This window comes from Dermacentor albipictus, chromosome 1 (genome assembly GCF_038994185.2).
Source record: "Dermacentor albipictus isolate Rhodes 1998 colony chromosome 1, USDA_Dalb.pri_finalv2, whole genome shotgun sequence".
Classification (NCBI taxonomy): domain Eukaryota; kingdom Metazoa; phylum Arthropoda; class Arachnida; order Ixodida; family Ixodidae; genus Dermacentor; species Dermacentor albipictus.
Genome location: NC_091821.1, coordinates 204960550 through 205217648, shown reverse-complemented (window position 1 = coordinate 205217648; position 257099 = coordinate 204960550). Strand labels below are relative to the sequence as shown.

The following is a 257099-nucleotide window of genomic DNA, read 5'->3' as shown; positions in this document are numbered from 1 at the left end:
GGGGCTGTTTGACCCTTGTTATATAAAGTGTGTCTTTGTGTGTGTTTAGCTGCAGCTGTGCAGCTAAACTGTGTACAACTGTGTACAGCTGCACAGCTAAGCTGCACAGCTTAGCTGTGTTTAGGAGCGAAAATTCCAATTCCAGATTTTCGTCCACGCTGTGAGGCGTCTGTTGCAATGACCGTATTTATACCTAAACTCAATAAATGATCTTGCGATAGTCAATTTAATATATTTTGAGAGATAAATTTTGCACGAAATGAACGTTCCTTTTTCTCTCTGGCCTCTTCTTTCTCGTTTATGTGATGCACGACTAACGTAACACAGAGATATACATTACAACACCGCTGACCTTCGAGTCAACTTATCGCGAGGAAAAATACAACATTGAGAAATTTCACGTCATTCTCTTTCAGCCGTGGATATTTGCAAAGCAAAGCCGTAGTTTCTCCCGAAAGGTGAAGCATTGATAGCGATAACAAGATAGAATTGACACGAAAGACAGAGAGGTCGACCTGAGCTAGTGCACTCTAGTTTTATTTGCGGTATAAGTTGCAGTAAACATTCGCTTACTAATTAACAAGCATGGTGTCACGCGCGCACAGAGAAACATGATCGAACAGCTATCACCCACTAACTGCGAACACTCGCTGTCACAACGCAGGCATGATGAAGAGCATCGGCCTCGGGGAGCGAACACATCGTGCTGCCTGTGGCTTCAACGCGTCTCCGAAACTTGAAATTACGAGACCTCTAACACTAGGCCCGCGGGAAGACAGCGCGCGTGAATTGCGATCAGACATCTCGGCTAGCCCAGCACCTGCCGCCGATTACCTCCAAGATATGGCGTACGGGCCGCGTAAGTGCTCAGCAGCGCGGAAAGCCATGCGCAGCCACGGCCGAGCTTGAGGAGGACAGGCACGTCACCTCCTGCAGTAGCGCGCGCTTGATCATGTTACCGTGCGCTCGAGTCCCCGTCCCCCCATGCGCACGCTTAGAGAGCGCGGGAAGACGATGCGCATCAAGCAATCATCCTTATTGTGTCAACCTCGCCAGCTTTCCCTCACAACCACAGCACACGGCGCGCGAGGCGCGATAGGATCTTGTAAACTCACGGCGACAGCGAAAATTCGCCTGAAGTGTCCATAATAAAAAGTGTAGCACGCAAAAAGCCATCGCGCTTTTTTCTGTTGTCCACGACTTGTTGACAGAAAACAGCATTGTACAGTGCTGAAAAACACAGTACTGCCAAGTTTCATTTCAGTCTCTCTTCAGCCGTTATCATGTGACATGCGTAGAATCGAAATATACATTTTATTTACACAGTTAAACTCATTAAATGGATGTCTTAAGATGAAGAAATCGAATAAAAAATCATCGGCCCTTTCACTCCGTGAAGATGGATGCTAAGCGAAGCTTGTCCCTTTGTATACCTAACCGTCCCCTTTGCCATAACTTTATGTTTACTTTATTCTGCCCTTGTGATTAACGAGATGTGCATTGTGTGGATACTGACGACATCAATGAAGACAAGTCGTAAGTGAAAGACGTGCTTATTGAACAGCAGAAAATTCACCGGTCAGTTTTTTGCAAGTGAGCAGAGTAGCCTTGTGAACACTGCGGTATATACACTGCAAGAGGTTCGGTCATCTCAATGTCAAACATGTCGTTTCCAAATGTCAAATCTACACACGCGCGTGTTATAGTAGCGGGTACGTTGACCTGTATGCAACACCGAAGCCAGAAGCGTTCAAACGTGAATGTAATCAGCCACTGTCCTTGCTTTGTTGTCCGTGAAACACACGTACGTTTATTGAACATCAGAAACTTCACCCGTCAATATTTTGCAAGTGAGTAGAGCAGACTTGTGATCGCTGTGGTATACTGCAAGAGGTTCGGTCATTTCAATGTCAAACATGTCGTTTGCAAATGTCAAATCTACACACGCACGTCTTATAGTAGTGGGTACGTTCACCTGTCTGCAACACCTAAGCGGGAAGCGTTCAAAAGTGGATGTAATCCGACACTCTCATTCTGATTTGGAAACGTCCACCTTAAGATCTTGTAGTCTCTGGCATCGCCTCCCACACTCCCGCATGGTTCCCCGCTCACATGGTATCCATCATGGGAGGCCCCACAAACCTCAACGAGCTGGCGCACTCCAAGGCGCGAGGTCCCGCTTTCCGCGACCATGGCCGGAGAACTCCACCGCCGGCCCGCAGTGGTGGAGAACAGAGATCAACCGACCACATGCAATCAAATTACGCAGCACTTTTATCTCAGCAGGAGAGGCTTTCCCCTTCCTCACAAGAAGTTAAATATAGCGCAGGCGTTGACCCTCAGATTATTGCAAACAGGCTCGTATCCCAGCCCGGCTTTATTCCACAAGCTCTATCCCGACACTTATGCCACTAGTTCTTGCAGGCACTGCAACAACTTCGCTAGCCTAGACCATATGCTCTGGCGTTGCCCGTCGTTACGAGGAACAGAACAAATCAATGAGGACAAGTGGCTCTCCGCTATCAAGAGCCCCGATGCCGGGCGCAACTATGGGCTGTCCAGAGGACCCACGAAGCGGCGGTCGGGCATGGCCCAACTGTCCCAACGTGGGAGCGGCCCGCAGCGCGCTGAGTCGCGTACCTCAGGACCTTCATTAAAGTTTTGCATCTATCCATCCATCTGATTTACGGGCGTATGAGCCATTGCATTTTTGCTTCATTTTTTGCTTCCTTACGGGGGCATGAGACATTGGATTTTTGCGAATAGACACGGACGTTCAGGGTAGACAAAGACAAGCTTCGCTTGTAGTACTATATGTGCGCGCGCCGTAACATAATGAGTGGTACTGTAGTGTCCACCGACGCCGCTACGCGCAGCCGCTGAAGGTCGGCGCTCTCGGTCGGCACTGCAAAAGATGACGAAAATGAAGTTGGGCGGCGCGTGCTCGCGGCGCTAACACGCCACGCGCTTGCCCGTTCTAAGAGCCTGCTACGCTGGTCCTCTGCAGAGTCTTGTCTGAGCCACCATTGGAAGAGGTCGCGCCGGAACGTGCTCTGCTCTTTCACGTCCCTCTTCGCGACGCCTGTCGCGTCCGCGCTCTCTCTCTGTGCGCGGTGTTTCCACCGCCCCCTTCGAGCTGCCAACTGGTGGAACAGTCGACCACATGCGAACTGTTGCTTTTTGATCGACGCTAGCGCATAGTGCCACCCTTTCGGTCACAGCGATGGAGCCGGACACGTCCACCCCGCCGATATCAACTGCTGCAGGAACACGGCGGTCCGGCACGCGTTCCCCGCAGCACAAGCGCTCGGTGAGCCTCGCGTGCCCGCGGTCTCTTCGGCACATGATTGCCCAGTGCGAGGAGACCCTTCAACGCCAGGAGCAGGCACGGCGGTTCTGCGCGGCCGCCAACTGGCCCAGGCGTCCACGCGGATCACCCGCTACCGATATTACCGGGGCGATGCCGCAGTCAGCTCTGGCTGCGTCGATGGCTTACGACACCGGGACACAAGAGACGCCAGCCACGACCGTGTGTCAAGCTTCACCACCGGACGCCAGCTCCCACAACGCGGCCGCGGACGCCGGTGCAAACGCTGCCTCGCTGGTCCCGCCCGCTGCTGCGTCGGTTCTCGTGCCGCGTGAGACGCCGACCGCTCCAGTTGTTCTGCCGAACTCCGTAACTTCCGCCGCCATCGTGAGTGCTACCGTTAGCGCTTACCCAGCTGCGAAATCGGCGAGCTATCGAGCGCTCCACTCCCGGATTCGGATGACGATAACGCCACGATGGACACCTCGTCCTCGCGCAAGCGCTCGCGCCCGAGCGAGTCCTGCAGCGACGATGAAGCTCCGCGCAAGCTAGCGGCGACAGGTTCTGACGAATCATCGCCCCCTCCTGTGACGCCCGTCTGCGAAAACGCCGTGATGCAGGTGGCGGACTCTGCAGAGCATTCAGACGACGGCACGGCCAACACAACGCAGAACCAGAGCAGCCCACGTGCCACGGAGCTCCACGATGAAGAGATCTTCACAAATGTGATCTCACGCAAGCAAAAACGCCGCCTGCTTGCATCAACACGAGAGGGGATTGCCGCTAGTGTGGCCCCTGCCGCCCACCTCCCGGGACCCGCTGCGGCACCAATGCCCGCTGCCGACGCTGGTTCCTGCCTACCGACAGTTCCTGCTGCTGCTGGGACCAAAGGGTCTGGCGCGTCTGCACCCAGCGTCGCTGGCACGGTCCTCTTCAAGCCGGCATCCGCGGCAGCTTCGTTTCACCGCACATCTCGCCTCGCCATCGCGCAAGCGCTCTCCGCGTTGCCTGGAGTCAAGGAGGTGCGCGTGAATACGAAAAAGAACATTGTGGCGGCTGACGCCGCAACACCCGCGCGACTACAGTTCCTGCTTGCTACGACCGAGCTGGCCGGGCTCGCTGTCACTGCTCGTCTTCCTGCAGACCGTTCCCAGAGCACGGGCACGGTACATGGCGTCGATGGTGACTTCTCCGACGAGGCACTGTTGGCGGCAGTGACCTCAGTCGTGCCGGTGACTGCGGTCAAGCGGAGCGGTCGCACCCTGACCCTGCGCTTTGCCGCCCCGAGCCCACCGGCCCGCATCCTCCTTTTCCGGTTGCCTTTTGATGTGCGACCGTCGCGGCCTCGGCCCTTGCAGTGCCGGCGGTGTGGGCGCTACGGCCACGCGACGGCGACGTGCAAATGGCCGGAGCGGTGCCTGCGCTGTGGCGGTCAGCATGCGAGGGATCACCAGTGCACAGCCAAGCCAAAGTGCTTCCACTGTGGAGGGGCACACGCTGCCGACGCCCCTACATGCAAGCTGTGGCAGGCTGAGAGGCGCATAGCCACGATAAAGGCTACAGCGCCGACCCACATGCCTCATCGGGAAGCTCGAGCAATGTGTGCCTCCGCCAAGACACAAGCCTCTCCCATCGCTTCGGGAGTCCATGCACTGGAGACGGCGGCGCGCCCCAGCTATGCAGCTGTGGCCACCGGCTCCGCCAAAAGCACCTCGTCGAAAGGAACCCAGCGAGGTCACGAGAAGTTGGGGCGCAAGGCGGCCCTGGCAAATGCAGCAGGCGCACCTCCAGCCGCAACTGACATGGCGCCGTGCAGTCACACTTCTGAGCAGCAGTCGGAGGCCACCAGCCTGAGGCTCCTACTACGGGCCGTTGCTGACCTACTGCCAGCCGACAACAAGTTACGCTCAATCTGCCTCCAGGCAGGTGGGCTGCCTCCTCAGCAGAGCCATCATGGCTAACGCCCCAGCTGGGAACCACCGCCGCAGGCCGAGCGTGCTTCAGTGGAACGCGCACTCGTTGCGGCGGCGACAAGCCGACCTCTCCTTGCACCTCCTGCAGAGCGACTACGACGTACTTGCTTTGCAGGAGGTGTACGCGACTGCAGATGATTTGCGTCTACCTGGCTACGTAGGCTACAGCAGCCGCACTTCGTGCACGCTGCAACCCTGTACGGCGACCCCATGTCTCAACAAAGAACATCCACAGGGACCTCCCCGCTGTGCGGTGTACGTGCGGGCGGGTGTGCTGCAAGCTGAGGTCGATGTGGCGGATCTGACTGGAGGACCACTCGAATGCTGTGCTGTTCGTGTGCGTCTTGGAGACGTTGACACCACTGTGGCCAGCGTGTATATCCGACCGTGCCGGCCCTGGGATCCCTCGTGCCTCCTGCAGCTAGCCCGTCGTCTCGGCAGGGACTTCGTCCTCTGCGGAGACATCAATGCTCACCACACCATCTGGGGCAGTCGCCGCTGCTGCGGGCGAGGTAGCAGAGTTGTGGACGTTGTTAACCAGCTGGGTCTGAAGGTTCTAAACACCGGGGCTCCCACTTTCATCCGGCGCACATCCCGTGCCATCAGCACGGCAATTGACGTGAGCCTGGCCACTGAGGGCTGCCGATACACTTGGACACCGCAACCGGACACCTGGGGGTCCGACCACTTCCCTATCGTGCTGGCCCCGTTCAGGGGCAAGACACCTAGGATGCGCGTGTACGCCACTGTCGATTGGAGTGCTTTCCGTAAGCTGTGCCAGCAGGACACCAGTACCGCTGACTTCCTGCAGCTCGTTGCGGAGAGTGGCCGGGCAGCCACAGTCTGGTCCACTGCGCAGGAGGGCCAACCAGCACCAGACATTCGGCACCTCCAGCTACGAGCTGCCAGGCGCAGGGCTGAACGTAGAGCACTGCGAACCAATCAGGCGGAGCACTGGACGGAACATCGTCGCATCGACGCCGCCTGCAGACGACACTCCCGGCAACGCAGGCGCCAAAGCTGGCAGGGCATCTGTGCCACGATCATCAGGGCACCGGATGGAGCTCGTGCCTGGCGCCTGCTGAGGGCCTTGCTGATAGGACCTCGTGTACAACGACAGGTGCTGTCCGCAGCCATTTCCCTGGGCATCTCCGCATCTACTCTGGCGGAGTTACTAGCCGACCGGTTTACCGCCCGGCCCCTGGTACAGCGGGTCCTGCCTCCGCCAGCTACTGGGCCTCGGCACCTTCCCCCCACCTGTCACCATCCGGAATGGGTGCTCGAGCAGATTAATGCTCTTTGCTGCGAGCCCATCCGGGTGCACGAGCTGAAGGCCGCCCTAGGACAAAGCAAGCGACGGAGCGCTTCAGGAGCGGATGGAATCACGTTCCAGATGCTTCGGAACCTGCAAGATGCAGAGCAAGACCGCCTCCTGGAGTACTTCAACACCATTTGGAGCACTGGGGCTCTCCCAGACAGCTGGCTCACCGCGGTGGTGGCACCAGTCCTTAAGCCACGGAAACCTGCGGCGGCACCCTCCTCGTACAGGCCGGTGTCCCTCACCTCTGCCGCCTGTAAGGTGATGGAGAGGATTGTCCTGGCACGCATGGAGTGGATCGCCGCGCAGGTGCACTACTTCCCGGAGCAGCAGACCGGCTTCAGGCGCCACCGCTGCACTGCCGACTCCATCGCCGATGTCGTGGCCACCCTGGAGGATGCAAAGAACAGTGGTGACGTGGCTCTTCTCGTGCTGCTTGACGTGCAGAGCGCCTTTGACAGCCTGCCCCACGAGGTCATCGAGGGCTCTTTAGATAACCTCGGCATCACTGGCAGCCTCAGGCGCTTTGTCTCTGCCTTTCTTGCGGGAAGAACGTTCCGAGTACGAGTGGGCCAGGCGCTCAGCACCCCTCGAGTCATCACCACCGGCGTGCCGCAGGGATCGGTGCTGAGCCCGTTTCTGTTCAATGCAGCCCTGGCAGGTCTGCCAGCCGCTCTACCGGCAGACACCCGGCACCACACGCAATGCTCCATCTACGCTGATGATGTGGCGCTCTGGGTCCGGGGACCAAGGCGGTGCCTTCCAGCCGTCCGGAGATCACTGCAGGGGGCCCTGGACGCAGTGACGACATTCCTCGGGAGCATCGGCTTAACCGTCTCTCCTGCAAAGACGGAGGCCCTACTGATACACCCGAGGGCTGCCTCCCGCCTCAGCGTCCACCAGTTGAGAATCGGCACCGACCCCCTTCCGTGGAAGCAGGCAGTGACGTACCTTGGCCTCACCATAGACCACCGGCTGACGTGGATCCCGGCAACTAAAGCCCTCAGCGCCAAGGTGCGCCGTGTTCATGCAGCCGTGGGCCGACTCCTTCAACGGGGCCGAGGATGCTCCACGAAGTGGGCCTTGCGCCTGAACAAGGCTGCAGCAACATCGTCCTTGTTGTATGCCCTGCCGCTGGTTTCCCTGACGCATGCCAGGAAAGCACAACTAGAGGTTCTGCACAGGACGGCCATCAGAAATGTCCTGGGGCTTCCAAGGCACTCCAAGATCGCCGCAACACTGGCTGAGGCCGGCGAATGGCCACTGTCACTGCTCATGTTGCAACGGGGACTGGGGCATATTGACAGGCTACATCGCGCACCAGACGGCCAGGCTCTTCTAGACCGGCTCCGGAGCCTGCCGGCTTCACGTATGGGCAACCTGTGTCGCCTCTATGAGGAGACAGTTCCTCAACTACCTGTGGCAGTGGCTCTTCCTCCTCCCCATCACGGACCTCCGGATGTGCACCTCTCCCTCAGGGGGTTAGCCAAGCGGAGAGCACCAGCCGCAGCCCTGCAGCAGGCGGCAGCCTGCAAGCTCCAGGAGGAGTTGGAAGGACACCTGCTGGTGTTCACAGATGGTTCAGTCCTCCCCAGCGGGTCGGCTGCAGCGGCATGCACAGTTCCAACTCTCGCCTGTCACAGGCAGTGTAGGCTCCCGTTTGCAGCAAGCTCTACTGCAGCTGAGCTCGCGGGGCTGCACCTGGCTGCCGACCTCCTTGCTGAGCACCTTCCCCAGCAGCCGGTGGCGGTGGTGTGCGACTCCAAGCCAGCGCTCCAGGCCCTCGTCAACCCTCGGCGGGCAGGACTTACAGTGGTGCTGCTGCTTGCCAAGTTAACGGCTCTAGCCACCGCCGGACTCCCAGTATCCTTCCACTGGCTGCCCTCACATGTCGGGGTAGCCGGTAACGAGGAGGCAGATACCTACGCCAAAGCTGCCCATCATGATGTAGTCCCGGTCACCAGAGCGGTAGCGGCTTCGGATTACACGAGACGTCGGCTACGGTGCCTGCTCACCTCCATTCACCCGGACCCCCGAGTGGCTAGTGGCAAAGCCCCCAAGCCACTTCCAGAGAACGGCCTCTCCAGAAGAGACCGTTCCACACTCCTGCGCTTGCGGACTGGCTGCACCTGGACTGCGGCCCGGCTGTACGCCAAGGGCCGCGCCACGTCGCCTGCCTGCAAGAGGTGCGGGGACCCCGAGACTCTGGAGCACCTTCTCTGTGCTTGCCCATCCTTGGCGCAGGAACGCTCCACAGTGATCAACACCTACAGACGCCACGGCCTTCCAGCGGCCACAGAGACTGACCTGCTGTTCCCAGTGTGTCCACAGCTCCCTGCGCTGCGAAGCCTGCTGGAGTTTATAAGTTCCACGGGAATAGACACCCTATAAGCGCCCGCTACAACGCTGGCAACTTTACTGAGGACTGCCACCTGCCGCGTATAGTGGAGTCTATTAGGCCACATTCTCCCTCTTTCTCTATCATCTTTCACTACCCATTCCCTCTCCCCTGATGACGCTTCGCCGTGCTCCCTGACGGGTTGCAGAACCAAGCGTCCTTCCTTTCCCCTAGATCACTATCATCATCATCCTCTGCTTCTGGCGCTCCACTGCAACTGCTCGGTTCGCGACATTTGCGACTCCAGTCTACGAGATGACCGACCCCAGCAACCTACCGCCCTCGGGCAACCTTCCGCCTGACGCTTCCTCGCGCCCACAGGACGTCGCAGCTCTACAGTTTGCCCGCCCATGTTCTGGCGCAGACTCACAGGTTTGGTTCGCCCAGGTCGAAGCTTCCTTCGATCTACACATCACCTCGGAGACTTCTCGGTATCGCCACTTACTTGCCAACCTGTCTCCTGGAATTGCTCACGAAGTGGCGGACGTCATCGCTGCCCCTTTGGGGGATGCCCCGAGCCAGCAACTGAAGCAGAGTATTTTGCACCGCACCACGGCGTCTGAGAGTGCGCGCATGCAGCACGAGAGCTTGGAGCTCGCCGTCCTCCCCAGCTACTCAACAGCATGCGATGGCTCCTGGGCTCAAGCAATGTCAACGCGAACGGTGCGCTGTTGATGGATCTCTTCCTGCAGCGCTTGCCGCAGTCCACCCGCCTTGTCTTGGCCGCTACCGGAGACAAAGGCCATATCCGCAGTAAGCAGTGTCGGTTACCTCTAGAGATGTCAGAGCTCAAACGAGAGTTTGTACAAGTATTTCGTTCAGAAAATCTGTTGTGCGAAGCACTCATAAAATCGGAAATTGTACAGCCAGGCTTTAATTCGTGTTGCTCGGAAATGTACAAGCTATTATACAGACGATCGATGTAACGATCTCTAAAAAAATTGTTCAGCTCTATCCCTTCGTCACACACGGAACATGTGCTTGTCGGTAGTACACGCGCCTGATCACCTCTACCACGGCGTGCTCACATTTGTCGGCGAGTGAAGATGCTTACGATCAAATGCGAAGTGCTCGCCGAGGAACACGCTATGCCCGTCCGCAGCGGCATGAATCGCGACTTCCGCATTTATCCTCATTTCGTCCACGTCGCCCTTTCTCAGCCACGCTCTCAGAGTTTCGGACGCCAACCTCACCTATACCTGCTCGATGCTGAATTTCAGCTAGTCCTTGTTAGGTATCTCCGTCAGAAGGACTGGGAATTGCAGCTTCGCTGAGCTGAGCTCGTGTTCAGCCTAAGCCGGTTCCGCGCGACATGACCGATGGCTGTGAGAGCAGGGAGAACCAGGAAAAGGCTGGAGGAAAAATATTTCCTACCTCCATGAGGAAAAGGAAGGCGGAGAAGGAATTGCACGATTGATGGATGCATTGCAGGAGGAAAGAAATTAATGAGATTTTTTCTCTGTGCACGGATGTTTTCGTAGCCTAAGCAGTATGGCGGCGTCTTAGCGACTTCGCAAACAATGACGTCATATCCTCTCTACTTTCTTTTAGCTCCACGCATAGAGTATGAAGTCTGTTACCACGGAGGAAGTCCATGTATGTGATACGGTCGATCTTGCAGCCGCTGCCGCAGCCAATTCAAAGCTTTAAGCCAATTGCATTTCAGCACGCTTGTTCAACGTGAGTATGCGCAAGCGCTTCTTTCTGTGAGGCGCAGTCACTGTGGTCCTGATTAAGAGATCGTAAGTTTACTGTTATTTTCTACCCCAGTCACACACATCGACGCTTCGCCGTTTACCCTCACGGGTTGCTGAATCAAGCGTCCTTCCTTTCTTTAGGTCACTATCACACGCTTTCAATGACCGTTATAATCTATGGCCATTGAGATATGCGCGAGCCTAATTGATTCCTTTGTTTAGGCTTGTGTACAACAGTTAACGTTTGAGCGTGTGACAGCAGTGTTTTCGCCTCCGTGCATGATCTTTGCAAGCATGCATGTCTGTGCAGCGGTCCAAATTAACGAAGGCCACGTTTTGTCCTGTATATAGCCTTGCACTTGCACGTGGCGTCTCTAACACGAAGGTGTCCGCTTTGCAAATTATCACTTTGTCGCTTTCTTTAATGCGGTTCGCATTCTTAGGATACTTCGCCCACTTTCCGGTGACTGACTCTATGTCGGTGTCTTTATAATTCTCGCTAACTTAGCTCTGTTCTGTGTTGTGCAGGAAAAACCGGGTTCGAAAGCCACTGTCCAGCCAACTCGGGTCACTGCGTATGTGGCACTGGGTATGTGCCGCTCTTCAATGAAAAAAAAAAACTAAATTTCTGCGGTGCTGGTCGGAATCCCACCCCGCGTTATATATATTCAATCTTGTCCCACGCGCGAACTTCGCGGCGGCGCCTCTAGATGGCGCATTGTGTCTAACGGGAAGCGCGAGAGGGAAGACCGCCTGCATACACTCCTCATACATTTTATTTATTTACTTATTTACAACTACTGCTGTTTCAGATTTGAGACATGCAGGAGTGTCCAAGCACACTTATAAAACATGCAATAAATATGTCACATGTGTAAAGGAAGTTCTTTTACAAAACGCTCATGTGGCAATATTTGGAGATGAGTATATAGGTTATTCCATATTTTAATGGTAAATGGTAAGAAAAGAAAGTTTGAAGCAAAGAAAGGTCACAAGAGAACAATATTCAAAGGGTCAGCTCTTCGTGTTCTATTCATCCATGTTTGTTAAAACATGCCTGTATTGTGCCTTGTTTAGTATTCTTATTGGCCCCTGCATAGTTGCCACAATATTCTGATGCACTCCCTTGAAAGTGTTATAATGTGACGTTTGTAGTTGATTTACAGTGACTGCAATGTGTTGTAGATGGTACAGCTGTTCGTTTTCCATTTGCCTATAGTTGTAACTGCTGAAATGTTTTTGTGTATTCGGCCTACTTAGGTCATACCTTGTAAGGTTTCTTTTCTTCTATTAATTTCTTATCACCTGTCCCTTCTAAGTGGCTGATCAGGGTAATAGTGTGCATGCACCTTCGTGTGGTCCTATTACCGAAGGCAATAAGAAAGAAAATGAAAATAATTGTTTAAGATGTCTCCACAGAATGCCTCTTAGTTTTGTGTCCACATTCTATATGCAGGGAAAGAATACTGGTTACTGGAATGTTAACAAAACTTTCTATTTCTGAACTGTTAAAGCCAGTTTATGGCAGCATTGGCCATGATGTAGGAATGGAATAGCTTTGACTAAATCAGACTTGCCAAGTAGCATACAGTGCAGCTAAAAAGGCAGTACTTCTGATATGGTTCACCCTTTCCTAATGCCCTTGTAGACACACAACGCATTTCGTATTCTTTTTTTCTGTTTTGTGGAAGTAGTGTCTATTACTCTTTGTGCTTCATCAGTGGTCCAAGCAGCATTCCACCCACCCACTAGGATCATCCGATTCTGAACAGTGGATGATAAAAAAGAGATAGAATTGAGTGAAGGGAATTTGTATACTGTGAGAAAAAGTATATGGATGACAGGATCGTTGAAAAAAACTTTACTTTTGCACTTGAATGCATAAAACAACATTTTTTAAAGAAAGTAACGGGAACGCCAATGCATTTCTTCACAAAGTTCAGGAATTCATATTTCGAAGCAGGTGTCATCCTGAGAATTCGTTCCAAGTGAATCCGCCTTGCAAACTCCATGGCTAAAATTTGTAAATTGCAATATGGGCCATAAGGTAAATAGTTAGAAACTTAATTAGTGAATTTTTGTTAACTTGTCGATTATGCTTTTCAATTTTTTTTTCAACTAATGTTTGCCTCTTCGAGTAGACCAGCTCATGAACTAGAATTGTGTTATCTGCCACAGGCAACCTTTAAAAAATTTTTAAAGTGTTCACAGAAACACCCGCTATATATTTATTTTATTTATTCAAAGTAAGTTACAGGCCCCAAAGGGAGCATTGAGTAAGGGGGGCGTCGTTGAACAAATTACATGAGAAAACTGATATATGAATGCTAAAAAATGTGAGAGCTAAAAATGTTTATAATGATCACGTGCTTGCAAAACAGTGTCTGTGTGTGTGTACATACACATACATGGACTACCGTCATTTGCGCTTTGCCTCTCAAAAAGGATTTGTTTCAAGTGAGCTTCTAAACAACACATTTCAGTGTGGTGAACACAGCTGAAATCATGAATCCAGGATCTCAGAGATGCAACGTAATGCCTAATGTATTTCTCTCGTGTATAAGCATACAAGTATGCTCCTTGTATACATGGAATTTAGAAATTTCGTATCTATAGATTTTATGTGCAGCATTCTATGACTGGATTTTCCATTGCAGAAGCAGCCCTTCCTCTCTGCATTGTGATGTCATCCACAGCTGCCCCTGAATGAACCTACATGGCAGATGGAGAGCCTGCATGACCTTCTTTGCCATTGTGGACCGTGACAGCATTGAGCACATTGGACAGGAAACCAGCGAGTACCAGTTCGTGCCAGCAACGAAACTCCTCACGTGGTGAGCTTTGCATACGGTTTCCTGCAACCAGAGTGCTTTATTTGACTCATCAACTAGCGTTAAATTAATGGGACAATTAAGATGTAGCAAGCATTGACAGCTGCACAAGTGAAGTATCACTGACAACCTAAGTTTTGCATAGCTGTTGTCCTAGGCCACAAAAATAAGCCTCTAGAATGAAAAATACAACTTAATGATCTGCATTTAATATCCAGCTTATTGGCATAGCTTGAAGGGGAATGCAAAAGCTATTCAGTCAGGAACAGGACTGTGTTGGCATTTCTGAACAATTCCCTACTTGTGAATACATTGGGGATACATTGATACACTGAGTTATTAATTATACATTTGGTGGATCAGTTTCAAGTTATTCGTATGTTGAGCGTATTGGACAGTGTACCAACAACTAGGATACTGAGCTGGCAATGAGTGTGTGTGATTTAACGTAATATAAATACAGAATGAAAATAGAATTGAACATATATGTGCGACTCAGCAAGGCAGTCTATGCAAAAACATGAAAAATTTAGTTTATTGCTGAAAACAAGAACATAAGCATATCTCTTTCCCTTTTTTTTACAAATTATAGCTGAATAAGGAACACACTTTCATGCAACATATAGTTGAGCTTCCATTATTCCATGAATTGATGTAGGCTGTATAGCCTCATTTAATTATTATGTAAAACTCGGTGAACCTTTTGTCCAAAGATTGTGTATATTTTGTTGTTCATTTTATTCATAGACCTACTCCTGCCATGGCAGTCATAAGGTAGCCAGCAGTATGATTTATTCATTAACAGCACATACATTTTGCGAGCTTGTAATGATTAATTGTCCTAAACCTACATGAGAATTTTTCATTAATTTAAAGGTAAAAAAAAGCATTTACAGAACAAGAATGCTCATTTGAGATATAGTTATTGTGAGGTGAACCGCACCCAAAAGGAGGACAAGTGGCCCTGCAAGGTACGGCCGTGCAACATTGGTAAAACTGCAAGCTGTGAAACAAATACACTGACACTACATAGTCGTATTGTTCTGTGAAGTAGCACCACCACAATCTCGCAGCAGATTATTCACTCTGTGTGTAAAGAGATCAATCAGGCTGATGACAGTTTTCTCCTTCATGAACCTCTCTCCACCTTATGGACTTCTGCAGAACTAATTTGCCATACTCTGTGTCCCTTTGAATTTTTCCTTAATACGGCCTCAGTCTGTGATCTGCTAGCCTTCTGATTAGCTCAGATGGTAAAGCAACCACTTCAAAAAGGCGTTTGTCCTAGGTTTGAACCTCGGATCATGACAAACTTGTGTTCATCTGCGAAGCTTTCTTTCTGAGAAACCCATATTTGGTTTCCGTTGTAGCCTCGTGCAACAGTCTGACAGATGACAATTTTTCCTTTCATAAACCTTCCATCACCTTGCGCTTCTGCAGCACTGCTTTGCCATTAAGAGATCACAATTTGGCCAGAATGGGGTTTGATCGAATCAATTATCGAAGCAACACTTACTGATAATGTAAATTTCTGAGAAATAGTAGAATAAGCTGACAGCCCTGAATATAAGATGCTACTGCTGTAGGTGATTTTGCTCAGAAGTGCTGCAGGATCTCCGAATAGGTTTCCTTCTTTTTTATTTCTCGTTTCTATTTATTTATTTTTGACAACTTAGCCATACAAAGCTGCTCACACATTTCTGCCTTTTACTGTCCATTTCATCACCTTGATGAAATGACCCAATATGCCATTGAACTTTTATATAATAAAATCTGCAACATAATTAACTATTTTTTATTTCCTGATCTTAGCTTCATTGAAAGTCAAGTTTTTCTTCCTCTGTTTCAGTTTAAAGGGCCCCTGAAATGGTTCGGACAAATTTTGTAGACGCGTAGGGTATAGCTAAAGTTAATCATTCGTACCACACTTTGTGTGAAACGTCTCATATTAAGGGAGCTATGGATCATTACAAGTTACATTCGCTGAGTGATCGTGGTTAAGCTCCGCCTTCACTGGCTCTGCGTCATGATGGCACGTTGTGTCGTCGACTTCCGGCTCTCTTGGAGTAAGCGTGCGAAGCCTCTCCAAACTCTATGCCAGCTGCTTTGCCGTCGACCCCAAGCGAGAGCTATCGCAGCAGCATGCGTTGCAAGCATTCTGTTGCAACACCGAACGTGTCTCGTATTCCGGTAACCACAGGCTATCTGGGCGTTTCGACGAAACTGTGGAGGCATAAACTCAAGCTGATGAAGGAACTTTAGCATAGACGTACGTGAGCTGCCTGATCAGTCTCCACGGTCCAGCCACTCATTGACGCAGAGCTTAACCAGCCAAACAAAGAGCTAATATTGCTCTAACCAAGTGTAAAACATTTTAAACATTTACAAAAACAATGTGTTAACGATTACACTTTTGTGAAAAATTTACATCAGCAGCAAAGAATACATTTTGTTACTGCTACTGTGTGTGGTTGAGCTCTGTGCCACCAGGTGGCTGCACCGGGCAGACTATTCACATTTGCACTCCTGCTCATCCCGTGAAACGACACGCAAGGGGACATGGCCAGGCTCTGTCCCCTTGCGCTTGCATTTACCCTAATGCCGGACTCGCGAAACGCTATTGCGTTAGTAATATTCCGGTGTAAAGTGGCGGCCACAAATGCGCAAATCATGGCGCCGATTGGATAGTGGCAGTCCGATACGCTGCAGCCAGTCCACTCGTCTGCTGCCTTGCAGAGGGACACGATGTCGCAGCTTGACATGTTGCCAGTCGCTACATTTGCAGTCCACAACGCAGCAAAGTCAAATCATAGTGCTCGCGAAAAGAATGAGACCGACTCAGACCACAGAGCTCTCGTCAAAATGGAGCACGTTGTAACACAAGCAGACGACGCTTGCTGTGGGCTGGAAGTGCTTAAGTGTAGTGAGAAATTGTTCTTGTGCATTCTCGTTCTTTCACTTTATAGAAACAAATTAACATTCCAACTTTTACAAACATCATTTGTTCACCATAAAGGTGGAAAAATTATAGATGACGCACCCTGGCAGCCAATCGGATAGCTCGCCCACATGACGTCAATTGGGTGATTTACGTCATATGGGTAGGGGTGGCTGAAAATTCCGCCAAGCAGTGTGCTGCGATCGGCAGCGATGTACATTTTTAAAACCTTATAATAAATTACACGCTTTACGCGGAGCACTTGAATGCATCAATTAATGATCAGAAGAACCTACTCTAACGACTCTGTAGGTAATCGTCAAAATCGTTTCAGGGTCCCTTTAAGAAGCACCATGCACATCACTTGCATCATGCATATATGCATGGAGTATTTGTAGCACACAATAGAAATGAAAGGAACTTGACACAAAACTCGTCATTGCGTAAAAGTCGCATGCAGACATTCGCGATGAGGGGCAAAAAATATCGGCCGTGGAGAGAAGGATGAAACTCCCCGCTGTGCCGTCTGTCAGGCTGGTGCGGAAACCAGCTTGGGTGAATTACATTCAAGCTTGCACATATAAGCTCCCAAATGCATAAGCATCTAGTTGGAAGAAAAAATACAACTGTAAATGAACTCGCAAGTTCCTCAACCACTGCAAAAAGAAAGCACACCTCTGTCATTGTACCATATATTCTTTCTTGTGGTTTTTGTAGTGCAGTTACTCTTGCCTATTGCATAGTAGTTACTCTTGCGTTTTAATTGCTCTCTCACTTGGTAGTTCATAATTTTTTGTATGTGTTCCTCATTACACTTTTTATGACCTCTTTCCTCTCTTTCTTTTCTTCACTTTTTCAGTGCCATGTAGATCAGTTGATTAGCTACCATGTGCACACAACGTAATATAATGTACTGTTTGATTTGTAGCCAATCTTACAGAAGCCCAAACGTACCACTTCAGTACGTTGTTGGGATGAATATTATGAGATGCAGTTTGTTGTAATGAAACGTCTGCACCAGTGCTAGCAGTATGAGATTTTCATCTGGTCAGCTCTTTGCTGCACTTGCCTGCATGCTAGTTTGTGTATTTATACAAAATTTTTGACTTAACATGGCTTAAAATGCAGTTATGAAATTGGTACAATGCAATACGAGAATGAACACACCTTATCAGATTTCTGCCACTCCTGTGTTGAAAGATTTCTAATTGATAAATTCCTGGAAGTTCAGGTATATACGATATACATTCCCAACTCGTAATACTTGGTCCCATTCAATACCAATTGTAACCAGCTGGATTCACAGTTGGGAGGATGGGAGGGGGGGCTGGATCTTGGAGACCAAAATATAATTAAAAAATATAATTTTCATTTATGTTCTTTTTTTCTAACATTCATATCATGGCAGACCTGCTGAAAAGAAGAACCAGCTTTATACTACTGGTTGTTAAGGAACAAAACAGTTTTTATCCTATGAATTGCTCAGTTTTGCCCATGAAAGCATTAAAAAATGACCAATTTTGTTATTCATCTCTTCAAAATTGATTATCAGAGCCAGACCATATTGGTCTTGAGGCATCTTTTCTGGCTTGCTTTTCTGCCAAATATCCTGCACCCAGGAGAATAAAATGTGTTAACGCGATAGCATTCAGGGCCCCGGCCGTGTCACAGAAAATCGGGTGTCAGCGTCGGCGGCATTGTCTGTGAGAGAAAAATCATCCCGAACTACGCAGGCCCTCGGCATGGCCCATAGACGTTACTGAAATAATTGAACTTCTCAAAATGCATCGAGAAATTCGTAAAGTACGACTTACAACCGACAGACATGATACCGTTGGATAGTAATTTGAATATATGAGAAAAAGTAATCCTGTTGTGCGGAAACTCAAATGCAAACTTTTTCCAGCTGCCGTTTGAGGTTTGGCGCGGCTTTTCACCAGGACTCCGGGACATACCCACACAAGAGGCCGTGTTTCTACCAGAAAACTCGCGTTCGTGCATAGCAGTCGCCATGAATGTCTCCCAGTGAACATTACAGGTACATAAGCAGCAGTCCCCAGGAAGCATGAGAAGCAGTCAGGGATCTTTTAATGCTATCGTGTTCCACTCTCAAAGGCGAAGCTTAAGCGTCCTCCGATATTTTTTCTCACACGGTGAATAGTTTTTCCCACTTTTCTAAAATAACTCTTTTTGGCCATCAACAATTTCTGAGAGGTGTAGCTACTATTCTAATCATCTGATTTTAATAACATTCTTTTTTATCTGATAGCTAGGATTACAGGAAGTGCAGTAAGTCTATAATGCCATGTTACTGCACCCTGAAAGGTATTCAAATTTTGAGGAATTAAAGAAAAAAGAGAAAATCATAATCAAGTTACAACTTCAAACTTTCGTAACGTTGGGTAGAATAGAGGTAGAAACAAGACGCAATGCTTATTGCACTCCTTCATTGCCAAGACGTATATTCACACAACTTATAGACTGCTTACTGAAAAACATTTTTTGCCAGTCACCCAATGATTTGGAACAGAAAACATTGTATACAATATTTTCTTCATTATGTAAAGAAAAACTAGCTGTAAATTTCCAATTAGCACACTAAATTGCCTATTACCTGTAAATTTCATCCCTCTAGTAGCAATATAGCAATAAAAATTTCACTCAAGGCCCAGGTCGCCCTTCAGTTGGGACAGGATAAAATAATGATTACAAAGGTATTATAGCACTAAGTGGCAGAATAAATAAGTTAAGGAAATGACATTCCACTAGCATGTCGACAGGGTCCCACCACATAGTATGGCAATTAAAATAAGTTCCCTTTTTCACAGTGTAGATTGTGGCATCACCTAAGGAGCTCATATTATTATTATGTCTATGGAGTGAAAGTGTGAGGCCACTTAGAAATCGCACAGAAAAAAGGGAGTGTCACGAAAGCTTCCTTTGTTGCGTGAATTTTTCTTATTGGTATTGTTTCTTACACTTCTGAAGCAGCTGACTGAAGCAGGGAATACAGGAAAGAGCCAGTCATTCACTTCCATATTTTTCACATGCATTCAGGATTCCCATATGTGTAGGCAACAGCTCCTGTGACCTGCTAATGCCAGAGGCTCTTGACCCTACCGAGTCCACATGCGGGCACACAAGGCTTAGCCGGCCCCTCTGTATACAGCATCATGCAAGTTGTATTGTTTAACAGTCACCAGAACAGACGAGACGTGCTGTCACCAGGTCACAATGACTGCAAAGTACTAAGCTGTGTCTACGGTGTAATTAACTACAGCAAAGTGTCATACTGCACTCAATAAGACTTTCCTGCATGTCTGAGCTATTTATGGCTACCTGCCTGTGCATTCTTTTTGCATCTGCATGACTTACATTGTTTCATCATCTGTTCTCATCCTGGTTTTTTACTTTCACTTGCAGAAACGTAATGGCGCAAGACTTGGAAGCAGAGAAAGTAATCATCACTTCAATACTGATCGCACGTAAAGGAAACATGACGCTTTCCGAATTTCAAAAGGAGTACAAGTCTATTGAAGGTCACCCTGTGCCATTTGGAAAATTTGGCTGTGCCACTATTTACCAGTTTCTTAACAAAATCTCTGATGCTGTAAGTTTTGTGTGCACTTCTGATGGAAAAGAAACACTATGTGCTAAAGTAAGGAATGGTATTCAGCATATTGATAGGCTGGTCAAGCAGCAGAAGCCAAGTTCAAGAAACATCAAAGTTCGACACCATCCATTACTGCACAAAAACAGTGCCTTAACTTCTAAAGGCCAAAATTGTGCCCAAAGTTATGGTGCGAAACAGCTGTGTCGAGCACACGTTCAGCCAAGCGTTCCTGTCACACCACAGCCTACTTGGATTTTGACTGAAGACACTTGCGCTTTACGTTTAAACAAAAAAGCTCTACCTTGCACTGCTTCATCGCCTTTAAACAGCGAAGGTCTACTAGGCAGTGCTGCAACATCTTCACCTATCACCACTGACACAAAATACTCTGTTGACATTGGTGACTGTCAGAATCCGGACAAGGGATCATATGCGCAAACAATGCACACCAACCCATGTGGTCATGAACAAGGACCAACATCTTTGAGTAGAATGGCCAGAGTTCACCATGAAAATGAGCCAGTCTTTACGTGTAGGAAGCCTGCCAATGAAAGCGTGCAGGTGCTTATCCTACCTGTGCTGAAGGATAAGGAAACATCAACAAGTGATCTGGCTGTTGGTATTCCTAAGGAGGTCTCGGCTTGCATTAAGAGCCTTTTAAAGCAATATCCGAGTGGACTTGACATTGGACAACTGTTGGAAAAATGCAAGGAGAAAATTGGCGACACTGCTTACTTCATGCAGTGTAAACACTTTGAAATGGTTCAAGATGTCCTGTCTTCGGTGTCTTCAGTTTGTGTTGTTGCTGACTCAGAACAGAACTTTAGGGTTGTGCTTCAGAAAAGTGGAAGGGAAGAAAACAGTACAGCCTTGCCTGATCACCTCAGCTGTGAACTGACATCTATTCTTATTGACAACCCACTAGGTCTTGAAGTTTCAGAGCTGCTCAGACTGCATCACAGGCAGTTTGGTGAGCATGATTATATTAAGGACCATGGCCAATGCACAAGTGATTTTGTCCAGAATGTACTCCTGGCAATTCCACAAACTGTATTAACCAACCATGGCAATGGCATCTACAGTGTAAAGCTCCACAAAGAACATCCAATGCATCCACACATGCAACTTGGACGATTTGCATCATTTCCAAGTGCTGAAGAGACCAGTGTTCCAAACAATGAAAGTGCATACCGTGTGCAAGAAGTACCCAATGGTAGGGCATTCCCGGTTGATATAGGAGAAGTATTCTCTCCATCTGAGTTTTATATTTTGATTACTGAAAACGACTTGCTCAGTAAGCTCAGACATCTAGTGACAGAAATGAACTCATTTTATTCCCACATACCTGCAGATTTTTACCCTGTGAGATCCAAAGATTTAAAGCCAGGCCTAGTATGTGCTGCACTCTGTGTTCATGGCGGAAAACAAACTTGGCTTCGAGCAGTTTTAAAAAGTGTCACTGCGCATAATGTTTGCGTGTCCTGCATTGATTACGGCACAATTGCACAAGTCAGAGTTGACAACATTCGAAGACTTCGATGTGACTTCCTGGAGCTTCCTGCTCAAGCTATAAAAGCCTCTCTTGCAGGTGTAAAGCCTCAAAGTGAAAATTCATGGCTACGTGAAGCTAAAGACTGCTTCTTGCAATTTGTCTCGAAGAGAAACTGCATGTGCTCGGTTGTCAGTAAGCAACACGACATATTTTTTGTAGAGTTAATGCAAGTGCCTAGTGTGGATGACTGTAAGTACTCTCTAAAAGATATTCTTGTTAATGAGGGACTGGCAGAAAGCACAAGAAAGGGAAAACAAAAAGCATCTGAAAACTTTGTGGACACGTGGACACTGTCAAGAGGCCACCGCGCCAGTGTGATCACATGGAATTCTGTGCACTACATGTCTACACTGAGCATCTCAAAGCTTTTTGGTTGGCAGAGTGATTTAGTCTCACATAAGCTTACAGAAAAGGGAATCTCTTTTCGGGGAGCTCTTTTGAACAGAAATTCTGACCCAGCACTTCATTATAAGGTATGCCTGTGTGATGGTGCCCTTCATGCTGAGAGTATCCAGCTCTATTTTTTGCATAATGTCCCAGACATTCTCAGAGTTTTACAGTGTCCATCAGAAGGTTTGGCCACAGAGGTAGAGAGCATATTGATGGAACCTGGTGCTCTAGTTGACCTTCATACACTTTTGTCTCCAGATACAGTGGAAAATGGCAACTTGCAAATAAAATTAGAATCCTACATGAAAAAACGGGGTGCCTTAAGAATGGCAGCCTATGAGAACCCAAATCCTTCCACTCTGTCTCAGCTGAACTATGTGGAGAAAAAGGTGGACTCGCTTATACAGCTACTAAAGCAGCAGAACAGAAATGGCGCCCAATGTAAAGAAGGAAAGGAATCTACCCCTCTAAATGAACTGGTGAAGGAATTGTCTGAAAACAATGGTGCAGGTAATTCTGAAGGGGGTGCTGCCAAAGGTTCTTCAGAAAATACTTTAAACGGATTCCAGAGCAAACTTATCGAAGCATTGATGGCATGCAAACAGACATGAATTCTGCGAAGAGTTAAGGTCATGTGGACAAATTTCAAAACAAGTTTTTGGAGGTTCTTATGACTTCAAAGCAGAAGTGAATAACTTGAAGTGTGAAATTTTTTTCTTTTTACATCTTGTTGCTGTGAACAAACTTTTTCAAATTCTGATGACTTCAAAGTAGATGTGATTAACTAAGATGTTTGCACAATTTTTAATCTCATGTTCTGTTTTTTCTTATGTGGTATGTGTGCCACTACTCTAAATAAATTTTTACATTCTTTGTATCATGCTTCACATGAATGTATGGCATGAAGCTAATAAGAGTTCTGCATCCACCTTGTCAACCCTTTGGTACAAGATGCAGCTGTGGCTAAACGTGTTCAGAGGCAAGAGCTGGTGTCCACAATGTTTGGTGTGTGAGAAGGCTACATGGAAAAATAAGTAATATGACAAGGCGGCGCTTGACCACAAATTTGCGGACAGATATGTCATCATCATCATAAGCCTGCTTTATGTCCACTGCAGGATGAAGGCCCCTTCCTGCAACCTCCAATTACCGCTGTCCTGCGTCAAAAATGGTTAAATATTTTTGAGGTACCTGCTAAGCAAACATGTCGTGAGAACCGATTGGCTTCAATTCCGTGTGCACTTGCAACAAACTGCCTAAATAAACAATTAAAAGTAAGAATCTGCAAACAGTAATTTTTAAAAACTGAATCCAATAAAAATCAAATTGTACCAGAAGCAAATTTAACCTAATGTTGAATGCTTTTTGAATAGTTTTCAAATAATGAACAGCCACTCTCGCCATTGATCTCCACATCCTAGTATGTATATATCAAAAGCACATCAAGTTTCTGTCACTACACTGCATTTGTAATGACAGATGCAGCACAAATGCAGCATTAGGTGCTAACAAGCAGTTTATATGCATGTTCAAGACATTTGTAAGTGCAAATGGTAGTGGTTTAGCCTACCATTTGCACTGGCTCCCCGAGTCTGGCTCCCTGAAAGAAACATAGTATGCTCACTACTACTCATGTTTTATGTCTACAATGGCCACTGGGATGGAGTTCAGCGCACATTTGGCAATTTGAAGTATTCCAAACCTATTCGAAAAATATTTGTATTTAATGATAATTCGATTCGATCTTTGAATCGAATAAGGCAATATTTGATTTGTTATTCGAAAGTTTCAGATATTTGCAAGCCCCTATTTAAGAGTAAAAAGAAAAGATAAGAAATAATTAGAAAGTAATTCAGTGTTTAAATAACATACAACCTCTCATGTCCATCACCATGCATAATGTTCTGGCAAAAAAACAAATAAAACATGGTTTTACTGGACCACCTAAAAGAATCATTTAAACACACACTGCTGTGACACACTACAAATGCTTTATTCCACTCACTATCGCCTAGGCAACATTCTGAAAGATGTAGCGATATGTATGACCTCTAGATACCACATAAGCTGCTGCTAAGTAGCCTCCACACTTCTGACCACTGAATTAAAGTGGTCTGAAGAGTGTCTTTGGTATACAGGATTGTACTCTCAAGTATGTCGATCATATTCGGAATGCCCTACTGACAATTTCATTATATGCATCTTGTAGTTTTTATAAAGCTGCATCGTTTGGAAGAACACGGCTGCGCGCAGTTGTAGCTCATACTTAGCACAACTGTAATAGAGCATATGTCGTTTAATTGCTTTATTGCCTTCTTGAACTTCGCTGGCTGTTATGGCTCTTGCTGTTCGTGGGCTGATTCTTGAGTAACGTGAGCTGTAGTGACCAGCGCTACTGTGTGTGGCCTGTACCGTGTGTGTTCTGCTTTATTATTTGAGGTATGTCATCTTGCTCTTTCTTACTTTTTTCCTCCCCTTCTTCCATTTCTGTTTCCGTCACCTCCTTCTCGAAGGGTAGACAGGCGATGTGCTCCTTCCGGCGACAGTTGCCAGCCTGCAGCCCACTTCCCCTTTCCTGTCAAGTGTAGATGTGCTTTCAAAACAAGTAATAATCCTGCCACTGAAGGATTTTGGCTCATTTGAACAATAGCCATCATCTGCTCCAAAGATCTCGTGGGATACAGTACAGTGGCCTAGCAAAAATTCCAATAAGAAATCAAATAGCCAATTAGGTTACCAACAGCTAATAACACCCTTCTTGTATTATACTCAAAAAGGAATAGATTCAATTCAGTAATAGCCTATTAGTCAAATAATGTCTTATAGGGAGAACCAGTAGTTTCTTCAATTGTTGGCCACCAATAGTCTAGTACCTTTGAGATTTGCAATTATATTTAACACAATTGGACCCACTGACTCAACAATTCTTGCAATCGTAGACCATTGGGCCAGTTGGTGCATCATGTAGTGTCGTTGAGTGGAAATACGGGGGGGAGAAACAGTAGACAGGACAGACGCTCAGACAGACGTCTGTCCTGTCCACTAGATCTGTTTCTTCCGGCCCGTATTTCTGCTCAGTGATACTACATAATCCTTGCAATGCTTACTAAATCGTAGAACATAAATTTTTGACACTCAATTAAGGAAGCTTACTCATGCACACCAGTGGAGTAGCCAGAATTTTTTTTTTTTTTTCGGAGGAGGTACCCACTTTACTGGGGGAAGGGGTAGTAATGAGGAGGGGGTGGGAAAGGCCACATACGTGGAAATTTGAGGGGGGGGGAGCACATGCCCAGTGTGCAACCCCCTGGCTATGCCACTGATGCGCACATTCCATGGTAATTCTTCATTGATGTATGCACCATTTGACTGCAATATCCATGCAGGCTAAACTTGGAGGATTAACAAGTGCCAGTTGTTCAAGAAAATATAAGTAAACATTTATGGGAGATCTTTAATTAACGAAAAAGTTAAACGCTGTTATTATTAACTTTGATTCATGGCATTACTGATATCAAATTGGGACATGTTGTTACCATTTGACATACCAAGTCCCATAAAAATCAACTGGCATGTAGTTCTAATATTCCAGTACAAATATGCATGATCTTAGTCTACTGCTACAACTTACAAGGCCAGAAAGCTTTATTTGTAACTAATATGTTGATGGTGGGCCTAATATGTATGTATTTCTATTAGCCTGTCGAGAGGCACTATCAAGCTGTAGATGCTGAAACACTAATAGCTGCAACACTGGTGTGCAGCCAGGCATGTACCCGGCGAAGGGGCGCCCCTTCCCCTCCCGAAATTAATCGGCATATCTCTCCGCCCACACCACCCCTCCCCACACACATTCCTAAAGTGCTGCCAAAAATCCGGAGACAGTTATTCAGTGGTGAACATTTTGTTGCCTTTTTCACTCCTTTTAGATGACGGTAGTTATTGGCATTTCCTGGGGTTCGAAGGCCAGTTTTCTCATCAATTCGGTGCCCGAGCTATTACCTCGAGATGCGTTCATTTGTCACCATCTATTCAACGGTCACGCGCGCTTCTTTAGTTCAACCTTCTTCATTTAGACCGATCCAGGGACCAGGAAAGGGATATGACTGTCACCTGTTACCTTGTCTGATTTTTCCCTAATTCTACAGCACTTTTCATGCAAAATTGGCAACTGGAAACAAGAGTCCAAGGAGTTGAGAAATTAAGTGATCTACTAAGGGAAAGAGCAGAGGCAACAGCCAAACAAGAATGAAAAGCCAAAATCAACAAATTTAGCCATTGTTTGTGAAAATATTTGGATCAACATCTTTTTATTTAAAAAGAAAGTAGAGAAAACGCTGCCAGAAGTGGAGAATAATTCTGTGTGTTTTGAATGACGTTTCTACAGTTACAGTCGAGCCGCCTGACGTAGCCACTTCTCTGCTGTGCTTACGTGGGTGTTTTTCTAACTTTCCGCGGTGAGCGCAGTACGTCTGGAACCACAGCGTCCTGCACTCTACGCAGTTGTACGGGGAGAGGTGGCCACGCGTTGTTACAAAACTTCCTGAATAACAATACGAGTGGCTTTTGACACTTGATAGAGCAGTAAATGGGGATCCAGAACTGTGATTGTTCTGCAAATATATTTTCTCTATAATTCTTTCAGATCTGATTCAAAAAACGCTACTAGAAATCTGGGTCGATGACGTCATCCTTGCCGGCCTAAGTTCACCCACTGCAAGTTTTTCAAAAAAAAAAACCGTGTCTCAGCTTTATAATTACCACTGAGCACTAATCCATGTGGCGCAAGGAAGCTACTGAACTAATTGAGTTTCTCAAGCTAAAATACGTAGAAAAATAGCAAAGTACGACTTGCTCGCAATCTACAGACATGATAGCGTCGGATTGTAATTTGACGACACGAGAAAATTCTGTTTCACGAAAACTCAAAGAAATCCCTTCACACACACAGACGGGCCGCGGCGTCCGCCATTTGCGTGCGCCGGCGCGATGGGTGTCTTGGGAACCGCGGAGCGGCGCGCCCGGTTCCTTGCAATACCTCCAGCTGGCGCTCGCCTCCGTCGCATCGTGGCCCACGCAAGAGGCCGCGTTTCTACCACAAAGCCTGTCTTCGTGCATAGCGTTCGCGGCCAGCGTTTCCCGGTAAACATTACGGTTACATGCGCTCCAGTTGCCGGGAAGCATGAGAAGCAGTGAGGAATCTCTGAATGCTATCGCGTTCCGCTCTTAAAGGCGAAGGCGTCCTCCAAATTTTTGAAGAGCGGCTGTCCAAGGGGAACTTCCCTGTCCAGGAGAAATCCTGGACATCAGTGTGCTCTCAAATACACCAAAAGAAAGAAAATGAGCTGTTGAAGAAATGAGCTTCAACTTAAAATGAAAAAAGAAGTAAACACATTATAAACGAACTAACGAAAAAAGTCGCAATTTCGCCCGCAAGGCGAAGCATCGATAACGATAGAAAATTAATGCACAGCTTTACGAAGTAAGGATAGTAGTTTCATCGGCCGTATAAATTTGGAAAAATTCGCTTACGAACTCAATTAACAAGCATATGGTGTTAGAGCGCTCGAGCAAACATGAACACATCACACTCGATGGAGCGCGGGCACTCGCTGTCAAAAGGCTGGAGTTACCAACGCGGCTGCGCAGCAGCGAGTGAAGTGACCTTCATGCGGTCCACCGCTTCAACGCAAGAGCGGCGAGTACTATCAGCGTGAAATGAAACATGAACAGCAGAGCGCGTGGCCCAAGCAAGGTATACTTAGTGCGTGCCGTCCGGTCATCACCATATTGACAGGCACGCACATCCGGTTTGGCCGCACCGCGCGATATTTTCGCTTCTGTTCTGGTTCTTACATTTGAAATGGGGAAAATAAATACGAAAGAGAAGCTAAAATATTGCAGTTTGCGGCGAGTGCTGTCGCGCAGTTCGCCGAAACCGTAAGTGCTATCGGCGCGATCCAGCAGTGCGCCGTGCAGTTTGCACCGATTCACTCATGTGGTTTGCCGCTTGTGAGCCACATTCGTTGTTTAAATCAGCAAGTTTGCACAGCGCGGTATGGCTGCAGCCGCGACGGTGGCCGGCGTGGGCGTGCCGAACGCGTTGGGCCGTTTGTTTGACTCACAAACGAGCGCCGTGCGGCCAAATAGGATGTGCGCGCTTGTCAATCAATGGTGATGACTGTACGGCGCGCACTACACCTTCACTTATGCTTGGGCCATGCGCTCCGCTGTTCACGTTTCATTTGACGTGGATAGTACACAGCGCATACAAAATTAATGAGCCGTCTGCAGATTATTCTCAAGATACGGTGCGCGCGACCGTACATCGAAGGCGCCCCTCTCCCTCACGCACTGCTTCCCCGCTTGCCTCCACAAATCTACAGCAAACGACGAGCGGCGACGGTGGTGCCGCCCTTGCACTTTTTACCGAACATCACGGCTAAGTTGGCGGATAATTATGGACATAGGGAGAGCGTCTCGTCACTGCCCGATCGCTCAACACGAGACGGCCGCCGTGGCCAGTCGCCTAGCTGAGGCTCACCTGCCCTGTTGTAAGACATGCTGTTTGCTGCGGCGAGCCCATCCTAACGTTTCGGCAATTTTCAGAACAGACGGGCGTCAGCAGACACGACACTTTCAAATCTCTCAGAGCTATTGGCCCTTATTTTACTGCGGACTACGGGTGCCGTAATTTTCACAAAGGCTTCTAAACAGGAAGCAGCCACTGCTTCGGACTGTCTGCCTCATCAATTCCTGAGTGTGATCAAATAACAATATGCGTTGCGTGATGACTGCAATACCATGATCGCAAGTTACTTCCAAACATCTCTTCAAAAAGTCGGACAGTCGGTCAACGAAAGTAAGTGAAACTTGCATCGTACAATAATATTGAAACTATAGTGATTGAGTGATAGGTGACGTAAAATAGTGCCTACCCTCTGCCGTACGTAGCCGTGGCCGTGCCACTTACTAGAAGATCTGGCTGGAAAACAACGGTGATCTCCACTGTTGCCTGGGCTGCAACAATTGTATGGCCTGCAAACAAGAAGATACACGATAGTGCTCTGTCTTGTTATTAGACAGTTTTAGTACTGCGTCATGACGATACGTACGCAGCACGCGAGTGCTTCGCGGAATGTAGGAGCGCGTGTCGCGTTAGGGCTTTTAGTACTGCGAAATGCCTACGTATGTATGAGGGCGAGCGTTATACCACTATGGTTAGACCAGTTAGACGCCGCGCGCGTCGTAGCGCATTGGCCGTGTCCGCCAGTACGTCGAACCGTCGGCCAAATTAGACGCTGTTGATCTCGCTAACGTGATGTAACGTGTGCGCGCGTTCCCGCTTTGTCGAACTATAGTTAGGCCTTTAAGAGACTACTTTTAAGGCGGATGAAATGCACGAATCATATCGAGAAAGATAAAAACCGAGTACTTGCTTTCTGGGGCTGGCACGGTCATTTGCGACAAACTGCGCCAAAAGCAGGTCGAGCCTTTCGCGCAAACAGCACACACGGAACCAGGCACGTACCCAGGATCTTTTTTCGGGGGGGGGGGGGGGGGCATCATCATCATCATCATCATCCTGTTTTATGTCCACTGCAGGACGAAGGCCTCTCCCTTCGATCTCCAATTACCCCTGTCCTGCGCCAACCGATTCCAACTAGCGCCCGCGAATTTCCTCATTTCATCGCTCCACCTAGTGTTTTGTCGTCCTCGATTGCGTTTCCCTTCTCTTGGTACCCATTCTGTAAACCTAATGGTCGAACGGTTATCTAACCGGCACATTACATGACCTGCCCAGCTACATTTTTTCCTCTTGATGTCAATTAGAATATCGTCTATACCCGTTCGCTCTCTGATCCAAACCACTCTCGTTCTCTCTTAACGTTATGCCAATCTTTGTTCGATCGCTCTTTGCGTGGTCCTTAACTTGCTCTCAAGTCTCTGCCCCATATGCACTGGCAAAATGCACTGGGAAATGCACTGGCAAATGCATTGGCACTGGACATATTGCACTGGCAAAATGCACTGATTGCACACCTTACTTTTCAATAATAATGGTAAGCTTCCAGTCAGGAGCTGGCAATGTCTGCCGTATGCGATCCAACCTATTTTTATTCTTCTGTGAATCTCCTTCTCATGATCAGGGTTCCCTCTGATTAATTGACCTAGGTAAACGTACTCCTTCACAGTCTCTAGTGGCCGACTGGCCATCCTGATCTCTTATTCCTTTGCCCGGTTATTTATCATTATCTTCATCTTCTGCATAATAATATTCAACCCCACTCTTACACTCTCTCTGTTAGGGTCTCCAATCATTTGTTGTAACTCGTCTGCATTGTTGTTGAATAGAACAATGTCATCGGCAAACCGAAGGTTACTGAGATAATTGCCGTCGATCTTTACTCCTAAGCCTTCCCAGCTTAATAGCTTGAATTCTTCTAAGCACGCAGAAAATAGCTTTGGAGAAATTGTGTCTCCCTGTCTGACCCCTTTCTCTCCAGGTATCCCCCTGCTTTTCTTGTGTAGAATTAAGGTAGCTGTAGAACCTCTGTACATATTCTAACGCGAAAGACGAGTCAGTAAGACAAGAAACTATTTACAGATTATATTTACAACAACGGTTGATGCGCTGACCGGTTAGATTCACAGCGCGAGCCTAGTTCGTTCTTCCTCCTCTTTTCTGGAGTGATGGCGCCTACGCGCCTCGTTCAAACAAACAAATACCTCACGCATGTAGCAATATTTTCCAAGCTTTTTACGTAAGCGTTCTGTACTCCTTGATTACGTAGTGCCTCTACGATTGCTGGTATCTCTACTGAATCAAATGCCTTTTTCGTAATCTATATAAGCCACATAGAGAGGCTTATTGTATTCTGCAGATTTCGAGATAACCTGATTGATGACATTGATGTGATCCATTGTAAGGTATCTCTTTCTGAAGCCAGCCTGTTCCCTTGGTTGACGAAATCCAGTGTTAACCTTATTCAATTGGAGATTATTTTGGTAAATATTTTATATAATACTGGGAGCAAGCTAATGGTCCCATAATTGTTCAATTCTTTAACGTCTCCTTTTTTTTTTGTGGATTAGTATAATGTCTGCATTCTTCCAGTTTTCTTGGACCCTTGCAGTCGATAGACACTACGTATAAAGAGCCGCCAGTTTTCCAAGCATTATGTCTCCTCCATCTTTGATTAAATCGACTGGTATTCCACCTTATCCTCCCGCTCTTCATCGTTTCATGTCTTGCAGGGCCCTTCTGACCTCATCGCTAGCTATAGGAGAGTTTCTGTATCCTGTTCATTACTGTTTCTAAGTGAACTATCGTGACTCCTCTGGGTAATGTATACAGGTCAGCTTAGAATTTTTCCCCTGCTTTTACTATATCTTCGAGATAGCTGATTATATTATCCTTCTTATCTTTTAGTGCATACATCATGGTTTGTCCTATGCCAGGTTTCTTTTTTTACTGATTTCAGGCTGCGTTCATTTTTTGCGGCTTCTTCAGTCTTTCTCATGTTATAGTTTCGAATATCAGTTATTTTCGCCTTGTTGATCAGTTTTGACAGTTCCGCGAATTGCGTAACGCTGTGCGGCCGCCAGTCCCATACAACCGCGTAGAGCGCAGGACTCTGCGATTCTAGACGTACTGCGCTCACTGCGAAAGGTTAGAAAAACACCCACATAAGCACAGCAGAGAAGTGGCTACGTGAGGCGGTTCGACCGATAACTGTAGAAGCGTCATTCAAAACAAGTAATTGTTCTCCACTTCCGGCGGCGTTTTCTCTACTTCCTTCTTAAATAAAAAGATGTTGCTCCATAAATATTCTCATAAACAACGGTTAACTTTTTTATTATTCGCTTTTGCTTGTAGTTTGGTTGTTGCCTTGGCTTTCTCCCTTAGTAGATCGCTTAATTTCTCAACTCCTTGCGATTTTTGTTTCCAGTTGACAATTTTGCACGAAAAGTGCTATACAGTTAGGGAAAGACAGACGAGGTAACGGGCGACAGTCATCTTGCTTATGGGTTTAAGGGTTATTGCAGGATTCCATGATGGACGCTCTTTCACATTATTTCATTTCCCACCTTATCTAGCCCATATCACGTGTATATGATTCCGGGCATCTGCCAGCGTCGCGGCGAGCCGTAACTCAAGGAAAAAATGAAGCAAAGGGATAAGTTAAACGCAATTGGCGTTTTCTCCGGCCGCAACTCGTTCCATGAGAGTACAGACCAGCTGAGTAACAGCCGCATCCCTCTCCTGGTCCCAGGATCAGCCTAAACAAAGAAGGCTGAACTAACAAAAGCAACAGCTATGCGCGTGACGGTTCAATAGATGGTGACAACTGATCGCATCTCGAGTTAATCGCGCGGGTGCGGAATCTACGAGAAAACTGTCCTTCACTATACAAGAGATGGCGATAACTACCGCCATCTAAAAGGAGTGAAAAAGGCAGCATAATGCTGACCGATGTACAGCTGTGAAGTCTCAACATTGATCTGGTGGAGCTTTAGGAATGTGTGAGGAGTGGTGGCGTGGGTGGGGAGGGGGGGGGGGGGGGGTATGCCACTTAATTTCGGGGGGGGGGCCGGGCCCCCCCGGGCCCCCCCTGGGTACGTGCCTGCACGGAACGCTTTCTCAAAAACAAAGTTCCTATTTTTTATATGCATTCCCAACGTGCAGGATCTGGGAATGGCTTCTGCGCGTTCACTTCACGCAGCCAAGCCACGTCGTAGGCCATTGAAAAGTACAGCCTTCCGCTGGTCGCCTTTGACGCTGCCATTTTGAGAAACTCTTTTCTTTCGCGCTCTCCCGAGCAAGCAAGAACCACGAGCGCAGCACGCAAGGCTCCCTACGTATACGCACGCAAGAATCGGATGCGTGCGTACGCAGCGGCTGCGTACGCATCACGCACTGTTCGTGTTGCGTTCTGCACATGCGCACTTTGCAAAACGTAGCGATCTGACGTACGCAACGCCGTTGCGTACGCTACGTACGCAGTACTAAAACTGTCTATTGTTTGTCCCCGTTTTTAGCGCTGTTAGTTTTTCCAAGTCATGCACCAGCTAGGTCACCGACCTATATGAATGCATCAATTCGTAAACGAAATTTTAGTTTTTTTTAATATCCTCGTTTATCAAAATAGCATAAGGAAGGATGATAGCATAAATTGATGCCAAGTGGCTGCATGCCTTAGTAATGAAAGTAGTCCTCGTTGTTAAAACATTCTTGTCCAGGAGTGCTAGGAGTTTGTCTTTGCGTGGTGTACAACTTCCATATATAAATATATATGACTATGAGGTCGTGCCAGACGGCATTTCGCATTCACAGCGGCGCCGCGCACGATCTGAAGTGGTCCACGTGGTGTGTCTTAAACCCTTTTTCGGACGCTGACGAACTTTCCTTATGTTGTTTTCTTTGTTACGAGTGCTTTTTTATTTCGTTTGTTTGCAGCATCGGGTCGATGCTTTTTTAAGAGGGGGTATTGACACGTGTACATACTTGTCCTTATCCGGGGCACGTTTCGCCGCCTAACAAATGTTATCGCACAGCGCGGCACGCGCCTGCATGTATCCGAAGTTTCTGGAAAGTTATCGATGCTTCTATCCACTGTCTGTTGTCGCCGAACCTTATGTTATCTGATTTCATCGCCTGACGCGAATAGTGTAGAACTTTGTGGAAGGCACGCGGGTCCCAACGATTAGTCTGGAACATTCGACGATTGTTGTATAAAAGCCGACCCGCTTGACCCGTTGATCAGATTTTCGACGATCGCTGACCGTGTTATTCAACGTCACGACCACGTGACAATATATATATATATATATATATATATATATATATATATATATATATATATATATATATGGGTTTTCTTCAAAGTTCAGCACGTAGGACCCGACGTAACATACGCAGGAAAGAGACGACGAACTTTTTGGAAAACTTCATTACTTCTTTAGAAAATAAGTCTTCCAAAAAGTTCGTCGATATATATATATATATATATACATATATATATATATATATATATATATATCAGGAGCGTAGCCAGGGGGGGGACCTTATGGGGCTTCAGCCCCCCCCCCCTTCCGAAATTTTTTCGTGCTGTCCACGCAACGCCGACCAAAGCCACTCCCCGGCGCCGGAAATCATTCTGGATTTTGTCTAGAATGTCTTTTTCCCGATGAAAAAGACACTTCACCGCGAACATTGCGAACTCGGGCTGGATTTTGCGGCAACGCCCATGTACCGGGAGCCACTACACAAGCAGCCCCACCCGAGCACAAAGTTTCAAGGGCGTTTTGATGGCGAGCGGGCTCGCCGCGGCAACTCGCAGAGGCCGCGGAATCTACGGAGCTCATGGATGTCAATTCCGAAACTTTATGGGAATAAATCGCATAAACTTTTGATGTAAAAGGTGCATTGACATTTTCAAAGCTGTGCATTAGATTTTCAATTGCGGAACTTTGTGGGTTTAATGCTGTTATAAATATTTGACGCCAAAGGTGCATTGATTTTTCTGAAGTCTTACATCCGAACATACGAGACAAGCCAAATCAATACACTGTCAGGTAAGTTCACAAAGCACGCAGCGAGGTCCGATGAGACGAAGCGTTGTGGTGGATCATTTGTGCCGACATGTCACATAAAAATATACCAACATTTTTTTTTTCACCTACGCCGAAGCAGCCATGCCAAGACCCTAAAGCCAGCCAAGGTAACTACGTTCTCATTTATTTTTTCTGCTTTTACTTTTATCCGCGCGGACACATTGAGCCTCTTCAATTTTTTTTTTTGTTCCCCTACCTGCGGGCTGCTGGAGCCAGTCAGAGCGCATACGTTTTTCTCGTGTTGCACCGACCACCGCGCGGCGCACTTTGCTGCGCGGTCGGTTTGCTCTGGCCGAGTGGATTTTCACCTAGCAGAGTTTTGGACACTTTCTGGCTAGCAAACGAGAAAAAGAAACAATGGTCGCTCGCCGCCATCACTGTGAGAACTCGACGGATTGCAGCGCGTTCGCTTGAGCGCAACCTCTTCGCAAAGTCTTATCTCACCGGCGTAGGATACCGAGCAGTATGCGTATGCTTCTCGGTGGACCAAGAGTCTCACGTTTTCTTCGATATTCCTTCGGTAGCCACATTAGGTGCCCAAAGTAGGCATTCGATTGCAGCCAACATACTTTCCTTTGCGTTTCTTCATTTCGGTGCCCCCGCCCCACCAAAGGAAAAAAAAAATACATTGTTACGGCGCAGTGAATTGTCGCATGGTGAAAGTTCGATTTTGTTACTTCTTTTGCGGAAAGTAATGGGCCATGGGACGCTTTAGTTGCCGGATACTCTTATTATATTAATGCGATATCAATTATATGGACATGCCAGGCACATCCCTGCCGTTGCCATTGTCCTCATGTTTCGTATAAAGTCCAAAGGCGATAACATCATGACCGAGTGCCGCATGCTGTATGCGCGAGTGAAAGCGTGGGGGTGGGGTGTTGAATCGGTGAGCCGACGATAATGACTCAGTCTTGTGTGCGCAAAGAAGAAAAGCAGGGGGCAAGTGATTCGCGCGTGATACATAGGGGGGAGTGGGTGGAAATTGGGGCGGGATCTAGTTTTCTGTGAATCTGTGATTGCGCAACATGTTTATTTGCCTTGTTTGACGCATTATATACAGTGACTTTTTCTTAGATACGTAGATTTATTGGAGACTTATAATTTAAATATCTTGTTGGGAGGTTTTGTGTATACGTGCAGTGAACTCTGTTTGCATTGACACTTTTTTGCCCTTGATCAAGCTGTATTTTCGCATTTGTATATCCCATTGTATCTTCGCATTTCTAATGTACGAGGGCGAGTCAAATAAAAGTGAGTCAAGCCATTCCGCGCAATAATGGTTCGGTTCATTACCTGCGAGGCATGCGCACAGTACACAGGCATCTCTCATTTGCAAAAGTGGTACGCAGGTGTGAGGATAAATGCTCTATAATGCTATCATACACTAGGTTGAACATGGTTTCGTGACATAAACGACGCTCCAAAAGTTGAACAGCGTGATGCCGCCAATTTTTTGACAGCTGACGGTATTTCCCAAAAAGAAATTAGTCGCCGTATGGCTGCCGTGTACGTTGAACATTGAATTTCATTATCCACTGTGAAGCGTTGGATCAAATGTTTCAAAGAAGGACGTGAAAGTTGCAAAGACGATCCAAGACCGAGCCAAAACTATCGTTTTGGCTCGGTCTTTTGGCCCAACAAAATTGCAAAGGTCGATGAGCTGAGGAGACAAGAACGGAGGATAAGCGTCGATGAACTTGCGCAGTACGTGAACATCAGTCACGTACGGTTCGGTTCACGCCATAATTCATGAACATCTCGGTTATCGGCTCTTTCGTGCGCAATGAATGCCCAAGATTTTGAACCATTGCCAGAAGATGGAGAAGGTCGGGGTTGCCTTGGCTCATCTGATCCGGTATCACAATGAGGGTGACGACTTCTCTGCAGTTGTGATCGGGGGCAAACCATGGTGCCACTACTACGAGCCTGACACACGAGGGCAAAACTTACAGTGGAAACATTCGAATTCACCATGCCCAAAGAAAGCAAAGGCCGTCATTTCCGCCGGAAAGGTGTTGTTGCCTTGTTTTTTTTCGATCATCAGGGGCCATTACTGATAGAATTTGCTAAATCTTGAGAGACTATCAATTGTTTAAACGCCGGAGCGGCTGCGTGTCGCAATCAAGAACAAACGACGTGGAAAATTGAGTAATGGAGTCATCGTGCTCCATGACAATGCCCGTCCCCACGTCGCTGATGTGGTTAATGCAAAACTGGTAAAGTTCGAGTGGGAAACGCTGCAACATCCGCCATGCAGCTCAGACCTGTCCCTTGCGGCTTCCACATCTTGGGCAGTTTAAACAAACTGCTCAAAGGAACCAGATTCGTGTGGGACTATAACGTGAAAGAGTGTATTGGAGACTTTTTGAAGCAGCAACCCAAGCAGTTTTATGAGACGGGAATCACGCGACTCGTTATTCAATGGAACAAACATCTAAATTCTCATGGAGACTACATTTAAATAATGTACCCCGTTTGTCATATATTCGCATTGGTTCATTTGACTCGCCCTCGTACATTTTGCAGAACTGCTTTTTATACGTGCTCTGTGTTACGACTATAATTTCGGTGCAATTACTCACGATACACGACCGGTGAAAGCTGCTCCTGCGCAATACATAGGAAGAAATGAGAGCGTCATTGACATTTTTCACTGGACGTTGCATATGTACAAGAATGTAAACACGGTTCTTGAATGACAAAGTTTCATTAACATATTTCTCCTCAACTTGTTCATTTCATGGCCTTTACATTTTTTTCATATCAACGACATGCACTACTTCGCTGGTTTCGAAGTGATATAGTTCTAAGGATCGTGTGATATTTTCTTTACTTGTTAAATAGACAAAAACATGGGAGCATTGATATCACTTATCTTGGGCAAAATTTTTGGCGCATACGAGTATATTATTTTATGAAAAATACATATTTTACTTGTTTTGACAGTGCGTAGTATTCAAGAATTCGTCTGCAGCATCTTTGGCCATGGCAATGCAATTATCATTCATGTATTTGATCCCTCGACAAATTGTTTAAGAGGAATATTTAGCTCAGGCCCAACTCCTACGTGGCCTATTCAAATACATGTAAAACGCAGATACACTTCTCTGAGATAACCCCTGCATCGCTTCTTATAAAATTTGTTGCATTTGAGAGAGAAAGTTAAATTGTAGTGTCTGTTGGAAGCTGAATTTCAGTTTAGGGCCTGAATATTGTTTAAAATATTTCGAAAATTGGAAAGTTCGAAAAACATAGAAGCCCGCGGCGTTTACAATCCAATAGCTCTGCATCAAGAACAGATATCGCGGTTCTGTAAACAGCACCTATTATGACGGTCAAAACGGGCAAATTTGGTGAATCGATTACGTTGTGTAAAAGGGTTTGCACAAGCCGTATTTCCATAATACTAAATTTTTTTTTGAGATTCATGTGTAACATACCAATGTTTTCCGCTGTAGATGTACTATTAGATGCAACTCACAGAATTATGATATCGTTTTTAATTGTTGAGTTAGAGAGTTTTAAACTTGACAGTCTCGTTTTCTGAAATTTCCCGGTTTGGCCAATTTTTATTAAATAATTCACAACGTAAATGAAAACTTCGAAACCAGCAGTCAATATAATTTACGTTTTCTTTTAAATGCAACAAACGTCGTTAAATTCGGGGCAGCGGTTCCCGAGAAAAGCGAATTCCCTTTCTAGATGTATTTAGATCGCAGCACCCGAGCTAAAGCATCCTCATAAGGAGGAGGCCGAGCTGTAATGTGAGCTAATGTGGGGATAGTTGTAGGCGGATCGGTTCTGAAGCCGCCGTCAGCACTGGCATCAGCCACTCAGTGCGACGGATCGCAAGAATGGGAAATTAAATGGAACATTACAAAACACGGACTCTGGCTAACCAGCTGACTCCCGGCTATCAGATCAGTCACACCGGTCTTGTATGAAGCTTTACGGCAACTCCGCCAAATCTGCTGCCTAACGTTGATCCGTTTTTGTGCTGCCGAGCGCTAGTACGAAAAAGTAAGAGGCACTCATGTCTCCTTAAGTGCATTGAATGCTAAAGCAGTATGACTTTTCCGCGCGGTATTTTTCACTTGGCCACCCATATTTTTGGGAGTGGTCCAGGTCGGTCTTGAACGTGGGTCAGCTCAGTTTTCGAATTGGGCAAAGTCAATTTTGGGGGTGGGCGAAGTCAATTTTGTGAGTGGGCCAGGTCGGTTTTTGAACGTGGACCAACTCTATCTTCAAATTGGGCAAAGTGAATTTTGGGGGTGGCCTACCCAAATTTTGGGAATGGGCCAAGCCAATTTTTGGAGTGGGCCAGGTCGGTTTTGAACGTGGGTCAACTCAATTTTCTAATTGGGCAAAATCAACTTTTTGGGTGTGGGCCACGGCGTACGTCCGACGTCGTGGCTGTTCACAGTGGGAGCCGCAGCAGATCCAACGCCGGGAATGTGACGTCATCACTTGGTCACGTGGCTTTTGATACCATCCCAAGTAACCACGGATATCCGTGGGACGTCCACCATAAGTCCCAACGTCCATCCATCCGGATATCCAACACGGACGTCCGTGGGACGTACAGGAGAAGTCCATATCCTGTTTGGATGTCCGAAGGACATCCCACCGGGATGTCCATGGGACATCCCATTTTGAACGTCCGCTGGCTGTCCATAAATAGGCATGCCCAGGATATACACTAGTGAGTTATATATAAACTAGCATAAATATATTGCCGGAAATTTTAGTTTGTTCATATTATATTTGTTTATTTTTGTTCTCTATCGGACACAGTTCATTCTTTTTTCAAAGCAATATAAATATATTTCCAACTTGATATCAATTCTGCCCACTTTAACATCGCAGTATTAAAATACGATTTTTTTTTTCTATCGGTGGGTCATACAAACAATTTGTAGTTTGCTTTAAAAAAAATGCTTGTGGATGACTAGCAGAATATATAAGCGCCCATTTGAAGCCACTTATTCGACCTAGAGCCAAGCACTCAAGTTATCCCTCATTATGAAAAGTTCCTGATCATAGAGTTTTGGTCCTGACCTCCGAACATGTAGGTTCAGGTTTATCATTGAAACAGGAAGTAAAACACGTTGTTGGGCTAGTTGGTGCATTGTATTAAGAAAAAAAACAGCAAAAAAAAAAGACGGACACAGGAAACATACACAAGACAGGACTCTTCCAGCCTCTTTCCTGTCTTCTCGTATGTTTCCTGTGTGCGCCTGTTTTTGGCTGGTTTCTTAAAACAGGAAGTTGTCTGCAGTGTTCAATTGTGCATACAATAATATCATTATAGGTAACAAAAACAAATCTCAAAGGCTACGCTTTTGGTGGCTGCGTGCGTTGAAAGCGATTACGAAAGCTATAATGCGTCAGAGCCGCCATGCATTGACAGTAATCTCAAAGGCTATGTTTTTCTGGCGCCGACAGCTTTAGCAGAAACTAAAAACTCGAAAATCAGATACCAAATATTCCCAGAATAAGTAAATATTTCACTGTGTAATAATAGAATATTTTAAAAACCTATTTATGTTTGCGTAGACGCACGTGGAAGTGTTACAACCTTGGCAAAGCAGAACGCTGCAGTCATCCAATCCAAGCTCTAGCCATCGTCGCCACGCCATTTTAACGCGATAGCGTTAAGGAGCTCGTGTCGCAGAAAAGCCGGTGTCGTCGGTGTCGGCGTCGGGTGTCGGCGTCGGCGGCGTTGACCGTGAGCGATAAATCACGGCAGGCGCTTCATAAATAAAAAGCAACTTCCAAGATTGGCCCGGTGGGAATCGAACCCGGGTCTCCGGAGTGTGAGACGGAGACGCTACCACTCAGCCACGAGTTCGATGCTTTCAAGCGGTGCAAACGCGCCTCTAGTGAATGCGGTGTTGCCTTCGAAACGAGCCGTGGAAAGTTATACTGCGGTGTATATCGGTAATTATGAACATGTAACGTACAGAAGTCACAATTACACGAGTTGCGAAGTGCGTTTCCGCTGCATTTCTTCTGCGCTTTCCGCACACGCAGAGCCATCTTGCGGCAAACACAGAAGACCCCCTCCTCTCAATGTACGGCGCTGCCCCGACAGGAGGCGCGCCGCCCGCGCATTGGGACCGCTGCCAGGCGCGTCGCGGGACTCCCTCTCCCCTGACGACGCTTCGCCGTGCTCCCGGTTTAGATTACTATCTATCTCTCTGCCCGTGCCGATCACGACGTTTGGCTGGCGTAGATCGTTTCCCCTCCGAGACACCGAGTTCTTTGGTTCGTTTCGTTCGCTCAGGCGCACGTTTCGTTGCCGCGCCGAACGCTGCGTTGCTCGACGCTCACCGCGTGATAGGTGGGCGCTAAGTCCGATGCGGGGCGCATCGTAAGTGATTGCTGTGCCGTAGCGCATTGTCTTATACCCCTTGGCGGGTCGACGGGAACGCTGTCGCGTCCCACTCTTGAAGGCGAAGCTTAAGCGTCCTCCAATTTTTTTCATTCTGCGATCGTTTTAAGGGCAGCGGAGCAGCGTTTGTCACCTTCCGTGCCTGCCGAAGTCTCCTACTCAGCTACCAAGGTATGACAGCTACATCGATTTCTTTTTTAATTCGTTTGGGTATTGAAATGTGTTTTCTTCACAGGTGCCAGGATGCCTAGACTGCGGGAGAAGCCGCACGCGCGAAAAAGAGCGTCGCTGGAAACAAAGACGATATTCGAGGACTTCGGATCTCGCACCGGCAGCCAGCAGTCAACAGCTCGAGAATTCGCAACTCTAGAACTGTGCAGTGGCGCGCATACCCCGCACGCATGCATTAACATGTGCGTTCGGGCTGTCCCTGCAAACATTTGTACGCCTTGTGATGCTGGTCGCTGCACCGAGGCAACGCCTGACCGAGGCGGCATCGGAAGTTCAGGACGGTGGTTGTGACACTACGCTCACTAAGGACAATGTGCCTTGTTTCCCTGATGGATATACTCTACGTGACGCTTCGGATGGTTCACTTCGCTGTGAGAACGGAACAGGATCCCTTAGGAGAGGTGTACGCACAAGTCAATGCGGGTTTTCTGGTAAGCAGGACCCCGGAGTCTACATTTTTCTTTAGCTACCGCGGACTCTTCATTGGCGCCCTTTTGATTCTCCTGGCAAAGAGCTTCTCCTGGCTAATGCGCTCATGATCAGAGCTGTAGCCGTCAGTAGCAGCAAGATCGCCTGCTGATCTCTACGAAAAATAAAAAGCTCCTTTTAAAAAAGTGAAGAATATATTAGTTGTTTTTATCTACAAGTTTGTTTAATATCGTGAGAATATGGTCACTACGGCCACGGCGGGGACATTGTAAACGAGAGTACGCATTCGATGGCCAAGTGAGTTTTAATAATTGTAAGAACGCACTACGCCACGAGAAAGAGCTATTGTTTAAAGAAAGTGAAGAATATATTGATTGTTCTTCACTAATAGTTCGTTTAGCTACGTCAGAATGTGGAGACATTGGGAACGAGAGTACGCATTTGACGGCAAGTTGACTTACGAGAACGCACTACGTCGCGAATAACATTTAAGCTGCAATACCATTAAGCATGTCCGTGTGGCACCCCGCGAATGACAAGTTTAAGGCATTAGCCAGTTAATGTCATTTTTTGTGCCCGTGTCGCAGAGTGCTAGTGAAGTGATGTAGTCAAGATTAATTCCTTCATGTCATTTCTGTTGCTTTCGCTGCTTAATAATGCTAATTGATGTGTTTTTGCTCTTTCTTTTTATTCCATGCTGCAAACTCAAATGTCAAAGCAGGGTGGGCAATAAGTATTTTTGTTCTGCTGTTCTCTACCTTGTTGTTGGGCTATTGAAATTGCAAGTTTTCTTCTTTATCCGTGTATTTATTTGTTCTTTGAACAGTACGCATATATCTGCTTATTGGTCTTTTTATGTATATGTATAAGGTGACAATAAACGTTTAATTGTATTTGGAAGTTGGTGTAAGTTCATTTCTCGTTTATTTAAAACAAGAATGCATTCAAGCATTAGACCAATGTAATATATATAATGGTCCGGTGCTTGAATGTGTCCCGGCCACTATTGTCGCTTCAAGGCATGTGTATATCTGGAATATCCCCGGGAAGACACACACACACACACACGCACACACACATATATATATATATGAATAAATATATATATATGAATATATATATTTATATATACATATATATATATATATATATCCTGAACGTCCCCTGAATGTCCATGCTGGATGTCCGCGTCGGACGTACTACGGATGCCAAAGCAATTACCTTTGGATTTCCCAGGGACGTCCCTCGGACGTACGTCGGACATTCATGGATATCCCACGGACATCCCGAATATCCAGAAAGGACGTCCGTCGGACGTCGCCCGGATATCCGTGGTTACTTGGGATCATCATCATCAGCAGCAGCAGCCTGGCTACGCCCACTGAAGTGCAAAGGCCTCGTCCATAATTCTCCAACTACCCCGGTCATGTGCTAATTGGGGCCATGTTGTCCCTGCAAACTTCTTGATCTCATCCGTCGACCTAACTTCCTGCCGCCCCCTGTTATGCATCCCTTCTCTTGTAATCCCGTCCGTAACCCTTAATGACCATCGGTTATCTTCCCTCCTCATTACATGCCCTGCCCATGCCCATTTCTTTTTCTTGATTTCAACTAAGATGTCATTAACTCGCGTTTGTTCCCTTACCCAATCTGCTCTCTTCTTATCGGCCCCCCCCCCCCTCCTTAACGTTACACCCATCATTCTTCTTTCCATAGCTCATTGCGTCTTCCTCAATTTAAGTAGAACCCTTTTCGTAAGCCTCCAGCTTTCTGCCCCATACGTGAGTACTGGTAAGACACAGCTGTTATACAATTTTCTCTTGAAGGATAATGGAAACCTGCAGTTCGTGATCAGAGAATGCCTGCCAAACGCACCCCAGCCCATTCTTATTCGTCTGATTATTTCAGTCTCATGATCCGGATCATGATCCGGATCATGAGACACGTAGCCGCAGGACAAGAAGCTACGTGAAGCTTAGCTCGCGAAACATAAAATCGGCAAACAGTCATCGGCTACAACTCGGGTATGCAGCAAGCACAGACGCGAGGAAGATTTCTGCTACGGCGCCCGGTCCTCGATGTTCTGAAAACGCGCACTGAGACGCTCGCCCGAGTCCGCTGCCCGACTAATGTCATGACAGTTTGGTCTATGAACTTGTCGATTCTATAGATACTGGCAAGTTCAATGGAGTGGAAAGGCAGCGGTAAGAAGCACATTTTAAAAAAGCATGGCATATGGTCACGTTTGTGTTATGAATTAATGCACTGGATCACAAAACAGGAGCAGCGGGAAATTGCGCGCTGACAACACCGATAAACATACAGTGCGACGCAACTCGAGAAATAATATTGAAATGTCAAAGAATTTAGAAGAAAAAAAAAAGATTGAATCGTCGCGACGGCACACACAGTCCCCGCAGGCATCGAAGTCTCTACAATGAAATTATTTCTGAAAAGCTCTGATAGCGCCCACGCAATAATGGTTGCTTGTATACTGCAAATGCTCATATTCTGCGGCCTGAAGCTCATGGCACGGTGCAAAAACGCGCGCGCGGAGAAAGCGAAACAGTGCGCGGACAAGCATGCAGACGCGCAGTCGGTCGCTGCGAATCTGCGCGATCGCTGCATTGAGGCTTCGTTCTATTACACTCCATTTAGTTATACAGACACTATAAGAACATAGTTCACATAGTTTGCTCAGAGCGTTTACCTGTACCTTTCACGCAAGAAGCCGGTTCGGGAGACTCCATCGCGGCGACCGGGCGCAGTGGCGTTCAGTGTACGTATTCGGTAAAGAGATAGCGTCTGTAAACGATTGTGTGCTTTCAGTTTCCCCAAGATTATTATTTAGACAGTAAGAAACTTCTCTCGTTTCGAAAGTACTTACAGAAATGTCCGGGAGAGCTCGCGCGTGGTGTTTTCAGTGAGCGCTGACAGCAAAACCTATGAGGAGCGCGCCACGTGATCCCTCATACTACGCCAGCGAGGCGCTTCCGATAGATGGCGACTCCGTAACTCCTCGCCGCCAATATTCAGCAAGTTGGTCGCGCACGCTGGCTCCGCGTCAGAGCGTACGTCATGGCTCTTTTGCGAACACGTGACCACTTTGTTTTCATTCCCGTTTCTCCCGTCTCGTTGCTCTCTGGAACCGAAACTTCGACTGGTCGCTACAAAAAAGACTGCAAATAATTACCTGTCGCGCTCTGAAGTAAATAAGGTTTCGTGCCGTGATTACTGGGTCATTAACTACTTATTAAAGCAGAAAAAAACACGTGGATTTTTTTTGTGTCAGTACTCCTTTAAGACTTAGTATATATATATATATATATATATATATATATATATATATATATATATATATATATATATATATATATATATATATATATATATAAACGAGAAGAACGGGGGGTTAACAGAGGGGCCCGATTTTTATTAGTGATATCATAAGAAGTCAACAAGCACTGACACTAAGGACAACATAGGGGAAAATACTTGTGCTAAATAGATGAAGTAAAAAAACGATAAATTAATGGAAATGAAAACAACTTGCCGCAGGTGGGGAACGATCCCACGAAATGCGAAGGTTGTGGGATCGTTCCCCACCTGTGGCAAGTTGTTTTTTTCTCCACTTTCATTTCCATTAACTTATCGTTTCTTTACTTCATTTATTTAGCACAAGTATTTCCCCCTATGTTGTCCTTCGTGTCAGCTTTTGTTGGCTTCTTATGATATGACTATATATATATATATATATATATATATATATATATATGGGATTCAAGGGGAAAAAATTATGGGGTTTTATGTGCCAAAACCACTTTCTGATTATGAGGCACGCCGTATTGGAGAACTCCGGAAATTTCGACCACCTGGGGTTCTTTAACGTGTACCTAAATATAAGTACACGGGTGTTTTCGCATTTCGCCCCCATCGAAATGCGGCCGCCGTGGCCGGAATTCAATCCCGCGACCGTGTGCTCAGCAGCCTAACACCATAGCCACTGAGCAACCACGGCGGGTCATTCAAGGGAAAGTTCTCTAGGTCCGGTGTATAGGTAGTTGAAGAAACCAAGGAGCACACTTACGAAAATTACATCTTTTAATGTTTTAACGTTTCGGCCGTGGCACGGCCTTCGTCACCTGTTTATTCTGACGAAGGCCGTGCCACGGCCGAAACGTTAAAACATCAAAAGATGCAATTTTCCTAGCTCCTTCGTTTCTTCAACTATACATATATATATGGGTCATTCCATCTCAAGTGTACTCGGTGTTTTATCGACCATCTGCGATTCTGCTGAAAAAAATCATACTGTTTTACCTCAAAGTGCGAAGTAATTATTCAAGCGATTTCTCTTGAAAAAAAAATTTCTAATGCCCTGAGGACGCTTTGAAGATTGCGCACACAAGTGAAACTGTGCCAGGTAGAAAAATTTCTACAAAGTTATTGCTTTGACCTGTTACTGCGAATATTTTTTGAAATAGTCGCCAGACGGTGCTCTTTCGTGACTATTGTCGTTTATTACTTTTTGTTTTAATATACATAATTTTTAGCCGTAAGGAAAAGTCGACAATTGCCCCTTTTTAAATATTTTTTATAAAAGAAAGTAACGTTTCCACGAGGAATATATTGACAATAGGGGCTTGGTATGTGTGTATACTAGATGATAAAAATATTTGTATAAGAAATAAAGCCTAAGCTTTCGCTTAATGTCATGGTAAAAATGAAAAAAATTACGTTCTGACTCAATTTGTGGCTTCATTTTCGCAATGTAGCGTTCCAAGTAAAAATATGGCATAGTCGGCATCGGATAGTATGCTTTGCTGTCTATCTATGTACAAAGATTCAAAAGATTAAATTTTCTTTTAAGCGAGAAAAAAATTTTTGAACTGCACAATCACAAGGTTGCGCGGAGCATCTCTTTGCTTCGCCTTCACTGCATAGCACGTCGGCCGGTGTTTCAGTCTCGCTCATTTTACGCGCTTCTTCTTTTTCTTTGTGAAGACGAGGCCTTTTTTGGCGACTTCAGGTTGATTTGCGGTTCGTGGGGACTGAGTTTCTGGCCATTGTCATCTTGTAAGATTATATAATTGCAGGCCTTCTAGTGCACGTAGGACAAGAAATAGGCGTCTGAGTTAAGCTTGGAACGAAAAATATGCAGAAAGTTAGTGTGCTAATATATACGGAGAAGTTATAACGCGTAAGTCTTAAAAAATACGGCGAAATAAATTCGATCAACATGCCACCAGTCACTAAAAACGCGCCAGAACAGGAACCAGAACTGTAGCTTTATTCAACGAACAGGCGATTTCTGGCGTTCTGCTAAACCTAAAACAACGAAAAAGGCCACTGGCCGGCTTGATACCTAGAATGTCTGCGAAGCGGCCTTAAATGTCTGGTTGGAACACGTATTCGTATCGTAAACGCGTCCCGCGATGCCACCCACCGAGGCTGGGAAAGCGACGTCAAGACGACGGGAGGAGCGTGCATTACGAGCAGACGATAGGTGTGTCGTCTGTTACTGCTCCGCTTTATCCCAGGCAAAGCTACAGCTGTCACAGAAGCAAACCGGCGTTCATGTTTACAGTTTCTTTCCGATGATCGAGGTGTGAAGAAAATGTATCAAGTCGACAGACTGGACGACAGCTTTGGTGCGTCTTCAGCTTCTGGGAATTCAGGTACATGGATTTGCGTAATAATTCATGGCACGTTTAAACTACACGATGTCTCTAGTTCATGTTTTTCCTCTCCAGGACAAGGGGTGATTTTAACGCCATTGTGTTGCCGGATGCACATAAAAATTCTAGCCTTACATTCGTAGGAGGACGAAAAAACGGGGCCGTAAAGTTGAATTGCGTTTCTTGCTCTTTTTGCGTGGCACAGGTGGCTTATAAAGCCACAGTACTGGTTCCTGTTCTGGCGCGTTTTTAGTGACTGGTGGCATGTTGATCGAATTTATTTCGCCGTATTTTTTAAGACTTACGCGTTATAACTTCTCCGTATATATTAGCACACTAACTTTCTGCATCTTTTTCGTTCCAAGCTTAACTCAGACGCCTATTTCTTGTCCTACGTGCACTAGAAGGCCTGCAATTATATAATCTTACAAGATGACAATGGCCAGAAACTCAGTCCCCACGAACCGCAAATCAACCTGAAGTCGCCAAAAAAGGCCTCGTCTTCACAAAGAAAAAGAAGAAGCGCGTAAAATGAGCGAGACTGAAACACCGGCCGACGTGCTATGCAGTGAAGGCGAAGCAAAGAGATGCTCCGCGCAACCTTGTGATTGTGCAGTTCAAAAATTTTTTTCTCGCTTAAAACAAAATTTAATCTTTTGAATCTTTGTACATAGATAGACAGCAAAGCATACTATCCGATGCCGACTATGCCATATTTTTACTTGGAACGCTACATTGCGAAAATGAAGCCACAAATTGAGTCAGAACGTAATTTTTTTATTTTTACCATGACATTAAGCAAAAGCTTAGGCTTTATTTCTTATACAAATATTTTTATCATCTAGTATACACACATACCAAGCCCCTATTGTCAATATATTCCTCGTGGAAACGTTACTTTCTTTTATAAAAAATATTTAAAAAGGGGCAATTGTCGACTTTTTCTTACGGCTAAAAATTATGTAAATTAAAACAAAAAGTAATAAACGACAATAGTCACGAAAGAGCACCGTCTGGCGACTATTTCAAAAAATATTCGCAGTAACAGGTCAAAGCAATAACTTTGTAGAAATTTTTCTACCTGGCACAGTTTCACTTGTGTGCGCAATCTTCAAAGCGTCCTCAGGGCATTAGAAATTTTTTTTTCAAGAAAAATCGCTTGAATAATTACTTCGCACTTTGAGGTAAAACAGTATGATTTTTTTCAGCAGAATCGCAGATGGTCGATAAAACACCGAGTACACTTGAGATGGAATGACCCATATATATATATATATATACACTACACAACTGGTACCTGCAGAAGTGGGTACAGTGCAAGAAGGAGGCGAGGACAAGAAACAAGTGCGCGCGACCCTCCCCCGGAGCATCGCGCGCGACGGACGACGGCTCGTTTTCACCCTGCTTCCCCCCTTCGAGTGCGCGAGATTGAGCCGCTCGCTCATACAGCGTACAGCGACGATATTATCGCCCTTGGACTTTCTACGGAACCTCACGGCGATGCCGACGGCAGAAACGCGCCTGCAGTGTCCATATAATTGCTGTGCCAATAAAACAATAAAAATACTGCGCACCAAGCTTGTGGGTCATGACGAGGCTACGCTTGCCGAAGTGATATGGAACGAAAAATGTCAGGCGTAATGTTAAGAGACAGGAAGAAAGCGACGTGGATCAGAGAGCAAACGGGGATAGCCGATATTCTAATTGACATTAAGAGAACGAAATGGAGCTGGGCTAGCCATGTAATGCGTAGGATGGATAACCGGTGGACCATTAGAGCTACAGAATGAATGCCAAGAGAAGGGAAGCACGGTGGAGGACGGCATAAAGCTAGGTGGGTGATAAAATTAGGAAATTTGCAGGTGCAAGTTGGAATCAGTTGGCGCGCGGGACAGAGGTAATTGCATGGAGATCGCAGGGAGAGGCCTTCGTCTTGCAGAGGACATAAAGATAGGCTGATGATGAAGTTCGTTAATGCGCTTTCTGTTACTTACCTAAACACGTCAACATTTATAAAGGTGCATTACTTGCCCTAAAGTTAAATGGCGACAATTTGCACTAAACAGTAATAATTAATATGATGCCTAAATTAATGCGAGGCCTAAACTTGTAACATATGTAACTGCAGCGCAAACTAGCTGCCACGTTACCACGTCGAAGTCCGCGCGCGGCTCTTGCCGTTACGGTTTATAGAGAGCGCCACTTATCTATGAAAAATTTACAAATATGCGTCTTTATAAAAGTTGCCGTGTGTAGAGTGTAATGCAAGAATAAATTATCGAAAAGAACCGCGCGAGCAACCGAGGCCTGTCTAGGGTAGCCACCTTAGCATGGGTGTGCAAGACGAGGAAAAGGCGCGCGGCGTGTAAATGGCTGATACAAAGAAGCAGTCCCAACGTTCACGCGTTCTTGTTAGCTTATTCCGCAGGTCAAAGCTAACACAAGAACGTTTTATATCTTAGATACCGATACCCATCTGATACGTTCTGTCATTTGATGCAGACGCACAATATCTGAATCGTATTTTGAAGTCATGCCCACGATACTACTTATCCTGCTCGTTATTGAGAGCACAAGAGAGAGTAAAGCTTTATTGTTGCAGCGATTCTTATTGTTGAATTACGATGGTCGCGCCCTCTTGAAGAGGTCCATATGACCGATCATAGAGTTACTATGAAATGTGACCGATGCATATGACCACAGAACACCTATGTGACATCCTTCAAAACATTCGCGGACTTTTTGGTCGCACCCACATGCTCCGCCAGCTGTCGCAACAGTCGCTTGCTTTATAGTTTTCTTTAAGACGGCCAGTCGGCGCTGAAGTTGAGTGACAGGGAATAAAAGGAAGCTGCGAAATGAGAGTGCAATAAAGACGGATATTGAAGTTTTCCAGCGAATGAGAACGTTTCTGGAATATTGATATAGTGTTGCCTGGCAGGAAGAACGCATTTGCCAAATCGCAGCGTGGAACATGCAGCTCTGTCGAAATGGGAGCAAACTCGATATGTGGATCGTGCAGCGCTACTCCGTGCACTGCAACGAAGAAATGACAACAAATAACAGACGGGCTTTGCAGCACGCGTACAGACAAGAGTACACGAGCTTCAAGGGACCTTTTACTGAAGCAAGATTCAAGCCAGCAGCCGTGTGCTGCCATCTATGAGAATAGCGGCACTGTGTTGCAATATGTTTATATATTTTTTCGCCTCTCACTGCCTGTACACACTTGGTAAGGCGTGCGCAAGTATTTATCGTACTTATCTTAGTACATTCGCTGATGGTCGGAGGTGACTTTGAGTTCAAGCGTTCAAGTTCGTGTTTAGCAGCAGTCGCATTGATTAACAAAGCTCGCTCCCTTGCCACTGTCACGGTATGCATATTATGCTGATATTCCTGACGCGGAGTTGTATGCAGCGTACGAATTGCATGTATCGATAGGTGTTATATGGTAACGGCATCTTGTGGCATGTATCGGTGTAGTCTGCGACGGTCCTGCATGATTTGTAGAGCTGAATGACTGTATTTATGCGATGTTTCCGCTAAACTGTTGTTTGTAGTCGCAGTCCTTCTCTCTCTGAACTATTGCTGCTTCGCGTTGGGTGCTACTGGGCGAATTTCTTGTTACTCGAAAGTGGGCGAAGTCATCGCTGCTAAAGTGTTTGACTGCGCGACTTCTTTCTTTACGACAGGATGGCGTCACGTGTGATGCTAAGGCGAGCACTGAGTGTCACGGGCTCATTGATGTCTCGACCCAACGCTATGGCGAATGCACGCAGGCAACCCAGTTCAGACATGGCAGCATTTCGCGAAGTGTTTAAATCGGCCCGGCACGTAGTCGCACTTACGGGAGCCGGCATTAGTGCCGAGAGCGGCGTGCCAACTTTCCGTGGTGCCGGGGGCCTTTGGCGAAAGTATAATGCACAGGTGAGTTCACTCGCTTGCAGTGTTTTGCACATGAAGAAACACACATGTTTAGGTGTGCTTTTCATTTCATTTCTAAATGCATTGTATAATTGCTGGCAGTTTCTTTTTTTTAAGTCGCTTGCTAGCCAAAACAGCCATGAAATGCGTTGTAGTAAAGTCTGTTTATTGTTGGCTGAAGTTCCGTGCGTGCTATGAGTGATTCTATATATATATATATATATATATATATATATATATATATATATATATATATATATATATATATGTATATATATATATATATATATATATATATATATATATATATATATATATAATGTGTGTGTGTGTGTGTCCAGATTATGTGCACTTCTTACGCTCTCGTTTGCTTGTTACACTGTTCGCAAATCTTGTAGTGTTTGGCTATATATAGTCGCAACATAGCCTGGGAGGCTATGGTCACAACGTACTCCCTGCTCATGTGACTTCATACAACTTCTGGGACTTTTCCATATTAGGATCTTGCTACACCAACTGCTTTCTTGGCTAACCCATCTCTGGTTTGGGAATTCTACCACTACCGACGAGATCTAGTGCTGCATAAACAGCCAAATGCGGTGAGGTTTATGCTGCTTCTGTATAGATTCTTGGTTGATGTGTTTGTAAGATGCATATGTTCTGAAGTATCTGAACTGACCTTTAACTGTTTCTGATAAAGCCGCTGTGCTTGCATAGCTGCGGTAGCTTCTTTCATATTGGAATATATTGTCTATTCAGTGATGCTCACATTAAGTCTTGCTGAAACTAATAATGAAAAATGTGTTGTGCCCCTATGTACGGGAGCATTACTGTTGTTCATGCTCAAAGCTTAAGAAAACACATTTTGAATGTTTAAGAAAAGAAAAGGGGGGTGTAGTGAACAGATGCAGATTATAAAGCGTGCATAATGCTGCACATCAATGAAAATGGAGGGAAGATGGTTTCACGCACAACATTTCTTAAATATTTTGTAAGTGATTATGCACTGACATATTTTCCATTTAATACCGGCTCTTTCAAGTTGATATGCGAGTGCAGATGAGTAACTTGCGATGAGTGTTGCTTCTGGACAGTGAAAGTGCGGTCGTGCTGCTGCTCCTGTTCCACTGAGAATTAGGCACGCTATACAGGCAATGAAAGACAGTAATTCAAGCATACAATCTCGACAAATTCTGTGCTGCGCCGTGTCCGTATGTTTTAATACTTGCATAGAGCTTGCTTATCACAGTGTAAAAGTGCATCGATGTGTACTAAAATATTGTGGTTCACTTGTTGGCAACTCTGTATTACTATTTAAAGCACAGTTTATTGGATCCTTAAACAGACTCAGTGCATGGTTCCGTTGCTTGGAGCCAGTCTCAAGTTGACTTTGCTATTGGAAACTGGTTTTGGTGCTTAATGTGTGCACAGTGGTGCTTCGTATAACAAACTTAATTTTTTCTACGCACAGGTTTGTCCTGCGAGGCATTCGATCTGCAGAACATGCTTTCCTGTTGTTTACTATGAGAAACCAATCCATTCGTTTCTGACCTCGGTTAATCATTCAAAAATGAAGAATGTTATGCACTATAAACAAATTTGTTTGTCAATGTATTTACCAAGGAAGGATATTGTTCAAAATCTGGAGAGAGGAGGTGGAGGAAAGGGGACCCTTTACATGCATCTGCAGCCTTAGAAACAATCCAATGCCACTATAATGAAATGACTTGTGTAACAAGGGATTTCGCAAGTCCTAGCCAAATTGCTATCTGCCATGTGTTTGTGAATGCCTCTACAGTGTATACCACTACAACAAATTTTCCTGTTAGCAAAGTGTTGTCGGAAGCAGCAGGCAAGCGGGGGCCCGGCGCCCAGCGAACGCGCGGCGAGCGCCGATGCAGAGAGGGAGACGTGGAGCCAACTGCTCCTGATGAAAACCAGACAAAGGACTGAGCCGGCTAGCGGCCGTTTATTACCAAAAGAAGACTCCACACGCCAGATGGCACCTCCTGAGTGGTCCAAGCTCGTCACATGACAGAAGGGGGGTGCACCATCTAGCTAGACTACTACGAAACATAAATGTATGATAACACGGAGATCTCGTTGGGGGAGACACTATACCACACAAAGGAGTATAGGCATCCCCGAAGAGTGATTTGTTGCTTTACAACAAATGCACATAGCGGTGCCACCACTTTCCTCCGTAGCCACCACAGAGCAGGGGTGCATATAGGAAGTGCCACCATGCAGGAGGGTCCGGATGCCGCAGTACTTGTGGTAGTCCCTTACTTACAGCCAGTGTAATGATCTGCTCAGAAACATCGTTGGGGCCATCGAGGATGGAATGGAGGTCGACGAAGGCAGCAGAGCCTACAGACTAACCGAGAATTTTGACAAGGCAGGCAGTGGCGGCATTTGACGCTCTGCAACTGTACCTTTTGTCATTCCTGGATTTTGCCACACAGCATGCCACTAACCTCATTACTATAACGTCGTTTACAGTCACACATTTCATCAAACGAAATGTGCAGAAGAAAATCGGTTACTTAAATCACTAAGTACTACTAGAATTCATGCTAAATAAACATTTTCTTTTGCCAAATATGCTTAGTCTACTCTATGGCGAGTCGTACGGTGCATTTTGCTTTACAACAAAGTGACCTGTGTAACGCAAGATTTTGGAGGTCCCAGGCGCTTCTTTATAAAGGTGTTTGACTGTACTTCTTAGTTCAGTCTGCGTCAGCCTCCTTCAGCTACATGGGACAAAAGACAGTGCCGTGAGGTATTTCCTCCTGCGTATGTCCTATCCTTTCTCCTTTTTTTAATATCCAAGATGGAAGAACTGATTTAAAATCACCTGCCTCCTCCTTTTCTCCAGCATATTTATGAAGGAGGGACGAGGACTACGCAAATAAAAAGGAAGGGTCGGGAACAGCACAGGACCGCGAATGCGCATACACATCTGGTTTGTTCAGAGGAACTAGGTTGTGCGAGTTAAATATCACTAGTGAGCCCAGTTTGCTCTGCGATATGTTTGTTCGCCAAGGCACCACTGTACAGGCATGAAATTAGAATTTCTGGTTGTAGGGGTACATCTTGACAGAAAGAAGTAGCCTGTCACTGTTAGATTTTGTGCACAAAGTGCTGTAGTTGAGTTGGAGGAGTGCATGTGCCTTGAACTGGGTGCTTATACAACCCAAAAGTGCTTTCTGTTTAACTTCTGCATTCTTAGGAAGCCAGTTTAAAAGCTTGCTATGCATTGCGTGCAATAGAAAACAACGTTTTGGGCTTTAGTTGTCCTTGTGTTTACTTTGAGAATTGGTCTTTCTGTGCTTCCATGGACCAGCAGTTGCAGTTGCACACATATTTACACACGGTGAATCATTTTGCAAATATTTTTTTACTAGAACCATGTCTGTGACAATATAAGGTAAGGGTAGACTGTGAATGCTCAACACTGCAATTTGTCCCTGACCAGAGTACTTTCGAGAAAATTGGCAATGATGACAATCAAAGCACAAGGAAGCATGCTTGCTAGAAATCGGGAAAGAGAAAGTGTTGACTGCAGTCGTGTTTCTTCTGTGTGAGCAAGACTGAGTGATAATGATGCAGCAAGAAGCACTTCATGCTTAGGCCTAGTCTCAAACACAGCATGTTTATCATTTTTGTAGTTTTCCATGCTAGGGAATTACCTTTGCTGCAATGGCTCCAGATATTGCCTTGACAAATGCATTTTTCTATACCTCTATTTCTTTAGATTAGCTTCCGTTCGTGGGTATTGCTTTGTCACATTTGACTAAACTTCCATCCTGCTTTTTATCATTGCTTATCTGCGTTATTTGCCAACTTGCTTATAAATTGAACAATTTGTCACCTTTAATACTCTGCATAACCCCCAGCCAAATTTATTTCTTTTTCCCCACTCTCTTTTTTTCCGCAGTAGTTGCAGCGTGCAAATTTTTTTGTTTTGGTGTAAAAATAAATCAGTAAGGTAGTTACTGCTCACATTTGCATTTGTGGTGACTTTCTGTGTAACTGTGTCATCCTTTTCTTTTTGTTGTTTTTGTAGTTATAGCAGTTACAAACAAAGCAACCTGCTCAAATCAAGATTTTGTTATCTTATAGAAATAGCTGAAGGAATAGTTCATTTACATGGTCTGTTTTACATTGTATCCTTGCCAGCAAGTTAGTTTGGCATGTGCTGACAAGTTTCTTTGACCCACTTTTAAGTACAAGCACCACTGTGTGTTTGAACATACTATTTTTTTTGTCTCAGTCTGTGAGAATGTGTTCCCCATGTGTCTTTTGAGAAAATCATGGGAAAAGTAATTGTTATTATTATGTTACATTGGCTTTCATAGACCTGATGAAATGTCATTTTATATTTTCCTTTTTCCACAGGCGCACAAAGCTTTAGCGGAAGCTGAAAGTCACTTTGAGAAAGAAGGACGGACATTTGTTGTTATCACTCAAAACATAGATGAACTGCACAGGGCAGCTGGAACCAAAAACTTGTTGGAGCTTCATGGTACGTTTTTGAAAGATATATTGGCAATTGTTGAATATTTAGGAACTTTACTCTCCTTATACATTGATGCTGCAGTGTTGTGGTTCTGTAGTGAAGTGATATTGGCAGCTAGGTTGGGCACTGGTGATTCTGTAATGCTACATATGTTTTATTTTAAAGCAAGACTTCATGCAAGAAGGTCTCATGCATTGAAGGCAAGTTCAAGATCCCCTGGTGGTGAAAATTAATCTGGACTCACCCCACTACGGCATGCCTCATAATCAAATTGTGGTTTTGGCACGTAACACCCCAAAATTCAATTCAGTTCATGTAAGAAGGCTCATGCTTTAAGAATTTGTTCTTGATTTCCATTTTAAAAAAATCCACATGTGTAACGAAAAAAACCACAGTTGGTGTCTGAAATAATCCACAACCTCTTAATTGCAGTCATTGTTGTAGCCACAGGGAAGGGTTGATGCTACATATATCTGATGTTTTTGTCTGCTTTGAAAAAAAGGGACTTTGTTCAAGACCAGGTGCACAAAGTGTGGGCACGTAGACGTCAACAAGGATAATCCCATCACTCCTGCCCTTGCCGGCAAAGGGTAGGTGAATCTCTTTCACTTGATGCTTTTGCCATGAGTACATAGCATTTTGTCTTAAAGTAGATATTTGAGAATTCTGGCATGACAGTAACTACTAGTACATATTCTATATAGTAAAAGTATCGCATACAACACTGGTATTTCAGCTTGTTCATTGCAGTGTTATATACACTTGTGTGTGTGCTTAGCTAAACTGCTTCTTATGGACTGTTGACTGTGCTAACTAATGTTGCAGAAGAAAACAAAACATCCAGTGTACTGATCCCTGTTGGTGTCCTTGAGCACAGCAAAAGAGGTGCTCTTACAATAACGAATTTCCACATTTGAATTCTCAGCTCTATTCAAAGAAAAATAATGCTCTCTTAAAGGCTAACCGCAATGAAATTTTGGATTGTGTAAGAAGCCTATTTTAAGACTAGTTTAGATATACAGGAGCATTTGCACAATATTTGGTGTTTAAAAATATGAACAGAGGCATTGCGGAAGCTCCCAAGAAAAGTCATTTCTGATACTGAAACTCGTGGGAAGTGACAAGTGATCTAGAAACTGTGGTCCCTCAGCATGACCTCCGACATTAGGTGGTGCTCACCGCTTCCTGTGTCGCGCTGAGAAATCTTGTGGTGTGCTGGATTTTGTGTCATACTGACGACCACCAAGTGCGTGCATTGTCTGCTTAGCTGCTATTTAAAGGCTGCTATAAGAAAATTATACAATTACCAGCGCCGTGGCTTTGCCAAGATTACTTCAGTGCTATATACTACTCATTTGTAAGAAATTTATCTTAACGGATATTTCGTTGCAGTTGGCCTTTAAGCACACATTCAAGCATCAGCCGGCCTGCCCCACATACTACACTTTTCCAACTATTCCGTGCCATTAAAGAATTCAGTGGTGAAAATGCTGCACCTGTCTGCGTCAACGGGAGTTTGCTGCTCAACACTGCTCTAAGAGGATCTTTTTTGCCTAAATTGCGCCACTGCTGCGCCACAATATAGTTTCAGTGGTGTGAAAATTGGGAAGCTACCGCCCAATGCAATACAAAGCAAGGCACTGCTGCATTCGTTCATGGTGTTACTGCCAGCAAGATTGCCATTGTGACAGCCGACAGAATTGAATTGATTGTTACATTTACGTGTCAACCATAAGGCATGCATGAAACTACAGTGAGTTGGGTGACCATGCTGGCTTCATGACTGCATGGTCAATGCATTAGCTTTACGCATTGAGGGCTGATGTGCGGTAGCATCTGTAGAAAGATAGGTAATCAGTGTCCACTGTGCTTGTTTCTGTGGCTTGCTTGCAGCTATTGCACCATATTACTTCTTTTAAGAGAATTTGAGGTCATTAAATTTAGCATCGGGCATTATAACGACACGCATGGCGATCTGGTATTAAACCATGGTTTATGGACTTTGTCAGCTAAGTCTTTGGTAAAGCTCGTGGTAAAAAAGTTAACACAAATGAGCAAATGGCCTAGCCCTGCACGCCTTGTCCTGTGAAATTGACCTGTGCCACTGATGTGCACACATCAGTGGCAAATTAAAGAACATTATGTGCTTGCATTGGTGATTATGGTTCATAAAACAAATTCGCAGGTTACACAGATTATCAAGCCCATGAAGCAATCCTTCCTAAAGAGACACTAAAAAGAAAAGTAATTTCAGCCAGATTAGTAAATTACCCATCAAAACAACAAGAGAGCCCCTCTTACTGTAAAAGGAGGCTTGGTAAGCGAGAAAAGACGCAAAAGCAAAAGATGAATGGTTCATGTTGTAGATTTTGACGGGGACTGCTTGGGCCTAGATAACTTTTCCTCAATGAAGTTGTACTACATTCCATCCTAGAAGAGTGGAGGACAGTACTTAGCAAATTTCAAGAACGTTTACTGGCACACAATGACCCAAGTGTGAAAAAGTACTTTGAAATTTGTGATGTCATGCTGGGCACTGGTGTTTCGGTGCAAAGTTTAACAAGGGGAACTGTGACCTTCATTTGCTCCTCTAATAATCCTCCTATATTACTGTAAAATTGAATGGAGCTTTGAAAGAATATTTCCTCAGAATAAACTGATTGAGTGTTTCTCTTTATGGCGTCTCCTTAGTGTTCCTTAAAGGGCCCCTGAAACGGTTCGGACAAATTTTGTAGGTGCGTAGGGTACTGCTTAAGTAGAACATTCGCACCACAATTTAAGTGAAGCGTTACGTATTAATGGAGCTGCAAGCGATTAGAAGTTACCCTCCTCCCTAGCCATGCTTTTCCTCCTCAACTCGCTCGCCGAGCGAGCGGCGCTAAGCTCCGCCTTCACTGGTTCAGCGTCACGATGCGACGTCACATCGCTCACTTCCGGTTGTTTAGGAGCACGCCCCCTCCCGCGCGAGACCTCTCCGCTAGCCGCTTGGCTGTCGACCGAGAGCTATCGAAGCAGCGTGCGTTGCGAGCATTCTGTCGTAGCGCCGAACGTGTCCGGTACTCCGCTAAAAACAGGCAAGCTGGTCATTTCGGCAAATGACTGGAGGCATAAACTCAAACTGATGAAGGAACTTTAGCGTAGACGTACGTGAGCAGCCTGATCGGTCTGCACGGTCCAGACACTTGCTGGCGCAGCGCTTAACCAGTCAAACAAAGTGCTAATATTGCTCTAACCAAGTGTAAAGCATTTTAAACATTTATAAATCAACGTGTTGATGATTACACTCCTGCGAAAAATACACACCAGCAGCAAAGAATACACTTCGTTGCTGCTACTGTGTATGGTTGAGCTCTGTGCCACCAGGTGGCTGTACCGTGCAGACCGTTCACATTTGCCCTTCTGCTCATCTCGTGGCTCATCCCGGCACAGTCAAGCGGCCAGACCCTGTCCCCTTGCGCTTGCGTTTGCCCTAATACTGGACTCACGGTTTGCAGGTCGCTAGGTTTGCAGTCCACAAGGCAACAAAGTCGAATCATAGTGCTCGCGAAAAGACTGAGACCGACTCTGACCGCGGAGCTCTCGTCAAAATGGAGTACGTTGTAACACAAGCAGACGACACTTGCTGTGTGCCGGAAGTGCTGAAGTGTACTAAAAAACTATTCTTGTGTATTCTCTTTAAGTTATTTTCTTTTTACAAAAACAAAGTAACTAACATTCCAACTATTACGAGCATCATTTGTTCACCATAAAGTTGGAAAAATTATCGACCACGCGCCCTGGTCAGCCAATCAGATAGCTCGCCCATGTGACGTAATATGGGTTATTTGCATCATATGGGTAGGGGCGGCTTAAAATTCCGCCGAGCAGTGCGCTGCGATCGGCAGCGATGGGTATTTTTAAAACCTTATAATAAATTACACGCTTTACGCAGAGCACTTAGATGCATCAATTAATGATCAGAAGAACCTACTCTAACGACTCAGTACGTTTGTAGAAAATCGCCAAAATCGTTTCAGGGTCCCTTTAATTAACTTCCTCAGGTTCGCACAGCCCAGACAGTAGCATGTCATTCATGTAGGCTTGCCGCTGCCATCATGATGTGCTGTGGTGAATCACTTATTTTGCTCCAAAGTCTTATGGGGAAATGATTACATGAAGTAAAAAGAACGGTAAACTACATTTCATATCTCTGTGTGCACTTTCATGGAAACCTTGCAACTGCTCCAAACACAGGAGTATGTGCTCCTAGAGGAAGATTTTGCCTGCTTAATTGGCTGCTCCAAAATGCTAAAGGGCATTCTCACAGCTGAGAATAGGGTAAACTACTGAATTAACACAAGAAACAAACTGTAGGTGCACATTGTGTGTCTAGCCTTTTTCATGGTCTCGTGCTTTTTTGTGCCATTACAATTATGCGTCGAAATTGCATCGCCCAGTTTCTTCTCTTATTACTCTTTAAAGAGGCCTTGAATAGGTTTGAAGATTTTGAATGAACAAGCTCAGTGCATGGAGCACATGGCTGTAATGATATCTGCCAAATATTGCATTATTACACATTTGAGTAATCTTGAAAACAAAAGTATATGCCAATAAAGTTTGTGCCATTCTTCATGAATGGTCAGGGTGATGTTTGTGGCATATTTGTTTTATTCTGGTCCTCTTCATGCTGGTTCGTTTATTATTGCAGTGTGTAGCGGTGTAAGAAATCTCGGCATAGCCTATCGATTTCTTAGTGCGTTGTTCTTACGTAATGTGGACAGATGGTAGCAGTTGGTAACTTCAGTTGGTTTAATTATTTATCTGCAACTTGTGTGTTCATGGTGTCTGCTTTCACTCTCAGTAAAGCAAGCGGTACGATTAGCAAATGCTTGCACCATCTACTTTCGCCATCGAGGAACCATTTCTGCAGCTTCAGCGGTCGTGCTTGTTTGTTGAGCTGCACGAGGAGTTCATTGGGGGAAATGAGAAGACTCTGTGCTTATGGCTGAAATTTATTGGTACTAGAAAAGGAATTTTTGCATGTGCAGAGAGTAAAATAAGATTTGAATAAAGGACGGGAAAGATGCTACGCACTAGCATAAGCTTTCTCGTCGACTTCCATTGGCGTCATTGAAAGCCATGTTATTTAAGAGCACATGCTGCAGGAAGAATGTGACAGCAAACAAGCATGGTGGGTTACTCAAAGTATTGCACCTTCACTTTTATACTTGGTCTGTGCAAAATCCCTTTTGTCAGTGTCATAATCACGAAAGAGTAACTGCCTATATCAAACAAGATTTAATGTTGCAAATTGTTTACAGTCCATGCCTCCTAGCCTCCCCTTTAGCCACATCAAAGCGCTGCCTTGACAAATGTTTTACGTATGATGTTCATTCAGGGCTCCCGATCCTGATGCTCCTGAGGCTGCAATACCAGTGGGCGAGCTGCCAAGGTGCGTATTATATTTTAATGCATTAGCATTAGGAGTGTCAAAGTGGAACAAAGTGTATATACATATATTTTTGTCATTTATTTACCCTAAAGGCCCAGTTCGGGCATTACATAGGAGGGGGGGGGGGGATAATTGATATACCGAAAAAGTAAGGGAACATACATGTAAGTCGAACATCCTATATGAAGTCGTACATACTACATACAACCAATATGTTTCTTCTCATCGGACATCATACAACAATAAATCTTACATTATACGAACAATAATCTTACATCCTCTGGCATCATAACAATAATACGATAAAGGTGATAGCAAGGTAGGCAAATTTTTTTTTAAATGTAAGAAGAAATGTAAAAATAAAAGTAAAAAAAATCCGTGTTTTGTGTTTCTAATTTCCGAAAGTTTCAGTAAGTGTGTCTTTGAATGTGATGTGGTCAGTTATTTTGGCTATATTACTTTGAAAGATGATTCCATTCCGAAATGGCTAAGTGTGGGCATGAAAACTTCAATAGTTTAGTGCATGCAAATGGTTGTACGACCTTAAATTCGTGATCAATTTGTGGGAATTTCCTTTTGGCAGGTAAGATGTGTGTCTGAGAGGATATTTGAGAGGTGAAAATGCTGATGGAAGAAAGTTAACAGAGATACGTTTCTTCTAGTCTGCAACGAGACGAGTCCTAGGTCATGTTTTATTTTGGTAATGCTTGAATGTTGGGAATAGCTATGTCCAATAAATAGAGCTGCCTTGTTCTGCAAAGATTCTAATTTGTTAATGAGATGCATCTGGTGCGGGTTCCACATAAATGAGGCATGCTCAAGTTTTGAGCGAAGTATGGTAGTATATGCAAGAAGCTTTGTATCACTCTTAGCCTGACGAAGCATACGACGAAAGAAGTTAAGAGATTTCCACACAGGAGAAGCAATATACTAACCCACATGATTATGCCAAGACAAGGTTGGAGAAAAATGAACACCTATGTATTTAAATGATTCTACAGTTTCTAGAGCTTCACCGTTAAGAAAGTATGTGTGCTTTGTAATTTCACTGCAAGTACTAAAATCTCATGAGTTTAATGTAGTGCCATCTTTCAATCCTGTTCAAGTCATTTTGTAATTTAACACAGTCAGCCTTGCATTTTACAGGCCGATACAAAATGCATTCATCGGCTTATAACCGGATTTCCAAGTCTATACCCTGAGGAATATTGCTTCTATAAATTAAAAATAGAATGGGTCCCAAAACAGAACCTTGAGGCACACTGGACTTAACAGGTTGAAGTGATAAACGGAAATTATTAACTACACGACTTGTTGTTTTGTTACTTAAATATTCTTTAATCAAGTTTATTACTTTTTCATCACTGTTAATCATCATCATCATCAGCCTAGTTACGCCCACTGCAGGGCAAAGGCCTCTCCCATACTTCTCCAACTACCCCGGTCATGTACTAATTGTGGCCATGTTGTCCCTGCAAACGTCTTAATGTCATCCGCCCACCTAACTTTCTGCCGCCCCCTGCTACGCTTCCCTTCCCTTGGAATCCAGTTCGTAACCCTTAGTGACCATCGGTTATCTTCCTTCCTCATTACATGTCCGGCCCATGCCCATTTCTTTTTCTTGATTTCAACTAAGATGTCGTTTACCCGCGTTTGTTGCCTCACCCAATCTGCTCTTTTCTTATCCCTTAACGTTACACCCATCATTCTTCTTTCCATAGCTCCTTGCGTCGTCCTCAATTTCAGCAGAACCCTTTTCGTAAGCCTCCAGGTTTCTGCCGCATATATGAGTACTGGTAACACACAGCTGTTATACACTTTCCTTTTGAGGGATAGTGGCAACCTGCTGTTCATGATTTGAGAATGCCTGCCAAATGCACCCCAACCCATTCTTATTCTTCTGGCTATTTCAGCCTCATGATCCGGATCCGTGGTCACTACCTGCCCTAAGTAGATGTATTCCCTTACCACTTCCAGTGCTTCGCTACCTATCGTAAACTGCTGTTCTCTTCCGAGACTGTTAAACAATACTTTAGTTTTCTGCAGATTAATTTTCAGACCCACCCTTCTGCTTTGTCTCTCCAGGTCAGTGAGCATGCATTGCAATTGGTCTCCTGAGTTACTAAGCAAGGCAATATCATCAGCGAATCGCAAGTTGCTAAGGTATTCTCCATCAACTTTTATGCCCAATTCTTCCCACTCCAGGCCTCTGAATACCTCCTGTAAACATGCTGTGAATAGCATTGGCGATATCGTATCTCCCTGTCTGACGCCTTTCTTTATAGGGATTTTGTTGCTTTCTTTGTGGAGGACTACGGTGGCTGTGAAGCCGCTATAGATATCTTCCAGTATTTTTACATATGGCTCATCTACACCCTGATTCCGTAATGCCTCCATGACTGCTGAGGTTTCGACTGAATCAAACGCTTTCTCGTAATCAATGAAAGCTACATATAAGGGTTGGTTATATTCTGCACATTTCTCTATCACTTGAATGATAGTGTGAATATGGTCTATTGTTGAGTAACCTTTACGGAATCCTGCCTGGTCCTTTGGTTGACAGAAGTCTAAGGTGTTCCTGATTCTATTTGCGATTACCTTAGTAAATACTTTGTAGGCAACGGACAGTAAGCTGATCGGTCTATAATTTTTCAAGTCTTTGGCGTCCCCTTTCTTATGGATTAGGATTATGTTAGCGTTCTTCCAAGATTCCGGTACGCTCGAGGTTATGAGGCATTGCGTATACAGGGTGGCCAGTTTCTCTAGAACAATCTGACCACCATCCTTCAACAAATCTGCTGTTACCTGATCCTCCCCAGCTGCCTTCCCCCTTTGCATAGCTCCTAAGGCTTTCTTTACTTCTTCTGGCGTTACCTGTGGGATTTCGAATTCCTCTAGGCTATTCTCTCTTCCACTATCGTCGTGGGTGCCACTGGCACTGTATAAATCTCTATAGAACTCCTCAGCCACTTGAACTATCTCATCCATATTAGTAACGATATTGCTGGCTTTGTCTCTTAACGCACACATCTGATTCTTGCCTATTCCTAGTTTCTTCTTCACTGTTTTTAGGCTTCCTCCGTTCCTGAGAGCCTGTTCAATTCTATCCATATTATAGTTCCTGATGTCCGCTGTCTTACGCTTGTTGATTAACTTAGAAAGTTCTGCCAGTTCTATTCTAGCTGTATGGTTAGAGGCTTTCATACATTGGCATTTCTTGATTAGATCTTTTGTCTCCTGCGATAGCTTACTGGTTTCCTGTCTAACGGCGTTACCACCGACTTCTATTGCGCACTCCTTAATGATGCCCATGAGATTGTCGTTCATTGCTTCAACACTAAGGTCCTCTTCCCGAGTTAAAGCCGAATACCTGTTCTGTAGCTTGATCCGGAATTCCTCTACTTTCCCTCTTACCGCTAACTCATTGATTGGCTTCTTGTGTACCAGTTTCTTCCGTTCCCTCCTCAAGTCTAGGCTAATTCGAGTTCTTACCATCCTATGGTCACTGCAGCGTACCTTGCCGAGCACTTCTACATTTTGTATGATGCCAGGGTTCGCGCAGAGTATGAAGTCGATTTCATTTCTAGTCTCACCATTCGGGCTCCTCCACGTCCACTTTCGACTAACCCGCTTACGGAAAAAGGTATTCATTATCTGCTTATTATTCTGTTCTGCAAACTCTACTAATAATTCTCCTCTGTTATTCCTAGAGCCTATACCATATTCCCCCACTGACTTGTCTCCAGCCTGCTTCTTGCCTACCCTGGCATTGAAGTCGCCCATCAGTATAGTGTATTTTGTTTGGACTTTACCCATCGCCGATTCTACGTCTTCATAAAAGCTTTCGACTTCCTGGTCATCATGGCTGCATGTAGGGGCATAGACTTGTACCACCTTCAATTTGTACCTCTTATTAAGTTTCACAACAAGACCTGCCACCCTCTCGCTAATGCTATAGAATTCCTGTATGTTACCAGCTATTTCCTTATCAATCAGGAATCCGACTCCTAGTTCTCGTCTCTCCACTAAGCCCCGGTAACACAGTACATGCCCGCTTTTTAGCACTGTATATGCTTCTTTTGTCCTCCTAACCTCACTGAGCCCTATTATATCCCATTTACTACCCTCTAATTCCTCCAATAACACTGCTAGACTCGCCTCACTAGATAGCATTCTAACGTTAGACGTTGCCAGGCTCAGATTCCAATGGCGGCCTGTCCGGCTCGTAACTCGTAACTCAGCTCGTAACTGTCTAATGTATTTTATACATTAGGCAGTTACGAGCCACACGGTCAAAGGCTTTAGTACGATCTATAAATATTGTTTATATGTATATCTGCTTATATGTATGTTTAATGTATACAGTGGTCTGCTCCAGACCACTGTCATTTGCACTTTGCTCCTCGAAGAGGCAGGAAGTGGGTCAAGTGAGCTCCTGAACAACACTTTGCAATGTACTTAATGTGCTTTAAATCATGATCTGGGACCTCAAGAGGTGCGACGTAATGCCCCATTGCATTTCTCTTGCATTCACCCCTGAATCGCCACTGAATCTTTTTATGCATGCAGCAGCTCTTCAAAACTTGCATAGTAAAATAGGCAGGGTCTGCTTTTTGAGGCACAAATTGCATACACACTGAAGTAAGGCTACTTGCCTGCACATCAGTCAACGGGCCAAATGAGCGAGTTGTAGCATAGACAGTGCACAAGGAGAGAGGCAGACACACAAGCAGTGCCTACTTGTGTCCTTGTCGTCCTTGTCTGTGCTACAACTAGTTTGTTTCAACGTTAACAGCCAACAGGCCCACATCGCCACTCTAACAGGCCAAAGCTTGACTGATTCACTTAACTCATTCACTGTGAACAGCAGTCATGAGCTCCCAACTCCTTGACATATTTAGAGAATCTTGCACAATCTTGAGGAGAACCCTTTGGTACACTTGGAAAACATTGACAACTCCAGTGCCATACGTAGAAAACCTAGAATCTCATGGACATTGCTAAGAAACTCCCATGGGAAAGACACATTGGGAAATGGAATGCTGATAAAATGTTAACAGGAACATTAGTGCATTTTGCCCCAAATTTTTAGGACTATTTTTCAAACTGATGCCAAGCACAGGATTTATGCTACATGGGTATTGCATCATTACTACTCAGCTTGAATACCTCAAATGGGACATGTTTCAGTTAATTGCTAAAAGTTTAACTGGCTAATACTACTCTGCAATTTGTCTTAAAAACTGTCAGCATCTTCAAATAACCCGATTGATGCGACAGAATAATCCGCCGTGATTGCGTAATGGCTAGTGTTCGGCTGCCAAGTGCAGGGTCACGGGATCGAATCCCGACCACGGCGGCAGCTTTTCGATGGGGGCGAAATGCGAAAACACCCGTGTACTTAGATTTAGGTGCATGTTAAAGAACCCAAAGGTGGTCCAAATTTTCGGAGCCCCCAACTACGGCGTGCCTCATCATATCGTGGTTTTGGCACATAAAACCCCAGAATTTAATTTGATGTGACAGAATTGCTACTCTACCACAAAAATTATTAAGTTTGTTTCTATTAATACAGACAATCCAGTATGTTTTTTTGTCTGTTATTAAATCTGATATATTGTTTTGTTGATTATTCTTTCACCCTCCTGCATGAGGCAATGAAACTGACGACTGACACAGATAGAGAATCCCGCACAGTGTTGTTCTATCTTTGTTAATATTGTGGCTGTTTATTTCAATTGAGTAAACAATTTAAAATTTGAGACATGTTAATGTACATGTTTGAGCTCAAGTATTTTATTGCAAGGTGTATTGTGTAACTTGTGCTTATGTACTTGCTTGTATATTAAAACAGGTGCAAAAAGTGCACTGGATTGCTGAGGCCGCATGTTGTTTGGTTTGGAGAGTCGCTAGAGCCAGATGTTCTTGCCAAGGCAAATGTTGAACTTGAACGGTGCGACCTCTGCCTTGTGGTGAGTGGATGAGCAGAAACTGCATTCTGACCTTCTTTATCCTTCAAGTGGGGAAAAAAAAAAGTTTAGTTGCTGTGGCAAAAGAAAAAGAACGGGCAATTACTTCTCGTGTAAGGAATGCGGACAGTGCATGGGAACAAATATTGCAGCACATCTGTATAAATATGCAACATTTAAAACAGTGCTGTATCTGTGGTGGCAAGTTTTGTGTATGTGTAGCTGTAAGTTTTAATATTGCTCTAGTTAATGACCCCAACTGACTTGCATGGTGTATATGTATATAAAAGAAAGTAGAGGTGTGCAAATACCAAATAGTAGATTTTGAATCGAATGTTGAATAGATTTAAGAAAGAAAAAGAAAGCTGAATATCGTATCGAATATCGGAATATTTAATGCAAGCTTTTATGCTTTCAAAGTTGTCAAGCATATTAATGTGTGAAACACATGCCACGGCCGCTCAATGGAGCGCACTTGGTGCGGCCCGTCGCGTCGGCCCAGAGAGGCGTGACGCGCCTAGTTTCCATCGCCACCGCCGCAGCGCCACTGCTCCGGGACAGTTGCGGGGGCAGAGCTGTGCTCTCCGCCCGCCGCGGCCGCGCGGTCAGCGCTTGATTTGTTCCGATGAAGAGCTGTGTAGTGGTGTTTCACAAAATATGAAGGATAATGTCAACTGGCGATTTGCTACTGATAGCAGTACGTCAGCATCGCTGCAGTTGTCAGCGAGTTTGTGTCGGAAGTCACCTATGTTAGGTGCGCTTCTTCGAGCGTTTGACACACACGAAGCCGGTTATCCGCTATATTAACTTGTTGCATATAATTAGTTGGTTAGCATAAAAATGCTCGTTTTAAGAAGGCCGAACTCTAATCAGCCTGGTCCACAATTACAGCCGATGATTAACGCTGTTTTACGTTTCTGGACATGCAGAAATGTACTGCAGTTTAGTTCAGCCGGTTCACGGGTGTATGCGGGAAATATTTTGCAAATGGGCACTACTAGCCTACGTCAATGGTCGGAAAGAAAACAATAAAGCCAGAAGTCAGTAGGTTGAGTCCAGTTTTTCTTTTCATTTCAAAGTTCATGTATACAGAATCTGAAAGCGTTACAAGCGCAGAACTTTCCTCGAGAGAGGTTTATGTGTAAGAAATTTTTTTTTCACTGTCGAATTCAAGCTGCTAGCCCAGTTTGTCAACAATGGTCTTATGAGCTTGCTTAAACATACTTTGCACAGGTCCTCAGCGTGGTTGCGATCCTCTTTTTCACAAGTCAGCGCCGGACATTGTGTGAATTGAGGAAGTAGTGCTGACATCAAGGTGTTGCATAGCCTGCTGGTTCATCTCGCGCCTGAGCACTTCATGACCTTGATGACGAAGGTGCATACAAGCTTAAACAGGCCAACTGCTTTCATTATTCGGTACTTTAGCCATCTATCATCAACGTTGCGGATCAATCTATAGATTGCTTCAGCTGGCCTCGCTGCTTGAAAGAGGAGTTTGCAGGAATTACAAGCCACCTGACGATGAGCATAAACAATTTAGCTTGAAAAACGGTACTAAAAGAACATAATCTATTATATTCGTGGTGAAATCAACCACAGACACATTTCAATATATATATATATATATATATATATATATATATATATATATATATATATATATATATATATATATATACGTGTGTGTGTGTGTGTGTGAATTTGTCGCTTAAACAAAGGACAAAAGAATGCACGCCTAATCCAATTTTTAAAACTTGTAATACAACTGTACCTTTTCCTCACATGCACGTGCGACGTAGCCGGCCAGGTAAACTCTATGTCAGCTACGCTCACTCCACATAGTGATGAATTCAAGCTCACTGGCTGCAGATGAGATGGCAGCTGGCAAGACAAGTTTCACAATGCTGAACGGGAAGTTTAACGGCTGTTTTCGCCAAATATGGCGAAACCATGTCCTTCAACCATGCTGCCCGCCGTTGAGGATCGCACGGAAATTCATGATATCGGATCGGCGGATCTTTCCTTGCGTTGGTGCTGCACAGCGGCATGGCACTGTCTGTGCTAAAACGTCTGTTCGTACCGTACACGATCACACACGTGCGCAGATCCAGTAGGGCAGTCGTATATCATAAAGAAACCCGCTGCGACGCGTGAGACCCACTGGCTCTGCGGCGCTCGGGCGCTCTTCCTCCTGCAAAGCTTCCCGGAGCAGTGGCGCCCCGACGGCGGAAACTGTAAACTCTCGCATCACGCCCTCGCCCAGCAAAACCGGCGCGACGCGACGGGCCGCACCAAGTGCGTTTCCATTGAGCGGCCGTGCACATGCGATGCATAATATATGTGCCTGCTTACCTGGCAGTTTTGGCTTTAGGAAATGATGGAGGCATGTAATTTATTTGCCAATTTTATTAAATTTCAGATTGGCACTTCATCTGTAGTATACCCGGCAGCAATGTTTGCTCCTGAAGTTGCTGCTCGGGGTGTTCCTGTTGCGGAGTTTAATCTGGAATCCACTCCTGGCACTGAAAACTTTGGGTGAGCAATGTTCCACTTTGTCATAAGGACTCGGCGCTGCCAAACTTAGAGGAATTTCTGTTGATCCAGGGATTTTAGGCTTTGTTTAGGGGAAAAGGGAAATTTGTCCGAATCTAGGAAATTCGAGCTAGGAAATGGAGGAAAGAAAATTCAGTTTCGCTCAAAAGGCAGAGTATTGATTGCAGGAGCAAGGTATTAGACATCTGCACGTAGGAAGGGTTGTAGTATTATCAGCCATCTAAATTGCAGTAAACATTCACTTACTAATTAAATTAACAAGCATGGTGTCATGCATGCACAGGTAAACATGAACAGATCTCGTTCCATAACTGCGGGCACTTGCAGTCACAACACTATCATGACGAAGAGCAGCAGTAGCGATGACCGAATACTTAGTGCTGCCTCTAGCTTCAGCATGACTCTGAAACTTCAGTTTACGTGCTCTCTAACATTAGGCATGTGAGAACACAGCGCACACACAAGCCACCATTCATCTCAGCTTGCTTAGTTGTTGCACCCATCGCAGATTACCTCCAAGGTAGAGCACGCTCAGCTGCGCCATGCGCTGCAATGGCCAGGCTAGAAGCGGAGGTGCTAGTGCACGCCCACCTTACTCCTCATACATGCGTGCACAATACTGGGCAAACGGGGAGACTGCGCACATTAAGCCACCATCCTTCTTCGCTCGCCCTGTCATGCCTTTCCTCGTACTTACAGCATATGGTATGTGGGAAGTGATAATATCTTATTGAACTTCGAATTTATACGGAACATCACAGCAACAGTGGAAATTTGCCTGGAGTGTGTCTATAATTACTATTGTAATAAAAACGTGGCGACATGAGAAACCCCTTCTATGACACTGTGATGAGTGATGCGTGCAACTGCTGACGTGATCACAAGTTATCTTCGCATTAACATGACTTGTGATCGTACTGTAGTGCAGTGAATGCATCTTGCCAAGTAAATGCAAGCTGTGGATGTTCTGGGCTCATTAACAAAGCACTGCTGCTGCACTATTGTCGTTCTTACCACTAGCTGTGATGTTGATTTTTGTCTACTTTGAAGGAAATATTTATCTAACTGGCGAAACAGAGGTATGATGTAACACCAAACAAAACAGCTCAGGCAAATATTGGCATAAGTGGGCACACATACCCAGCCTGATAAGGCAACCATATGTGCAGAGCAAAATTAGTTTTGTAGAAAGACTCGGAGACATGGATGAAACAAACGGATGGATAAAGTGTACAAATATCTCTGCCTCAAAAGCGTGGATACAGACCAGAGGAAGAGGTCAAAAAAGTTGAAAACCAAGTACATGGTGATTGGAAGTGCAAATAGACAGCCTGAAGCGAGAGAAACAGACAGTAAATTGGATGTGATGAATGGAAACAGAAAAGGCCATAGGGATTTACCAATATGGCAGACAAGAGAGCTGGAAGGAAATCTGTACAATAACATACTAAAGGGCAGTGCCTTGCTATTGAGGCTTGAGTTGGGTTAAAAAAGGGAAACGTAGCAAACACACAACCCTAAATGGGATTGATGTTACACGAGTGCAACCACCAGGAAGAGATAACAGGAACATATTAATGAGGTTCTACTTTATTTACACCATTCACAGGTACCAGTTGCCTGGTAGTGAAATGATCAGGTACAATAGAGAAAAGCCCAGGCAAAAAAAGTAATGTTATTAGCAGAGTATCAAACTGTAACTGAATAACGAAACAAAAAATAAAACCATTAATGGCGTGTGGATTGGAACTAAGCCGAAATGTTCTGGCTTCCACTGCTGGCATGCCACTGTGGTGCATACTCTGGTCAGAGTAGAACGGATAGCTAAACGTCAAGCTAAATCTGCCTAATCCTTTCATTGAGCACTGACAAATGCCAATGGTTTTCTATCATCTTATGCACCATCAAGATGCTTGTAATGTCACTGTCCACATTTATTACTGTGCCAGCGTTGTGACACGCCTGGTTTCTAGCAGGGTGCTGGTCCTGCTGTGCAGCAGTAGTCTTGCATACAGGGTGTCTACCAAGTTGACATTTCCAAATTCCCTGAGTTTTCCAGGTTTTCCCTGAGTGCCTTTGCAAAATTCCCTGAGTGATGCAGAACTATGTTTTATGTCAAGACGCGCTGAAACCATATCGCCCTATGCTGTCACTCTCTAGTAAGCATATGAAAAAAATTTGGAAAAAAAAACGACTTAATCCAATTTGAATACTAAGGAGTAGTGTTTATGTTATTCAAAAAAATATAAGGGAGGGGTTATTAAAATGCACAGCAAATAAAATGTCTTCGAAAAAATTTTCAAATCGAGTTGGACATTCTCTAGCACAAATAAAAAGGAGATGCATACAGAAGGAAACATTTTCGAATATGAGCTATTTCTATGAACTGATAGCATGCTCAGTGTCATGCAACTGTCCTGACATACTCTCAGCTCGCACAAGACGCCTCAGTGTTGTGTTTCACTGCTTTAAAGAGTTTATATTGGTTTGGATGAGGGACACCTGCATCTCAGCATCAGCCAACAATTTGTTTTTTGAGCGCAGGCTCCTTCAAAGAAGTGGTCGTTCATTCCTCAGTGCGTCGATCCTTTCTGTTCTCGTCCTCCTTTCGCCGCGCGTTCGCCCCACGGACCATTTGAAGAATACTCTTGGTCAATTTAAAGTCAACGTCCAATTTTTCAGACCCCCTAGGGGCCGCGAAAACTTCCAAAAAATCAGGCAGTCCGAAAAAATAAATTCCTGTCTTTTACTGCCCTTAAGGGCTAAAATCGACACATGTACGTCTGAAAATGCTCTGAATGCCAGTCAGTGCACATATTAGGTATATCGGTGTTCCTACTGTGACAGGTGAGGGCGAGTGCACACGTGTAAAATTAAGAAATACATACAGTGTCCCGCGACAATTGCCCCTTCCTACGCTTGTACGCTTCACCACGTGACACGACTGTAATGAGGCGAAGCAGACTTTCGGGAAAGAGCATTATGCAATGCGCTGTGCTTTCCGAGCTTCGAAGACAAAATTATTGCTGTCAGCGGAGAAATGAAGAAACACGGCACCGAACGACAAGAAGCTTAACAGCGAACGTCGAAGCAGCTAGGCCTACCGTTGCCGCAGTGGTGGCCACGGCTGCCAGCGCATCTGCGTGCGAGAGCACCGGTTCAAGGCGGTGAGGTAATCAAAATAGCAGCGGTGGTGGTTTTCATTAATGCCGGCTCGGACCTGCGATCACGCAAAACGTTTAGAAAATCGGACGGCGAAGAGTTCTTGCGTCTGAATTTTCAGACGTTATGATACATTGACTCTTTGCGGTACGTGGTGGTGCCGCGAAGCCGTCCGAGTTATCGGGAATCCGGAAAGTCGGTCGTTGACTGTACACTGGCAACTCCTCCAGCCGACGACGATTCGTTACGAGTCCTGTCTGTTTCTCGAGCCAGCATTACCGCGACTTTTGACCCTCTAAAAAAATTACAGCTAATTTTCCCTGATAGAAGCACAAATTCCCCGAGTTTTCCCTGAGTTTTTCCAGACTACTCAAAATCCCTGAGAATTCCCGGTTTTCCCGGTTTTCCCGTTTGGTAGACACCCTGTGCATAGTGTTGTGCAATGTCACTTCTGCGTATTGGTAGAACACAGTGCGAGGAGTGAGAACACAGTCCTAAGCCTTGTCATTGCTTTCAGTGCTTTGCCTTCAGGCGAAACTGCCAATTTTTCTGATGTTCTAAAGCCCAGGCTTATTTCTGTATCTTTCTTTGTGTACATGTATACTCATGCTAGCTCTTGTTTCTGCAAATTTAACATGAGCAACAGTGTCGTCTATGGAGAATTACCCATGGTTTCCATTCTATAATAGTTCTTTTAAATAAGGCTTGTACTGTTGGCTATGTCAGTTTAGAGAAGTGTTTCATAATATGTCTTGCTGTAAAAGCGAAAAAACTTATTGTGACTAGCATAATGTCAGTTTATGACCTCCATTTAGTAGTAGGCTTTTGCAAGACTGCTGCCTAGTTTTTTTTATCCAATGATTTGTCCTCTCTCCCAGGTTTCATTTTGATGGGCCCTGTGGCACCACACTACCCAAGGCTCTTGCTTTGTGAAGTTTTTTAAGTCTCTACAGGAGATGGACACCACAGCACTCCCAAAGCGAATGCAAGCACACATGGTGCTGGACTGTGTGCACCGTGAAGCTTGTATGAGCACATGAACGAAGCTTGAAGATGTAAGTGTACTGTGCTGCTTGTCAAGGACTTGTGGTTTTCACAATGGCAGCTATTCTAGCGAGGCAAAGCAGTGGTTAAAATATCTGTGGGAAGTCAGAACTTGAGAAGTGTACACTTGAAGGCCTTTGTATGTTTATTTTACATCAATACTAGTGCTCAGAGCTGTTATGTCTTGCAGATTATTTGCAAGTGATCGGCCATACAGTTTTGCGTTGCTGGCATATCCCGACTTGTGTAGGCCAGGCTTATGCAACACACACTTTTGTGTGAATATGTCGGAAGCTTTCACTTTACAATGCCTGTTGGTGTGATACACAGGAGATGGCATTTGTAAAGATACATTTCCGTACAGCAGAAGAGAGGGCATTGTAATCCTAGGCTAATCTTACTTTTGTACCTAGTCTCTCTCTGCTGCTTCTTTTAATGGGCCAAACTTAGTCATATCGACATTTCTAGCTTTGATTTTATGTGTACTGCAGTTAATGCTGATACTTATTTTTCTATGCATTACTTCTTGCAGCGATTTCACTGCCCTCACTTGGCATACAAAATAGTTGCATTGTGTACACTTTCCCAATAGACCATATTGTTTTCTTTTCCCCTTTTTAATTAAGATAGCCACGGTGCATTTCACTAGTGCATGTCTTGTGCACATGAGCAAACAGAACTTGTTACATAAGCATGGCAGAGGCATTGCTGCAAGTCATAGTATGTCTTCATTATGTTTTTGAAAGTTTGTACTAGATTATTTGCCAAGTAGGCTAATCCAACCTATGCTATTGCCAAAAGCAGTGTGTCTCTACACTAATTCCAGGTTACTGAAGCTAGTGGAGTGTAATATCATCATTGAACATGTACTAGATTGTGAAATGTTTTATGAAAGCGGGTATAAAATGAATGAGAGACATGATATGCTTTTGATGCCTTTACTTGTTTTGACAGCTCTGTGGAGTTGATTTAAACATGACTGCAGCTTTCTCATCGCAATTTTCATTCAGACATCATCTGTCCTTCTAACATGTAGCAGCCGAAAAAAAAAAAATCAAATAGCACTGTTGATAAACTATATGTGTAATGTAGGCATGGACTCTTCTTTATGAATTTTACTTTTAGGCAGTCTGTCCTCAAAGCATGGTGTTAGTCATTATGACATATACAAATAATGTTTGGATAATTATTTTTGTAAAGAATGCCAAGTTTCTTTTTCTTTTCACTGAATTTCGTCTGCCAAGGATAGATGCAAAAGAAAGTGTTGCCTACTCTTTGTCACCAATTGTCTAAATAAAATATAGTACTTTGTAAAACTTGTTCTCCGATTTGTCTTCTTTCATGTATGCTTTAAAAACCTTTCATGCATAGATAATGTGGTAATAGTAGCTTAATTTTACTTTTGTCCCAGTAAACTTAGGAATTATTAATCTTAGAATAGGCACACCAAAGTTTCGGGCCCCACTGAACTTTGTGCACATGCAATAATTGAAACTTTTAGAATTGGATGTGGTATTACTTATATTTTGCACTGGCAGTACAAAGTGTAGACTGCCATTTTGTACGAGTTGTGCGTCATCACTTCCGTGGATTGAGGAAAATTGTACATTTCATGCAAAATAAGTTGACCACTTGGTACCCATTCAATTACAGTGGAACTTGACTGTGCAGCTTCTGTTAGACTGGAAAATACTGGACATTTAAAAAATGCAGCAAACTGGCTTTGTCCAGGACAGATATGGCAGAAAAGTTATTGCATCAAGTATTCAAGCTTAAGAAGATTTAAATGCATGAAAGTGAATTGACACATTACAATTGCCCAGTGCAAACGTGGCAATCCTGCAGATTTGAGATATGTAGAAAAAAAACGATATATTTTGTGCAAGGTACGACATCATTAGCGCGAGCTTATACTGAGAACCAATATTTAAAAACAGGTGCCACAGAAATTCTCTCAAGGTCACAGTAGACTGATGTTCCACAGGGATCCATACCTTTATTATTCCAGGTTTATATTAAGGATTTCTTTGCCAGATAACATTGGTTCCAGAACTTCATTTTGCAGATGACTGTGCAATATACTCTGTAAAATTAACATTTCTTGCGTATCTGTTCTCCAGACTCGCATAAACAGCATTTTAACTGGTGTTGCACTTGGCACATTACACCAAACTGTATTAAACAGCTAATTTCCCAAACAAGTACTACGTAACTTACGTGCTACCTTAATGACATTCTCCTTGAAACTGTGTTGTTTTATCTGTACCTAGGTGGTTATGAAGCTCCAAGTAACATCTACAGCTAACAAAATTTTGTGGTACTTTTGTAAAACCTTAAGCTTGATGTGGCAACACTGAAGTGCACCAAGTTATCGGTTGCAAATCACCTAGGTTGGGAAAAAAGAAATATACACACATGAGTGTAGTGGAGCATACTACATACATATTGCTCATAAGTCAAAGAAAGTTACTGTGCACAAGATGAACTCCTCTAGTAACCAGTCCCTTTGCAGGAGTATGAAGCTTGCATCAGTATATTTGAGTACATCTGCTAGCAGATGGCATGCAAATTGGATACCAGACAACCACAATGTGGTTGGATTTCTTTCAGCCACATTTCCATATTCCAATGTGTATGTGCATTATTGTCTGTCACATCTTTGGCCTTACTATGGGTTAAATCTTGAGAAATGCCTTATATTTTATCAGTTAAATACTTGCACATCCCTATCTTAATTTATAGGGTTTTACATTTCAAAGTTGCACAATAGGCTACAAGTCAAGCCGTTGTACGGCACTGTGGAGCATTGAATGCACGATGGTTAAACCTGGTGGCAAGTGATGAAGTTGGCTGTGCAATACCCTTCACTTTAACTGATGATCGGACACCACCTGTAACCTTGCAGCAAGGGTGGACACAAACACTATCCTGTGTTGGTGACTCACAATGGAAATGCAATTACTATAAAATTGCAGCACTTTTAAAGAAAGTATGGCAAACGTCAATAATCTACAGTGGCGGCACATAGAAAGCAAGGGATCACTGGGTAGTTACAATATTGTGTATTTGTATACTCAATAAGTACAAGCACCGTTACACAACCTACAAGACTTGACAAGCATGATGGACAATACAATGTCACACAAGTTGAACTCCATGCAGTTATGAAATTCACAACAGGAAAAGCATGCAGTCTACTACAAAGCACCATGTACAGGGTGTAGTAAAAGTGATCCAAAGTATACTCTCCACAAGCAATTGAAACTGACAAACTTTCCAAAGGCTTCACATTATTTAAATGCAGCTTTCATTAAAATGACTACCTGCCCAATGGCACCAAAATACGTGGTAGCCCTATGACCACTCTGGAGATGCAATATCCCAGTGTCCTGGCATTTGCTGCAATGCATGTGAGCACTGTGAAATAGCAATGTAAATTTCACAACTTAAAAGCAATCCACGATCATTTCTGCAATCTGAAATGTGAGGTCACATAAGGTGCACTGTTCTCGAATAAAAAACACTTGGTGACCAAGTTTACAGCAGTGTACCAAGCGAAGAAAGGTCAAACGTGGTACAACACTCAACAATTTGCTAGTGCACTCAGTGAAGTTGCACAATGAGAGATTGCTACAAGTGCTACTAATGAAAAGGTGCATGTTTATTTGTGCATGCACCTGCTTGAAATATTGGGCCTTATAAGCGCTGGAAGAGTTGCAAGATTTGGTTGCCATTGCCACAAGTATTAATGAGTGCTTAACACTTGTCAGCTGAAGACAACCATGCACATGGAGTGTCTCAAAGTGAACATATTCCAGCCCATTGGGCAAGTATTTGAAAACGTCTCTATTAGGTCTTTTTTAAGGATATTTCCACTCTGGACTATTTGTCCTCCACTTGAACAGAATGGGAAGTAAGGTGGGGTACCTATACTCCATCTTGCAAATCATTTGCAGTATTACTGAAGCTATGAGGCATTCACAGGTAATACCCTTGCGCAGTGGAATATAGTTCTAGGCGTAACTGTCCAATTATTGGTAGGATTACAGAGTCATTTTTGCTTGGTACATGACGGATTATAGCAATACGCGACATGTTAGGAGCTTTGTGTATGCACCTTGTATTCCACAAATTCTGTGGTGGTGAGCAGATGATGTGACACAGATGAACACACTTTGAGGGGCACTCTGTCTTCCCACTGGATAAGGAGTACTGCAAATGACTTGAGAGATGGAGTATAGGTGGTAGGGGAGGATGATGCACGAGTTTGGCTTCTCTCCTGTAGTTCTGATGGTGATTGATAAATCTCCACACAATGCCCAATTGGGAATTGGGATCCTGGATAAAACTTGAAGGGGTGGCCATGCCACCATGAAATTTTTGGATAACTTTTACCCAATCTAAGTAGGTATGTGGCCATTGGGCCTATCAAGGCTAGTACAATCAGTATCAGTACAATCAAGACCATGGCTTCACACAAGCCGAGTTTAAGGCAGATTCACAGTATGCGATTACAAAAAATTTCATTAATATTTTTAGTGGAAATTTAACTGTATCCAACTTTTGCTTAGTTAATTTCCCTTAATCTTGTTTAAAAGTCTATAAACATGTAGGTAACCATCCACTAATATGGCAGGACAAGCTTAGTACCTCTACCATAGTTGAGTGTCAGATAATTTGTATTGGAGGAACTCACAGGTAGGTAGATTACCTATAAGCACAACTTGTTTGGCTGAAGGTGCTAACAGTGAAATTTGTGGATCTGGCACGTTTTACTATAGAGAAGGCAACATGAGTACAGCACTAAGGAATTCTGGAGAATGCTGCAGAGGGGGAAGTATGTAGTGCAATAAGAATGGCAAGTAAGAGAGAACATGTGTGGGAATTGGACCAGTGGCTTTGTAGATGGAGCTCCTCAATAATAGCTTAAACATTGTGACCATTTCCAAGCCATCAACATAGTCTTGACAGTCGTGGCAGAATAGGCTAGACTTGGAATGGTTCTTCAAGCACGAATGCAATGCTGACTGTGCTTTACTATAAATATAAGCACATCAAGATTGTATTAAAGTGCCCCCTTTATAAGTTCAGGTAAGCACAATGAAATATTTTCAGCAAATAAAATTTTGTTTACAGCAAGGTTGAGACTGAATGCTTATTCTAAATTGAGTCATTTGACCTGAACACACTGCAACATCTAATTAATAGTAAGATGGGCACTACAATGTAAAGCTATTCCAATCTGTTTCTATTTCATTTCTGCCATTAGCCTTCCACGATTGGTCAAATTACAATGCCCACTGCACCTGTCTATCAAAATTTTTTCGGGCTGCGCCTTGCGATGTTGCAAAACCACGAAAACTCGCCACATCAAAGTGAGATGCACATGCTAAAGGTGCATTAATATGCTGAACAAAACTTAAATTTGTTTGGAATAGCTGGAGAGTGCCCTGTTCTAAAAGGGACAGAAGATGGCTGCCCACTGATCGCTGTGGCACTGGCTACTCGAAGCTGCCGGCGTGAACAGATTCCTTTGCGTATAATAAAGTTTGTGTGGCAATATAATGTTGAACCTCTTCACGTATACGACATCACGCTGCCAAGTTTTCTGTACTGAGGACCCATATTAGTATCATTTTTAACTCCCCACTGCATGCTGCTGTGACTTTCTGCCAGCCACTGCAAGCTAAGCAAGGGAAAGTGAACCAATTGCACCACTCTCCTTACCCGGTTATCTACTTTCACTGTGCTAGCTTGCCTCCAACAAACCCTCTCCACTTCTGCATGTTCCTCGCCTCTTGTTGATTAATCGGATAAGAAAAACCTGTCAGGATAGCTATTTGTTTTGAAAGTAAACAAAACTGCCCTCCTATAACCGAGGAGGGCATTTGATTGGGTTCAAACACTGCTGCGGGTCACTGCCCAGTGCTTGCATTGTTAGTTCAGTAAATTTGACGTCACAAGATTGGAATAAAATCGGAATGGAGGGCTCTATATCTTGCTCAGCTTTAACAACACTAAAGGAGTATGTTGCTCTCTTCAAAGCTAGTAAATAATGTTTCACTGCTGTGCACTGGAAAAGTTAGCCATTTATAGTTCGTGGTTGAAAGTTACAGCCTATGCTATAAACCTTTAAAGCTATATTTAATAACTGACACTTTCCACCGACAGCCTAAATAAAAGGTAGAGCGGCACAGACAGTAAGTTAGCCACAAAATGCATACAACAAGGAAGCTACTACATATGTTTCTTTTTGTTTGTTTATATTTAATGGTCTCTCTCCCTTAGACCTATGTATTTATTCCTGAAGCAGCAGTGTCAAGAAAGGCTGTCACAGAGCAAGACAACTAGGCATTGAAGCACAAGTGTGTGTGTCTTGCAATATTGTATAATGTAAATAGTCAACAAGAGACATCACAGACTCATTTGGAAACATTTAAAAGCAACAAATAAAAATATTCACTGCATCAATAAAAACGCTATTCTCTATTGACAGTAACTAAACAAATGACTTTGCAACTTTTACAGTGCAGACTACTTGCTGCCAACAAGCATCATATTCATAATCTTAGGCTCTCTGACTATACCACATCACCATGTGACATGGAGTGTGAAGCTTGCCACCTCTGAAACCATGCCTTATAAAAGTAGGGCACAGTCAATACTGCAAGCAACTGTCGTGAAAGCTCTTGTAGAGAAATTAACTTTCCACAAGTCAAAAATACCCTACAGATGTGCTGTTATCAAAACATGCTTCCAGTTTTCCCTTTCCCAACTTTATTTCTGCTGCAAACTGCGTTTATTCTATGCCTTTTCACTGCACACAATTTTAAAATCATTTAGACATGTATAGCATTGTTCTAAAATGTTTGAGATCTACATATTGGCTGCACACAACTTATTTACAGCACCAGTGCAACTTTCTTGTGAGAAGCTGTGGCTCTGCCACAATTGAAGCAGTGCTCAATGCTGCTATGCAGCACATACAAGGCTCACATGTGCTGAAAGGCTGACAGTCAAAAAGAAATTGTGCACCATGTGCAATATGGTAATGGCTGAGACGACACTTCCAAATTACTTTCAGAAAAAAAATGCAGTAAAGCAATGTAGATTCAGTGAAGCTAGTGCTGCATAGCAAATGGCTCACATATGAAACTAACAAAAAACGCAGGCACTTACATGTGTCATATCGTGATTACTCTAGGTAACACCTAAAAATATTTGGCAAGAAGCATCCAATAAAATCCTAATTAAATGCCATGGCTTGTATGTTACAAACTGGCTAAGTAGAAAAACACTGCACAAGTAATACTACTTCTGCATATTGCAAGAAATCTCTGTCTTCAGCCCTCCACAGGAACACTGCTTATAGCAGCCTTCAACATGGGCACAAATGTTCTTGGTCTCTAGAATGAAAATCTCTCTAGAGTATTTCAGTTGCCACTGGCACGTAATTACCCAGCCTTTTCTAGTGTCGCACTATGGCAGTGGCAGTGCTTGGCACTGATTAGAAGCCTGTGTTCCAAGTATGCCGGTCACATTTTCTTGCTCTTCGTTTTCTTGTGCTTTCCTCCTTTGGTTTTGGAATCGGGTGTTGGCACCTTTTTGATGTAGCCATGTTGCTCAAGGAGATCCCTGGCCACTTTGTTGATGTGCTTGAAGCGATCTGGACCGAGGTGAATTCCTCCATACCAGCGAGTGACAACTATGAGAACATTTGTCACGTCAAGAATCTGAGAGAGCAGGAACAAGCATTAGTTCTTTTGAGGATGGGCGGGAAGAGAATTTTAAGAAGCTAGACTAACAATAGTGATGCAAAGTCATATGCAGCAGTTTTAATGCGATTAGTATTGTTAGGGTACTTCACAAACCTTCCAGGGTCTGTCTATCTATCTATCTATGTCTCTAATCATTTTCCCTGCAACTTGGGTCACTGGCTAGGTAAGTCTATGGTCTAATGGGTAGCTAAGTGGGCTGCTGTTCTGAGGGAACAAGGTTTGAAACCAACCGTCAAAACAATTTGGGTAACACATTATGTGCCACTGTTCGACGAACCTCTTTGATGCCAACTTGGGTCACTGGGTATGTGCCACTACATATGTGCTGCTCTTCAGTGACAAAAAAATATACTTTAACATTTCTCTGGTGCTTGATTGAATTGAACCTGCATCTAGCGGTGTTGAATTGACAACACCGCTAGATGGCACAATGTTTGTAGCGGGAAGTGCGATAGACGAGCCCGGCTGCATACACATTTTGGTGTCAGCAATATGGTGTCGTTCATTGATTCAAAGCTAATCACATTAACTTCAACATCTATCATGAGATGGGTTCAGCAGGAATTTTCTAGCAAACAAATGGAACAGCATCACCACATGATGCACATGTGGCAACATGCATTTAATTGCAATAACAGTGGGCAGTAAGCTTGGATGGGGATCATAGAAACTGCTTTGGTACAGACAAGGAACAGCACATACTGCAGGAACACAGAATGTGAAATGGCATTACCAAGCCACTTAAGGAATGCGAATGAAATTTTACATTTAATCTTAATTTCGAACTCCACATCAGCGCATACAAGCATCACTTCAGGTCATGCTGCCGAGTATACATGGGAACAAAAGTAAATGAAACATGGCATTCTGGTAACCTAACTGTGATGGCACATAACTTGTTCAAAACACAGAAACAGCAGTAGAAATGTCTAAAGCACTTGAGCTCTGGCACATGAGCTGCATGTCACCTGAGTTCTAGAATAGTGTGTGCATCACGGCATCAGAAACTGTTCATTTACTTTCAATTCCCCTTGCGCACAAACCTTACTTGCTGGAGCTGAAAGCTGAACTTACATCTAAAAGATGAAGAAGGCGATTTCCTGCATACGTTTCCCCATCATCCTCAGAGTCTTTGCACATCACAGTCCGTGGTTCTGTTTGAAGAAGGCTAGAAAGGAGATGGCTACTATCACATTTTGTGAATAGCTGTATGTCCGCCCCTAAAATTGTGAAATGATGAATCAGCATACCGATACGCCCAAATGTTGTGTGTGGCTTCTGCAATCTTTTTGTTTGTCTTCAGCTCATCCAAAACTTGTTCAACCTTTGAATGACGAACAGGCACACTATTACAAGTCTTTATCATTAGCAAAATAATAAAGCAATGTGGGGGAACAAAAACAAGAACAACTAAGTTGACTAACCTTTTCACACAGCCTGACATATAATATGGTATACTTGGTCTACAACTCACATGACTCAGTCTTTGGGACAACCGGGCTGCACTTAACTAAGCAATTAAATAACCAATACAAATAGGCCAGAATGAGATTGTAGTATACAATATGCATAGAAGCACATTACTGCTTTAAAGAAACAAAAGTGCTGCAGGAAACTTTCGTGAGAAGTATGTTGAGAAACATCCCAATGCTGACAAGAGCACACACAGCATACAGGGTGTCCAAACTATCATGCACAGTTTTAAAACAGCACAGATCATTTACCTGAATAAGACCAAGTGCATGTTTCTTGGACTGCTGTTGAGAAACTGCTAGCGATATCCTTGCGCCTGACATTCAATTACTTAATTAAAAGCAATTATCTAACCTTTTAATCATTCTAATTGTCAAGTTGTGAATTAGGCAATTCTAGGGAATCGCAAGACAGGTCAAAATAAGGTGCTTCCAGCAAGGTACACATTGTGTGTTTACATTTTCTGGCACGTCGTGAAGGCTGGCGATATAAGAAAAATAATGTGTGAATGCGCACCTGTGCATGCAGAATAGCAGTGCCATGAAACAGTCTCTAAGGGAAAGCAAGCTGTTCATCTTAGGCTCGCCATTCAGGGCAGTGCACTTCCTTCATCTTGATATGCAATAATCGTCGGAAGTCGTTTGCACGTCAGGGAAAGAACATGCATGCTGTTGTCCCTATCGCCTAGCCCAGTAACAGATGAACAGCCTGCTTTTCCGCTAAGAATGTTTGATGGGGCTGCTATTCTGTATGGATGCACAGGTGCGCAGTCACATGGTATGTTTCTTATTTCACGAGCTTTCTTTATTTGTTGGAAAAAGTATACGCACAATGTGTACCTTGCCTAAGACACCTCATTTGGACATATCTTACGACTATATGCAACTGCCTAATTAATATCTTGACAATTAGAACAACAAAACAGTTCAATAATCAATTTGAATTCAATTGAATTAAAGTGGATGTCAGGGGCAAGAAAATTATTGGTGGTTTCTCAACAAGACTCTAAACAACATGCACTCGGTCTTAATCACGTATAATGATCCATGTCTTCTGGCATGAAATGTCTTTAAAAACGGTCCAAGGGGGTCGCTTGCTAAACCACACGTAATGAAAACATGCAGCATTGCCTATACCTTTGAAATTGTGCTACCCACGTGCATTACTTTGGTATCATTGTGTAGAGGAAAGAAGCCATTATTTGAGCATACATGCGTCTCATGCACAGATGGCATCATTGTTACGCCATGCATGATGCGATCAGCTAAATTCAGCCTGGTGAGTGGTGTTCAGAGAGGTGTACCTTGGTAGTATGTTTGTCCATTCAAGCAGGAATGGTTGTGTTTGAAACAGCTAACTACGCCACAGTAGGTATAACTTATCAAACTCAAACTAGTACTAATCAGGAGTTATAAGGTTAACAAGTGTGCAATTTTTGCAGAAATTTCACACTTGCTATGGCCCCCTAGGGATTCGACACGTACAGTACAGAAATGGTGTGAAGAGACTCTGGCAGTAGGACAGGGGGATGCCCCAATACTTTGACCACGGCGGAACATTTCCATCTGCATAGGGAGTGCAAGCACAAGAAATGGAGGCAAGCGCAGGAGTGCCAACCATCTATGAGTGTGGCAGGTGCAGCGCAGGATGATGCCAGGCACCACCAGTAGGGGGCATTTCTTTACCCTAGTGCCCAAACATTCTCCCAATAATAAACGGGTCCACTACAAATAGGAAGCAAACACGATTGCAAAATTAGACCGTAAGATGCCTAACAGCTGTAACCTAAGTTAGGCATGTAAGCTATCTAACGAGTGAATAAATGTCATTTGTGCACTCGGTTATACCATTTCTGTACACAAGTGCCCATGGACTGATGCACAAGATGTTTCATGTACCCCACTCTGGCTGTGTTCCCAATACAGCCTACCCAGTTATTTTATTTTTTTTTTACTTTAGGCTTGATAGTTGGGACACCCTATCTAAGGTGTCCCTCCTAACAGTGACAAAGTATTAAAAATACACCTTCTTTTCATACAAACAGAACCAAGTAGATATTGTTCACAATCAAGTTGTTAAGCCGCCAGCATTTTTTTAAAATTTACATTCATTTCGTTATTTAGAATCAGGATATCTGACTGGTTAACTACTGTCCTAATTGACAAAACATTAAGAGTTGTAGACAGTTATAAGGAACATTAAACTGGCACCTTTTCAACAAGATACAACTAGCCCGTGAAACATGAAAAATACAATGTGATAATTATTTAACTGTGTCAGAAAGCAGCACCCTTACACAGGCTCACGGGGAAACCCTCCCTCCTTCCCTCACACACACACATGCAAGAAGTGGTAGAGTTACGGCTTTATCTGTTGTGCCCCCCCCCCGTAAAAGCACATTGTTTTGGTGTTCGTACAGAACGAGCACCAATAGTTCTTGATTGGCATGTCATGGAATGAGTGTGTGCACAGTTCTCTCTTGTGCTACAATATCTTTCGTAATACCTTCTGTACCCAGTGAGCCTGTTTGAGAGCATTGCTTCTAAATGCAAGTGGGTGCATAATCACATGGTATTTTTTACATTTTAGGGCTTTCCTTTTTCAGCTCAAAGAATTAAGCAAGCTAGTTGTATGTTGCTGAGAACATGCCATTCCAATTTATTTATACCTCTCTACAAGTCACTAACAGGATTCTTGCAAATTAACACAGTAATTCGTGACTGGTAATCAACTGAAATTAACTAATCAAATGTAATGAACAAAAGAATTACTGGTAGCTTCTCAACTCAATTGTGAACAACATTTACATAGTTTCATTCATGCAAAATGATCCCTCTTTTTTTTTTTAATAGCTGCAACAGCCTGTATATACCAGCAAGAGATTGCCAAGTTAAACCTCATTGCTACAGCTGAATGACAACAAAAAAGTTAAAATGTCAGTACCATGCACACTGACTTGCACATAAGCTGACAATATTTAGTTTTGGGAAAATTGTTCATCCTGTAGTCATACATAACATAGCATGATGTGTATAACATAAAGCAAATTGAGGAAAATCATGCATAACACAAAGCACGAAGCCACACTACAAATAGAAATTGTTACAACATATGAGGACTTTTTCCTTAAACCAACACGAAGCAAATTTTCATTGTGATGTGGCAAACAAGAATCATGCACTTGCATGCCACGCACCTCTCTCACGCTGTGAACTTCAGCAAGATGACCTTGGAATACGCTTCTACGGTCCTCGAGTGTTCCACCGTGGAAGATATTCAAGCCATCTCCGAGATCTAAGGCTGAAATTAAAGCAGTTGACAAAAGCATGCAGATTTAGGTAACAATCTCATTTTACTGCTGTCATTAGTAAGAACATAAGCTATGTTGACAGCCTGAAATTTGATCAGTTTGATCTGCTTAGTTTTGATTACTGAAGCTACTGTTTTTTAATGGAATGCCCTAGTATGATCGCTGCAGCAAAATCCTTTGGTATTTTGAAGTTGGTGGTGCTAGGCAGATGGAACAGATACTGCATACTCTGTGAGGCAGGAATCATTCTCAGAAAAGTCTCAGAAAAACTGAGCTGCTTAAAGGGACACTAAAGAGAAAAATGATTTCTTCTGCATCAGTAAATTACCTTTCTATGACACCAAAAACACCACTCTTACCATGACAAGATGCTTGGTAAACCAGAAAAAGCGCAAAAAACAAAAGACGGGTGGCGACGCCTCCTTGAAGTTTCCGCACCTGGTCGCTGCGACGTCATGAATTTTGATGGCATCTTGTGGGGCCTACTTAATCATATAGGGGTACAGATTGACTACATTGTGTTCTAAAGGAACGAAATATTAAACATGGGAAGTTTCGGGAATCTTTACTCAGCCAATGCGGGCCTAATGTGAAAACATACTTTGCAATCCCCGACATCACACCGACGTACCGGCATCGGGGTTTCAGCGCGAAATTCAAATACTGATACTTGGACCTTCATTTACTCATATAATAAACTATTATTTTGAAATAACTGCCTGCAGGGTTCTCAAACAAGGCTTTATTAGTCTCAACTGATTTATTGTTTCGCTTTAGTGTCCCTTTAAAGTGGCAGAAAAATGGCAGGTTTTTGTGTAAATCATTTAAGTGACAAGGGTATTGAGGCTTGTAAACAACTGTGTATTCACTTTTGGTCGTGATTAATGCTAGCAGGACACACACGGAAGTCTACTGGTAAATGGAACATCTAAGCACGAAGCCTAGGCAAAACCCCTCCGTCTCTCGGAACTGACCATCACCAGTGGTGCCCCTCTAACAAGGAAAATATTTGAAAGTTGCAAGGGGTAGCAAGTTATTCAAGCAAGCTAGTATCTCTGCAAAGCTAAAAGGCCTGCATCATCTCACCATTTCACCTTCAAAGTAACGGCAAACTGCCAAGGAATCAGAATCACTAGAGTTCAATTAACTATTTTGTTACTGCATCTATAGAAATCAATCAATTTGATCAACAGTTTTTCTCATTATCATCAGCCTGTTTTATGTCCACTGCAGGATGAATGCCTCTCCCTGCGATCTTCAATTACCATCCTGCACTAACTGATTCCAACTTGTGCCTGTGAATTTCCTCATTTCATCGCCCCACCTAGTCTTCTACCGTCCTTGACTGCGCTTCCCTTCTCTTGGCACCCATTCTGTAACCCTAATGGTCCACCGGTTACCTAACCTAGGCATTACATGACCTGCCCAGCTCCATTTCTTTTCTCTTAATGTCAATTAGAATATCGACTATCCCTGTTTGCTCCCTGATCCACACCGCCCTGTCTAACGTTATGCGTAACATTCTTCGTTCCATTGCTCTTTGCATGGTCCTCAACTTGTTCTCAAGCTTATTTGTCAGTCTCTAAGTTTCTGCCCCATATGATAGCACCGATAAAATGGACTGATTGTACACTTTTCAATGATCATGGTAAGCTTCCAGTTGGGAGCTGACAGTGTCTGCCGTATGTGTTCCAATCCATTCATCTTCTGTAAATTTCCTTCTCATGATCAGGGTTCCCTGCGAGTAATTGACCTAGGTAAACAGGTTTCTTCAGACTCTTAGAGGCTGACTGGCAATCCTGAACTCTTGTTCCCTCGCCCAGTTATAGATTATTATCTGTCACCTGCATATTAATCTTCAACCCTACTCTTACACTCTCTCTCTTAAGGTCCTCAATCATCTGTTGCAATTTGTCCCATGTTGCTGAACAGGGCAATTGATCCTCACTCCTAAGCCTTCCCAGTCTAATCGCTTGAATACTTCTTCCAAGCATGCAGTGAATAGCATAGAAGAGATTGTGTCTCCTTGTCTGACCCCTTTCTTTATAGGTATCTTCCTACTTTTCTTGTGGAGAATTAAGGTAGCTGTGGAATCTTTGTAGATACTTTCCAAGATATCTACATCAGCATCCTGTACTCCTTGATTACGTAATGCCTCTATGACTGCTGGTATCTCTACTGAATCAAATGCCTTTTCGAAATTTATGAAAGCCATATAGAGAGGCCGATTGTACTCTGCAGATTTCTCAATTACCTGATTGATGACATGGACGTGATCCACTGTAGAGTATCCCTTCCTGAAGCCAGCCTGTTCCCTTGGTTTACTGAAGTCTAGTGTAGGCCTCATTCTATAGGAAATTATCTTGGTGAATATAGTATATAATACTGGGAGTAAGCTAATGGGCCTATAATTTTTCAATTCCTTAACGTCTCTCTTTTTGTGGATTAGTATGTCGGCATTGATCCAGTTCGCTAGGACACTTGAAGCCGATAGTTTGCATACAGGGCCGGCAGTTTTTCTGTATGTTCAATATTTCCGTTGGAATAATTCTCGCAACATCATGCGCTCTCTGAAATGACTTAACTTCAACTATTTGTCAGAATTGACAATATTTGTCAGATTGGGAAGTCTGGAAATATAAAACTTCGACTGGAGGTACTGTCGAAACTAGCCTCCAGTGCTCCTAAAACTTCAATAAAAAAAGACACAAAACTTGCACTTTAGTTGACTTGGCAACATAATTTTTAAATGACAGCAGCAGTGAAGACACAGAAGCTACTCTCAGGTTGTCAATTTCCTGATCAGACATGTAGGCTGTCTTATGATGTCTCAAACAATGGTAGGTAGATGCTCACGAGTGCCTGTTATTTTGACAACTGTGTTAGAGAAATCTCAAGTGCAATTTTATTTTCCTCACCATGGGTTGCTTTTATCCACCAGTGGTTCAACAGCACATGTACAAATTATGAGCAAACCTTCCCACAGTCGATTTCGGACCTACTTTCAACTTAAGCTTGACTAGCTGTCTAATCTTGCATTCTGAACATCGCCTGTGCAAATTCCCTTATTCATTACTGTACAATATCGTCAAACACTCCAGATTACTGTACAGCACTGTACAGAAATTGAACAAAGCATGTGGAGGCTCCAGTGCCAGTTGTATGCACACTAGACCACCCTGCTTGCACAGAAAAGCCGATTGAACACAATAATTGAGTAGGAGGAGGCTTCTGCATGCTCCCTGACCTGACAACCATTGCTTCTCAAATATTTTACTCGCGAGCTGCAAGTTAAAAAAAAAAAAAAAGAAACTCAAACTTTTTAGCTACACCCACATTCGTGCCGTGTTCGTCTGAAAGTTACAGCCTACATGAACTTGTTACAAGGTTCACGAGAGTTTTGCAAAAGTCTTCACAAATTAGCGACATATTAGGGACCAGTGTATAATAAATCAATTTTGTCTGCTTTAGATGTGTAATTAGGTTCAATTCAGAGAAATGTGATAATTTTGATTGTCGAGTTACAGAGTTGTAAACTTGGTAGTCAAGTTTGGTTTTTTTTTTCTTAATTTTTTTTTTCAAGAACCTTACCAGAAAAACGGACGGCTTCAATAAAAAATCTGCTTGCTGCAATCACTAGATTATTACTTTTCTTAAAGTACAAGAAATTTCATCAAAATTAGTGCTGCAGTTGCCAAGGAAAGCTATTTCTCTATTCCCAAGTATTAAGATATAAGGGCGAATCAGAAAGTATTTGACCCTATCTTTTTTTATTAGCCAAAGTAAGGCACATAGAGCTAATTACAAATATACATACTATTCTAAGTACCTTGCACTATTTCTCTACATAGTCCCCACACCAGTTCAGACATTTGTCCCATCACAGCACTAAATTTGAGATACCCCTGTGGTAGAATTCGTCCGGCTGACTGTGGAACCACCGCCGGACTGCTGTCTTGGCTTCATCATTGCACGTGAATCGCTGTCCTGCCACGTCGCACTTCTCAAAGCAAGTCACCTTTCCCCATATGTAGGCTGCATTTCCCTGTAGATTTCGATGAGCGTTTACCCCTTGCTCCATAGAAAACGAATCACACTTTGTTGCTCATACGCCTGGGACGTGTGAAGCGCAACTGCCATCTTCAACAACTGACAGCAGTGCTGTGCTACGGAGTTACCGACAAATAAGGTCGGGCCGGTCCAAGAAAGGTGCACCGCTAGGAATAGATATGTTGACGTTGCATATACAGGCATAATTTGGCTTTAAAAAAAAAAAAGAAAGAAGGGGGGAAGGGAAGGGAGAAAGGGACTTGCTATCCAACAATAGGTCAGTGTGAAACCACCAAAAGCATGTGCGCTTTTCACAAGGAAGACAATGCTATTTCAACAGCTACAGAGGAGCCATGTACATTTTCGCAACACGGAAACATTCTTCAGCATACAACATACCAAGGGACCGCTGCCACTGCAGAAGTGTCGCAAGCCTTAAGCGTCACACCTCGTCACACCTTGTCATGTGACAGTAGTGCCCATTCATCATGTCGTCTCAGTGGCCTCAGAACAGCCTTTGATGAGGCCTGGCACAATACTTTCGCCACTAGACAAGTCTCTCAAAGGCAAGCAGTGTGCCAGATGCCCACAGATCACCACATCAATTTACAAAACAAATCAAAGGTTAATTCTGATGGAAAGACTACCTCAACAGCTCCTGCAGAAACATCAAAGACCAAGATCAACTCTGTCAACAACTTCAGCAAACACGACAATGGCTTTAACACAAACGACGTCAAAGGGCATCACCTAAAACGCAGATGCGACAAGAAAGACGTGAATGCGCAATCCACCTAAACCCAAGGTGAACTCAAGTATGTCGTGTTCCAAGAAAAGGATGTCACCAAGGACCTTATCAGCACCACCATTCAAGACTCCGCTTATTTCGGGGACAACGGCAACGACCCCACATGCGACAGCGAAAAGGACAAGGGCACTTTCACAACATACCAGAGCAACAGAGATGTCGCTTCAACGACCCAATTCACCTAACGTTCGAGCAAAAGACACTGTGTGTCTACAGGTCACAACAACACCCAATTTCCCATGGCTGCCATGTGTCCAAACCTATTAAGATCAGGGCATGCATATGTCGTCCGGGGTGCAAGAGCCAGCCTTGGCCACCTGAGCTCTGCTGGACGTCACCGGACTGCCATTGTTCATGCGAAGCGATTAAGATGGTATCATCCGTCCCTGTACCTGCGTCTCTCTTGGGGAGAGGGGGAAGCGTGCGACGAACCGTAAAAGGTTGGTACAGTGAACTAGTGGTCAAGGAGGAAGACGGAGAATAAAGGCAGTGTTCAGGCGACCTTGTTTGTCTCTGTCCGCAACCTTCTGCTTGTGTCACTAATATATAATCTGGTTCAAATCCCAGGTCTGCTTAGTGAACAGGTCGTTAGTGAAAGATGGCAATTGCACTTCGCACCAAAACGTTTTCCGGTACCCTTGTTGGGAATTACTGAAAAAAATATTGAACTCGAGGAAATCCATAAGGTTCGCGCGAGTATACTATATGCTCGAAGATTTTGACAGGAATGCATGTTAATGAAATGGGATGGTAAATATCAGGAGAATGTACACCCATGAGCAAAAGTATATGGACCAGGGATTGCGCGATAAAGCCAATTTTTTCTGCAGCCTGTGAATGCAACTTGAAACTGAGGACTGCAGTCCAAACTTAGCATTGGGAACATTCCAGCCTACTCGTCAATTTCCGTTTATGCATGCTAATTGCAAAGAAATTAAGTTTTTTTCGGAGACCCTATTGTCCGTATACTTTTGCTCACGGGTGTACATCACCTGACTTATGCATGCCAAACCACCTTCGCTACCCTTCCAGTCCGAGGGCAGCGCGTACATTTATAATGAGTGTTGAAAAACTTTCGATAGAATCAACGATGAATATATTTGTGTACACTTCAGCATTTTTGATGAAATGCAATCAGGACCTGCTGATGATGACCTTGCGTGCATTTGTGGGCTTCTTTCATGCTCAGAGAAACACTTATGTAGCACGTATTAAGGTACAGAAAGCTGTATCAGGAGTTTTTCATGTTGCTCTACAATTTTGTCATTGACACTTTTCATATAGTTATAATGTTTGAGAAGTTGATTGAGACTAATTATGTAATTAAGCATGATGTAAAAAATACTGACTCGGCAGCCTCCTCAATGAAGACAGTTCTTCGGGGGGTAAAGAAAACAACCAAAACTCGCTATCTTTGTGCTATTCTCTTTAGATTATGGGACACCACGTGAATATATGGTACACCAGCTTTCTTATTACTAGATTCTGTGATTCTGGCTATCTCATCAGTTTTTTGAAGAGCATTTCTGCAACAGAGACCTGCACATGCACAGGTAACCTGCTTTCGATAACCTTTCCGACCGACACTATACAGCTTCCATCATTGAGCGTGGGCAGGATTTCTACAGAGCATTCTTGAAACACATATTTGCCACACCTCTTTTTGCCAACTTAGTGTGTGCGGAATGAAATAGTAACAGTGGTTTGCTAGCTCTAGGCTCATACCGCCAGCAACTGTTGTTGTCCTTAAACTCAAAGAAAATGTCGAGAAAACACATCTGGCAGCCAATTATAGCCGCACTGCTGTAGCCACATGCTGCTGCTTCCCCCCTTTCCCTTATTCCTGCCACCTCCGGCACACGTCCCTTGAAGCTACCAAGGTGGTGTTTTTGTGGTGGCTGGCATTTCTTAAAAAGGGGTAGATAATTTTTGGCCGTGTCAGCAGTCATCCCATCCTCGTCACCAGTTTGTTGTAGCTTCGAAGGGGCGGCTGGACAGAGGATCTACGGCATGAGGCCGAAACGGCCGGGGCGCGCAGCGCCGCAAGAAAAAGCCGGACTGCTTCAGTCGGGGACAAGACCAAGAATGATTTTATTTCCGTCAGGCGTCAGGGCGCCACTTTGCACCAAACACCGTATGATGCCTGCAGCGTTTCCACTCGCGGAAATAAAATCATTCTTCGTCTGGTCCCTGACTGAAGCAGTCCGGCTTTTTCTTGCGGCGCTGCGTACCCCGGCCGTTTAGGCCTCATGCCATAGATCCTCTGTCCGGCCGCCCCGTCGAAGCTGCAACACTTGGCAAGTGGTTGATGCAGAGAGATGTGTCGCGGGTTCATGTCAGTGGCAGAAGCCGACTGGTTACCACACTAGTCAGGCAGTCCACTCCATCAGTCCTAATATCTTCAGCCAAACATCACCCAGATTATCTTCAAGAAGTGCCAAGTGGAAGAAAAGTCCAGGGTTCGTATCAGAGGATGGAGCGGATTATTTACCGTAGAAGTGCGACAGTCCAACACATTTCAGTACTGCAACAAGAAGTTACTGATGGCAAAGATATTGGTGAAGCTAAGTGCAGTGGTAAGATGTTATTTGATATATAAGAAGTATGATTATCATTACACACAAGCTTGCTCACCCCATCTTTTGCAAGTTTTAGCTCTATTAATGCCAGTTCAAAATCTGTAGTCGCAGTCTTACTGCAAGACATTGCACTTTACCTGAAGATCGATCAGATTCCAGTGTCAGCTGCTGAAACTGTTCCACCACTTCAGGCGCTTCATCGTCACTGGCAGCTGGTGATTCACACTCTGCAGCATCTTCATCAAGTGCTTTGCGAGCAATCTCAATCCAGTCGTAAAGGATGTTTTCACCCAGATGATTACTGTAATAACATATTTGTGTTGTAATTTAGGCTTGCCAAACATCCCAAGTGCATACTAAGGAAGCAAATATTAATAGAAAATTAATTGTATTGAACAGCACCCTATTCATCATGCAGAAAGCACATACAGTCACTATTACGTACAAAAACATACACTTGCTGTGAACCAAAGAGGCACATGCCCTAACCCTTATAAAACTTGCAACAGTCGTCGAGGCAAATCAGGAATAGTTGCTACGCAGAAAAATAACATCCAAAGTAGAAGGGAAAAATCAATGTGGATATAAAGAATTTCGTGTAGAGGAAGAAACATCCATAAGCTGCCACACTCTTCTCGTGTCTGGACCTTAAATGGTTGCAGACGTGCTTCACCTCCAGGTTCATCACCACCATGCTTTATGGATGCCTTGAGGGCATTCTTGGTGTTGTGGCATTTTGTGTAGAGCTTTGCCTCAACGACGCCCCACACATAGTAGTTGAGCGGATTGCAGTCGGTACTGAAAATGGGGGGGAGGGGGGGCACAAATTGGGAGACCAGTGGTAGGACACATTGTCCCAAAGCCACAATTCTGTCTTCCTTGCTTTTGTGCACCAGAGCAGAGTCCTGCTGGAACAAGTAATTCCTTCCAGCAGCCACTTTGTCTACCCAGGGCTTCAGAACTGTTTCCAATAAATTAATGTGGCCATCAGAAGTCACCTTCACTGCTGACCACAGGCAGCACCATCAGAGAGTTGGGAAACTTGTACGCAATTGCAGGTATGTTAGTCACATTCTGGCATATCCAGCAATCATGGTGGTTCACCATCCTGTTTTGACTGCAGTTCTCATCCAAGAACCTCGGGAAGGCAGCACTGGCATTCCTTCAGGTCATGCAGGAAAGCCTAAACCATCAGCTTCTTGTCACACTTGTTTTCAGTTAAAAGAGGGCGGTTTCTCAATGCAAAAGATGTGTACTGCAGGTCTTCAAGCACTGCCATACTGATTCTGGACCTCGCCATGCCCATTGCTTTTGCGAGGTGGTTCATATTAAGCCCCGGGTGTTGGTTAATTGCTTGCTTCAATTGTTGAAAGAATTCTGCTGTTCTTTCGCAATCTATTTACTTTGTGTTTGACTCGGTCTACAGTGACATATTCCTGTATGTTGCATTCGCTTGCGATTTTTTGTAGCCAAACCATGCAGTAATTTGCTGGCACGCTCTTCCGGTGTGAACCAATTCAAGTATCGCCACCCTCCTGTAGTATTTGTGCCTTATCATTGAGCAAGTTCTTGCGTATTGCTTATTGTTCCATGGTTCATCATTGAACAACATTACAGCACATGCCAAATTTCCCTGTTATCTTTACTACAATGCTGCCAGGCTGAACATGAAAGAGCTCGGGTTTCTTTCAATGATGCTGCAGAACACCCAAGTTGTAAGTAAACAGTGCCTTGCCTGCATAATTCTAGTAATACAGGTATTGGAGCCGGTTTTCGTTTGTTCCCATTGCGTTTTGTTTTGAAAATGGGCATGCACGTACACCTCGCCAAATTCGAATAGATGCATGTAATTCTAAAACTTATTAAACTGCACCTTACAGCTGGCTTTTACTGTGCTTTGGAACACTCTTAGCACAATGTTGTGCAGCTCATTCTCAAAAAGTAACAGTTCATGCAGAATTTATGATGCCATGTAACTGCACTTGACAACAGTATGTGAAGTGCGACATACTAAAAATGATCATCCAGGGCAGCCAAGAGCCTTGCTTTCCTCTCCTGGGTCATCCATGGCGCGCTAAAAAATTTTAAAAAGAAGAAAATGAAGATATTGATTACATGACACCGGGCAAGCTGTATATAGAGGGCCGAGTGCTTACAGCTAGCTCTCTGCTCAAAATTAAGAACAGTGTCATGCATTTCCCAGCTAATTGTCCTTGTGCAAAATGCATATATGCCGGCCAGCAACTAACACACCCCATATGTTAGCTGCAAGGCCGTGATCAGAAGGTGACAATCATCCTCGGTGCAATATCGTGTACTTACCTTATCTCGTAAAACGGTGGTGCTTCAGACGGGTACTCAGGTGGCAGTGTAACCTGAAATTTTTTTCAATTATCAAGATAATGACCGCCATATGCGCTTTGGGTCACTAACTACCTGAAAACTCAGCTTGTCGCCGGTGGATTCGCTGCACAATACAATTTTGTAGACGCGATTAGCAGCATCTTCCACCTTCCAGTCGTCTTGATATATTGCGCTCAACGCCTCTATTTCGTCAGCCTAAAGTAACACAAAATCAATGAAGATATACGCTTGGGCTGCCCAATAATAATGCTTCGGCATGAAATGGTACCACGATGCGCTGGCATCGCCTGATACTGCTTGTAAGCGCCTTACCTGAGACGAAACGTTATCTGCTGCAGCCACATGATCCATGCCGTGCGACTTGTCCAGAAAGCAATCGCTCCGATGTAACAAGTGACTGACAGCATAACAGCACGCACTGTTACTGCTGTTACCTCTTGCAACAATTTTTGATGCGTATCACAGCTGTCGCTTCGGGCGGAACACGTGAACCTCAACACACGAACACGGCAGCACAAACTGAAACTATAGATGTTGCCGCGTTGAAACCGTGCGTGCGCAAGCGCATGGCAACACACCCCCACGCCCCCACCGCCTTAAAATGCACTGTCTGTATGTACTACATCGCCACATCTCCAGGGCCACATCGCCACCGAGATTTTGTAGTTGCTGCGCATGCGCGAAATGTAGCACTCTCGAACGCGGGTTCCGCTTGTTGCTGTTGCGTGGTTGCGGGGCTGCGTTCGAAGTGCGCGAAGTTTGTTAGCAAGTAGGGAGTCATCATAGCAGTTGGTTCTTTATTCTATGTTGAAAGTTCAAGCCAGCCTCAAGAAACAGCCGGGCATCGTACGTGAATTACCCTCGTGCCGCTAGGTAAACCGCCGCTGTCAGGCATTTCACTGTTTGTTGACTGGCACCAATGCTTACTGAGGAGAAGCAAATTGTACTAGTACTCTAACAATTGACGTGGTGAGAATTAATGGCCGTATGCTTGAAATAGTTCAAGTACTGGTTTTCAGATGATATCACCGCTATGTGCTTTTGGATCACAACCGCCAAGCTGTATGTGAATATTGCTGATGTAACTTTGTTTATGGTGCAGCTAATCACTGACACAAGTGATTGCTGGAAATATTCCCAGCTAAGGCAGTAAGAGACAGCATTCTTGTGGTAGGCGCCTACATATAAGGCGCTACGGAAATGAGAAGAAAACAGGGGTGTGCGTTTAAATATTGCCACCGTTTATGCACAACTTAAACTATTCGTTCCTGTGAGAAGGAGATCTATTTCTAACTGTGCACTTAATGCACGCACCACATTCAAAGTGCAAACAAAAACAGTAAAAGCAATTATATAAAATGAGAATCACTCCTTTCAGCATGTGCAGGAAAAATTTGTTGCTACATTTCAGGGCCTGTGTTCACAAAAGGCTCTTGGAGAGAATTGTAAGAGCATATTTCAGCCAATCTTGATGCTGAGCATATTCGCGAAGGTGGCCAGCTAATGGGAAATATGACTTGTAAGAGAAAATATTTGTATATACAGCCCCAGAAGACTGCCAATTCTAACTTTTATATTGCTGTATAAAATATTTATTGCACAACATTTATAATACCGTTTTGTTGCAGTATGCATCAAATTTAACCTTGTGCGTTGGTAATTATGGTTGCAGGAAGATAGAAAATAAAATTGTGAGGTTTTTACATGTAAAAACCACAACATGATTATGAGGCACACTGTAGTGGAAGACGGGAAATTTGGACCACCTGGGGTTCTTTAACGTGCTCCTAAATCTAAGTACACAGGTGTTTTCGCATTTCGTCACAGGTGTAAAGGAGGGGGTGCTAACATTTGAAAATATGTTTCTTAAGATTTCTTGAGTTAAGCAACACCCAGGGTTGGGCTACCTAAAACTCAACCCTGGTTGGTTGCATGCAAAATATGAGACGAACTATTCCATGTGGCCATAAGCCAACAGCGCAAAATGACCACCTGTCTGTCTACTCAGTTTCCTGGAGGCACGCAAAGAGCCCCCTTATGTTTATTGATTGACATCTATGCAGAGCTCTGTGATGTCACTGCTACGTGGCTCCTGTGAACACAAAGGAAGAAACAGCACAGTGCAGTACATGCATGTGCGGCATTAACATGCTTGCACTAAGTACCACATGTTCCGAAAAAAAATATTTATGCTCAGTACTATAACCTTTGTGAAGGGGGAAAAAAAAGTTGCTGGCTATTCGATTGCCGCATTCTTTCTAGGAACAGTGTTCTTCTCGAATAGGCAGCCTAGCATTTCAAACCAGCTAAGTTCACCCGGGACCAGGGTGAGGAATGGGAAGTGTGCACAGCTTGAATTGTGCAAGTGCACCCATCCGCAGTCATTGCAGCCACTTAATTACTATCATAATGGTATTTAACCATGCTGGAGTATTCCCCCTGGAAGGGATTACTAGCAATATTAAATGGACAAAAGTTTACTTGAAAGATTACAATAGCCCTATTGTGATTCCCTTTCAGTTATTAAAGAAGAACCATGTAGGTGGCCTAGAAAGGTCCCACCCATTTGAAAGCCTCTCAGAGGATGGCACATTCTGAAACAGCTAGGTGCCTCTTAAAAGACAAGGTGAACATGGCGACGAAGTGATCAACAGCGGCCGAGCAAGGACATCCCTTGTTTGACCACTGATCTCTTAAATGCCTAGCCATTGTACACCTGCTACATCAAATCAGTGTAGCCATGTGTTAACTATGGTAGTCTAACAGGACACTGCGATGAGTATTAAGCTTTGTTAGTCAATAATACTTTCACAACAATCATTCTTACCATGACAAAAAGTTGATAAGCCAGAAAAAACAAAAGCTGAAGCCTTTTGGCGACACTGCCTTGGAAGTTTCTGCATGAAACTCTCTGTCATGTGTACTTCAATAGCGTCTACTCATTTGCATATCAGTAAAGATGGACTATACGGCATTCTAAAAGAACCAAAGCTTAACCAAGCCTGGTTTTGAGACTTGCCTTGCAGAAATAGCAGAATCAAAATATGTTGAAATCTGTGATGCCCCACTGATGTACTGGCATTACGGTTTGGGTGTGAAATTCCAGAAAAGTGTTCAGCCTTCATTTTCTCTGTTAATAATATAACTTGCGCTAGAAAAACAAAAAATGGGTTTTGCATGCTTTCTTCATTTATGCTGTACCCACAGCGCCAAAGCCATTACAGTGTGGAGAGAAGGGTCAGTTAAAAGTAGGGGTGTGTGAATTTTCTAACTTGAATCTAATTCAAGAATTCACTATTCAAAGTTGAATATTCATTTATTTGGATATGTAAGGAATAAAGGCACTTATTGAAGTCTTAAAGGAGAGAGCAATGGAAGTGAGGACAGTTCGAAATGATTATGTTGCTGGATAACTGCAGTTGTTGCATAAGGTCACCAGTTCCTGAGCGAACGCATGAAGCAGATAACTTCTGCTCAGTAATTTCCTGTAATTCAGTAAGAATGGCTCATATTTAGGCTGCCTATATATGAATTTGTTCTGATTTATGTAGCAGGTTTCATTATGTTTGCATTTCTTTTAAATAATGTTGGTTGCTGTAGTGTCACACTTCTTTCCTTTAGTGGACACAGCACTATGTATGCATCCGGTAATATGCTATTTTCTTGCTTCATTACTGTCACTGTCATGGTTCACCAGATAACCAAACGTAGTTGCTCATTTACAGGCTCCTCAACTGACCGGTAGTCCAGTTGCAAACAGTATTACATGCGTGTGTCAATGTACACCGGGTATTTCACATAGCTTGAGCCAAGGATCTTAAAAATGTGGTAAATCGCAGCTGGATGAAACCAACAACATATTGTTTGTCGTCATGTGGCACTCCTCAGAGTATTTTTTATATTCCGCTTATTTAGTTATTTACCTAAGGTGAATTATGGAAAAAGCTTTAATATTCACTTCAAGAACGAATTATGTACTTTTAGAGAGCAGGACTTAGGTGCTCGTTCCTGTGGCAAGCGTCGGCGTCCCTCATAAATGAGCGAATGAGCACAGTGAAGGATGAAAGAGCGAACGCAGTGGAAGACGGCGATAGCAAAGAGAGTGCATGGAGGTAGAGGGTACAGCGGAACCAGGAGGCAGAAAGCGGAAGAGGGGGGTATGGCGAAAGCGTGAGAAGGAAAGCGTAGTGCTGTGGCAAGACGGGCTCTGTGGCGATGATGGCTACGAGATGGTGCCAGAGTAGTGCGTTTCGTCTGTATGGAAACAAAGCACTGCATGAGTGGAGGTTTGTCTGCGGTGGCTGCTGTGAATTGCGCCCACACGTCACCCACGTGCTGGCTCTCACGATCTCCAGATAAGCGAAGAAGTCATAGTGCACTTGCTCCATTTGTAACGTCCCACATGAGAGAGATGGATCGTCTGCGCCAGCCAATATATAGTGAAATGAAAACACATATAGAGCTGTGCTCAAATTTTGCATCGGGGTGCTTCGGGACCGTTGGTGAATTTTTTTTTGTGGCAACGTACCTCTAGCGTGGTGCTTCATTTTGGAATCTTAAGAAAGCCTGCAAGGTAGTATGAAGAAAACAAACACGTGACTGTGCTCATGCGCTATTGTATTTCAACTCTCCCAACTGTGTTTCAATCGAATGAAGCACGTGAGGCTTTCAGTGGTCAATGAAGCATGCAGTAGCGTGGCTATTGCTCACCAGAGATGGCGGCATTACTCTGATAAGCAATAGCCAGGCTTCCAAAGGCCGTGCACATGCTTAATTTGCTCGAAGCACAGTTGAGAGCGCTGCAATACGATAGTGTAGTCATGTTTTCTTTATTTTTTCCCCATATACTATTGCGGGTTTTCTTTAAATGCCAGAAAAAAGCACTATGCAGGAGCTACATTGTCACAAAAAATTAGATTCGTTGTTTCTAAACTCCATCTACAACGTAATGAAATGCACTTGCCCCTAAAGAGAATATTAAATCTTTGTTCATAATTAAGCTTAGTTATTTAACTACTTAAGCACAATATAACACTCTGAATACCACCACATGATGACAAATAATATGCACATTGTTTCACCCAGCTGCGGTTAACTGCTTTTTTTTTTTTAATATTTGACTCAAGTTACCTGAAACACCCAGTATAAAGTTTACGAGGGTTGCAATGTGGGCTTGTTGGTAATGCATCTTCAAGGGGAGTATGGTAGCGCGATTCAAAGACGGGACAAGAGAAGACACAAAGGGACACGCACAGCGCTGTTTGTGTCCCTCTGTGTCTTCTCTTGTCCCGTCTTTGAATCGCGCTACCATACTCCCCTTGAAGACCCAGTATAAGCCCGATTCCTTTTTTTTTTTTTTACCAACCAGACTCTGCATAAACTTCATATTTCATGAGAAAATATTCTGCGTTCGGTGGTCATTATTTTTAAATATTTCGTATTTCGTTTTTATATTTCGTATGAGAGGAATCCAGGTCCTAACACAACTACGCTCTTGAAAGAACTGCTTGACGGGCAACAAGCCATCAAAACGGATTTAGCCGCCTTGAGCGAGAGAACAAAACAAGTTGAGCAGACAACGCTCTTGAAAGAACTGCTTGACGGGCAACAAGCCATCAAAACGGATTTAGCCGCCTTGAGCGAGAGAACAAAACAAGTTGAGCAGACGGTGCAGGCTGTCAGGGACCAAGCCAAAGTGATAGCTGAGTTGACTAAGACAAACAAAACCCTGAACGCGTCTGTAAAAACCCTGCACGATAGGCTTGTGTCATTGGAAGACAGAAGCAGACGAAATAACCTCATGTTTTTCGGAATTCCGGAGGGCGAAAAAGAAACAACAGAAGAACTATCTACAAAAGTGCTTACAGATTTATTTGACAAACAGCTGAATGTAACTCTGCACACAGTTGAACAAATACATAGGATCGGGAAATGGCATGGCAAACAGCCGCGACCTGTTATTCTAAAGCTTTACGATTCCAGAGAAAAGTCAAAAGTATACAAAACTGTAAGAAACTAAAGGGAACTGGCATATCCATTACTGATAACTACAGCAAGGAAACAGTTACCAAACGCAAGCTTCTTTGGAATTCTGCGCAGGATGAACGAAAACAAGGACAGCGCATGCGTCTTGACTATGATAAAATGTTAATCGGTGGTGATTTGTACAGTTGGGACGACGAAAAAAACCGTCGAGTCAAGCTCAGGCGTAATAAGAGTACGCTATCAGCTGTAGCGAAGACTGACCAAAACAGAGAGGGCATCAGGAATTTCGTCTAGTTAACTTTAATGCTAGAAGTATCGTGAATAAGACTGCAGGCTTAGAGTACATTTTAGTGAACTATGATCCGGACGTTGTTACGATCACAGAGACATGATTACGTTCAGAGATTCAAGATAATGGGATAATACCTCCCGGATACAAGATAGTACGTAGGGATCGACAGTCTCGAGGAGGCGGTGTTGCAATAATAATGAAAGAAACTATTGAATTCAAAACACTAAACGGTATTCCAGGACACGAAAGTTTTTGGTGTGAAATGAATATTGGAACGTTATGAGTCCTTCTCGGCATAATTTACCGACCCCCAAACTCACCTCTTTCATTCTTAGAGTCGATACAGAGTTACTTAGAAGCAAACAAAAAGCGCCACTGCCGACTACTCCTAAACGGTGACTTCAATTTACCTGCAATTAACTGGGACACATTCGCAACAGAATTGCAGGAACAGGCACACTGCGATTTGCTCCTTGACATTGCATTCACTCATGACCTTTCACAAATTGTTCGTTAAAGTATGCGAAATTCAGGGGAAAGTCCATCTATCCTGGATCTAGTATTCCTTGACAGGTGCTTTAACCAGTTTGAAGTGTCGGTTGAGGAGGGTACCTCAGACCATGAAGTTCTCTTCGTTCAGATAGCACATAACGAGACAAAGTCAAAATATAAAGAGGTGGTTACATACGTTCCAAATTTTTTGGAAGCTGATGACACAAGTATCATTGACTACTTGTCATTTGCACTGAACAAATTTGATTCTCAAAGTGATATCAATACCATGTGGCAATCGTTCAAGCATATTATTTTCTATTGTATTAGCAAATTTGTGCCGGTTCATAAAAGAACGAAAACTAAACGGAACCCTTGGATCAACAGGGAAATCATCCAACTAAAACGTTGAATAAGCCGCCAGAGACGGAAAGTAACAAAAGACCACGGATACTTTGATGTTAGCACATCAAAGTATCCATCCACGAGAAAAGTGAGGCAAAGTTACCAAGTCCAAGGCCTTGGGTTTTTAAGATACCCTAGTTGAGAAAATGTGTATAAACCTGTTGGTAAAATGTAGTATAAGGCAGCTGTAGTCATGTAAATACACAAAGCCTAGAGTGAAAGTACACTGCAAAAAGATTTTCTTGTAGATAAACACTCCCCAAAGGCAACAACAGAAGAAAAACGTTAACTAAATTTGTGACATTTTAAGGCCTGTATAGATCTCTTATTCACAAATGCAAAAGAGGCTTGGTTGTACCTTATATATATAAGAGATGGCACAATGAACTGGTGTATTTCTCAGGTGGATTCCCCAAAAACTCCATAAACCTTGGTCTTCATTCATTATTGTCTTTCCTGATTTTGTGTACCTCTTCCTTCCTACCACTGAAGTATCGCCAAAACTTTTGCGGTGATGTTCTGAGGGAGTGGCTAAGCGTGTCATTGAAGAATTTTTTTTTCGAATCTTGCAGGGCTTACTTCAACTCGGCTCGAAGTCACGAAACATGAGTAGATTTATTTTTGCTTTTACATAGCCTTTTTATTTTTATTTTCATATGAATTATGTTCCTGGTTATCCAGGGGCTTCGGTGCTTTGTCTTCTTTATGCGTTTAGGGATATAGGTGTCCTCGCAGTGTTGTACAATTACCTTAAAGTTCTGCCACAACTCTTCTACTATTTTAGTATGGAAATCAATTTCAAAGTTGCCAAACGCAGAGTCCAGGTAGTCAAGGATGGAAACATCCGTGCGTCCATAATCCTTAATGCGTACAGGGATGTAGGGCCTGAAACAAATGCTTGTTCCCACTGTGATTGTAACAATAATCATCTTGTGGTCAGAGATACCATTCTCAACGTTAACAGTATAAGCACCTACTTTATCTGACACAAACACCAGATCCAGCAATGACTGTGATGTGGCCGTTACTTGTGTGTCTTCTTGTACAATTTGGTTTAGATTATATATGAACATAAGTTGCAATAGCTTCTCTACTCTAGATGAATTGGAGCCAACAGTACATGGGTTTTGCCAATCTATGTGATGAAGATTAAAATCACCGGTCATTATTAATCTTGCAACTGCTTTGACATTTGCTCGTAGGAAAGTGTTTAGGTCTTCCAGCAACCCAGGCGAGGCAGAGGGTGCGCGATACACTGCTCCAACGATGTAGGCAATACCATGAAATGTAATCTTGCACCAAACCATTTCAGCAACACCGCAATCCATCGTTTTTACAGCGTTTTTTACTATGATACAAACCCCCCATCACGTGTGTCCCTGTCTTTCCTAAATATTCTATAGACGGGAGGAACAATACAGTCAGATATATTTTTATGCAACCACGTTTCTGTTATTACAACATGTGGGCTTTGTGAAAGGAGCAGATATTCTAACTGTGTAGTCTTATTTACAATACTTTGCGCGTTCAAACTTCAAAGTCGTAGCTATATCTGTGATGATGAGCCCGAGGTGTTGCCTATGGTATCAGGATTATCAGTGCTGCTTGACCGATCTGACCTGTGCTGTTTTCTGTTATCAGCACGATGCCCTAAGCTTTTGGACAGCAGGCAGCATTCATTGCGGTTGTGATCCCAAAAATATGTATTGTTTATGCGAAGTTTACCATGAATGAGCAGGACTTTCGCTTTCTTGGCCCTGTCTGCGGCTGCGCTTTCCCATAGTTTTCTGCGTATATCTAATGTTTCTTTGGCATAGTCAGAGCTTATACGCCAAACAGTACCCTTTAGTTATGCACCTTTTTTCAGCAAGCTTTCCTTTTCTCTGATGTCGTAAAACTTAAGAATAACTGGTCTACATTTTGTTGGTTGGGGTTTACCAAGGCGATGAATTCGCTCAACTGTATGAACCTGTACACCCATAGTTTTTTTAAATATGTTCTCCAGAACAAGTTTAGTTTTGACTCTGTTTCTACACCAGAGTCAGTCCCCGTTTCAGTGACGCCAAAGACTAAAAAATTATTACGCCAGCTTTTGTTCTTGTAATCGACTAGCTTTGCTGTCTGCTGTTGAACTATACTTTTTAAATTCCCAATCCTGCTGTTCATTGTATCAACTGCATCAAAGAGGCTCTGTATCCTGTGTCTTTGCGCTCAGTGTGACAATTTCACTTTTAATGTCAGCGAACGAGCGAACGCAGTCTGATTCCGAATAATTTCTTCTAGCATTTCGTTTACCTTTGGTTCAGGATTCTCCTCAACATCTCCCGCCATAAGCAACAAGAGAAGCATTGACCAGCAGTCATACAAAATATCACAACACTTGCGAGGGCATGGCAAAATTATCAAAAAGTGGTTGTTGCTACGATAAACAACTATATTGTCCATAGCACTTGCTTGCAAAAGCAGTAGCAGTGGCTTAGGTATCTTGTTCGTTAGCCAGGTGCCGCGCTCTCTGAAGCGGATGTCCCATTGAGGCTCCTTAAGTACGGTGTCGAGTGATGATGTCACACTTGCGGAACGATGATCGAAGATAGTGCAGTCCATGGTATCATTGCCACGAGGTACTTGGAAGAAAGCCAGTAGTCCGTTGTTCGTTGTTGTGGCAGTGAAAATCCACGGCAATACCGGCAAAAGCAGTAGCAGTGGCTTAGGCATCTTGTTCGTCAGCCAGGTGCCGTGCCCTCTCTATAACACATGAGATGTGAAAAGACAACACAGCTGGTAACAAGACACCCATCACTATGCGACACATTGTAGTTTTTACTATACCAATATCTATAGCCATGCTCCAAGTGGCACCACTCGCCTATAGAGCAGCTGTACCTTGTTCAGAAATTAAGACCAGATGGTCTCACGCATTTGATATTTATCTGCCTAAACTTACATGGCTGGTTAAGCTGCACACTAATGTTAATTGAGGATGGTAAAGAGACAAAGACATCTAATTTCGCTAATACTATTGATGACAAATTTCTCACTTTACTGTGTAGGAACCAATTCTGTTAAAATAAAGAAAAACTATGTTCTTCAGCATAAACAGAGAATAATTATTTTGTAATCAAATTTTAATAGAGGATGTTAATCAAAAGAGCAATTTTCTGTAGTAACAACTGAAAATTTATATATTTTTTCTTCGTGTTTTTTTTTTCTCCAGTAAGTTTTTACAGTGTTCGTTCTGCATTCTTTTGAACACCCACTCATGCTGCTAACTAAGCATGGTGAACTGATGACCAAATTTGGTGTTGCTATGGTGGAATAATCTGACGTCTTTTTAGATTCTATGACTCCACACAGCACGGCGATGCACAGAGAAACGTGTGATCGCTACAAGTGCCGTAATTGCACTGAAACCACCCTTGCGTCTTCAAACTTAAGTGTAGAGTGTCTGTGTTGGTATCAGTGATTAACATTAACTATTACTAACAGTAACAGTTACCAATGGTAATTATAATACATTTTTCTTCCGAACACTGTTTTTGTACTGTAGAAAAATGAAAGCTGTCACCTGAACAGCAATTATTTCATGACACATTTTCAACCCCTCTACTGCAAAACACTTCCTACACTCAAATTTTTTTGTAATCCACGAAGTTTCATCATCCAAATCAGAATTCTAGAGTTTTTATGTGCCAAAAACAGGATCTGATTATGAGCCACGCCGTAGTGGGAGACTCCGGATTAATTTTGACTACGTGGGGTTCTTCAGCATGCACCCAATGCACGGTACACAAGCGTTTTTGCATTTCGCCTCCATTGAAATGCGGTCGCTAAAGCTGGGATTCGATAATTTCATCATCCAGCTTTCCTGAGGTAATAGAGGCAGTGCAGAATTGCCATTCGTTAAAGTTAGAAAGGGAAGTATTAAACGGTGGCACTGTTTTGATGCATCGTTTCTATTCCTGATTATATGTGTGCGTGTCTTTTTTATTATTAGAAATGTGAGTTAGCATAAAAATGCCATCTCTTAGAATAAATTCCTTGCCGTCGTTTGCATTTGTTAGGCTTTGGGCGTTATCATACATGATAATCGATGTATTGAAACTACAGATACTGATACATGTTTTGTCAAATGTATCTTGATACATATGTGCAGGATACCCAAAGAGTATATTAAGATAATATTTAAGATACATTATCTTAAATACTGCCCAGCCCTGCTAGTATTGATGTCAGCAAATCTTCATAATAAGTTTTTGACGTGATCTGATGAACAAAATTTGAGAACTAGGAACCAGGTGCATGTTTTGTATATTTCAGATTTCTTTTTACCCTCGGTACTTATACTAAATATAGAAAATATAGAAATGTCTTTTTAAGTATTTCTCTGAAATGTCAAACAAGAATTCTCAAAAATATACTGAGAAATTATTACTGCTATACATCCATTCCAAGCACCAGTAATCATGCTATAATTTTATGTATTGGTGTGAGTACGTACTACTTCTCGAAATAAAATTTTAACACATAAAGGCACCAAAAACGACCACATTTTAGTGGTAACAAAAGAGTTAATTGGTTGACAGCTCTGCATGAATAAAAAAGGCAAATTGTGTCAGGACTACTTAAAACTCTACAATGTTCTAAATGGACTTGGCCCATTTTTGTGATTTTACTAGAATTGTGCAAATATCCATTTTTTTTGTTCGAAGCAGTGTCCCAGCGAATAATAATTGATGTTGAATAATTTTGAAGCAGATAGTTTGAATAGTTGTGGAATTTTCATGGAACCTTGTGTAAGAGCCAGATGTTGACAAATCTAAGAAAAGTTAGTTCTTTACTTGCAAGAAAGGACACAGGTTCATCTCTGGAGTCCATTTATTTTCAGAATGCTGTTAAGATATTTTCATACAAAAATGCAAGTTCAACATTCCTTAACTGCTCTAGCAGCCCAGAAAATTTGTTCACTGGCTCATGCTCAGTGCTTCAGTCTATTCAAAATATGGTGGTTGAGTGCCGCAGCAGCGTTTCACCTTCACCCTTTGTGTGTCATCGCGATGCTGTGAAGTGTGACCTTGAAGCCTTCAAGCTTAGATGTCAAACACTAGCCCACCTCAACATCCACAAATTAAACCTGCTGTGATCTTCCACAGCAAGTACAGAAAGCAAGAAATGAACCAGAACACCAGAGCACGTGAAGAAGATACTTTGTTCTTGGCTCCGTTGATGTATCTGAGAAAATAAGCAAAAAAATGTAAAAGAATGTTGTGACATCATATTCAATAAAGGAGGTGTTCTTTCAGCTCGCGCATGCACAGCGACTACAGTGATCATGGAGATGACACTATAGAACTTATGGAGCTGTCAAAGCTGCTTGGATAAGCATACAGGTGACATGGGTAGTTTGTCTTTGTTGACATGGAAACATCAGCTTTATTTCTATTTTCTGTCTGTGTAATAGTGTGAATTAACATGCAGGTCACTCAAATGATGGCAAATACATCTGGCAAACCTATCGAAAGGCAAAAAAAAGATCTGAATGCACACGAAGTACTCAGCACATTGTACCTGGAAGCATCGAAGGTATGTAGTACACCTGCTAAACATTGAGCCATAGTCACAGCTCAACCTGCCCATTTGAATCAGCACTTTGCCTTCTTGTTTTGAATAGTGCATTTTGGTACATTGCAGATGCAGGCACAAATGCACGAAAGTCGAGCTCTTCAGGAATTAAAATACCTCAAACCAAGTGAAATAGGTAAGGATGGAATGCCACACAGTAGTTTCACTTTGCATAAAGTTCATGGTAAGAACTCATTGCTCAGAAGCTAATGCTTCTGAGCAGTGACATAGGGTTTGACATCTGGTGCCTGGCTTTCGCCAGTTGTCATTTTGAATGAGACAAAAACGATATCAAAACAAACAATACTTTAATGTGAATTGAATTGAATGCAAGGGGTTTTATGTGCCAGAACCACGATTTCATTGATGCACGCCATAGTGGGGGACTCGGGATTAATTTTGACCACCATGGGATCTTTTCACAATTTAATGTGGTATTCAAACGAAACACTATTCGTTGCGAACCACGGACGAAAAAAAAATTGTTTTTCACTTTTATGCTTTAATGAGTTGTTTTGTGTCTGACAATCATCAAATGAAACCATAGATGCTCCGATGTGACCAATAAATAATGATTGCATTGTTCATTATAATTTTAATGTCATTTCAAAATGTGCACCCAGATGATAAATAGATGCTATGAGTGTCCCCTTTGAAACGAAGTGATGGCTTCGGTCACCAAGCTCGATTTTTCTTATTTTGCCAGATCTCTTAACATATTTTTCTACAGACAATGAATGCCCAGCATCGAACTTTCCGAGTCATTATTGGGAACTTTGTTTTTGTACACCTCCATTGTTTGTGGTCTCCCCTCTTTTCTGCCACTGAACCTCAACCACCTTTATCTCTGTTACAGTCTGTTCACTTTCCCTCCTGCTATTCCTTGGCCCCATGGCTTGAAGGAGGCCAGTGGAACCTAAACTGACAGTCGGATAGATATCTTCACATTCTAGCAAAACATGTTTCATCGTTTCCCTAGCTTTACCACAGCAATCACAAGCTTCTTCTTCCTTGGTGTACCTGCCTTTATAACTACGCATTCTAAGGTATCCTGATCTTGCTTCGAAAAGTAAAAAGCTTCCGTTTGAGTTATCATAGCATGTTTCTCTCCTGATTTCGTTTTTACCTCTTAGGTAGTTACTCATAGCCAATTTCTTTTTCATTGCTGCCACCCAGGAGATTGCCTCAGCCTCTCAGACTTTGTGTTTAACACTCTTTGTTGCAATATTGCTTACCTTAGTGGCTGCATAAGTGCTGGTAAACTTCCTAGTTCTTTTCCTCCCCTGTGAGTCTATATTTTTCCTGTACAAATACTTGAATACTCTCGCAACCCATTTACTTTCTTTCACGTTCCTCAGACATTCTTCAAAATCAATTTTACTCTGATTATCCCTCGGTTGAACTTGTCCAGCCCATATCACTCTGTATGGATTCGCTTGTTTTCCCTGTGAGTGCCCAATGCAAGACGTCTCATGTGCTTGATACTCCAGGCAGGCTTTCTTTACTGCCTTATGATGTTGAGATTTAGCTTCGGCTGTCTGTTTTCCAGAAAAATCTTTTGATTCTTCTGTGGTCTGTCTGGTTGCTTAGAAGGATCAACTCCCAAGATGGAAGAACGCCCAACTCCAGTAGGACCTCCTCAAAGCCTTTGTGGCATTTGTTGAACCACAGTATGGCTTTAGAAGTGAAAAATCTTTGTTTTGGGACACAGCAGCCAAATCTTGCTGTTGAGAGACTCGTAAGTGTTTTTGAGTTTTGCCTTGAATGCAGCGAGATAACAGCTATTTGTCTGTCAGCCTCTCATATGTAAGAAAACATGGCGTTCACCTGAGCACTGGCGAAAATTAGAGAATGAGCTGGTGCCAGCTCAGCCATGATTGGTGCTCACATGTTCTTACACCATAAAACCTTGTAGTTGTGAGCCTCATCAATCGAGTATGAATGGAAAAATTAAACCTCTACAGCTACCACGCCTCGATCAGAATTATTTTTTGCAGTTTTCTGGTTGGAGAAACCACTTAATTTATGTACACATAAAAAGGGAATGCTGAAGCATAATTTCGCAGCAGAAATGTAAAAAAAAAATTGTTTACAAAAAATACTGATTTTTCGAGCTCCATTTCCCCTTCAAAGACTAAACGCACAAAAAGACTGGCTTTTTTCAAGGATATGTTTTGAAACAGGAGGTCCTATTATAAAGAATTAGTAGAGCATTTCAATAATCCTAGTTCATTGCACACTTAATATGCAAGAAATTGGCGTGTAAATCTTGAATGGGTGAAACATTATCTATGCTGGTGTTGCAGAAAAACGATAATAAAAAGTGCAATTTGATAAAAACAAGACAAGAATAAAAGTTGCAATGTACAAAAAACTAGAACAATATGCTATAGGGAGAGAGAGAAGTAAACTTTATTACAGAAATGTTAGTTATTGAGACCATATGGCAGAGGAGCTAGCCTGGAGACCATGTGGCTTATCCAAAATATGTTGGGCTTTGTATGGTTAAGTGCCACCGTTGTTGCAGATGTGCTGCTTTGTTTTTTGTAAAGGTAACTAATTACAGTAGTGTGCACAGCCTTCTAAATGGCAACAGGGAAGGCCCTAGCATTTTCTTTGAAACATCATTGTGTTCTAATTTCAGGAAAGCAAAAGGACAAGATGGACGCAGCAGTGAATAAACTGGTAGCACTGGAAAAGCAGGTGAAGGAGAGTCATGAGCGAGAAGGCACAGACATAGTAGTTCCTAAGAAGTGGGCCAAGTAAGTCAAAGCCTTCTGCACCAGATGCTTTATTTTTTTAAACCTACTGAATTAAAACAAAATCGCCTGTTGCAGATCACACAATTATAGTCTTTTAGCTAGATTATTCGAAGCGGCAGACATTACTTGAAAAAAAAACCAAAATGCACAATCAACTAAATAACAAAATTTCACTTGAGTTCTTAACTAATTAATTTACAGTACATATTTATTTATTTATTTATTTATTTATTAATACCTCAAGGGTCCAAAATAGGACATTACATGAGGGGTGGGCATGTAAAAGGCGGGATTGATGATGTGGAAATTAGAAGGATGAGTCGGAACACTCAATGGCAGATCGAAAGCGTGCTGTATCGCGGATGAGTGCAGTTTGTCTGGGAAGGCCATTCCAGTCTCGGGCAGTTCGGACGAAGAATGACTGCAGGAACGTAGTGGTGCGGGCTTGTGGTGGGATTACGGAGTTCGGATGGGCTGTTCGACGAACACGATGAGCCAGCTGAACCAGCTGGCTGTCAGGAGGTATGGAATAAAAAAACTTGTGATAGAGGCATAGGCGAGAGATGAGACGACGAGAGGCAAGAGGCGATAGGTCTAGTTTAGATTTTAGGGATGAAACGCTAGTGTGATATGAGTAATCTGAAAGAATAAATCTAGCAGCACGGTTTTGAACGCTTTCAAGGGCTTTAGTGAGATTAGTTTGGTAAGGGTCAAAGATAGCACATGCATATTCAAGTTTTGGTCGCACAAGCGTTTTATAGGCAACTGATTTCACGGGTGGTTGTGCCATGAAGAGATTACGGCGAAGATAACCAAGAATTTTGTTAGCTGAATTAATTATGTGGCTTACGTGATTTGTCCAAGACAGATCTTTGGATAGGTGAATTCCTAAGTACTTGAAGGAGTCGGTAGTAGATATAGTGCAGTTGTTAATCTTGTAGGCAGGGGGAATGTAGTTAGGTCGACGATGGAATGAAACATGTACAGTCTTACTAATGTTTAGGGACATGAGCCATGTAACACACCAGTCTTGAATACGAAAGAGGTCCTCCTGAAGAGTAGAGACGTCTGCGATGGTTTTGATAGGGCGGTACAGGACACAATCATCAGCGAAAAGACGTATTGCAGAGGTTACAGCGAATGGCAGGTCATTAATGTAGATTAAAAATAGGAGTGGCCCAAGAACAGTGCCCTGAGGTACACCAGATAGAACGGAGGAAACGGAAGATGTAAGGTTGTTAGCACATACAAACTGTGTTCGGTTAGTTAAAAAACACTGGATCCAGTTAAGAACAAGTGGGTGGATGTTTAGGCGTGATAATTTTAGTAGAAGGCGAGAATGTGGAACCTTATCGAAAGCCTTTTCAAAATCTAAAAACAGGGCGTCAGTCGGAATGTTAGAGTCTAGGTTTAAATGAATATCATGAATAAATAAAGCTAACTGCGTTTCACATGAGTGATCTTTCCTGAAGCCATGTTGATTAGGGTGAAAGAACTTCACTGAAGTTAGGAAGTTAGCAACATGAGAGTAAATGACATGTTCCATGATTTTGGAGCATACGCTGGTGAGTGAAATGGGGCGGTAGTTACCTGGGGAAGACCGATCACCTTTCTTGAAGACTGGAATGACCTTCCCTGTTTTCCAGTCTCTTGGAACAATGCCTGTGTCAAGTGATTGCTGAAAGATGATACAGAGGATCGTACTACAGACATACTTCGTATTTTTTAACACTTTGGCATTAATGCCGTCGGTTCCACAGGATGATGAGCACTTCAGGCCATCTATTACCTTAACTATGCCTTCCGGCCTAAAATTAATACCTTCCATTAGTGTAAAATCGTAAAATGGTACATCTGGTAGTTCATTGGCAGGTTCTTTTGTGAACATTGAACAAAACGCAAGGTTCAAGGCATCAGGAACATTTGAGTCAGGAATGGATGAGCCAGAATTATCACATAGAGAGATAGAGCTATTAGTTTCGGGTTTTATCGTTTTCCAAAAACGCCGCGGGTTAGAGTGCAACATGTTTGGGACGGTAGTAGAAAAGAAATTACGTTTTGTGTGTGCTTTTAATGAGTTATATTCCTTAGTAGCTTTGTTATATTTTTCCCAGGCAGAAGAAGAACCTGAGCATTTGGCTACACGAAATAATCGTTTTTTCTTATTGTTTAAGCGCTTTAAAGTAGTGTTGAACCAAGGGGAACGCGCTCTTTCATTTATCGTGATAGTTGGAATGTAAAGACCTATTAAACGCAGTATTTCTGTTTTGAAAAGTGCCCAGTTACTCTCAGTCGACCGCTGCTGATACGTAAGGGCAAGTTGCTCATGAAAGATAGAAAGTTCACGATTAATGCTTGGATAATCGGCTTTATCATATAGTGTTAGTACTTTCTTTGATATTTTACTTTTGAGTATATTGCAAGGAAACGTGGCATGAATGACGGTGTGATCGCTAAGACCACTGACGTACGTAAGAGGAGGCATCTTATCGGGGTGCGACGCTAAGACGAGATCTAGGATATTTGATGAGTGTTGAGTTATTCGCGTAGGTTTAGTAACAAGCTGCGATAGACCGAACAGCAAGCAAATGTTTAAAAATTCGCTAGCCATGTTTGTTTGTGTTAGACATGAGGCAACGTTACTCCAATCTATAGATGGAAAGTTGAAGTCCCCGAGTAACAATATGGGGGTGTTAGGATAAGCCGTTGTTAGTTCAAACAAAGCATCGTGAAAAAACGAAAGAAAGGAGCTATCAGTGCAGGGTGGACGATAGCAACAGCCGATGAGCGTGCGCGGTGAAGTGGCGTGGCAACACGTCCAGATCATTTCTAGAGGCGTTCTTATATTGACAAAAGAGCACTTAAGTTGGCGATGAGTTGCAATAGCCACACCGCCGCCACGGGTTCCATCGCACCTGTCTTTGCGAAAGATATCAAATTCTGGTAGATCTGGAAGAATTTCGCAATCAAGTATTGTGGAATTTAACCATGTTTCTGTTAGTGCAACAATGTTACTGGATGACGAGGAAATGAGGCTGCATAACGAATCCCGTTTGGGTATCAGGCTGCGGATGTTAGTGTAGAGCAACGATAGATTGTGCTTAACACGCTGAGTCGGCCTCAGTGGTTTTTGCACTTGCTGCTAGGATTGACGTTCCACGACCGACTGTTTAGCGTGATCGTAAACGTAGGTTTTTCGGCCAGAAATAAGTTTGTCGTAACGGAGCTTGAATGAAGATTGCTGCGCTTTTCCAAATTTGATTAGACGTCTCCTGGCCAGACGAGTTTCTGGGGAGAAGTCTTCGCTAATGCCGTATTCGGTGCCCTTCAGCTTACCGCTTGAGAAAAGGATGCCTTCTTTATCTTTAAAGTGGGCGAATTTTACTATTATTGGCCTCCGTTTTCCCTCCTGAAAAGTGCCAAGTCTGTGGGCACGTTCTATATCACGGCTTTGAATAGTTACGCCCAGGTTTTTGTGGCAGTGTTCAATTATTGATTCCTCAGATACACGCCACAACTCATTACGCGCATCGCTGATACCGTAAAAAACCAGGTTACATCTTCGGGATCTGTTTTCTATCTCATTAATGCGGTCGGTCAGCACAGTTACCTGAGCAGCGCTGCTATTAGCGACGCTTTCTATGTTATTTACCTGGGACTTTATATTCGAAAGTGACAACAGGTCGGATTCAATCTTGGTCAACCGTGTGCCGAGTTTGCTGAACGTTTTCTCATGATCAGCAAGGGTTGACCTAATTGAATTTAGCTGCTCAAGCATGGCCGACTGCCCGATTTGCAATGTCTTCAGAACATCAAGCATATCAGCAGGGAGTACAGTTGGATCATTTCTAGGTCCAGGATTAGTCTCAATATCTCCTGCCAACAAAAGTAATCTCAATAGCATGCGAGCACAGTCAAATACTATACAAAGAGAGCGCCGTGGGCTCGGCAGCACGAGTAATGTCCGGTAACCAGTGCGTTTAGCGAAAAGGCAACAGCAATTTGTTACCTGCGTAGCGAAGAAGTGAAGTCGGTTAGGATGGCCCATCATTGACGTGCCGCCAAGCCCACTGAGCGTGGCGATGGTTTGTCTAGGCTTTATATCGGGGATCCGAGGGAAGATGGCGCTGTCAATCGAAGATAGTGTGCCAGGAAGCCAGGGCGTCAGCCGATGACACCGCAGCGACAGAAGTGGCGTAATCTGTGATGCGCACTCCGATGTTCCGTAGAGGTAGGTCCGGCGCAGCTCGCCATGGCAATGCGGGGCGTCCTCATCGGCAGGCAGTGGAATCCAGGTAGGCTGTTCGGAGCACGGTGTTAGCTTCAGAATCCAGGACAGCACCAAGAACTGCGTAGCGAAGAAGTGAAGTCGGTTAGGATGGCCCATCATTGACGTGCCGCCAAGCCCACTCCATGACGGCTTTGATTGCCGTCATGGATTGATTGCAATTTATGAATTATAGCCAGTGAGTTTTGAGGCCATATTCACTGGGAACAAATTCTAAGGATGGCACTGGTTTCAATATATGCGCTGCCAAATTTGCTGTAAAAAAGCACTCTTGTTCTGAACAGAATGCTGTATTATGCATTTAATGTATAAAAACAACTGGAACACCAATGTATTTCATTGTGTACTTTGGGAATTAATTTCTCCTTTACATGTGCATAATGTTTTAATTGTTGGTGCTTACATGTGTGCAGGTTTTTCATTTTTCTTATTCATGTCTACTTTAGGTAATATTCCAATGTAGCAGTGTTTTTGCATTTTGGTCAACTGGCTGTACTATGCCACCAGCTAAGAGGGTGCTGGCCTTGTCAAGCTGCTTAGTTTAGCAGCTTCTATGCGGTTGCTCCTTCCTTTGCAATAAAGACGGAAAAAATATCCAACTTGATCTTCATGTTTGTTGGGCACTCATATGTAAATTAGCTATTCAGCCGAACTTCCTCAGGAGAAAAGGGGCTCTGAACTGCTTTCTATAGAAGTTGAGAAATTAATATGAAGTTAAGGTAGACTATTTCAGAAATACGTTGCCGCAAAAAGTATTTCAATGCGTTCAGTGCAAGCAGAGTTATTGGCAATCAAATGTACCCTATGTGGTGGTTCTACTCCTTCAATGACTTGCATTGCGAAGGCTACAGTGGAGTAGGGCATACCCACAACGCCCCACCTACTAGACATCACCGTGACGTGCAGTTCATATTTGATTTTGAATGTTCAGGTAGATGCCACTACTTCCAATTTAAGCACCTACGACTTGCCAAACATGGTTATCCTCAGCGAGCCGCAGTGCGCTCTGTCAACTAGTCAGCGAAGTCGTCGCGGCACTTCATGGTGGCTGCGGTATTGACGCTACGTAGCAGGCCGCAGCTACATGCAACTGTGGTGCATGTGTGCAGCGTTTCCCTTGTGCACAACAGGGCTTGAATGCACGCTCGCACTCATACGCTCCAGTCTGGCTGTGCTGCGTGGTGCGGATGGGCTCTCTCCTGCACCAGCTTGCCGATGAATAGTAGCCACATCCAACTTGCGTCTTTTGAAGCGCTATCAATAGCTCAATACAAAGCGAAGTCTGCCAAGGCATCTAACCAGGAGCAGCCTGGAGTGAGTGCACGCTGGCAAGTGTGCGTGTGAGCCGATATTAAGTTTCGCGTGGTTCGAGTCTATTTCAGTGTTCAAAAATAGTTGAAATTTGTGAGACCCGACATCCACAACACTGATAAGCAGGGTGACCAAAATTTAGTTCCTACACAGGTGACCGCGGCTGAGTGTGAGCAGACAATAGTCAGCTTCTTCCAAAAGTACATAATTATTATCGAAATTTGAAAGATTTGAACTTACTTCAGCCTGTTTATTAAACTGCATCAATAAATGTGCACAGTAACAGCAAGAAGAAATTCACTGATCCAAACACTTATCTTGATTGATGTCTGCTATTCGCCGATAGCAGCAGCGTAAGGGAATCTGCTGTATTGCAAAATAAAGCTCCCAGAAAAGAGTGAGGAGCAAGCTTCTGTTGAAAAGAGAGTGTTTGAGAAAATGGTGACTTTGCGCTCCACTTGCGAGATCCACGCACGACAGCAAAATTTGGCTGAGATGTTCACAGCAGCGTATGTTATCAGCAGACTGTGTGTTTTCACCAAGCTCGAGGGGTGGTTCAGGACCCCTTTAAAGGTGTACTGAGAGGAAATCTTTGTCTTGTTTTTATTGCTTCTTGAATAGCTGTTGAGACAGTAATTACACTATGTAGCCTCAATTCCCCAAGAGTGCAACAAATAATTAATTATGTTACCTTTTAATGTGACCATTTCAAAACATGCACCAAGAGCAGCAGTGTGTCTCAGACATAAAAAAGGAGGCTCATCATGTCATTGAAACCTGTTGCGTCAGTCAAGTGGTAGCAGACACCACTGGCATGTGTGAACACACTGTGTACACGCTGAGGAAAGCCGAGTCCATTCAGCACTCAATGGGAAAAGAGGAGAGAGCAATGTCGTCCTGTGTTTTCAAGATAAGTGCACAATTGGAAGGCCCATTTTGACAGCTTCTCACGACGTGGTCATTGTATAGCCTTCAAGCACCACACTTTGCTTACTGGCGGGCTCTTAAATTGTTTGTGACACCACGTGACCGCCACCTCCACTTTTCATGACTTGTTGAGTCTCCTTTTTCATGTTCAAAGTTGCACTGCACTTGATGTACTTTTTGATTGTTTCAATATTCCTTTAAGGAATGAGGCATCCATTATTTGGTGCCTATAGATTCAAAAATGCATGTCACAATGCTAAAATTTATCCCTCTTCGTACCCACCATGGTAGCTCAGTGGCTATGGCATTTTGCCGATAAACGGGAGGTCCCAAGTTCAGTTCCCGTTCACTGCAGCTGCATTTTAATGGGAGCAAAATAAAAAAAACTCTGGTGTGGTGCATGTTAAAAAACTCCAGGTCGTGAAAAATATCCAGGAGCCCTCCACTTCTGAGTTTTTCATAACCCACTGTGCAGTTTTGGGATGTTAAGCCCCAAAATTTACTGCAATTTTTTAAGGATCCAGATGGGGTGTGGCCCTTACACAGGGGAGGGCCACTTTGGTCAAATTTTTCCAGCTGTGCATAATCTCCCATGATTCCTTTGTACCAAGGAAGCAAACACTATTATTTTCACACATGTACCCCATGCACCTGGTGTTCGTCTGTCCTTGGCATGGTCGCTGTCACCATTGCTCAGTCACAGTTCGTCATCAAACTCATAGGTACAGTTGTCCTCCGTGTCGTTAAATATGCCTCTGACTGAAGTTTTTCACCACAATGCCCAAAGACACTACATTCCATGTACTCAGAAACGAAGAGCAGACAATCTTTTTCTTTTCTTTTTAAATTTGGGCTGCCAAGCTGGAAATGCAGCTTTTAAACCCTTCCGTGCATTGGACAAGCTGGGTTAGTCTGCGCGTGTTTGTTAAAAACGGTCAAGGTTGAGCTATGCTCTTCAGTGGTATTTTTAATTTTCTAGGGATTCCATGGACGAGCTGGCTTCATCCCAGTGCTTTGTTGTGCCTTCTTGTATATGGCAGAACACTATGTGGGGCAGTGCAAGCAGGAGCGAGTTCAATGTTGCGGATGAAGTAAAACAAGTTGGCAACTGGGGATCTTCAAAATGTTGCGGTTGGCAGCTCAAACTTTGCTGGCTTCTTTGCAAGAAAGAAAAGCTGATTTCAGCGATTAATCGAGTGATTCCAAAGATGTATTGCTCTTTGAGTGAAGACGACATTGAGATACTCCATCGGTGCATTCAGCTCATCTTCTGAGAGTGCTGCTTCTGGTGACTTTGGCGTCAGGCAGGGGTGCAAACTCGGCATAGACGAAGCCCCTGCATACCTGCTTCATTTACCATTTTTCGCATTTCTAGGTACAATGTTTGATGTGGAGTACACAGGTGATCCATTGGAGTATTTCCAAGTGTACTCTGCTGGTGAACACGAGTTTCATGTTCTCCTTTCATACCTATTGCATGGTATATGCTATAGTGCTGTTAAGCTTCAGTTGAAATAATCATTGAGATTTTTCATAAATAAACACCTCATAAATTGTCTGCAGTGTTTCTTGTAAAAAATTACACAATAAAAAATTGGCCATTTCTGGTCAGAATTTCAGATAATGTGGCACGGAAGGGGTTAAACAACCATGGCCTTTGCTCAAGTGCATGTGGTAACCCATCTTTCAAATTATCTGTGATTTCTGCAGGAGAGCAAATGCTGTATGGCAAATGTGTGTCCCGTACTTCCATCCAACAAGACTAAGAATTTCAATTCTTCAGTGAGTTTAGTCAAGTTTAGAGAATGTGCACTGCATGCGAAATCTCTTACAGGATCATCATATATAAGAACATCAACTATTTCATGTCCGTCATACTTGAAAAGCGCCTGCCGTGGTTGGTAGTGGCTTTGGCATTGCGCTGTTGAGCACGAGGTTGCGGGTTCCATTCCCAACTGCGGCAGCCACGTTTTGATGGGGGCGAAATGCAAAAGCGCTCTTGTAGTGTGCATTGGGTGCACTTTAAAGAACCTCAAGCGGTCAACACTAATCTGGAGCCCCCCACTACAGCATGCCTCATAATCATATCATGGTTTTGGCACGTAAAACCTCGGGATTTAATTTTAATACTTGGTAAGCACCTGCCCAGGCACTTTAAAAAGTATGCCTGGTGTAAAACATTGTGCAAAAAAATTGGCAAAGAATTCTAATCACATTAAAAACAATGGTACAAGTGAATCTGCTACATGATAACATACTGACACCGAGAACAAACACCCAGCCACCTACTTTCCAACTTGTCTTACTAAAACACATTACATTATTCAAGCTTACACTGCATGTCCAATTAGAAGTATTTCAAGATCTATGCAATATGCTTTAAACATAATTTTATCAATGCTTTTGCTGTCTTGACATGTACAATTGGGCACACAGCACCTGAAGTGATTAAAGACATAGAAGCAGCACAACAGCTTTGCAATCCTGAATTTTCTGGAGTGTTTTGTTGCGTCTTCATATATGGACTCCACACCTGAACTGAAATATACTTGAGGTGCATGAATTATATAAATTATTTCTTGCAATTGTGTTTGGAAAACAACTAATGTCTGTCCTATCCACACTGTGAAACATCTGCCTTGCTGGGTTATAGGGCTCATTCATTACATTAAACTACTGGATTGTTCCAAGAGGGAACCCTTCTTACTGCAAAGCTGTGTACAACAGCTTGTCATACCTGCCAAAGGGATACAATAGACTTTTGATCTAGTCACCCCACTGGAAGCACTATAGGTGACATGCCCTTTTGTTTATTTTTGTTTAATAAAGGCTTGTCTCAGTCACTCTCTCTTTCTTCAGCAATTTTGCCTATTTCAAATCATTATTGTCAGAAACAATGAAATAAGAGCGCCTTCATACAGGGCAACATATTAACTTTGTAACACATGCACAGTTGTCTATGTTGTAACACTTCACTAACACACTTGGTGCGTACTAATAAGTTTTAAGTCACAGGTACAGTTGAAAGCTTTTAGGCTGTATTTTATATGTTTAAACCTCAATATTTTCATTAGCTCCGATTTGAAGTGTTTTCTCAGCATGTAGATTGGTACACAGCACCTGATTGGGCTAATAGCCCAGAGTTGGCAACCTTTCCCTTCTCTAACACGCAACTGGCTGACAGGGGCCTTAGTGTTTGCTGCACAGAGTTGGTGAGACAGAGTATAGCAGCTTGCCTTGCTACCATGGAGGAACTCGCCATGTTGAAGCATGCAGAGGTTGTAGTTACATGCTGACCTTTTTGCTCTTTCAGAGATTGCAAGTCATTGGCATTGCTTGTGCGTGACATCGTTGAGTGCAAAAAAGCTCCTGTTGCCAATAGCGGGGGCTCAAACCGTAAAGACCTCCAGGACCTGATTCGAGTAAGAATTGTTCAGAATGTTGTTTGCTCACATAAGTGGTGGGGTGTGCATGTGTGTAGATGTAGAGTTTCCCATCTATGGAAGGGGAGGGTGCAAATTTCTTACGAGGCAGCGAAAAGTTTGCATATGCAGGTAACAAGTACATAATGTCATAATGCGTTAGGAAGAATATATGCGGAATTATATATGAACCCTCTACACAAACATAAATGTATTCCATAAACATACCTTAAAATTTATTACAACACGTAGACACAAACACAGGCAGACTTTGGTAGGCTCATGACAAGGTGGCAAGTTTATCGTTGATAGGGTCATGACAGGCAAGCTTCACTCACATTCAGTGGCCAACTGCCCTACATAGGAGGTCCGTTTGATCCACCTACTTTTCCTAAATTAGTTGAGGTTCTGCACCCTATGATTTGTTTCACCAATGCAATATGGCATCATCTGCATGTCGCCATTCGTCTTGCCTGGTGCTGGCTTCATGCTGAGTGAGTTTACAGCATTCTCTGTACTCACCGAAGAGGCAGTGTAGGGCTCGTGCAGGAGGTGCTGGGCTGGTTCTGCAAGAGCTCAGTACTAGCATTCAACCACAGCGAGCTCATTCACTAAGCACAGGGCAATTCGAATAGATGTATGGCATCCTACTCCACCCAAGAAATGTCCAGATGGAACTCGGGAACCTGGCTTTGTGGTCGTTCAACACTTTTTGTGGTTGTCATCATGCGACACCCATCATAATTGTTTGTTCAAACACAAGAATCATTGAAACAGATTATTCCAAGTAAGGGTACTTTTTGTGCACTGGCTTCTGTAGTTCGCAGTGCAATTAAAGGCCAACAGCTCTGACATATTTGGAAGCGCTCCAACTCCTGACAGCCGCTCTTGGCCCATGTTTCTGCTGTTTAGAAAACTGCGAAAGTGTTTTATTAGTGAGAACTCGGCAGCCACAAGAACATTACTCTTCCTTGTCCTCTCTCTGCGCAATCCAATTGTTCTTGAAAGCTGCATGTGTTTCTGGAAGCCAGGCTGTGATCTTCTTATTTCTATACTTGACAACTCCTAATCATTTTTTGTAAAGTTCATGAATTTGCGTTCTCCAATATTACAAATGTGTCAAATTTTACAAAAGACTATTTAAAAAAAATTTAGCTGGTTGGTCTCTGAAGATATTTTTTGAAATCTTCTGATGGTGAAATAACATCAGAGGCATACTTGGTTTATGCAGATAAGTTCCCATAGCAGACAAAATCGGCAACATCAAAGTCGCTGCAAAAGTCGGTTATCTCAAAACAATGTGCTGCTTGTCAGTCACTGCTCTTCCAAGTTCGTTGCTTCTTGTGTGTTGTGTCTAAAGGCAATTCATCATTAATAAAGTGAATATGTGCTGATCCACAGAAAGTCAAGTTGGCAGGTTCGCATGTTGGCCGGTATGTGTTTCCTGAGGACCTTGTTGAGCATGAGGTCGCGGGATCGAATCCCGGCCACGGCGGCCGTATTTCGATGGGGGCGAAATGCGAAAACACCCGTGTGCTTAGATTTAGGCACACGTTAAAGAACCCCAGGTGGTCGAAATTTCCGGAGTCCTCCACTACGGCGTGCCTCATAATCAGAAAGTGGTTTTGGCACGTAAAACCACATAATTAAAAAAAATTAATTAATTTGAGGACCTTGTTGCTGATGTTCCCTGTGTGCACAAGAAACGGTACTGTCACTGGTATTCACAGGGACAATATAATGGCTTGTCTCTCTCTAAAGAACTATGATTTTCAGCCTTTCAAGAAAGAAAAATATGGGGTTGCTTATTGTGCTGCTCGTTTCATGCCTCCAGTGTGTGCTGCGACTTTTTCACTTCCGGTCACTTTTTCCCTTACCAACCTATCTGTTTTTGTCTTTTCATGTGAGCTGCTGTGGATGGCTCACAGCACAGCATTGTTTGTCATAAAAGTCTACCTTTATCCTCTCTATGTTTTAATTTTCCTTCGGTGAAGATGACGCTGTTCACTCCCTGTGTACATGGGAGAGAGACCAAACGCGTTAGAAAAGCTCCAATAAAAAACGTAAACAGTGAGTTGAGTGAGCAAGTACACAAAGCAAGTAGCCATGTGACCTTTCTGCATAGAACAGACCAGGAGGGGTATTCTGTAAGTGTCCACCTAGTGGACTGTCCATTTCGGCCACCGCCGAGTGGCTAGAGCTGAACTAGTGGGAAGGAAACTGGCTGTGTTCACCTCTTTCCCCCAGCCCAGCCAATCAGCACATCAGCAGCAGCCAAAATGTACATGTCCACTAGGTAGACAATTACAAAATAGCCTCCCAGGGGGGCAAATAATTAATGAAATAAAAAGTTATAAAAGGGGAATCGTGGTACATCTGGCTGAGGGTGTTGTGCTGCCAATGTCCTCCTTGCATAAGCTTGAAATAATGTGCAAGAAAAGGAGCCACAATGAACCTTTCCTCTTCTATTTTGCGTAGTATGTACTAACGCGATGGCGGTCAGGTTCCTCTTCAATTTTATGGTGCTAAGCCAGCTTGCCAGCTTCAGTGCTCAGTTGCTACAAGTGAGGTTGACATGTTCTTAGTGTGGGCAGGCAAAAGCAGAATGATAACATAAAAAGAAACAACAATAGTTTGTCTAGAGATTAGGACTTTTCTTTGACCTGGAGAAAAGCATCTCACCTTGTGAGAAAGGGCGATGATGAATCCAGCAACTGTAATGTACCGACGTGTGCCACAGGCTCTTCTGTAAGGTAGCTGGGCTGAAGTGGCTTCAAGAAAGTAATTTTATTGATGTGAAACAAAGATCCAATGGGCTGCACTTTACCAAACATCTAAATAATTGCAACACCAAATAATATTGTACATTTCCAGCTACAAGCCCCTGCACAGACGGAATTAGTGCTATCCTGGCCACTGGTGACTGATTTAGCCAACATAAAGCAAGTTTTCCTTGTTCTTCTTTTAACACACAGTTCAAGCTTGCATTGCACACATTCCTGCTTTTGACAGTGGTAAGGCACAAAGCTAAGTTCAAGTAAGAAAACAGATGCCAATAAACATAGTGAAAAATTCCAGCAGAAGTCATCTCACGATGACTGTAGTCACTAATATGATTAGCATTAAAGAAATGTAGCAACACACTGTATTGCAACCGTCAAAACGGGTCACGTATGAGCCCTGTATTGCAGCCAAGTACTGTACTCCTCTCTTGCTCTTCCCTCTGGGCACGCTGCAAGTTTTCCTTAGTCTTCCTCAACACACAGTTGCTTCTTCCTCCCACACATTCCTGCTTTTGACAGTGGTAAGGCACAGGACTAATTTTAAGGAAGAAAACAGATACAAATAAATATTACCAAAAAATTCCAGCAGAACCCATCTCATGACGACTGTCAACCTGAATGCAGTTAGCTTTTAAGTAGTATAGCGACACACTGTATTGCCGCCGCTGAAACGTGAAGAACCGTGCCCATCTCTCGCGCTTCCCTCTGGACGCCTGAACCATCTAGCGGCATGTGGGAGGTCCCCCTCCGAGATTGTGTGACCTCTGAGATTGCACCTGCTGTGCACCTGCTGTGCACCAGCGCATACCAATGCTGAGAATTAATCCCTCGCTGCTCATGGGCATCTGTGGCACAGTGCTAAAGCGTCGTACTGCTGTGCTTGAGGAATCCATGGGGCACAGGTTCAAATTTGCCCAACACTGGATAAATTTTTAAAAATTGTTTAGTATTAACGAGTGGTGTAAGAGGCTAGACAGACCTTTTGGAGATTATTTATCTACATTAATGCAATTAGCACTCATGTGGTGGTAAATATGTAATTTGGTGATGGGTAATTCATTACTGGTAAAGATAGATATTCATGGTTATGTTTATGTTATGTAAATATTGAGTTGCAAGTTGTCTGTTTGGGAATACACTCAGTGACTGCTGAGAGAAGGCGAAGCTGAGAGAAAGAAACATTTTCCTCGTGCATACCGTTATCGCATCCCTCTTCACCCGGCTATGTTTCTTGGTGAGGAACCGCTTTTTAACACCAAAGCAGTCCTCGATTTCTTGAATGATGTTGTCCTGCATGTTATAAGCCCATTAAGTTCATGGCGCGTCCTCTTTGCCAGAGGATACTGCTATGGTGTTTTGCATAGCACATGCCTCCAGGCCCTTGTCTTTCAAGGACTCTAATGAGGCAGTAGTGCTGTAGCCAATTTTAGCATCAGACACATATTACATATCATATCATTCTCTCAAAATGCATCTTAATGCTCATAGTTCCACTCATTTGTCATCGCCATAATTTTATTACACATAGATTTTATGCACTTTATAGCGACTATATTTAAGGCCCCTTTACACCCACGTCTCATCAACTTCATAAAAATCATAACTCCACTGCAAACTCATTAACACTGGCATGGCACTCTTTGGCCATACCTGGCCCTTGCACCACTAAACATCACACATTCATTCATTAATACTCAGTGACTCAAAATGTTTGCTAGGTCGGGCAGCAGCCAGCAGCAAATTGTCAATTCGGTTACATACCCAGTGACCCATGTTGTCTGCTCGGCAAGACTGCAGCTAGCATATACCTGATGACCCCAGTTGTATACAACTAGGGTCACTGGGAAGAGCGGCGTAAAGAGGCCAGATAGATAGACACAAAGTTGCTGAAGTAGGCTAAGAACGCTAATTGCATTAAAACATGGGCCAAGACTATATCTTTTTATTTGATACTTGCGACATGTACACATGAAAAGAAGACTCCAAGCACTTTTTTAGCAGAGACACATAGCTTCTGAAAACTTGGGGCATTCTGCCATAAATCTCTCAGCCTGCAGCAACAGCCCGCTAAACACCCAACCATCTATGGTGACAGACGCAAGCTTCATCCAGCTGGGGGAGAACATTTGGAAGAGCTTTTGTTTGATGCAAATCCTGTCACTGGAACCCCCATCAGTAGATCTGTCCGGCTAAACTGTGGTCACTCACGCTCTGTAAACCTCTTCCCTACTTTTCTTGTGTACTCCTCTGCACTTGTCCCTTAGGCAACATGGGACAAGTGTACTGCCGTATTTACTCAAATATGGGATGAGCACGAATATAGGTCGACCCATACCTTTTTAGAAAAATGACGAACTTTGAACATGACACACCATTACTTACTGTAAGCTCCGCTACTAAATCTTGCAAGTGGATGCTACACGCCGACTCTTTGTCGCAACTACCATAGAAGTCGTTCTCGTCGGATGCTTCGCAGGCGCACTCAGCACCATTAACGATGTCATTCTCAGTGCCGTCGAATGTGTTGGATATGCAATGTTTCTTAAACACAGTCTCAATAATCTCCAGATTGGCTTTACGGTGGGCTTGACGCAGAGACTCCCTTAGCTCTGTACTTTTGCTAGCTTTGTTCACAAGTATAGGATGAGGTTCTTTGGTTATGAATATACATTGATGATGCATTTACTTGCTATAGCAATTATTTGGACACTCCGGGCAAATTTCCACTGTCGTCGTTGCAATAACATTCCGTATAAAGTCCAAGTGCGAGAACCTTGTGGCTGCATGCCACGTCCTGTAGGTGCGGATGAAAGCTTGCGAGGGTGAGCCGAGAAGGATGGTGGCGTGATGCAGTGGTATCTTCTCACGCGCGCAAAGGGAGGTAGCAAGATGACATGCACGCACTAAGAGGGGGGGAGGGGGCAAGTTAGTGCACATCTCTCTTCTACTCCAGCTGCGGTGGCTGAGCGTGACCACGTGCGTCCCGTTTTGGAGGCAGTCTGTGCTGGGTTCAAAGGCTAGCTGACCTGAGATAGCTGACGTCTTTGTGTGCACTGTGTTCTCGTGTGCCTGTAGTTAGTGTTGAAGTGAGAAGCGGCACGAAGGGGAATTCGCTTGCCACTGCTGCTGCTCTTCAACACGCCAGCGTTTTGACAGCGAATGTCGATGGTCATCGAGTGAGATGTGTTCCTGTTGCCTGTGCGCACGTGACAATGTGCTTGTTAATTTAGTCAGTGGGTGAATCTTTACAGCAGCTTATGCAGTTCATAAAACGACTAACCTTATGTCGTATAGCTGACTAATCATTTGCTATTGCAATCAGTACTTCGCCTGTCTGGCAAAACTGTGACTTTGTTGGGCAACATTTCTGAAAAAGAAGAAAAAAAAACGGTTGACCCATATTTGACTAAATACGATAGTCCTTTGAGTAAAGGGTATCACCTCCTTGGTATCACCACAGTTCTACTGCTCAGTTTCTAAATGCTCACATGGTGTCGCTTGGTATATGCAGATGCACATCTGTGGGTTCCATTAGAATGCATAGGTTGTAAAAAACAAGGAACCCTCATGCTGATGGAGGCTAGGTCTCCCCCCTCCCCCCAAAAAGTTCAAAAGGGAGGCCTTGCTGCCACCACATACACCTATGTGTGTGTGTTCTCATGGCCACTGGAGAAAAACACTTTTATCCAGTGGACATGGTGTTGTCTTCAGTAACATCACCATATTACAATATGCGCCCGACATTATGTGGATATCACTAGCAAAGTCCCATTCGTTTTCTCAGTGCCCCGGTATTTCTGTTTGCAGGAGCAGAATGAGCGTCTGAGCCATGCAGCAGATGCCATTGACGCAGACATCAAAGAGTTGCAACAATGTATCAAGCGCCTGGGAAGCTAAATGGACTGTATGCAGCAGAACATCACAAAAAGAAAAAAAATTTTCTTTCACAAAAATTTTGTTGTGAATTGAGACAGCACATACTGGGAATGTGTCGCAGCACTAAACTTCACTGTCAAAGTTCCTACTTTGGCAAGCCATGCTTGAGGCTATATAACTGCTATACCGACAGCACAAAATGCGCCCCATGCATTGGTCAGCAATGGCAGCACTGCCATGGAGCGGCATTCTCAGTCAATCACTTTCAGAGATATGATCATTTTCACAAGATTTCACGTTACTCAGCACAGGACGTGAAGGTGTGGGCAGAAACTGCATTCCCCACATGCAACATTTTTTGTCCAATGCATGCTGTCGCCCGTAGATACCAACACATCCAGTGCACAGCACGAAAGTGATAGTATCTTGTATCCTCAAAAAAGGTTGACTGAGAATACGGCCCCATCATGCAAATCTACGTTAGGCAACACCAAATCCGCATGCGATGCCTTTCTATAGTCGTACCGAAATCAGTGCTCTTGAAGCAAGGGACCCGTATCCTCAAGTGATCACTTTCGTGGTCACAATGCGACCCCACTTCTCACTCATGGCCGGAGGCGTAGCAGCCCACACTGTGGCTGCCATCTCAAGCACCATCAACGCTGGCACCATAAACAAGTCCACGTCGGTGGGATGGGATTTCCTTGTTATTGCTGCGTTTTTCTCGCCAAGCCACAGGTTATGCACTGCACTAGGTATGCAGAAACCGTCGTCACATGTCAATAGAGGTATGCAGCCATGCCATTTAAAACAGGCAATAATAAAAACAAAAACATTATAGCCATGACTTGTATACCCGGCACATGCAATTGCATCCAGCGCTTTGCAGCTTTTCTAAACAAAAGATGGCGGCAGCCTTACAAGCGCGCTATGGCGGTATTTTATGCAATTTAAGTCGGGAGCAAATGCATTTGAACACTTTTTGTACTCTGTTTACATGGGTAGGTAACATGGGATCTAATCTTCTGGCAGATTTCGTTGATGCCAGACGGCAGTTAAGTGATGTTTCGTTGTCGAGAGATGTGAAATGCATTCAATTCTATAGGTGTTCACTGGGATACAAAAATATTTTGTTGTGCGAGAATTTAGTTGTCTCAAGCTTTCATTATTGTGAGGCTTGACCGTATAGCCTTCACATGTTTAATTGTCTTAAAATTTTCAGTTTCTTAATTAACTTGAATATGTGGTAAAAATGTCTGTTTCTATAAGGTTTCAAACTTATGTGACCTTGCTTGCACATACACGAGAAGAAAGGGGATTAACAAAGGGGCCTGATTTTTATTAGTCATATCATGAGAAGCCAACAAACACTGATACCAAGGACAACATAGGGGAAATTACTTGTGCTTAATAAATTAAATAAAGAAACGATAAATTAATGGAAATGAAAGTGTATGAAAAAACAACTTGCCGCAGGTGGGGAACGCTCCCAGAACCTTCACATTTTGCGTGCGATGCTCTACCAATTGAGCTACCGCAGCGCCATTTCTCCATCCACTTTCTTGGGTATTTATGTTTCCTAGTAGACTCTGGGAGTGTTAGCCAGCACCACCACTCACAGACCTTGGCGGCGGATGTGGAACATCCTTTCTGCTGCAGGCGTCACGAGAATGTGATCTTTTTGGGTGAAGGCAACCGGTCAATAAACCCACCATGCTACCTGAAGGCCGTATTCTATTCTACCATGTTACCGTATTCAAGACCCTCATTATGTAATACACGAAAAGAAAAGGGGTTGACCGAGGGGCCCATTTTTAATTAGTCATATCATGAGGACATGTGCTTTGCTTTGCTGCAAAGCAAAGTGCCTGGGGCCATGTTTCATGACAATCCATTTTACAGTTCATTCATTATGCCTTTCGTCATTGGCTTGGAAGCTGCCGTGCAGCCATTGTCGCGATTGTTTACTCAGAGCGACAGATTATGAGAATTGAAAATGAAATGGGATTATGAGGTATGGTTGCCAGCTTTTTTCATTTTGGGCATTTTACACAAAGTGTTGAGCTCTGCAATTGACCAGCATGAGGAACCAGTGCCAATGAATAATTGTAGTTGCAAAGAATATACAGATGTGTAAGCATGTGCATATACAAAAGTTACATTACGAAAACTGAAGGAATTGAAGCTGTTTCTAAATCCCTCGCAATCAATCCCCAAGCGCACGCTCCTGAAGTTTACCTCTTGCTCATTAGGTTAGTTCTCACGCTCAACTATTTCGAATTCGATTCTATTCACTACCTGCAAACTTTCGCCGCTAGCATGGGAACACCATTCGCTACCACATATGCGAACATTTTCATGGGAAAGCTTGAAGCAGACCTGTTGAAATCCTACGATTTAAAACCCCACACCTACTTCATTACATTGACGACATATATATAATATGGGAACATGACACAAGCGAATTAACTGACTTAATTAGCCATTTCAATCGCTTTCACCCGAGTACTAAATTTATTGCTCACCCCTCTCCTAGTCAGATCAACTTCCTCGACATGACGATCTACATAGAAAACAGAAAACTGAGAACGACACTTTACCGGAACCCTACGGATAGTCAGCAATATTTAGACTACAACAGTCGTCACCCACGACACTGCAAGCAAGGAGTTTTTGTCGGACAAGCAAAACGAGTAAGAAGAATCTGCAGCGAAGACCACCATTACATCCACCACCTAAATTACTTCAAAACAATGCTAGCAGAAAGAAACAATCCACAAGTTGCTCTCAGTAGAGCTTATGATGTCACATCAAAATTGGAGAGACAGTCGGAATGAGTGAAGAAACAGCCTACACCAAAATCTGACTGACCACCAGCCTTTATAACAAAATCTAATGCACTCCCAAACATAACATCCTACAAAAATACCACCCAATATTATCAAGTAACGAGTGTCTGAGGAAAGTGTTCCTCGATGTACCGAGGGGTACCTATTGCTGCAACAAGAACATTAAAGACATGTTAGTGCGTACAAAAGTCAGCCAACATCATTCCCCCATAATAAAAGCATGTTGTCGCCCCAGGTGGAAAACCTGCAGGCACCTTCAAAGTCACATTAAAATTAAAAGCACCGCAAATAGTTATATACACGATGTCAAATCTAGCTTCACTTGTACAAGTTCGGATGTGATCTATATGCTTGAATGCTCCTTGTGTAATACACAACATATCGGTGAAACGGGACAATCAATGAACACCAGATTAAACAGACATCGCGCGGACACACCTAAAAAGCTTCCCAAAGCCGTCGCCGCGCATTTCAACGAACCAGGTCATAACTTTGATGAACTCTACATCTTAGTCAAATTTCCGTTCTGAACGAGAAAGAAAATACAGAGACTCGTACCTTATCTGTAAGCTCAAGACATTGCAACCAATAGGCAGGGAGCTTTAGAATCTATTTGCTATGCTAAATTTCAAATTTGGTAGCTTAGTTTTTTTTCTTTTATTTATTTATTTATTCGATTTCAGTATTTTCTTGTTTTTTTTTTCACAAGCACTGGTTTCTGTGCTTCTTTTATTATCTCTTTCAGAGACACGATAGCCCGCGACCACCAGTGAAAGGTAATAGAGGGCTGCTGTGCACGCCATTGACACGCTGGCTGACACACGGCCATGTCCCTGGCCTTGTGCACAGCACTCCTTCATTCTCAATTCTACCCCTTGCCATTAACACACCTTCGCTCGTTTCCGCACCCACCCACCTTACGCCCTCTCTCTTTTAGAAGAACCCCACCTATATATACTGTGGCGAGGAAAGCATATGTCACCTCAAAGAAGGCAAGTCCACTTGGCAAAACGTTGGCTCCAGCTTTCACCTTGTTCTTGTTGTGACCATCATAATCAGATTGTGGTTTTGGCACGTAAAACCCCATAACTTAATTTAATTTTTTTTGTAGCATTGTATGCTATGTGCAGGCTGTTTTTTCACCAAGCCTAAAGAATGGTGAAAACCATTCACCATGCACCATCGATGTACTTCTGCTGGTCTACAGGGATGTATATACCTCCACCCTGACTGCATACAACCACGCGTGATGCTGTCCCTTGATCACCAAGGGGCTTTTGATAACGTCCTGAACTCGGGCGTACTTTGTGCCCTAGCGAAAACTAATTGCAGTGCCAGAACATACTACTACATTCGGGTGTTCTTACAATATCGGTAGGCAAAGCTAGCTATAGGGGGTCTCAAGTCCAATCTATAATCATGCTGGGAGCGATAGGCACCCCTGAAGTTGCATTCCTGTCCCTATTGCTTCTCGACTTGGCAATAAAAGATCTACCCTCTAGTCCCAGACACAGCGGCCGCATCCCCTTCACTGTTCTTCATTGCACGTGACCTACAGATAGATCCTGCGCGAGCTTCGTCTTAGCAGCAGATTCCCGCCTCTTCACCCTTTACTCGCCAGCTGTTACACCGACAGCTCCACGCAAACACACTTAATTCCAGTCCTGGTATCCCTACACAAGTATTACTAGGACATTTATCCAACGCCACAATGCCCGCACTGCGGTCACTGGGGTATATTTACTCCTCACGCTGTGGTACTGCACACACAATCCCAAACTCAAAGGTATAACACCAGACAGCAGATGCACGGCACAGTGGGAGGCCAACCTGCTCAACCCGGATCCGAATTACCAGAAATGGCTAGCGGACCGGGCAGTGAGAGTAATACATTGGTCAACGGCAAGGCTAGAAGGCTCGTCCATTGTGACTCATCAATAATAACCACTGCACCAATAAAGCTTTTCTATATCTCTTTTTTTTTTCTCATCAAATAGTCAACCTAGCTATTACGATGAAATTAATGAAAATGGAGTTCTAAAAGAATACTTTGTCAGTTGCATGAAATTGTTTTCTTTAGTGTGTCAAATCTATAAATTGAGAACGAGAAAAATCTAAAAAAAAAATATTTTCAGGTTTGTTAAGCACTTTACGTGGGTGTCACTCGTTAAATGTCGGCAGTAAATTGAATTATGAACCTATTTTGTGAGCAGAATAACACGCACTTACTGCAACTGTTTGTTTAACAATGTTTTTAACCATGTGGCAAGGTACGATCGTCCATTGGCCTGAGACAGACAGACAGACAGAAAAACTTTATTCATAGCATGTGAGTTTGGACTCTTCTGGGTCCCTGGACCACCGCACGGTCCCGCACTACGTCGAAACGTTCATGCTCCTTTTGCTCATGACGTCGGCAGCCCGAGCCACCGCAGTAACCTGCGATGTCGGGTCCGTAGACGAGAGCAGTACCTCCCAGTCCTCCCAGCTTGAGATGGCGGGCTGTCCCTGCGGGGGAGGATCGGAAGGGCAGCCAAAAAGGATGTGGGAGAGTGTGGCGTGAGGGTCTCCGCATAGGGAGCATGTAGGGGAGGTGCCACAGTAGTGGGATAGCAGCTGAGGGGATGGGAGAGAGCGGGTCTGGAGGCGTCTCCAGAAGATCTGTTGGGAGTGCGTCAGGGAGGAGTGGGGAGGAGGGTAAGATTGGCCTGAGGAGCGCTCTTGGACGTTTCTTGAAGAGCTGGTACGTCAGGTGCCAAATTTACGAAGCTTCGGAAGAGCTGTGCGCTGTTGGCTGGTTGCCTTTAAAAATATGTCCAGCACCATGATGCGCTAGCACCTAGCTATTATGAACAGGGTAAGAACTTATTAAACCCGACGTGGTGCGTGCTTAGTGGCTTTGGCGTTGCGCTGCTAGGCACGAGGTCGCGGGATCAAAATCTCTACTGCGCCGACCGCATTTCGATGAGGGCGAAATGCAAGTAAAGCCCGTGCACCGTGCATTGGGTGCACGTTCAAGAACAGGTAGTTGAAATTAAACCGGAGTCCTCCACTACGACATGTCTCATAATCAGATCGTGGTTGTGGCACGTAAAACCCCAAAATTTAATTTTACTGCTAATGCAAGAACATTTTCGTAACAAGAATTAATGCATTTTTAATATGAAAATATGCTGTGTTCTTGCTCCCTTTATGCTGAACCATTTTGTTAGCGAAGAGTCCTTTCCTTGTAATCTTTTGCAAGGAATAAATAGTCTTTGAGTGTACCCCTGGACTGGATGGAAATCGAGCTGCTGAACATATTTGGTGTTCAATTGTTTTACCCGAGTTGCCTCTAGCCTAGCTGTGTGGCGGATAGCAGTAATATCAGGCATAAATATGAAGACTACATATTTAACATATTTTATACGCATTTTTATTATAGACTGTTCGGGCATGTCACGATATGTCATCAAAAGGCGCACTGTTGCGTAGCGGCGCGCTGATAAACCACGTCCACAATGCCAGTGGCGACGTTCATATTAGCTCCATGCGGCGAGCTTTTAGAAAACTTCATTATGTAGCAGTCGGTTAAAAACCTGTTTTTCACATTCAGCTTGCGCACGCTCACATAGAATAACTCGCAGCCTTATTAATTATATGCGCGCAGCACTTGGCATGGCCTTCGAGATTGCCATCGCGTGCCGTGATTTGGCAAATAGAAAAAAAACTGTTTGGCATGGCCTTTAAGGTCAAGGGGCGCGTGATGACAGCGCGACTGCATAGGCGATGAATTTGCGTTATGTTACTACAACCAATGTCATTAGAGCGTTGTATTAGATTATATTTGGCTTTGAACCGGTGCGGCTCGTGGTGCGCACCGGGGCGCCCCGAAGATGATCGGATGAAATGACGCACCGGTGTGGTTTGTTGAGAATGCCATTAAACTACGTTATCATTTTTTTTCAAGGAATGTATGCTTGATTAACAGAAACAGGCAATACTCTAGTGTTCAGCGGCAACAGGTGGTGTCCAAATCCACACCACAGCAATGGCCCCCTCCGAATATTTAATCCGAGTCTTGAAGGCCATGTTTTTGCTGGCTCCATGAGGCGGTAAGAGTTGCGGGAGCCAAAATTGACTCGGAAGGGTTTGGGTGCGAGCTAGTTGGTACGGATCCTTCACATTTAAAACAGCGCAGAAAACACGGACTCTTTCTGTGTCCTCCTTTGGCGCTGTTTTAAATATGAAGGAGCCAAAAGATTTTAGACATGGTAGCTGCGCAGCTTCGAGCCACTCTGGGCTGAAGCATCCAGCAAGATCCCAGGCAAGAGCCAACGCCATGGCCAACGCAAATATCCATAAATATCCACAACCAATCAACGTTTATAGATACTTCAACCAATTGCCATAGCGCGCATAGAGTTTCCTACAAAAATTAATTTTTGTAGGAAACTCTATGATAGCGCGAGCAGGGTTGCCAGATTGGGCTATTAATAGCCAAATTGGGCTACTTTTTGTCCGAGTTAGCGTCAGAAGTTTTAAGCTACATCTTCTTGCTGTGTAAAAAAAAAAAATGTGTAACTAGTTAAGCACAAATGAAAAGCACGCTGGAATCAAAATGCAGACGACAGCAGGTTAAAGAAATTGAGCGCGTCTGCTACAAAATCAAAATTTGCAAGTTCTATGTTAGAGAACACATGTCCATGTGAAAAGGTCAATGATCGCGCTTTTTGGTAAATGTTCGACGTCTCCATCCGCGAGCTAACGTATACCCGCGCGCGCGCGCCAGCGAACATAGACTGTTGCAGTCTCCACATATGAGCTTTCGGCGTCCTACGTTTTAGGGATGAGATGTTTTTAGCTCCCGTTGACAGTGCGCTGCGGGTGATCTCGGCGCCAGAACGGAGGGAGAACACCGAGCTGAACCTAACCGAAATTTGCCGAATTTTCTGCCTGCCGTATGGCGCCTACGTGGCAATTTGCTCGGACCCTTGCTGCCGAAATTGTCCCTGCTCCAATGCCAACGTAGAACATATCCTCTTCAGTTGCCCCACAGCCATCCGTTCCCTTCACAACTCCAAACCCCCCTCTTGTCTTTGCTATCACTACCCGTATCAAATACCGCCGTCGAACGAGTGTTCAGCCAGGTATCACTAATTAAAACCGACCTTCGAAATAATGTTGAACGACGCATTATTGGTAGCGCTCCTCCACGTGAAGTTTGGCCTGGCCAGGAACGGAGGCTGTTGCAAGGATTTTAAACCGGGCCAAGAATTTTTTCCCGTTTCAGTTCTGACATTTTGTACGGACCAAGCAGTTCCACTTTTTGGCTACTTTTGGGCTACGCAAATGTTTCGCTTTTGGCAATGAGCTTTTGGCTACATTTGGGCTACTGCGAAGGCCAAGGTGGCCAAGGTTGGAGCGATCTGGCAACCCTGAGCGCGTCCAAGGAGCCGGCCAGCTTGGCTTCCAGGTATTGGGGTTCTGTGGTAGTATTTTGAACTGCCGCCTCGCCGTATGTATTCGTCAAAAAACAGAACATGCAGTTTTTCTTCGGCATAGAAAACTCCGTGTTAAGGACGCGTGAACTGTGAATGCAGGCATGATTCTTACAGTGAAGAATTGATGCCCGGTTCTTGCTTATGACCCAGGTGTGGAACTGTGTCTTTTTCGGCAGCACTGTGGCGGCGTTGTGCCATTTGGACATACTCGTTTCGTGTTAGGAAAACTCTTGCTGGCCGTAGAACATTGCTCCTTCGACATGTGCGTGAGCATTGCGATCTTACCGCGCTAAAATAACGCCCAAGCAGACGTATTTGCTCCTTGGAATACCTTGCGGAAAGAGACTGCGGGCGTGTTACAATGGAAGACATCGTCAAGTCACCGAACGATGCCAGGCAGTACAGGGTGATTACGCTGGAAAATGGTCTCACCGCACTGCTGGTGTCCGACCACAAGTCGCGCCCACTGTCTCCCATGTCCGGTTCCTCGTCTAGACATTCTTCTTCGTCACGGCAGTCCACGTCGTCACCTGCTAGCTCAAATAAGGTAAGCCACGACTGCCTCGCGGGAGCAGAACTACTACCGGAAGTGAATTTGGGTGAGGAAACACACGTGTCGTCGCTTCCGAAGAACAGCATTGCATCTTATATAGCAAACTGCCTCAGCTCTGCCAAATGCGAAGATGTTCCGCGCTCGAAAAGTCCGAAGGAGGAGCACTGCGAGACGAACACCGAACTTGGTTCTGGGTCCTCGAGCCAACCTCAGCCGATGGAACGACCATTTTCAGACGGTACTTCTGAGGAGAGCATGAGTGACGACGACTTAAGTGTCCATGGTGCCAGCGAGAGTGAACCTGAAAGTGATATTGAGTCAGGACACCATTCCCGTGCGGATAGCAAGCAGCACGGCAATGTGAGGAAAGAAAAAATGGCAGCGGCCGCTCTCTGCGTTGGCGTTGGAAGCTTCCATGAACCAGAGCATCTGCAAGGGTTGGCGCACTTTCTTGAGCACATGGTCTTTATGGGCAGTGACAAGTACCGACGTGAGAACTTTTTCGATGCTTTTCTGAACAAGCATGGAGGTAGTGACAATGCCTACACCGAATGTGAGAGAACAGTTTACAAGATGGAAGTGCACCAGAAGCATTTGAACCGAGCATTGGACATATTTGCAAATTTTTTCGTCTCGCCGCTTATGAGGAAGGAGAGCATGGAAAGAGAGTTGGAAGCTATTGACAATGAATTTCAGCTGGTGCTTCCTTCCGATTCCTGTCGTCTTCAGCAGTTACTTGGTAGTGCTGCCCGTGAAAAACACCCTATGAGGAAATTTATGTGGGGTAACACAGCTTCCTTGAAGAAACTGCCAGAGAAGGATGGCATAGATGTCCACGCTGCATTGCGCACATTCTTTGAACAGCACTACAGCCCCGCACTTATGACCCTTGCTGTGCAATCAAGGCATTCCCTGGATGAACTGGAATACATGGTCAGAGAGATATTTTCTGCAATACCAGTACGTAAACCTGTGTCTGAACTTGCAAGTTTCCTTTCTTGTGAGCCATTCCCATTGGAGCAGTTTGCCAAGCTGTATAAGGTGCAGCCTGTTAAGAAAGTGAACAATGTCTCAATTACTTGGGCATTGCCATCCCTGCTTCATGAGTATAGAACAAAGCCTTTGGAATACATTTCTTACGTTGTGGGGCATGAAGGGAGTGGCAGCATTCTGGCCTATCTGAGGGACAGATCCTGGGCCCTTGGCCTTGTTGCTGGAAATGAGGGAACTGGATTTCATCATAACACCATTTGCTCCTTGTTTAACATCACAATCTCCTTGACTGAAGAAGGGCTTAAGAATGTTGAGGAGGTGCTCACAGCTGTATTTTCCTTCTTAGCTATGGTGCAGAAAGCAGGACCTGTCAAGAGCATCTTTGATGAAATCCAAACAGTGGCCGACAACAACTTTCGCTGGTGTGAAGAGGAAAGTCCATTGGACTATGTTGAACGACTTTGTGCTAACATGCAGCTTTACCCACCAAAGCACTATCTAGATGGTGAAACACGTCTGTTTGAGTATGACCCTGCCTTAATTCAAAAGTGCCTGGACCAACTTATCCCCTGCAAGGCCAACATCATGATCATTTCCTGCCGCTATCAAAAACAAGGCATCTGCACCAAGAAGGAGCCATACCTTGAGACACCATACTGCACCCAGGAGGTTCCACTAGAGTGGCTTTCAGCATGGTCCAACCTTGTGCCTGATCCATACTTTGAGGTCCCCCAACGAAACAAGTACATTGCCTCCGACTTCACCTTGAAGGAAGAGAATGAGCACCAATCAGAGCTGCCTGTCAAGCTACATGAAGATCAACGATTTCGTCTGTGGTACAAGAAGGACACTAAATTCAATGTGCCTAAAGCTTGTGTGTACTTTCAGCTGGTATCACCTGTTATGTATGTGTCTGCTGAAAATGCTGTCCTTATGGACCTCCTTTGTGACTCCTTGCTCCAGAACATGAGTCAGGAAACTAATGCTGCTGTCTGTGCATCCCTTGACTTCACAATATCAGTGAATGAGAATGGTCTCATTATAAGAGTTGTTGGCTTCAATGAGAAATTACCAGTGCTCTTTGATGTTATTTTGCACCATCTAGCTGCCTTTGAAGTGAGGCAACAGCTCTTTGATAACCTCAAAAAGCACCTGCACAAGCGTTACTACAATTTATTCATGAAGCCATCGCACCTATGTACAGACACTCGATTCTCTATTCTTCAGCAGTGCCACTGGTCAAACATAGAGAAGCGAATGATCATCAAGGATGTTACTGTGTCTTCACTGCTCTCTTTTGTTGAGCAGTTCAGGAAACAGCTTTTTGTTGAAGGCCTTGCTCATGGAAACTTTACTGCTTCTGAAGCCATTGCCTTGGCTGAACTTGTTGTGAAAAAACTTAGTTGTACACCTCTTCCCACATGCATGATCCCAGAGTCTAGAGTGATGGAAGTTCCCCTTGGCAGTCATTATTGCAGAGTTGCCTCCTTTAACATTGAAGACCACAATTCGATGATTGTGAACTATTACCAACTTGGGCCTGGTACTGTTAAGCAGCATGCACTTACAGAGCTTATGATCGATTTCATGGAGGAACCTTGCTTTGACATCCTGAGAACAAAGTCGCAGCTTGGGTACGATGTTAACTGTTCAAACAGGAATACTAATGGTATTGTTGGATTCACAGTTGGTGTGTGCTGCTCTGCTGAGAAGTTTACTTGCTCATATGTTGATGAACAAATTGAGCTTTTCCTTTCTATGTTTGCGAAAAAAATTGCTGAGCTCACCCAAGAAGAGTTTGCAACGCAAGTTTCATCGCTAGTGAAACAAAAAAGCTGTTCTGACCTGTACCTTCAAGAAGAGTCTGACAGATACTGGGGAGAGATAGTTTCTTTTGACTACCTCTTTGATCGTCTACAGCGTGAAATTGACTTCCTGAAGACATTGACATTGGAGGAATTCAAAGAATGCTGTAAACTTTTCCTCCCTTTCAAGCACCCTGGAGAGCCACACCGACGAAAACTCTCAATTCAAATTGTTGGCTACGGAGAGGCAGCTATTGCAGAGTCCAAGCCTATTGGATATTCACCCACTCAAATTCCAACATCCAGCACTGGTGACATCCACAACGCCTCCGCTGAGGGCAAAACAATTTCCTACCAACGATGCATTGAGCACATGCACAATGTGCACCCCTGGAAACACCCCAAGCGCCCTCGGGATCAGAACAGCACTGAAGAAATCAGCAGTGAAGATTTGACCTATGCTCTGCAGTTCCTTGAGTCAGTGGTTGAAAAACAAGAAGCAGTGTATGTAAATGATATAACAGTCTTCAAACAAGGGCTAGCTACATACCCTGTTTGTAGGGTCACATCATGAAGCTCACTTGCTGCAAACACCACTTAGCCTGCCACTAGCACTGTTCTGTACTGCCACTGCTGCTTAATGTGTGGAAGCATTGCCTTAATATGTCAACCATGCAATGCTCCAAACTTCATTTCTTGCATTAATGTATGCCTGCCAGTGCAGTTATGTTTAACTAAAAGCTTTGAAATTTCTAACCCATGTTGGCTGTGAGCATTGCATAATATAGTCACTTATGCTATATGAAAAAGTGGTGCTCTTCTGGATTTCTGTGCCTTGTGAAGTGCTGAAGATTTAACCCGGTTGCTCACTCTCTGTCTGAAATTTCCTGATTAGCATTTTTCCTGTGAGAGGACACCATCTTAGTAGAATAATAAATAAGTTTGGAAGATGGTTTTTATATTCTGTGTTTTAAGAGCTTGTAATTACACTTGTTGCAAAAATTTGCCTCATATATTCAGTATGGAGTGTATGTTCTGAAAAAGTGTAGAAGGGGCCTGCTTTCCTGTGTAATAGTATATACTGTTCCTTAAAGAAATTGTCCATCAGGTACCAAAACATTGGTGCAAAGCTGCAGGTGTGCCTTGTTACAGGAAAATGTGGATTTATTTGCTGCATTTAGAATCATGCCTACTGTTCTATTAAAGGATGTTGGCACAGGATTGCACTTATCTGTATGCTTTAAATTTAGTAACATTGCTGCCGCTTATGAAAAGCTAGTGAAATAGACTATTCTTCATTGTTGCGACGAGCTCCTGTTCCTTTGCGATGTCCATAGTCCATGCACAACATTCCCTTGTTGCATCAGAAACATCAGTACTACTATGATTGTTTCTTATGCAGTGGTCCCTTGCTGAGCAAATATTTCGCAGAGCGAATTGGACTTGCTTGCAATTTTTGACTCGTAGAGTGAACCCAGTTCCTGGGAATGAACTAAACTCATGCATGTACAGACTCTCCTTAACACGTACTCGCCCTCCATGTTCCTGGACCACCATTTTCCCTTGCCTAACCTCGCTCTCACATTGCTGCCGTCTCGCCTTCTGAAATGTGTTGAAGGGAGAGGCAGGTGACCTTAGATCTATTCTTCTTTCTTGGATCTTTTAAAAATTCCCTGTCAGAGGGAGGACAAAGTGTTTCAGGGCAGTGTCTTCCGCCTCATCTAGCTGCAGGAGACAGCTAGATGAATGTACAGATGGGTATAGAAACTGGTGGAAATGGTCGCCCTTCCTCCATCCTCTACCTCTATCTGGATCTCGAACATCCTTCATTATTGGTAAATTGTCAATAGTTTTTTTTTCTCATCTGCATTAATAATCTTCACATTCTTGCACCAATAACCATACTCTGGGAGCGAATTGAGACATTTCTCACAGGAAACAGTGGAAAAACATTTCCCACGAAATAAACATTGTGCAGTACAAACGCGCTGATGGAGCAAATTAAATGAGTTCTGCAAGGCGCCACTGTAAATGGTTACTGTCAGCGTATTAGTACCAGTATAATTATGTTTCTTGCCCTTGAAAACAAACTCATTGGATATCTTTTGCTATGCCTGTTGTGTCATGCAACACCTGATGCAGATTAATGCTCTGCTAGTGCATGTGTGGTTGAGGTACTTCAAAAGCTTGGGATATTCACCTGAGACCCTTTGTTCATTCTATTAGACATCAGTTGCTTTTTAAAATAAAATCAAAAGCAGTGTAGGTTAGGTTAGGTTTCAGCTTACTCAGACATCCTGGAATAACTAAGTTTGCAAAGATGGATCTTCCGGGGGGACGGCGCACACCTGACAGGGAGAGATGTTTGGAAGAAGTGGTCTGATTCTTTAACTAAAATATATTCAGCCCAGATTTGAAGCCAGACACGCGTATGATTATATCATTACTGCAAGTTTTCCAGATAACTGACCCAAATTTGTGAAGTATTTTCAGCGCTGATGACTGAAGGTACATCTGAAGTACAATTCAAGTGCCGCAGGATGACGCATTCACTGATGCCATGCCAACATCAGCATCCTCTACAGGATGCTGCATCAACTATGTGTACAGTTAAGCTGGAGCAGTTTTACTGGAAGAAATGGTCACTTTATGTACATATCACACACACGGTGTAAGACAATCTCATTAGGTATGGACAGCACACCTTGCAGGAAGGGCTGGTGATGTCCCTTGATTTGAAACGATGCCACAAGATGACGGATCATAGGTCTTTGATGAAAAGCGTGGCAATGCTTTATTATGGTGAATGTGCCCTGTTCTGGCATTTTTTCTTAGAAAATTGCGCAGAGCGGCTCAGTGGAAATGCAAGTGTACGTGCACACAATCCTCATGTCAACAGCGGAAGGTAGAACCACTGTAGGCAGATTGCTGCCTTCGCTACGCTGCCGAGTTGATTGAACAATGTGACTGTGCATCAACTTGACTCCGTTGTTTTGTAGCTGTGCCGACTATGTGCAACTTGCAAAAGACACCTAAGTGCATTGGACGCAGTTTCATATGTCTAACTAGTATTTAAGTAAATAATGCGTTCTTCGGATTTGTAACATACTGGTCGGTAACAGTATCAGACCTTGAAAGGCACCATTAGCAGGCTTCCGTTGGGTCTTGGGGGAAAAAGCCTTTTCAAGGTTCCTTCAGCATATCAGTAGTACTAGTAAGGTGCATTCTTCAGTTTTGACGTGAATTGTGATAGGACCATTCGAGCTTATCTGAAAGGGGCTCTAGTCGCAAGTATTCATGCATGTTTTGTATGCTTCTAGTAGTAGGAATAGTAGTGAAAACAGCAGATGCTACTCTGCAAAGTCATGTTTGAGTGCTACTACACATATCTGTGATTGGTTTTTGCAGAGCTATTGTAGGGGTGGGGGTGCTGACAACTGCCAAATAGTTTGAACAAGGACATTTTGAATATTACACCCCTGTTTAATGCAATTAGCATACTTGAGATACTTCATGCACTTTCTGGTGACCATCTTTCACAGCGAAGCTGTTTACCTGACGGTCCTGTATGGAAGCCGTATGCATATGGCCTCGCGGGTGGTGGGGTATCTGGGCTGGCTAACGTTCGTAAAGTGAACAAAAAGAAAACGAACGATACTACGGCGCGTAAGAAAAGCACGCATGATTTCGCCACGAGCCGCACCTGTGCAGTGGGGGAGTGCAACCGCGCTGGCCGCCGTTGATGCCGGCTGCGACTGCTGTCGTCTGCCCTCAATACAACGGCACAGAAGCTGTGGCGGAAAAACGGGGGTGTGCGCCGTGGTGTGTGAGCACCGGATTGTGCATTGCAGAGGTAGACCATTGCAGCAGTTGCCACTCCAACAAAAATGGGAAAAGTGGGAAGACCACGCATTGTGCGCACGGCCGAGGAACAAGCCGAGTGCGAGGAGAGGCGTCGACAGCAGAGACGCGACTGTAACGAACGACAACGTGCCCATGAGAAAGCCGAGAATGCTGCCAGTGACTTTGCCTTCGAAGGCCAGCGAAAGCAGATGCGAGAGTCCAATCGTCGGCGTCGAGCGCAACCTACTGATGAAGATCGCGCACTAGAAGCGGCTCGGAAGCGTCAAGCTAGGTCGTTCGAGTGTGCGTTCAAGCGGCAGATGCGCGAGTTGCCACCTGCTTCGAGTTTCACAGGGGTGAATTCCAAATTCAAGAGAATGTTTCTGGACGTGGCGTTAGCTTCGCTGGCTAATCCGCCACCATAGGAATGGTTCGGCCCGAATTCCCGACCCCCTCTGGCTGGGTCTTTATTCTCCTCCCAACTTGGGTCACTGGGTAGCACATGGTCTAATGGTTAGAGCATTGGGCTGCTGTGCTGAGGTAACTTGGTTCGAAAACAGGCGTCGGACTAACATATAGAGTTTGAAAAAAAAAATAAGGAAAAGAAAAAAAACTGGGTCACTAGGTATGTGCCGCTTTTCTGTGATCATAAAATACTTTATTAAAAGAATTCACCCCCCTTCCACTACTACTGTGAAGCGAAGCTCGGGATCCGCGGCTCTTCGTTGTTGTGAGAAACTCTATGGTTGTCGTAGTCATAGAGTCTCCTACAAAAATTTTTGTAAGAAACTCTATGGTCGTAGTGCCTAGGATGGATGGATGTAAGGTAGGAGCGTCCCCTTTGAAACGGGGTGATGGCAGTTGCCACCATGCTCAGTAGTACCTCGGCTTGCCCTCCCTCATGGCGGGGTTGGCGGGGTCGGCAAGTCGACGACGAGCCCGTTCTCGAGCGAGTTTCCCGCGGCGTTCGTGGAAAGCAGCCTGTTCGTCGGCCGAACGCATGGGGCGCGGCCCGCTGCCGTTTCTTCAACGTAGCCTGCTCTTCTGCAGAACGAACCAAACGCCCCTCCCCCCCCCCCCCCCCCCTTCGATATTCCATCGTCCGTTGGCATTGCCGTGGCGCGGTACATTGCGTACGGCGTTGCATGCGCGTTCATTTCACGAACTTTAGTTCCTCCTGTCCCACCTGGCCATAGCAAGATCCGGTAGAGCACGGTCCAGATAACGCAGCGCAACAAAACACGGTGACCAACGCGAACCTGCCCGCACGGCGCCTTTGCCATGGTACGAAACCTACGGAACAACACGTGTAAGCGCACAGAACGATAACTAAGCCGCCATTGTGGCCCGAAAGGCGTGGCCACAGCAGCAAAGAAATAAAAAAAACAGCAATAAAAAAGAGGGGAGAACCTACTACGTCATTTCCTCCACACTTTTCTCCTAGCGCGCCGAGGGGGTAGGGCCTCTCCTCAGTTACAGTGTACTAGAATAGGCTAGTACACTGTACCTCAGTTTCCTTCCTCCATGCCATGATCTGAATGCGGGGCCTGAACTGGCGGGTTTCTCGTGCGGGAAACGGCGGGCAGGGTTGCCAGATAGCCCGAACAAAAAATCGCCAACTTTTCTTAAAATGTAGCCCAAAAATAGCCAAACCCCAATTTTTGGTGATCGAAACGTGGCCAAAACGTTTCATGATGTTCTGCAGGTTTCTCTTAGATGGTTTAGATGGTGTCCAAATCTCAACGCGCTTTTTTCCGGCTCTAAAACTACTCCCACCGCACGCAACCAGCACCACACTGGCCTCAAGATCTGCGTAAAGAATTCTAGTGAGAGCTGCCACTCAGACATAGATGTTTCAATAAACCGAAGAATTTCTTTTCCGATGTACTCATGACGTTATTGGTATTTACTGAGCCACGTTCTGAGCTAACTTTAGTTCACGCCTTGCTTTACCCGAAGCATTTTTCTATGAGTCCAGAAAACTTTTGCCAGCTCCAACCTCGAGGATCAGATTCGGCTGGTCACAATCGAGTGCCCAAGAGGTTGCCCGAACTCAAGGCGTCAAAATAGGGATGCCTTTCCTACAGGCTTGGTTTATAAAATAAACATATTATTTCTCTCCCGCTCTCTTTCTTTCTCAATTTACTCGAAAGCAGCTCGAAGCTGAGTTAGCAAATGCTGCTGCTTGAAGGCACACCGGACTCTGGAGAAAACTTAAAACTTTTTCGCATTTTGCCACCTGGATTACGGCGCTGGCAATAATGCAGGCGGTATTAGTATCGAAAAGAGTTGAACTGCGCAATATTTAAACAGGAATTCTCTAGTAAGATTCGTGCAATATGAAAAACATCTATGTAAGTTTCTGTGAATGCAGGCACGAATCCGTGTGTTGCCAAATTTCGGCGGGGGGGCTGTGTGCCTTACTTCGAGTGCGATTAAAAAAAAAATGTAATTCCACTAGGGAACACACAAAATCTATTTTATAAGTCCCACACAGCTGTTATCAAGTACAGCGTAAACCCCTTTGTCTCACAAATTCAAGCACTATACATCAGAATAGGATGTCAGTAGAACACTATATAGGATAGGATAGGAATAAACTTTATTTGTCCAACGGTTGTTGATGTTGGTGCCCGGGGCTAGGCTGCCAGGGGTCCATCGCCCGAGGAAAATCTTTCGAGATCCTCGGCAACGGCCCTGGCCCGCTGGACGGCCCACTCCTGGTCTTCGGGTGCCTCGCTGAGGAGGGCGGCTTGCCATCTCTCAGCGAGGCGCCCCGCTTCAGAGGGTTCTGCTGTTGTATTCCCCCTTCCTCTTTGTCCTTGTTCCACGTGGCCTCGGCATTCCCAAAGCACATGGGCCATATCGGCCGGTTCGTGCTCGCACCACGGGCAGCCGGGCGACGGGTGCAGCGCGGGCCACAGGCGGTGCAGGTGGTAGGGGTTGGTGAAAGTGCCCGTCTGCAACCGTCTCAGGTCGACCGCCTGGGACCTGTCTAGGCGCCCGTGGGGTTGGGGATATTTTCTTCTTTCTTTCCTATAGTGACCAAGCACCTCCCGGTACATTGCCGGAAACTCCCTGACATCGCAGTTGGCGTCCTCGTGATCCCCAGCTCCGTCCGCCGCGATTTGTGTTGTATTGGTAACAACAGCGGCCGCGCCAGACGGGGTGGCAGCCGCCGTCGCCGTCACTTAGGGTGCCTCGATGCCTGCCCGCCACGGCGGCGCGGCGGGCAGGCATCCAGGCACCCTACCGTCACTCCTCCGCTGGGGTCCCGCACAACAACGGCAGCGGCTGCCCTCTGGGTGACCGCGTCGCGGCGGGTAAGCTGCCTCGCGACGAGGTGGGCGCGCTCGTTGTGGTTGGGTGGAGTGTCGTTGCGTCTTCGGCCGTTAGCATTGTTGGTGTCATTATTATCGTGGCTGTTGTTGTTGTTACTGCCAAGCTCCCCGACGTGCGCGGGGAACCACTTGAGGGACTTGTTTGTAATCGTGCCGGATCCGAAGTCCCCGGCCCCGGCGTTGAGCATGCGTGCCACATCCGCGGACACCCAACCTTTGGTGTAATTCCGAATCGCTGATTTGGAATCGCTGATGATCAGGTTATCTTCCGCACCTCCGTGGAGTACCGCAAGGGCTATGGCCATCTCTTCCGCTGCTTCGGCCGACGGCAGCCTCGCTGATGCCGTGACTCGGATCGTTCCCTTTGTATCTACGACTGCCATGGAGAAGGCGGGCACCGCCGCCGTCGGCCGGCCGTGTCGATGCCGTTGTTGTTTCCACTGCGATATGTAGAAAAATAATAAAACTTGGACGTAACAGTACCACAAACACTTATTATGTATGTCGAACGCAGTTTCTTTCTTTTCATCACAGCTCGAAAATACGCGTGAGCAAAGTACAATAGTAAGACGAACAAAGAGGTATTACAATGGTCATAAAGTATGTGCATATAAAAAGTAAGCCATAATCGCAATTACTCGTAGGCGCATAGCTTAAAGGGAAAAAATTGCCGCAGAAGTACGGTATGAAAATCGACGAGTTCTGAACCTGACGATGGCAAGGCAATCACTCACCGACCTTTGGTGAGCAAACTGCCTTACCATCTTCACTGTGGACGAACATCCTTTTCGTATATTTACAGAGTTTATCATTGCAATAATATGCAATGTTCAAAAACTATCATGAAACAATCGCAACTTTCACGTAAATCAAAGCTGCTTGACTAAAACAAAGAACGAAAAAAAAAACACGACGTAGAGTCCCAGTTGACTCTTCTCACACTGATGATTTATGCAAATGGATTAAATATACACTCTAGCCCCGTTTGAGTTAACTCCCACTGCCACTTGGACCATATAGAACTGCAGAGTTGAAACGCGACAGAAGCTGTTCATCTGTCTGAAAATCTTTGCAGCAGTCCCCACTCTGCCGGCCTAACTTAACACAGTGTCTCATTCCACATGCGGTTTCTCAGATCACTCTGTCAACGAAACCTGACTGAACAACACGGTTTCGACAGCTGCGTTATGGCTGCGTTCGAAAGAAGCAGTGCAAGTATCTGGGGTGCGCTCCATCACTGGAAAAGCTGGCGCCACCGTCGGCGTCGCGTGGCATGAGGGATCACGTGGACACAGCGGCCGCGTGGAGAAGCGTGGTGACGTCGCGGGAGTCACTAGTGATCGCGTCACTTGAGTCAATGATAGGGAGCAAGTTTTTAAGGTTAGAAGATGTGCGACGGCGGTGACGTCGAGTAGGTCACTAGTGACCTAATCATGTCACTCAAGAATAAGCTGTTACATTCTCAGAACCATTTCGTTTGATATGCATGTTGGAAGCATAAGAGTGTATGCAAGACATGTAGTCATGCTTAGTGAGCTATATTGAATCGCTTAGTGATTATGTCAAGTGCCTGAGTAATGGTGAGCAAGTTTTTACCCTTGCGAACGATGTCGATCGATATGCAAGACGATAGGGAAGGAAATCGCATGTCATGATCGCAACCCAATTCGCGTAATATCCGTCACGATTCTGACTCACTTATGTGGGTCACTCTTGTCACTCAGCACGTGCTGGTGGGCGAGTTGGTCTCCTTCCTTCGTCTGTTGTTTTATTTGGCGCCTCCTTTGTAATCTTATCACTCGGAAATGCACCTCGAAAAGGAGGAAATCAGCGAGCGGTATAACACATTGAAGTGTTTCTGGAAGTGTTTCTGTTTCTGACGACACCGGTAGCGTGGTAACTGTGCTCCCATAGTGCTGACGTCAATACAGTGATCACATCAATGAATAGACGGCATTCATGACGCTTGTTACCCCTTATGAAAATGACTGTTGAAATGTTGTTGGCATATTGTTGACGAACTGTTGACTCAATAGCCTTTCAACAATACCTCAACAATTATTGAAACCACAGAGCACTAATTCAACAGTAAAGTTGTTGGGCAGTTCACAACAAAAAAAGTCGTTGACTAAATTCTGTTGGTATAGTGTTGAATAGTATTGAGTATTATTGAGCCATTGTTGAGTAGTTTTCAACAATAAAGTCGTTGACTAAATTCTCTTGATATATTGTTGAATAGTATTGAGTATTATTGAGCCATTGTTGAGTAGTTTCCAACAATAAAGTCGTTGACTATATTCTGTTGATATATTGTTGAATAGTATTGAGTATTATTGAGCTAATGTTGAGTAGTTTTCAACAATAAAGTCGTTGACTAAATTCTCTTGACGTATTGTTGAAAAGTATTGAGTATTGAACCATTGTTGAGTAGTTTCCAACAATAAAGTCGTTGACTAAATGCTGTTAACTTATTGTTGAATAACACTGAGTCACGAGCAATATTGAGTTTCGAAGTACATGTGAAAAACACAGGCACATATGTATGTGTGCGTCTTTTTCACATATATGTTGCTTTACTGATCACTTAATCACCATTGCATATATACAGGGTGTTGTTTCACGTTACTTGAACCATAGACGTATATACACGGGTTTCAGCTAACTTCACTCAGAGTTTAAAAATATGCCGATGCACCATAAGACGATGCGACCAAATGCATGTTGCTCACTCTTGTACGTGTCACGCTATTCTTGTATTTTTCCTAAGTAGCTAACTAGTCAAGAAAATTAGCCATTCTGAATGAACAAAGTTAGGCGAAAAATTCCAATTAGAAAGTTCTAGAGCACTTTGCAAAACGTCCGATTAGGCAATTTCTAACTTTCTATCTATTAAGTGTTAGTGTTTTTCAGCTTACTGCGGATGCCCGAGAAATACAAAAAATATCACCTGACATACCCGCTTGCGCGCCGTGCGTGCAGCGCTCCCAAACGAGCATACCATCGAGCAGGGTGTGTTGCCGCTTAAAAGGCGACAGGGCAGTGACGAAGGCGTTGGCTGTGGTATTGATCGCCAGCGACGTGCTTCCCTCGCTGCGGTTCATGATGGCGATAAGCAGACGGGTGTTCACACCTGTGAAATGGTATGTTTTCGTTTGTGCGCAGAAGGCTTAGGAGCCGTGCAATCACGACTCGCAGGCGGGCATGTCACGTGGTGCTTTTTGTATTTTTCGAGCATCCGCAGTAAGCTGGAAAACACTAATACTTAACAGATAAAAAGACAGAAACTGTTTATTCGGACGTGTTGCCAACTGCTCTGCAACTTTCTAATTGGAATTTCTTCGCAACTTCCTTGCTTCAGAAGTTGGTTAATTATCCTTGACTAATTAGCCAATTAAGCAATATATAGAAATAGCGCGACACGCTACATACCAAAGGGAGCAAGATGCATTTAGTCCATAGAGGGCATAGAGCTTACACTCGGCCTAAAGTTAGCAGAAACACCCTGCATATATATATATATATATATATATATATATATATATATATATATATATATATATATATATATATATATATATATATATATATATATATATATATATATATATAGTTTGAGAAGACAAACGTCGCTACAAGCAGTGATAAACAACCGATGATTGGACGCATCCTGCATTTCTATCGGCATCCATTATAAGGGGCCAGTGCTGGCTGAGTGTTAGGAAACGGCATTGCATGCCTCCATGTTAAATATGGTCAAGGTGGCGGGGAACGTTAACAAAATTCAAGTCTGGGGTTTGACGGGCCAAAACCACGCTTTGATTATGAGCCGCACCGTAGTAAGAAACTCCATATTTATTTTGACCATCTGGGGTCCTTTAACCTGCACCAAATTTGGTGCAGGTTAAACGCACAGTACGCGGGCGTTTTTGCATTTCAGCCCCATCGAAATGCAGCCGCCGCCGCCGGCATTAGATTCCAAGCACTCGGGTTAGTAGCGCAACACCTCAGCTGCTATGCCACCACGGCGGGTGCGGCGGAGAAAGGAGTGAACATCGTTTTTACAGAGTAATTTAGCTTAGATGTTACCCGTTAGCGCGCTACAGAACGAAACGAAAAGCTTGGCGGATATGTACAACATGGTGCTCATATTTCACATGGAGGCCAAATTCTTCTCTGTGACCTAGACGGGGTGCTGGCGAATGTGTTGGGAATCTGCTCGGCCACCAAGCACAACCTGCGCTGCTATACGTTCTCGGTGACAACTCGCACAGCGCAGAAGCACACGCACAAATGTTTAAAGAATGGGACGACAGACCGCCTGCAGTTTGCCATGACGTCGAAATAAGAAGCACAAACAGCGACGTTTCTGTACTTTTGTGGTCAATAGTTCAGTTCGCATGGTTGCGGCACGCATTACTTTTTTTTTTTAAATACAAACGACGAAAACTGTGCGCGGAAACATTAGCACGGCGTTTGCGACGTTTGAATTTGGCGCCTTTTCCCGCGCATGCCATTAGCTCCGGCCGGTGCACTGCGTTACTGCGCCAAAGAAAGTAGTTCATCAAAGAAGTGAAGCAAAAAACTTTTATACACTTCCAAAGCGCTACAATTTTTCTGTAATAACATGACATTACAGAATTTGTTATCAAATGGTACAATTTATGATAATATAAGCGTGTATTTGTATGAGTGTACATGTATGATTGCGCGTTTGCGCTGTTGAGGCTTGTAGCATTCCGGCGTGATCGTGCATGCCGGTTGTGTGAAAACTTCCTGCGTTTTCTGCGTTCTTTGTGTGCTTCGCTGTGACATCTTTGGAATGTTCCTGCGTGTTGCTCGCTTTTTATGGGCTTGTTGCCTCGAAGATCGCCATGATCGCCTCCGACTCAGCGACATCAAAGGTGAGTTAGTGTTTCGAATTCCCCTTGTTCGTCCGCGCCGCAGGCGCGGACGAAGGGGAATTTCAGCGCCTGTGCGTGTTTTCCGTGCGCCTCTTTTCTAGTTTTCATTCCTAGCACTATCCTTCCGTTGCCAGAATTGGTTGTACCGCACTAGATTCGTGGTATATAACATGGAGCTTTGTCCTGGTTTAACTTTACACTCCGCTTGTGGTGACGTAAGGTAGCTATGTGGTGCCAGCTAAAACAGGGCATGTTGTACGCCATGATTTCTGATACGGTATTCGAGCACCGATTGAGTTAGCCTTATTAATGAGCGCAAAACAATGCGACGTGAAACCATCCGATCTGTACTGTAATCGGAAGATATTTCGTTTGCGCCACGCTAGTACAAGACGTGGGAGCGAGCTTGTAGCGGCGTGGGGCGGTGGGATCGGCGAAAGTGTATTCTGTTGCGCTGAATTCCCTTCAGGAACGAGTGACTTCTATCCGACACGCCGTGCGGCCGATGTTCGCGCGATCGGAAAACACAGAGGAGGCTGTCGCGCAATAATAATAAAGAATTTGAAGGGTGTACATGTGATTCTATGCGATACGTGAGATACAATAGAGGGGGATGCCACAGAGTGCTGCGAAATCATCGAGTTATACGCCTTGCTAACCGCGTGTGTTTTGTTTTCCACCAGTTCGCGTGCATTCAGCTTTCTTTTTTCATCTTCGTTCGACGCCATCGAGTGCTTCGCCCCAAACGGCTTCGCGTAGGCGCTCTTAGCATTCACGGAAAGGCAGATTTCATGTCACTCCAGGTCCTACAACATTCAAAATAACGTAATTTCGTGAAATTGCAGCTTTTCGCACTTCAGTAAGTGATTGATTTAACAAAATTTTAAAATCAGTAGAGGAACGAGATGCCTGGCATATCTGCTTTGTCGTCCCACTGGGTTTCGAGGCGGCATGTATACGTTATCGGCAACATAAACATCAATAATTAGCATTGTTTCTTGTGACCATAGAAGTAGCTAGTTATGTCGAAAAGCTAAGCTTGGAATAATGCATTGTCGAAAGAGCAGTTCTGTGAAATTCTTTCTTTGAGAGTAAGCAAAACTTCAGTAGCATCAGGTAGACGGGGAGTAAAAGAATGCAACACTGTGGTTTTATACGAAGGAGCATCCTTTAATATGTGGCCATAACCATTCAGTAGATGCATGGAAATAATTTTTAAAATAATAGAGGAATGTGAAATAAATTATTTGACAAGCTCACACTGCCATTGGCAAGAGCGGCCACACTTTAGTGTATTCAATGACTAGTCATTTGTATCCGTCTATTTATGTCAGCCTAATGGTCCATGTAGCTCTTTTGATTGTTGATTTTGCTGCATTGTGGCTTCACATTTTAATACTGACATCTTTTTTCAGATTCAAAATGAGCTGAGAGACACCCAAGCTGGAATGCTAAAGGTGAATTCTTTGGCCATCCATTCTGTAACGTCACCATGATCAAATGCAGTGATGCCGTGAAAATGTATTGCAGGAAGCAGAAAAAACAACATTGCTGATGCAACTGCAAGGCATTTGCTCCAGTGATCAATTGGTGCAGAGTGCCTTCATTAGGAGACATGGTGCCTTTAAGCACTCAGCTGAAAGACTGCAACTGCACCGGGACTGGGAGTGAATTTCAGTGTCACTTGTGAACATATTAAAGATAGAATGTGCCTTCTTCAGGGTATATGCTTGATATGGGAGGGGTGTTCAGAAACAGTGTGGACATTAGTGGTCTACGTGAGTGCACATCTTCCTAGTTTTACCTATGTCATGCAGCAGTGCACTGCTAGAGGTATCAAACCAGAGCAGCAGCACCCTTTGAGAAAGTTGGCTGAAGAACGAGCAGTGATCAAAGCTTTCTGCATTTCAAGGGCCAAATTCCAGAAAGATTGATGCCGAGCTGGACGGTGTGAAGTGCCGGTCACCACATACTGTAGCCAGCATGGCATGAATCTCCTTGGCATTATGCCTCGTTAGGATACAGAAATTGCATCACTGCTCATAAAAAAAAAAATTGGAAATTGGGAGGTTGAGGGGAAGTGGCAGGGCTCCCCTCTGGAGTAGCCAGTGCATGCCCATTGCTATATTGATAATCCTACCTTAATGAGAACCAGTGATGCATGTTAACCTATTACGCAGCTAAGTGCATTCCTTGTTTTGTATTAAGGGGACACTAATGACACCTTAAATGAATTTAAAATAAAGCATCGTTTTAAATATCTACTTCTGTAAATTTCTTGGTAATTGCTTGATTATTAGAGAAAATAAAGCTCAGCGTTCAATTTTCTGAGTATCGCCCCAAAATCTTCGTGCTGACATCTCATTGTCACATCGTGGATTTCAAGTATTTTTACAAACTTGGGTTGTATTGTTTCAGTAAAAGTTCCTGACGGTTCTTATTTTAAGTTTTTGGAATACAATGAAGAACATCTTTATTTGTAAAAAAAAATTGCTGCACCTGAACAGACATCAAAATCCATGACGTCACAGCAAGCGGGTGTGGTAACTTCAAGGCAGCACTGCCACCAATCTTTCCTCTTGCTGCTTTTACAATTTACTCACCCTCTTGTCATGGTACGAGTGAATCTCTTGAATTGTAGGAAGGTCATTTACAGATACATCTAAAATAATTTTTCTCTTTAGTGCTTTCTTGCCATAGTTGCTTAGGGGTGTTGGCACAGCGCCGCTAAGCACGAGGTCACATGATCAAACAACCGCATTTTGATGGAGGTGAAATACAAAACTGCCCATGTACCTTGCAGCCTGATTTGGTAAAAATTAATCCAGAGTTCCCCACTATGGCGTGCTTAAAGCCTGTTTCACATGCAAGCGAAAATGCTTGCAAATCCTGCCGCCGCGCCGCAGAAATCAGTTTCGACGGTGGGAGCGGCAAGGTTCGGGCAAGTTGGAATTTCATCGCAGCGGCAGAGCGGCAGCACTGCTTCCGAACGACCCACCTCGACAGGTGACCAGCGGAGGATTATTGCTGGAAAGCCTGCGCATAGGATGATGTTTATTTACTTGGTACACGTGGTACAGGCAACATGCCAAGAGAGCTTTTCAACGAATTGTTAAATTGCTAAGCGCAGGATATGTATTTATAAAATAAAAATTTGAGAGGCAGAGACAAAGCTATGTTTATGTTGGTAGTCGCAAACTACCGAAACTGGCTGAAAGTCCTGTGTTTTATGCCAGCAACATTGCTATTCGCAGCAGCGGAAAATGCGCGGCGGCAATGCATATGAAACGAAACTTTGCGATAAGCTTTGCAGCGCCGCGTCGCTGTTCGCTCCATTCGCTGAATCGCTTGCATGTGAAACAAGCTTAAACATCAGATTGTCGTTTTGGCACTTAAAACGCCAAAATTTAATTAATTTAATTTTACTTTAGTGCTCCTTTAAGCGGTAGAATTCATGATCTCTGCAAAAACTCATGCTCAAAGTATTTTCCGTAAAGATTAAATAAACAGTAGATATAAGTGTCTATTTATATTTTGAATTCTGTGATACGTGATGACTATTAGTGGTACGAGACAGAATTGTAATACAATGTGTGACGGCACGATGATGCACATCGAGGAAATGACCGAGTTTCCCTAGAGGTCCTTGACATGGACATCAACTGACTGTCCACAAACTTCTGAGTTCACTCCGTGATCTTGTGCAGCCTGTGCGTTGCGAGTAGATTAATTTTATTGAGATTTAATTTACTGTCCTTGCGGCTTATGTACATTTCATACAGTGGAGTGGAATCTCGCATTACTTCTGGAGCACAGCAAGCGAACGTGATGTGTAGTGGTAATCTTAGTAATGATCGACAATCATGTCCCACTTCGAGCTCCTAATGCTGCTTGCCAACACAAGCAGCAGCATATGCTCAAGATAGCGTGAAAGAGATTCATTGAAAAGTGGCATATGCCCAGGGTCACATACCCAGTCACCCAAGCCTGTTCCAACGGTTGGTATTGAACTCTTCCCTCAACATAGCAGCCCAATCTCCCCATTAGACCATGGCTACATATTCACACAAATGGATGGGACAATCGAGACAAACACCTGAAAATATGAAGTATCCCAAGCATGGTAATCACAATAAATAGTACTAGATGTGCATTAGCGCAAGCTCTTGGGCCAGTTGGTGCATGATGAACTTGAAAAAGGGGGGTACCAGCAAAACAAAGGACGCGCACACATGGAAAAGGCGTTAGACAGGGACGAACGCTGGTCCGTCCCAATGTCCGTCCATGTCTAATGCCGTTTCCTTGTGTGCGTGTCATTTGTGTTTCGCTGGTGCTCCCCTTTTTCAAGTACTAGATGTTTGGATACGTTGGTTTATTTTTCTTGTTTGTGCTGGATTGTTTTTCTGAAACATGGGGCATCCAGACAGCATCAGAAGCTTGTAAGAAGTCAAGTTTAGCATTTTAGATTTGCAACAAGTACTTTTGTAATTGATTTGCAGTAGGGCTGTTGTGTGAATGTACTTGAAAGGCTTAAAACTGTTTTGCTAACATTTACTTAAACATGCAGGTTCACATACGCTGTAAGAGTGCACATTGAGAAGGTTATCCTGGCCCAGCTTACCATGGCCTGCCATGGTGGACCAGGAAAGTTTGCAAGGGCCTTGCTTCACCATGTGTTCACAGAGGAGGAGCTCATGGGCCATTTGGGCTTTGGAAATAACACCAAGGGGCAACAGAGGCTCTTGACCCCATCAGGGTCAGTGCTGTTATAGGCAAGTACCATACACCCTTTCCGGTTGCATTTTTACATTCACATTTCTTTTCTAAATTTATGAACTTGCCATTGGCATAACAAACGACTTTCATGTAGCCTGTGTGTGCAGTTGTGTGCTACAATAGCCTACCATTTGGAATGACTGTTCATATGATCTTGAGTGCCTAATGCCGCCATACTCAAATGCTTCCAAATTTAAAAGCTGCCTTCACTGCCGAAAGTTTTTAGCATCTCCACAAAATAAAATGAGCTGCATTTGTGCATTAGCAGTGCTACTTGGCTGTCATTGCAAGGAATAGTTGTCTGTGAAGCACGCTCCAAATCTGTTGGCATGGAGGACATGGTTAAGTAGCCTGAAAGTGTTAATACACGAATTGCGGAGAAGCTATGCTCAAGTGTGGTTACTGCTCAGCTCGAGCAGGAGCACGTTCACCAAATTGCAGAAATCAAAACAAAACAGCGCTCCATGTTCTGAGATGTGAAACAGTAGTTTCACCAATTTTAACAGACCACATCAAATCAAAGTTGCTCCTATCTTGAAGCAGGTCCATGTGATCCGAGACAGCAACCTTTCAGCGGAGGGAACCTGAGTGTTGTGGCAAGTTTCTTTTGGTAGTTTCAATCAAAGAAACAACAGGGACCGAGTTGCCAGCTTCACAGTCAACAGTACTATGTTTAGTGGATGCTTACTTATTCTAAGCACCTAACCTATGACTCGTATTTATTAACATGCACTGTATCACTTTGTATTCTAAGATAAGAAAAAAATATTTATGTGGCTTTTCCTCATATACTTCAATAAATGGAGAATAGGCTCTTGGGGCCTAATGTATAAAGCTTCTTACAGACCATCGGACATGTCCACTACTCCCATTCTGAAATTGTTAGAATTGTTTCCTGCTTCCTTACTTCACCTACCTGTTAACATGGTTATGAACCATTGCCAAGTAGATTATGGGCTTAAATTTATCAAAAAGATGAATGGGCTTTTCTGTCGCTCTTGTTTAGCCCGTTGAGGATCACATTTTGGGGAGAAATATGCCTCTAATTTAGGAGTTATATATCTTTTGTAGTGTGCACATACTCAAAACTTTCGACTTGAATGGTGTCCTATTCAATTTAGTCTTTGAATGGTCACTATTTGTAAATGTGAGTATTATTCTAATATTTCGAAACACCAATAAAACATGAGATTTGAGCCAAAGTACGGTAAATTTTCACCTCCAATAACATAGTATAGACGTAAAACGTAAGAACTTGTAAGAATAGCAGACCAGGCTACGTTACTAAAGTAGCTGTACTTTAGAGGCTGTACAGCAATCATTCATGCTTACTGAAGAGTCCTGTGCATGTGAAGAAACTTTTTGCTGCTCCATTTGTGCCTTTAATAAACAGCTCTTCATAACATAACAATGACAGAAACTTGCTAACTTTAAGAATACTAGTATGTGAACCTCATCTTACATTAATTGTGATATCAGCTGTTCATTATTCAGAAGCTATCCAATATTTGATTTGCTTCTGGCATTATTCGGTTCAGTCTCAAAAATCACTTTTCGCGCATCCTTAATATTGTTATTGCAGATTTAAGTTCTTCAGGGCGACTTTCCGAGAAAATAAACTGGTAAATAATTTTTTAAAATAACAATAAAGTGGCAATACCATTTCAGTATTTGCAGTTTTACATGTTTTATTGTTTTATGCAGGATAAAGCAGCATAATTTTTTCTGTAATGAAACTTACGGAAACTTGTGGCAGCACTCCCAAATTAGTGCAATGACAGACACCAAGAAGCTAAGTGAAAAATCAGTTTGGGAGAAACCCAAGGAGCGACAGCACTATAAGAATATTTTCTAGAAGTCTCAGAAGGTTGCAGCACCTCCAGTGGGAGGCTAGGCAACACTTTGTTCTGAAAAGGCAAATTTTTTCAGAACGTTCCATCACAGTGACAGATGTATGGCAGTGAACCCTAAAAGGGTTAAAGAAGTCAGTCCTATGGCATATGGCTCTTAAAAGACAGCATTTCTTCGTATCTGTCACATTCTGCATGTGTCATGCTAAGCAGTTTGGCGCACAACTACACGGAATCCTCATTATAACAGTAATTCAGTCGTTGAGGAAGAAAACATACTTCGCTGTAAGCAGTGTCTTCTTTAATGTGGAAAGTCCTAAGTCATTGTAAGGCGAGAAGTACGTTCTGATTGCATGTGAACTCAGGAAACCTAACATCAAATGAAGCTACACTCAATTATAGTGACATGACACTATTGTATTTGGAGCATGGAAAAGCACAGTGAAGTGCTGCACATTTTAATTATGAAACTTACAAGAAATAATTTTAGTTGTCAGTTCAGGTTTATTTATGAACGACATGAATTTTTTTCGCCATTTTGTTTATCAGCAAGCAAAGTTCACATCTTTGACATTGAAGATATTCATAAAGTTATATTGCTACAGTGTTTTGTTCCTCTTTGCCCTTTCCTGCATTTGACACTTAGTGGAGTCCTGTGCCACACTAAATAAATTTAAATGGTCATGCTGTAAAGCTGTACCCATGGAAAATTGGAATAAAGCAACACAAATACATAAATCAATTTCATTGTAACAAGGGCATATTGCATGCCATTCTTTTGCATGTGGAAGTTGCTTTTTAAAACTTATTCTGGCTTGTTTTTGCAGGCTTCACGTGTCGCAAATTTCCTGGTACCAATATGCCCTATGTAAAGAACTCTGGCCTCGCTTCTCGCATGGGACCCTGCCCCTGAAGCAACTGCCCCTGCCCCTTCACCTCTGAAGAGCCCAAGTTGGACAGCTCAAACCAAAACACAAGTGTTGTGCTTTTGTAACTCGACATTTTTATGTTTTATGTTAGTCTCCTGAAGGGCCCAATTTGGATTTCTCAAATGAGCATACAAATGTTGTGCCTTCCTATGCCTTGACATTTTTATGTTAATTTTATTTATGTTAATTATGCTAGTCTCCTGAGAAGCCCACATTGGATTGCTCAATCCAGAATACAAGTGCTGTGCTTTGTTGTAGTTCACTACATTTTTATGTTAGTTTTTGATATGGTTCCAGTAAGGATAGTGTTTCCTTATTAATATATTTTTTAAGTAGCTTAAGTCATTTCATGCCAAACCACCCAACAATTTTCTTAAGAACTGTTCCATTATGGCAAACCATTTCAAGTTTGCTTGATTTTGAGTAGGTACAACGAGAAAATTTTTGAGAAAATTTGCTTTCATACATACTCTTAAGTAATTCCAGGGCAACCAACCAGCGTTTTTTTGGCCATCACAGATATAGTTGAAGCTCCGAACTCTTGCTCCCCATTTATTTTCCTTCACAAAAATTTTTTTGAATTTTGGCAAAAATTTATTGTTCTTGCCCAGCTAAGCTAGAAGCCACTGATACACGTTTCTTCTGAAAGGGAAATTGTATGATCCAGATATTCAGGTGGTGTTCATGTCAAGAGACTGAAGTGGTGTGACTGCCAAAATTTGCAGTTTGAATTTTCTTCTAACGTAGGGAAATACAGAAGGCACAAAATGAATATAAAATCAGACTGCTTGACTTGGGATAGCAGCAAAATATTTCAAGCCTTGGAGGTTCAGTTTATCAGCTAAAAAAACTGTAACGTTGAAATTTTTTGCAAGCTTCGTGTTGAAGGTAAAAAATTAGCTTTGGTGGTTGGCACAAAAGTATGTCACCCATCATTACACAGCCGTACATGTCTGCTATGCATGTGACATGAAACAAAAAGTGATTATTCTTTAAGTGCGATAAGGTATTTTTTATAATGTTCCTTTGAGGATCACACATACAGCATAAATATAGCATAAATATATGAAGCCATGTCATCTAGCAAGGAAAGGTTGTTAATATATTAGCCACAAGAACTACTCAACAAACTGACTTGTCTTTTTTATCATTACGAAGGCAGGTGACGTCAAGCGCTGCTGCTGCAGTCTCAGCTCGTATTTTTTTAACATGAACGCAAAAAGTGGTCGCCAATGGTGTCTGACCACATCAGACTGAACATGGCACATACGACTTTTATAGATGAGCATGTTCCAGCTCTGAAACAGTGGTAGCAAACAACACCACAAGAATTTGTTCATACTCATGTAGGTTTTCAGTCTTAATTATGAAGGTGTTTTCTACTTGCATCATCATTGGGCTTCAGGGAGCAGGGCACAAAGTGTCCTGCTCCCTCTATGTTGCATTGCAATGCGACATGCCCTTTAGGATGCTTTGTATGAACAATATCAGTGCTCTTTATAGATTTATTGTCTACATAATAGCTGATATTTCTTTTTCTAAACTGCATGAAACATATCTTTTAGCACTGCAGGATTCCCTCACATATTTATTACGTACGAGGTCTGTTAGAAAAGTATTCGACCTTTTTTTGCGAACACCTGATGAATATGAAACAAACGCGTTTTCATCAGCCGCCCTTGAACCTTTGTGCGCATGCATGAATTTTTTCCCACCTGCCAATAGCGTGAATTGCTGGGACGCAGCGTTTGAATGAGGTAGTACGGTGCGCTCGTCGGTTTTTTATCGCAAGGAAAATGGCAGAGCGACTGGAGCAGTGCTACTGCATCAAATTTTGACAGAAACTGGGCGACAGCCAAGTGGAAACCATCTGGAAGATTCAGAGTGCTTTCGGTGACTGTGCTATGAGCAGCACACAGATTATGGAGTGGTACAACCAGTTTAAAGACGGCCACACATCGGTGGAGAGCGAGCCACGCTCCAGTCGGCCATCAACATGCCGAAATGACCAGGTCATTGCCGAAGTGAACCCCGTGGTGATGCGGGACCGTCGTGTAACTATCCAAGAAATTGCGGAAGAGGTGGGCATCAGCACATTTTATCCACATTCCATTATCACCGAAGATTTGGCCATGAAGAGAGTTGCGCCAAAATTCGTTCACAAGCTGCTCATGGTGGAGCAAAAGCAACTTTGTGTTGAAGTCTCGCAGCCATGCTGGATTCCACAAACAGTGACCCCAACTTCATGAACACCATAATCACTTGTGACAAGTCTTGGGTGTCTGTGTACGACCTGGAAACCAAATCCCAGTCGTTACAGTGGAAGCATTCCACGTCACCAACCAAAGACTGCTAAGTGCGCAGCAACGTCAAAGTGTTGCTGACTGCTTCCTTTGACTCCCGCAGTGTGGTACACCACGGATACACACCACAGGGTCAAACAATCACTAAAGACTACTACAGGGATGTCCTCCATGGCCTATGTGATGCTGTATGGAGCAAGATACCGAAGTTGTCAACAGGAAATTGGCACATCCTTCAAGACAATGTTTTTCTCGCACTTGATTCAGACTTTTTTGGCGAAAAACCAGACTCCTGTAGTTCGACAGGCTCCTTGCTCTCCTGATATGGCGGCCTGCAACTTCTGGCAGTTTCCCAAAATCAAGGGGCCATTGAAACAAGCACGATTTCAGACAAGAGAAGACATTATGGCTGCAACGACAGCTGAGCTAAAGTCCATTTGGAAAGAAGCCTTCTCGGAATGCTTCTAACAACGGCAGCACCGCTGGGAGAAGTGGCTGGATTCCCAAGGAGACTACATTGAGGGTGATTAGGTTTCCAACACTTCAGTTATGCCAGTTTTTTTTCTTCAGCCAAAGGTCGGATACTCTTCTAACAGACCTTGTATTGATATTTTATGTGCAATGGCTGTATGGTTTACCTGGCCCACACCAAACACAAGCCTCGTTGCATTAGAGCATGTGTCCCTTAGCAATAAAATGCAGACCCTAACACCGCTTATCTGTCATCTCTGCATACGAAGCCAGCTTTGTCGTCTGCATTCCCGGCCAGCAAGCTGTGCGCACATCAGAGAAAAGTCGGTGCTGACAAAATTTCAAAAAGGAATTTCTCGCTTTTAAAAATGACTTTTTTAACTTCACACATGCATAGCAGACATGTAGAGCTATCCAATAATGTATCACATTTTTTCGCCAACTACGAAGGCTGTTTTTTCCTTGAACATGAAGCTTCTTGCAAAAGATTAGAATTTTTTTTTTTACAGGCGATCAGCTGAACCTTCAGAGCTTCATATATTTTTCTGCTATACTATGTCACTTGGGCTACCATTCTGTATTTAATTTCTGTCCTGTGAATTTTTTCTTACGAAAAAAAAACTAACGGATTGCAATTTGACTCATTTTTGCCGGTGCCAAAAGCAATTGAAGTATGCAAATATTTGAAAAATTGGCTGTTTTGGCAGTTGCATCACTTCACCATATTTCCACGCACACCATTTGAAGGCCTCAATCAATACAATGTGCATTTGAAAAAAAAGTATTTGAAGCATTTGAAAAAAAAACTGAAAAGCTAGAGGACATTTGATGCCTCTAGCTCAGCTGAACAGGAAAACTAAACTGTCACCTAAAATGCTACAAAATATCTGGCAGAAATAAATAAAAGTGGGTAACAAGCTTTGAACTCTAGTAAACATATGGCAATATTTCAGATTTTTGTGCGGTGTGAAAAAAATGCTTGTCGATTCGGCATGGAATTGCATACCTGCAAGTGCATCTGTGCCATTTCCAGAGTTCAGTAAGAACGGCATTTTACATAACTTTGTAAAAATGGTTTATTGCTATCTAAAATACATGAGTAAAATTAATAGGTATAAGTCGGCTTAAATTTAATATGCAACAAAACATCTCCAGTAATGGCAATGATGTGCCTTTCATGTTTGCATAAAACCATATCTTCTGAATTCTTTCGTTATTTTTTGTGGCAGCGAATAAAATTGAAATGGAACTCGCACAAGGAGTAACTTTGCTGTATTCCAGCACATCACTAATAGCTGTCTTTGTTTCATATGAAAATCTGAAGCAGTCAATATGAATAAGTCGCTTGATATGGAATTACCTGCGCAGCAACGTTATCATGGCAGAAAACACAACTGGATCATGCAACAGCAATGCGGCATAATAAACTGCTCCCATAGGCATCACTTATTGTGATTGCCATGTTTCAAAAGTATGTAAGGTTTACTGAAATTGGCACACACCATTCAACCAACAAATAAGGATTGTACAGTGATCCTTTTTCAGTTTTACAGATATTTAAGTTGTCTGCCAGGTAGCATAATTCTTGTTCTTGAGCTGGATTATTCAGAGGTGGACATTACTAGCACAAGAAATGGAAACATTAAACTGATTGTCATAAATTTATTAATTCACTTATAACATCACAGCACATATTTCAGTTTGCAAATTGTAGCCAGTGAGTTTGCAAGACATTCACTTGAAATTAATTTCCAGGATGACACCAGTTTCGATATTTTTCCATAAATGTGAGAGAAGTACAAGGGCATTCCGGTTACTTTTGTACTTCGATGCATAGCAGTGCATTTCTACAGCCAGTTTGATGGCATGTGTCTCGTTTCTAGTGTCATTCTGGAAATTCATTCTAAGTGCATACACCTTGTAAAATTACCGGCTACAATTAGTAAAAACTTTATTAGGAACTGAGTTTTTGTTAATCAGCTGACTATGGTGTCTTGTTTCTCATGCAAGTAATGTTTGGCACTCTGTATCTAGTATTATGTTAGCTGCAACAGTCAGTCTTCAATAAGTTCCATGAAACTTAAAGATAACCACCCTGCATATCAGGTCTCAGTTGAGTGCTGTGGGCACAAGCAAATTGTGCCATGGTTATAGTACCACTGGCTACCTAATAGAGAAAGCAAGTACCTTTTTTGAGTGTTCTTATTTACAGTCATGTCAGTCTGCTTGTACATTTATTTATTTAGGCATTTATTTTTTAAAATTTATTTCTTTTGGGAAATGTGTTTTACTTGAGAGCCACACTGACTACATCTTCAGTATTCAATTTTGTTATGGTGTCAAGCTGCAGGAAGTTTGTGCTGTGCGATAGTTTTTAAGAAGTTTCTGATCTGAAACTACAAAGGGTTGTACATTTACAGAGATGTTTGGTTACAAATAAACAGTTCACCTAGAAAAATGGTTTTGTCTGCATCAGTTCAGCACTCTTGATTTTTCGGAGGGCCATTCACTCTGACAATTGAAAAAAGTGGCATAACAGTACTGCTAGCAGTTTTACAATATGGTTTATTACAGGCAATCTAGGAGCATGCTTTTGAGCCCAGGGTGACAGAGGTCTGCGGTACAAAATGCCTGTATTTAAATTTTATCCTTATCCTCTCACAGCAGACATGCCACCGTGACATCAAAGGTAATTATATGCAACATAGCTCAGCAGTATTTTAAGGTAAGTGCAGGTTTAAACTGCTGAATACCCAGTGGGGCATAAAGGGCTTTCAACGTAATTTGTGTTGATGTTCAACAGATCTGCAACAATGCTTCCATGGGCTTTCAATATTGACGAACTACACATTTCAACAATACCTCCATGGGCTTTCAATTTTGAGGCTCAACACATCTGCAACAATGCTTCAATGGGCTGTCAACATTGACAAACAACACATTTCAACAATACCTCAATGGGCTTTCAATTTTGAGGCTCAACACATTTGCAACAATGCTTCAATGGGCTGTCAACATTGACAAACAACACATTTCAACAATACCTCAATGGGCTTTCAATTTTGAGCTTCAACAATGCTTCAATGGGCTTTCAACATTGACAAACTACACATTTCAACAATACCTCAATGGGCTTTCAACATTGACAAACAACACATCTTCAACACTGCTTCAATGGGCTTTCAAGAGTGAAATACACCATAGTTTCAACGATATGCCAACGATCTTTCAAATTGAGAGGCCACAATGATGTTTCGACAAAATGTCGCGGGCCAATTATCAACACTTGTCAACAATTTCCTCAATGATGTTTCAACAATTCGCCAATGATCTTTCAAGGTCATTTGTTGACGTTGACCAATGATATTTCAATAACCTTTCAACAATTTTTTTTGTAAGGGACGACCTCTTCTGCAAGAATTATTTGTTTCTCAATCAATTTCCAACATGATTAAATTGACTGGCACTGGGATTAAAATGTGTAGCACTTGAATTAAAATGACTGGCGCAAGGATTAAATGAGTTGGCACGCGGATTAATTCGGATGGCGCTGGGATTAAATGTGGTGGCGCCTGGATTAAATTATTGGCACTTGGATTAAAAATGCTGGCGCTCAGATTAAATTGGCTGGCACCTGGATTATTTTCAATGGCGTTTGGATTAAACTGAACGGGAAAACCTGTATTAAGAAACCTAGTCATCAGCAGGGTCATATGCGGTCTACCGTACCAATCGGTGAATCTCCATGAAAAGAAACAAAGGGAAGTAATCAAACGTACAAGACGGCACTGAAACTCCCAATCAGTACGCCTACCGAGAAACTCCTTCCCATGGGCGTGCATAATACATTCCAAGGGCATCTGGAAGCTCAGATCCAGGCACGGAAAGAAAGACTCATGCAAACACCAACGGGCCGAGCACTTGTCAAACGCTTTGACTGTACCGAACAAATTAAGACACTGGATGAAATCCGCAGGCAACTCAGAGTGAACCGGATACCGCAGAACATGGACCCGAACCTACACGAAGGCAGGCGGGCAGCACGTGTATATTAGATCCGACGCACATACTCCACCAAAAACGACGTAGTGTACGTAGACGCCGCCACACAAGGTCCCAAGGAAGGACGCAGGTCATCAACTCAAACCATCGCGAAATTACTAGCGGCTCATTAAGCCAAAGCACCGTGACTGAAGCTGAGGAACTAGCTATCGCTCTAACAGCGGCGGAGGGCCTCGCAACCGACAAATTTTTAACCACTCTGATTCTCAAGACACCTGCTGGAATTTCCTGAATAGCAGAATAAGCCAGCGCGCACTCCGTGTACTCATCCAAACAACAGGTGACGTAACACATCACACAACACAGCCAATCCAACACAAGGCCCTGTGGGGGCCGGAACATGCAGGAATATCGGGAAACGAAGAGGCGGGCAGGGTAGCTCGAGGGCATACAAATCCGAGCACCTGAAGAATCAACACTCGAAAGTCCACCGCCTATTCCAAATGAATGCTCGGCTTTATCGGCACACTACAGTAGAAGTAGGATATGATATCCTCCCCCACATAGATCACTCACGAGGGTGGAGGCCACTGACTGGAGACAGCTCTAGACAGGAACCTTTCCCAACTTAAACCTACTAAGTAAAAGTTACCCCATCAGATACGCAGCTAACTGCCCGGGGTGCAGTCAAAAGCCCACCTTGTATTACACCACATGGGAATGTCAACTTACAACAGCACTCAGCAAAATCATAAATTCAAGTGCGGAGCAATGGGAGGCACTGCTGGCCAGCGACCGCTGCGAGGACCAAATTGATCTCGTGCAGCGATTACGCAAGGTAGCTGAGGCTGTTGGAGCCCTGGGCAAAGGTCCCCACCCCTGCTAAAGCCAGACAAGAGCGTCAAAGAAGACCCTGACGGACTAGAACAAAAGACCCTGTAAACAAACACCAATAAAGGTTTTTGATGATGATGATAATAATTATGCCCTCGCTTGCCGCACACTCAGTGGCATACATACAGCGACCCAAGTTGGCGAGATGTTCATTGAAAAGCGGCACGTACCAAGTGCTTTGTGGCGCAGCCTGCTAAGGTTGCTGTCCTTGATGAGCTCTTGTGACGTGGGTTCGATTCCACCCAGCTTCAAAGTTCAAAGGATCTTTTTTTGTCATTGTAAAGCGGCACATTACTGTTGGCACACAGTTACCCAAGTTAACTGGCGTCAAAGATGTTCATTGAAGAGCGGCACAAACTTACTGACACATACCCCGTGACCGAAATCGACGTTAAAGAGTGTCTTCCAACAGCGGCACCTACCCAGTCCCGCATCTGCCGTGACCCATGTCGGCGTGAAAGAGGTTCGGTGAAGAGCGGTATACATGTACACATTGCGCCATACTCAGTAACCGAAGTTGGTCGAACGGTTGGTTTTGAAGTTTGAACCCTGCTCCCTCAGCACAGTAGCCCGATGCGCTACGCATTCGACATGCATGGACTACCAGTGGCCCAGGCAGGCTGGAAAACGGTTATATACGAACATACGTAGCCCCCCAGAAAGTGCGTGAAGTGCCCTAAGAATACTGTCGCATCAAAAAGTAAGCGGAACCGCAGTGCGTCTTTACCGCAAGTTTGACTGCACATCTGGGAAACGGTGTCGCCTTCAGGATTCCTTCTAAGTGGATATGCCTTGCAAACTCACCGGCTACAGTTCGTAAATTGCAATGTCTGCCTAAGAACTTCATTAGTTACAACGCCTCTACGTACGTGGGATCTGGCTATCTATCTGACCTCTCGATCAAAAAGCGGCCCTTTCGCGCCTTGTAGAGCGTCGTAGCGAGTGGCAAAAGGTCTCAACGAGATAAAAAGTGAAAATTAGTGAGTAAGTAGAATTAGGTAGTACTGGTGTAACTAGCGGCAGAAAATATAAGGTATGACAACCGAACAAAAATATTGTAATTGTAAGTTACAATTTAATTGCACAAGAGCGTCTGCGCTCGCGGTAGCGTGCTAAGCAAAGTAGTTAGGTAACATATACCTATATTACCACATTCCTCAAGGGACGTACTGCCACCGTAAACATAGGCAATATTGAAAGCAAAACCATAGAGCTCGGCACTAGAGGTACACCACAGGGAGGAGTACTTTCTCCTTTCCTCTTTAATACCACCATGAGTGGCCTATCCCGACAGCTCAAAGAGATTCCTCATATCAGGCACGCCATCTACGCCGATGACGTAACGATCTGGACGTGCACTGGGTCGGATGGAGAGATTTCAGAATCACTGCAGGCAGCGGCTGACGCAGTGCAGAAACACGCTCGCAACAATGGCCTGAGCTGTTCGCCGAAAAAGTCAGAATTGCTTATAGTCCGGAAAAAAAATCCCGCAAATGCGGCTGCTATTTTGCCGGCACACATTCAGGTGCAGGTAGCTGGACAACCGGTCCCACCCGTTCCTACAATCAGAGTGTTAGGATTGTGGATCCAGCAAAACACGCACAACCAAGAAGCCATAGCACGACTCCAAACTACAGCTGGGCAATTACAGAACCTTCTCAGGAGGGTCTCCAACCGACGGCACGGAGTTAAGGAGAAAGATGCCTGCAGGTTAATCCAGGCTTTCTTTCTGAGCCGAGTGGCGTATGTCTGCCCTTACCTGCATCTCAGGAAGAGGGATTTGGAACGGATTAACGGTCTAATCCGAACGTTATTCAAACAGGCTCTTGGGCTACCAAAATGGACTAATACAGAGGCACTCTTGAGTCTAGGGGTGCATAATAACGTTGAGGAAATCATAGAGGCCCACAAATGGGCTCAAACAGTTCGATTATCCGGCACACATGCGGGACAGCGGATCCTCGACAGCTTAGGGTATCGTCCAGCCTTAGACATCCCGCAACGACAGCGAATACCTAACACTATCCGGACCAAGATCATTATCCCCCCGCTTCCTAAAAACATGAGCACTGAAAACAGCGGTAGACGCAAAGCTAGGGCGGCGGCACTCTGGCAATGTTACAAAAACCAACCCGCCATATACGTGGATGCTGCTCGCACCAGTGATGGTCGACACACTATAGCCGTCACTAATGGCGACGGGCACACCATCAGCTGTGCGACGGTAAACACATCTTCCATTGTGGAGGCGGAAGAGGCCGCCATCGCCATGGGCACCTCCATTCCGGGCACCAAGATTATTATATCCGACTCGAAAACAGCGATTCGTAACTACACCTCAGGTTTCATTTCCCCTCGAGCATTCAGAATAATTAACAAAAACCTCAATCAATTGAAGTTGGTGTGGGTACCCGCTCATGCGGGCAACCCTGGCAATGAGGCCGCCCATCTAGCCGCCCGAGCAGCTAGTAACCGGGAGGTGGGCTCCTCCGTCGGGGTTGACCGACATGAAGGTATCCACACCTACACCGAAATGACCGTTTATTACCGCGAATCCAGGCGAATATATCCATCCCCGCACGAGACACTGACAAGAATACAGGCCACTAACCTCAGGAGAGTACAGACTAGATCTGTACTTAGTCCAAAAAGGCTAGCTGCAATGACCGGTGGTGAATATCCACCAAACTGCAAACATTGTAGCTGTCCCCTTGCGGACCAAGATCACATCTTGTGGGGATGCCAAAAGAACCCTCCCCCGAGAGAACTCTTTAGGCGAGCTCCCTCACATGACGAGTGGGAGAAAAAAACGAAAACGTCCAACCCGCAAGACCAGATACGGTTGGCGGAATGGGCTGATAGCGTCGCGGCTAAGCAGACGCCACGCTAGCCCACACCGCTGGGAAAGAAAGCTCCACTAAAACTTTACAATAAAAGTTTTCTCTCTCTCTAGGTAAAAACCTTTGCGCGTGAACTCTTGCAAGCCTGCCACCGAGTGCAGGGAAAAATAAACGAATGCGTAATGACATTAGGTGCACTTTCTGTCGCCTTTGTATTCCAGAGAATGTCAAAAAGTGAGAGACGGTTAACCAGAGGATATCTCCGGTTGTCTAACCTGTACAGGAAAAGGCGTCGAGGCTACCAAAGGGAATATTAAACTGATGATATGGAGAATTTAGGAACGCGTGGCTTGAAGGTGTTTGAAGAACGGCTGCTGAAAGTTGCAAATGACATGGAGAGAAGTAGCACTACTGGAAAGCGCAACATTTTGAAAAGCACGGACTTGTATACTTTCGCAGTTCGTAGCCTCGTAGGAAAGAATACTTAATGAAGTATAAGTACCGGTGATTGCTTTCTGCATTAAAAGATAGTTAACTTTCTTTTCGGTGCCATTTCTTGAAGGCCCTGCAACACCGTTTTCGGGTCACCATATTTGCTACAGATCGATTCTCAGAATGTCATAGAACACAGAGCATAATGAATGAGGAAATTTGAGCCACGCAAACAGAAGTTATGTGTCAAAGAAAATTCCAAATACAAGCGAAATGAGAATTACCCTCCACTCGACTTTTCGCAACTTTAAGGCGTATTTCACTCTCTCATAACGTCATATGGTTGCATCCAATAGCAGCAGGGCATTAGCGGAAGTTGGCCCGCCATGGTTGCCATGCCTGCTCAGCCTATATTGATAGAAGGGGCGTTCGGTCGTTCAATCAGATTGCTAGATTTTTTTTCTGAAAACGCTATTAGGACTTGTCCATCCGATAAGGTTATCTTGTGGCAGAAAGAATGTGTATGAGCAAACTGCTTTTTTTTTAAAATTCCGCCCTATAATCCCTGCATCAATGAAATCACGAATTTCACATGATCTTTCTCGTATTCGGTTCAATTTTTCGCCGACACGCTCATAGAAGTTGCTAAATTCTGTTCTTGGCCAATTTCGAAAGCAATATGACATATATATATATATATATATATATATATATATATATATATATTTCTGATGATAAACAGTCGCGCATAGATGACACTGCCAAAATTTCTTACCTTACGTGCACTCGTTGCGGCGTCCATTTCTGGTCTACCGAGCTTGTGAACTCCGTAATTAAGGCTGGCTATTCAGTTACCATTCGAGAGGTGTACGGTTCGGCCTAACAATTATTAGTGTGATGTACAGAGACGTCCTTGGCACCAATGAGAGAGACGACGAAGAAGAAGGTTTTGTTTTCGACATTTTTATTTCGACGTTTCATGAACTCGTCCGTAAGCGCCTCGGTGAGCTTCAAAAAGGTGCGCCGGGGTAGCCAAAGCTGTCGGTTGAAATCCTGCTGCCATTGCCGGAGAGTGCTGGAAAGCGGCTCCTATCCACCTTGAGATGCCAGGAAATAAATAAAAAATAAATAAATAAAAGACAGCATGGAGAAATGAACAGACCGGAGCAAGCAGGACAAACTACACAACCCCATGACTAAACGTGAGATTAGACGGTTGTTAAATGAATCCGCGACGTCAGCAGACTTCACGGCATGCGTGAGTGTTGCCGTTGGGAGTGCGAAAAGGACGATAATCGAAGGGCGTCATCCTTAGAAGGCGGGAACCTCAAGTTCTAGAAAACGGCTAAAAACCGGCTGACTCGGCTTACTGCATTCTAGCTTAGTTTCAGTTCTAGTTGGAGATCGAGCTTGTGCTAAAACGAAAAAGAAAAAAAAAAAGGGCGGTTTCGCCCGAAAGGCGAAGCCCTCGCTGTCACAACGCTGGCGCGAAGAGCGCCCGCCCCCGCCGCGGCGAGCGAATGCTTCGTGCTGCTTCTCGCTTTACTGCGTCTCCGAAACTTGAGCTTGCGTGACCTCCGCGGCGTTCGGGAAGACAACGTGCCTGAAGCTACCAGCCATCTCGCCTCGCCCGTGGACTTTCCACCCACAGCTGATCGCGTTCAAAATACGGCGCGCTGGCCCACTATACGCTCAGCCGCGCATACAGACATGCGCAGCCACGGACGCTAGAGGAGGAATGTTATCCTACACTAAAGTCCCTAGATATTTTTTCTGCTTTCTAAAGTAGAAAAAGATATCTAGGGGTTCCCCAAGCGCGCTTGATCACGTGACCTCCAACGATGGATGCGCAGGAAAACGGTGCGCATCATATAACCGTTTGAGGAAAAGCTCCCCATATAGTGCTCATGCATTGACCGCATGGGCGCCGCGCGCCATGACCGCCATGATAAAACTCCAAAAACCAGTTTACATCCTTTGGGGTGTATCTTTGTTCCACAACCGTGATCGTCGTCTGTCTTGCCCGCGTTTCCTCTCGAAAACTCTGCACTTGCTACTTTCCTGTCAAGAATGCTATGTCGCGCTGATAAAGCGCATGCCGTTCGTGACCTGAAAGAACCGGGAGCGCAAAGTTGAAGAAGGCAAAGGCAGGCACGCTAGATGACGATCATTGTTGTGGGACAAATCTTTTTTTTTTTTGGGGGGGGGGGGGAGTGAACGATGTCGGCACAAAATATGATTGCATAGTGAGGTGGAACAATATAGGTTCATCATATTTAACAAATATGTGTTTGTCACATCTAGTACGGGTAAAGTTGAGTTCTCTGTACGAGTCAACACCAAGCGTAAACCACGAAATGCGATTCAGATGATACGCGCAATCGGACGCTATACCGAGCCTCCCTGAATGTGGTTGCGCCATCCAGTTAACGCGCCTGCCAACGCACTCTATCGCGCACAGCATAGAGTTTCCTACAAAACTTTTTGTAGGAAACTCTATGGCGCACAGTGTTGACCCTTTTCGCTGAGTAGTTCGTTCTAGAGAAACAAGATGGCGCTTTCGGCGCCATCTTGTAGTAGAGCAGCATCTTCCAGGTTTATTTTATGTGGACGACATTGTGTTGCTAGCTAGCAAGAAAAGTGATTTGCAACGTTTGGCTAATATCTGTGGACGGGAAGGCTAGAATTTAGGTTTGAAATTTAGTGTTAAAAAATCAAGTGTTATGGTATTCAAGGAAAACAGTGGACAGTGGCAATGCAGGGCCAGGAAATACCTCGGGTAAAATAATATAAATACCTTGGTATATGGATAAACGAAGGCAATGGATATATGGAAACACAGGGAAAAACAACAACAGTAAAGGGGAAGAGAAATGCAGCCATAATGAAACACAGAGCGCTATGTAGATACAATGTGTATGAGGTGCTCCGGCTTATGTGGAAAGGTGTAATGGTTCCAGGAGTTACATTTGGAAATGCGGTTGTTTGCCTGAAATCAGGGGTACATTTAGGACTCGATGGTAACCAAAGGTCGGTGGGACGCCTCGCATTGGGCGCTCACAAGAAGACTACAAATGAAGCTACATATCACCCTGCATAGGCAGGGTGATATGGGCTGGACAAGTTTTGAAGTGAGGGAAGCTCACAGTAAAATTGATTAGGAAGAACGACTGAGGGAATATGGAAGAAAGTAAATGGGCTGGGAGAGCGTTGGGGTATTTGTACAGGAAAAACAAACCAGGAAGAAAAAATTTGGAGGACGCTTAAGCTTCGCCTTCAAGAGTGGAACGCGATAGCGTTATGGCACCCCGTTCGCACCGCGTACTCAAACGCGCTACGCCAGCCAAACGTCGCGATCGGCACAGATAGCCGGGCCCCGACGCGCCATGAAGGCGGACGCGATCATGGGGCGAGTGGCGCGCCACGTGTCGGGGCAGCGCCGTACATTGCGAGGAGGGGGTCTTCCGTGTTTGCCGCAAGATGGCTCTGCGTCTGCGCAGAGCGCAGAAGAAATCTAGCGGAAACGTACTTCGCTACTCGTGAAACTGCAACTTCTGTAAGTTCATCATCATCATCATCAGCCTTGTTACGCCCACTGCAGGGCAAAGGCCTCTCCCATATTTCTCCAACAACCCCGGTCACGTACTAATTGTGGCCATGCCGTCCCTGCAAATTTCTTAATCTCATCCGCCCACCTAACTTTCTGCCGTCCCCTGCTACGCTTCCCTTCCCTTGGAATCCAGTCCGTAACCCTTAATGACCATCGGTTATCTTCCCTCCTCATTACATGTCCTGTCCATGCCCATTTCTTTTTCTTGATTTCAACTAAGATGTCATTAACTCGCGTTTGTTCCCTCACCCAATCTGCTCTTTTCTTATCCCTTAACGTTACACCTATCATTCTTCTTTCCATAGCTCGTTGCATCGTCCTCAATTTGAGTAGAACCCTTTTCGTAAGCCTCCAGGTTTCTGCCCCGTAGGTGAGTACTGGTAAGACACAGCTATTATACACTTTTCTTTTGAGGGATAATGGCAACCTGCTGTTCATGATCTGAGAATGCCTGCGAAACGCACCCCAGCCCATTCTTATTCTTCTGATTATTTCTGTCTCATGATCCGGATCCGCCGTCACTACCTGCCCTAAGTAGATGTATTCCCTTACGACTTCGAGTGCCTCGCTGCCTATTGTAAACTGCTGTTCTCTTCCGAGACTGTTAAACATTACTTTAGTTTTCTGCAGATTAATTTTTAGACCCACTCTTCTGCTTTGCCTCTCCAGGTCAGTGAGCATGCATTGCAGTTGGTCCGCTGAGTTACTAAGCAAGGCAATATCATCAGCGAATCGCAGTAAGTTATGTAAGTTATATGGTCATAATTACCGATATACACCGCAGTATAACTTTCTACGGCACGTTTCTAAGGCAACACCGCATTCACTAGAGGCGATTTTGTCCTGTTTTGAAGGAACTAACTCGTGGCTGAGTGGTAGCGTCTCCGTCTTGCACTCCGGAGACCCTGGTTTGATTCCCACCAGCCCATCTTGCAAGAGGTCTTTTATTTATGAAATGCCTTCTGGGATTTATCGCTCATGGCCAACGCCGCTGACACCGACACCGGCTTTTCTGCGACACGAGCTCCTTAACGCTGTCGCGTTAAAACAAGTACCAGGAAGCTTACCAGCAGGCATGCGGCCTGTAGGGTGAGCAACACACCAACAAAAAATGTCAAGAGGAAAGTCAGAGAGGCTGACATAATCTCATGGGTGGCAGCAATGGAAAAAAAACCTGCCATGAGTAGCTACTGGAGAGGAAAAAAATGAAATCAAGAAAGAATTTATGATAACTCAGAGGGAAGCTCATTACTCTTCGAAGCGAGATCAGGATGCCTTACAACACGCACCTATAAGCGAGATATGAGAAGGAAGAAGAAGCATGTGCTTGCGGCGGTGAAGCTAGGGAAACGATGGAGCATGTTTTATTAGAATGTGAAGATAGCTGCCCAGCGGTCGATTTAGGCACCACTATCCTCCTTGAAGCCCTTGGGTTCAGCGAGAGCAAGCGGAAAGTAACATGTCCGCAATAGAGATTAGTAGGAGGCGATAGGAAGATTGGTGGAAGAAAAGTAGGGAAACGACAAAAAACGGTGACATACAAAAACAAAGTTCACAATAGGGGGTCAGAAAATTTGGTTAAGAGAATTCATCGTGCTATTTTTTTTCCTTTTCTTTTTTTTAACCTAGGTAGGACATTAGGCAGTAAAATAGAGCTTGGTGGGGCGACCCACCGCCCCGTTCCAAAGGGGACACTCATAACATCCATCCATCCATCCATCCATCCATCCATCCATCCATCCATCCATCCATCCATCCATTCATCCCGCGTTTGCGGATCTCAGACAGGGCCGACACCCTCTCCACTAATATGTTCTTTTTGCGCTTATGAATGTATCAAAATACTAGTTGATGCAACCGGCACGTGAAAGTGAACCACCATCTAACTCAGTGACACGTACTTCTACATTGTCCCCTTAATTGACGAAGAATGTAGACGCCCAAATAGCCCAAATGCCAACACTATCGCTGTACTCTATAATGGATAATGTGCGCGTATACCTGCGTGGCGATAAACTTGGAGACCTCATCCTGCAGAGCGTCCTCGATGCGTCCCTGGAAGTGGCGCGCCACGCGGTTGGCTACGATCCTGAGCAGCCAGTTGAAGGCCGTCGACACGCCCGTGATGCGCGTCACCTTCAGACCGTCCAGTTTGTCCACCTGCGGATGCGTCCGGTCCTTTCCAGTTAATTCTTTGTCTCAGCCGTGTCAATTCCGACAAGGTCACGTCTGTGGCAGCCTCCTCGAGATGGGGCGCACTAGTCTGCGCTGTGACGTCCTCCCGCTCAGTAAACCGGTTCCTATGCGCGAGCCAGCACTGACTTTGAGTTCTGGAGCATAAGAGTTTCCTCCTAAAAATTTAATATGAAACTGTATAAGGTTTTCTTAGCAGTATCGGTGGGTTTGGCCCTGCGTTTACGTACATCGGTTGCTTATGACAGCATTAATTAGCAAACGCACAGTTACATTTATTACGTTTCAAAAGTGTCAAAAGGTCTCGTTAAAGGCCAACTGCAACAAAATTTCATATTGGCTAAAGTAGTTATGAATGAGTATATACCGCTGAACCAATCTGGCAAAGCCGCGCAGGGCTGGTAATTGTATATTTTTCTTTCGTGGTCTGAATATCCTTGGTCCCCTTTAGAGTATACGTTTTTCAGGAAGCAAGGAGCAAGCAAGCAAGCAACTCTCAGTCGCCGCTTGCTCTGGTTTTCCTGCACGTGGTTAATCCTCGTTTTTCCGCGGCAAACGCCGTGACCGGCAGTACGATAGCTGGTAAGTCGGAGACCCATCATTCCACTGAGGAGTTCCTCAGTGGTGCCATCTACAGCTAGACATAGCTGACTAGACTAGCTAGACTAGCTAAAACAAATAGTTGCAGACGTAAGAAATGCTTTCCAAGGGTACATTTTGATGTCGTCCATTGTTTGCTCAAGGTTGACCCACACCGCGGTCGTCGAACAGGCGTGCGGCAACCGCGGTGCTCAGAGTGTCGTTGGCACCCTGCATATCCTTGCAGCTACAATCACTCGAATGATTTCCTAAATGAACTAAAATTCGCCAACTAACCTTGAATTGAAGGGTCACTCAGGAACTAAACTAATTAGTTTTTAGTCTGGTGAAGTATTTTTTCAAGGCTCATTCTGCGTTTATTTAGCGGAAACAGATTTGTTATCGACAGATAAAATGAAGGACTAAGTTTTCATTTGTTGTCTTTCGTGCCCAAACGCATCGCCAGTACATTAATATGACATCACGAATTGCAACAAAATTTCGCATTCTCTCGCCATTTTTGTTCAGCAAATGTTTTAATTGAGGCTATTTTAGTTTATTTTATAACCCACGAACTATAGTCACATGCAGGGTAAATGCGACGCTGTCCAAATCTGAGCATCGTCACAAGGAGCTGGCGCTGGAACTTCAAGCGCTTGTTTTTGAACGAGAGCTCCAGCAGTTTCTACAAGTGGGCGTTCGATGGTGTCGGAATTGGGGCGTATTAACTATCCAGCACGACACGGCCAATGGCCAGCTGCCAGCGTGCGTGATATTCGGGAAGCTTTTGGACAGAAAGGGATATATTTACTGGCCTGAAAGTACTCTAGGCGTGCCTCTCCGCCCTTGATCGGCGCTCGGTAGACGATGAGCGTGTTCACGCGGTTCACCGAAGCCTCGATGTCGCCGGTGATGGTGAGACCGAAGCGCGACGCCCGGTGTCGGCCAGTGAAGAACACGTCGTTGACAGCCGCTGGCGTGGTCACGATGGCCGTGTCGTGCGACAGCTGGACGGTGCTGTTGCTGGAGCGGTAGAAGGCGGACAGGCCGAGCACCTGGCCGCCCGTGATCTGGAAGCTGTTCTCGCCGACGTCCGGCACCTGGAGGGGGTCGATCGCGGCCAGCAAATCGCGGTCGTTGCGCATCTTCTCCAGCACGCTGTCCACGTAGTCGTTGGCTAGAGCCACGTCATCTGCGGAAAGAATCGGGGTGTGCATGTGTGCCGTGTGAGTGGAGCGGCTTGCTAAATCGATATTGCACGTGTTCGACCCAAGGTTTCGGAATGATTCGCTGGTTATTAATTTCACGAAATGCAAGCAAAGAGTGTGTGCTATCTGTAAAACTGCTTGGAAGCTCTTCGGGGTAGCAGTCGTTCCCTGCAGACGAATCGCGAACATACCATATGTGTATACACAGTGGATGCCAGGGCTTTGTACACTGTCAAAAAGTAATGCCTTGTTACGTTCTTTCTTTAAATTACTTTTTTCTTGCAGTTGAGCTTGCCGAGCAATGCAAGTGAGATTTCGCTGAAATTCATGTTTCCTTTCTTTATACTTTGCCTTTACGTACACCTTCTTCCCAGTTACCTATTTTGTCCCAGGAAGACATCCTGTTGCGAAAATCATATCATGTGTGCGCATGTATAACATTCTGATATGTCCTTCTTTGTATTGCTGTTTCCCCCCTCGACCAGTGTAGAGGAGCAAACCAGGAGCAACTTGTTTAAGCTCCATGCCTTTCTGTTTGTTCTCCATGACCGCTGAAAAAAAAAAAGTGAGAGCATATCGGCACAAACGAGTGAGCTTGCACGGACGAGCGACTTGGCAGCTTTAATTGAGGCTGCGAAATTCTAATGTACGTGGAAATAGGGTGGTCAGGGGTGTATTGTAGGAGACCTCGCTCTGCCCCGTGTCCCGTAATCAGAAAGGCACGTCTAGCTATGAGTGTCAGATTTTGGTTTTGGCCAAGTTTACAGGCTCGATTGCTCGGCACGAATAGCATTCATTGTTTTTATCTACCGCGACGACGAAGGTCACGACCGTCACGGGCGCATAAAAACACAAACTTTTAATTAGAGGCCAAAACAACACACTGCCGCAAAGCAACACGGTTCGAAATGGGGGTCTCGCATAGAGAAACACCCTATCGCGGGCTGAATTTGCTATGGCTGCATTGTAATGAAATCAAGCAGCTATCGAGCGCGTGACATTGCGCTGTTGGCGGTGATGTCGTATGTTCTTGTGTGTGTTTTTTTTTCTTATTGCACTACCAGAATATATTGACGTCGACATGCAGTAAAATTGGTTGTTAGTCGGTGCTGTGTTTGTCTCCCCTTGTCTTGGTCCTATTTTAGCACTGTTACCTTCAAGTTTCAAAATATACCAACCAGACCAATTCAATACGCTACTGGAACTCGCAGCATTACATCCTCAGCAACGTCAGATTTTGATGGGTATAAATAATGTACAGAATAGAAATATTCGAGAAAAAGAACCGTCTTCGAGTATCCAATCGAATATTGCATACTTCATCACTTCTGAACAAAGTAAAATACAAAAACTTCTGTGTGGTCTGTTTGGTAACAAAATATTTATTTGCGTTATTTGATACATTTAATGCCGTTGTCAACTGGATTTTGGCTCATTTGATAAACTTGTAAATGGGAAGAAAAGAAATGGGACTGTAACTGGCGCGCTATGACAATGACAGTAAGCAAAAACTGAGCACGTCAGCAGACTCACGTAGAACTGTAGTGTTCATTAAAGGCGCGAAGCGCATTACCATACATTGCTGTACGTCGTTTTAAAGGGATCCAAGCATGATGAGGTTGCCCAAATAGTAAGTAAATCTGCCTAAATGTGGAAAGAAAATTCGCAGACTACATAAGGAGAGGTATGCGTGTTTAACTGGAAGCTATTGTGCATAAATGATTTCCTCCATGCTCTCTCGCACGAACTTACGCGTCTGCGCAAGAACCGTGGTTCTCGTGCAGCAGAATCATTCGGAAGACTCCACTTTCATCAGTCTTTCCTCCTGTAGGCTTCAAAAAACCCTTCGAATATTCGAATATTATAACTTCGAATATTCTAACTCGTGAATGGAATAGCGAGAACTATTCGATTCGTATTCCAAATTTCTAATATTCGCACACCTCTATTATGATAGAAAGTTACGCCCTTCAGGCAACAACAAGAAGTATAACTTAACTGTAAGGTCGCAAATAAACAGTCTTGATACGTTGTGAATCAATCGTCCGTACTCTGACTGAATATTTGCTAAACCTATTTGCTAAACAAACGAAATAAAAAATAAATGCATTGCGAACCTTGCATTTTAGTGTTAACGCCAACTCGCCATAATTGCCACTAACGTCGCCAATTTATAATACAGGAACCACAAAGTAAAATCGAATAGCCCACACGTGAAAGCAAACAGGAATCATCAGTTAGAACGGCGAGTGCGTGTGTACTTTGCATAAATACGCGATTATTTGCGCACAGTAACAAGATCTATTGTGCACGCTTTCGTGTGTTAGTGGGTAATGCATAATAATCAATTGAGCATCATTTTGTAAAAACAAAGATTGACATAGATATTTTCTAATGTCACCATCATAATTACTGCCAGTACCAAAACATCTCTATATTCTTATAAGGATTATACTCAGTGCCTTTCGTACATCCTTAAATCCATTAAAGGAGTAGTATGAGTGTTTTCGTGATGGTTACGCCGTACGAAAAATAGAATAGAGTTATAGGGTTGTGTCAAGTGCGCTTGTACGGCATTTTATCCTTAAGGGTGTAAATTGTTTTACGTTGTTGAAAGTTCGGCTTCTGGGAACCGTGCTCGTCTCGCACTACGGAGGCCCGGGTTCGATTAACACTCAAACCGAAATGCAAAAATAAAAAATATATATTTGAGGTCATTCATTTACTTTGTTTACAGGAACCTTCCCTGAGAAATGTGGCGTCAATCCGAGCATATTTGGACGTGTTCTTACTCTTTGCGGCATCGGCCATTTTTCATCACGGCGCAGTTTCGCCAAGGTCACCGCCAACATAGACACCTAAGGCTTTCGCCTTCAAAATACAATAAAAATATCGGCCACAGCCGCGTAATAAAAAAAGTCTGAATGGCTGCCAGTACAGTTATTAAACGTCACGACGCGCCTACTGTCACCAGAGACAGCGCGTGCGCGCGTTTTTAATTAAGGAAGGCGTATCTATGTCCCATGGCAGTTTTTACTCTTAATATGCTTCACCGCATAACACGACTGTATAGAGGCAAACCTGACTTATGTGAACCGGCCGTTGTACAAAGCATATTTTAGACATTAGCTTCACGCGCACTTCTCAACGTACTATCGCACTCAATGTGAGTTGCAATATGGGCGTACACCCGTCAGTTCTTTCAATAATAAAAATTAAAAGTGCAATTTTTATTGTAAACAGGGTGCTACTAGTGATCGGAACGGTGTTCAGCAATCTTTTTGTGTAGGCGCCGCCATGCTACCATACGGGCACTGTATGACAACGCCTACACACACAAAAAAAAGAACAAAGAAAAAAAAAACGCACTCGTGTTGCAGCTCATATTGAGCGCGATAGTACATCACGATGGGAAGCGAACTGAGTTAGGCCGACACTGCATTCACTCAAATTTGGCTAGGTACCGAGGACATAATCGCAATTATGATGCGTCTGTGCTGCATCACGCGTTTTCTTTCATTCATCTTTTTTTTTTCGCGCTGGGGTTGCGGTAGTTTTTCGGGAGGTATATGGCCGTGTCCGTACAACCGGGAGCATTGGCAGCTATGGATGTCATTGCGATTCATAATTCGTCGTTAGATTGCAATAGTAAATCAGCATGGAAACTTTAGTGTGGCTATTGAAAACAGAAGCGGTCCTCGAAAGTAATAAATTTACCATGTTGGTAACACCTTTACTTATAGTCCTGCACAGCTTTCGCCGACGGGCCCTTAGGTCTCCCACGTGGCGACGTAGAGGGGTTGCCTCGCCGCCGCTTCGCGGGCCTGCTGCCCGGAGTTGGTCGCCGAGGCAGTCGAGGCTGGGGCTGTGCAAGGCAGCGGCCCACCGTGGCAGAAGGGTTCCCTTAGTTAGCACCGACCCGCAAGAATATTCAGGAATATGATTGTTACTTTTTTTACAATCAAGATATTCCTAAATGTTTTTAGATCCCCAGGCTGCTTGTTTTAAGCAAACTTGCATAAAATTGCACCTTGAGTCGCAGTAAAAACGTCCTCAGAACCCTTTGGTTTCACGATATAGAGAAAATCCTTACACACTCTTAGGCAAAATTACACCCTTTTGCCACACAACAGTAATCGTCATCTGTCTTTTCCGCATTCCCTTTCTTTAACGCGGCCAGCCCGGTACTTTCCAGTAACGAACGGCATGCGCGTTATCAGCATGATAGCATTCCCGACAGGAAAGTAGCGGGCGCGGCGTTTTCAAGAAAGGAAACGAATCAAGGCAGATGGCGATTATTGTTGTGTGGCAGAAGGGGCACTCCAAAGGGTGTAAACTTTTCTTAGATTGTGTGGGAAGTACCGGGCTCGCAGCGTTAAAGAAAGGAAACGCTGGCAAGACAGATGACGATTATTGTTGTGGGACAAGATAAGCCCCAAAGGGTGTAAATTTTTCTAAGAGTGTTGTGTGGCAGAGATAGACTCCAAAGGGTGTAACCTCGTCTACGCTCTTAGATAAATTTACACCCTTTGGGGCTTATCTTGTCCCACAACAATAATCGTCATCCGTGCTGCGCGCGTTTCCTTTCTTTAATGCTGCGAGCCCGATACTTTCCAGTCACGAACGGCATGCGCCTTATCAGTGTGACGCAGCATTCTCGACAGGAAAGTAGCGAGCGCCGAGTTTTCAGGAAAGGAAACGCAAGCAAGGCAGATGACGATTATTGTGGGACAAATATACACCCCAAAGGGTGCAACCGTTTTAAGAGTGTAGGAGTGCACTCACTCTTAGAAAAATTTACACCCTTTGGGGCTTATCTTGTCCCACAACAATAATCGTCATCCGTCTTGCCCGCGTTTCCTTTCTCTGACGCGGCGAGCCCGGTACTTCCCAGTCACGAACGGCATGCGCGTTATCAGTGTGACGCAGCATTCTCGACAGGAAAGTAGCGGGCGCCGAGTTTTCAGGAAAGGAAACGCAAGAAAAGCAGATGAAGTTTATTGTTGTGGGACAAATTTACACCCCAAAGGGTGCAACAGTTTTAAGAGTGCTCTTAGAACCGTTGCACCCTTTGGGGTTTATCTTGTCCCACGACGAGAATCGTCATCTGTCTTGCTTGAGTTTCCTTACTTGAAAACTCAGCGCTCGCTACTTTCCTACCGAGAATGCTCTTTAACGCTGCGAGCCCAGTACTTCCCAGTCACGTACGGCATGCGGGTTATCAGTTTGACTCAGCATTCTCGATAGGAAAGTAGCGAGCGCCGAGTTTTCAAGAAAGGAAACGCAAGCAAGGCAGATGACGATTATCGTTGTGGGACAAATATACACCCCAAAGGGTGCAACCGTTTTAATAGTGCAATAATCGTTATGTCTTGCTTGCGTTTCCTTCCTTGAAAATGCCATGCTTGCTTCTTTCCTGTCGAGAATGCTCTGTCATGCTGATAATGGGCATGCCCTTCGTGACTTGGATGTACCGGGCTCGCCGAGTTAAAGAAACAAAATGCGGACAAGACAGATGACGATTATTGTTGTGTGACAAAAGGGTGTAATTGTGCTTAAGAGTGTATCTTGCCACGCAACAATAATCGTCATCTGTCTTGTCGAATCGTTATCGCGCTCACCTGCACTCTTAGAAAAATTTACACCTTTTTGGGCGTATCTTGTCCCACAACGATAATCGTCATCCGTGCTGCCCGCGTTTCCTTTCTTTAACGCTGCGAGCCCGGTACTTTCCAGTCACGAACGGCATGCGCCTTATCACTGTGACGCAGCATTCTCGACACACTCTTAAAACGGTTGCACCCTTTGGGGTGTATATTTGTCCCACAACAATAATCGTCATCTGCCTTGCTTGCGTTTCCTTTCTTGAAAACTCGGCGCTCGCTACTTTCCTGTCGAGAATGCTGCGTCACACTGATAAGGCGCATGCCGTTCGTGACTGGAAAATACCGGGCTCGCAGCGTTAAAGAAAGGAAACGCGGGCAGCACGGATGACGATTATTGTTGTGGGACAAGATACGCCCCAAAGGGTGTAAATTTTTCTAAGAGTGCAGGAAAGTAGCGAGCGCGGAGTTTTCAGGAAAGGAAACGCAAGCAAGGCAGATGACGATTATTGTTGTGGGACAAATATACACCCCAAAGGGTGCAACCGTTTTAAGAGTGTGTCACCATTTTCAGCATGCTTCCAGTGAACGACTATATTCTCACTGCACATAAAAAAATTCTGATAAAAAATGCTACACTGCGTTTTCCGCGTTACCACTTCATCATTAGACGCTCTGACCGGTGAGCTTTCCATTGCACTAAAGAAAGAAAATTGGTTGTCAGTTCCTATAGGAGTGTAGACGAAAAAGTACAAAACATACGAACGTTTTGCACTAATATTTCGCCAGAGATGTCTTGTAATAAGGAAAAAAAAAGATTTAAGAAAATTGGCATACAGTTGCTTCATTAGCGCGGTATGTTATGAATCGCGCTTTTGTTACGTAAATGACGACATTTCTCTACACTTCGGTCTATGGATTGGTGGGTCACGTGACAGCCGGCTGCATCGTGAGTCAGGTCTTTTTTTTTTAAAGAAATGTACAAGGGTTAGGGGGCGGCAACTTTCAGCTATATGATTTAAGCACGATTTACATAAAGTACTTGTATTAGCAGCATCTTGCGGTCAAGTAATTACCCGCTTCAATTTTTTGCCAGAGAGTTAATTGGGAAAGTTTGTGGCACCATGCCAATCTACAATGCGTATCACACATACACACACACACACACACACACACACCTAAAAACATAATACTAAGCACAGCGTAGATATATTTTTAGACAAGGCATCATTCGCGGCAGCAGCCGAAAAGATGTATGCGAATCTCACCGATGGTGCGAATAAGTAACAGAATGCACTAAATAATCATTTCTTCCCTGAAACGCCTTATATAACGACCTTTACCGCCATGTTATTCTGGCTTTTCGGGCAGTAATACGTTCTTCCCACTGAACAGTGGACACCAAGAGTCCGATTGAGCCCAGATGGTCGACGGTGCGCTTCAAGGAACTCGGAGAAGTTCCCTCGCTTGCATGCCATCGTGGGTTCATTCGACGTGCGTGCTACCAATTGTGCAAGGTCTGCCTATGACAACAGCGAAGCAGAGCGCGGCGCATTTTGACTGGCGCGGACGCTTCGTGCAGCCGGCGCTGCGGCGTCACTTGGTGCTGTCCATGCCGATCGGGCTGTCGATGGGCGGCTCGTACGCGATTATGGTGTCCGCGAAGAACGTGAGGCTGTTGAGTACGCAGAGCGCGGCGGCGAACAGGCCGGTCTTGGCGGGCCCCGGGTGGCTCTCCTGGCTGATGTACGTCAGGCCGGACACAATGAAGCCGACGGTGGCCAGCACGCCGTGCACCCGGTAGAAAATGGAGTACGGCACGTCCGTGCTGCCCATCACGATGGACATGAAGATCACCAGGCTGGTCAGGAAGAAGCTGAAGCACACCATGGCCATGAGCAACGCGTGCGGCCGCATCGTCAGGTAGTTGGAGTTGAGGTCGTAGTGCGCCACGGACAGCAGCACGATCGAAGTGAGCGCCGCGACCACCTGGAAGATCTTGAGCGAGCCCGTGAACGTGCGGATGTAGTAGACGTGCCACGTCATGGTGGCGCAGCACAATCACTGGTGCGCTGCACGGTTTTCGGGAGATCGCGGGTGTGGGCGAGATGCGGCAGTGACTCAGCGTGCGCTCAGCATGCCGACCCTTCTTCCTTCTCGTTGGCGGCGGCGGGTGCCACGAATTGTTGACGTTGATTCCTTCGGACATGACACGTATGCCCACGGCGGGGATGCGAAAACTGGCTCATTGGGCTCGACCGGCTGCGTCAGTGACGATGATGATACTCAAGCACGGGTCGTGTCCGCAACGGAGAAGCGGGGGGGATTAGGATAAACGCAATAAAATATAATAAATATAGAAATGAAACCAAAAATGTATACGAAAAAGAACTGGAAAAAAAAAAAGAATATTGCCTAAGTGTGTAATCAGAACAGATGAACAGACAAATAAAAGATTTAAAAGACAAGCTCCGCTCAACGATGCAAACCGTGCCACGGCCGCATCCCGATGGGGGCGAAGTTCCAAAACGCTCATATATACTTAGATTAGGCGCGCGTTAAAGAAACGCAGGTGGTCTAAATTAATCCGGAGTCCCTCACTATGGCGTGCCTCGATCATAATCATATCTTGTTTTTGGCACGTAATACCCAAGAATTTAATTTTTTGATCATACGGAACAGAAACGTTTTGAAAAAATTACATTAGTGCAGAGTAAAGAATTCATTATAGTTTGGACAAAATCATTTCGCATATTGCACCAAACTCATCCTTGCGGCTAAATGCGGTGGTGCCAAGTTCCCAGGAAAAGTAAAACCGAAACACTCAGATGCAATCCAAGTTTACGAAGCGGAGCTTCGAGAAGCCTTTTTCTTTGAATAAAGGAATCGACGACAGAAGAAAAATAATAGGTATTGGATTCAGTTTTGTTTTAAAAATGGCACAGATCACTGGACCAGACCTGTGTAAATTTAAAAGTGGGGTGCGGCAACATTATTGACGTAATCTTGTAATCGAAACCTCAAATTATCTTAAGGAACGTGTACTCCTGATTCTTCCAGAAAATATGGAGATGCTCAAAGTCGCATGAGGATGTTAATGACGATTTGATGTCATTTCTGTGTCGGACAGAGAAAGACGAGCCATTTTCTTTTTCTAAATTGCTTTCACTGATATTACGAACAGGATGGTTGACGTGCAAAACTCGAAAACAAGACATTACTTAAGCGGACAGCTTCAGTACTTATATACAATCTGTAGCCTAACTCGCAATCTGTAAGAAGTCTTTATTTATCAACTTGTTAAAATACGAAAACGCGAAATGAGAAAACTTGAATGCGCTGGCAGAATATAACTCTTCAGTCATACATCGCTATTTCAATGTTGCGAAAGCAGCCGTCTCATCATCACCGTGCCGTATTTCCAGCTTCGAGAGCCGTGCAACCACGACGCACCGCCTCCGCAGCGGTCGTGTTGCGGTGGAAGACGACGAGGGCGCAAAAGCAAAGCCGAGCGCGCGCGCTGCCGACGGGCGCATCTCTGGGACGACGCCATCGGCGCAGCGATGACGAAGCACCTGAACTACCTCAACACCTTCTCGGGAGCCATGAAGGTGTTCCAGGTGGTGTCGGGCCTGATGGCGCTCACTTTCCTGGTGTACTCGCACTTCGACACCGATTCCAACCACGTGCTGATGGACTCGCACGCCCTGTTCCTGTCGCTCATCTCGTTCTGCTTCTTCGTGACTTGCACCATCATCCTGTTCGCCGTGCTCATGGGCAGCACGGACGTGCCCTACTCCATCTTCTACCGGGTGCACGGCGTGCTGGGCAGCGTCGCCTACATCGTAGCCAGCCTGACCTACATCACGGAGGCCAACACGCGCTCCGCTGACACGCCGGGCCTGCTGGCCGCCTCGCTGTGCGTCATCAACAGCCTCACGTTCTTCGCCGACACCATCATCGCGTACGAACCGCCCATCCTGTCGCCGATGATCAAGAAGCTGCAGGCGCAGCAGGAGAGGCAGCGCATGCGCAGGGGCTACATGATGTAGGCACATGCGGCATCGTGAGGCTTGTGCCGCATACCGCGCCGCAGCTGCCTCGCAAATGTGCGCCGGATGCTGCGGCTACAGTGACCGCACAGAAAGTAAACAGTGGCATTGTTTCGCCGTTTCTCACTTTGACTCAGTTTCTTGTTACCATAGGTTGAGCCGGCTGCAATCATTGCTCATGGCCAACAGGTGACGCAGCGCTTACTGATTGAGGCAAATTAGTATAAGGTGTGAAAAGCGGGGTTACCTTGAGCCAGAGATGCCCGGTAAAATAAGATGATGACCAGTGCCGTCTCTTTGCCTATTATCTGCAATGATGCAATTATACAAGTACGTCGTTAAAAACGTTGGCCTAGGGATGTGACTCGTATAAGCGAGGTACGTCGACACCATATACGTATATAGATTTAGAACCTCTTCCTGGGCAGCATACAGCTCGTGTCCTCATTCTGTTTAGCCGCTCCTTGAGACATTATCGACATATATAGAACCAAAATACGAGTGCATGGCAGGTGCTTCCTTCGCAGAACTCAACCATGCAGTGGTCGGCATTGTGCACAAGAGCGTGGGACCAAGTGCCGCAGTCACGTGCAAGAACATGAGTGGCCACTCTAACATGAATGCTCCACAGGGTGTCGAACTGAACTGGAACCGAACCAAACCGTTATTTTCCCGCCATCTTAGAACTGAATCCTAAACCAGAACTCATTGGAGGAGCCGTTACGAACCGGTTCAACGGATGGTTCAAAAGGCCCTGTGGACCCTGTGCTAAGTCACATCAGAGGGGAAACGCTAGACGAAGGCTTAAATCCTTCCGTAGTCGGCAAACAATTCTTACGCTACTGGCAAGACTCAACTCAAAATAAGCTCAATTCAGTTCTGACACTCAGTGTGCTGCTAATTTTAGTGCAACCAAGGCTGGTGCAGTGCCGCATGTGGATGAAACAATTTTCTCCATCATATATGCAGCAAACTACAGAATGGTGCAAAAGCACGTAACGTGATAGGCGTTTAATTTCCAGACACTTGCATGAGTACGTCGTTAGAACACGGCTGTAGGGTATACAATACAAATATTTTTTGTAAAGGCAAGGCCTGTCACATTAGCTTGTGTCGTTGCCAAATCTTATATTAGTCCCTCATTGGTTCTCCAACCTCAGTGAACGAGGTCTCCGCACCTGTAAGACTGTCTACAAGCACACTAAATGGAATTAAATGTGTTTTCAACGAAGTGTGGCATGGTGGCCTTCGAAAAACAGTACACATGCGTGTCTCGGGTCATGGTGTAATCTATTCCGTGCGCGATATTAAAGGCACAAAGATACATCAGCCCATGTTACGCAAAAGTAGAAATACTGTAAAGCCCTATAGCTTCGCATCCCCGGCTCCGTTCACGAATCGGGAACCTTGAACATATTCGTCGCTGCTAAACTTTGCGATTTAGGCCTTGTGCCTATTCGGCTCACTTCTGCAACTTCTAGACATGCACTTTACCACTGATTAAAACACAACGCCGCCCGTCAATCGAAGACAACACTGCCCTCCAGCAACGCTCCTTGGTGATTCATACGACGAGGAATTGCTTGAGAGACACCGTGACACCTTCGCTCCATTGCAATCGAGTTTACGCCGATATTGCCTGGTTGTACAACGTTTCTCCCAGCTAGCAGTTGCTGCCATTGAAGCGCACTGACTCATTCAGTCGAATGGCGACACTTTTACTATATTTTCACTTAGGTTCCTTACTGTCCGATATCGTTGAGATAGTGTATCGTGTGGAGAAGCGTTCTGGAACACAGGCGGAGCTTAAAGACAGGACATGGGGATGAGCGGGGATGCATAAGGGGTGTGCTTTCCAGTAAATTTTGGTGGGGAGGCCTGGCTCTGTCGCATGTCCAAAGGGCTTATCTGCTGGGAGTTAGAAATTTTTATTTATTCCCATTGCCTTCTTGTCAAAGCAGCCGGAGAGCTTTGCGAGCATTCTATTGTTTGCACCCCTCAATGCGTCCGTTATCCTTTCGGCACATTTACTCGTCAAGCTTTCAGCATACGCAAACGTGGTTTATTGTATACGTTTTCTCAAATATAACTGCAGTCAGCACGGGGTATCTTCTTTTTCGTTAACCTTTCTCCTCCTTCGTTCTTCGAACGCCGATCATTTCAGTGAGCTGTCGGCCTGCGCTATAGTTGGCTTACGCGTACAGAAAACCACTCAGAAGGTATACGGACCAGCGTAGGTAGTTGACACAAGCGCTGCGCGTCGCTTCTGTCGTCTACTCACTAGTCCGTATCTTCTGCGCCTTCAGCATGTAGGCAAACTTTTGTAGTCCCTTAAATACGTTTTTTTAAAGCTAGAATGTTTCGAAAATGATGTATGAGATTAACACGACCACCCGCATATGTTGCCGGGCATTAAACCGCCGCACCATACGTCGGCACATGTCACGGGACTTGCAGCGCAATGCAAGAATCCTGCATCGCAGCACCACGGTGAGCAGGTTCCAGGCGACACTCACCATTACTGCGCGTAGATGGCTTTCCTTCAGACAACAATCGGCACTGGTAGAAAAGTGGGTTTTGACGAGTTCGCTGGGCTGCGTGTAAATGTAGTCTGTGCACATAAGCGCCAAGGAGGCGCAACTCCGCGGTGTCGCACGTAACTTGTGAACACAGCCGCCAAGGCCGAGTGGTCCCGGAGGGCCACGCGACAAAACCGCGGTGTGCAAACAGCTGCCGGGCCTTTTATTTTGTGCCAAGGTCTCTCGCCATTCGACTGCGCCCCGTCACCACAAAAGGCTCGGAGGGCAAGAGTTTTGCTGATGGGTCCCAGATGCGATAACAACCGCGCCAAGGTACGTAGGAGACGTGCTGCACGCATGTCGCCAGAGTTTTATCTACTCGTATTACATTAGTTCAGATTAATGTAGTCGCTCACGCAATAACGAATAGCGTTACAGAGGTAATGGAAAACAGAAACAATATTATATACGAGTTAGACTGCAAGAAGTATACTAACCGACAGAGAGAGAGAGATAGAGGGAAGGAGGAAGGAAGGAAGCGAGCGAGAAAAACAAGAAAAATAATGGGAAGAGTAGAACACAACTAAATGTGCGATTGTTGCAAAGTCAAACAAGAGGCTGTTCCCATCTGCTGTGTGGGATATTTGAGCGGCACCAGCCGTGGTTGCTTAGCGGCTATTAGCCCCGAGAATTAGGAGTGGCGCCCTCTCGCGAGTGACGTCACGGCCAGGACGCCGCTCGCTCCGGCTCGCTCGGCTGCCGCGCGCGCTCGTTCCCTTCGTGTACGCTTGGGGTATGGGTGGCTCGAGCCGTACGTATTGAAGAATACGTCGGCTTCTTTCAGCTGCCATACCTTAACCACAGTTTCTTCTTCATAAGCGTGTGAGTCGAGAAACTTTGCGGCTTGGATATCGCAAGCTAAGTAGCGTTAAAGGGGTCTACTAGGTTTTGCAATGCATATATGCGCCGTGTCTACCGGTAAATTTTGACTAAAAAAAGAATATCTGCAAATTCAACGCGCGAAGTTGTGTATGATGCTTCGCTAAACACTTAACATTCCTTTATTATTTAGCTATGAGAGGCATTGCATTTTACGTGGAAGAAAAATTTGGTAATTGGCGTCAACATGTTATCCGATGTTAGAAAGACACTGCCCAGCGAAGCTGTCATCACGATTCCTATTACTCTGGTGTGTTGTTCTATTCAAATATGGCCATTCATTGTTGCGTAAAAAAATAGTTAGGCGCGCATTTCTTATGAAAAGGTTTGCTGCTACTTTCATCCCCCTCTGAAACAGGCCTCCAAAAAACGAACTGCTCATGGCTGCTAACACGACGGCGCGTCATGTAGAGTATTTACATAGTTAATTCACAAACACCATAGTAGCAATCACCTGAGAGAAAAGTTTCGTTGTTAAGATCGAGAGCCACTCAATTGAAAGTGATGAAATGTTTCATAGTGGCCCTCAGTAGCCTTTATCGACAATATGGCACACCCCTGATCACGTAACGGTAGCAATCGACTGTCCGTATGGCGAGGCACGCTATGTTCGCGAAACCCATCAGTTCACTACAACTTCGAATTAAAACCATAAAGCATTTTTACAGCGCCAACTGGAATGGCTAAAGTATTCTCGAGCTACTACACCGCAGCTTAGATTGCCTACAAAAGGAAAATTCAAGCACCTTCTGTCTCACGATGTCCCGATCCAGCGTTATTTAATTATACAAACGGATAACAATTCGCTTCGTCGGTACATAAATTAAGGCTAAATTAAGTTTGCTACAATCCAGCCGCAAACATTCATAAAGAAAGCACCACAAGCCTTGCATATACTTTCACTTGATTTCTGACCCTCCGGGGGAATTTCGAGATCTTGAATATGTCCCATACTACTAGTCATTGACGCTTCGACGTCTTTCTGGCTGCAGCTATGCGGTCCAGCAGGCATGCTTCACTAAAAAAATTGGGCCGAGCAGCCTGTGTCAGTTCGCCAAACAGATTCGTCATGTATATTCCTCAAGCAACAAGCACCAGTAAATTTCTCAAGTGAGTTTGATTTGATTTGATTTATTAATTTCCATTTACCTACACAAACACATGTGCAGAGGAGTGGTAAATGGAGGTGGATGAGGGAAAAAAGCCGCACAGACGCGGCTTGAGGTAACCTCACCCCCTTAGGTACAATATGGCTGTATGGGGTAATACATCAAACGCCATATAAATTACATTTATATAGTGGCCATAAAACATTGCAGTTATACAATATATGAAAGAACAGTAAAATATTTCCACAATAACAATGCAAAACACACTGCGGCATTGAAATAAATAAATGATATACACTAGGTAACATAGACAAAAAAGAGGAACATAACATACATTATTAATCATTAACAAACGCTCTCTAAAGAGGTGAGTTGAACGTGTAGCACGGAAAAGGGAATATATATTGGTGCATTCCTAATTGTACTCTGTAAATAGCTGTAAGCCTTCATTAACTTTACTTCAAGCTTCCGCCGCTTAAAAAAAAAATAAACACGTGAAGAACCGCCTAATGTTGACAAGCAGGTTAAGAAGCAAGTGAGGCGTGTAGAATCTAAGCTCCAGTATTAGTTAAGTCCCCGTGCTACTGCCGAGCGTTTCTGTGAGGAAATGCAAAAATTGGATATTATACCATGAACTACTCGTCGTGAGCAAACCTGTTTTAGCGGAATAAAATCAACGTGACTGCTGTAGAAGTCATATACAGCCAACTTTGTGACATACTTGTTGCAGCGCGGCAGGTATGGTATCATAACTGCATTCCTATAGGCTATGCTTTTGCGATTGTCTATGCGCGTATGAAAAACCCGCAATGGGCTGGTCTGCGTCGCTTCGGCTGGCACTGTAGCGTTGCCTTCGAGAGCTGCATTATTGTCTAAGAAATTAGCTCTTTGAATAAATGTTCGCAAAGGAAGACGTCGTAAAAATATATTTGAGACGACCACCATAAGTATACAAGCAGAGAGAACGAGGGCGAACAAACGAAAACACCGCAGAAAGCGCCCGGACTGTAGCAGACGACAGGCGCGAGTCCGTGCCATGACGTCACGCGAGCGGCGCTCGCAGCGCCGCTCGTGTTCGTTCTCGGGGCTAATGGTGTTGGGCTGCTAAGCCCAACGTTACTAGACTAGGTTCAGTTTTCAAACTCCCGTGACTGCGTGGACCCACCACCCATCTCGTGGCGCTGCTGTCGCACTTTGCTCGGTCAGCGCGGCGCGGACAGGGCGACGAAGCACTGTCCGTTGTTTATGCGTTTTGGCGCGTTGTATATATGCGTGTTTTGCTGCAGTCTCGGTGCATTTTTGCGACACTCTTATGCGTTTTAAATGCCCTGTGGGTTTTGAAGAGTTTACGGGCCGTATCATCCAATTTTATTTACTGACGCGAATGCATATTTATGCACCGTTCCTGCAGCGATAACTTACTTTGAATGTGCAAGTCTGCTCGCAAGGGAGCAAATCTCACGTAGGTTGCAACATTGCACTTGTGAATGCGGTGCTCTGATGAAAGAAATAGTGCTAGCTTCATTTTTTTTATCCCGAAATGAAGCGCTGAGAGTGTGTATATACCGTGTTTCCCAGCTAACTTCAGCCAGAGTTTTAAAATATGCGAATGCTGCGTAGCTGGGCACAACCAAGGTAATGTTTGCCGTAGCTTTGAGATATTCAAATTGTAAATCCGCCCAGTTAGGTAATGCGTAGTTAATTCATTATTAATTAAAAGTTATCCAATAATTGTTAGTGTACTTGTTAATTCACTAATGAATAAATTAGTTCATCTATTTATGTAATTCGTTGCCACCACCAAAGGTCCAGGTTTCAACGACCGTGGGTTCGAGTGCCTTAACTCTATTTTAATTAACTGTGCCTTAATTAACTTCGCCTAATTCACTGAGCCTTGACTGGCCTCGTGAACTGCCTCGATTGGTTCGCTTGGGCTCCCGTGACTTTCTTGGACCATCGTGTGGTCGCGCTAACATCGCCTCATGCGTTCGCATTATTATTTAATTAGTAATAAGCAGCAACAGCTGATTACAACTACTAATCAGCTACTCATCAGCAACAGCTGATTAATATAGAGCGCAGTGGACGGCCGGGGCTGCTGCGGCTCTGGACTAAGGACTCCACAGCGCACTCTGGGGCAGCGCAGCAGCATTTTCACAGCTACGTAAAGTTTTTTAATCAATCTCCTAAACGCGAGACTATACAAACATTTAAAGACACATCGGTGAAAACACTTGCTGAGTACGTAAGTTGCGAAGTCTGGACTCAAGCCCCTTCGCCAACGCAGAGCTGCGCCCGCGTAGAGCTACTTGCGGTGCTCCCGCCCTCTGGCGGCAAACCAAGACAAGGGGCCACCCGCGATGTATGGCGCCTACGGAGAGTTTGACAACTGAACCTAGTCTAGTAACGTTGGCTAAGCCAACACCTAGAAAAGCTTAAGGCCTTAGCTCTCTCCCCGTGACGTCACACGAGGGGGCGGATTGGTAAAAATATGGAGCGCTGTTGAAGAGAGGTTGTCCCACAGATGCACCGTGCGGAAACTTTTTTTTTCTTGCAAGAACGAGCATGCATGTATTTTGAAAGAAATTTGACCGCAAGAAAGTTATAGGATAAAAACATATATTTACACAATCCAGTTTTGTGTTGTGGTTACGCTATATCAGGAGCAATACACCTAATTGTTCTGGAGAGTTGTAGCTTTCCTTTTTCTTTTTTTTTACTTAATTATCGTGAGCGTCGAGATTTGTCATTTAGCTTGCCACAAAAGTTATTCAGCAAAACGTTCGTGCTGCACCGCAGGATATGTATTAGTACTACTTCGCTCGTCATTCTCACAGACGAAGTCTGATTGCTCTTCGTTAGCCAGCAGTTGCAGTGTCAGCTACGTGACGACCTGGCGTTGTTCGGGCACTAGTAGTACTTCTGGCTGCGTAGCATGTTGCTCTACGACAACGTAGCTGCGAGCAACAGCGTTAAGTGGAAATATCAATGGGTAGACTAGACCTGCTCGGTCCAACTGCTTCACGATGTCGTAGTGTTCATGAGCCGCAGAGACTGATCGTCCTATCAACAGTCAACACGTCCTTGCATTTCGCGCAATTCAACTTTTTCAGGGTGCCGTACACTGCATATCCTGCAACGTTGACCAGGATCGGAAGAGCGCCCTGCATCTTCGACAGAGTCTCGCTGTTTACAACAACGTTGCAGCTGCATGGGATGTAATGGCTCTACCTGGTTGCGCACATGTCCCAAGTGGTGGCCAGTGGAAATAGTCGGCAAGGTGCTTTGCAGGCGCAGCTCGTTTTCGACTTCATAAATCTGCCTGATGGAAACGTGATATTGCGCACCTGCCCAGTTGCCTCTACTTTCCGAACTGATTTTCTAGGCAGTCAGTCTGTATCTTCCCAAAAAAGGACATACGACATCCCAAGCTCTTCGCAACTGTACCTAGAGAGCTCAAAAAGCGCATAGGTAGTGTGTTCAAGAGCAGCGTGAGCCTCCTTTGTCAGAGTACCCTTGTCGAGGCCTTTGTTTTTCCACTCATCCAGCCATTTCAAAAGCGTGGGCAAGAAGTCGATTTTTGGATCGTTATCAATGGAAAGCACCAATTGTTGGAACTGGTCTCTCAGCCTTCTTCCCTTTTCCCGGAGTTTTCAGGTTTACAATTTTCCACCAATTGAGTATGATCTCGATGTATGTAGCAGCGGCCTCAAAAGAGAACAGGTTGTGCTCTGCTCCAAGAGCACGTAACGCCTCAGGTAAGAAATCATTGAAGATTTGTAAGGCAAGCTTTACGTTCTGCCTTTCAATATTCGAAGGGTAGAGGGCTTTTCTCGACAGCCCATAGCCATGTTTCAACAGCTGGTCACATTCTTTGCTGTGAACGTCCCCGATTGTCACAAATGACGCTGTTTGCATGCGCTCTGACTGTGGCGCGTCTATTTGGGCTTCAGGTAAGTAGAAGCAAACTTGGTCATTCTTCTGGTTGATCCAGTTATTTCGTATGAATTTTAGTATGCGTACCGGGTCTACAACGAAGAACAGCGGCATGTGGCCTTGCAGGGTCTGACGGGTATTCATACACAATTCTGTTAGAAGGAGGTGATTCGAAGAGGGGCATCGTTTTTCTGTTCACAGAGTTCTCGCTCACGATGCACGCAACCCGGTGCCCTATCTTTTCCAACCCGAAAATCACGTATTTAAGCGTCTTGTGCAGGAACTTCGCCTCTACTCTGTGCTCTGGCACGATGTGCGCAACTTCTTTGAATTTGCATGTCAGGCTGCGCATCATGAATATGAGCGCACACTTTGCAGCTTCATTTGTGTTAAACGTAGGGCCGGTAATATTACCCCCTTTGTAGTCAAAGTAGGGACGTAGTTCGTCTACCATAACCGTGACAAATCGCTGGTCATATTTCAGGTCAGAAATCGTTCTTGCCATGTAGCTGAGGAGTGATTCTCTAATATCTTTGTTGAGGGCAAATACCGTAAGACCAGCACACTCACCTGATCGTCATAGGATGCGGCAAGGTGATGCTTCCATGGCTGCGTATGTAAGCGTACGCATGGGGCGATGTAGTGAAAAGAATGCAGCAGGACACCACGAAACCAGCAGAGTAGTGTCTGCGCTGTTTTTTTGATAGGTACAAGGTGACTTGCTTTTTCAGAAATCGAATGCAGTCGGCGTCGTTTTCTGGTTGGGACGTGGAAAACTGATCCAGCTGTAAACAAAGAGCCTCGCAAATTTCCGCGACTGAGTTGGACACCAGGTCACCGTCCCACTTCTCGAGGCCTTCGAGGTGTTTCACGATATCCCTTTTACTCTTAGCAGTTTCGGGAACGCACACATTTGCGTCTAGCTTTTTTTGCAGCCGTTTTCATGACATGTAGCGCCACGCTCAAGTCTCCTTTCACGCAAACAGATGATTTCAGTCACGGTGCTTCATCGTCGACGATGTGAATGAGAAGAAGCCTTTCATTTTTTCTATTACGTCCCAGGGAACTTCATCTCCTGGTTCCTCAAGTGGTTGGTAAGCTCGCTCAAAGAATTGACTTTATCCTCATCGCGTGCTCTGTTAAACGCCTCGTTGGATTCAGCGATGGCTTTCTGGAGGGCAGCATGCTCTATATGCGCGCGCGCTTGGAGTCAGGGTCTCCCCTTTTCGCAGATTTCTTAGACATGTAGCTCGGACACAGTTCTGGAACTTCGACGGTAAAGCGTCCGGGTGAAGGCGCACGTGAGATAGCGGCACTAGAGGTGATGGCGCGGCCAGTTGCTTGATCGGTATCGAGGCTATTCGGATAATGTCCTCCTCCGTGAAGTGAAGTTCGCATACCTAGAAATATATTTCACCTCCAATGAGCAAACCCATGTGTAATTGACATACAAAAGTGCGGCTTGTGAGCAATTTACACGTGTATGTATATCTTCTTTCAATGAAATTGTAGCAGCACCAACGAGGCAACGAGCCGAAAGATGGGACAGAGCTACCGCCGACGCCGTCCGCGGCGACGGCATCTTGCGACGTGGGGAGTGACGTTCCTAACATTTTGTATATAAAAGAACCAGCCTAGCAACTTATTTAAATGTTGTTACAGAACTCCTATGGGCGGCGGCGTACTGTCAGGTACAATTACTACAATTACTCTAAATTATCATTACTGGCATACCCCCCTCAGCAGTTGTGGCAGTTTTCAACAGCTTCGCTGGACATCCACTTTCGCAGGGTAGGGATGGCGACTCAACTTTTTAATTGCTACGTCGAGTAATGCCTCTGTGACCAAAGCAATACAAAGGAAATAGTTTATCTCAGTCATTGTTGTGTGCGTTACCGAAAACATAAACGAAATACATTACCCGTTTCGTTCAAATGAAAGGAATGCGTTACCGCCTTACGTCACCTACAAATGATAAGGCAACGCGTTACCGTTACAAAAAAAAAAACGGTGTAATGCACGTTCCTTAGTTGTTACACCATGCTAAGAAATTTGAGACAGTGGGCCAGCAGCACCTGCAAAGTATTAGACGAACAATTTTCTAATAGTTACAAACTGCTGTTGAACTTGAGCAATACCTGCATTTTAACGCTGGAATCGGACAGCTTACCTGGATTCTCAGTAAATACGTGCATGCCGACGCTGTATGCATACCTGCCAACCTGTGAACATTAAATTTCGTAAAAATCCCACGGACATGACTATGGGAAGAGGGGAGGGGGATAGCATACATTTTTTAAAACTTCGCCCAAGCCCGGACTGCCCACTGTGTGGCGGTTATGCGGGCTTCGAGCATGTCCTGTGGGGCTGCGCCTCTGCCGGTCCCCCTTTCACAGAAGAGGAAATGATGAAGCTTATTAAGGGGGTATAGTAGGGCAAATCGACCAAAAAAACTGATTTTTTGATTTCATCAATAAAAAATAATACACACTGTGGGGAGCAAAACAGTGGCGCGGCGAGCGCGTAGGAGCGCTCTAAGCCATTTAAAAATGGCGTCAAAAAGCGCGCCGCCTGGTATTTAAACGTGACAGTCGCGAGGGTTTGTTTACATGTTGTTTTCCGTTATTTTTTCAGTGTTTACGTAATTATGTTTACTTCATGTTTACGTTTACGTAAACATGAAGAAAGGCTTTGGGGAAGACACCAAAAAAGCCAGAAAATTTCTGTACTCTGCTGGTTCATGTTGAACGGTTGTAGTGAAGGTGCAAGCATAAAAATGCGTTTTTCTCAAAATCACTTTTTTCAAAATTTTCGGAACTTGATGTACCTTTTCTGGAAAACTGCTCAGCCCATTGCGCTGAAATTTTCCCAGAATATACTCACATCCCTTGCAAGTAATCTGAACCTAAATGTGTGAAAAAATCACTCAGTTATAACTAAAAAAAAGAAAAGATTATTAGAAAGACCCTCCACAGTACGAGACGTGTGACGGCAATATTTTTTTTCTTGTGACGTAAATGTAGCAAAGCATGTTTTAAAGGTTCCAGCTAAACCCACTATTATACAGAATTAGTGTGCGAAATTTCACGGTCATGCTGTTTTTTGTTTCTGAGAAAAGGTACATTTTATTTTCCATCATAGCTTAAAGTTTGGTTCTCAACTACACAAAAAATAAAAAAGGCCTGCAGTAAAAAATTACACCAATTAAGGCCAACGCTATTGCTATTGAGCGTGCAGAATTTCACGCTAATATATAGAACAGTTGTTGAGATATAAAGCTGAAACCAAGATAGTTCATGCACCCTACCATACCCCCTTAAGGCCCAGGACCAGACCTCTCAAATCCTGGCAGTCCAGAGGGCCCGCGAGAGGGCCGTCAGGTATGACCCGATTGTCCCCGAGTGGGCCCAGCCATGTGACGTTCAGTTTACTCGCGTCTATTGTGGACCGAATAAAGTTGCTTCACTCACTCACTCACCTCGCCATGAGCACACAGATGTTCTGGAATACATATGTGCGCTTTATTAACTATGGCTTACACTTGGACACAACAGCAGCAGCAACACATTATTTGTATCAAAGTGACCTTTCAAGCTATATTGATGCTGCCGACGGTGCCTGCTTGAGGAAATACACCGAGTAAGTTTACTCGAGGCAAGTATACCCATCTTTATATGGCGTACGTATTGCGATGCCAGGAGAGGGCGGCGTAAGTACCATCACAATTTGTCTTTTGCATGCGCTTTTGTTTGTAATCTTGTGCTGCTCACTCTTTAAACACTTTAAATTCTATTATCGAAAATGTTCTCACTTTTCCTAAAACATGGCGCCATATTCGTAAAATCGTAGTACAAGCCCAAGTTCTTAAATTGTACGAAAAATTCGGGAGCGTTGGCAGGTATATGCTGTTCTCGACGGATGCACTGTATGGGGGCGTCTGTATTTACTTTCAGCAAGAGCTGGCGAAACCGCGGAAATGTTTTGCTTGAGCTCGGTCAGCGCAAAATCAAGCGGCACAAAGGAGAAAGCTCCTCATCCTAAGTTGGCGACGAGGAGTGACATTTAGAGAATGCGTTCCCAAAGAAGTCATCAGCTCGCCACCATCCGTTGTGCTGGATCATGCGTGACTACGCACTCGTGTTAAAGCTTGGTGGGAACTTTATGATTTATTTTTGCCTGCATCGCCGAGGGAACGTGTTTTGGGGCCCGCGTACGAGCTGGGGAAGATGGTCGTCGCCGAAAACGTCTGAACATATTCTTTATTTGCCACGCCGCTTTAGTTCAAGCGCTGTAGGCTTTTTTTTTTCTTGCAAAGTGTGTGTGTAGTGGGGTGGGGTAAATAAATTACGGTGTTTTACGTGCCAAAACTACGATGCGATTATGAGGCACGCCGCAGTGGGGACTTCAAATTAATTTTGGCCACCTGGGGTTCTTTAATGTGCGCCTAAATCTAAGTACACGGGTGTTTTTGCATTTGGCCCTCGTCGAAATGTGGCCGCGGTGACCGGGATTTGATCCCGCTTAGCAGCGCAACACCAAAGGCATTAAGCAACCACGGTGGGTTGTGGGCGGGATGAGGGTATACTGAAATGAAAGGTAGCTAGAAAATGTTAGCGTTACCTGTTATCTTAATTAGAAAATGCTAGTACGTTACCTGTTAGTTTATAAAAAGCAACGAGTGCGCTACAAAGTTAAAAAAAATTAACGCGTTACCGGTAACGCGTCACCGCAAACACTGATCTCATCTTCCATATTTAAAAAAAAAAATTGGAACGCATTTCGTGAAGCGCCCTGTGTACTTACATGCAAGCGCGCACCCCTGCCGTCGCTATACCATCACCCAACACTCGACTGCATCTGAGTGCCATAACGGAACATTTCGACGAGGGCCCACTGACATATCAGCGAAGTGCAGCACAGGCTGCGCCTAAGTGGAATGCCATTCGTCCGAGTCGCGATTCGGTGGCTATATGTGCACACAGGTGGACACTTAGCGCAGGCCCTATAGGTGCACCATATGCATATACGGTGCGAGCCGGCAACAGCGATACAACACAACTGCTGACAATTCCTTCACGTAAGCTGCGGCTCCGGTGTAATTTATTCCTCGCGCGTCATGGTGGCCTGCACGAGCCTCCCATGCATAGAGTAGAGTTCACAAATGGCATCCATGTCCCTCGCGCAACCCCTAGGCGGTCTGTGTGGTCAGGCGCTACTCTGTGGCCGGTCGCTGGACTGTTGCTTGGCGTCTGGTGCTGCCAGTGCGTCCTTCAGCACAGATGTCAGGTCCTGGTCGGCGATCGCTTCCTGAAGCACGTCCTTGACCTCGTTTGACGCTAGCTTGGCGATCACCTGACTGTTGTCGCGAATGACTTTCTTAATGACCTTGGTGGCCAGCCACTTGAGTACTGCCGGCACGCCTATCAAAGACGACACGTCAAAGTCGCCGATGTTCTCCACCTGGAAAGGAGAAAACGCTACTCAAGCTTTGTGACTGCGCAACGAGATGGTAATATTAAGGTGCTGGCCTTCTACTAAAGACACGTGAATATACCGGCAGTTTCAACGAACACTTTCATTTGTTTTCTTTAAAGAATAGCATAATTCTAGACCCTGAGCTGGTCTACTCGAAGAGGCGGGCATTACTTGCGCAAAAAGTCGAAATGCATAATTGACTAAGAAAAATTACAAATTAAGTTTTTAACTAATGACCTTATGGCGCATACTGCAATTTACAAATTCTAGCCGTGGAGTGCGCGAGGCGGATCCAATTCGAACAAATTATCAGGATGACACCAGTTTCGAGGTATGAATTCCCAAACTTTGCGGAGAAATGCATTAGCGTTCCAGTTACTTTTGCGCTTCAATGCATGAAACGACGTTTTGTTAAGAAAGTAAGTGGAACGACAGGTCACTTTTACCGCAAGTTTTGCGGCGCATATCTCGTAAGTGGTGTCATTCACACAACTATTTTTAAGGGGATATGCCTTGCAGTCTCACCCGCTGGAATTTGCAAATTGAAATATATGCCATGTGGTCATTAGTTAAAAAACTTAATTAGTGAATTTTGTTAATTAGTCGATTATGCATTTCATTTCTTCTTTTTTTTGCAAGTAATGTCCACCTCATCTAGTGAGCCAGCTCATGGACTATAATAGTGCTATTTGCCACAGGCACTTTTTAAAGCATTTTAAAAGTGTTCGCTGAAACACTATTTTTTTATGAACGAAAGGCTGGATCTTTGCTGCATTAGGCTGTACGACATAAGTTCCTCCTTTCAGTTTTACGTATGCATGGAAAAATGTTATTTTGCAGAGACATCGCGAAAATAAACTACTTTTTTACTACCGCATGGTGATAAATTGAGGCTTGTTGGTAGGTTTATACAGCTCGCCACTCCAATCTTTGTTAATGAGCTAGCACTGTCCAAGCAGAAAGAAAAATGCGGTTCTTCAGGTAGCTTTAGTCATGCTTCCTGTGAAAACACGTTAGCAGTATAGTATATACAAGGTGTCCTAGCTAAGTTTAGCCAGAGTTTAAGTACATGCCAATGCCACGTATACGTGGACAGAACCAAGGTAACTTGTTTGCCGTCGCTTGGACATGCTCAAATTATTATTTTCTCATTCCGCCTAATTAGATAACTAGTCTTAATCAATCTATCAATTCCTCGAATATTATAATTAGATAAAAAGTGTCCTTGAGAAAATTGTACAGCGACATGAAAAACTCCAGATACGGCTCTCTGTTGCTCAACACGTGCTACATAAAAGTGTTTTTCCGAGCGTGAAAGAAGCCCGCAAATGCACACAAAATTGCCGCGCGACTGGCCGCTCGAGGCACTACGTGTATTCGCGGGCTTCTTTCACGCTCGGAAAAACACTTTTATGTAGCACGTATTGAGCAACAGAGAGCCGTATCTGGAGTTTTTCATGTCGCTGTACAATTTTCTCAAGGACACTTTTTATCTAATTATAATATTTGAGGAATTGATAGATTGATTAAGACTACTTATCTAATTAGGCGGAATGAGAAAATAATAATTTGAGCATCTCCAAGCGACGGCAAACAACTTACCTTGGTTCTGTTCAGGTATACGTGGCATTCGCACATTTTTAAACCCTGCCTAAAGTTAGCTGGGACACCCCTGTATATAGGAGGTATGCACTGAGCTCGACCCGCGAGGCGGCGACAGTGTCGCTGGGGCAGCCGCGCCATGTTGACGGTCGGGGAGCATCGAATAAAATGGCAGCGGTCTTACTCGCGCGAACATCTGATCCCTATCTTTTGGCCCGCCGTTCGCCTTGTTTTCTTATCCAGTCGCTGATATATAAGCAGGACGTTTCAGTGTCTCGAGCGCAGTGCTGTTCTATGTCTACGAACAGGTCTGCGTACAATGTTTACGTATCCGGACAGACTACGCTCCTGCGTGGCCGTGCGTCAACTGAGCTTCGGTGTCGCGGTTAACTGTGCTATGTTCGGATGCAGCAGGCACACAAGAAACTCGGTGATAGACTATGTTGTCCAGATTGGGTTCCTCTCGACACGTGGTTATTTCTCTTCTGAACTGCAACCTTAATGTATAAGAGCACAGCAGCAATGTGCGAGCACGCCTCTGCCAGGCCTGCCGTGCAGGCGCAGTGTGCCGCCAGCACCTCACCGTTTTATTTTGCGAGAAGCCATGGTGCGAGTGGCTTTTCATCGAATGATGGCGATTGACAAACCCTGGAGGACAAAAAAAAAAACCGTTTTGGCAAGACCAGAATAATTGACGTAACATAAAAATTACGAAGGCTGTGTAAAATCAGTGTTTAGTTCTCGAGGAAGGGGGGGGGGGGTCTTTTTTTTTCTTTGAAGCAAATTTAACGCTGTCCTTTGACGACGCAAGTGGACAACGCGGTGTAAATTCCGTAATGAAGGCGATCATGTTACGCGAGCACTTTGACGCGCGGCTGCTGCTCCCAGCCGCTCGCCAGATTATTGTGGCCTTCCATCGACTTGTAGGATTTCGATTGCTCGTGGGTCGCGAAGCTCGTTGCATTCGCAGTATATTCCTTGATGTCTGCTACGTCCACGCGAGGCAGTAGTCCGACATCGCGCCGAAGCTGATCATCTTTGAGTTAGAGCTGGTCGACACCGTCGCACGAGCGCACTTCGTTTTCATAACGCGATTTTTCTGGTTCACTCAACCCACGCACGTATGTGCTTAGACCCATCGTTGACCTAAGACGTACTACTCGATAGCCAAGTCAGAAAGGCACATTGAAAAGGTCGTTTGACGGTTCGTGCGTATTGGTGGGCCACTTGGCGACGCAGGCCTGCTCGCGTAGGCAGCGCGAACTTGCGACCGCACTTATGGCGTCCTCCGCGGATGTCGCTAGCGCTCCTAGCGGATGACGTCATGTGCATACCTCCTATACGCTTATTTAGCGAATGGAAACCACGGCCGGAGGCCCAATCACATTTCCTCGAGCGACTCTTACAAACGCTAAAGCTCCGATCTATAACGGAGCCCTAGACCAGCGCATTCGTCGCACACAACGCGCACTCGTAGGCCGTACCTGCAGTGACTTGACGTCGGGGAAGCCCCCTCTGAGCACCAGCAGGACGCCTATGAGTACTCGCTCGAAATTCAGTGCCACCTGCCCGCGGAAGTAAGAATAGGCGAAGTCGCACTGAAACTTGACTTCCCGACAGGCAACTCGCGAGCGCAGCCGTACTTCAACTGGCAGCTGTCCCGACGTGTACGGGCTGGCACGCATGTAGGCGTCCCCCTCGCGAAACACGGCGTTCAGGTCCCAGAAGCGCGGCGAGTAGACGCGAGCCTCGCCCGCGGTGAAGTCCGGCAGCGGCACATTTCCCAAGCGCGCGTGGACCACGGGCCGCCCGCGGAACTCAGCCAGCACGCAGTCCATGACGCGGTTGGCCGTGGGCAGGTCGCTGAAGGTCAGGTCCTCACCGCGGCTCGGGCCGGCCTCGGGCTCTGCTGGCGACGTCGTGGTCACGCTCACCGTGACCGAGGATCCCTGGCCCTTGGCAGCGGGTTCCACGTGGAATTCCACCTCCGGCGCGCCGTCCTGGGTGGGTCCCAGGCGGAACTCCACTTCGCGGACGGTCGCAGGCGCCGGTGGTAAATCTACAGAGCAATCGTCGGTGTGAGACGTTCGCCTGTAGTTCATTAAAACGTTGCTCCGTTCGCACCGTCGCCGCGCTACACTTCGCGTGTGCCAATCAATTGAGGCGCGTCTGATACGCGAGACGAAGCAATATAAGCTTCATGGCCTTCAAGGTTAGCCTGTCAGTAATGTAAAAAAAAAAAAGAAAGCTATGTTATAGCTGCGCAAATGCTGATTCAGGCGCTTTGAGCGCTTTGGCGGATACGATTGTAACCAAGTAAAGTTCATCAAACGAAAGTAATTGAAACAAGACTGCTAATAAGCTTTTTTTTAAGTATTGCGATTATGGTATTTGTTTATATTAGAAGCTTATAAAGACAATCGCATTCGGAAACGACTTTATTCTGTTTAATGTTTGCAGATCACTTCTGAGATTTGAAAAAAAATCAAACTTGATGCTCAGTACGCTAATTTCGCATTTAGAGAAGCCCTACGCGCAGCTCAATGCGAGGAAAAACAAAAACAAAACAGGCTTCTCACTTGATAGTGATCTAAAGAAAGGAAAGACGCTTGATTCTGACGGGTTGCAGAATCAAGCATCTTTCCTTTCTTTAGATCACTATCAAGGCAGGAGACAGTTCTTTTTTTTTCTTTCCAGAACGGCACGACACGGTTATTTGGTGTGGAACAGGGCCGCTATCTTGCACACGTTCGAAAAGCCGACGTTCGATTTCGCCTCACGCGATTGGACTAGATTGGCCTAGGCCGCGATATCGGCGCAGCCTGGACAATCGCGCGAAGCGAAATCGAACGTCGGCTTTTCGAACGTGTGCAAGATAGCGGCCCAGCTATTCGTCTTTCAGTGTGGGCATAAACAATTTGTTGAACGAAACAAATTGAATGCACCTACGCTCAATTACGAGAGACGGAAGGAAAGGTCATGAACTATTTTTGTTATCAGATATTTTAAAACTGATGAGTGTGACATACCTGACATTTTGGGCGGCCAGGGATGATGCGGAGTCGCAACGGTGAGGGGGCGGGGGAGGGGAGGGGGGCGCCGGTCTTTTGCGGCTTCACACCTGAAAGTAAGTTTGGGCGTATACCAGTTATTCGGTCACTTTGTCCAAATACAGTGCCTTCTACAGAAAACCGAGAGCGGTCGGCACTTATATTACAAATCCTGGCTACACACAGGGAACGTAGGTGATCAGGATAAAATGTGCGCTGCAGAAGGAGGCATCATTCATTTAATACGCGCGTTAGACGCACGCATCAAGTTGTGGTAAAGTGTTGACGCGTACGCCGCCTAACAAAAATAAAATAAAAGGAGCTGACGCTCATGTTCTGACGCTCATGCGCGCCAGTGCGCTCTTAGCTCTCCATGACAACCTGCTAAAGCTAAGCATGCGTGGGGTATGCATAAGGGTTACTTAAGGGTGCGGGTTCCAGATCACGAAAAAAAAGTGCATATGCCTACTATTCGTATGGGTCCGCTCGCTGTCCCTGCACGTGCCCCAAGCATAGTACGACGCCATTACATAGTCTGCCGATGCAATGTCTGTCTATTCTGCGATATCGGCGTGCGGGAAATTCTGTTTACAAGAAGAAATATCAGAATTACTATTCCGCTATTGTGGGCAGTTCCTGCTAAACAGCTATCGTTGGCAGTTACCGCTATACCACTATTGTGGGCAGATACATGGGTTTCTTTCGCATGCGATATTTGAATCGGACATTCTCTTCAACGATTGCTTGATCACGGCGCGTTTCCTTTACTAGGATAACAGTATTAAGCTATATTGGGAATCACGTCCAGAGTGCGTATTAAATTTAAAGCATCTTAGTTCAATATTGCGGTCATTACCTGTTCCATTGCCAAGACGTACGGCAATTGGTCTTCACTAATAAATAAACAGTGAGTACTCCTATAGGAGCACCAAAGTAGCCCAACAACAAAATTCCAAAGCTTTCGTTGGTTATCTCGATAGCGTATATATCTTTATCCTAAATGCACCCCAAACACTTATTTCAAATGCTGCACTCAGCCCTACATTATTTCCGTTAAGTTGCTGCTTACGTAGTGACGTATATACATGGACCTAGTTTACGGTAGGATGTATAATCGAAAATTTTGCGTAGTAGTATTTGTAATGAGTAACTGGCACTGAACGCTATAACACGGTGTTATCATTATTGTTTCCCAAATGTATGTGCCACGCGTGAAATAGCAGCCTTCGCACCCGCTACATCTTCAGTTACTTACAATGAAAATATGGAACAGTATATCCGCTTGCGCATTCCGCTCACATCGTGCCTTCGCTACTTCAGGGGCGAAACTTTGCTACGTTGCGCTTGGTAGCTGGTTCATACAACCAATCCAGCTCGTGGAACTACCTTTTGAACGCTTCCACATGAGCAAGATTCCAGAAATGATGACGTCTTTGCTCTGCTGGCCATAATGATGCGCTAACTTTATCCAAGCTGTTCAACGAAAAAAAAAATTTATAAACTACGGTGCAAGGTATAATTATAATACGGTTTCAGGTCGTCAGACCTCTGACGACCGAACACCATAGGTCTTCAAAAAAAAAATTGTTTTTTGTTGAACAGCATATATTGGTGCAGGAAAGAGGTGACAATCTTTTTGGAAGTAGACTTGATTACTTAACGCTTTCGCAGAGTACAGGGCACAAAAGTTCGTCGCCTCTTTCTTTCGTCGGCTCAACGGCTCAAGCGTGCTGAACTTTCAAGAAACCACCATATATATATATATATATATATATATATATATATATATATATATACACACATTTTGGGCGGCCAGAGGTGATACTGTGGCGCTACAGGGGCACAGGACGCGCAAACATACACACATGCAAGAATGGTGTGGGGACGGGTGAACCCTGACGCTAAGATGATCTGGCAAATAGCGAGATACGCGCTTGCGTCGTCTTTTCTCGCTTACAAATTCCCGCAGTAACACAGAGAAATGTCATACCCTCCACACATTTAATTTCCACAGGCCGCACAGGACATCATACGCGCGTCCCCATTGACTGGTAAGCACCCCATGCATGTCCGATTCGATCCCCTTTCGTACGAGCTCTGACTACGCTTGCACTCTCAGTTGCCGATCAATACAGTTCAGAGGACTGCAAGTCCCCAACACTTTACATCTGCCAGTCAGGAACGTCAGATATCTAAGACATAATGAGTAATAAACGGTAGAGGCGTACTCACCATGGCCGTTTACCCGACTGGTGTCTTCGTTTTCATCGCAATCTTCATGTGACCTTCGCGCGAGCCACAGCAAAAGCGCGCACTTCTTGTCGGGCCTGTGCAGGTCTTCTTTTTTTTTTTTGTACCATGTGCGCAGACTTTATTCCGGTAAATCGATATACTTTCCACGGCCTAAAATATACTGAACAACAGAGCTAAGGTCTTCTCAGAGGGAAATCGTAATTTGGATTGACAATACAAAGGAATCGTGAGGCTTATAGCGCGTTAAAAAGACAAGGACGAAGGTGAGACGTGACACACACCTTCGTCCTTGTCTTTTTAACGCGCTATAAGCCTCACGATGTCTTACCAACAAGCCCAAATCACTGCTTTACAATACAAAGGAAACAATTATGGCGTTACTTCAATGCGTATGACACATGTACACACGAGGGGTATTAGCCACACTGATAAGGTGATAAGACCTTTCATTCTAAACGCCACTTTTTTTTCTTCACCCCTAACTTGTCTCGCGAACTGACATAAGTCATGATGGTGGTTTGTTTTTACTAAACAGTATTATTTCCAGGTACATGTACAGCACCCAATTTTTGTATGTTAAAACGTGTTCTTCTATTATGCTACCTTGTCAGGCCACAGATGACCTAGCTAGCTGACATAGATTATGCATAATAGTGCAGTTGGATAGAAAATAGTAATAGAAAGTAGTTGGATAGAAAGGAGTAATATAGATAATACTCCGTCATCATGTTTTGTAGTTCTACGCGTAGAGTTGGCTCAGCGGCTATGCGGTTTTGCTGCTGCGCACGAGGTTGTGGGTGCAATCCCAAGTCGCGGCGGCCGCAGCATTCCTGCGTTCTAACGGGTCGAATGACAAACCCTGTGAACACCATGCAGGTGGTCAAAATTAATCTGGAACTCTCCACTGCTGCGTCTCTCATAGACCGGAAGCGTCTCTCACAGTCTAGGAGTTTTCGAAAATTTCGATTTGAAATCATAAAAACAATTAATTAATCTTGTTGCGGCTTAATGTTCTAATGAGTTGAGCGGAAAATGCTGGATTTGTTATGCGTATGCGCATTGATTAGTTTCGGTTTCTTGTTCTCACTACCGAGCCAAGCAGCGTTGAAGCTGTAGCTAGTCACAATCGTAGCCAATCCGACCAGTGCGTTCGCTGCATAGTTCGCTAAAAGCTTCGCAATGCCGAATGTTTTTAATCCTTTCTAACTTATTGATTTGTTTAGAAAAGGATGATCTCTATGCTAAAAGTGAGCATTATGCTTCAATATTGAGACAGTACAACAACAATATGACAGTAAATCTTGTGGACTGTTGCTTTACTTGGCATTTCCTGCTTTCCATTTCGGCATTAATTTTCACAGAAGCCGCGCCTGTGCAGAGTAGCTTCTTTTTTTCTTTAGCTGTCGAAAAGAATATTCATATGAACATAATTACAATTCCCTTAGTTAAGACGTTATCAGTGGTGGTCTGTGTGGTTGTCGTCCTTGTTTCTTGGACGTGATTTCAATGAGCGACCTGCCTCAAATTGTATTGTAAATGTTTTAACTATGTATCGTTTTAATTCTGTATGTGTGACTCCAAAACACCCACACGAGTTTTTTCACACATGCGCACGTAGGTTAATTGCCACTCCGCTTCTTGCATCGCTCCGCTTTCTTCTTGCATCGCTCCGCTTTCTTCTTGCATCGCTTTCATATCAGTGCTACATTCATTGAGGATGCACGCTTGCTCGCCTTGCTGCGTGGGTGTCGCCATTCATTTCCGCCAACAGCTGAATGTATGAATTTCGCTTTTTATGATGTGGCGTAATTATTGACCTTTGCAGGTGGCGAGACGGTGCTTTTGTTGCACATCAGTAAGGTTTTCTTTAAATGGCGTTGGTGCACGGTCATTAAAAGTTGCGACTCCAAAAGTCAAAAGCCAACGCAGTCCCTACGTTCTTGCTTTTATTGGAGTTGCCGTCTCGGCCCCCCTTTTATGGTACCAAACCCTGAGTACCCCTGACAAACGCTTTGTTCGGACCTCTCTTGGAGGACTTGTCAGATTTGCAAAGTAAGCAGCATTGCTCAGAGTAATCGATTAGCTTCTTACCCAGTTTCTTTCCATCCTGGCAATCTGCTGTTAATACTGAAATTTGGTTTGTTCCTGTTTCTCTCATCCTAGGACATTAAAAATTGGTCTTACAATATCTTGCGACTACTCGTACAGTGCAAAGGGATATACTGAGGTAAGTAAGAAGTAACATTACTCTGTAGTGTTCATGAGGTGTGCGTCTTTCGTGTTCTTTTTTTTCGCTCTCATCTTCGTTGGCATAGTAGCCTGATATATATATATATATATATATATATATATATATATATATATATATATATATATATATATATATATATATATATATATATAAGAGCAGCTTTATTGAATGCAACTTATAATTGCTCTTGCGTAAAATCACATACAGTGGGCTCTGGATATACGAAACTTGACCAAAATAGATGTATGAGATAAACAGACTGACAGTATCAACTTTGGTTGGCCACCCATAGGCTCAATGTTAAACTTCGGTTAACCGAAGCCCATCAGTTTGTGCACACTGGCTAACTGAAACTTTGACTGAAACTAACATCTACCTCAATGGCGTATGAAACGAAAAGTCAGAGAAACGTGAAATGATAATATATAGAGTGAAGGAAACCTAATCGATATAGCAGTTGTACGAAAGTTAGTGCGAGTTAAAGAAATTGAAGATGCAATGATGTTTTCAACATGAAGAATTTGCTATCTAGGTAATAATCCCTGAAAAGAAAGGGCAATGAATGTGGTAGCGCCTAGCTTACAGGCTGGTGGCCACTAATGCTTCATTCACAAAATCAGGAATTGGAGGACCCAGATGATGCTCTCATTACCTTCTCTGAACAGACAGTTGAAAATATTCTTGGTGTAGTTTGTGTCCAGAATACACGATTAACAAAGATATAGATATAACAGTTTCAGTGCATGTTATAGCAGTTGTACGAAAGTTAGTGCGAGTTAAAGAAATTGAAGATGCAATGATGTTTTCAACATGAAGAATTTGCTATCTAGGTAATAATCCCTGAAAAGAAAGGGCAATGAATGTGGTAGTGCCTAGCTTACAGGCTGGTGGCCACTAATGCTTCATTCACAAAATCAGGAATTGGAGGACCCAGATGATGCTCTCATTACCTTCTCTGAACAGACAGTTGAAAATATTCTTGGTGTAGTTTGTGTCCAGAATACACAATTAACAAAGATATAGATATAACAGTTTCAGTGCATGTTACTGTTTTGGACCAAATGGGAAGAGATGCAATTGAAAGCCTGAAGCACTATTTTGAATGCAAGGACTGTGTAGATATATATTGGGTAATTAGTAATTATCGTTGGTAATACTTGTGTACTTCGCTTAGATCAAACTTGTGTTGACTTGGGTACAGTAGTGCATGCAGTGCAACGTAAAGTTTTCCAACGATTCACTTGTAGATGAGGTGAGCTAGGGTGGTGATTTAAACAGCATTTACAATGGCCTGCATTGACGTTGCAGGGAACTGAGGATTACAAGGCCATGATGAAGCGCTGTCACCAGCGCAGTGCTGAGCGAATTCTCAAGGGTTGCCTTGAGAATGGTGGCCTATACATCAAGCTCGGACAAAGTCTGGTTGCTCTCAATCACCTTTTGCCGCGAGAATACCTTGACACCTTAGAAGTGCTTCATGACCATGCATTGGTGCGCAGCAAAGATGAGGTGAATCCTGCCACCAAGTGTTGATCTGCATGCAGCTCATTTTGTTTGAAAAGGTTTGAAATGTGTTGCTTTTTCTAAATTAACTTTATTTTATGCACATTGAAAACTACTTATGAAATGATAGCTGGTGTACTGGAATGAATACCTTTCCTTAATACAGTGCCATTCAGTTTTGTTGCCTCGTATTAAGCATTCTACAGAATGCATTACCAGGTTGGTGGTGATGCTGCAAAAGCACTCAAATGTAAAAAGTTTTGTACTTGGTAGTACTACTCAGGTAAACCTTTGCCACCGCAATTCACCCTAAAGAATGCATGTAATGATAAATTGCCTGATGTGTTGGAAAGGTTTCACATTCCTTCTGTGCACATGTAGCATAATGTAGCATTTTAAGTTGTTCTGTTTTACCAAAGGATACATTTTGTTGCAACTAAAGTTTTTCTGATGTGCGAGGAAATGAAGCACCGAAAAATGTGAACTTGGTTAAGACACATTGGCGGGCTAGTTGGTTAGAATCCATGATAGTGTGTATAAGCGCGACTGGACGAAGATGTAAAAAGACACAGATACACAGACACAGCGCTTCACTTTCAACTATAGATTTTATTTTCGCATGCATCAATAAATATATACCGTGCGAGCGGAAACAAACATAACAGCAAAAAAAGAACATTGAGTGGTGCATTTTGTTGAACCGAACACGTGTGCAAGGCAAAGGAAAAACATGTACTGCAATGGTCACAAAGATAAACCGAGGAATCGTATCTCCTTTTCCGATAGTGACACCGAAGGCTTGCTTATGCACTTTTGCTCTAATTTTGCAATCTTGTCGGCCTCTACGATCTCCCTCATCATCCTGCTATGAGCCTTATACAGAATGGAAGTGCTTTCAAACATGGGCATGCAGGAACAATCTCGGCAGTGAATACCCAAATGACCTGAGATTACCTTAGTGACGTTATATTGATGCTCTTTTAACCTCTCGTTGATGCATACCAATATACGTTCTTCCGCGTGAAAGTGGGACGGCATAGACAACGTTACGAGTACAGGTTACAAATTGTTTGCGATGTTGGGTAGAACATGCATGCCTTTTGTTATTCTCTGTGTTAACCTGCTTGCATAGCTTCTGTAGATGCTCAGGGACAGAGAAAACCACGTCTACCCCCGATTTCGCCGCTATTCTTCTGAGATTATGTGAGATGCAATGAATGTATGGTACCACAGCAACTTTCTTTGCTCTAGCATTGGCACTGCTTGCATTCGACGCGTTTTTGCACTTCTTGCTTAAGCCCTCCGCGACAGAAGTTAGCATACGCATCGGGTAACCAGAATCTGCCACACGCTTGGCCTGCTCTTTGAAACTGGCTTCCATTTTGTGGTCACACGACTTCGTCAGAGAATTGTTGAAACACGATGCTACTACTGCGCGTTTTACAAGTTTTGAATGAGTGGAATGAAATGGTAGGACTGGCTTATTGCCTCTCGGCTGATAACTCCAGCATGTCATTTGTGGATAAAAGTACAATCCCAAGTCTAAAAACCTTATGAAATTGCCTATGGGGACTTCATGTTTCAAAGACAAAGGGGACAACACTTTAGTGAATGAGGTTACGGTTTTTGAAACCATCGAGTCAAAATTGTCTGATTTGTTATTTAAAATGATTAGAAAATCGCCAACGAATCTGAACACTTTCGCGACATCGGTGTCATTTTTCAGGCGTTCATCAAGAACCTTGTCGTGGTTAGCTAGATACAAGTCACTTAAGTAGGGAGCAATACATGACCCAATGCATATGCCATCTTTTTGTTTGACAACATTTCCTTCCCAAGTCACGTAAGTCGAATTAACATAAAAAGGAAGAAGTTCTAAAAATCTGTCGCTAGTCAGACCACAAGTGTTCTAAAAACGAATCGCTCCAAACTTGTCAATGCAGTCAGATACACATTTCATCACGTCATTCTGTGGGAGAGAATAGTACAGGTCTTTTAAGTCAATGGAAAAAGCGACAAGATCCCTGTCTTGACAATCTTTAAAGAATTCCACCACTTGTTCTGACTTGGTTACCAAAAATGGGTTGTCGATTGGCAAGAGCTTTAAGTGCTTTTGTAAGTACCTCGCTACATGTTTCTGTCATTAAGGTAATCTCGGGTCATTTGGGTATTCACTGCCGAGATTGTTCCTGCAAGCCCATGTTTGAAAGCACTTCCATTCTGTATAAGGCTCATAGCAGGATGACGAGGGAGATCGTAGAGGCCGACAAGATTGCAAAATTAGAGCAAAAGTGCGTAAGCAAGCCTTCGGTGTCACTATCGGAAAAGGAGATACGATTCCTCGGTTTATCTGTGTGACCATTGCAGTACATGTTTTTCCTTTGCCTTGCACACGTGTTCGGTTCAACAAAATGCACCACTCAATGTTCTTTTTTTGCTGTTATGTTTGTTTGCGCTCACACGGTATATATTTATTGATGCGTGCGAAAATAAAATCTATAGTTGAAAGTGAAGCACTGTGTCTGTGTATCTGTTTCTTTCTACGTCCTCGTCCAGTCGTGCTTATACACTCTACCATGGAAAAATGTGAACTGGAAAAACAGCATATTTTGTCATACATATTGAATAGGTATTTCCTAAAACTGACACTATCCATAGGATTTCTAGCAAATGGTTATGTTTTGTGTACTGGCCGGCTTCAAATTTCCAAGTAGAACATTCCCATTAATATGGTTAATTATTAAGTTTAGTTAATTATTCAAGTTACCAGTAATTGCATTGAAGCTAATGTCTGCTGCCATGACTTACACATTGTAAAGAAATTCTCGTATTTACTGTTGTGCTGCATTTAATGATCGATCACTTAACAACCTTCCCTGGAATACACTGTGTACCAACACTTTGCCCTGCACTTTCGCATCTCTAGGCTGTATACTTGGTTTCTGTGGTACTACAGGTTTTCTTGCTCGTTTTAATCCATATGCCAAAGAAATCATCTGTGCGCTGCACTATTTAGTTCCAGCGCAAATTATTTAATCTAAGTTGCAGCAGAGCTCAGCCAAGTGCCAAGGAGTTTAATCTAAGTGCTGGCATATTGTTTTCAAGTACCACCAAGTTTAACCCAAGCACCAGCCAAAAGTTACTTAAGAAAAAACAACATAAATGCAAATGATAATGGCAAGAAGGCAAGGCTCATTTTGGTAATAATTTCTAACATGTGTGGCGATTCTTGCAGTATTCTTAATGGCAATTACTGTCTCTCTGTTACCTTGCAAGTCTTAGAAAAGTAGTCATGTGAAAATTGATGTCGCTTTCAGTCAGTGTGTGTATGCAGCTCCTTGAATGTGTAAATGTTACGTCATGCCCTGCTGCTTTTATGGTAAATTGCATCAATGAGAATAATTTATTGTGAAGCATTCCTGAGATAGTACATAATTTCAGGTAAGTTACTGATGCCAATTTAGTACGCAAATATTGGCTGTAATATTAATTATAACAAACAAAGAATGGATTGTTAAAAAGGCATTATGCCTTTTTCATACATTGCTTTCTATCATACGTAGTGTTAGTAGCCATAGTAAGTGCTTTGGTACCTGCTTTCATTGGTCTGCAAATAACTTCAAATTAAGATCAAGTTGCAGTCCTTCAAACGTTCTCTTGCTAGTTGCCTGAAAGTCTGTTTGGTAATATTTCATGACAATAGCTGTGTGACTTGAAAATAGTGGTTACCACTTTCTGCTGCAGCCTATGCAGGGCAGTGTAAATATTAGTTCCCCTTTGTGTGTTACGTAACATGATGTAACTATAATTTATTTGATGCTTTTCAGATCAGTGAGCTGTTTAGGGAGGACTTTGGTTGCTTGCCTGAAGAAATGTTCAAAGAGTTCAACCGCACACCGATTGCAGCTGCCAGCCTAGCTCAAGTTTTCAAGGCAAAGACTACCGAAGGAAAGGACGTTGCTGTAAAAGTAATGCCTGTTTTTCTTTGTGTTAGCCCATGTTTAATTTTCTGTAGATCATTGCACATTTGAGTTTAACGTACTGGATTTTATATTGAACATTTTGGGAAGAAATTAATCCAAATTCCAACCCCGTTTATTGCTTTCATTCCTAATAAAGTGATGTACAGGCAGCTGAATGGGATAGTTACTTTCTTAAAAAGGAGGAGTGAGAAGCAATTTGAAATAGTATACAGGGCTGTTGTCCAGGTATCACATTCCAGTTCTTGAATGAGGTACTAAGAAAAACATTGCAGATGTATGGCAATTCACGCAACTAATGCTTCATAGACAGCAAAGCTATGTAAGGGAGTTCTCACACCCGATTGGGAGTCCTACAGGTCTTTTTTGTCACTGCCCGAAATCTACCCAAGACTTGGTAAATGCGTTACTATATATGCTATAAAATTCCTTTGCTGTGCACGAGCCTTTTCAAACACTTCACTATATACAAGATTAGCACTTCCATACTCTCTGTTATATTCAATGCATTTTCCTGTATGTTGTGCCAGCCCTACAGATGCAGGTATCCACCTGTGCATTCCAGCAGCCTGTGTGTTTTCTGTTCTTAGTGATAGCGCATCACTGATGCCAGCAACCGGCTGTACATACGGCTACTTTGTGGCTCCAAAACAGGCTGCTGCATTGCTTGCTGTTCTTTGATTGACATTTGATACGGACCATGCCGCTGCACACTGCTGCCGGTTTTCACTGCTGCTGTGCACAAACCATTGTAGAACTCCCTAACAGCTTCACTGTACCATTAGTTTACTTTTCTTATGCCTTTGCAGGTGCAGTACATTGATTTACAGCAACGATTTAGTGGAGACCTGCATGGTATTGGCATCTTGGTGAATATCGTCAGTTGGATGCACCCTGATTTTAACTTTGCTTGGATCCTTGATGTAAGTATGACATTGTGGTTGGAAGCTTATGCTTATATGTTTCAACGCCATACTGCCTCATAGCTTCCAGCTGTGTACAAAAGGACAGACTTCCATCAGGTGCTTTGTAGCACAGTGTACTTTGGGCAAAGAAGGCATGAAATAACAGTAGCCACTGGATTAATAGGAGTTGGACTACGACTGTGATTTCCTTGTTCATTATGCTACCCCTTTGCACAAGTACTGCTTATCTGAATCGGCAGCTGCTTAAAAAGACCATTTTCTTTTTTCTTTACACAATGCCTGAATGTGCTAGACAAAAGTGTGATGTCCTTCACTGACGCCCTTCCATCAAGCACTTGCTTCAAAGCATGCCGGGCAACAGCCGAAAACGTCACATCTCGCAAAGTTAATCTATTACAGTCCCCAAAGAGCTTTCTACAATAATTACCAGAGGGAAATCTGGCTCTAGTGTCTACGAGAGGAAGCATGCAAGTTCAGCCAGCCTGGGAATGATGTGTAGTACATGGATTTGCCTTAAATTCATTGTTCTGGCTTGAAACACCTCTTCGAATTTGCAAATGGACAATTTTCAGTAACATATCGCATTATGAATGCAACAATTTGCTATGATTATGATTGTGGGTAGCACTTATTACCTTGTTGTGTTTAGAAAACCATGATTGCTTCGAAATTTAGAAAGATGTAGTACGTTATGCCACAAGAACATTCGAAGCCACAAGCATAAAGGTCGAACACTTTCATGTGCTAGCAATCGTTAACATGGTAGCCAAACAATCACAGCAGTAGCCCGAGGCTTACACGTTACTTGATTAACGGCATTAGTATTGCACATGCACACACAATAAAATACTTGGGAATTCGTTTATCTGCCAACGTTTTGTGGAATCACCACATTGAAGCGATTACTAGTAGCGCATGAAAACACTTGGCTAGATTAGGTGTAACCTTTACTCGGTAAACAAGTCCACTCAATTATTGTGTAGCCTATACGACGCTGCTTCGTTCGCAAATGGGGTATGCATCTTTTATTCGGAACCTGCATCAGTCGTACGTCATAAACAAACTTGAGTCAATCCTAAACAAAGCAGCCTGCTTCATTACAAAAGGTTACTCACGAACTTCTAGCATCACTAACATTAAAATATCTCTAAATCTCCCCTCTCTAGAAAATTGAAGACTGATAGGACTTCTCTCCCATTTTCACGAGCTTTATCTTTACAGGTTGTCTTTCAGTGCATGCCACATCAGGCCCCCCCATCGTATCTTCCCCCATCTTGATCATCCTTTTAAAGTTTGACATAATAGTTCTGTGGAAACTCGCAAGTTGGAGAGAACTAATTAATAAAGGGAAAAAAAGTCAGACATCCACCCAATTGTAGCAATTGCTACAGTGGAAACCCATACGGGTTCCTTGAAAGAAAAACTTTTCAGTTGAAGAAAAATTCCCTTAATAATTACTGCTTTCCACTTTGCGGGTTTCCGCAGAACTATTACGTCAAACTCTTGCCTTTCCTTCGAGTTGTTGACAAATTCGACTTCGCCCTGCCGTCTGCTAAGCCGCCTGGTTAGCTCAAATGGTAGAGCGGCTGCCCCGGAAAGACGGTGGTCCTGGGTTAGAGTCCCGGACCAGGACGAATTCTTCTTCAACTGAGAGGCTTTTCTTTCAAGGAACCCATATGGGTTTCCATTGTAGCAGTTGCTTTAATTGAGTGGATGTCCGAGTTTTCCCTTTATTAATCCCTTTAAAGTGCAGCCCGTTCTTGCGCAAACTAACTTCTTGAGTCACTCACCCTTCTTTCTCGTGACATATCACTGGAATATGTTACCAAATGAAATCGTATCCGCTCTAAGTCACGATGATTTCCTAGAAAAACTAAAACTATTTTAACATTCTCATGTAGGATTCTCTTGCTCATTCGTTCAAGGCATCAGTGTGTTCTTGTGCTCTTTTTGTTATTTTTTTCCCCCCACCATAGTTTGATGTTCCTTGCACAAATGGCTTTCTTTAAGTTAGCACTGAGTTTCTTGTACTGCATAAAATTTTTTCTTGTTGGGTTCTTCTTTCATTGTTACATGCAGTATATGCTGGTATGTGTACCTCTTTTAGCAAGCATTTACCTGGTATGAAGTAACCAAGTAACATTGATTTTGTGTAACACTGATTTTGATGCTATAAGTATTTTCAACATTTAGGATGTGTCGTCGTAGTGCTCTTACGGTTTTTGTTTTTCTTCCGTGTTATTTCTGCTTGTGTTCTTGTTTCTATTTTAACATGCATTATCTGTTTAAATGTGTGTACTGTAACTATCACTGATTTATTGTAACACCCTTATGTATTGCCCATATGGGCCTTTAGGGTACTTAAAGAATAATAATAATTAAAAAAATAATCAGAGTTCCCTCTAGTAATTTTTTTATGAAACTCACACTGAGATGCATTTATTTGAAGCAAGTGCTGTAATTTTTTGAGCAGACTGCACACAAAACAAAATACAAATCTCTCTGTATACAGCCAGTTGTATAATGTATATGCTAAAAGAACGATGTAGATGAGTTATGGCACTGAATTTCCTGAGGTCGAGGTCACATTATCAGTTTGTTCTGCGTATTTAATGTTTCTTATAATCGTGAGAGTTTATCGTAACTTGCACTAGTTTTCCTCTTTGTTCATTCTGCTGTACCTCTCCTTTTCTTCCCTCTTTTGTCTGCCTTGGCCAGGTGGGGAGGTTTGTGTTGGGACTCATGTCTTGAATGGTAGCAAGTCATAATCATTGATAATTGCTAAATGGCTTTCAAAGAAAATTTGTTCTTTCTTATAAATTCTTGTGTATGCACAACAGATTGAGTATGTTGCCATGCCTGTTAATCCTTAAGAAATAGTGAATCATAGTACTAAAGGCATCCTGAACATGTGCAAAGCACCTTGTTTTTATGACATCTTGAAAGAAAAAAAAATACATTTGTGACATTCGCATTAAGCTTATTTTCCGCTTGCATATTTGGGAGCGGTCATCATCATCTTCTATATAGATAGCTACAGTACGGGATTATCTTATATTATACTGACCAGGGAATTCACTTATGACTAGGGATGTGCAAATATTTGGAATTTTGCATGCTAATCAAATGATCTTTGCTATTTTAATTGTGTTCGATTTATCAATTCACTATTGAAAACTGTTTAATATTTGTTTCTGTTCGAATATTAAGGTCAGCAAGACTCGAGGGAGGCACCTTAATAATATACAATCATTCAATAAGAAATCCCGGCTTTTAGCAGCTTATATACATATTTGTAGTCTCAACTTAGTCAAAGCAATTCATCATCTTGCCAGTCTTGCCATGCTTGCATCCCATTTAAACAGTGTGGAGTGCAGTAATATCACACTTCTCTCCTTCCAAAAACACAGCAGTCTATGTGCTGTTTCCTTGTTTCATTGCTGTCCTTGTCATGGTTTACCAGATAACTGAGAGTAATTTTCTCATTTCTATGCTTCTCACTTGACCAGTTGTTCAGTTTTGAATGGCGTTACATGTGTTAATCAAGTTGTGTAAATGAGCTTCATTTTTATTTACCAAACAGACTCTGCTCAAACTTCTGATTTCACTTCATTTAGAAATGAGAAAATATTTGCTATTGGATCCGATGTTCGGAGGTGGTTTTTCTTGAATATTTATGTGTGGTTCAAATTGGCAATTTCACTATTTAAACATCCCTACTTATGACTTCTCTACATTAATTATGAACACCACCTACTGCTCCGGCATGCATTGTGTAAACCAAAGAAATTAAATCATTTTCATGTCAAACTTTTTTTTTCCCAGTATCTTAGGTCATGCTTGGTAAAGGAGTTGGACTTCGTGCATGAAGCTGGCAACATGGAGCGTTGTGCCCGAGATCTCGCCCATCTCCCCTACGTTTCAGTTCCTGGAGTTCACTGGAGCAAGACAAGTAAAGTAGGTAAATACTGCCGAATTCGCATTAATATCTTCTGTGAGAATCACATGCTTGTTTCTGTGTTGAAAATATTGTTGTGGAAAGGAAAGCTATTGTGATCAGACACAGTGCACAGTTGCCATCTTCAGTTGCTCACCAACAGCTCCATTTAGAGGGGAAGTGAAGCTAGTACAGCAACATTTGGAATTGCTGCTTTTGGGATGTGATGGGCTGCATGGACTTGACTGTATTGCATCTTCTATGGTGTATGAAAACGTTGCCATCAGAACAGCTTAGGCCTTGCTGGTTGCAGCCTGTTCTGCTTTTAGTCAGTAAGGCTCTCCTGCAGTTTATTGCAACATTGATTCCCAATATGTAAGTTCACTCAACATTCATTAATCTGCAGTTGAGAGTTTGTGCAACCTAGATTTTCACTGTTGTTTTTCAATGACTGCCTTCACATGTTGGTGTCGGATTCAGTTGCTGTCGGATTCAATGAAGTTGCTGATAGTCTTGCATGCAAAGCCTTGTAGTTGAGGTCAATACAGAGGGTTCCTGAAGACACTAAGGAAGTTTTAAAACAAGCTTCCTTAAAGGGCCCCTCACCAGGTCTGGCCATCTTGAGCTGACAAGCACTGTGAATACAATGCGTGCTAACGATCACGTCTGCTTTGTATTACATTGCTACACGCTGAAGAAAGAGCTGAAGTTTCTAACTGGACGCCGTTTTCCTGTTCAGGGTGCCGCGCTCCCAGCTAGAGAGTCGACATATATCGCACAAGCGCACCTACGTACATTGCACTGCTGTGACGTCACTCGTAGTGACACGTGACTTCGAAAATTATTCAAGGCAGCATCTGTTATTTGTGTAATCTGTTTCTTCATGAGTCGAATTAAAGTTTAGAGAAATAATAAAACACACAAACAGAATGTCTGCATGTTTTACATCACACCGCAGAAAGGGAGATGTATACTTCTGTTTTTGTCTGCTTGTTCCCACATTGTGCAGTCGCACGCACAGACAACAAAAGTATGTCATTTTCTACCTTGTTCCAGCACGTGTTCATGCTTTATGAACCGCATGTGTCTGCCTCAGTATTTGTGTAGCACTGACTTGTGCTGCTAGTCAGGTGTTCTTGTGCACAGCACGCAAAATTCTGTGCTGCGCGAAATGAGAAAAACACAACAGCTCGGGCACAATGCCATCAGTGGAATATAAGTACGCCGCGCAGCAAAAAAAGCGAGGGGAAAAGAAGTTAAGATGGGGCCCGTGACGTATGCATATGCGATCCTCGAGCTCCAGTATGGGAGAATGCAGGGAAGGAATTTCGCTTGAAGAGGCTAGATGGGGCAAGTGGATAGAGTGCCTCTCTTGATAGTGGCCCTCGCCTCCTGGAATCATGGATTCGCGGCACTGAAATATTTCTATCTCGGCTATTAGTAAACCAGTTTGAAAAATTATTACGGCAGAACACTTCCTAGAGGGCACATAACAACTTCCAGTGTATAACTGAGATGTACTATGTGGCCTGGTGAGGGGCCCTTTAAGCCACTTGCGTTTGTTGTGGTCTCTGCTGCATCAACTTTCCTTCACTAAAGGACTTCATAGAACCAAAGCCATTCTCCCACATTGTACTTATAGGGGATCAGCATAACTCCAGCATGATGATGCAAGGTAGAACTCCTTAACTCATAATTGTGTGTTTTCTCTCAGGCTTACGATGTTGATCATTAGCTCACAAGGTTTCTGTAACAAGTTGTGGCACTGTATACAAATGCAGGTGACATTGTGTTTCTGCGAAGACACTGGATATTTAGTGGGGAGATTTTTTAGTTCCTGAATGCCAGCCACATGTGTGGCTTAGTGGCAAGCCATGCGTGCTGGCTGGCATGGCTCATACTAAGCCACATGTGTGGCTTAGTGGCAAGCCATGCGTGCTGGCTGGCCGGGTGAAGAGGTTAGATTGGGTGCAGCCTTATCTATTGAACTTTGTTCAAACCAGTCCTCTCCTTTGGTTTTGTCCACACATCTCGTGATACACTTTTGACAAAGATGCTGTTTGTACTCGTCCACTTTTTACACCTGCCGAGTTCTCAATATCCTTACACATGCATCCTAGAACATGTATCCTAACACAGCATTATTTGCAAGTATAGGTGCAGCTGCTGTGGGCAGTGCCCCTCTTTCTCATTCACTCAATGGCGTGAACATATGCTTTTGTTTTGTCGTCCGTGTTTCAGAGAGTACTCACTATGGATTTTGTGAATGGAGTCAAGATAAGTGATGTCAAGGGAATTAAAAAGCTTGGTCTTGATCTTGCTGATGTGAGTAGTGCCCATGTTTTATTTTCCATTAGTTTCTTTGCCAGTATAATTGTGTTTGATAAAGCTTCCTTTTTGCCAACAGTATTCTGCATTTTAGTGTGTGTGTGAAAGGTAATGTTCTCACATCTGCCAGAAAGACTTAGGCCTGATAAATCACGGCAAATGAAGTAGGTCTTTTTACTTGAACTGAAGCACTTGATCAAACAAAGGGTGTCGGAATGAAATATTTTTCGTTGTGGTTTTAGTTTCATCCACTGAATGTGTTCCGGTTTTGCTCTGAAATGAAAAAAAGAAATGATGTGTATTGCATAATGGTTCATAACAGTTTTGGTTCACACGCAAAAATTGTCGAAGCAGAGTAATGACAAAAACATAGTATTTATTTTTCTTAGTAAGTGAATTATGAATCTCAGAAGCAGCACATCATCAAGTGTACTTGCCAAAATGCGAGACCACTGTTCTGATAAAACAAACTTAAACAAACATAAACTAACGATAAAACTTCGATAACAAAGAGTTGTACCCGTAGAAAACGATGTAAGCTCTTTAGCATGCAAGCCCTGGGTTTTTCTGCAATGCCAATCTGCTAGTGCATCGAGCGACAGGCTTAGATTAGTGGAGCGCTTGACTGGCTTTTGCTCGCACTATCCTTGCCAGAGATATATACACGCTGATTGTGACATTGCCTGACATTGGTTGTTTCGGATTTCCAGCTTTGCTCTTGAACCAAAAACAAATAAAAATATTTTGGTTTCTTTCCGAATCAAAATAATAAATAATGTTTCAGTTACATTTTTGTTCGGGGCAAAAGTATTGTTTTTTTGTTTTCGTTTTTATTCTGTTCCAACACACTAGTTATACATCTTCTAATACATTTGTATTAGTATTTCTGTGCTGTTTGGTCCAATTTGTAGAAGGTAACCAGTCTATAGTTTATTTGGTTAAAGGTCTCATGCATGATGTTCACACAGTTGCCAATGCTTAGGTTCATTAGGACAAGTGCCCTTGCATGCCTACACATGTTTGCTCATCTTGTGTATTGCTTACCTTTCACCAATCTGTTTTACACCTATCAAAAACCTTTTATGAGATTGACATTTTGGTCAATGGTATGATTGCTATATATTGTTGAGAAGTGGTCGGTCTTTTTTTGTAAGCTCTACACCATTGAAGAGCACTGGCATGTAGTTGCTAAGAGTTCATTTATTGTTATTATCAGATTACCCTGCTAGCAGATAGACACATGCAAAACACCTCCACTGGTGCTACAGTGTACTGACAGAAAAATCAGCATGAAATAATATAAGTTGCATAATAATATAAGTTGGTCTGTTCATCAAAGGGCCCCTCACCAGGCCACATAGTAAGTTTTGGTTATATGCTGGAAGCTGTTACGTGCCCTCTAAGGTGTTTTCTACCGTAAGAATTTCTCAGATTAGTTCATTAATAAAAGAAATGGAAATACTTGAAGTGCCGGGAATCCATGACTTCTGGAGGCGAGTGTCTATGCCATCATACACACTCTCTCCACTTATCCCATCTAGCCTCCGCAAGCGAAATTACTTCCCTGTGTTCTCCCATACCAGAGCTGTAGGATTGCGTGACGAGCATGTTACGGGCCCCACTTTCTTTTTTTTTCTTTTCTTTCTCTCGCGTTTTTGCTGAGTGGTGCTCTTCCAGTGACAGTCTCGCCCACGTGCTGTTACGTTTGTCTCTTGTTGCACAGCGGACAATTTTGTGCACTCTGTACGAGCACACCGGATTGGCAGTATAAGTCTGTGCCACAATTACTGAGCACTGAGGCAGGTGTGAGAAAATGAAAGAGCATGATAGCGGCACTGGAACACAGTAAAAAATGGCAGTTTCGTTTTCTGTGCACACGACTGCACGATGTTGGAACAAGCAGATAAAATGGAAGTACATCTCTCTTGCTACAGTATGAAGTAAAACAAAATCACGCAGACATTTGGCTTGTATGTTTGATTATTTCTTTAAACTTTAATTAATATATTGAATCAACAGATTAAACAAATAACTGATATTGTCTTGAATAATTTTTTAAGTCACTTGTCAGTATGGGTGATGTCACAGCACTGCTAATGTACGGAGGCACATTTGGGCGATAGACGTCAGCTCTCCGGCTGGGAGCGCGGCGCCTGTCAGGAGATGAGCAAACACTGTTTTGTTTGAAATTTAAGTTCTTTCCACGATGCGTAGGGATGTAATACTTAGCAGACACGATCGTTAGCGTGCATTGTATGCACTGCTCTTGTCAGCTCAAAATGGCCAGACCTGGTGAGAGGAACCTTAAAAGACTGTTACATGTAACAGTTGGCAGCCCTATATGACCATTGCCATTGAGATGCATGGTGATAGACCAGCAGTGTGAAAAAAAGATGTGGACTTGGAAAAGAAATGGATGCAATAAGCGCTGACTTCAAACCAAGGTTTGTTCAGAAGAATACCAGAAATATGTGTATACATCATATCCCAGTAAACTTAGTAAGAAATGAAAACAAGAAAATAAAGATTCATCAAGAAGACTATTTAAATAATAATGTAATAAACCATGGCATCGCATAGTGCAGGTGCACATATTAAGCTCAATAAGGAACAATAGTATCAACAGGCCCCCCCTACCCCCCCAAAACAATAAAACTTCATTTTTATTATCTAGTGTTCAGGTAGGCCATCTCATTTTTGTAGCATTACTCACGTCCTTCTGAAAAAGCCTTTGTTTGAAGTCGGCGCTTGTCAAGTACATTTCTTTTTCAAAGAAGTCCATGTCCTTCGAGTTGTTTATCCGTTGTCATGCAATTTTACCAACTTGCCGCACTGTCCATTAAGGTGCCACTTAAAACATCATCAGACCCGCCATAGTAGCTTAGAGCCTATGGCATTGCACTGCTAAGCATGAGGGATCAAATCCTGGCCGCGGCAGCTACATTTTTATGGGGGCGAAATGCAAAGATGCCCATATACGATGCATTAGGTGCAAGTTAACGAACCCCAGGTGGTCAACTAATATGAAGCCCTTAACGATGCGTTCCTCATAATCTGATCATGGTTTTGACTTTTAAAACCCCATAATTCAATTTTTCAAACATCATATACAACACATGTGACATTGTTCACTAATTTTTATGATTCCTCTCTTGCACATTGTCTTTTTGTTCAGTAAGCTTTTATTCTGTAAGGAACAGCTAGCTTACCTGAATTATAAATTATGCAATTTAGTTATTGTAATGAGAAGCAGAGTATGTTCCAAGGAGGAAATGAGGTCCACGTAAGTGCAGTTGATGCTTAACAATTCTTTGTAGAAACTCTCTCTTCCTTGGAATTCCGCTATAGATACTGGACCAACATATCTTGATCGTGTCTCCCTCCTTCTGTGATACAGAGCTGAGAGTGTCACTGTAGGTGTCACAGCTAAGTTTAGCCAAGGTTTAAAAATATTCTGAAACACTCTAGGAGGATGTGACTAAATGCATGTTGTTGGATATTGTATGGAGCAAGCCGCACTATTTTTTGTATCCTGCTTAACTGCGTAAATAATCAAGATTAACAAATTAACTTTTCAAGCTTTACTTTATGTCCAATAACAAAGTTACAGCGCCCTCTAGCAAACATCTAATTCAGCAGCTTCTAACTTTCTACTTGTTAAGCAATATTTTTTCTTTTGCATCCTAACAAAAGCCCGCGAAATTATTTCTTTCTGTTATTGCAAATTTTCAGCTTATTCTACCTTTGCCATTTGTTTTAGGTTGACCGAAAGATGGTGGCAGCATTTGCCGAGCAGATATTTCACACTGGCTTTGTCCATGCAGACCCACATCCTGGCAATGGTCAGTTACATGATGACGAGTACTAAGTTTTCTTTTGCCCATCTTAAAGGTGTTCATTTTGTTACTACATGTGTTTTTCCATCTTCTTTCAGTGTTTGTTGAGAAAGGAAAAGATGGAAAAGCAAGAATAGTTCTTTTGGATCATGGGCTATATGAGTGCATCTCTAAGGAAAACAGACTTTCTCTTTGTCAATTGTGGAAGTCCATCATAATGAATGATCGTATTGGAATGAAGACACACTCTCTTGAGTTGGGCGTTGCAAGTAAGTTTCTATTGCACTTGTTTCATTAATGCTGTGATAGGTTCTTCATATTGAGAATTAGTGCTTCAATATTTACTTAGATGTGCTCTTTGCATTATACTTTGCTAAGGAATTGGCGACTATAGACAAGAACGGCACCGAGAGCGGCGCTGCTGCGCCGGCGTAGAGAGCGCCGCATGCGGAGCAAAATTCTATTAGCGGTGGTACCCCTCTCCCATCTCTCGTTCGCGCCGCCTTGATTGCCTCCTGCACTGCGCGTGTTTGGGCACATTTCGCGCCGCGCGCGGTGTGCGCGCGTGGACATTTCCTTCGAAGGGCGGTGTACAGTCTCTCTCACATTTAGGGGAAAACTCGAAGCGCAGCAGCTCGCGCAGATGCTCGAGGGGTGGGATCTTGAACGGCGTCGTCTGCTACGGCGGCGCACGCTGGCCGCATTGTCGAGAAACGTTCTACTGTCAGGTGCAGGGCGCTGATCACATCGTTACTGCGTGAAAGGAGCCGGTATTCTTTGCTAAGCGTTGCGCGACGCCCACTGATACGCCTCGAATGTAAGTTCATCGCTGCATGGCAGTCATAGACGACGTACTGATTCCATACATTCTTGACGGCCCGTTTCTGGAAGGCGACTATATATTCTAACGCGATAGGACGCCGATCCACACTGCTCGTGCTGTGCAAGAACTGCTAGAAGAGCGCGCAGTCACTCTCTTGGAGCGGCCGCCTCAATCCCCGGGCGCCAACATCATTTAAAATGTCTGGGGCTCGTTGAAAGTATCGCTGGCGCAACATCCCCTCTATCAGTCGCCCGAGGATAGGCTTCGATCCACCATCGTCAGTGACTGAGACGTGCAGCGAATGAACACATCCTTGATCAAGTCATTCTACACTTCACTGCCTTCCAGGATGAGCGCTGTCATCGCTGCCGCTGGGGACATGATGAGATACTAACTGAAGTTCCGAGCGTGACGTGTCCAATTCCCCACCGGCGGGCAGGGTCTGTCTGGTGTAGCGAATGATTATCGAGAAAAATCACTTCCAGCTCATTGTCTGAACCTAAAATGTTCATTTAATCGTGTCCGTTTGTTTCACCGTGTTCGACTCCCATCGTTGAGTGCTTTGTTTTCCTTTCGAGTCAAACAAAGACTGAGCACGTTGCGCGCACATCTTGGTGCGTTTTGTCGCTGCTCATTACGGTAGCACACACAGTGAAGAAATATACGTGCACACGCTCAGTACTCCGGCCCTTCGAAATTACAAATGAACCATGTTGTCAAAAGAAGTTTGTGGAACTCCATTAGCGCCAATGAAGGATCAGAGTGTGGCGACGCACAACGTTTAGTAAAGAACATCAGCTCAGTTCCCGCAGTACCGATGAAATCGGTGCACTGCCCCTGACAGTACCACGCTTCCCGAAAATGCGGCCAGTGCGCACCGCCGTAGCAGACGACGCAGATCACGACACCGCCCCTCAAGCGTGTGCGCCTGCTCGAGCTGCTGCCGCCGCACGACTCCATTGCTTGCCGCATCGCGATGCAATACGTTCCGAGTTTTCCCCTTAGTGTGAAACAAACTGCACACGCTGTATTTGCCTTTAAGAAGATCGGTACGCTTGACGATTATTTTTATGGCTGCAATGCGGCGAAAGGGCAGCGTCTGCTTAACCATGTAAGGGACGCTGAGCAACTAGGTAATTGGAAACGACATCGTATGTGCCGCCGGAAAAATCGTCAGCACATACGATGCGGCACATACATACGGCACCTACGAGCTAAAGTCATTTTTGCAGTTTCTCACATTATGTTTGCTACAAATCCGTGTTGTCTCTGATGGCGACAACGGACTTCTATCGACACTGTGCGGGAATAAACAAGATATATCGCTGCATAGCACAAGTACGACATGCGCACACAACTTTAACTAGTACGTCCCCTACAATATGGAATAGAGGCAGCAATGTAGACAGCTTGGTCATTTTTTAACAGTACTCAAGAGACGGAAGTTGAAAGTATTATTAATCATTCCTGCTTCAGCAATGCCGGCGCGACCAAGACGCGGGTGTGTATCGTCCAGTAACCCGATCGATCGGTGCAGTGGTGAAGCGGGAATGAACTCCGGTCATGTTCAATGCATCATGCACATATTCAATTTCTCGGCACTCGTGAACTTCGGCCACTGCTAGCGCATACAACAGACGTGGTTTCCATTCTTAGACAGCGCACACACAAACGAAACACGAGAAAGAAGACAGGACAAGCACTCGTTGAACTTAAAGTTTTTGTATGAATAAAAAGATTATGTACCGAGTAATTATTAATTTCACGTGGGTTAGATATAGAAACCGTCATACACTCAGGAGTGATCAATAAACGATCTCGCTTCGTTTGCCAGATGTTTACTTCGCTCGGCGCACCGCAGTAATCCATGTCTGTCGTCTGCTTCTTTCGTACCATTTTCTTGTGAATCGGTATAATTTCACTGGTGGCATCAACCTTTTCATGTTTACATTGCTGTCGTGACAGTTAACAACACAATAATAATTTCCGGTCATCCGAAGAGGCGCCGTCGCAAACAAGAGACGTTTCGCGCGCAGCGCGAACTGAACGCGGGCGCGACCGCGAAGGGAAGCGGCGACGGAACCCTACACCTTCTCGCGTGCAGCGCGCGCGAGAAAGCCTTCTCTCGTGCAGCGCGCGCTCAGCCTGGCCTCCTCTGGCTCAGCGCGAGCGAAGGGAACCGGCGGAAGCAAACCCCCGGGGGATTGGAAACCGTGCCGGCAGGGGAGAAACGAGCGCTGGCGTCTCGGGCGAAACTTGGCGTGCGCTCGTCTATGATGATTATGTCATCGAGAGCTGACGACAGTACTGCACTGTTGAGAACCAGACAGCTGTAATTTTTTCTTGCCTTTTTTGATAAGGAAGAAGTAGCCAATGGTGAAAAGTTGATCTTGTGTTCTGTTCTGAAACGGAGCATAGTGTAGCAAATAAGCCTAAAGGAGTAAACATTTACCCTGACTGAAGAAGCTGTTAGGAGCATGCATAATGATTAACTGGATGCAGATATTATTTCATAATATGGCATTATTAATTGCTGTATGTGGGTTTTATAACTTTGTTAATAGCCCAGGACATAGGTTGGCATATTCACTCACAAGTACATGGGCTCATATTCACTCCAGGCTAATTTCATCGGAGTGAGATACTATAGCATACATACTATAGATACTATAGCATACATAAGTAGATGCAAGTTTCAGTGCTCACGAGTGTGGGTGTACATGAATGTTAGTGAGTACATAGCCTGTGGAAATATTAGGGAATGAGTGATGTTTTGGAGCTTTATTTTTAAAATGTATGTACCAGCAGTACAGATAACTGTTGTATGTAATCAACTTTCCCATCCTTAGAAGGGGCAGCTTTGCCTTAGCTGCTTGTAATTGTTCCATAAAGATAAACCTTTGGGCATATCGGAAAGCTCACTTTATAGGCCCATGGTTCTGTGTTTAATTTTGTGCTCTTTGTGGCAAGACCACTGTAAACTTGAACTGTGAGTGGACAGTAGGATTGTAGAAGCATCCATTGCAGCAAGTCTCTTGACACTGCTTGACTGATTGTCTCCTAATTAAGCAAGGAGAATTGGCCAGAGTATTTTGTTCTTTATGCACAATCGGCTGAGACGGTCGGTGGCATTGTGTGTATGCTTAGGATGTGCACCACGCTCTTCCAGAGCTAGTTGCATCTTTCTGCTTTAGATTACCCCATCTTCTGCGAGATCCTGATGCAACGACCTCTGCAGCGACAAACCTTTCGCTTGCGCAATCAGCTGTCCAGTGAAGATGTGGCCTACATGCGCACCATGGTGCAGAATCACTTTGATGAGGTCATGGACTGCATTCGCAGCCTCCCTAGGCCCATGCTGCTCATATTCAGGTAGCACTGATTGGTCTTCCATTCGTGAGCACAGATTTTAAAGTAATGCTGTCAGTGAAATTTTGAATGTATGTCTGTTTGTTTTGCTTGGTGTTTATTCTTGCTTATAGATGCTGCTTATTATTTTATTAGGTGGTCTGTCGTCTTTGTTTTTCTTTTTCTGCTAGTTATGAATAGTGCTTCGTTTTAACGCTGTACATCATAGTTCTGAAGCCACCTGAGACAGGTGTGGGTCTGGCATGCATTTATTTGGAGGAGGTGCATCTCAGAAAACCATTTTATATAATTGCAGATATATAATTCAGATATAATTGCAGATATAATTGCAGATATATAATTGCAGATATATATAATTCTATAATTGCAGATATATATATATATATATCTTGGGCTCCACGGTTAACCCTCTTTCTTCTCATTTATATATATATATATATATATATATATATATATATATATATATATATATATATACATATATATATGTGTGTGTGTGTGTGTGTGTGTGTGTGTGTGTGGATGGTATTTTTGTTTCTTCTTTACATTTAGATAGCTTCTTTATAGCTTGCTTTATGGAATGTAGAGTGGCAATGTACAGTTTATTTATTATTATTTTTTTGTGCACACTTTTTCATTTGATTATCTTTTCAGTGCTTACTCTGCAACCGTTAATTTTATTCCTTAGTTACTCAAATTTGTCAATACAAGATATAGTTTTTGAAAAATTTAATATTCGAAGTGCTGATATTTCAGACCGCCCTTCTACAATGTTTTCCTTTTTCTTTTTGACAATCTGAGACACTGCAGATGTAGATAGGTATGATCGTACTCGAGACACATTGTAGAGCGCATATGCAAACTTTATTAATGATAAAGATATTTTTAAGTATTCAAGCAATTTGACAAATTGCGAAAGCCTGTTCATGTCACAACACAACAAAACACCTTTGAAGGTAATGTTAGGTCATCAAAAAGCCAGCCATTCTTTTTTTTTCTTTATTATTTTGTTGTAATACAATATTGAAGCGGGATACACAGACTGTCATCTGAGTTGCTTGGACTCAGTTACAATGGTAGTTGGCACCTGTGTCCCAAATTGCAGATACTCATGAAAAAATTGGCAGTTTCAGAGGCTACCATAAGTTTATTAGGTGCTCTTTTTACTCACTTTTAATTGAAACTTTTCTCTGGTCTTGTAACAAGCAAAAGTAAAACATGAAGGCATAACTTTACAACGAAGAACTTACACAACACGAAAAGTGCAATTTTCCAACTTGCATCTATCCTTAGAGGTTTATTAGACTGCCATGATATTATGTTTTAGTAAATCGAAGTTATTGCAGTTCTAAGCTGGTGCAAGGATTAAATGTAACATTGTTTCTGGGGCATTAGCTTCTAGTGTGTTAACTGCAAAGAGCGTTTCATAAACTTGAGATTTCCAGAGGGCACCTTTCTCTTCTCTGACTTAATGCTGCTGTTACACTTTCAGGAACATAAATACTGTGCGCTCGATCACGAAAAACCATGGGCATCCTGTTGATCGCTTTACTTTGATGGCTCGCATTGCTACTCGGCGGCTGACCTTGAATCTGGAACATGCCAACTTGCTGATCATACTGCACCACTGGTGGAATTGCATGGTGTTTGAGTTTAGGCTCAGGTGCGTGCACATTAAGTCATTCTCCACCTCTAAGCAGCCAGAAATTTTCGATATCTTATAAAGCACCAAGGTTTTCAGCTATCTATAAGATTTGTAAAAGAAAGAAAATTTACAATGTAAGCATGTGTATGTTGCGGTGAAAAAAAATTGCCTTCCTGATTCAAAGTGTTAGCATAAATAACTTTTTCTCATTTTATGCTATCAATTCTGCCAATGTTTATCTAGATTACGGTCAGTTAATTAACAGGTGACCCCTTTTCATTGACTTCCATGCCCACCAGCCAAAGTCTGTAATGTAATGTCTTCATTGTCAATGAAGCGGGTCATGAAAAACATGGCCTGCAAGATTGCATGCAAGTTCCCAATTTCGGATCTCATGCCACACAAGAAACCTCTTCTTTTTCTCTCATGTTGCAGCACGTGCAACGGAATTTGCCTGTTACAAGCAGTAGGTAATGAGAAGGTGTCACATATTAGCGGCCCTCCTAGGCAGAGTTGTTATTTTAGCAGCATTGAGTTTCACTACTGGCTAGTGCAGTGCTAAGTTACCCTGGTTGTCAGTGGGCAAGAACAAAACAAAGCAAAAACAAATCTAGTACTTGACTTGTGAATGAAACTGCTAATCATTGTCGTAAAGCAGTGATTTGGGCTTGTTGGTAAGACATTGTGAGGCTTATAGCGCGTGAAAAAGACAAGGATGAAAGTGAGACGTTACACACACAGGCGCTAACTTGCAACAATCTTTATTTTGAGCAAGGGACCCATACATATATACAACTTTTTCGCATTTATTTCGAGCAAGGGACCCATACATATATACAACTTTTTCGCGTACATCTTATATGCGCTTTTTGTAAAAAAAAAAATTACCGACGATTACGTTACTTCCTAATGCGAAATTTGAGCGCAGCAAATAAGCTGTTTTACCTTTTCGATAGATTGAGGCAAAGAAATCGAGCAACACATGTATGCGCTATCACATAATTTTTTTTTTATTTTTCACACGTATTCCTTTAACAAAGACTGCACTAACAGTTCTTGACAGTCATGAAGGAAGCTTTGTGGTCGGAGAAATAGACTGATATATGTTCGACTTGGTACACCAATGCTTGATTCTCAAAGACGAGATCTATACAAGTGCCTCGCGAGGTTGTCACAGCCGTGGGACGCGTTACGAGCGAGAGGAACGGGATGTTCTCCCGCATAAGTGTTAGGAAATTGCTGTTTGTCTTTATGTCAACATTAAAGTCCCCCACTACTAACATCGGTGTGGATCGATGGACGGTTAATGCGAGTTGCAGGAAGTGCACGATGTCTTTCGTGAGTGCGGTAGCGGACTCACGAAAGCGGTATCAGTTGGTCGCTGCTAGCGCTGGGGAGATGAAAGGGGGGCGGAGCTGGTTACGAGGCCGACGACAACGCCGACGCGAAACCCAGGAATGGACGCCAAAGAGCCATTTGTGTAGCCAGCCCTCCTCCACAGTCTCTCCTCCTCCCTTCCATCATCCTCCCTCGCCCGGAGAGCCGACAGCGCGCATGCGCGGCGGCGGAGCAGATTCGTCGGCGAGCTGGTTACGAGGCCGACGACGACGCGAAACCCAGGAACGGACGCCAAAGAGCCATTTGTGTAGCCAGCCCTCCTCCACAGTCTCTCCTCCTCCCTTCCATCATCCTCCCTCGCCCGGAGAGCCGACAGCGCGCATGCGCGGCGGCGGAGCAGCAGATTCGTCGGCGAGCTGGTTACGAGGCCGACGACAACGCCGACAACGACGACGCGAAACCCAGGAACGGACGCCAAAGAGCTGCGCTCTAAAACCTTTACACACCATTTCGCAGGTACGATAACTCTATGCGAGAAAGGGCAATCGATGGTGTTGACACACAGTTATCCCCAAGCCTAACAATCATTTCTGCTTCTATAATTTCGCGAGTTATCCTACCTTGGGCTCTTCCCACAATGGAGCAGTCTCCGTATGCTGGAGCACATGTCGAGTGGTCAGCATCATCCACCCCGGCAACAGTGCACCTGCTATGCCTGCAGTGGGCGTCAAGGAACCCACCCCGCTTTTCTTCTACATTATACCGGTGTTCCTTTAAACGCTTGTTGAGGCACCTTCCGCTTTGCCCCACGTAGTTCTTCCCACACTTTAAAGGAAGGTTGTAAACAACTGCTTCCACACATTCAACAAACGGTTTCTGGTGTTTCTTTTTGCATGTGCGCTTATCAGAGAGGTCTGGTCTGGTTAGTCTGCACAGACATTGCAATTTTGTAGAAGCTGAAAACACAACCCTAACATTCGCACGTTGACCTATTTTAAACGGTGCGATAGGCCGTGGATATATGGGATATATATGGGATATATGGGATATATATAAAGATTGTTGCAAATTAGCGCCTGTGTGTGTCACGTCTCACTTTCGTCCTTGTCTTTTTCACGCGCTATAAGCCTCACAATAATCATTGTCATGGACTTTGAAAACTAGGCATGTCTGCAGATCGTAGGTGTTGAGTGCAGATGATGTGAAATGTAGGTATATAACTACTGCTTTCTCCTCTTGCTAGGTTGGAGTACTGGCAGTTGAAATTCTCACTGCTGTACCTGCGTTTATTGCTTTGGATCAAAGGGCCTTGCAAGGACATCGATTATATGATGGAGCTTGCTGCTGGGGATGTATCTCCACTGTAATGTCGACCTACTTTGCAGGACTGCAACTGTGCTCTTATAAATTAATGATATAGTTGCTATAGCTAATTTTCAATTTTTGTGATATCATGTTGAGTTAATGTGAATAAACTGTTGCCATATCTTGTTCATCACAATGTGCACACCAGGTTGAACTTTAATTTTCACAATCATTTTACCAGGTTTGTTGTGTCATTTATAAGGGGGACATTCTAAAGATTTTGTGTTTTCAAGAAAGTACATTTTAGAATGCATTCACAGACAAGCCTGGCTGCATATCTGAGGTGTAGTAAGCAGCCAAGTCTCAACCAGGAAGTTGGAGCACAAAAAGGATCCTCTACTAGATGGCTGTAGTAGGGGTTACGGCCATTGTTAGGTATATCTGCATAGTATAATGCAAATGAAGCTCATTGTCAGGCCTCACCAAACTAGAAAAGTTTTGAATTATTGAACATCACCTTGAACAGGGTGAATTGTTCGAATGGAATAGAAGATTTTAATTTCCAGCCCTTGGAATACTGCCGTGTGATGTGTCAATGATGTACAAACGTGTGAACACTGCCTGTGCATGTATTGTCTAGCTTGTCACAATATTGCAGGTTTAGAACCTGCAATATTGACTTTCTTTATAGAAATAAAGCAGCGAGAATCCTGGTGCAATAAGAAAGTTGTCTAGGGTGTCTTAGCATGTTTGAAATGGGTTGTGAGAGACATAAATGTTGTGCCCGAGTTTCTAAGGAATTGCTCTTCATAGTTTTTAGACGTTAATGTTACAATGTTACCGAGCTACACTTGTTATTGATGTACAGCCCTCGAGTATGTACAGAATTATTACCTTTGGACTCAATGCAAGAAGCAGTTATGGCAACACTTCTCCAGAAAGTGAAAGGAAAGCCACTTAAATTAAATTTGGGGTTTACGTGCCAAAACCACTTTCTGATCATGAGGCACGCCGTAGTGTAGGACTCCGGAAATTTCGACCCCCTGGAGTTCTTTATCATCATCATCATCATCATCAGCCTGGTTACGTCCACTGCAGGGCAAAGGCCTCTCCCATATTTCTCCAACAACCCCGGTCATGTACTAATTGTGGCCATGCCGTCCCTGCAAACTTCTTAATCTCATCCGCCCACCTAACTTTCTGCCGCCCCCTGCTACGCTTCCCTTTCCTTGGGATCCAGTCCGTAACCCTTAATGACCATCGGTTATCTTCCCTCCTCATTACATGTCCTGCCCATGCCCATTTCTTTTTCTTGATTTCAACTAAGATGTCATTAACTCGCGTTTGTTCCCTGACCCAATCTGCTCTTTTCTTATCCCTTAACGTCACACCTATCATTCTTCTTTCCATAGCTCGTTGCGCCGTCCTCAATTTGAGTAGAACTCTTTTCGTAAGCCTCCAGGTTTCTGCCTTGTAGGTGAGTACTGGTAAGACACAGCTATTATATACTTTTCTCTTGAGGGATAATGGCAACCTGCTGTTCATGATCTGAGAATGCCTGCCAAACGCACCCCAGCCCATTCTTATTCTAATTATTTCCGTCTCATGATCCGGATCCGCCGTCACTACCTGCCCCAAGTAGGTGTATTCCCTTACGACTTCCAGTGCCTCGCTGCCTATTGTAAATTGCTGTTCTCTTCCGAGACTGTTAAACATTACTTTAGTTTTCTGCAGATTAATTTTTAGACCCACTCTTCTGCTTTGCCTCTCCAGGTCAGTGAGCATGCATTGCAATTGGTCCCCTGAGTTACTAAGCAAGGCAATATCATTAGCGAATCGCAAGTTACTAAGGTACTCTCCATTAACTTTTATCCCCAATTCTTCCCAATCCAGGTCTCTGAATACCTCCTGTAAACATGCTGTGAATAGCATTGGAGAGATCGTATCTCCCTGCCTGACGCCTTTCTTTATTGGGATTTTTTGCTTGCTTTATGGAGGACTACGGTGGCTGTGGAGCCGCTATAGATATCTTTCAGTATTTTTACATACGGCTCGTCTACACCTTGATTCCATAATGCCTCCATGACTGCTGAGGTTTCGACAGAATCAAACGCTTTCTCGTAATCAATGAAAGCTATATATAAGGGTTGGTTCTTTAACGTGCACCTAAATCTAAGTACACGGGTGTTTTCGCCCCCATTGAAAAGCGGCTGCCGTGGCCGGGATTCGATCCCCTGACTTCGTGCTCAGCAGCCCAACACCATAGTTCCTGAGCAACCACGGCGGGTAGGAAAGCCACTTAGCACAGAAAGACAAAAAATGAAGTGTGCGTGTGTGTGTGTGTGTGTATATATATATATATATATATATATATATATATATATATATATATATATATATATATATATATATATATATATATATATATATATATATCGGGAGACAATTTAACCTGAAATTTCAAATTGACATCGCTGCCTCTAGCCCCTCCCATTGACTGTAACCGCTGTTCTTGCGTGGCTTCTGTGACGTCAATAATTGCAGGAGCAGCGCTGTACGCCCCACTCTGCTCGCACCGTACGCAGCGAACGGCGCAGCAAGGGCGTCGCCGTTGCATTGCGCCCCCAAATTATTTCACTTGCGCGAGCAAAACGGCACAAACCAGTGAACGCCTGCAGAAGCTATCTTCGCTGAGCGAAAACCAAACTACGCTTACATACCGCCGCACATTGACCACGCAGAACGCATTTCATTTCGTCACCCGTGAGTATCATTGTCGCATTGCTACATACGGCTCAAGTAAGGTATAAAAATATTTACAAATGTGCCATCGCCCCGAATGCGCTCAAGGCTTGCCAGCTTAACGCGCACGCTTTAACTTGCAATGCACGATTCATGATCGAACTTTGGTGTCATTGCCCCCCTAATTAGCTAAATTTTAGGTATAATTATCTAAAATAAACTAACTTCAGTGGACGCCGTAAACACTGGAGATAACTGCCACGTTGGCTTGGCGTCTATGGCGCTGCGCTGCCGAGAACGATGCCGCGGCTTCGATTCCCAGCCGCAGCGACCGCATTTCGATGAAGGCGAAAGGAAAAAAAAAAAGAAGAAAACGCTGGTGCCGTGCGTAATAATAAAATCCAGGTGGACAAAATTAATCCAGAGTCGCCCACTACGGCGTGTCTCGCCATCAAATATTGTGGTTTTGGCACGTAAAACCCCAGTATTTTTGTAATTCTTAAGCATTTCTATGGTTACCCAACGAGAAAAACAGTCTGTCCGTCCGTCCGTCCCGTAAAACGATCGTCTTCAAGATAGCGCTCGCAGCAGCCAGCGAATTCACCTAGTTGCGCGCTGTCTCTCGCTTCAACGCCAACGAAGCGGCGAGAACACAGCGCTCACGGAGCTCTCAGCGCATGCCGCACTCTGCCGCTTTCGCAAATCGCTTTCAAGATTTCCGGGCCCGTGCGTCTCCAACGTCAAGTAAGCGACGAGAACACAGCGCGTGAAGCTATCAGCAGTCTGCACACACTATCGGCATCGTAGATCGCTTTCAAGATGCGGCCCGTGCGGCCGTATCCTACGCGGCCGCCGGCAGTGTACGTTTGGTCACGGTTTGTAATGGTTCGACGGGTGGTAGAGCGACCGCTTCGGAAAGTCGTTGGTCCAGGGTTCAAATCCGGGATTAGGACGACCAGGACGAATTTTTTCTCAACTGTGAAGTTATTTCTGAGAAACCATACTGCATGGGTTTTCTTTGTAGCTTCGTGCTACATTCGGGTGGATGACAATTTTATCTTTCATGAATACTTCCTCAGCCTTGGGGGATTCCACGGAACTGATTTGCCACGTTGTTTCTTTGTGTGAGCGCATTTGGCGAGGCTTTCGCTCCTGTTTGTGTGACTTGCGGTAACAGCTTTTACTACGTTTGGAAATGCTGGCACCAAAATTTTAGATCTGAACGCGCCGCAGATTTTGCAGTGGTATAGCTGTTATGGGTTCGTGCAGTTTCCGACGAGCCATGTAGGCTGCAGCCATCTTAGGCAACCTCCGTAGTATATTGCTTCGGGTACCTGCGCGGAGGTTGCCTCAGTGTTTTTTTTCAGCACTCGTAACGTTCGTAATGCACAAACACTACAGCGGTATTAAATTCTAGTGAAAGTTTATTTTTACTTAATATTGCTGTAACAGCAAATCCGAATTCTTCGTTCGGTATTGTAGAGGCAGTATATCGCAGCTGTGTGGGGATCTTAAAGGATTAACGAAAGGCAGCTCCAAGGTAATGGGAACCAAGATTGATTTTAACTGAAGCGAAGGTAAGCGTTCATTTGTAAGCACTGCCGCATACATTCATTGTTTGAAGCCAGCTTTGGAAAAAAAAAAAAAAGCGCACGGGCGCAGAACGTCGGTGCTGGAAGTTACTTCCCCGCCTGGATTTAATCTACGCATAAGATACCTCATTGCGACAAGGTGATCATATATAGAATCGACAAGCCATAGCAACGACCTTTAAGTATTAGTCGCTGCAAAAGAGACGGAACAGTTACCGCTGTTGACCGTTGGAACTTGACACTCTGGTTCTGCTGCGGTGACCCTGTATTCTTTTATTTTCCATCTTCACAGTGGTCAGGCCATGGACACTCTAAACGTACCTCATATCGTGAGCCTCGAACGAAACGCTTTCATGCTTACGTGGGCAGATTCGCCGCTCATTCTTGATTTATTGATAATGGGTCACCAAAGACTGAAAATTGCTGCGTGTACTTACCAATGGTGTCAGCCACCCTGTACTATAAATTTCTCGCTCCCTGTTATGCCACGCCACCGCCGATCATTGCACTACCGAAAGCAAGGTGTAAAATAATCTGTTGAATAAGTCAGGATGCTGGACTTTGCTGGCTCGTCGTAGTAACAGCGATTTCGATCCTGACGAAGAAAAAAAAATAGAGAAAAAGTGTTGACACAGCAGAATTTTACTGATGCGTTCCTCGATCTTGCGTCTTCTCGGTTGTCCCGGTTGTTACCTTGCGGGAACGCTGTCCCGGCAAAGCGCTCACAAGAACGTGTAACCGATCCGCGTATTTCCTGCATCAGTATTCGCCATTTGAAAAAATTGCGAACAAGAAGGAAGAAACGCTGATTCTTCTCTCTCCGCAGAAAGTTGCTCGAATTTTCGACAGGCCTTCTAGGTTTAATTTTATCGACCCCAAGGCTCTACAGCGTCTTTGGTGCATGTCAGTTAGGTGTCAGCCGCAGGATCATTATGGAAGTTCTGCATAAGTTCATGCAGTGGGAAGCTTGCGCTGCTAAGGGCGCCGATCACGGTGCACTTTATAGACAGTTTTAGTACTGCGCCATGACGATACGTACGCAGCACGCAAGTGCTTTGCGGAACGTAGGAGCGCGTGTCGCGTTAGGGCTTTTAAGTGATGGTGGTAACAACTTTATTGAGATTCTGCTCGGTTATAACCAGGCAGGCCCGAGTCCTAGGATGGCCCCTCACGAGGAGCGACCCTTTCGGCCCAGGCAACGAGGGATTTTTGTAGTTTTTGATCCGGCGTTCTGAGCAGCTCCTCCCAGGTCTGTTGTGAGGGAGCTGGCAGGAGCGACCTGGGAGGGGGTAAGCCCTCGCACCCCCAAAGAATGTGATTTTGGGTATAGGACTTTTAGTTCTGCGAAATGCCTACGTACGTAAGCGGGCCAGCGTTAGACACCGGGCGCGTCGGAGCGCATTGGCCGCTTCCGCCAGTACGTCGAACCGTCGGTCAAATTAGACGCTGTTGATCTCGCTAACGTGATGTAAGGTGTACGCGCGTTCCCGCTTCGTCGAACTATATTTAGGCCTTTAAGAGACTCTACTTTCAATACGGATGAAATACACGAATCATATCGAGAAAAATAAAAACCGAGTACTTGCTTTCTGAGGCTGGCACGATCATTTGCCACGAACTGCGCCAAGAGCAGGTGGAGCCTTTCGCGCAAACAGCACACACTGAACACTTTATCAAAAACAAAGTTCCTATTTGTGCTATGCATTCCCACCGTGCAGGATCCGGGAATGGCTTCTGCGCGTTCACTTCACGCAGGAAAGCCAAATCGTAGGCCATTGAAAAGTACACCCTTCCACTGGTCGCCTTTGACGCTGCCATTTTGGGAAACTCTTTTGTCTCGCGCTCTCCCGAACAAACGAGAACCACGAGAGCAGCACGTAAGGTTCCCTGCGTTCGCACGCAAGAATCGGGTGCGTGCGTTGTTAGGTATGGCCAGACCCAAGGGCCCCGTGGGTGCTACGTCATCCCCTTCCCCTCTCATGGTCGGGGCCCGTGGGTACTGCGTCATCCCCACGCTACCGGAGAGGTCACTCACCCGACGCTCTCCCCGGATTCGTCGAAGAGAGGTCATTCACCCGACCCTCTCCCCGGATCCGTCGAAAAGAGGATCGACATCCCCTTCACCTCTCAACTTGGTCGGGGCCCGTGGGTGCTGCGTCATCCCCACGCTACCGGAGAGGTCACTCACCCGACGCTCTCCCCGGATTCGTCGAAAAGAGGATCGACTTCTTCCCGTGCTTGGTATTGCAGGAGGAGGGGCCTTCTCTCTGTGCCTGTCACGTGTCATCGACGAAAGCAAGATCCCGCCCACACGATTGTAGAGAGCCTGTTTAAGGTGCTCCGAAATGGACTTCATACTTCATTCTCTTCTTATTTTCTTTCAACTACCTTTGAACAAACAGTGCAAGTTTCGCACTAGCAAAACGTCGTCTCGCCCTTGCTCGGTCGCCATGGTCTACCGGATGCCTGCAGCTCGCCGACAACGCCACGCTACCCAATAAGTAATGTCGGTGGAGCTTCGAGAGACAGGTCGCTAGCAGTGGGATCGCCTACAAATGCAACAAACTGGTTGCTAACGGAGGGATCGCCCTGAGGTGCAACAGCGTACGCAGCGGCCGCGTACGCATCACATACCGTTCGTGTTGCGTTCTGCACATGCGCACTTTGCAGAGCGTAGCTGTCGTACGTACGCAGTAATAAAACGGTCTATTAATGCGAGAGCATTATATGGCCCAAGAAGCGGAAATACCAGCGGTGGTGTGACCACGCCATGGTCCAAAAAGTCTATGAACCCTCAACATTTGGTGGGAGGCGAACCCTCGACCTTCGGTGTTAATTATCGCGAAGTTAATGACGGTAGAGTTAGGGCACTCGAACCCACTAAATTTGGTGGGAGTTGAACCCACGACCTTGTGTGTTAAGGTGAAGTTAAATAAGAGAGTAAATTAAGACACTCGTACCTACGACCTTTGGTGCGAGCCGAAGTCATGACTTTCGGTGTTAAGGCGAAGGTAACGCACTCGAATCCACGACTTTCGGTGTTAGTTAAGGCGAAGTTAGTTAAAGCACAGTTAAAGGGCCCGTCACCAGGTCTGGCCATTTTGAGCTGATAAGCGCCGAGCATACAATGCGCGTTCACGATCGTCTTTACAAAGAAGTACATTGCTACGCGCCGTGGAAAGGTCCGAAATTTCTATGCGAACGCCGTTTTCCCTTTCCCTCGCGGCGACCGCGCTCCAAGCCGGACGGTGACGTACTCGTGTCCTTGCGCCTACGTACTCGTGTCTGCAGTGTGACGTCGCTCGTCGTGACACGTGTCTTCGAGAATTATTCAAGGCAACATCTTATTTGTGTGATCTGCTGCTCGGATTGACGAATTGAAGTTTAGAGAAATAATAAAACATACAAACGGAATGTCTGCGTGTTTTTTGTTTTCGCGCCGAAGCGAGGGAGATGTACTTCCGCTTCGTCTGCTTGTTCCTATGGTCGTGCAGCCACGTGCGCAGGTACCGAAACTATGCAATTTTCTACGTGTTCGAACTCGTCATCATGCTCTGCGATCCGCTTGTTCTGCCTCAGTATTCGTGTAGCACTTGATTATACGGCTAGTCATGTGTCCTTGTGCACAGCGCGCAAAATCGTGCGCTGCACGAAACAAGACATTCACAACAGCCTGCGCGCGCAAAGCCCTCAGCGAAAGTGCGCAGCGCCTAAAAAAAAGTGAGGAGAAAAAAAAAGGTGGGGCCCGTGACGTATGCATCACGCAGTCCTCTAGGTCCGGTATGGGATAACGCAGGGACGGAATTTCGCTTGCGGAGAACTTTATGACGGAGGCTAGACGGGGCGAGTGGAGAGAGTGTCTCGCTTTGCAGTGGAGCTCGCCTGCTGAAATCATAGGTTCCCGGCACTGAAATATTTTTATCTCGGCTATTACTGCGCCGATTTGGAAAAATTTTTTTTTTACAGCAGAACGCTCCCTAGGGGAAGAAAAAGAAGACGAAGAAGAAGAAACTTTATTAAAGAATAGTCCGGCAGTTCCTGCTGTGGTAGCCTCAGGTGACGGCTCGAAGTCCTTGGACTCGAGCGGCATCTTCGGCTTGCCGGACAGCCCAGAGCTGGTCTGCCAGCTCTGAACTTCTGATAGCCGCCTCCCAGCGGCGGCGACGACTACGGAGAAGGTCCCCGGCGGCTCCCGCATCCGGGGCGGCGTCGGGAAGAAGCGAGCTCGAGTCCTCCTACTCTGGCAACGGCCGCGATTATGGACGCGTCGCGAACGGAGCTGGTTTGATTACCGTTGTTGCCGGCACACTCCCAGAGCATGTGTCGCAGCGTTGCTCTCTGTCCGCATGTTTTACACGCGTCTGTTGGATATAAACGCGGATAGCAGTGGTGTAAGGGGACACGTAACAACTTGCAACGTATAACTAAAATTTGCTATGGGGCCTGGTGAGGGGCCCTTTAAGGTGCAGTGAATTAAGGCACCGGAAAGCCACAACCTTTGTTGGGATTCGAACCCACGCCCTTTGGTGCTAATTAAGGCGTGGTTAAATTAAGACGACTGAAACAGCATAGGCGTCGCACAGTGGTCGCAATGCTTTCGCATTCATCCACGTAGGTATAACTAAGTGCCCCTTCAATTTTTCTTTGCGTACTATGTCAAATCACATTCTGCGGTCATTTCTATCACCTATAGTTTCGTTTCTGAGTGTTCGTTCATTCTTTCTTCCTATGAGTAGCTGTCTCCTGTTAGACCAATCCCCCTCATGGGTACGAGCCATATGCCTTGAGGCCTTAACAAAACAGTTGTGTTTCGACGCAGCACCGCGTGAGTGGTACGCTTTCTTACCGATGCACGCTTGCGAGAGTTACACGTGTTGTCAATTTCGCTGACTTATAGCAGCTCTATCGGTAGTCCGGAATCGAAGCGTACGACTTGTGCGACTAGTTGCTCTTGTTTTGTGTTGCCTTCCTTCGGTGCCGCGGCATGCGGGCACGAGCCCCGAAAGCGAAACGTACGGTCCCGAAAAAGGAAAAAAAAAGATACACCTGGAGACCACAGATGTCGCTTAAAAAATAGAAGTGTTGTTCCGTAGCCTATGCATGTAGTCGGAAATAATGTGGCGCATTCCACCGCTGTGTCCTCAACCAATGAAATGTACTGACAGAATTCCACCACGTCGCAGAGCGCAGATTTTTGCTATAAAACCCCCACGCGCGCACACACACACACACACACACACGTGTATACATATATATATATATATATATATATATATATATATATATATATATATATATATATATATATATATATATATATATATATATATATATATATATATATATATGAACGAGAAGAAAGGGGGTTAACCGAGGGGCCCGATTTCTATTAGTCATATCATAAGAAGCCAACAAACACTGACACCAAGGACAACATAGGGGAAATTACTTGTGCTTAATAATTGAAATAAAGAAACGATAAAGTAATGTAAATTAAAGTGGATGAAAAAACAACTTGCCGCAGGTGGGAACCCAACCCACAACCTTCGCATTTCGCGTGCGATGCTCTACCACCCTAAAAGATCACGTTCTCGTGACGCCTGCGGCAAAAAAGACGTTCCACGTCCACCGCGAAGGCCTGTGAGTGGTGGCGCTGGCTAACACTCCCAGGGTTCTACTAGGACACATAAATACCCAAGAAAGTGGATGGGATACCGACGCCGTGGTAGCTCAATCGGTAGAGTATCGCACGCGAAATGCGAAGGTTGTGGGTTCGGTTCCCACCTGCGGCAAGTTGTTTTCATCCACTTTAATTTACATTACTTTATCGTTTGTTTATTTCAATTATTGAGCACAAGTAATTTCCCCTATGTTGTCCTTGGTGTCAGTGTTTGTTGGCTTCTTATGATATGACTATATATATATATATATATATATATATATACTTTTTTCGATGCCGTGGTCTCTAAACGTTTTCTTTCCGCATTCTGCTTGAGAGAGAGGGGCTGCGGGAGCACAGCTCAGCGCCTACTCGCGCTGAATAGTGGTCACTGGCCGCTACCTCTCTCTCTTGGCAAGATGCTTAGCACAACTGCCCACGTATCGGTGGAAACATGTGCGCTCGCACGCATGCGCACCATTTGCTAGCGGTAGTACGTCCTGTTGCTGACGTAAACGAAAGCGCCCAGACTGTTGCCAAGTGCCGGTCGCTGCGCAGATGCCATAACTTTCGCATCGTTCTGCCGGTACTTTTTATATGCGCATATCATACGCTATAGTGTAATAAGTATAATATGGAGTGGTGGCGTTTGTTTTCGTCTTAACAGGAACGTTTGGCTAATGCGCCTTCTCTATCTTGGTCTTATTTCCTTTTTGTACATTTTCTAAACTGCAGGCTGCAGTCCCGTGAAAAACGTTATCAGCGATTTTGACGTCCACACTCTCTCAAGCAAACAAGTGAGAAGTTAAACCAGACTAGACTTCTGTATAATATATTCCTTTAGAATGCTCTCTCGGAAGCTTGTTTGGTGGAAAGGTCACACTTTCTTTCATTTTTCCTTCTCAAAAGCATGGTGTCGATGACATCATGCCGCGACGTCGAAGACCTCGCGCTGTTTGCGAGGATTTAGGCCCTTTTTGAACAAGAGATATGTACAAGACTTTCCAGGTTAAATTTTCCGTTTTCCTTTAGTTTCCTCTATCCCAATCAGCATTTCAACGGGCAAAAAAGAGAGACAGCTAACTTAGTCTCTCAAATTACTGCTGAAAAACTCTCCCAGCTTTTCTTCGGCGGTAAAGAATCGCTAACTAGGAGAGGAAATGATGGCCAAACTGCTGTTTGAGATATCGCGTTTAAACTGCGGCCCCGAGGTTTGAATATTTTGATAATTTTTTTCTTCTTTTCTTGCAGGGACAAGTACACGAAAGTTACCACGTTGAGATGTGTTTATTTTTTAAATGCAGTGGTACTTTTTTTAAATATGGCAAACAGTTAAAGGGACACTAAAGGCAAATGCGAAGTCGACGTGGACTGTTTAAATACCATTTCAGAAACATCGCAACGCTTGTTTCGTGCTAAGAAAATACTTAGTTTAAAAGAAAATTGCATCTGAAGGGTCCGAATACCTTTTCTAAAATTCAAATCTCCCGCCACCCAACCGGGGGAGTGATGACGTTGCATATAACGTTGGTTGCATACGCCGTCACCACCCTTTGCTGCCATCGGTGAATAAAACGGCGCCCGACAGACGGCGATACCGAGCCAAGAAAGGACTCGATGGGAACCAAAGGTCAGTGGGTCGCCTCGCATTGGGCGCCCACGGGAAGATTACAAATGAAGCTGTGCACGGTGATATGAGCTGGACTACTTTTCAAGTGAGCGAAGCTCAAAGTAAAATTGATTATGAAGAACAACTGAGAAATATGGAAGAAAGTAAATGGGCTGGTAGAGTGTTGAAGTATCTGTACAGGAAAAACATTGACTCAAGGTGGAGGAAAAGAACTAGGAAGCTTACCAGCAAGTATGCGGCCTGTAGGGTGGGCAACACAGCAACGAAGAACGTCAAGCAGAAAGTCGGAGAGGCAGAAATAATCTCATGGGTGGCGGCAGTGGAAAGGAAACCTGCTATGAGTAACTACTTAAGAGGAATAAACGAAATAAGGAAAGAAAGAACTTATGATAACTCAAAGGGAAGCTCATTACTTTTCGAAGAGAGATCAGGATGCCTTAGAACACGCACCAATAAAGCGAGATATAAGAAGGAAGAAGCATGTGCTTGCTGCGGTAAAGCTAGGGAAATGGTGGAGCATGTTTTATTATAATGTGAAGACATCTGCCCAGCGGTCGATTTAGGCACCACTGGCCTCCTTGAAGCCCTTGGGTCCAGCGAGAGCAGGGGAAAAGTAAACTTGTCTGCAATAGAGATTAGTAAGAGGCCATTGGAAGGCTGGTGGAAGAAAAGTAGGCAAACGACAAAAAACGGAAACGTACAAAAGCAAAGTTCGCAATAGGGGATCAGAAAATGTGGTTGTGGGAGTTCATAGCGTTTTTTTTTAAAACTTGGGTAGGACATTAGGCAGTATATTAGCAAGAGCTTGGTGGCGCAACCCACCGCCCCGTTCCAAAGGGGACGCTCATAACATCCATCCATCCATCCATCCATCCATCCAGAACGGTGGACTCGCCACTGCAGCTGCTTTTTGATCAAGTCGCGTAGACTGTTCGGGCATCCCGCGACATTACATAGAAGTTTAATTCTCTGCTACTTGCAGTTTGCGCGAGTTTCGCGAACCAGCAAAACCAGCGCAGCACAACGCGATAACGAAACTACTCAAATGTGAAAGCGTGGGCGGCGCAGATTCGAGCGAAAACAAAACCTTTAGACCGCCCGCGTCACTGTCAAGGGTAATTTCAATTAGTTCTTTTTTCTAAAAATGAAATAGAACAGGACAAATAGCATTTTATTTCCTCTTACAATACAATGGTGTATTATGTAACGTTGTTGAGTACTAGTAAGTCAATTTAACTGAGGAGTGCTTTCGTCATCGAGCAAGTACTTGAATGTCCCGGAGGAGTCTTTAATCGTGTCCTGCATTTACCTCAGTTTCTCAATTATCAAGGCTCTGTTCACGATAATGTGTGCGTAATTGATAATATGTGTGTAATAGGATAATACCAGTGCCTTAGAGATTCTCGAGCACTAATCTGCCACTTTAGCTTCACTTAATATTTGCCTTTAGTGTCCCTTTAATTAGCCCAAATTTATGACGTCACGGTCACCTAATGCAGGAATCTCAAGGGGGTGCCGCCAGCAGATTTTCGTTTTTACGCCCTCTCCGACATTCGGAAACCCCGCTCTCGGTAAGTCACCCTTGTTTGCGACTCTGGAGGTGTAACTTATCTGTCTATTGTATCTCAATTACAGTGCCCCTTTAACGCCTCGGGCAGACACTGACGTTATTGGGAGGCGACTCGTTCATTCGAATGGGCGTCAACAGCCGCACACCTCTTGCTTTACGTCGTTCTGTGGCGTACCGAGGTGGCCTCGGCGTATGTCACCTGTTTAGCGTTTATTGCTCCGCAAATTAAGCTTACACGTTTTTTGTTTCGTGTGTTTCCTTAGTGCTAGTCATCTTGCTAACTTGCGCGGAGACTGCGGGTCGCTGCTCTTGACGCGGCAGTTATGGGCCCGCGTCGCGACATGCATGGCGTGTACACAAGTTAGGCGCAGCTTGCTCGGGGCATTCCACCTGTGGGCAAATTCAGCTACGGCAAAAGGTCTTCATGCAGCTGACAGTAAGTTGCTGCATTGTGGGTTGTCGAGTGAAAAATTATGGAGTTTTACGTGCCAAAACCACTTTCTGATTATGAGGCACGCCGTATAGTGGGGGACTCCGTAAATTTTGACCACCTGGGGTTCTTTAACGTGCACCTAAATCTAAGTACACGGGTGCTTTCGCGTTTCGCCCCCATCGAAATGCGGCCGCCGTGGCCGGGATTTGATCCCGCGACCTCGTGCTTAGCAGCCCAACACCATAGCCACTAACAGCGGCTTTCTCCTTACCTCATCGACGGGTTCCTCTTCCCCGGCGCAGCTGCCGCCGCCACGTGACCGCCCACGTGATCGGCAGCCTGTAGAGGCGGTTGGTGCCACTGCCTTAATTCTAGTATTCCTTCTTATTATTATTCGTATAACTAATATTCCTCTGAGTAAATTTAGCGGAGGCTAAAATGCCTCGTGCAGTAAGAGTGGCAAGCTGCTAGTCGGTTCGGGTTGAGAGAATGCATTCTTTTAGCGGAACGATTAAAGACGCAGACAGGCACAGAATGCACAGAACAAAAGCTATAGGCTATAAATCAGTGTGTTAATCCCAAAAACGACAGGCTAGAATGTACATAGAAGCGACAGATAAAAGCAGCGCAGGCATTCTACACAAGTATGTCGGTCAATCATTGTTGCAGATAATTCTATTTCTTTTTAAAAAATTAAATTATGGGGTTTTACGTGCCAAAACCACTTTCTGATTATGAGGCACGCCGTAGTGGAGGACTCCGGAAATTTCGACCACCTGGGGTTCTTTAACGTGCACCTAAAGCTAAGTACACGGGTGTTTTCGCCCCCATCGAAATGCGGCCGCCGTGGCCGGGATTCGATCCCGCGACCTCGTGCTCAGCAGCCTAACACCATAGCCACTGAGCAACCGCGGCGGGTTATTTCTTTTTGTGCCAAGGATATAAACGCTATATGCTTCCACAGTTATCTTGCGCTCGTGTTATGCAGTACGCCTCGTAAATGTCCATTTCAATTTGTTGGGGATACCGTCGAATAACACGTGTGAATGTAAATCCGGGGTGCATCCGTAGCGTCGGTGATTATCGGCTCGATGGTCCCCTGCCATTTGCGCTTTTACAGCTGCGCAATGCTCCTATCGTTAAGGCAACGTCCCATCTGCCCGATATATACAGGCTTTGCTTACGGGCAGGGATATTCTGTAGAAAACATCGGTGAAAAGAAACCGGTATGAGACGAAAAGGTCACGACATTTGTAGCGTATCAAACACGCATAGAAACTGCAGTTATTCTGCGGCAAGCCCTACATCGGGCAGATGGGGACGGTGCCTTATCAACTGGAGCATTGCGCAGCTGTGAAAGCGCAAATGACATGTGATACTTAGCCTATCATCGCTGAAGACACGCGTGAACCGCATATTTGCAACAAACCGTGTTCTTCCATATACGGTATCCGCTTTTAGATTGAAATTCAGATTTATGAGGCGTATGCTGCATAACACGAGAACTGCGTGCGCATGGCATCGATATCGTTGTCACAAAAAGAAGTACAATCACCTGCAATGTGGTTTGACCGGTGCACATGTGTATGTAGAGTGTCTGCGCTGCTCTAGTGGGTTCTTTTCATGTGCAGATATTTTGCCGTGAGCAAGTGAGCTGCTTGCAGTGAGCGAGTGAAGCAGTGAGCTTTCTGCAAGGGAGCTGCCTACTTCATAGTGCAGTTTTTCCTCCCATCCTTTCTGTTCTTATGTACGTCTTCCATCGTTTCCCTATATGGAATGCATTCTCTCTGCCTCGTGCAAGTGGCTCCAGGTCTCCAGCTGCTGTGACTGGCGCACTGCGTGTCCCCGTGCATGCTCGCCATTAAGTGCAGGTGAGCCGCAGACACAGGGTTGTTTTCCATAAACATCGCTTTATCTGTTTGAAAAGGAATACTCTGCATACATAGTAGGTACATGCTCACTGACCAGAACAAGAATGACAAAATAAGTGACCGGGTCCTGAAATGCGCGCGCCGTGTGTGCCCTATAGCTTTGCTCTGTGCCACGGAAGCTTCCGACCCGGGGAGTCATTCTGTAATAATTATTAAAAAATATGCATGTCAGTCGCAGGAACAGTGCATCACGCTCAAAGGTGTACATGACTCGAGAGTGCCCTGTTCGCTGGCAGAGCGAAATTGTATAGTGAGGTGATACAAGCGGTCGTACAGGATGCCCCACATATACTGAACTGTCGTTTACTGCAGCCAATCTCTTTTCCACTATAAAGGCTATTGCAGTAGTTGCTAGCGTGATTGTTTTTTTTTTGTAGGTTTGCATGTTTGTTCTCTAGTTAACCGCACCCTGATAGAATGCCGCGGCGGAATATGCTTTTCTGGAAGCTGCCTGCATCGAATATTGGCCTTACGACTGATTGCTTGGCTCGTTAGCCACCCGCATTCGCTGACGATGCGCACGTCACTTTCTCCTACACCTCCGACTCCTCAACGCTGATTCCTGTATGTTTGCAGCTACCCGAGGAAACCTCCACCAAACACGTAGCATATTTACTTGCGTGCAACGAAGCTCTTTTGGGAGACTAATTAGAGCGTGATAACATTAGCTTGATTGGTATGTAAGACTGGTTCGAAATGCAGCGCAAATTTGTCTAAGCCAAACTGCTGCGCTGGAATTTGCACAAAATACAGGCTGCTTTGAAATGCCTATATTTTGAGCAAATGAAATCTCTGGCGCTCCTTTTATTTGGTTCATGATGTTGGCCAGGCAGGCCTGTTTTAGCACAAATGGGAATCGCTTTCGCATCTGATCCGTAAAACGAACGTTGACAGTGGTGGAATTTTTCGTTAATTACGGCATAAACTGTTTCGTCGAGCGCTGGCACGAGTTTGTATTCACAGTGTTTATCTGTTTCAACGCTGAGCTCTTTTTCTGTCTGAGCTGAGGAACACCACAGCGTTTCTTTTTTTGTTTATAAGGTTGTATGGGGCATCCTGCAGTACACATAGGCCATGTATATGAATAGAGTATCTCAAGTGCGAATACCGGATGTTTTAGCGAAGACTGCCAAAAGTTCCTGTGCACAATGAATTGGAATTTCGAAAGTGATTTCTTCGAGATTGCCATGTCCAGTAGGCGTAAGATAAATTTGTAGCGTTGAAAAACGCTAAATAAATTTCATTATCACTTCTAGACGGCCATTCACAATGAACATTTGTAGCTACCCTAAGATCTATATATATATATATATATATATATATATATATATATATATATATATACATAATGGATTACTACGGATAAAACGTATTTGTCTGGAATCCTCCAGGGTAAGAAAATATCCTTTTTTTTTTGCATGAAAAACCGAAACGGGGCTTGCAGTACGCATAAATCCACGTAGAAAGAAAACGTCAGGGGTGACATCTCGCGATGTTTTCCCGTCCAGGCTACGCAATCGTAAGCAACATCTTGGCCGCTTCGCGCCCGGATTGCGGCCTTGCCTCACTTTGACGTCGTCAACGATGATGCGGAGAAAGCGTCATACAAAATAAATGTACCTCTCTTTCTTGACATCGACGTTCCAAAAATATAGGCTGTCATCAGCTTCTTGGGCGTCGCTTCGTACGGCCCGCTATGATAAGACTTGACGACAGGCATGACGACCACGTGCTAAACAACAAAGCTTGCAGCTTCGACTTAAAGTGGAAGTGTCTTTTTTTTTTCACATTTTGGTCACAACCGCATGTGATTCCGTTATGATGGAGCACCGTCACATTTTCCCTTTCGAGCTCGGCCGTTTCTCGATCAAAAGATTCCGGGCAAGTGGATAGGACAAAGCGGAACCATCGCCCAGCCACTAAGATCGCCGCATTTGTCGGCCATAAATTTTGTCTTTGTTCCCGTGGAAAATTAAATTTCCCCGAACGCGCTGATTTCAAGCAGCGCGTGGAGAACTCTCGAGAGCATTCCACTAGACATGCTCGCGCGTTCTGTCGACGCAATGAATAACCACCTCTTTCTTTCTATTATGGTGGGGAAAAACACTTGAAGTACCTGTAATGACTGCGACGTGTTACTGCTGATATTCTCATTGCTTTTGTCCTGTATATGAAGAAACGAATCGTATTCCGAAAGAAGGCTCTCTGGCAGTCAGATGCCATCGCTCCAAGGTGGCACCTGAATATGTAGCTACTAGATACCACTTGGTTTGAAGTCTGTTGGAAGCGATCTTCTCTTGCATAGCAACTATGCTTAAATACATTAAAAGATGCCTTCTTCTACATCGCAAGAGGCCACCAGCTGACGTTACTTGGCCACGTGGTTCTCTGCGCTCTCCAGGCGCTCAGATCGTTTTATAAGAAAAAAAAGAAGAGTTCTCGTGCAGCAGGGCTTAGAATGGCATTTTTCGCGTTTCGAAAACAGTTTATAACATCTCTTCATCAGCAGAGTCAGTCCTTTCATTGTGAAGAGTCGCCTAACTGCGCTGATTAAACACGAGCACTTAGCGAAAACTAGAACATACGACCCGTTTCGTGTCTTCCTGTTTCAAATATTTTGGGTTTAAAAGAATAAAATTTTATCTTTGTTGATCTACTTTTCCGGGGGGAATGTCTAGCAGCCTTCGCGATAACAGCCGGTGTGTATTGCTTCGCTATGTGCCGCTAACATCGTGGCGCGTGTGGATTTTCTCGGGAAAGCACGCGTTCCGGCGAGCGTCTACTTTGTACTAAACGGAAGGCAAGGCCTGAGGACTTGCTGGTCTGGGCGTGGCGCGCTCGGCTCGCGCCGCTGTTGGCACCTGTCCCGGGGCTCTCCTCGAGGTCCGCCAGCGCGCCCAGCGGCGGACCAGCGCCGCGTCGATCGGTGGATTCGTGGAGGCTGTCTTGAGCGTGGAAGGTAACAGCACTACGCGTGTGTTGCGTCGCCGCAACCTTGTGGTCGGCACCTCGTTGGGGGGAAGCACTGCAGGGGGCAAGTTCTTCGACCGAACGGCATGCAGAGAGAGAGTTCGAAGCGGGCCGAGGCTCGCCACCCGGACACGAATGGGCGCCGAGTGGGCGAGTTGACGCGCTGGGGCACGGCGATCCGACGGCGCCTCCGCAGCACGGCAGCCCTCGCTGGCATCGCTGCGCCTCTGGCCGCTGAAGCACTATTTCTTTCTCGGCAGCGCAGCTCAGCTGTACATCGTGCGTGTGGGCGCGGGCGTTCCCACGGAGCTCACACAAAAATATACGCAATTTTCGGCGGATACTCGCGTGGAGTCTTTTTTTTTCTTTCCAGCAGTGTCAATCGGAAATGCTGTGGTGCCGAACCCGTGGGCACAATAACCGGCCGTCTCTGCGCGTGGCGCGTACAGGTGTATACTGCAGATCGACGCTTGGCACAACAGAAGGATGCTTCTACGCAATTATTCTCTGCGTGGACGCACACGTGCAGTTACACAGATCGCTAGGGGAAAAAATACTATCGAGGAGGAGTCAGCTGTATTTAACGCTCGTCGCAACGATACGCGCATCTGTATACGTACGCTCCACGACAGCACACGCGCAGCAAAAAGGCCGCCGAGATATGCGACCGTAGCGGTATAGCACCGGTACAAGGAACACTTGTTTCACCACAGTATGGCCGCGAGTGTTTTTATCGCCACTAAAGTTCCCAAGAAAGAGTGCAGATTTAGCGATTCTCTCCCCCCCTTATTTTTTTTTTTTTTGTACTCTGTGGCCTTCTGAGTGGCCGCTGCTTTGGCCCTCGAAGGCGAGCTGTGCTTTCCGAGCGGATGTCTTCTTCAGATTCGGAGCACCCTATATTGTACACGTCGACCCGAAAGGAATGACGCGGGAATCGCCGAGAAAGAAACGAATGAAGAAAAGAATGTAAAAAAAAAAAACGCGGTCGTGGGCGCGCGTGTGCGTTCATGCGTTCCGTATCGTCTTATGCATGCTTTCCCACTCCACTTACTTGCTTTGAAACAAAGCCCGTAGGCATTGCGCCGCCCGTGAGGCGAAGTACGAAGGTATGACGAAAACCTGCGGTATTTTGCGTGCACGGGACAGAAGTCACGAACTGCGCTGATTCTTCTGAACCACGTGAAAAAAAAACAAAACAAAGGTAACGGCATTAAACCGGGTGTTGCTTCGCGGGCGCTGGATTTGATCAATGCATCCCCGTCTCGCGGCTGTCTCTATTTCTGGACTGTGTTTCGCACACTAAATCGAAATAAGAGGGAGAACCTGCACATTGAGCATCAAATTATATTTTACAATGCACTCTCCTTTCTTTCTCTCGATGGAGAAAAATTGCAAGGAGATCTTTGTGCTGTATTTACGGGAGCCTCGAGTTCTGCTCCGGGCTGGAACGGCGACATTACTATTCATGGGCAAGAGGTTGCATTGGTCGTGTTCATATAGATCTTTAGTCAAAAGTATGCAGGCATCGGCGCGCATGACGAGAGCTCACATCTGGACATTGTGTAGGTGATACAACTGGTCACAGCGGCCAAATGGTCGTCTGCTAGGACGCACGCAGCCTGGCTTAATATTTAAACGTTTTAAAGAATGTGTAGTTTCGCCCTAAGGTGAGCCATAGAAAGCGATAGCAAGTTTTAGCTTTGTGCGCGAGCTCCTCACACATTGTTTCAACAATACGCGGAGGCGACATCGCGCCACACAGGACGCGAGACGACTAAAGATGCGCGGCAGGAACGGCGCCCAGATACCAGGCGTGCCACATCGCTGGCGCGATGAGGAACGCCATCAGTGACGTCACTGTCATCGCACCTCAATGGTACACGAACTGAGATCGATGGAGAATCTTCGGCGTTCGTCAGCGCTCAGCGAAAGGACTACGCGGATTTAGTTTGAGGTTTACTGTCCGTTGCGCTCAGACCAGCTGCATGCACCGCGGTGTGGTGTGCACACAGCTGCTCAACATGGATCGCTAACGTGTGCGAACACAACGCTCGGTCGTGCCAGTAGCGGTAGCGAGAACGCTGCCCTGGCACTGTCACAGCCGATCGAGTATACACAGCATTCGCGGTGCGTCCCCTTGGCTTCGTCGCGTTTGCCGCCAAACGCTCTGCGCGTCTTTTTGATGCCGTCTCTGGAACGCGCGGCCGCCGTTGCTACAGGAATCGAACATGCGACCTCGTGCGCCCGGCGGCACAGCGCCTTAGCTACTAATCGAGCGTGGCGGGTGTTTCTTTTTAACTATTCAGAGCAGACAGCGAGCACAGTGAGGACAGATATTGATCACCATCATGAGACGGCATAATAAATTAGCGCGCGAAAAACAGGAGGGACTTTTTATCGCTGCCGAAATGCATCCAACATTCGATTGAACGCCATAGC

General features: G+C 44.5%; 7 protein-coding genes, 2 long non-coding RNA genes and 1 pseudogene across 22 annotated transcripts; 6 read left to right on the top strand and 4 right to left on the bottom strand.

Annotated features, from left to right (window-relative positions):
- Positions 1-41118: 41118 nt before the first annotated feature.
- On the top strand, positions 41119-42592 carry LOC139056309 (uncharacterized). Its single transcript, XR_011512278.1, has 2 exons — positions 41119-41203; positions 41268-42592. It is a non-coding gene; the product is annotated as an uncharacterized lncRNA (long non-coding RNA).
- A 7665-nt stretch (positions 42593-50257) lies between these two features.
- Positions 50258-75291, top strand: Sirt4 (Sirtuin 4). 3 transcript variants are annotated; one of them, XM_070530783.1, is made up of 9 exons: positions 50258-50602; positions 51063-51297; positions 51795-51893; positions 55696-55822; positions 56319-56406; positions 61194-61247; positions 67102-67219; positions 69636-69751; positions 73810-75291. In XM_070530783.1, exons 2-9 carry the CDS (start codon positions 51064-51066, stop codon positions 73862-73864), a joined length of 891 nt encoding a protein of 296 aa, XP_070386884.1. In that variant the 5' UTR covers positions 50258-50602; position 51063; the 3' UTR covers positions 73865-75291. The 3 variants fall into 3 exon arrangements, with proteins under 3 accessions (XP_070386884.1, XP_070386883.1, XP_070386885.1); XM_070530782.1 differs by having other exon boundaries at positions 50602-50743; XM_070530784.1 differs by lacking the exon at positions 50258-50602 and adding an exon at positions 50799-50821.
- Positions 75292-77020: 1729 nt separating this feature from the next.
- LOC139054157 (protein IMPACT-B-like) lies at positions 77021-96937 on the bottom strand. 2 transcript variants are annotated; one of them, XM_070530780.1, is made up of 9 exons: positions 96650-96934; positions 96410-96532; positions 96296-96348; positions 95985-96047; positions 94111-94274; positions 86423-86526; positions 83004-83077; positions 82828-82921; positions 77021-81708 (listed from the first exon to the last, which is right to left on the bottom strand). In XM_070530780.1, the coding sequence occupies exons 1-9, from the start codon at positions 96686-96688 to the stop codon at positions 81511-81513; spliced, it is 912 nt and encodes a 303-aa protein (XP_070386881.1). In that variant the 5' UTR covers positions 96689-96934; the 3' UTR covers positions 77021-81510. The 2 variants fall into 2 exon arrangements, with proteins under 2 accessions (XP_070386881.1, XP_070386882.1); XM_070530781.1 differs by lacking the exon at positions 96410-96532 and having other exon boundaries at positions 96650-96937.
- Positions 96938-97037: 100 nt separating this feature from the next.
- On the top strand, positions 97038-128576 carry LOC139054159 (uncharacterized). 4 transcript variants are annotated; one of them, XM_070530788.1, is made up of 6 exons: positions 97052-97210; positions 108987-109091; positions 109200-109266; positions 111775-111892; positions 121732-121840; positions 128431-128576. In XM_070530788.1, exons 2-6 carry the CDS (start codon positions 108996-108998, stop codon positions 128518-128520), a joined length of 480 nt encoding a protein of 159 aa, XP_070386889.1. In that variant the 5' UTR covers positions 97052-97210; positions 108987-108995; the 3' UTR covers positions 128521-128576. The 4 variants fall into 4 exon arrangements, with proteins under 4 accessions (XP_070386887.1, XP_070386886.1, XP_070386889.1 ...); XM_070530786.1 differs by lacking the exons at positions 121732-121840; positions 128431-128576 and adding an exon at positions 119398-119970 and having other exon boundaries at positions 97038-97306; XM_070530785.1 differs by lacking the exons at positions 121732-121840; positions 128431-128576 and adding an exon at positions 119398-119962 and having other exon boundaries at positions 97043-97210.
- An 8172-nt stretch (positions 128577-136748) lies between these two features.
- Positions 136749-141141, top strand: LOC139054156 (nardilysin-like). The gene has a single exon (XM_070530779.1). It carries the CDS (start codon positions 137193-137195, stop codon positions 140754-140756), a length of 3564 nt encoding a protein of 1187 aa, XP_070386880.1. The 5' UTR covers positions 136749-137192; the 3' UTR covers positions 140757-141141.
- Positions 141142-152086: 10945 nt separating this feature from the next.
- Positions 152087-165054, top strand: LOC135921092 (uncharacterized). Its single transcript, XR_010570449.2, has 4 exons — positions 152087-152267; positions 153683-153724; positions 156835-157039; positions 159721-165054. It is a non-coding gene; the product is annotated as an uncharacterized lncRNA (long non-coding RNA).
- Positions 165055-171731: 6677 nt separating this feature from the next.
- On the bottom strand, positions 171732-198805 carry LOC135896915 (uncharacterized). 3 transcript variants are annotated; one of them, XM_070534443.1, is made up of 5 exons: positions 198683-198805; positions 188257-188317; positions 177962-178338; positions 176376-176534; positions 171732-171861 (listed from the first exon to the last, which is right to left on the bottom strand). In XM_070534443.1, the coding sequence occupies exons 1-5, from the start codon at positions 198803-198805 to the stop codon at positions 171775-171777; spliced, it is 807 nt and encodes a 268-aa protein (XP_070390544.1). In that variant the 3' UTR covers positions 171732-171774. The 3 variants fall into 3 exon arrangements, with proteins under 3 accessions (XP_070390544.1, XP_065281495.1, XP_070390562.1); XM_065425423.1 differs by lacking the exon at positions 198683-198805 and adding an exon at positions 190526-190713; XM_070534461.1 differs by lacking the exon at positions 188257-188317 and having other exon boundaries at positions 198683-198784.
- LOC135896931 (uncharacterized) lies at positions 195615-198656 on the bottom strand (annotated as a pseudogene).
- A 2769-nt stretch (positions 198806-201574) lies between the features above and the next one.
- On the bottom strand, positions 201575-209083 carry LOC135896927 (uncharacterized). 5 transcript variants are annotated; one of them, XM_065425454.1, is made up of 5 exons: positions 207895-207944; positions 206619-206710; positions 205233-205648; positions 205074-205154; positions 201575-201972 (listed from the first exon to the last, which is right to left on the bottom strand). In XM_065425454.1, exons 1-5 carry the CDS (start codon positions 207927-207929, stop codon positions 201718-201720), a joined length of 879 nt encoding a protein of 292 aa, XP_065281526.1. In that variant the 5' UTR covers positions 207930-207944; the 3' UTR covers positions 201575-201717. The 5 variants fall into 5 exon arrangements, with proteins under 5 accessions (XP_065281526.1, XP_065281527.1, XP_065281525.1 ...); XM_065425455.2 differs by lacking the exon at positions 207895-207944 and adding an exon at positions 208872-209083 and having other exon boundaries at positions 205074-205648; XM_065425453.1 differs by lacking the exon at positions 207895-207944 and adding an exon at positions 208630-208655 and having other exon boundaries at positions 205074-205648.
- Positions 209084-210023: 940 nt separating this feature from the next.
- Adck5 (aarF domain containing kinase 5) lies at positions 210024-236323 on the top strand. 2 transcript variants are annotated; one of them, XM_065425440.1, is made up of 13 exons: positions 210024-210139; positions 210718-210944; positions 211056-211119; positions 212452-212652; positions 216474-216614; positions 217436-217549; positions 221378-221509; positions 223731-223814; positions 227578-227659; positions 227752-227922; positions 231671-231848; positions 233338-233508; positions 236072-236323. In XM_065425440.1, exons 1-13 carry the CDS (start codon positions 210122-210124, stop codon positions 236193-236195), a joined length of 1707 nt encoding a protein of 568 aa, XP_065281512.1. In that variant the 5' UTR covers positions 210024-210121; the 3' UTR covers positions 236196-236323. The 2 variants fall into 2 exon arrangements, with proteins under 2 accessions (XP_065281512.1, XP_065281515.1); XM_065425443.1 differs by lacking the exons at positions 210024-210139; positions 210718-210944; positions 211056-211119 and having other exon boundaries at positions 212588-212705.
- The last annotated feature ends 20776 nt before the right edge of the window (positions 236324-257099 follow it).

What these genes read in the sequence shown, in the direction of transcription:
- LOC135896915 (XM_070534443.1), bottom strand. Translation starts at nt 198,805, where the DNA reads ATGTATGCTATCCCCCTCCCCTCTTCCCATAGTCATGTCCGTGGGATT. An exon ending in CGTATTTACTGAGAATCCAG is followed by an intron (nt 188,318 to 198,682) that starts GTAAGCTGTCCG and finishes GCATCATTGCAG; the next exon opens with ATAATAGGCAAAGAGACGGC. An exon ending in CCAAGTTTATCGCCACGCAG is followed by an intron (nt 171,862 to 176,375) that starts GTATACGCGCAC and finishes TGGCATCTCAAG; the next exon opens with GTGGATAGGAGCCGCTTTCC.
- LOC135896927 (XM_065425452.1), bottom strand. Translation starts at nt 207,929, where the DNA reads ATGCGCAAGCGGATATACTGTTCCATATTTTCATT. An exon ending in CTGGCCGCCCAAAATGTCAG is followed by an intron (nt 205,649 to 206,618) that starts GTATGTCACACT and finishes ATTGCTCTGTAG; the next exon opens with ATTTACCACCGGCGCCTGCG. An exon ending in CCGACGTCAAGTCACTGCAG is followed by an intron (nt 201,973 to 205,073) that starts GTACGGCCTACG and finishes TCTCCTTTCCAG; the next exon opens with GTGGAGAACATCGGCGACTT.
- Adck5 (XM_065425440.1), top strand. An exon ending in TTGGTCTTGATCTTGCTGAT is followed by an intron (nt 223,815 to 227,577) that starts GTGAGTAGTGCC and finishes CATTTGTTTTAG; the next exon opens with GTTGACCGAAAGATGGTGGC. An exon ending in GTGTTTGAGTTTAGGCTCAG is followed by an intron (nt 233,509 to 236,071) that starts GTGCGTGCACAT and finishes TCCTCTTGCTAG; the next exon opens with GTTGGAGTACTGGCAGTTGA.
- LOC139054156 (XM_070530779.1), top strand. Translation starts at nt 137,193, where the DNA reads ATGGAAGACATCGTCAAGTCACCGAACGATGCCAGGCAGTACAGGGTG.
- LOC139054159 (XM_070530786.1), top strand. Translation starts at nt 108,996, where the DNA reads ATGATGGCAAATACATCTGGCAAACCTATCGAAAGGCAAAAAAAAGAT. An exon ending in CCTCAAACCAAGTGAAATAG is followed by an intron (nt 109,267 to 111,774) that starts GTAAGGATGGAA and finishes TTCTAATTTCAG; the next exon opens with GAAAGCAAAAGGACAAGATG. An exon ending in GTTCCTAAGAAGTGGGCCAA is followed by an intron (nt 111,893 to 119,397) that starts GTAAGTCAAAGC and finishes TTAATTTTCTAG; the next exon opens with GGATTCCATGGACGAGCTGG.
- Sirt4 (XM_070530783.1), top strand. Translation starts at nt 51,064, where the DNA reads ATGGCGTCACGTGTGATGCTAAGGCGAGCACTGAGTGTCACGGGCTCA. An exon ending in GGCGAAAGTATAATGCACAG is followed by an intron (nt 51,298 to 51,794) that starts GTGAGTTCACTC and finishes TTTCCATATTAG; the next exon opens with GATCTTGCTACACCAACTGC. An exon ending in TGCATAAACAGCCAAATGCG is followed by an intron (nt 51,894 to 55,695) that starts GTGAGGTTTATG and finishes CTTTTTCCACAG; the next exon opens with GCGCACAAAGCTTTAGCGGA.
- LOC139054157 (XM_070530780.1), bottom strand. Translation starts at nt 96,688, where the DNA reads ATGGATCATGTGGCTGCAGCAGATAACGTTTCGTCTCAG. An exon ending in CCACCGTTTTACGAGATAAG is followed by an intron (nt 96,048 to 96,295) that starts GTAAGTACACGA and finishes AAAATTTTTTAG; the next exon opens with CGCGCCATGGATGACCCAGG. An exon ending in GCCTTCTTCATCTTTTAGAT is followed by an intron (nt 81,709 to 82,827) that starts GTAAGTTCAGCT and finishes CTGCTCTCTCAG; the next exon opens with ATTCTTGACGTGACAAATGT.